Below are 228,686 nucleotides of genomic sequence, written 5' to 3' on the forward strand. Positions count from 1 at the left end.
CTAGTTTACCTGTCCAGTCCGCAGTCCAGTGGATTGCTCCCAGATTCGAGATTCGAGATCCGCGATTCGCGATCCCTGATCCTCGCTTTCCAGCTCCTCAGTTCCTCTATCGTGTGTCAGCGGGTGACCCGAGTGTTTACACGCAAATTTACACTCTCATTTGTTGCGCGGAAAATTGTGCTGTTGCCAAATGAAGATACAAGTAAAGATGCACTGTGCAGAATTGAGCTATTGTTCAACGATGAAATCTCAACGGAAAAACTTTCAAACGCAATTTATTAAAGAGAAGCAAATTTTGTTTAGCTATCTAACGAGATTTTTATTACCCTCAAGTATATACTTTTATTAGTATAACCATTTGTAAATATAAGTTAAAAGTTAACATAAGTTATGAGAACTTAAGGCAAGGTATATTTCATGGCGTTGAAAATTTGTGATACTGAAAAAATCTGTAGAGGCCTAATAACCTAATTTATTCACTCGCCCAAAAACAAATTATTTGTATATGCAAAAAGGAAAATCTGTTTAAAAATTTTAAATTAATAATAGAGAAATGATTGTATATTTGAATATAGGTATTTAATACTAGTTATAAAAGTCTGTCTTGGATTGTTTCAATTAGACGAAACGGCATATGCTTTAACTAAAAACTACTACTTATCATTTAACTTTTATTAAAAATGTATTTTATATATTTATTATTTTTATATTTTGTATATTTTAATTTGCTTTTTTTCTCGGTGTAAGGAGATACGGATACAGGCAGCTTGTTGCCTGCCACTGCTTTGCCATAAATAAAGTTTTGTATTATGCGGCACCAGCATTTGGCAGCGCATCCCACAACAGTCGGGGGCACAAATCGGAGGTACCCGCTCGTAGTTGGTTGCAATTATCGCGCACTGTGCTGAGAAATTGGTTTTTGCCACTTCGCACTTTCATCATTTTCAATCACGTTCAATTTTAATTGAAAATTTTCAAATGCAGAGAGCGTACACAAAAACATGCTCGCCACTTGCAACATTGTAAGAAGTTTTCTCAATAAGGTTTCGAAGCTTCTGAATGATCATAAATCTTATTACTTTGTATTGACTAATCGGAGTGCATAAGGGAATCCATTATTTCTGGTTTTAGTTAGGATTTTAAAATCTATTGAAAAATGCATACAAACTACGATACCAACGTATGAATTTGTTCAATTCTTTACCGATTTTTAGCACATTATAATAACTTTATTTTCGTTTTTTTTCGAACACTTTTTCAATGCTTTCCAATTTTTTAGCTTCCGATGTGTTGCAGATAGATGACCCAAAAGTTATCTTCTAGAGAGCCCATTATTTGATTCATCTTATTCCGATTTCAAAACCATTTCTTGTGTTTTGAATTAAGGGAATTTATCTGTTCAAATTGTATTTCGTTGCTTGTCATATTCAGTCATAAGATCTTGATTAACCTTCGCATCTACCCGTCTCTTTTCCATTAGTAATTTGCATAGTTGTGCCTACAGCAATTAAGTTCGCTGACCACATTATTCGCAATGGCCATAGTTCGCTCCCCAGGAAAATTGGGAACGGGTATATGAATCAGGCGGATTATAAAACATAATACCCCAGGGAGTAGGGTGTTGTTTCCCAACCTTCCGACATGGTTGGCTTTTGTTTTTCTGCCGTTTGCTGCCATCCTTCGGTAATATGTAAAAATGTATCGAGTTACGATCGGAGATAAGCTGATGGGCAAATACATATATAATATTTATACGCAAACTTGTTCAAACAAGCCCAGCAGGAAAACAGCAGACAAATGTGCAAAATAACAATAAAAGAAAAATCACACACAGACGGAAGACTGTAACGATTTTCTAATTTCGAGGCAAACAACCCCCGATCTCGGATTCGCATTTGGAATCGGAATCGGACTAAGATTCAGATTCCCTGATTATGTTGTTTCTTTCGACGATATCTGTTGAAAATCGCTACAACAAACAGAGTAAACGAGATGGGTAAATAGCGTTAGAAAGAGAGAGGGGATGAGGTCGTAAATTGTAACAAAATGCGGATTACTAGTCCCAATCGATTCCATTCCCGCCCCTTTGCCGTGTTCGCATTAATGAGAATATTGTTAAATTAGTAGGCTTTGAAATGTGATATGTTGCCAACCACAGCGAGCGAGATGGCAATATGCAGTGGAAGGGAGAAGGGGCTAGTGGTCAGGACCCTCTGCTTGACTTTACCCAAAAAGCGAGCAGCTGTGTCACCCTATCAAAAGGGGTTCACTTGCGCACTCTAAAAAATGTGTCCTTACTTACAGGAGTTTAGAGGTTTTTTACTTTTTATATATTTTTAAAAAGTATATACAATTATATAATCGTAACTCACAAGGTCTACTTCTTAAAAAGGACATACAGCTTGCAACTTTTCATATAATAAAATATGGTTTTAAAACACAATATGTAAAAAAAACGGAGTTTACATACTGAAAGAATAAACATAATTTTAAAGGAGTAGGGTAATAGGTATTTTTGCTATAGATCTGCTACCCAATTAACGAATTAAAAAAAATATTTCTTCACGACAAAATTCTTAAAAATGTTGCAAAATTGTATGGGTAAAATTGAATTAAAATACACCGAGTTCGTTTTTTTTTCAAGTGCACTGGGTGACATATTGGCATTTTGTGATTGTAAATGTCATAAAAATATTTTAAAACTTCGCTTATGCCTACTTTTTATACATATGTATAGCTTCCCCAGAAGAGAAAAACAGCTTAGGACACGGGGAAAGAAAAAGGCCCAGAAAGCTGCTTTAATAGGCTTAAGATAAACATGACACTTGACTTTTGTGCCAGCGCTTCGGGGGCGAAATGCAGAGTAGTGCCCAAATTGCCAGTTGACACTCAATTTGACACATGAGCCCGCAAACTGCTCGCCTCTCGGTCTTCAGCCTTCGACCTCAAGTGTGCTCCATGGTTACTAACTTGGCTAATGATGTGCTCCTTTCGGCCCCTTGGGCGATATCCTTACGTTACACTTCTCGCAGGGGAAAGCTGGGCAGGCAGACATATGAATAGCTGAGCATTCGTCATTATGGCAATTCAAATCCGCCCAAGCATGGTTACACTTCCAGCTACGGTTACAATTACAATTGCAATTACCTTTTGTGACCTCGAGGCTCAAAGTTGTGGCCAAAGTTTTAGTTGAAGATTAGTGAGGGTCTTGTAAGGAACACAGATGTGTGTAATAAGTGTGGTACGATTGTAAACTTTGAAAACAGGAAGGTAGTAGAAAAACTTAAAAGATACTTTATTTTGTTTAAATAGCAATATTAACTTACAATACTAATTAATATGGCTTAGAAAATAAACTTTCAAATCTGTAATGCCTTTTTAATGTAAATAAACAAATAATCACCAATTATTATTTTTGGAACTTTTTAATATGATCTTCGGGGCTTACCATATCTCAGATATATGCTTTCGACTGAAATTATAATGGCCTCTGCAAGGATATAACAATAAGTACCAAAATAAGATACTAAACTACATCGATGACTATAAAAAAGAAACCAAGAAAGAATCGACGTTTAACCGCGATCTCTTGTGGGTGGAGTAATTCCCCAATATATTTAAAAACTCTCACCCAATATTTCCTCAGCCGAAATTCGTCAATAAACTCTTTATGGCCAGCATTTATAAGCCCTTCTCGGGTCTGCCATTAAGCTAAGCCACGCTCCATATTACTTATGCCAAGATCGAAGACCAAACGGCACCTCATCAACACATCAGCATTATCATTATGATTCCGTTCAGAGCAATATAATTTGGGCAGAATGCACATGGAGCCCTAATACTAATAATAATAATAAAAATCTCAAACCTTTTTCGACATAAACAAGAAAGAAAAGCTAACTTCGGGCGGAGCCGAAGTTGATATACCCTTGCAGAATATTCTGTAAATTATATTCTCCAAAATTATTCATATGATGCAATCTTAATACTCATAAAAAATCCCAACTTCCTAACTTTAAAAACACCAAAGTTATGGCATTTCCAATCGTTCAGTTATATGGCAGCTATAGGATATAGTCGGCCGATCCTTATGAAATTTGATAGGTTGGATTGATTGGTTAAAAATAGAACCCATAGAAAATCCCAACTTCCTAACTTAACAAAAACCAAAGTTGTGGCATTTCCGATCAATCAGTTATATGGTGGCTATAGGATATAGTCGGCCGATCCTTATGAAATTTGGTAGTTCGGATTGATAGGCCAAATATAACACCCATAGAAAATCCCAACTTCCTAACTTCACTAACACCAAAGTTATGGCATTTCCGATCAATCAGTTATATGGCAGCTATAGGATATAGTCGGCCGATCTTTATGAAATTTGGTAGGTCGGATTGATTGGCCAAATATAAAACCCATATAAAATTCCAACTTCCTAACTTAACAAACAGCAGAGTTATGGCATTTCCGATCAATCAGTTATATGGCAGCTATAGGATATAGTCGGCCGATCCCGGCCGTTCCGACTTATATACTGCGTGCAAAGGAAAGAAGGGTGTGTGCAAAGTTTCAATTCGATATCTTTAAAACTGAGAGACTAGTTCGCGTAGAAACAGACAGACGGACAGACAGACGGACAGACGGACAGACGGACAGACGGACATGGCTATATCAACTCAGGAGGTGATCCTGATCAAGAATATATATACTTTATAGGGTCGGAGATGTCTCCTTCACTGCGTTGCACACTTTTGACCAAAATTATAATACCCTCTGCAAGGGTATAAAAAGAGCCAAGCAAGCGACAACAAAAGTGAGGCACTGACTCCGCTTGAAAGACCCGCTCTGTTTGTCTCCATCTGTTGAGGGGTACAAAAATATTTATGATTATGAGAAATACACGGCAGGCTTATTATAAAATACAGCAACTTTTCCGAAATCAAAAGAAAAACCAAGCCAATGCCGCGGGCCTGGGACACGTTTATTTAAATACGACTATGTGATGATGATGATGACTATTGGGATCTGGGATGGGGCTATATCTCCCCGCTTGGAGATCTCTTAAGTAGCCTCTGCTTTTGGTTGCTGTTGGCCCGGCCATATCGACAGGTAGCCCAAATATTTATAGTGTTCAATAATTGAGATACACATTAATGAGTCGCCGAGTTGGAGCTGAGGTTGACTCAGAATAGTAGTAGCTCCCATTATTTCATATTGAATAGAATAGAGTTCAAAAAGAGCCACATTTCAATGCCCTTACGAATTTTTTGTTTCCACTAAAAGGGGAATTTAATTTAATATTAAACTTAAAACAAAATATGTTTACTTAAATACGGTTCATAATTTAATTTAAAAGAATATATCTAAGATATTTTGTAAGCCATTTAGTTAGGTGTTCTTTATAAAAGCCTTTGGAATACCTCTTTGAAAGAAGTTAAAATAAAATATAAAATGTAAAAATTGCATCAGGTATATTTGCATATTTAACAAATATAAATTAATTCGTTGATTAGAAATATTTCATATTTTTGCTTTATTTATTTAGTACTTTTTAATAGTTTAAGACTTAATTTAGTTTTTGAAGAGAACTCTTCAATTCGTGGCTTTCTTCAGTGGATACTCCTTTGTTGCTGTGTTTTCTTATCGATTCCAGGCTGTCTCTGCCAGTTGTTGGTGCTGTACATTTAAATAATAATTTCCGATATTTTACAGTCCTCTCCCCTGTTTTGTATCTTTTTGGCTGCTTTTCTCACTTGGCCCAAACGTGGGATGCAGTCGGTCGGCTGCCTTTTGTCGGCATTGATCAGCTTTGATTGCTATGCAACTTATTAGTTGTTGTTATTTGTTTGACTAGACACAGTCGTATATATGCGTACATATCCGAGGAGGAGCTGGGGCATTGAAAAGCAGTTGGAAGCCGCTGCTGTCCGTGGTGATAATGGGACAAATGTCGGTGGAGAAATAACCCGGCTTAATCCCCCAGCCCCCGGACTCCAGTGTGTAATCATTTGTGCCCTTTTCTTCGGCTCTTGTCAACATATCTGGCTTATGTGAGTCAGAATTATGTGACGATCGCTGCGGCGGCGAACGGCAAAAGGTTTTCGAGATCCCAGAACCCCGGCATCTGCATCTCTTTTTAGCCACATGTTGTTGCAGCTTTAATAAAGACATCAGCCGCGCATAATTATGGATTTGTAGTACACAGATAAAAACATATAAAATATATACCAAATTCTTGGCAAAAATGTACGTTATTTGTTTCGTATCCTTTTGATGAGTGAATGATATCAAACAATCTTTTACATCGTATTATTATTATATTTTATTGAACTAGCACATTATTTACTATATTAAACTTCTTTATCTTTTTGGTATTTTCAACATTATAATATCCTAAGAGTTTTTCCCAGTGCAGCTGTAGTCACAGTCTCAGTCTCCTTTCCTTTTCCCCACAAATACCATTCGTTCTGCTTCGTTTTTCAGCTCGGAGCTGTCTTTCTGCCGTAAGTCGTAGATTGGCATTATTGTCATGGCCAACAACGCGGCAATCTTCTCTCTGCCATATCTTAATTCTATTGGCCCGGCTGGGCATTCCCCTTCCCCGATTCCCCACATGCAAATGAGCTCAATTAAATTGATATCAAAATGTTTTCCATTTATTTTTGTTTAGTTTTTATTTGGTTTAGTTCCTTTTTGGCTACTGCGTGACTTTGTCTGGGCGTGAGTTGCAGTTAGTAAAAAGCTTTTAAAAATGTATAAAAAAAACTGGCAGTTTGCTGTTACTGTTAGAGGAAAAAATCATTTGGATAAGCGGAAAAGAGATCTTCTGGCAGGGGTATTTTAAACTCTAGTTTTGTAGACCACTTTATGGTTCCCAGAAAATATTCTATCGTGATCTCCAGCTGAGAGGAAGTGGGATTAATGCACTGAAAACTAAATCAATAAAAAGGACTTACTTGATTACTTAATTTTACAGCTTATGAAAGACATGAAGTAAGTTCAGCTTAATTTTTGTATATTTATTTACTAATGAAAATGGAATTTGAATTGTCCTTCCTTGATCGTAAATAACTTTAAATTCTACATTTTACAAAACATATTGCTCATACATATTTAATAATGTTATATACGAATAGTAAGTATAAGAAGCTTAAACTTATTTTTCAACCAAAGAAAAAGTTATTTTGATCAAAACACATTTTTGCAAATTCAATAAAAAGTGATTGAGTAAAAGAGCTTATGGTAAAACCAAAATTGTGAACTGGTTACTCGATAGCACAATTTTTTGGTACCACATTTTGTTTTCTGTGCATTTGAAATAATCCTTTCGGAACCGTTGACAATCCCCAAAACGACAAAGCTGTCACAAATGGCGAGCCAATCAAGCTCTAATCCCACATCTAATGGCAACGTAAACAGCAACACCTCCTTAGATAAAGATCGGGCGATCGCGGGTGTACATATATATTCCGGGGGGCAGGGACACAATTTGTGCAGCGATGTTGAATCCTATTCAAATTAACAAATGTGTTTTAATCTCCGACAACAAATTTGAATTGTGTTTTGGTGGAATTCCGCTGCCGGCTGTCTCGTCTTCACCTCCGTCAATTTGATCACCCGCTGCTAGGGGACAGGTAGTACAGTGAGGCCCCGGGTACAGGGATCCCTCCTGCGAGAGCGACTGCCACTGTCGATCTCTGCTGGCATTGTTGGAACAGGTCGATCGATCTATGACAGATGAGATCATGTTGACTTGCCACAAAAGACGCACAGTCAGTCGCAGTTGAGTTGAAAATGCCGTGGCGTTTTCCCAACTCTCGAGTCCTGTTGCTTTCGATGATGTATCGTTTTCGGTACCGGCTGCCACGGAACTCAAGCTCCAGCTCACGATTGCTAGTACACTGAAAAAAAAACTGAGATTTTCCTATCGAGACATGTAGCTTAGATGCGAAGATAGAATCATATATAGTTCAGATCACAAAAATGAATTTATTACAACAATATAGATTCATCCTTATTAAGCCCCTTATTATTATTATTTACTATGATTAAATATTGTAATTTAAAAAACAAAATAAATAATTAAAAAAAGAAAAGCAAATAAAGTTTAAAGTTAGTTTAGTTTAAGTTAAGTTGTTGTCTATGAAAAAGAAGTGAATGTACAAGATATGAGTACTAAATGTTATCTAACTCAAATTTTCGGACTTTGTTTTCTTTCCCCATTTTTCTCTAGGTGTAGATGTGGATCTGGGTTCGTTTGTTGGCATTACCATTACCATCACCATTACCATTTGGCTTCACGCTACGCCGTCGTCATCTCGTGGGCAAAATTCATATGCGAAGTGACATTTATGCCATGCTCTACACATTCCAGGCGATATGATTTGACTGCCTTCATGCGAAAACCTTTTCGTGGCTCTTTTTGTGGGTTTCTTTTTTTCGAGTTGAGTGGACTCCTTTCCTGATGAGGATGATCGCCACTCCCCCCGCCCCTTTTCAATATTTCTAAGCCTCTTTATTTCTGCCGGACAATAGCCGTTTATTATTGCCGATTTGTGTTTTATTTGTTGACAGTTTAGTTTTTGGCCTACGAATATTTGATTTAATCCTACTGTATTTATGCGAAGAAATTTACACTGACAGAAAAGAATAGTCAAAGTTCTGATGATAAAATTATTTATGTTTATATTTTAAATACTCAAAACTAAACTTTTATTAATTTTCTTAAGTTTAACTAGACAATTTATTTGTTTAGAATATGGAAACTAAAAAAACTTAGATTTTATTCTTAGGCTTTAAAATTTAATGTGTTGTTGCCAAAAATAACGTTGTTATTAAATTTTTTATGAACATTGAGCAATATTTCATCACCCTATTCAATACAATTTGTGGTAGAAAGTCTACGATATCTACTTGATCGATTTCTCTCACTGTAATTGCAATTTGCATGTGTGCAAAGACTGGCCAAGGGATTATCACACACATTTGCAGCAGATTCGAATAGGGATACTGACAGATATACAGATGTACAAATTGAGTGCAAAGTGTGGGCATTTCAGTTGGCATTTAGGTGGACATGCCCTCTCATTGTTGCTTCCGCAGTAGCTGCAATTTTTACAACAGGACCCAGGACATCTCCAGCTGACAGCAGTTGCTTTTGAGATCTGTTCCTTTATTTCAGATCCTACCCTTGTTCTTACCTTCATTTGACTCTCCTTCTTGGCTGCAATTGTGGGCCAGTTTGACGTCTGACCAGTTCGATTCTCTTTGCCTTGTTTTTTGTTTGGCCAAATCGTGTTGACAGGCTGGAGGCCTGGTGATCAGATCCTGTAATCAATCATCGGTCTGCAGGACAGCAGGATTCCTTGTAACTGGAATTACTTTGTATGGGACCCATGGGGAATTTGGCATCCCACTGATGCTGATACTCCTCCAGGCGGGGGCTCGTGGATAAATGGGTAGAGTCATCTGGTAACCGCATTCGGCGTAATCAATTGTTTGGGCTTCCGACCACTCACTCATCCAATTCCATGGAGATCGGCACGCTTTCCCGAACAAAAGGTGCTAGGATCCTAACGGTCAGCAGCTGGCGATGACTATGTCGTCGACTCGTGTCAGATTTTTCGGGAATGGAGCTGCTCCAACTAAAGTTTCAATTTCAAGCATAACTGTCCTGCACTGAAAAAATTAAATTTAGAAAAATATAAACTTAAAAATCTCCTGAAATAAGGTAACCATTTAAAAAGTCCTATTAAGTTAAAAAAAGGATCCAAGCTAACTAAGCTGCTTACCGCACACCGTAAAAATGTTTAACATTTTGTTTGCCATTAAATAACTCCCTGTTTTAAATAGATTTTCCTCTCTCTGTGACTCGTGAGTAATTACAATTTAATGCAGAAAAACAACTGACTTCCCCCAGAACTCCTTCTGGCGTAAAAAAAAAAGAACAACTCTGATGTGAGACGCGCCAAGCCGCTTTGATCACAACAACAATGCTTGCCACAACAAAACAACTTCTTTGGCTTTGTTGCTGGCCCAAAAGAAAAATGTTTGTGGAGAGAAGAAACCACAAGAAAGAAAGAAAGAAAGAAATCCATCTTCATGGCTGCTTTGACGATGATCACAAATACGAAACACAGATATACACCAATACAATTTCAATGAATATCTCGCGGATCCACAATGGAACTACGAGTTCCATACAGAAACATTTCGTTTTGACGCTACTACTTGAATCTGAATCACGATTTGTAAACAAATACAACCAACCAAGATCGGGGAAAACATCGCAAGTGCGCGTAATGGTAATGGTATGCAGTAGTACTATGGAACAAGAGTGGAAAAATTGGTATAAGAATTAGTTTTCACTTTCTTTAAAATGGTGCAATTGTCCTTAGAATATTGGGAATACTAGTCATATTCTTCCTTTTGAATAAAATAAAAAATATGTATATATTAAAACAAGGAAAGAAGAGAAATAATCTATTTCATCTGTTTATTTATTTTAACGATATATTTAAATATTCATAATAAAGTATATAAAAACATTTACCAATTTTCTTTGTTGATTTTATTTAAATGTATTTTCCTGAGCAGTAGGATTAGTTTTAATCTGATCCACCGTTTTGACTCCTAACCGAAAAAAGTTTCCTAACCATTGTAGTTAATTCCCCATAGAATTAATTCCATTTGCTCGAGCCCACTGTAACCATGGCTATATGGCTCCCAAGTGCTTTGGCCCAAACAATTCAATAATACAATAACAACAATCATAATAATAACACAAAAACACACAGCAACACTCGTATTACAACAACCAAAAGCGCAACAACCCGCACCTTCCGCACCCCCGCAACCCCGCAACCCCCCGAAACCCCACACTCCCTACTTCTTATAAACATACATCATAACGCGCCGACCGACTTCGAAGAGGACTGACGACTGACGAACGACCTTATTCCACTCACAATCAGTCAAAATTGAAAATTTATTGAATAACCAGCGAGGAGAAAAGTTTAAATATCACGAGTCCGTGTGTTTGAGCGCGTATGTTTGTGGTTGTGTTAAGATCAACAAAGGATTTCTTACCAAAATAGCTCGTGTCAAAAGACTTTGATCCATTAATCAATATGCCGCTGCCTCAGAGACGGAGCCACCGAAGGTTTTATTTTCTTTTTGCCTGCCCGAATGCCTGGAACTTCATCTTGCTGGCTGTTTGTTGCAAGATACACTTTGAAAAATAGTGCGATCCACCATTTTTTGAAAATAAAATATATATTAACAATCTTTACAATTAGTTTACAATTCCAAAAGGTTTATTTTCAGAGAGATTTGATTGAGTTAAAAGACATTAGAAATAAATATCCGTTGTTAGTGTATTTTAATTTCTGAATTTAAAGTATTTAAGTCTCGCCCATTATATTTTTTTACAGACTTCCTTAATTTTCCCAATGTTTTGTTTTACTTTTGATGTACTTTTTTGATGTATTTGCATTCAAAGAATTATAGAAATAAATACTTTATAATTGTTATAACTACTTTTTTAAGTGGTACATATTTTTTTTTGAGTGAACGATGCGATGATGATGATGGGACGAGCCCCGGCTCCCAGGTTCCAAAGTATCGGAGATCTCCATCTCGCCGAGATTCCAGTGCCGTACAAAGGAGGGAACCACAGCTGGACTGCGTTTTGTGCCCAGTCAAGATCATGATGAGGCTGTTATTTGGGTCCGAAGATGATGTGGCACAGTGAAAAGGAGGCCCAGCCACCACCCCCCGTGAGCGTTTTTATTTTTATTGTCTTCCGTAATGCCCCGACGAGCATGTGACATGTGTAAGTGATAGCGTTAATGCCGCTTTTAAGTAGTAATTATGTCTTCAATTGGGCATTGAACGCGGAGCACATTGGGCCCACTGGAGCTTTGTTATGGTCCCACGGAGAGAAAGAGTTGTGTCTTGTAATGGTCAACTGGAAAATCAAGGGGGAAGGGGGGGAGTTAGCGCGTGTTTCCCAAGTGGGGGGTACCACCAAATAATGGTAAGCGTTAAGCGCTTGTAATTTGGGTAAAGCGGTAAAAGGGTGTTTGGTAACTTGTTAATTTCCCAATATTATTGCAGTCCGCCTATGAATGCATTTCTAAGTCAGTTTAAGGTTTAAATAGTGGTCTATTTTGTTAGATTTCTTTATTTTAAAGTATATTCATTTTCGTACTTTCCAAAATATTAGAAAAATTTAATAATATTTAAGCTATATGCTTCTATAGATTTTATGAATTTACGGTTGACTTTTTTTTTTATTTTAGGGATATACAAATAATATAACTAAGAGGCCGCCACTTTAACTTTACCAATAACAAACGAGAATATTAAAGTAAAAGTAAAATATAAAGCTTTAATAACGCCATATAAATTATATATTTATAATTTAATATTGGCAAACAAAATATACTGTTTATTTATTTAGAAAATAAAGTTTTTAAACCAATTTTTGTAACACTCTTGTTTATACTTAAGAAACTTTCTGGCGAATTAGTTATTAGACTTTCAATAATGTGGTCCTCGCCACGTGGTTCCCTAATTCTCTTTCTTTTCGGAACTTTTCCAAAAAAAACCAATGAGGTTGCCCAATTCCGCGTAGAGATATTCTATACCGGCGCTTAGTTGCGCTCGACCAATTTCCGAGCTGGTCGTCCGCCTTTGTCAAAACATCCTCGGCTTCAGTCGGTCGTGTGAATCAGTAATTGCCCCCTAATCCAATCTCCAGCTCCAGAACATGAACAACATGGATAAAGCGGAGTGATTCTTCCCCCCGAGTTACCAAATTGGGGTTTCGCCTTTGTTTTAGCCTTGGAGCGGGAGTAAATTAAAGACTTTCTTGCTTTTATTGTTGTCATAATTATTGTTTAGTGGCGCATCCTTGTTGTCCTGCGGCCGGATGGCCATTTCCCCTCCCCTCGCCCGAATCACCATTGCAAAAGTACAAATGTAGTACATAAATCGCGCGCACAAACGAATGGCTGGGGATTAAAGAGCAAAGATATCGAATTACACACCTGACGACGGACCTGAAATCTGGAAAAAAAAATAAAAACGAGAAAAAAAATAAAAAAGGGGAGCCAGACAAAAGCTAAGCCATCGTATTTTATGTGAACTTTCTTCGGGAGTTCCTTCGATTCCCCGATTCTGGAACTGGCTGCAGTGCATCCTCTTTTTTTCAGCCTCCGCTGCATACTTTATGGGCATTAAAAATTCAAGTGGCAGCAATTTTTCGTTGGCGACTTCAAATGGAAGCCGCAGAAATCAGCCGCACTCCTGGGTTCTCTCCCCAGACTGAGACTGCCCCCCGTTTTGGTCGCTTGGCATCCATAATCCCCCCGGGTCCTCGGCCTACTGCCAATTTAATGTGTCGGCGTGTTTATCGGCTAATGAAGTTGACAACACGCGGATTAGCGCATTTAGTTGGCCAACTGTTGGCAACTGCCAGCGAACTGTTCGCCGGCGTGGTGGTGATACAAAGAAAAGAGGTTGGAAAGAGGAAGGAACCCGTCTGGTGGGATACACTAAGAAAAATATGAGTATCACTTATTTCTGATGCCTATATAAGGTGGCTAAAAGACATATCTGGTATTAGAATTTCAAAAAATAAGGATAAGATTATTGGGTTCATTAGCTTTTAGCTAGAATATTTTGAAATCCACAAAAGAGTTAAGAGTCGGAACTAATTAATTCGAAAAACAGCAATTTCAGACATTTATAAACCTTTGAAAATAATTTTAATTATTTTATAGTTATATTTATAAGATTATACATCAATTTATTCACTGTGTAAAATCTACTGTCCTCTTCTCGGCATTAGCACAAGGCAACATAACTTAATAACGATAACGATGAATATTATTTTTATGCACAAATTGCGAAAACCGAAATTGCAGACTGGGACTCCGGTTCTCGGTTTCCTCGGTTCATTGCCAGTTGGCTGCTCTCCTAGCGGTAGATTCCAGATCCTGGCCAGCTTGGGGAATTGGTTGCATCCCGACTCCTAAAGATCCCCCTTCTACACCGCCAATCTCGTGGAAATTTGTTGCTATTGGTCAGGTTGTGACACTGCGAGTTATACGATGTGATAAGGGAATAAATATTTTTACCATCTACAGTTCAATTATGCATTCGTATGGCCGGCCTTATCGACCACTTCAATTTGTCTTTGGTTCAGGTTCCACGTCCAAGTTATGAACTCGCTTTGCTTCCCCATCAACATCTGATTGTGCCTATTGATAGTCAACTAATTTTGTTCGGATTAGTTTGGAATTGGGACTGAACGAGTTTTGTGGAGTGATCTATGATGTGTTGATCGTTGAGAGTTCTATGACATAGATTTAAAAAGTGGCAGGCTGTCGTAAAAATAAAGAGAGATATTAAACGAGGATGAATAAAAACGGGAGTGCATTTAAGATGGTACTACAAAAAAATCTAATAAATTTGGATGATTATCGATGTAAATGTGAAGTGTATCAGGTTAAATATTAGTCGAAGCTTTTATAAATATACCTTATTTAATGTTTATTTGATATCATGCTATGTTTTGGCACTAACCAAGATTTGTTATAAAGAAATATTCAATATTATTAATAATACCTTTAACAGCTGCTCTAATTTCGAATAATATTTTCTTGCCAACTGCAAAACTTTGTCAATTTTGTGGCAAATATTTATGATAATTACAGACATTCGGAAAATAAAATCATTTCATTAAATGACAGGTCTGCGAACGGAACTTGAAAACCAACGGAAATCGAATCGAACTGTGTGTACAAACATGCGATAGTGAAAGCCAACTTTGTGGAAAACAAATCGAGTTCCGGTCAGCAGCGAATGCATACTGATGGTCTGTAATTATAGCTTTTCCTGTCGTTTTCCCCTTCAAGGATGAGTGTCATGCGTTAAAGAAGCTACCCCACTTTATAATTCATGGTTTTCCAACCTGAAATTAAACACAAATTGCGCGGGAACCGAACAAACGGCCAGTGAAAACTTGGGTTTGGGTTTTTGAAGGGGTCCTTTTTGGGGATGTGCGGGTGTTCGAGGCTATGTAATTTGAGTAAAGTTTTCAAAATTGTTAAGTGCCCAATTGTGCGTGTGAATGTGTGTGTAATAGAGCGTCACCAAGCGGCGAAGGACGAACCTGCAGGGACACCTGTTCCAGTTCGCATTGTCATGGGCAAAAGGATGGGTTACGGAGGGTGTCCTGGCATCAGGTGCTTGGGCCTGTTAAATAATTTGTCCAGCGAACCATTGAAATCACTGCAATGGTTGTCTAGGTAGCTACTTTTCCCAATTAATTCCTTAACATATCCAAAATAGTCTAAAAACAATTTATAGATTAAAGAAACTTCCACAAATTTTCGCATATTAAAAGCCATTTGAATATTTTAAATCTTATAAACATTAATAAATTATTTACTCAAGGGGAACTTTTTAAATTTATGTTAAGTAAACTATTTTAATTTGTCTTAAATAAGCAATATGTTGCTCAAATATTTTCTTCTTATTCACAATTTAATCTTTCGTCTTTCGTGGGTTTTAATGGATTCTTCTTCGCTATCTCATATTCTATCTACCCCCATTGAATGGCAAATTAATTCTGTTCTATAACTCAACACACAATGCTGTCAAAATATTGAATTTTTTTCCCTTTTGCTAAATTATCAACGTCAAACGAGAAACTGGGTAAAAAGATGAAAGAAGACAGCAAAATGTCAGAGGAGCGGCGGCTAAATTCGCATCTTCTTCATGGGGCTTTTTTGATTTTTTTGCAGAAGCCAAAGGTTGTCGCTCATGGCCGAAGCGAAATCCCATATAGACAATAAATTTCCCATTTTATTTTCGCCACAGAGCGGGCTTATGGCATTTTTATTACGAATGGGTGAAAACAAAATAAGCAGTAAAATTAATCGTCGACTTAGCTGGCGATTAACGTAATATCAAAGACGGCATCCATTTTGGCGGCTCGCTGTTGAAAACTCAGATCGAAGATTTTTAACTGGCAGTGGAATCTTTTGAGCTTTCGGAGAATTAACTTTAAAGAATTGCCTATCTTTATTGAACTCCCAAATTGGCTTGATCGATTTTGTCATATGCCGAATAATTAAAAGTGTTTTAAAAGGGAACGAAGACGAAAAATAGTAAGATCACAGTCGTAATTTTGTTCGTTTGCACACTAAATAACATTTATTTTTAAATAAAATTTGAATCTGTAATCAGCTTCTGAGGCTGGGTAAGAAAATATATTCATTATCAAAAATATTTATATTAACCTATATCAAACTCTGGATTTAACTCAAAATTGCCATTTTTATTACGAACTACGGGTTTAAAAATGATTTATTTTAGTCATAAATACATATAATTAATTTACCTTATGATTGTAATTATATTCTCTTTCTATTGTAATTATATTAGCCCGACTGAGTGTGAAAAATGATGGAAAATTGAGGAATTGAAATAATAATATGACAATGGATCTGCTTTTATGTACCTTTAGAGATATTTTCAAAACTAATCAGCTGAGTTTGAACTGCATTATATAAGAGCCACTCCCCAATTTTCTTTGATTTGGAAAAGTGATCTGCAAACCCTTTTCACTTGCGCAACACATGTCCCTCACTCCTTCTGCATTTGCAGGATTAGATCCTGAAACCATATGTGCCATACGCTATTGAGTAATGAATCGTCTCGATTTCTTCGATTTCATCTTCGCACACACCTTTTTAGCTGGGTGTGTAAGCTGAGCTCTAATCACGGCGAGCCGATCGCAAATCCTTTTCAAGCCATCTCACGTTTACCAAAAGGTGCCGAAAGCAACCATATAGTGAAAGGATTAGGGGCTCCAAAGCACACATGTCTCGCAGTTCCCTGAATAGGACCAAATTAGTTGTATTCGCCATCGAGAGGAGGCCAAAAATCCTGCCGATCCTCTATTCTCGCATTGTGTGCATTGTGCAAGGAACAAATTAATTGCATTTACTCCGGAAACTCGATACTTTTCCTCTAGCGGGTGTGTGCGATAGTGAAATCCAAAACTTGAGCAGCCGGCACCGCCTTGATTAAATAATTAATAATATTTTATAAACAAGCGGCGTGCTTATCGCACATCAAAAATAAATCTGCAGCTGAGTGTTGCCGAACTACTGATACTGTGAGAAAACAACAACATTAATAAGCATAAATAAGGTTGTGAAATATGTCATATGAAATTCAGAAAAAAATATTGACAAAACTATTAAGCGAAATTTTTATTTAGGATCAATGCTCTTTTTATTTATTATTGTTGATCATATTTTCTGGAGAAGAATATTATTTAATTTAATATAATATTAATTACGAAATATACAAAAATAATAAATATAAATTCAAATTAAATAACCGGGAAATTTAACCAGATCACCGTTTAGCTTTAAGAACATTTATCTAAATCCTCCAATTTTGTTAGTCATGTTTTTTCTTTATTTATAAAAGTACTTGTTTTCTTTCCGTTGATATTTAGCTGCCTAATAGCTGGAAATATTTGTTTTCTTTCCGCGTAAGCTACTTGCTTAGGGCTCTTTAGAAATGGCCCACACAAGCGCATTTGGGCCATATCTTCGATCTGATCGGACCATCGAAAGTGCCACTGTATCGGGTCCTGAAAACGAAGACCGACCAATGACAAAACACAGGCCCAAACAACAAACACGTTAATGTCCCGAGATGTAGATAAGTTCATCAGCGTCGCAATGCAGGCATTCCATATCTCATTCCATTTAAGCACTCAAAAAAAAAAGGTACAATATATATTTTTTTAACATTGGCTTAAGTGGATATCAACAACTAGATTTATATTCAAAAATTATATTTATTTTTATACATTTTGATAATATTAATTTATAATTATTTAACTGTGTTTAAAGTAGGTATTAATTTTGTTTTCCTATAGCTATACTTTTGTACTGGTGACTAATCCCAAAACTAAACCTTTTGTATTATTAGAAATTACTGAATTTCCTTTCCCATTTTGGGTGTGATTTTTCCTCAGTGCAGTTTCGGTTTCCTTCGGTAATTCGCTGACCATTGGGTGTTGACGTCTTGTAGGCGGTAACGATGATGGCGATGGTGATGGTGCTGCCTCGAGGGCCGTTTAAAGGCCGCCACAACTCATCGACGGATTCGTATCTTGTGGATGCGAGTCTCTGTGTGTTCCATTCCTTCTCCATTTGCCGCAGGATCTGCGATAAATCACTTTGTACTGCTGCGCAGCCATCAAAATCAATAAGGGCCGCTCGTTGCGCCGGAAAAAAGGTGTATAAATGGAAACGTTGATGGCTTCATCATTGGCCGACTGCGGCATTGGATCACAGCATTCGTTCCGCTCATGTAGGTCTCCTTTTTTTGATAACTTTTTTTTAGTTTAGGTAGAGGAACCGCTGACCAGATGCTTGATTTATGTCAAACTGTTTGATGACCAGTAAATCTCCGGGTGACGAACATGAACTTCTTGATTGCTTAGTAATGGGGTCTTAATTTAATGTTATTGCCTATTAATTAATCACTTGTATATATTTTTTAGGTTTTTCAGGCCAATGTTTTATTTTGTCAAATATAATTTGTTGTTTGGTCTTTTGCAAGTTTGTTCCGCTGATTTTCCTACCTGAAAAAAAAATGTTGACTCATTTAAAATTTATTTTATTTGTAGCTTACAATTAAAAATAAATAATATTACAATACATTTTTTAATTTGCTATGTTTAAAACATTTGTTTACATTATATTATATTTTTAAATGATCATTTTATACTTTATTGTCTAACTGGCAAATGAATTCGTAATTATTTTCGCAAGGCAAATTAATCATTGAACCTTCCCACATAACAACGCAACTTTCCGTGCCAATATAGTTTTCAGGATCTCTCTGATTAAATCTTAAAAATTTAGCTTTTTTGCCGGAGGCTACAGATCGAAACTCGCCCTTCTTTCTCCGATCGTTGATGCCCAGCCAGAAAAACCCATAATTGACATTTCTTTGGACGCTTAAAAACTCTTCGAGATTTTGGAAAGCCGCTAGGTGACCTTTCTTTTCTTGACATGCGAGCTCGGCATCAGTCCAATTTCTAGCCGAACTCAGTTCAAAATAAAAATACCTCGATCCAATTTTTTTGAAGTTGAAGTCTGCGGCTTTTTTTTCCATCCTTTCATTTTTTTCTTCTTGGATGCCATCCAGTGCTCTTTTGAGAATCGAGTCCGCATTCTGCTCTTTTCGATCCGAATTCGCTTCTATTTCTCCTTGAATTCTGACCAAGGTTTTAAATGAATCCTTTTGAAATCTTATTTTATTTGCTAATACTTTTTTTTCAATTCTGTATAGCGTGTCTTGGTTCTCTTTTTTAATCGCTTCCACATTCGCCCGAGTTTCATTTATAAATTCAGCAAGGATATTTAACTGCTCCTGTACTCTGTGGATCGCCAGTTCATTGTTTAATGCCATGTTTTTATTATAAACCTCTTTTTGAAGTTTGTCATTTTCGTCGTATAATATCCTCAATTTTTCAGTACAAAATCCACCACATTGTTTTGGGACATCCTTCAGAACACAGCCAGATTCCTGATTATCCTGGGATCGCGCCACACCGAAAAGGATACAGACGACCGAGGCGTAGATAATATAAATTTCTAACTTGAACATTTTTTGAACGTATAACCACAAATGGAGTAAGTTGCAAATGAACTAACTCTGAATATAATCGCTGACCTTTATATAGTGAGACTCGAGCGATTATTAGGGTTTCTAAGAAGTAGATCTGGAGATTAAACGAATAAGTTTTAAAAATATGACTTGATATATTTTCAACAAAATCTATTACTCATAATTTCACAATATTTTTTCGGAGAAATCGAAACAATAATTTTCGTGTTAATTACCCTTTTTTATTTATTTTTTATTGTTGCCTTAATCTACGGCTTATTTGATAGTGAATATGTTTTATATTTTTTTTGGTGAATGTGTATGTTCAAATGTAAGTACATAAAATAAGTAGTTATAACACGATTTGGCATCAATATTATCATTACACCTTAAGGCGATAATTTAAGTAATCCCTAAAGATTATAATTATTAAATAAGGGAATCAAAATATTCGAAAATTTTTGGGACATTTTAAATTTGATTTCTTTTAAATCGCCCGCCAAAAATGGGCAGCACTGGCCAAGCTAATCGAAATAAGTTATCGCACAGCAGCTCTGTGACGTCCAACGTTATTGTTTTTTTATTCAGCTGCAAACAAACATTCAAGTACTGCAAATATATATAGAACATATGTGGGAAATGCTTTTTAGATCGAGTCCTCGAGTCGATAACTGTCTATTAGTTCTCGGTTTGTTTGTGTAATTAAACAAAATTTGTTGTGCGCATGTAAAAAAAATATAAAGGTGAGTCTCAGCTGCACACGCACACACACACACACGTGCAAAAAACGCCGGCTGTAAGAAGCAACAACAATTGCGATACCGATTATGCACTTTTCGCGCCCATTGAAATTTCAAATTTTGTGCGCATTCATTGAAGGCGAAAGTCTTGTTTATTTGCCCCTCTTTTTTTGGCACGCATTTCGTTGTTATTGATCGATTGGCAATCGATGAACGAAGTGTGCCCCGCATTCTGAACGTTTTCGTTTTTTTTTCGCTTTTTTTGACTATTTTCTGTTTTCCTTGATGATCTTGGTGCCGTGCCATGAGTTTTCGAAAATAGCCAGCCATTGACACGCCGTCGCGCACACAAATATCGCCCGAGTGGTGAAGTAATAAACCGCACCACCCAAAAAACAACCACCTTGAACCCATTCGGAAAACCCACTTTCGAAAAGTGGTCCCAATTCTAGGGGAATTCGGAGCAGTAAAAGTAAAATAAAATAAAATCAAAGTATTTTATCAACGTGCTTTTAAAGAAAAATAGAGAAAATGATCTATTTTATATGCTAGAACTATTTAATTCTGCTTGTGAAATGTCCAAAAAAATAAATGTAAAATTTAAAAGCCACGGTACTAAACACAATTTTTTTAAAAATTACTTTTGAAATTTACAAACAATTATATATATTACAAAAATGATCAACAGAATTTTTGTGAAGAAACAAAAATAAGTCACCGATAACAAAATAAATGAAGAAATAAGAATAATGAATTAAAACCCGATAGTTTAAATATAGAAACATTATATATTGACGCATACATTTTTCTAAATTTCCTTTCAATTGCAGTTATCCAAATTATCTGTGAACTCAATATGGCTCAGATGACCGAGAAGAGGACCACGTCGGCACGATCGGGAACGGCCGCCAAGGAGAACCACAGTTTGACGGGTCGGCACAACCAGAATCAGAGCCTCCACAATCAGGGTCACCAGCGCAGCGGCAAGGGCATCGAGATCCTCGACTTCCACGAGTCCTGGCTGGAGGAGGTGGAGCTTTACAAGGACAAGATGGTCATGTGCAAGAAGCTGGCCCACCACAATCACGTTCCGGCCTCGACGCAACACTTTCAGCCACACCTTACAGCCCCGATTCGAAATCAGGGCCGAGCCATCCCCTCCAGCACTCCACTGCATCGCAGCGCAGCTGGTGGAGGATCGACTTCAGCATCCGTTTCCGCCTCCGCTCGCTCTTCGCCGCCCGGCCAAAAGCAAAGGTCCCCGCCATCGCCGCGGAAACGCCTGACGCCGGAGAAAGCGGCCGCCCTGGGAGGTGGAGCATCCAAGTCCGCCGCGCAGCGCATTGTCATCCGGGGATCCCCGCCCAACAACTCGCCACCCAAGGTCGCCATGACGCCCCCAAGTCCGACTCCCGTCGTGGCCAACAGCGTGCTCCAATCGGAGCCATACAAGAAAGTCCAGGTGAGTGGAATGGCCATTCTATTTGTTAATATCTATGTTACAATCGTAAGCAGATTTGTTTTGTATTTTATTTAGTTAATCCGTGGTCTTGTGTCAGAATTTAGGCTCTTCGGTAACTGAAAAGCATATAAAATAACTTATTTTTTATTCCAAAACTTTGCAATGATCCAAATTTACCTGTGAAAAAAGGAACTGCATAATGTTTATTTATGATAAAGATTGCACTTTGAATAATATTACACCTGTCATTGTTTTTATATTAACAAAATGTTTTCTGCTTTGCGCTCGTATCATCAATACTCATTATCCTATTTACTAAAAGACGCTTGATTAAATAAACAGAAAATCTAGAATATCATGATCATGTTTGCAGTTCCCATTCCCTGCACCCTCGTATATATAACCTCCCAGCCGCTAACCAGCATGTCTCCATTTTTGTGTCACCTTTTCTTCCTGCGTGTTCCATGTTATGTGTTTCCGCTTTCGCCAACTAACCAACCAGATGCTATTAAAGCGCGCGAGGGAGGAGGCCTTCGCCAAGCACTCGGTGGGCAGCTCAGGCGGCAATGGCAACGGACCCAAGCGCTCCAGCCTCAGTCCGCCCATCCAGGCCAAGGTCGCCCCCTCGAGCATATCCTGCTCGAGCACCCAGACCCTCAAGCCATCGGCGCCCAGCAAGATCGTGGTGAACTCGTTCCACGGCAGCAGCATGCTGAGTGGCCAGCAGCAGCAGGAGGAGAAGAGCCGGCTGCTCACCCAGAACGGACTGACCAAGTCGGCGGTCAGCGCCTTGGAGACGAGCCTCTACGCCTCGCTCTACGCCCATGGACCCCAGAACAGCCAGCAGCAGACCTACAGCCAGCGGATTCCCGCCGGAGATCATGGCCTGCCGTATGTGGGAGTCTCGCTGAACAAGGGAGCCGGACACGATCACGACCGGAGGCACGAGGACGATCCCTGTGCAGGTGAGAATAAAATAAATAGCACCATAGAAACGTAATTTCCCAACAAAATCAATCGCAAATTGATCAGATCAAAAGGAACTAACTGGAAATTCGTTTAAATCATTTAAACTCTTATTCAAAATAAGTCTTATAAATCCTTATCCAGACCAAAGAGAATCTACGTTATTCAAAAAAAACGCTCTAATACTTTTTCTATTCTATTAGCCATCGACGACATTAATAACTACGATGATTCGGACTCGGAGGAGGAGTACGTGGGCACGCCGTTTTTCCTGGAGGAGGACAACACGGAGACGCGCCAGAGCAAGCACACTCGCCTGCTGCCGGAGAAGACGCAGTCAAAGGAATCCGTGGCCACCACAGACTCAGAGGCGTCGGTCTACTTCCGTCCGGAGGCTATCCTCTCGCCCAGCCTTTTCCCGCATGTTCCGCCGTACCTGAACTTTACGTCGCACGCGGACAAGGGTCCTCCCATGCCGGCAGCCCTGCATCGAGTGCTCAAATGGAAGCTCAGTCCCGTGATGCCCAAGATTGTCAAGCGAGTGGTGCTCAATTCGGGCTTCCGCATCATCAAGAGTGGGTATTCTAGTGGGAGCTGCCATTTACGGCCTTTCTGATCCTTTATCCCTTTGCAGACACCACCGATTGGATGGCCGTGTGGGAGAAGCACATGAAGAGCCCTGGATTCAGGACCATTCGATCGCACCAGAAGTACAACCACATACCTGGATCGTTCCGAATTGGGCGGAAAGACACCATGTGGCGCAGCATCTACAACAATATGAAGAAATTCGGCAAGAAAGAGTTTGGCTTTATGCAAAAGTAAGCAGTGGAGGATTTACTTATATATCAATCTCATCTGTAACCATTTATTTTTTATTATTTCCTTAACAGATCCTACATAATGCCTGATGATCTGGAGAGCCTGCGCCAGGTGTGGCCTAAAAACGCCTCGAAGCTGACGAAATGGATTGTAAAGCCGCCGGCGAGTGCCAGAGGAACCGGAATACGCATCGTAAACAAGTGGAGCCAATTTCCCAAGGACCGACCGCTGGTGGTGCAAAAGTAGGTCTACGATTACCTTTTAGTGACCCTTGATTAATGGACCTTTCCTTTCTTTTCAGATACATCGAACGCCCGCTGCTGATCAACGACAACAAGTTCGACATGCGCCTGTATGTGGTGCTGACCTCGATCAATCCGCTCCGCATCTATATGTACAAGGATGGACTGGCGCGATTCGCGTCCGTGAAGTACAGCTCGGAGCTGAGCAATCTCGACGAGCGCTGCATGCATCTGACCAACTACAGCATAAACAAGTTCTCGCAGAACTACGCGAAGAACGAGGACTTCAATGCCTGCCAGGGTCACAAGTGGACGCTTCAGTCGCTGTGGTCCTGCCTGGAGAATCGTGGCGTGAACACCAAGCGCTTGTGGGCCACCCTGCGGAATCTGGTGATCAAGGGTATCGTGAGTGGAGAGTCGGGACTGAATCGCATGTACCGCCAGAATGTGAACTTCCGCTACAATTGCTTCGAGCTCTTCGGCTTTGATGTGCTGTTGGATGAGAATCTAGTGCCCTGGCTGCTGGAGATCAATATATCGCCGTCGCTGCATTCGGAACTGCCGTTGGATCTGCACGTGAAGGGTCCGCTCATCCAGGCCGTGCTGAATACGGCTCTGTATCAGGTACCGCCAAAGCTGAACGAGCGCCAGCAGACGGAGATCCTGGAGGAGCTGAATCTGGCCGGTCCGCTGTGCCATGACAAGCGCATCTTCACCACGTGTTTGACGGCGGAGGAGGTGCGCAAACACAACCAGTACACCAACCGGAGCATCGAGTTCCGGGAGGAGTACGTGGACACCATACTGGACAACCTGCTGCCCGACGATGTGCGCTGCCTGATCGTCGCCGAGGACGAGCTGGCCAGGTGCCAGCCGCTGGAGCGGATCTTCCCCACTGCCGGCACCCATGTCTACCTGCGATATGTGGAGAATGCGCGGTACTACAATCGCCTGCTGGACGCCTGGGAGACGAAGTACGCCAAGAACCGGGAGATGGGCATTGCCCTGCTGTCGCGCTACTGCCGGGACAAATACCATTTGCAGGTATCGGACGCCGCCATGGAGAAGGTGAACGATCAATACAATATTTCAACATTTCCCATTCCGTCCCGCTTCCGTAGCTCATTTTCAAGTCATATTTCTTATCTAGGAACCAAATGTTGCACTTACCGAGATCGATATGTTGCACGTGCGAAAGGATGAGGTCCTGGACGGTGCCACCACGCTGGCCTTGCTTAAGCCCGCTGCCGTGGACAGCTGCGAGGTGGTGGTGCCCAGTCCCGACGCCTGCATCGAGATTAAGTCTTGAAACCTCAGCTGAGATCGGCCACATCAAGCGAATCTGCAATCGCCACCGCATATCGAGATCATCATCAAACGAGTCACTGCTTCCATTTCCGTTTCCGTTCCCGGCACAAAGCAGCGCCCGCATCCCGTTCAAATTCACTTTGGAATTGTCTCCACCCAATAAAGTTACTCAACTCCGATCGTCTTTATCCCTCTAACCAAGTAGATTATATCCTGTTTAGTCGACGGCATCGAAATCAAGTCTATTTTGTGTGTCTTGCAAGGCCTGGATTGCATCTGTTATGCCATTATTATTTAATTTCTTTATTATGGATTATAGACAAATTTAAAATGAATAAACAAAATACTCCATTTCCTGGTGTAATAGTTGTATAAATAAGGCTTTCTTTATTTTTCAAAGGAACTGTCTTGAAAATCATTAAATTTTAGGTGGCATGTTTGAATGTTTAAAAATTTAAAAGTTGATTCACAAATTGATATTAGATAATAAAGACGTTTAAGTAAAAGTTCAATAAAAAGTTCTGCCCATTTATTGTTTCAATAATATTCATATTAAGCAAATATAATAATTAATTTAGAAATAATAATAATTTAATTTTAAATCAATCAGTACCATTTTAAAACAACCGCGCTTTCGGCGATACGATATACGTAGCCAGGTGTAATCGATATTAGTTTTGTGCCTTTTTTAAAAGAAAAAGTTTTGGCCACACTGTTTTTAACCTTTCTTACATTCTGTTTTAAACTTAACAAAACAAAACAAAATAATTTAAATTGCATTGTAAGAGATATAACAATATAAATAATAGTATAATGTACATCTTCACCGCGCTAACTATTATTATGAAGTATGATCGGAATAATTTGGCTGGATAATACACAAATTGGATCTGAAAGAATTGGACGCATGAGAAAAAAGAAGTGTCCCATTGATTTTTCGCTGTAATACTAATTTACTATAAGAATAACTGGAGTTTTACCCGCAAACCAGAAAAATGAGTGGTAAGAATCGGATTTTATATAAAGTAATTACATTTTTATTTAAGTTTATGGTTTTGTTTATATGGGGAAGCATTTTGTAGGGACAGTATGGGAATTTGCAGTCTACTTTTGGGGAGTGGGGGTTACATCGGCCAAGGGGGTTGAGGGGGTTGAGAGTCCTGGCAGGAAAGGACGCACCTGCGCCCTAACCTCCTCTCCACCCGCCCTAAAAGCCCAGCCCCCCGATGAAGTCATCAATTTTGTAACATTGTATATACAGTGGAGCAAATCGAGTTTTTGGTGACCTAAGCTAGTTATAAAATAAGTTATATATCACTTTTAACTATGGTTAGGATGCGTACGTACTTTATTTGTATCATTTTTTTGTTTTCTTCAAAGAAAATGAGCAGTTCCTCTGCTGAAAATCAACTTTCCATTTTGAAGCATACTGATTCTAACATTTTACCATTCCAAACAGGAGACGAAAGTGGCGAGGAGAAGCAGATCCTGAATTTATCCAAGAAGAAGCTGAAGAAGGTGCCCAAACAGGATGATGCACACAGCATCCGGCAGCTCATTCTGGATGAGAACGAACTCCAGAAGATCGACAACATAGACTCGTACCTAAAGATAGAAACGGTGACCATCACAATTCGACACAAAATGTTTTCCATAATTAATTTAAGCTCTGTTACAGCTTTCCTTGGCCAAAAATCAATTGCTGCGGATGTATGGCGTCTGCCGGCTGCACTGCCTCCGCGAACTGAACCTCTCCTTCAATGGCATACTCTCCATCGAAGGACTAAAAGAGTGCAACCACCTACGTGTATTGAATCTGGAGGGGAACAACATCAAGACCATCGAGCACCTAAACACGAATGTCAATCTGGAATCCCTGAATCTGGCAGACAATAGCATCTGCAGCATTTCGGATATGTCCTTCTTGCGCAACCTCAAGGAGCTCTATTTGCATGGAAATCGGTTGACGCATCTAAGACTGTGCGATAAGTACTTGCCCACCTCTCTGGAAACCCTAACGCTGGCGAAAAATGGCATTAACGACCTTAACGAGATCTGCACGCTGTCCCATCTGAGCAATCTGCTGAGCATTTCCATTTCGGATAACCCCTGTGTGAACATGACCAACAGCTTGGAGTGAGTTTCCTTATAGTGTTTTTTTTTATATAATCGTATTATAGTCTAGCACTCACTCTAACAATTTTAACATAATAAGAACATACGTTCGGTTTTTCACAGCAAAATTATGTGTTTGAAACAGGGAAAGCTTCAAAAGATGAAAAACTGATGCGTTATCCATTTTTTTTTTATATTCAAGACAATAATTGTATATCTCAATTTCAATAATATTAACTAATTTAAAAAATTAATTTTTAATACAAATTTAATCAAATATTACGAATATTCCTCTAATATCTTTTTATTTCCAGTGGCTTTGACTACCGACCTTTTGTATTAAACTGGTGCATGAGTCTGAAGTACATTGATGGCTATGTGGTGGATCCTATCGAGAGTCTCAAGGCGGAGTGGCTCTACAGCCAGGGACGTGGTCGCCAGTTTCGAGTGGGCGAACAGACGGCCTTGGCCAAATACCTGAGCTCCATGTGCCCGCTGGTGGGAAAAGCACTGGAAAATGAGAACGACAGGAAACTGCGATTGATCCTCAGCAAGGCGCAACACCATCAGCGGCAGTTGCAGGAGGAGATCTTGGACAATGCCAATAGCTCCGCCAGCACATCGCCCTCATCCCATCGTAGGAAGCCCACGAGTCGCATTCAGTCGCCCCGATGTGAGTTATAAAGTGATTTACTCTTTACTGTAAATCTAAATCTTTTATTTTCCTCATTTAAAGTCTCTCGTTTGAGTGGACGCCAGGGATCGCCGGAATCCATGGCGAATAGCTATCATGGCAACAGCAGCAACAACAGCATCGTCAGCGACAATGGGTCTGCAAATCATTCGCTGCAGATGAGCATTTCGCTGATCGAGAACATCAAGAACGATGGCGAGGGCTTCTCGCTGGCTGGCAGTGGAATGTCCAGCAGTGTGACCACCAAGACCTACAACTCCACGGAGTCCACTCCAAGAAATATAACACCAAATCCCTACAATGGTAAGAACCTAAGAAAACTGTATGTAAACCATTAAACAATCATTAACCATTTCGCAGATCAAACGTTCATCAGTCAAACTCCATCTGGAGGCCCATTGGCGGCTGCCTCGAAAATGGTCCCAGTTCCGGAGACCCTGATGAGTCCGGATGTCTGTCCCGCCGCCGTCGCCCAAAGAGTTACGGTTACCGCCCTCAACTCGCAGCTGCACAAGACCAAGGTCAACAAGAACAAAGGTGGCCAGTAGTACATAATCTAGATCCAAAAACGACACTTGCTAATTCATACATGATTTTTTACTGTACAGACAACAAACTGAACTTGCCAAGGGTACGAAGTCCGCAGCTGAAGAGGAACCAGAGTCCCACGAGCAGTCCAAGGAGGATGGTCACCAAAGCGGGCGGCGATAAAATCCATCCGCAACAGCAGGAGAAGCTACAGACATCGGTAGTCATGGTAGATGCCGGTGGTTTTAGTACATGCTCCGATGACGATGGCGATCAGATCAACATCGAGAAACTGAAGGCCATCAGAAAGATGGCTGCCCAAAAACAGCAGCAGATGCACCAGGAGCAATTGAAGCAGCAGATGGACAACAGCCTTAACTGCGAGGATCGGTTGATCGAGCACGTAACGGAGTCATCGGCCGTTACCATCCAGAAAATGTGGAGAGGCTACCACACGCGCAAGAAGACCAACAAGGACATAGCCGAGCGACTGCAGCGAAGACGCACGCAGGAATATATCGAGTAGGTGGTCTTTGAGCTGCGTTTCTTGATGCAGATACGCCAAAGTTCGATCCCAGTTTCCTTATAAACTGCCCTTCTTATCCCCCAGGCAACTCGGCAAGGACATGCTTTTAACCAAGGCCCAGCTTGAGAACGAGCGCAAAATTCAGCAGCTGCAGATGCAGGCCATCAATGCGCTGTGGAAGAAGGTGTCCACGATGGAAGTGGACCCCAAGGGCGTTGCCCCATCAATGGAGCAAAGCGAGGACTCCATCGGAGGAGGAAGTTCTGGCCACCTAAGCCTCGATCAGAATTCAGCCGCCGTCGTCAACGATCTGGCCAAAAGATGCACCATGCTCACCGACCAGGTTCAAATGCTGCAGAGCTCGATTGGCACCATCGTCAATTGCCTGACCATGGTGTGCAACCTGCCACAGGACGCTATTAAGAAACAGGCAGAGATCATCGACTGCAGCTCCACTCAGACGGACTTAATTGCCGTGCACACACCACAGATCGAGGATCTCACCAATTTTCCTTTCACCAAGACCAGACCCTCCACTTTGGCCCTGGAATCCAAGCACGAATCGCTGGCATGCCCCAAAATCGATGAACTCAACGATGTTGATCTCAAGGAGACCGACGACCCGACTCATCTCGAAAAAGAAGCATGAAAAATCCCAGTTAATAAATAGGAGTGTAAACGCTTTAAGGATCGATCTCAGCGCTTATTAATTCCCTGTGTAGGCTTTTGTGTAGCTTTTGCATCAATTTTTAGATCGGTTACATCAATTTAGTAGTAGCAGCAGCAGCCACAAACACAATTTTTTGTTACATTTTTGAGATGTAGTGATGAGAGAAAAAAAAAACCTATGAACAAATCTTAAATACAAATTTTTGTAAAACACAAATCAATTATGGTTTTGGGCATTATTATTCGGATGATTTAAAATTTTTGTTTTAAAAACAAGTAAGGTATACAAACTATTTTTTATTTATGTACATTTATCAGATAGGTGGGAAATAATTCTCAAGATTAGCATTCTGTATATATTTACTGTCCGTACGCTTCTATGTACAATAATGACTTGATATCATCAATATTCGGTATGAATGCAAGGCTATTAAGACTTTAGCTGCCGTTTCCGTTCGTGTTAAAAATAACATGGATTGCCAGACGCATTAACAAACAATTTTTGTTTAATTCTTGACCAAGCTTTTAACAAGTTTTAAGAAAATCTTAACTATATAGAGTAATTTTGTACGTATAAAAGAATTTCAGTCTTCGTCGCTGGATGTTTCATCATCATCCTCTTCATCGGATGATTCCTGATTTAAAGGACGATTTGTATTGGGCAGGAGATCATCCTCACAGTCGGAATCCTCTTGATTTCTGTTGGATGATTCCTCCTGCACTGGTTTCTTGGCGAATTTATCCGGCCAAATGCCAGCTTTGGTGTATTCCTTGATGTGTTCTGGGGTAAGTATCTTACAGATCTCGGCTTTGACTTTATCGCCCTCTTCAATAGGTTCGATCAGCAGGAAATCGCCCCTTTTCACCCACATGCTCTTTCGGAATTTGTTAGGCATCGAAACTGGTGGTAAATGGATTTGATTAATTACTAGTTATTGCTGAGTTTTCATGCACTCACCTAAGAAGTTTTCCTCGATATTGGCCGTTTCCACCTCGTGGAGATTGTTTCCCCGACTGCTGACGACCCTCACAATTTGCTGGTTCTCCGTGGGCAGCTCGTAGTCGTCCTCCATCATCTCCTTCATCAGATGTTTGCGGCGACTGATACTCGGATGGGAGCGGTGCATTTTATATGCTTTGAATATTTAATTTAAAACTCAAAATCGCAAATTGACTAAATTGTCAAAATTTGTTTACTTCTTTTCAGTGTGACCGTCGAAAAGTAAATACTTTTATACCATTTCCAGTGTATGACAAGTGCTATCGATTTTTTTCCCGGTTCGGACCATTTTTATCGATGGGCTAATTTGAAATTCAACCGTTTAATTTGAATTCAGAGTTTATATTTCCGATTGGGGAAAAGTAAGAAGATGTTGGTAAAATGGTGGGAAATAAAACAAGGGAAAATGAAAAAAGACGTTTCAGTTCCAGTATTTCAAACGAAGCAAAGCACATCAAAAACATCAATAAAAGTATGATCACAATAGCAAGAGGACATTTTATTTTTAGAGCCACGCCTGCCTTTAAAGTTTTTATACAATTTTGTAACTTAACAATTAGTGGAAAATTAATCCATGTAACGAGAAATTTTCTTAGCAATAGTGTAATAAAAAGCAACTAGGAATAAAAAATATATTATCGCGGTGTCTAGAGCTATCTAACTAGTTTTTGCTGCGCCTCAAAAGCATGCGCTCCTTTAGAGAAATCCGTCCGGACTTTTCCACCTTGGTGGAGACGTTGCGACGGGATTCGATTTGGGCCTGCTTTGATTTCTTCATCCTGGAAATATAACAAATAATTAGAGAGTACTTTTTTTCATAAGATATAAAATCTTACAATTCATTCAAAAGACTAGTGATCTCCTTTTTCCAAATATCCTTAAAATCATTGGTGAAATTAGTCCAGTACTCGAAAAATTGATCGGGCGTACACTGGGCTAAGGTCAGGGTGCAGGCCTTGGGTGAGAAGTGATAAAACCTCATGGTCTCCAGGAACAGCTCGCGACACTCCTCGAGCAATTGGTGGAGCTTGGCCATCGACTTGTCCGCTCCCTCCATGAACTCCTCCATTTTGGACTTGAAGGGCTCCATAATTTCAGGACGGGAGGCGTTCAAAACCTTGGCCGTGGTTCGTTTGCAACCTATAAAAAAAATGTCGAAGATTAATCAAATTTGAGAGGTTTAAATAAGAGACAGTTTAAAGAAAAGTATTTTTTAGTTTTCCCTTTTCGAACTTTTTTCGATTTTGATTAGTTTCCAAGATACACATTCATCTTCTATTTAAATCACATATATATCAATCTTCCGACTTACCTAAAAACTTCTTGTTGAGGTCAAAGATTTGCTGCTGCACCTCCTCGAAATCCATTTGGGCAGCTCTCTCCACCTCCGCAGGTTCTGGAATCGGCAATCGGATCTCCAAAGGATGCACTCCCTCCTTTCTCCGGTGCGCAATGTAAGTGCGAACGATGAAGTGGAGCAAGGTGGTGTGCGATTCCTTGGACTTGACGTCCTTCAGTTTGCCCAAAATATCCAGATTAAACCCATCGGCCTGTCCTCGCTGCCGATTTCCCCCGTTCATGTAGTTGCCCAGTGTGAGAATAATGGAGAAGACCAGCTTCAGGTCCTCACTTTCGATCAGTTGCTGCGAGAGCTGCGACAATGTCTCTAATTTCCGAACCAACAGAGTTACGGACTCCTCGAATTCCGCCTGGAACACGATGCAGGAAATCCTTTCGCTGGCCATGGAAATCAGCGATATATCCAGCAGGAATTGCTCGGGATGATCGAGGGGGATGTCGCCACCGGCTGCCTCCTTGATCCTCTGCAATTCGTCCTCGGTCGCCTGAATGTTGCTCATGTGCTGCAGTGCCTCCAAACTGACCACCGATGTGTCTATATGGTATATTGCGTGTTCGATTTCCCTGGACGGCACGTGCAGGCTCCTCCAGATAATGCCCACATTCCGTGATCTCTCCGGATCCAGGACTTTGATGGACTTTGCCCGCTTCACCTTCAGTTCCTTGGGCTTGCTTACCGGTGCCATCGCTTGGCGGGAAAACAGTTCCGTAAACTCATCGATATTGTCGAGTGGCGTTTCCTCGATCTCCGTCCAGATTTCCTTCGTGGGCGGAGCAGTGGGCGTGGCTTCCCCACCGGAAGCAGACGGAGGTTCATCCGGCGAACTCCCGCTGTTTTCCGTACTGTCCGTGGAATTTGCCACCGATGGGGGGCGTGGCACAGGCGGGGCGCTTGTCACGATCCGCGTCCAATATAAAGGACGCATCGGTTTCGGCGGGTTAACGGCGCTTTTGCGCATTGCTGTAAGTAATAGGGTTAATAGGTTATTTTTTTGTAAAAAATAGAATTTTGGTATATAACTATTTTATAATTCTTATATATGGCATAACTTTTAGAGGAATTTTTTCATTAAAACCGCGACCCGAATGGTCAAGTTTTGGTTGATTCTATTGCAAGTTATTGGAAACTGAAATGTATCTTATTAAGCAAAATTGAAACATTGATTAGCTTTTAAAACGAAAGCTAACTTTGGCAAGCAAACTTTCATTTCATAATTTATATAAAATTTAATTTATATACCCGTAGTACTTACTATTTGTGCGATGGAACCAATTGCCTTCGGCGGGATCGGGAAGTGGTGCGGGTGAGATCGGGGTCTTTGGTGGCGGGGGAATGGCCCCTCCTCCTTCGGTGGGCGCGGGGGGGGGGGGGGGCGGGCAGCCAGGAGGCGGTGGCGGCGGAGGAGGTGCCCCACAGTTTGCGGGGGTGGAGGAGGAGGAGGTGGCGGCGGAAGAGCGGTGATACCAAAGGGGGCGGCGGTGGAGGCGGCGGCGGAGGAGGCGGGGCAAGGAGCGCAGGGGCGGGTGGTGGCGGAGGTGGGGGAGGGACAGGGACAGGAGCCTTTTCCTTATTTCCTTCGTTTTCCTTGGCATTTTCCCTCAAGGACTGCCCGCATTTGCAGGCTCCCTCGCAATCCTCCGTTTGAGTTTCCGCATCCGCGAAACTCCTTAAGCCACCCTCCATTCCGGACTTGTTGTATTCATAAACGGTCGCCTCACTGGCATTTAACAGATCCGTAAGATTCACACATCTCTTTGAAGGACGACGCGGTGGCTCATCCACACTGCTCAAAAGTTCGTTCACCACCGCATGAACCTCGGCCAAAGTGGAGCAGTTGAGAAGACGCTTCTTGAGGATTTGCTGCAGGGTTTTCTGATTATCCGTCGATGTGGATGCAGTGGCAGTGGCCGCCAATGATCCTCCGATTGCACCTGCTCCCAAGGCAGCCAAGGAAGCGGACTCCAGGACTCGAGTTCCGGATGGAGTGCTGGAAAACGGCCAAGCCGCAACCTTGTCCAGTTTTCCGGGGGTCAGAGGCAATGAAGTCGTCGGCTGCTCAGTATGAGTCCACTGGTACATCTCATACGGCTGGGGATTAACAAATAGAAAAGAGAAAATATTAAAATTAAAAAACATTAAAATAAAAGTGGGAAGTTAAATTATATCGATTGGTTCTTAATGTAAAATTCATCATCACAAGATTTTGGTTTGTAAAGGAATTTTCATTAATAAAGCCACAATACGGCCAAAAAAAAGAAAAGCCTTGATTTAGATCCATTGATTTATATAAAAATTAGCTGAACATATATGGTAATTGCCCAATCAAAATAATAAGGACACTATATACTATTCTTTCTGTGCAACCAATAACTTCTAATTGCCAGTGGAGTGGGATGAAAAATAAAGGAAAAGGACAGCCAGAAGTATCAAGAAAGAGATGGCAAGTGGTCTCCAGTGTGCGACAAGCGAGAACGCTTAAAAGCACCTAAGTTGGCCTAAGTTCGCGTTATTTTCTACAATGCTCTTGTCTTTTCTCTGCATGCAAAACTCTTTTGATTTTGATAGTGCATGTTGCCGTTGACTTTTCAGTCCCACTGTGGGAATTGCCTTTGCTTCTTTTAAAGTCTTTAAGGAAAAGAGAGTGCAATACATCAACATTTACTAAATGTGCTTGGATTCTTAAGCGCTAGGACTTTAAAAACAAATTTAAAAAAGATATTAATAAATCAGTTGTAAAAAAAAATGGTTAGGATACTTGCAAAAAAGAAGTAAAGTAAGAAACTTTAACTTCTTAAAGACCTCTTAATGGGATAAACTAAGGCTCCTCGAAAATGAGCCTCAAACATGAGGCGTAACGATGACAAATGCAATTAAAATTGCAATTTAATTATGCCGTTAACAAGTGGAGCTTAAGCAGATACATTGATACACAAACACCCACACAACGCTAATCACTCAAAGAACTGTGAACCTGACAAATGCAAATCAAGTGCAACAGCCTGTCCCTGTGGCTGATTTCGTAGATGAACACACACAGTATAAGGGGTTTTTCCGATGGAAATAAGGAGAGCGGGGGAAAATGGTGCGGCAGAGTCGAGTTTATCGCACTTTACACCATTTGTGCTCAAGTGTTTGCAGGCGATTTGCATGTTGTTTGCACATTTTAAAGAACCGGAGCCGACCAAAGTAACCCAAGAAACCCACAAGTAACTGGAGTGCAACCCCCAACTACTCACTAAGAAAAAAAGAGCCACAAAGTGTAGCTTAAGAAACAAAACCTTAAACCATAAGAGACCACATAAAGGTGAGCAGAAAACCGAAAAATGCAAAATGCTTTTTTAAAAATAAAGAAGTCCAAATTTAAGTCACTCTTTTACAACACATCGGAATTTAGAAATAACTAACATGAAAATCCGTTCTACGCAGGTAATAAATGCTTTAAATAAATATATAAATAAATCAAAATATGTCAGTTGTAATACACACTTGAGTCTCTATGGAATAAGCTAATAGCTAATAAAGTGTTTACAAAATAGAGAATAAACCAGATAACAACCTTTCGCTCTGTATTTAAGTTGACCATTTAATAAGTGATTATAACACAATTTCAGCCTGTTTTCCAGCTTGGTTGTTGCCCAATTCCCACTTAATTAACAAAAACATCGAATTCTATTTAATCTAATCCCATCAGCCACTTGATACAACCTCATATATGTATGTGTATATTATATAAAGTTAAACAACAATCGAACACGCGCAGAATAACAAACCAATACACACGAACCCACAGTAGTTCCATTGCACATTCAAATCCAGTTTGCTCATTTCTGCATCAAAGTTTCGTTTGTTCCGGCAGAACCCAAAGAATAATACCAGTGGATTGAGTAGGACAAAACTTTTGACTGCGAGTAATAAAAACGCACAAACTTTCAATGAGCGGCAGCAACAATAACAAGAAACAGAAAAGACTGGGGAGTAAAAAAAATATAAAGGTATTGTGATCTCTGGGAAAAGACAACCCATTAAAAATTAGGAGAAATAATGTTCTGCCGAGAAATTAATAAGTCACAGTTTTTAATATAGTTACACTATAAATTTTTTATTAAGAAAATTTGTACTCCCCAAATGTAGGCTATACTTTTTTTAAAAGGGAAATAAGTGGAACATTTGTGGTCTCTTCAATATAGTTACAAATTAATATTTAACAAAGTTTGAATTTTTTTTTGATTTAGTATACAAATTTTTTTTAACACTACAAATTTTTTTTAAACACAAATTTTTCTTGTTTTTATGTTTAATTAAAAAGATTATATGACAGACATATAACTGCAATAAAATAATAAAATGTTGTATATTTTAAAGTCCGAAATAGCGATGGAGTACTGTAGAAATAAAACACCAACTAAAGTCAAAGCCGAACAACGAACCTTTGACATAGTCGCTCCCTCTCTTTCGCTCCCTTGTGTGCTGGCCTGTTGCCCAAAAAGTTCGAACGAATTTCGGAGACATCGGAGACGTCGGCAGACATATATATAAAAGTATGTGTATATCTACTTGGCAGCCAGTTGAAGAAATCCGTGATATCATAATCTTGAGCTCAAGTATCATCACATAGAAAATCACTTAACGGTGTCGTCTGCCGCCCCCCTCCCCGATTTTCCCACCCCGATGATTTTGGCCATGTGTGCATGTGTTTTGGCCCTCTCAGGGATTTGAGGTTAAGCTGCTGTGGCTAAAACTTTTGGCCTAAACTAATTTGAGGGCTATATCTAGTGCTTCATTATTTGCGGTGGTTTTCGGTTGTTGTTTCTTGGTTGTTGTCGTTATTTTTGCAGCTCCTGCTGTCGCCTGTCTAATAACACTTAACTTGGGTCTCGGTTTACAGCCCTCGAAATGGAAATGGGCCAGCTTCTTTGCCTCCTTTTTCTAGTGGGCAATTAAAGCCTTCCGCCTTTTTCCCCAAAACAGCTTGTTTATTTAGCTTTCTGGTCAAGAGCAATGCTAAATGCTAAATGCTAATACCCGATGATATAGCCAACTATTATGAAGTCCATTAGGCCCGGCAGATGGAGATGACCATCGCCAGATGGTTGCCAAAGAGTTGGACAAAGAACGAGTGGATAAAAAGGAAACTGCCATTGCAGCAGGGTGATATTAGAGGGCTCGGTTTTCACAATGCACTTGGAAAAATAGTATTTATATTTTGAATATATAAAAACAAGTTTTTATACTCGATAACATCTTTTATTCTAAATTTTTCATAAGACTCCGTTTAAAAAAACATATTTATTTTTTATAAATAACCTATTTATCCTAAATAAAACAAACTAGTTTGCATTTTAAATACATTTTCTTAATACAACTGACATGGTGGAAAACCTACAACTTAAAACTCTGCTTTAAGTGCAGTATTTCTCCCAGTGTACAGCTTTGGTTTCATAATTTCGCAGGCAGCAAAACAACAAAATCAACAGCGAAAGCGTAAAATTGTTAATGCAGGCAAGGAGAACTTGGCTTTTGATAGTTGACGGCTGCCGACTGTAAAGTTTTAACAAGTTCTGACACTTGCAGGCGGGGGCGTTGGGGGGGCGTGGCCGGGGTTAGATGGACAACCGCTATTGCTCGGTTAAATGAAAGTGCAGTGAAGGCTTGGCCCTTTGGTTCTGCCTAGGGTTTTCTTCCCTTTTATTTTATGTTTCACTCCATTTTTTTTTTGCAATGGAATTGCTAATTTCCGGGCACAAGTTTGCGGTTCAGTTTTGTACAACTTTTCGCAGTAACTTCGACGAGCGAGAGTTGGACAACGCTGCGTATGAGTAACATTATGCAGAGAGGCCATAAGTTGAAGGTCCTGGCGACCAACAGGCCTCGGGTTAAATCCAAACTAGCAAAGCACTGGCAAAATTAGGCACCAATTCGACTGGCAAAATATTAAACTTTTAACTTTTCTAAAATTGCCGTTTTTTGTACCTTATCTAATAAAGTTGGAAAAGGGCAGGTTTTAATGTGGTTTTTAAGCCGAGAATTTTAACACATTTTAGTCTACCTCTCTCTAAATGATAAATAAAGTGAAGGACCTTAAAATTCTTTTCGCCCAGTGTCGGGGCGACAGTCATTATCAATAGTTTTTCCTGAAACGCTAATGACTTGGAAGTTAGTTTAGTCGTCGCTCTGATCCGCCAACCCTTCACCCTGACTTTTCATCCTTTTTCCCCGGTCCACGCCAAACGCGCTGTCATCATTTCCGCCAACTCCGTGGCAACATCCGCCCCGTCGGCACCCTTCATTTAAGAGAACCCTCCCCCCCCTCCAACTGAGATGACCAATTTCCGGGAAATAAAAGTGCATTGAACTCACGCTAAATCCGCCATCCAAGTGCTCATTGGAGATCTGCTTGAGGACGCCGACATATTTGAGATTATTGCAGAATTGCAGCGCCAGAGAACTGAATAGTTCCTGGGTGATGTCGTTGGAGAAACTCTTCGGGTTGCTCTGCATCGTTGAGATTAGCCATTTCATCAGCATTTGACCTGCAAAGCAAAGAAAGAAAATAGTTGTAACTGAATAAAACAACTTTGATCACAGCTGGTCCACTTATTCACTCGTTCTCTCACCCCTAAGTCGAAAAAAATAAAGGAAAACTTGTAGCCACTAAACGGAGAGATTTATGGGTGAGAGACGCTTGGGGTCGAAGCAAATCCCAAGTTGAGAAACCTAAAAAATGTGGAATAAATAATATTCTGGGGTAAGAGTCAGACAAAATGCTGCTCGGGAAAATAATCGTAATCGATGGGGGCACACAAGAGATACTCTACAAATATGGTTGCGATAATCTAATGGTTAGAGTAAAGAACCTTCAGTCTTCTATTTTTGAGCTTAGGAATGTTTGGACTTGATATTTGTACTTTGTATATATATAACTCATTAGTAAATGGATAATATTAAATCAGTCAAAATATAATAACTGTTATTTGCACATCTATTGTTTTATATACTGGATAAGTAGTTATGAAAGAATGCATTTATATAATCAATCTTATTTGTCTGTGTGTAGTTCATAAGTCCAATTAATCAATTGTCTTATTTGACTATATGGTATAAAGTCGCATGACTAATGGATCGATAAGATAAACAAAGTAAGAGTTGTTCATTAAAAAAAGGCCAATTATTAAAAATAAACAGTATTGAAAACCATATAAGATACAAATTATTGATTCATTGTTGAATATTAAATGGATTACTTGAAAGGTTTAAATATAAAGTCATTTAAGCTTAGTTAACAATGGTTTCAATACTAGATATTTGTAGATTTTATATAGAAGAAGACATAGCCTTAAAAGCGGCCCACTAAGAAAAAGAAAGTAATCACAATACCTTAGAAATAAACCCAGATTGAGATAGAAATAAGATTTTATATCAATTGCCAAATTCTCCCTATAAGAGAAGGACTTTTCCTGACAAACTGAAGGCACAAAAAAACTTTTTCGTAGCCAAAAAAAGCGAGACGAGAAACAAACTTACGCTGGCTGTCAGCGTGTGAGTGGGAAACAGTTTGCAGGAGCAGCAGGAGCAGATGTTTTGGATCGGAGGACTCGAGCAGGTCCACGCGTATCCATTGGATGCGTAGGCTAATTCCTACAACACCAGGTGTTTCCTCCATCTCTGGTTTTCCCCGGGAAAATCGAGTTTTCTGCGCCCGCCGGGCGGCCAATGACATTAGCTGGAGATAATGTGGTGGGAGATTGGGAACATCCTCCTGAGAATTCCATGGCGACTCCTTTTCCGAACCAAATTCAAGTTCCTTCGATGGCTGCTTGGCCAGCAGAGAGCACCAAAAGTTGCTCAGGGCACTGGACATATATATTGAATATATATTTGCTTCTAGATCGACAGACCTAGTTGAACTTTCTCTGATTAATAACAAATTTAAACTGACTGCGCGAATTCGCTAGTGTTTTTTTCTATTAGCGGAAAAAAATGAAATGTGTCGCAACTTATCAACATTATCAATGCCTGGAACATGACAACTGCGACACTCTCGACATCGTCTGTTTGCACACTCAGCGAAAATCGTAAAACTCATATAATTTAAAAAGATAAGAAGTACAATATATACAAAAAATAAACCATTTGTATATAATTACCAAACCTAAAAAGTATTTGGAACTCGCAATTTTAAGATTTTTTTTTATATTTCACTTATAATTCCATTTTAAATTTAAACTGAAATGCAAGCTAGTTTATTTCTGTGTATTGATAAGAAGGCAGTTGTTTGAGAGAGAAAACTAAACAAATAGAGTAATACTTTTTGGCCCTGAGAAGGTCGTCTGCTTTATCAGTCATGGTTTTTTCTTCGATGGCTCTCTTCCATTGAATCATTTTTCTAAGTTTACCCATTGAACCAATTAAAAAGCACGACGATTCGGACCAATTTCAAGTACGTCATTATTTTCTTTAATCATCGGGGTTAAATTTCAACGAAAATTTAACTGATTCAAGCGTTATTTCCCCTTTCTAAATTTCTGCAAGTTTGTTTTGGTTTTTATAATCTTTAATAACCATTGGCGTAATTGAAGTGTTGCTCAGTTAGGGACTTTAGATAGTGAACTGACTGATAGTGTCTGGGAAATTGATGAGAAGGGCGATAGATTAAATCGGTGCCATAAAGTGACGCAAATCAATAGAAACTGAATCGCCCCTTTCGATTTGATTACGTTCGTGTGGAATAAATTATTTTAAATAAAGAATACCTTCTTTTAATATCCCGAAGTAACTTTTCCCGATATTTTCCGTTCACACACCCATCGTGATACGACCCACAAGATCATTAGCACCCACCACATGCAAAGTTGATGCCGAGGATTGCCATTTTGACATCGATGATGGCCACGCATTTGGGGGCGGACCGGAAGGAAGCGGCAGCTTAGCTGGTCATCGGTGGCCTCATCAGCAGGCGGTATCTTTGTATCTTTGCATCGTCCGCTTTTGTTGTTTGTTGTTTCTGCTCCAAATGTCGTTGTTTCCTATTGTTGTTGCGCTTGGCCTTTATTGCTGGCGCCATCGCGGCGTTGTGGCAAACGGGCTCTGATGAAAACTGCGCCACCGACGAAGCACAACAAATTTGCATAACTGCTTGCCAGGCGAATGCAACAACCATACACAGAAAACAATACTTTGAAAATGGATTTTTTATACTTTAAGCTGAAGTTTATGATGTATTGGCAGTAGACGGTAAATAAAGGTAAAATTAATTAACAAAACATTTTTATGTTTGAAAGTGGTGATTATTTAACATAAATCAGTTAGTGTTTTTTTGTCAAAAACAGGTCAAATAAAAATCATCAAAAATCAAACGTTTTTTTTTGCAGTGCGTGTTGGGTAGTGGTGGGAGGTAAGTGCGGCTTAGAAGTAGTGGTGCGGTGGGTGGCAGCGGTTTTTGGCGCCTCACGCATGCATGCGTTGCATTCATCAACGGCAGATTGCCGTTCGCTCTCTTCATTCCGACAAACAAAACGGATGAGAACGGAACGATGGCAGAAAACCACAAAGCAGAACTCGAAATGAAGAAATGGGGGACAGATGCAGCGAAGAAATGGTTTGAAAGCGACCCCAAAATACCCATGCAGAAACCCTAAAAACTCCACTTTAAAATATATCAGTTTGTTCAAGACTTCAGACTATTCTTCAGACTATTCTTCAATAATTTATAAATAAAACTTATGAAAAAGTTTGAAACAGTTGCCTAAAATGTAAGACTGTATTATAGCGACAACGAAAAGCTAATTGTGATTTAAACTTAATGTACACATTTCTTAAGTTTCTTTATTTTGTTGTTATTTCGACAACAATATGCCAGCGATTACAAGGTATTAAAAGCAGAGGAAGTGAGCTTTATAGCCAGCTGCTTTCCCTTACCCAAAACAATGTTTCATTACGCTTTGGCCGAAAACATTGTCGTCTATACTTGGCGGCAGTCAGTCCTCCTTGAAGCTGGCCTCCGCCATCCAAATGGTGCTCTCATCCCGGCCAGAATCACTTCATCCGAGCGAAGCTGGCGAACGTGATGTTGTCGGGCATATAAATCAGATTTTTGCTCCGAAAAGCGCTGCCGGACGTTGCCTGATGAAAAGTCGCGACAAACAGCTTCTGCCGTTGTCCCCTGTCCATCCCGAATTTTCCCAGTCCCATCGCATCTTGCTGGAAAGCCACGAAGAATTGATGGCCACTTCAGAGACAATGACGTCGTGAAAGCGTGAGATACACAGGGGAAAAATATTGGCTAGAGGAGCAATTTTAATATAAAATGGCTTTGCAGAAAAGTGACCTAAAAGCTGCACTTCCAAGCTCATAACTTTTCTTACAGACATCCGATTTTAAGGTGGCATTCTTTAAAATGATTGTGGTCATATCCCCTAAAAATCTGTATACTCATCTTGTTTTCTAATTTTGGGTCGAGTTTTCGTCATTTTTACAATGTAACCCCTTTCCAAATTTTCGAAAAATAGCTTTACAGAAAAGTGACCTAAAACCTGCATTTCCAAGCTCATAACTTTTCTCAAAGACATCCGATTTTAAGGTGGCATACTTCAAAATGATTCTGGTTAAATCCCCAAAAAATCTGTATACTCATCTTGGTTTTTAATTTTGGGTCGATCTTTCGTCATTTTTACAGTGTAGTCCAAATTTTTAAAAAATGGCCTTGCAGAAAAGTGACCTTATAGCTGCACTTCCAAGCCCATAACTTTTGTTACAGATATCCGATTTCAAAATGGCATACTTTAAAATGATTGTGGCTTAATCCCCTAAAAATCTGTGTACTCATTTTGTTTTGTAATTTTGGGTCGATATTTCGTCATTTTTACAATGTAACCCCTTTCCAAATTTTCGAAAAATGGTTTTACAGAAAAGTGACCTGAAACCTGCATTTCTAGCCCCATAAATTTTGTTGCAGGCATCCGATTTCAAAGTGGCATACCTCTAAATGGTTGTGCTTTAATTCTCTAAAAATCTGTGTTCTCATTTCGATTTTTATTTTTGGGTCGATTTTTTGCCATTTTTATGATGAAATTTTCGAAAAATGGCCTTGCAGAAAAGTGCTCAAAAATTGCAGTTTTAAGCCCATAACTTTTCTTACAGACATCCGAATTGAAAGTGGCATACTTCAACTTTTTGATAATTTTTGATTTCTTGAACTTTTGCTTGTTTGTTTTTTCAGTGCAGTAAATTGCGTGTCCAGCTAAGCCCCCACTCAACCCCCAGTCGCTTTTTCCCCAAAATACCCCCCTCCCCATGCTGGAGCCTCTCTTCTTCTTCGCTTGTTTGCCCAGCGAGGCGTTAAAATGTTTGTTTGCATTAATTTGCAGCAGACGACAACGGGCGATGATGATGACGATGATGCTGGCGGAGGATCAGGATCCCCGGGTGCTGAAAAGCGGGAAGGCTGACAACGATGAGCTTACCAATTAGCGCTTTTGGACCCACCCCCCAACGCCCATCGCCCACCGATGGGTGTGGCATGTGTCAAAAACTGCGCCTCCCAAATGCCCGCGATGCGTTTGAAGAGCAAGTTTTCCGCCTCTTCAACTTCGCCAATTTTTGGGTGAGAGGACGATTTTTGGAAATAGTTTCGCCTGAGTGCCGGAAATTTGCAGACGGAATTTTCAAACGCACAACAATGTGTGCAAAAGGTATTAAGATATACAGTGGATTTTCGATATAAGAAACTTTTGGAAAAGTTATGTATGAGAAAAAATAAAATTCTTTAAAAATGTAAGATTCTCACAAAAAATTTGTTATTAGAAATGCAAACGCAGGCAAACTTAAATTAAATTATTTATTGCTTGCTATTCAGTTTATTTTTCTGAGTTAAGCCAAACTAGATTATGAAGAAAACATTATATACTGCGTATTAAAATGTAGTTTTAAGAAAAATCATAATCTGTTCTGTACGTCAGTTTCCTAACTGAAAATTCCTGAGATTTTTCATTCTTGGGAGACGAATTTAAAGTCTTTTCCCGAAAGTATGCCACACATTTTTGAGCTGTGGGGCGATGGAACTAGAACATAGAATATAGAAATATATGCGTGTGCACTTCAAACACTTGCGAAAATGTTAACCTGGCAAGTTTTGCCCTCTCCTCTATATTTACATACAAAATTTCCCAATTATGCAATCATTCAACTTGATTTGGCTTGCTTTTCTTGACTGATTTCGAGCAGGGAAATTGCAGGTGGGGGAAAAGGAAAAGTGTGCTGGAGCTGAAGCAGGCAAATTAATTGTTAACTTTAAGCAAACAACAAACGCAATCAAACGTGGAGCAGCAGCTCGAAATAAAAATGAAAGGTAAGGAAACCGGAAAGGGGAAATAAAATTAAATGTTTCCCGAGAAACGACACAAAAGGCAAACAGTAAATGCGCAGAAATCGCGGAGGTAACCTTTATATTTCTCCCGCCGAAATCCCTTTCCCTGAGCTTTTTTCTTCTCAATATTCCTGCCTTTGGCATCGCTTCACTGAAGTCGCAGATTGAAGCATAAAGTGCAGCTCTAGAAGCGAAGTTAATACTCTAAAAGATTTCCAACGAACGAAATGAAGAGAAATGCCAACTAAAAAGATGGCATTACAAAATCGGGCAAGAGGTCTTGCGTTTTGACTTGTGGGGAATTGACAGTTCATTAATGGTTATTACTGACATAGGGCTTAAATAAGCATTGTATAAAATAACTTTCAGTGTAGGGACTTCATAAGAAAGGTTAACAAAAATCATTTAAATAGTTTCTTATCCGATTTCCCTAATACACACCGCCCAACTTTAAAGTATTTAAGCAAGAGTAAATTGATTAATTTTCTTTATATTTTAATATAGATTTTCCAAAGTATTTAAAATAAATAAATTTTTATTTGCAATCTATCTTAAATAGTTTTCAATTTAGGGTGTTTTTTTCTTCATACACACCCGCTACACTTTAGAGTATTTAAGCACGAATATTTTTGGGCAAACTTACCTTCGAACTTTTCATATGCAGCGAAGCTTAACTTTTCCGGTACATAAGATGAGCCGCGTCGCGAACCAGCTCCCCCAGCCACGCCCCCTGCCACGCCCCCGGCGGATTCGGGTGGCAAGGTTGCCGCCAGTAGCAAAGAAGAGGAGCTCGGAGTGGCCAAGAGGGTTGTCTCATCGCCAGGTCCCAAATTCGGGGGATTGGAGCTATTATTGCCCGCCGAAGACTTCTCGACCGTGAAGCTGGCGACCTTCTTCAGCACATTGCTCGACAAAAGGGGCGTGGTGGGCGTGCCGAAACCGGGGGGCGGCGGTGGGAGTGGCAGCGGTGCCGTGTCATCCTCAACATTTTCAGTTGCTGCAGAATTCGTTTGAGACTGCACAGGTGTTTGAGATGATTTAAACGAAATTATAACAGTTGATTGCGTTTCCAGCGAGGAGGTCGTAGCTCCTGCCCCCGAATGTCCTGAAAGTCCTGAAGCTCCTGCAAACGAACGAATGAATGACGAGGCAATGGCATTAGCTGGATAAATTTGTATAGAAATTCCCGCCTTCGGTGCTTAAATAAGTGAAAAATTGAAGATAAATGTATTCCTGGCATCGCATAAGTCACTTCCCATAATTACTGGTTAAATTGTAGAATATTCAGCAAACATTTGCCAATCATTTATCATATCTGCTGGTGGTGCGGGAAAACCGCGGGAAATTATGAATAGCCTTGTATTAAAAAGGAGTTCAATGCACACGGAATGTTTTTTTTTTTTTAATTAAAACAAAAATCCATTTTGAAAAAAACCGTTTATTAGGAGCAACATTAAGCAAATATTTTAATTATATACATTAACTATATCCAAATTTATGGCTGGCAGGGAGCAAAAACATTCTTTAAAAAATTGTATACATTTTCTGGTGCATTGAATGATTTTTTCGTCTTTAATATTGATCTTTAAATAAGTTCTGGTTTCTGGCTTTAATAATCCCTCACCTCTGAGATCCCCTAAGCAAAATCATGTCAATTTTTAAATGATTTACATTCATTAAATCGAAATTCATGTTCGACGGGCCCATAAAAACATGCGCCTGCCGCCGCAAAAAGTAAACATATAATTTCTCTAGTGCATTAAATCTTCCCCTGGATCCTTGATTTCGGGTAGCAAATTTTATGGTCCCTCCACTCCGATTGAGTAGACCCCGTGGAGCGCTTATCGCAGCCCATCATCATTGACTGTGTACCCAAGTGGCTTGCACCGCCTCCCCGTTTTCCCTGCTCTTCGATTTGGCGGATAACTCCCGCGTGCATCATTCTATATTACATGATTTAATTAAAATTTAAACTTTCGCTTTTTTTTGTTTCGTATTTTTGCTGCTTCCCTGCGGAGCCACAATGGGGAATCAACAAAGTCAGGAAAAAGGAAACTGAAGCTGAGCCTGAAGCGCCAGTTTCCGGCCAACATTTTGTAAACAATGAAGACGTGTTTGCAATTTTTAAGTTTTTACAAATGTTTTTTATCCTGTTGGGTAGTATTTTTTCTGAAGTACATGGCGATATACCCCCAGCCAGAGGCCCGGAAAAAAGCAGCGAACCATGTTCGCTTTTGTTTATTTTTTGTTTATCGAGCTGAGCGAGTTGGGCGAACGCAATTAGGTGAATTTCGGGGCAGGGGATGCTGGCAGATTCCTGGCAATTATATATTTAAAATATCATGTGGGGGCAGAGGAAAACGAGTCCTTGCATAAATGTGCCAATAATTACTTTCGGGTCCCTGCTTGTTTTTGTTCATTCTTTTTTTTAACCATTTTTCTCGCGTTATTTTTTGTGTTTTAAAGCGCCGCTGATCGGATCAGTTTGGAAAACAAAGAGGTTTGGTTGGGCGAAAGGGGCAAATGGGAAGGCTGTTGCTACATGAGTTAATTAAAAAACTTTGCATTAAGGTCCAAGGGCAACACCCTTTTCTTGTGGGTTTGTATAGCGTTTTTTTTAAGGTAATTAAAAGGAACAAATATATATTTTAAGTAATTACCAAGTATTGTGGATGGGGGTTGCATTGTATACGGCCTAAGAATAGAGTCGTAATTAAATATTTAAACTTTAACTTTATAGTTTCTACGTAAGTTTTAATTTAAATTGTCTTAAAAAAACTATTGTAATGTGTTACGAATCACTAGAGTAACTAATGGGTTCTCAAGATGTATTAGGGCAATGAATTTTTAAGTTTATATTTTTGGCTGTCACCTTTTAAGAGGAAGACAGACACTTGAATTTTGAAAGAGTGAAACAACACTCAATCTACAGTTTGACAAGCACTTCTGGGCGACCCGTGTTTACCTTTGAAATTGGCGCAATCCTCACAAAAAAAGGGACAAGCTTTTAGACATGTCTCTTTCTTCGTTTTTTTTTTGAAGGACCTGAAGGACCACTCTATAGAGCACACATATGGTTACAAGTGGGACACAGCAAACAGGACAACAAAATTGGTAGATTGACATCTTTGAAGAGTTAAGGCGTTTTTTATTTAATATATCGCACAGGTTTTCTAAACCAATAATTAAAATATCTACAGCCTTCTAAAAAAAAGCATTTCCGGTTAATTAAATTAATATTATTTTGGTTCATTAATCAGTAATTACTTTATGCAAACTCTGTGTGCTAATTTAATTCCCGATTTTACTAAACGATTAAATGTATCGGAAATATTAAAATTGCTTTAAACATTTTGCATATTTTATGAATGGTTCAAAATGACCTCTTTTGTTGAAAATGCTTTTTTATGCCTGAATAGGTGCTTGCTTCAAATTAAATTAATTTATGACCTCGGGCAAAACACTCACACTAAATAAGAAGCTTTAATAATGGGTCAATAAAAAGCAATTAGTTTGACTTATTATCTACGCATCATCACGATTTTTATCTGCAATTTAAATTTTAAATAATTGTTTTTATTTGTTTTTACTGAATATAATGCGAAAAATTGTATTGCAGTATTTATTGTTCTATAAATATGAACATTGATATTAGGCCATGCTATTGTTTAATAAATTGAAAGTTTAGAAATATAATATTAAATATTTGTTGAAAAGGAATGAATATAATCATTTTTTTCATTATTATTTTAAGATTTTCTTTTTAGATTACTACTCTTATATTTTCTTAATAATATTTTAGATAGATATTTAAAATATGTTATATTCTCACCCGTTTCGTGTGGAGTTGATGCTGTAACTGCAGGTGGTGTTTGACTGACTGCGGCTGTAAATCGGGATGAAAGATTCTGTAGCTCGACCTTTTTAGCCTTGGAAACGTTGAAGAGTTCCCCGTTCGCCAGTGGCGAATCCACTCGAGGTCCAGATCCTGCTGGGCCGCCCTCCATGTTTCCCGGGGTCAAAGGTGATCCCGTCCCACTGCCCAAAACCTGGGCCAGCTTCTTGCCCAACTGCAAGGCCATGAGTTCTTCGTCCGGCGAACTCTCCGCCGGGCTATTGGGTGCTACCAAGAGATCGGTGTTGAGCAATATGGCCTGATCCGCCTCCTCGACTTCCTGAAGGTCATTGGCTATGCTGAGGTAGGTGACTTGAGTTAAGCTCAGGCAGGCCAATTTATCTGCTCGGCAGCGTTTCTGTAGCTCAAGGACCGCTCTTGCGGTGCTCGGCGACAAGGTGTCCACCGAAGTCACACTTATTTCGCTCAGTGGACGATCGCGTTTCGATTTCGCAGTGTGTTGAAGATCAGTTTTTGTTGCATTTAAGAAGTGCTTGGGTATGATCAGTTCGTCCACGGGATCTGTGAATAGGGAATCATTGCTTGAACAACTTGTGCACAAAGATTTCCGATCGTAGGGATATTGGCGATTGTTTTGATGGGTATGATGATGGCGATGAATATGATGATGTTGCCTCTGTCGCTGCTGCAATTCCTGATTTCGATGCTGAGTTAGGGTATCATTGGAGGCATAGCAGCAATCATCGCTGCTGCAATTGTGATATTCTAGCGAATCGGTGTAATCCAAACTGACCACGTCGTCTTTATTTTCGGACAGCAGATCAAAGTGTTAAGAATGTTAAGAAGAAAGAGAAATAGACAGACAATCGAGATAGAGAAGTACAAGATTGTAATGATCTAAAAAAAACTATGTAACGTAACCAGAGTTAAGATTCAGAAATTAAATGTGTGCATTTTTAAAAAAGGGAATAATATAATAAAAATAAATACTACATAGAACGATTATGTGTGAAGAAAAAGTATTTGGCAGTCTCAGATTTTCTGAAATGTTATTTAAGCTTGCCGGGCCGAAAATTAGGCAATCCGGAATATGGATCATTAAATGGATCATAAATTTTCAATAAGAATTCTAGGGTTTATTCAATTTAAAAAAAATTCAAATTATCTGTTCGATTTACCCGGGATATTTTCACCAAAGTGGCCAACTATTGCGATGAGCTCGCTGTTCAAACATTTCGAATTTAATACAACAGAATGCCAACTGCGGCTCCAAAATGATTTATATGCCATTAACCACGACTGCGATGGCTCATTCACAAAAATGCGACATGTGTAAGAAATAATAATTAAACAAAAGTAAATAAAAACAAGGCGCCACTGAAACTGGAAAGAGCGTCTACAAAATGAGAGGCTAAAAAGAGAGGCATATCTCAGAGAGACGAAAAACTGGAAAGCCGCAAAATTATGAAAATCTATGTGGAAAATGGTCAAATGGAAGGAAAAGCATGGAAAAAAGGTGTGTGTCTGCTGCGGGCCAAATGAAAATGAAAATGGGAAAGGTTCGAGAAAATCCCCCAAAAGGTAAACAAAGAAAATCGTACAAAACAGAACCCGAAAACTGGTTTTGGTTATGGAGAAAAGAGATGGGGGTTACAGAAAAATAAGCGTTGGCGTCAGTTGCCTTCTCTCTTTCAAAAAATAAATTGTTTAATTTGTTGTCCATGGGCAATTAAGGCAAATTGAAAGCAAAACAAAAGCCGAACTGGAAAGATGAACCCCGATAACAAAGGAAAAGGTACTCCCCCTTCCCAGTTTAAAAAAAAAGAAGAAAAAGAACACCAAATAAACACCTGTAGATTGCTAATATTGTCATTTGTAAGTCACTTTTCCTCGAGCACAGTCACTTTTCACACTTTTCCACACCGTATTTGCATTTGCCCTTCTGTACTTTGTTTATTTTTGGTTATATCTATTTTTCTCGAGGGTCTTTCGATTTCAACATGGAACGATCTGCGCGGAAGCGAGTTCACGGCGTTACTAACAACCAACTGGTTTGCTTTGCGAAGGGGGGAATGGAATTAAGACCCACTGGAAAGTCAAAAGCCGCACAACAAAGCGAATGAGAAACGGGGAGAACTGGAGGGACAGAGAGAGTGAGTGTGTGGGGAGAGAGCGTAAATCGGAGAACCGCCAGAGAAATATATATGGCATATTATGCATATGTATATATATTTTGTTGACGGTCTTAAGCTCGAGTTACATGAAACGAAAGCAGAGCAGAAACGTGAAAAAGATCATAGGAGATATGATCGACAGTAAAGCTACCTAAATAATAATGACTAAAAAAATGTTTGGTTTAAGCAGAAATGTGAAGGAGATTATACCTATGAAAACTGATTAATTGATATAATTAAATATTTTATTGCAACAAATTTTACAATATTATATTTATTACTTTGAGGATTACAGAGATAATTAGCTAAAAAACTAAAATTATCTACAGTTATTATGATCATTTATTATTATTATTATTATGTAAAATAGTTTATAAACATATTATAGTAAGCCTTTCATACTCTTGTAGACAAACCGCTCCACAAGTTCAGCATACCCAATATATTGAAAGTACTCATTAGCAAGACAGCGACTTCGGAGGCAAAACTCGAAAAAGGGATTTTACCAACGTTGAGCTTACCCGCAACCACTGTAGTTGTTGCTGTTGCTTGAGTTGTTTCTGCAAAAAGCTGCTCAATGAACGCACAGTGGTCATCATTGGAGACTTTTTCTGCCCGATTTTTTCTGGGTTGGGGTTTCGGTGGAGGTTGTGGTGCTATTCTTCTTTTTCGAGGTTGCTTGGTCGTTGGGGGAGTTTCGTAAACTTGTTGTTCCTCTTTCGATAAAATACCCAATGATTCATCTTCGTCTTCAATTTTTTTGTGTTGAATCGAAAGTTGGCAAAGTTGGCTTAAGCTGCAGCGATCCACATTTTCAGTTTGTAGTTGCAGTTGTTTTTTCAATCTCGGTGGTTTCGCAGGCGCTTTACAAATAAGGAATTCATTTTGCATACTTTTGGGCTGCAGCAATTTTCAATTCTTGTATTGTTATATTTGATACCATATAGTTTTTCATTGCAAAGCCTTTTTCAAAAAAAGAATTTCACTTTCTACTATTCTGTTTTTTGGCTGGATGAAAAAAGTTGCTGAGAGGCAAGCAGAATGTTAGGTTTTTAAGATATCGAAGCATTCTTTATCTTCCCTTAGGTTCATGGCTTTTGTGGACACTGATTTTAATGCATTTTTTTGAATTTTGTATAGTTTTCGAGAAAATGTACAAAAAACTGACAATTCCGATAAATGCTACTAGGAATAAATTGCTTAAATTAAGGTATATACAAAAAATTAGATAAGGCGGAAACTTTGGAGTATTAAATAAATTTTTAAATACATAATTTGTATTAATGTTACAAAAATGCCATTAAGTACTTATGTACTGTAATCATTGTTTTCAGTTTAGTAATCCTTTTTACATTCGACCTTCAGTTATGGTATATTTCATTAAGTGCTCCCAAAAGTACGCAAAACCAATTTTGGATTTGATTGTTTAGTATTTGAAATGGTCAATTATTGCAATACTATAAACAAGTTGTAAACAACATTAAGCAGTTGTTAAAACTACACACATAGACGGGCAAAAAGGATGCTAGATGAGTGAGTTTTCAACTTTACATGGAACTGTACAAGCAAAACTATTAAAACTAATTGCCATAAATATTAGCGGCCAGCCACGTGCCATGCCAAAAAACTTTTCCACCGTAATGTGCCCATAGATGTGTGGGTATTATTGTGTCGGTGTTAGTGGGTATCCGTGGGTGTGGGTGCTTAATTGAGCACGTTGCTTTAACTCCGCCAAAGGCTGCAGTTCCCCCAACAAAAAAGTCCTAAGCCAAAACTCAACGAACGAGGAAAAATCCAGCCATTTCCCCTAAAATTCCCCCGGTTTTTCATGGTTCCCCATCTGCTCTAGGGTATTTGGTTTCGTTTGCAGAGTTTGCGGATGTGTTTGCTTTTCAGGGATAGGGGAAAATCGGGAGCCAGAGCCATGATTTTTGGCAGTTCATCAAATTATGCTCAACAGTAGTATTTATATCACAAACAAATTATTTTACTATAAATATGCAGGGACTTAATTAAATTGAAAATCAGTTACCAAGGTCTAAAAATTAAAAATGGTTTTTAATAAACAAAATTTATTAGAACCACTGCGGACTCTAATTTTACTATACTTTATTTCACAAAATTTTGATGGTAATTATTAAGATTATAATTCTCTTCCTTCAAATGCTGTCGCTTGTCATAAGCGTAATATATTTAATCATGCTATCAGTTTCTACGGTACTCATTGCAGTCGATCAAGATTGAATGATGGATCTTTATTCCTTGAGCCTGATGCGATTTGTAGGGAGTTTCCCGCCCCATTCCGCACCTCCTTCCGGCGCTCCTTTCTTGGCCCCATGAATTATGAATTTATGCATTGAAAAAGGCCCCAAAACAGCTGGGTGCGTACGAGTGAATGAAAGGGAAAATCGCGCTGGGGGGTTTCGGGGGCTACGGCTATATCATCTCTCTGGGCTAAAAGGGAATTTTTGATATGGAAAGCTCCCTGTACCCCTCATCCCCCCTCCGGTTTCCCTCGACGCGGCACGTTTAGGATTTTTCGTTGATTTGATTTTAGGCTTTGCCCCGCTGCAATGCCAAAAAGCTTCTTGCATTCGATGGCGGGAGGAGGTGTTTTCAGTGGGGCAGTGGGTATGATGGAGCATCTCTTTTCGCTTCTGAATTGCTTTTTGATATGCGCCTCAGCCTTGAACGCGTTTTTCGCATCTTTGTAAAAGCCCGCGTAAAAATAGAAGCCCAGAATAGAGAACTTGCTAAAAAACCGATGGAAAACGTTTGCCTAGCTATCTTGCCTTAAATTTGACTATATTTTATAATCAAAGAGTGTTTAAGGTACCATAAATATTCAATAAGGCTTGGGTAAACAATTTGGTAATTAAGTTTAGTCTTGTTAATCAAAAAGATTAAAAATCATATATCAGGTTTCTTTTGAAAAAGATTGGCAAAAAACTAAGTCAATTAATTAAGATACTTTAAAGCCTTTCTATGATTTTGAAACTAAACTAACACCAAGCTATTCTTTATATATATTTTTTATTTTGTAGACAAAATTAATTAGGCTAACAACAAGGTAAACATGATAAAACTTTTTATTAACTCGATTTTAAATATCCAAAATCAACATACAAATCCCATCTTAAAATTAATTTTAATTTAATTAGATTCTTATATGTTACCATAAATTTGTTGCCAATTAATTTAATCAAGGTGTACCATTTCACCAAGAAACTCAATCCCGTTTCAAAACCATATTTAGCAAATTGATAATAATTTATTGTATTCCCGCCATTCGAAACTATTTTCATCACCAACAAGAGCATTAAGAGTTCTGTTTCGTGGGTCTTAACCCTTTTCCCTCCATCGAAATATTTTTCAGCTTTGAGTGATTTTTTCAACGTTTGTTTTTCCTTTTTTTTCTGGTTGTACGAGACGCCTGCAGCTTTTGAACTCGACGCGTTTTTCTTATGGCTCTTAATAGACAGTCGTGAGTTTTTGAAGTGGGTCTCCGTTCCATCGCCCAGTATTTTGGGTTCTGTTTTGTGTTTCTCGGTTTTTTTGTTGTTTATTTTTTCACTTTTCAGTTTCCCAGTTGCTGAGTTATGATGGCGAACGTGCCTTTGAGCTTCTGTTTTTGTTTTTGTGTGTGTGTTTGGTGCTTGGCTTAATATTTTTAAAGGGGGCATCTTAAAGATTTCACATGAATAACTAAAATCTATAAATTTTTGATTTCACTTTGCCAAAAAATGAGAGAGCAAAACAAGAGCGCACTAACTAAAAAATATTATTTGGCCAGGGCAAAATGCCAATAAGTTACAGGCAGCCGAAAAACTTGAGTTTTTGGCTTCGATGAGAGAAGGGGAAATAGGGAAAGGGGAAGTGTTTGCAACAGAAGAAGGTGCCACAACAACAACAAATATAACAACGGGGGAAAGCTGAAAAATTGGGAAAAGTCAAGCTCTGTGGAAAAGGGGGAGAAAAATGAAGGGTAGAAAATTTCATAAAAAACTTCAATGAAAAGTTTATTTTTTGTTCGCTTTTTTGTAGTTGTAAAAGTTTCCCAAAAAAATTCTTATTTAAACTCCGCTTAAATTGCAATAAAGTCGAGTTGAAGAGAGTTTGATGTACAGTCCGTTTCATTATTTTAAAGTTAGTAGATATGATGGCTCAATACTACATTTTTGCCAAAATGTCAAATAAAATTCTAAGCCCATTTAGCTAAAAATTACTGTCAAAAAATGTATGCAAATGTATAACAATATGTTATGAATAAAAATAATATACTGGTATCAATTAAAAGGACCCATAAAGTATAGAAAATATAGTTGATAATTAAGACAATTGTGGCAATTGGCGATTGGAAACAATTATCCATTTAACTGTCAATTATTTCCTTCACACCACAATGACAAATTTAATTGCTGTCATATTGGTTTTCCTATTGAATAAAAATGTTGTCAACGTGGTTGGTTACCACATGTCACTTGTTGTTGACAACTATCCTTACAGCACTGAGACGCACTGTTGTCTGAAGCTGTAGAGTTCTATATTAAAACAAAAGTCCCTGAACAACAAGTAAAAAATAAAAGTAGAAAAATTCCAAAGCAACAATAGAGGTAAAAAATAAAGTTGGTATATTGAAAAATGCAAGGAGAAAAAAGAGTTTTTTTTTGGAATAGAAAAAACCTGACAAACTGAATTTGATGCACACCAACAATAACATCTAAAGTTACAACAACAAATAAAGTAAAGTTCTTAACAAGGAATCAACAATATAAATAGCAACAACAAAACATGGGTGCACAGAGAAATAATTCATCTAGAGCTTGTACATTTTATTGCAATATATCCTTTAAAATTGTATTACATAAATTTCAGTCTTATTTTCGGTTGAAAACTAGTTAAGAATATTTTACCAGATATAACATTTTTATAAATATTATATAGTTTTAATTTTATTCTGTGAGACTACATAAAAAGTATTGAAACACAATAAATCCTTTTGAAATTATTGACCAATCTTTTCTCTGTGCACTGCTATGGGAAACTTGGGAATTGACTTACGAAAATCTATTTGTTCTGCGCTGGCATCCAATTGTCCATGCTCCACTTCCGTTTCCGCTGTGGTCCAATCGCCGCTTCCGTCGCCACCGCCGCCCAAATTGACCTCCAAGCTCGATCCCGTTTTCGGCGAGTGTAGGAATGCTTCGCGAATCCGTTTTTGTCCCATCAAACGGCTGAGGACGCGAACTCGGCTGTTTCGTCTCTCCACCATGGCCCCGCCCACTCGGCACTCGGAACCGCCGCCGCCTACCCCCATCCGCAATGCACTGGCGCCACCTGGCGGTGACTTTTCATCGGTGCTCGCCGACCGATTTTGCGAATTTCCCATGTTTTTGCTGCAGTTGTTGTGGTTGTGCTGCAAAAGAAGTTTACAAAAATCAATTAAAAAACTTTTCAATCAGTCGCATTGTTTGCTTCGGATTTTCAACAATTTATACACTTTTACTCCATAAAACGTGGGTTTCGTGAATGTATTCGCCAAAATATATTTCTTTAAAATTCTTTATTACGATTACGATTTAGTCAACGTGTTGTTGGCTTATATAATGTTAAATAAAGGGAATTTAAAGTTTAAATTCAGGGGAATGCCATGGAATCGGTAAAAATAATTATTTATAATCTAAAAAAGCCTAGGAAATAAGTTACATTTTAATTAAAATATATTTATAAAATTGTATGTAATCACTTTGACGATAACAATATATTTAATTGATTATATACTTATTTTTAAAAAACACTTTTAATTAAAAATGGCTATTTTAGCGCATTTGAAACTCGTTTAACCAATCAACTAATTTTGCTTCTACTTTTTTCTGTCGAAAGGTACAAACTTTTGTGTGCAGAAATGTTTCAAAAATATGAAATGAATTAGTTGCATAGGTAGCTGAAGGGGTCTACGATGGTTGACAAAAGTTGCTACTTTACTTTGTTTGATTTCTAAAGGCAAGTTCATTTTGGTGGGAGCGGTTCTGTTGCTGTGTGTCAATAGTCGAGAACCCGGGGCTATTGAAATTGCAGCTGCATCAGAATGAGAAATCGTTGTTCTTCCTTCGTTCCCTCATCTTACCCCCTCAACTGCAAATTGAACTTTTACTTTTAAGCTAGTTTGGGCGAGAAATTTTCCATCGGTAATGATCATTAAAGAGAGATTTTGGTTTAGTCGACAAAAGGACGGGGGATAGCCATTGTTAGACATCTGTCAGGTAGTCGGTTAAAGGAAAGTTGTATTGAAATCTATTTGCATTTCTGCAAAAGTTTTCGATTTCAAGGCTTGCGAAATTATTTTCAGCATTAAAAAATTGAATTCTATTTGTGGTAAATTTACTCAAATATTTTGGTTATGAAGGATGAATTGTTGAAGTTTTTTAAAAGTTTTCCATTAATATATGACAAAACTACATATAATAAATGGTACTACCTATTTTTAATTTGATGTTTGCTCCACCCATAACTACTTATCTTTATTTCTTAAACTTATTCCGTTTCCACCCGAGATTTTTTCTTATCTGAGCCCAAACACTTTTGTTGACTTTTGTTGGTTATCTTACAACCGATAAAATCACCTTGATATTGCGGGCTATCTATCAATCAAGTTCAATGACTTAATATTTCGCACTCCCATACAAATTTTCAACTTTTATTAATTACAGAGAGAGAAAAATGAATGGAATTTCAAGAGCGGAAGGGACAAAGTATTCTGGGAACTCACGGCTCTCTCATAAATCACAATAAAAACAAATTAGGAAATTTTTTATTGGTCGGAGCTGTAGAAGCCACCTTGTTTTTATTAGGCCTCGAAAAATGGTGGACTAATTGAAAGACTCGTCGGAGAAAGGGAGAGGTGTTCAAAATTAATTGGCGGCAATAAATTGCTTGCTGTTGTCCGCCCACGTGACTCATTTTCAGTTTCTTGTTCCTTATTGGTGGTCCTTTTCACTTTGGAATAATGAGGAGCGGGAGCATAAACACCCTTTAATGGATTTCTGTTATTAAAATATTGTCTATACTTTAAATACTTTTAAATAAAATTTAAAAACAAAATCATATTACTTAATAAAAAATTTTTTTTTTTTAAATTTGTTCATCAAAAACATTAATTTCTTAAATATTTATAAATAATTTATTAAATATTTGCTGTATAAATTGATATTTTTAAATATAAAAAGTGTTTAGGAGAGATTTTTTTACCTTCTCTTGAATGCTTGGTGTCCTTCACACAAATCAGTATTCAATTATGAAGAAAATAAAAACTTGAAGTGCGGAGAGGGGAGAGGGGATGAGTGGTTGAGGCAGTGAAAAGAGGCCTTTCCAAAAGAAAGCACGTGAAACACATTTTCTTAATTGTGTCAAAAGCGCAATTTTGTGCAATTTGTGTGAAATGAAAGCGAAAGTAAAGCACACAAGAATACATATATATATAAGTATGTATATAAACGTAAGCAAAAGCTTACGCATCTAAAACTCACACCCACTAGTTGAAAAGGGAGCGCACTCCCAGTGATTTTCCCTCTCTTTTTTCCGGTGCAATTTGTTGGACAAATCTGCTTTTCTTTTTTCTTTTCGGGCGCGGCAAACTTAAATTTCGCTCTTTCACTCTTTTTCTTTCTTTATTTCTATTTTGATTGTGTTGCGGGGGCTCCTCCACTGCTTTTTTTTGTGCTAATGTGTCAGGTTCGTGAGGTTTTCTATTTCCGCACTTTGGTTTCACTTGGAATTTCGCTGATTAGTTTTGGGATCTGGCAATATCCGTTTCCGCTTAGCATTTCTGCCTTTTCTTTGGCTCATGGCCAGCGCACAATAAACAATTATATTCACTATTTAATTGCAAGGAGCAGGAAAAGCTGAAAATGCAACTGCAGCCGTCAGATGAAGTGTCACAACAAATCGGCAGCCGAATAGAAAACCGAGTGCAAATCAGCTGACTCACGGTCCTAGGACAACAAAAATGCAGGAGAAACACGAAGCACCAGCGGGAAAAATCGATGGCACACTGACTGGAAGCTCCATCGAAAGCCGAGAACCTCTCTCCCCGAGAGAGAAAAGTCGGAGAACCCACGGCAATTGGGGGAGAAATCCGGAGAACTCGGCCTGATAACAGCTGAGCGCCAGCGTTATGAGTTTGTTTATTACTTTTCGGTTTTTGGCAAAGGTTGCGGATAATTCCGACTTTTAAATACCCTGCCCAGATTGTAAGTTAGATTTTAAAAATTTTAAGTTGTATAAATAATACCATTAGCATACAATTTGAAGTGAGAGCTTATAGAAGAACTCGTTACACATTTTTGATAAATATATTGCGTTCAAAAAATAATTATTAACATTGTATGGTTTTTTAGAATTAAGTAGAGTCTTAAAATTAGGGAAGTTAAAATTTATAGATTCAAAGTATGATAATGCCTTTGATAACCTAGGCTATAAATATTAATTATACAAATAATTATCAACATTATATGTTTTTTTTTTTGAATTAAGTAGAGCGTTAAAATTAGGGAAATTTAAATTGATAGATTCAAAGGTGGAAGCCTAGGCTATAAATAATTGGTGCTAACCAAAATCCAAAAGCCATACCTCTTCGTAGCTATATAGATTTAAGAGCAGCGTCAGTCACTCTCCATTAGAGATTGCGATTCCGATAGAGATACCCTTTAATTGTAGCTCACATCTCGGTCAGGCAAATCGAATCGGATGGCTCATTAGCATCGCCGGGAATTGGGGACTTCATTTCGGGGCCACGATATCGGGGCACTCGCCATGAGTCATTGTCCAGGCACAATCAACCGACACACACGGACGTACAACAGTGGAGCCCCACAAATACAAATGCGGCTGGTCCCCGGGCAATTGCAATTGTGATTTTATGAGCTTTTCCGGGCAAGCTTCTGTGAGGGGCTTTGAGCATCGATAGCCCGGCTTCTGTCGCTGCGGTTTATCCGTGGTCTACACAGAAAAAAAAAGCCTAGGATGTCCATTCATTCCATATCATCATCATTCTAATTTAATACTATTTGCATTACAGTTAGCATAATTCAATGAGTTTATTTTTACTTATTATTTATTACAAATATATTTCGTTAAGGCATTGCAGAATAACAATAACACATTTTTTTACATTTATTTTAGTAAGTATAAGTTAGAAGGGCATAGATAAACACAATTTTAAGAGAGTTCGTTCACATTTTTGGCAGTGTTGTAACGCTTATCAAGCCCACCTCTTATTTTTATATCGCCACTCTCTTTTCAACCTTTGGGCAGTGCGAATAAACGGACTTTGCATACATAAAAATACAATTCTATTTACTCATTTATAAAAGCGACAATAAAATGTTTAGCTCGGCTTGAATGAACGACTAAGGAGGGGAATTTAAACGAGGAGGAGTTCCCACTGCGCAAACGATGATGTAACATTTCGAATGGTACTTATTTTGTTGTTTGTTCGTAATGGTTTTGGTGTTGGTCAACTTTATTGCGATTTTCTTATGTTTGCACATGGATAAAAAATATATAAATAGGCTGTTATCGCTTGTAAAAGCGAATGGATAATGAGTAATTTCAAAGATGGCTGAGCAGATAATTAATAAAATATAACATTAAATATTTCTCCCTTTTAAACTTACATTTTATAATTAAGACATAAATAACTAAAACATTTTCAATTTTTCGGACAATTAGGTCTAAAACAAGGTTTAGGAATTTTAAATATGATTTGATTATCAGTGCATATTTGTACTTTAAAAAATGTAAACTTATTTGAAATGACAAATTACACAAAGTTAACATATTTAGAAAAATACTTTTTGATTTGCGGGTAAATTTAAAAATTAAGCAATAAATTTATAAAACTTTTTTTCCCCGAAACAATTAATTAATTGACGAAAATTCGGTGTTATTTTCTACAGAATAACATTATCAAATTCTAATAATTTATCATACCCATTTTTGGTTAGGGCTTAAGTCGTATTACTCTTTATCTTCGCATTTATTTTTTATGGTATTTCGTTTTCTTTCGTTCAGGCGTTAATTTTTTGCGGCTTTTCGCACATTTTTCTGTTTGTTTTTGTGGGTCATGAGCATGTGTGTGAATTAAGTTATTGTTGTTGCAAAAAAAGCTGCACAGAGAAAAATAAAAAATAATAATTTTTTGAATAATTTGGACCAGAGAATCAATATAATATTTGTAAGTGTAATATAAAATAACATATGTTTACAGTATCGCAATATAATTTTAAGACATGAACAAAAAAGGTAAACGAATTCCGGACTTGCAAATATTACTATGGAAAAACCGTATTAAGAGTTTAAGAGGGAGCGAGAAGGAGAGTGGACAGATATATATTCAGTATTGGATCTGTTTTTTTCTGTGTACTTTATATCGCAGTTGTTGGTGCTGCTGCTCAGCTGATAAGCCGTTTATTGCCGCCTGGCACTGATAAGAAACGGACTTACTGATGGACAAATGGAGAAATGGACGGAATTACAAATGGATAGATGGACAGCATGACAACTGGACAACTGGACATACGTTGCCGGGGTCACGTTCTCGCAATCGGATTAGATTTATGCATTTCGTAACTCATTAGCCGACTCAGATGCGATTTGCTACACTAACGAAGGCAGAAGCGCAACTGCGGCAAAGCCTTTTTAATTAGCTCATGAAAGATTTCCCAATTTAATTGGACTTAATGCATGCTGGGGAATGGGAAATGTGCCACGCAAAGTTCGCTCCTTGAAATGTTGCAACTTGAATCTGGGGTTTTGGGACTGTCTTGGATTTTAATTAATTTTACACGACATCTTCGGTGTGCGGAGGCCCTGGGAATGCATTTTGACACATTGTTTGACAAATTGCCAGACGCTGGGGACACACAGATCCACTAGCACACACACAGCCAACAAAAGATACACCCGAAGGATATGGAAAAAGTCGGCGGAGACAGGAGTTGCAGGTAACAGAATCATCAAAGCTAAACTTGAAGGCAACTTGTGTCGTTGACGCACAAGTTTAGTGCCAAAAGGCAAAGCCAAACCCGCCAGCAAACTGGTCCACAAAATCGAGATATATAGGGGCGCCACTTAAAGGGGTTCGGGGTTTATTAAAATATACTTTCCAATAATGTTTTAATTAATTATATATATTTATTTTGGTTTTTAAACATTTTTAATTGTTGTTTTTCTGTTGTAAAATATCCAAAGAAATGATTTAAATTCCTTATTATTTCTCCATTTTTTTTGTCAGGAAAACCAAATTTAGAAATATCCAATTAAATCGCAGAGTTAATATTTTATTGTACAAAGAGAGAGACAAAGAGCAATGTAAATTTTTTAAATTTTTGATTTATGTTGATTTAAAATGTTAAATAAAATTTCGGATGACATACAAAAAACAAAAATTTACGCTATATGCAAGTATCACGACTATCAAATACCTGTTTCTCTATAATCCCATTTCAAACCCATTATGCCCAAACAATATTTCGAACTAAACTGACGTTGCCTAATTCCGTTTCTCAAATATCTTAAATAATACCTCTAGAACGCCGATTTTTTTTTAGAAATTATATAAATTACAAAACAACATTTTTCAGCTTACTTTACTATGAAGAATATATATACTTTTTAACATGTACATTAAATAAAGCCGTTCCCAAATAAACCGAATGCTCAATTTATTGAATAGTTTATAATACCCCTTTCGTACGTCCCTGCAAGCTATACGCAGGTGCATTGGCCAAAACTATGTTGCTCAAACTGCGCTTTCTGGCAGTGCGCAAAATGTCGCCGCAACAGGGCGTATGAGCAACGTCTGAGCTAAGCACAAAATGCAACAATGGCGCTGGAAACGGCAACAACAATCATCATCTGCTGGCCGGCGCATCCAATACGCTCCAGGGGCACCTAAGACGCCCCCTTTCTGGATCCCCTTTCGCCCAGCTTAAATGCAATGACAAAGTCAGTTATGGTCAATAAAAAGCAATGCGACAACGAGAAAACGCCAGCGATTGGGATATGGCTGTGATGTCAGTACACTGACAAAATTGACATTTTAAATTTATTTGGAGCGATTATTTTTATTCTCCACGCTTAACTTTTTAGTTGGTTCGTTGAATGCTTTGGTTGAGCAGATAAAATGTAATTTAGTAGTTATTTTTATTATACTTGCAGTTTTATTTAAAACTAAATATTTTTTTGTTTTGTTCACTATTTTTAATAGGGTTAAGTACTCGAATTGTAATTTAAAATTAAAACAACTTATAAAATGTGTAGTTCTAAAAAATTTCCTCATAAAACTTAATTTCTTAAACAATTTTTGTTATTGTGTTTCAATGACGCTCAAGAGCACTGGCGGCATTTGCCCTAGAGATGATAGCGTGAAATTGCACGGAATTGACTAAAAGGGGGTCAAAAATGTGGGCGGCGGAGCCAAATGGCCGGCGGATTGAGAGCCTAATGAAAAGCGTGTTTTGCGTGCAGTCGGTATTAGCAGGAAAGATAAAGAGGAGGAAAATTGGAGCACGTCAGATTAATGCATTCGAAAACAGAATTACGACACGATTGCAGTCGTTGTTACGCGCGGCGTACTATTTCCCATGCGGAGATCGCAGAGGTGAAAAAAGACTATATAGAAACATACACCATAATTTGTTTAAAATCTAAAACTCTGACCACATAATATTTAAAATCACAAATATAAAAAAATAGATTAAGTTGTAGTACGAATGTAGTTAAGTTTAAACCAAATCGTTTTAAATTTTGCTGCTTCAAAATCAAAACCCACGCCCCCTTTAACAATCCTTGGGATTCTGGGGGCGTGGCCGCTGGCTGTCCAGCGATTCGTTTCTAATCGTTAAAGCAAACCTTGAATGCAAAACGAAACTGTATCCCTCAGCACTACAAAATTGACTTTCAAAAACTGAAATTGCATGTGCCCCGAAAAATCAGCAGAAATGCAACCGCAATTTGGCAGAGACCACTTTTGGGAACCTACGAAAATCAACGCAAAACTTTGACCAGGAAAAATATGTCCGTGCTGCGATGAAATGAAAATTATTTTAAATTATTGTCCTGCCACCCAATCCACCAGCCACCACAACCACATGTTAGCCCAAAAACGCCAGAGACAGGTTACCGAAATTCATCCTGGTTGGAGCCAAAAACAAATTTTGGACATTTTGTAGATACATGTTTGTCTAATTTTTATTTGCTTTGAGTTAATTTCAACTGTGAAAAAACAAACAATCGTAAAAAAGGTTTAAACATCGATCATTTTAAAAGAAATCTAATTATGTTAAATTATATGTAATCTGTTTGCATTTTTTTCCTTTGAAGATTAATAGCTTTATTATCCTATATGTTATTAACCTGTAAACACTTCTTACCATTCCCTTAAATCTAACATTTATTTTTCTAAGCTGAAATAATACATTTATTTACCTATAAATATTTCATGTATATTTTAAGCCTAATTTATGGGAAATTATTTTCTTAAATTTATTCCATTTTATATAATTTTAAAAATAAAATAGACTTCTAGCCATTTGTTCTGACTCGCCTGCAATGACACTTCACCGACAAAGGAAGGCACACACCCCTCCCCTACCCTACTCACACACACCCCTACACCCACACACACACACTCACTGGGGGGAAAAAGAGACAGACAGAACGGGAGCATTCACATTGGACACCGTTTGCAGTGCTGCAACTTTAATTGCTTTGGTGGTTTGTGCCAAATTAGATTCTGCGGTTTTGTCGCGTCGCCATTCCGGTAATCGAGGGTGTACTGTACAAGGGGGGAGGACGTGTTTGGGGTAGTTAGGAGGTTAGGAGGTAGAGATGGTGTCTTGGCCATGGCCTTTCCCCCAAACTCCATCGAACTGAAGCCAAAAGCTGACGCTGACGCCCATCAATTAAACTTGTCAATGAGAATGCGACGCAACAGCAGGAACAGCAGAAATAGCGACAAGTACCCGGGGAATAAGAACCAATGGCGGGGAAAGGGTTTACGGAGGGTTAAAGAAGGGAACTGAAAACCCTGAAAAGTTAACTACATTTCACCCTCTTCAATGGCATTCAAATTAGGTATCTGTATCTGTTCAAGACATGCATACATGTAATTAGTTTCCAGTTTTAAAAATTGAATCGAAACTAAGTAAAATCCTTTACTAGTTTGATTTATTTTTTGGTTCTCGTTTAATTAAATTGAGAAAAGTGTCAACACAAAACATTTGGGTGAAAATGTTATATATTCTAAAATAATGCTTAATGGCTTATATGTGTAGTTAAAATTCGTACAAATTCTGAGAGTAATAAAGCTATACCCACACATATTTTTGATTATATTCATTTTAATATAACTGAACCCTTCACAACAAGGTACAATTTCATTTTAGCCTATGAAAATGAACAATTTGCTATTTTGTGCTGGGAGATATTAAATTCACTATTTTTTGCACACATCAGTGTATTTTTTTAAACCTGACTCAATCATTAAGTAAAACCCTCAGGACAAAAATAAAAACAAGCTGAGTTCTCAATGCAATCAACAAGGTCCCAAGGATAAGTCGCATTTCATGCGCCGTGTAAATGTTATCCCAGATTTTGTTGGGTTTTTTGTATTTGAATATTCGAAAAAGAAATGCGGGCGTCTACCAAAATTTCCATTCCTCAAGAGCCGCGGGCCATTGACATGACTCTCTGGTCCTCGGATTTGTCCTGTTGGTTGGTCCTGTCGTTATGGACGCTGTCCTATCTACTATCTTACAATTGTACGCACCGAGAAATTGATTTATTTTTGCTTACGCCAAAACAGCAAAAAGTTTACCACAATTTCTGCTCTTCCTATTTTGCCCTTGGCCAAGTTTTTGTTGCCTTTTCGTGTCTTTTTTGTTGCACGGAAAAAAATAAATTTAAATATAATTAAATATAATTTTTAATTCAACACTTTTAATGGCTTGTTAACTCTTAATAGTTGAAATAAACATTTGATCAAAAAAAGTATAAAAAAATTAAATCTAAAATTTCAGTACATCACAAATTGTAGTCACGCAAGCGGTTCTTCCAAAAACATAAACTAATTAAGTGATTTCATAACTCTTAGCTTGATTGAAATAAACTGATAATCTGAACTGAATTATTTAAGAGTATTTTTCTCTTTGTGTAGCCCTTCGTTATCCTGTCTTTGTGAAGAGTCGGGGTAATCCTAATGCTCTCTAATTACATTGGCCAGCAAGTCAACACAGCCAAGGCCAAGTTTTCCCCTCTGTCTATTTGAGTTGGCCATGTTCGCTGTCTACTTTCCTAGCCCGCTTATCATTTTTTAGCCCTGGCTTAAAGACACTCCTAATTATTGGCCCTGTGGCCAACAATTCGGCCATTGAACTGGCTCTTCTGGATTTCTTGTGTTTTCGCCGTTGAGCCGTGTTTATGAGGGTGCGACGACACCTGGCGACATCAATTAGGGGGCCAGGTATGGGTTTTCCGGAATGCGAGGCAGGGGTTATCCGGAATGGAAAACGGGGCCAAGAGGGCGCCTCCTTCTGACCAAGAAATGTCAACCCGAGTGCACTTTTGCCTTGGAAACCTCGGAGTGAATGTGATTATACGGGTTAGAAAGGAAAGATTTTGCAGGGCTTAGCTTAAATTTTTTGAATACTTAACTTTGTTTTTTGAAATATTAAAACTGCACTAGTCATTAGTTCTTGCTCGAATGTCAAAACAAATTATTTATAATTTGTTATAGCTGATTTGAGAAAACAAAATTAATAATATGCCTATTATTATGATATACTGCGAGATATTTAACGTTTATTTAATTTATTTTAATTTTAAGAGCGATTTGAAAAATGTGGATAAGTTGTCTTTTTAGAATGACTAGGAAAAATTAATTTAATCAAGAGACATTTCTGTACATATCAAATGATATTTTATATATTTGCTAACATGTTGGCTTTAAATTTAAACCTAAATTGAAATTTCGGAAGCTAATAAATATTATTTATTTTAGTTTTAAAATCATAGTGTTCTCCCGTGAATCTTTCACAGCTCTGGAAAATATTATTGTGCATTTCGTGCACAAACATACATGTTTAACAAGCATTTATATTTATTTCCCCTGTACAAAGAATATTTTTTTTTCCTTCTGGGTCGTGGAAATTTATGAAGGGCCCTCGAAATGGCCTACGACTCCGCTGGTCCCCCCTTAACCACCCTTTGCACCTTGGGGTGAAAAAAAAAACTGGAAAAAGCAGACGAGGCGAACAAAATGGCAAGCAATAAAAATAATTGCAAATTTCGAAATTTAAGTGTAGGCGTGAGGCACGCTTAAAGTGGCGCCTTAGCCTTCTCCCCACTTTTCCAACAATGACAAAAAAAATGTGTTCAGCGCAGTGTAAAATCTGCGAATCGCGGTTTTCTTTTTCACTTTCCCTCGGTTTGTGTGCTTTTGTGTTTTACAATCTGTTTCGCAACTCACGTAAAATATAAGGTAATTTGTGGAAATTTGATGTTTATCGTAAATTGTTTTTTATTTGCACAATGTCACCATTTTGCGGTTTGCCAGCAGCGTACACTCACACATACGCAGATTGACACGCACACAGGCAAGCAGGCACACATTGGTGGTCAGAGTTGCCAAGCAGTCAAAAAAAATAAAATTAAAAGTAATTTAAGCCAATGCAACGTCCCTTAACAGATAAAATACCCTTTACTAAATGGCAGTGAAATTTAGATCCATAAAAAGGGGTTTATACATCTTAGAATATTATTCTCAGTTTTTAGCTAGGGTTACTACCTTTATTATTTTAAAATGCTTTGAAAGTGTTAATTTTTAATATTTCAAATATTTAGTACTCAAATAAGCCCCTTCAAAGAGCATCACTCTTTCGAACCCAAACTTTTTCCACCTTAATTGTGCGCCCCAAAAAAAGTGGAGAGATGGTAAAAACAATTGCAAACATTTTTTAATTTACCTGCATGGTGGTAACGCTTTTCCGCCTTCTGTTGTTTACTTCTCTTTTTATTGGGATTTTCGGTGTGCTTGATATTTTGGGCTTTCTTGTAACAGGAATGGTCCAGTGCAGAATGGCTAACAATATTAGAGCTGTGATCAGAACAACTGTATCGAAATATGCTATTTGTATGTAACCAAGCATTTTGACCAAAAAATAAGTGACAAAAAAAAAACAGAACAAAAAACACAAATTTTGACAGAATTTTGTATGCCTAACCCAATCAAAAGGTGTAGACGAACTGATTAGTTTAATTTTCATTTTATTTACTTTATAGTAATCGTATATTCTGTTTTACATTGTATAATATCGTATATCATTACGGTCTAGGTGTACAGTAAAAATTAGTTTAATTTGTTTGGTTTCGCAATAAAAATGTGAATAAAATGTTACAAACGCCTGGCGTGTACATTTCTGTTGTTTTAGTTTTCATTTGGAGAACAGTTTTTAATAGTTTACACTTAGTTGGAGAGGAAACTATAAAACGGACATTGACCAAATGGACTGTTAAACAAAATTGCAGACTTACACATAGGTTTATCGACTATTTTGATCTCATTTGGTTTTGGATTACAAATATATTTTGGCTTATATCTAGATGGATAGTGGAAAAATGTGAATGTGGTCTGAGTGTGTTTGGGCAATAAATACAAATTCTAAAGCATTGATTTTGTATAATACATAGTTTTAAGGACAATGGGAAATCAAATCTTAACATTCTTAAAAGTATACAGTGAATGCAATTATGCAATTGAGATCTACAACTAATATCTTACTCAGAGCCACACAAAGACTTCCAAAAATCCATTTCTTACTTAGTATATTTTAAATTGTATTGATCATACTTTAAACATATTATATTTCGAATTAAACTTCTGTTCACATAGATTTCCTATACTCTTTGGTTTACTCTGTTTATGTATTTACAATGTCCTTAAAATTTAATTATCCATTTAATTGATTTCTATTGCTGGGGGTGATTTGTGTATGCGCAACTTTTATTAAAAAATGTAAGTTCATTTATTTAACTTAATTTCCATGCATAAATTGTTGCGCAAACATTCCCAAAAAATACTGATGCATTTCTCTTTTTCTGCATTCATATTTTACGCTGTTTTTTGTTTGCTAAACATCAAAATAAATGCTTCAATTATGTGGATTTATTACTTGAATATTTCATAACGGAGCTGAACAAGTATTGGATTAAAGATATTTCTCACTTTTTTATTTGCTTTGCTGTGCAATAAAATATTGTGTGTTTCCTTTTGTTTTCTTTGCTATATCACTGAGTGCTAAAGGGTTTGGTTTTTAAATTGAAAACAAGAGAAAAATCTGTACAACTAAATGTTTTTACAACCCATTCTGATGGCTACAAATTTGTTCGATTTTATTTACTGTCAGAGTGAAAAAAGAAAGGCATGCGAATCAATATTTATGAAATTTTCATTCCACCCTCAAGTCGGGAGAAAGTTTTGTGAAAGTTTGGCTGATGATTTTTCTGTAATCACTTTTCAGGAATGAAGGCGAAAAGTGAATAACAACTGAAAAAGTGTTCGTACTAAACTTTTCACTCAATTTTGGAATAAGAAATCTTTTTTAAACTTATCGCAGCTTATCGCAAAATTGAATTCGATTTTTTGGGTGTGGATTACTCTTTTTTTCGGCTATCATTGATTTATTTCAAAGATTTTTCTCTTTACGCTAACAGATAGTTTTGCTATCTTAACTTCAATATTCTGCGGTTTTGTTTGTCGCTGTGTAAATATTTTGTAGTAAGCCTATATGTAAATGCAACACACTTGGAATTTTGACTGGCAGCGTTCAGTTTTAAAGTTGGTGGCAGTTGCAATTAAATGACTCCATGTCTACTATTTACAGATTGCACAAGTAAATAAATTTATATTGTGTGCTCTGATTTCGCCAAATACTGAATGGCACTGAGGGCTTTGTGCAATGGCAAATTAATTTGCAAATTTACACAATCTAATTTTAGGTCATCGAGGGACCCAGACGACCAATTGTTAATTTGTAATTACAATTTTTGCATTATTATTGCTCGCCGACAATGCGAACAATTGAAATTAGCAGCGCAATTAGTCGAACCGAGCAAACAAATATTCGTTCCAATTTAATGCCCCAATGGAGACAAAAGCTAATGAGAAGTCGAAAACTTTTGCCAACCTTTCCCCTTTTTTCGCATTGTGTCGAAGTTTGATTTTTATTGGTCATGCTTATTTTGGCCGACTGGCTGGAAAAGCAATTAAATGAACATTTTGTCTCTTTTATTTGATTTAAACGAACACAATTTCCATATTCTGCAAACTGGCTCTAAAAAAAGCATAGAAACCTCAAAAGGTGGCTTTTGTGTTTGGCTGTCGGTTTAACAATGATTTGACCAGAATATTATGGCGGTGTTTTTGCAGTTTGTCGCCATGGACCTCAATATTTTGGCCACATGTTCAAAAAGTATAGAATACATTATTATTTAAACATAAATAAAAAATTCGATTTGTACTTTTGTACAAATGGGGTTGTTTTGGAAATATTATTCGAATGTTCTTTTTATGAGTTTATTTATTCTTATCGAAAAAAATAGTCCTCGGAAAGTATTCTTATATTGATCTATACTAGTTTTTTGAGCAACAATACTGTTTAAATAATTAAGCCAATAACTTAAAAAGAAACAAATACATGTTAATACTTTTTCCAGAAGACAATTTACATATTTTTTTCTTTCGATGTTAATTTTCATGTTTCGCCTGATCTAATTAAATGTCAATTTAAATTCTTGTATTGATTCCTAGCATTTTCGTGTTTTACTTATTACTCTTTTCATGTATTTCAGTATATAGTTCACATTTACATCATTTTTTCTGGGTTTTTGGTCGAAATAGGCAAGTTTTCTCTTGTTTTGCTTTTTATACTCGCATAGTTAGCAATTTTCACGCCACTTAAACAGCTAAACATTTTAATTTTTTATGCATGTGTTTCTCTATTTTTATTTGCTACTTACTTACTTTAATGCTTATGTCAAAATGTATTTGGTTGCCATTTTTGTTGCGGGTTGTTGTCTCTTAACTGGCAATTAGTTTAATTTGCCAAATCCTGTATAATATCCGCTGCAACGAAAGAGACAAAAATCGATTTGCGTTTAGTGTGTTTTAAGCTCATTAATAAATAATGGTGAAATATGCAATTTAAATTAATTAATGCGTGTGTGAGCGGGGGATGTTCCACTAAGCTATTAATTTGTGGAAAAAATAAGAGGTGTACCAGGAATAGTTTGTCTCTTTATTTTAATTTAAACTCTCACACACGTTGTCTTTACTTTCTGGTTCGATCGAGACTGACTTCGCTGCACGCAGGCAGCTCTCTCTGGCGTTCTCTTGAGAGAGAGGGATAGCACCTCTCTTGAAAGAGATAGCCACTGCTCTAATAATGTGGCCAGCTTATATATATTATACTTGGCCTGTTACAACTCGGCCATCCTGGCTTTGAGATAGCCCACTATCTCGGCGTTACAACATATCTTAAGCTAAGTCTTAGAAGTAGTTAACAATTTTGTACAATTTTTTCTTACAATTTCAGTCTTATTATTAGTATTTTTATTCTATTTAATTGATTAAGATTTATTTTCATCTTTTATCCAATGCCTAATATTACTTGCGCTCCAAACACCTTGGTATGGATTCCGAGATAGCTGAAACCCGTCGATGTCCTTTAATAAAAATCTGTCATTTCTTAAAACTTTTCCAATAATGTATGGTCCTTTGTGCTTCGGTATAAGCTTTCTCGAAACCCCTGCAGTACTATCAAAATTCTTTACCATGACATAATCTCCTTCTCTATATTCTGTATTAATCTTCCTTTTCGCATTGTAATAGGCTTCGTTTTTTGTTTGAGATTTTATTTGGTTTTCTTCCGCGTTCTGCCTAATCTGTTCTAAATTTTGTCTATTATCTTCAATCTTTTCTTCCTCTCCTAATTTTTCCTTTAATTCATCACTATTTTCTCCTCTCTGAGCTATTCCAAATAAGGTTTCACTAGGAAGCTGTTTGATGCTGCTATGAAGTGTATTGTTTAACGAGTACTCCACTTTTTCAATAATTACATCCCAATGTAATCCTCTCTCTGGTTCCGATAGTTTTGCAATCATCGGTCCCAAACTCCTATTTACTCGCTCAACTTGCCCATTAGCCTGTGGTGACCCTGTAGCAATTTTAATGTGCTTTATGTTTCTTTCCTTGGTAAAGTTTGTAAAATCCGTTGACGTAAAACAACTCCCACGATCCGAAATAATACACTTTGGTCTGCTGTATGACCGAAAGTAGTCTGTTAAAGCACTCATAACTTCTTTTGTATTCGTTGTTTTTGTTGTATAAAGCCTAACAAACTTCGTGAATGCATCTATTACCACTAAGATATGCTTTTTTACTCTACTATTATCTACTGGCCCATAGTGATCAATATGAATAACATCAAATGGTCTATTCCCTTTGGGGATACTGTGCAGCGCTCCCTCTCCTTTGCCTAATTTAGGAGAGAAAGCTATACACTTCAAACAGTTCTGAATGTGATCACAAACCTTTTGTTTCATGCCCGGGAACCAATAACTTTTACTAATCGCATCTAACATCTTATCCCTTCCAATGTGACCTAATTCGTCATGATATTTATACATCACGTGTTCCTCCATTCTATTTGGTACATAAAACAGTAACTTGTTATTATTATTCTTTCTATATATAACCCCGTTCCTCATTTCAAACCACTTATGCTCTCCGTTTTCTAAAATTTCCCTAATTTCTTGTACCTTACTATCTCTTGACTGACAAATTACCAAATTATTCTCAAACGTATTTGCCTCTATTATCATTACATTATTACATCTGCTAAGTGCATCAACATGCTGCATTTGTTTTCCTGCCCTGTGTTTTAATTCATAATCGAATTCTTGTAATTCTAAAGCCCACCTTGCAATTCGTGGGTTTAAATCTATCTTATTCAACGTTAATGTTAGAGAATTACAATCTGTAACAATCTTGAACCGTTTCCCTTGTAAATATATCCTAAACCTTCTAAGCGCATAAATAATGGCTAACGTCTCTAATTCAAAGCTATGGTATTTAGCTTCAGTCGATGTTGATCTTTTCGAAAAATAAAAAATCGGATGCAACTTCTTGTCTTCCTTTCTCTGAAACAGTACAGCCCCAAACCCTAACGCACTCGCATCGCAGTGGAGCTCAATTTCATCCTTGTAATCATATAAAGCTAACACCGGGGCTGCAACTAATTTATCTTTCAACAGTGTGAAACAAGCCAACTCTTCATTTCCAAATTCAAACGTCCTATCTTTCCTCAGTAAATCATATAATGGTTTCGCCAATATCGAAAAATCCTTTATAAAGCGGCGAAAGTAAGAACAAAGACCTAAGAAACTTTGTACAGCTTGCACTTTATTTGGCATAGGAAAGCTCTTTATAGCTTCTAATCCCCTCTCATCAGCTTTAATTCCTTCATTTGAAATTAGAAAACCTAAATATTTTACCTTATTTTGAAGAAACTTGCATTTATCCATTCTTAGTTCTAATTTATTCTCCACTAATCTCCTAAATACTTCTACTAATATTCCTAAATGTTCTTCAATACTCTGGCTTGCAATTAAAATGTCATCCATATATATTATCACCTTATTATCACGAATCATATCAGAAAAAATATCATTTACAAATCTTTGAAATACCTGGGGAGCCGTCTTCAAACCCATTGGCATTCGCAAAAACTCAAATTGCCCTAGCGGCGTTGTAAAAGATGTGTACTTCACTGACTCTTTGTTCACGAAAACGTGGAAGTACCCATTCTTTAAATCTAATTTTGTAAAAACCGATTTTCCCACCAATTTATCTAACAAATCGTCAATTAAGGGGATAGGATAATTATCTTTAGCCATAATTTTATTCAACCGTCTGAAATCAATGCACAACCTAAACTCCCCAGTCTTTTTCTTCACTAAAACGATCGGAGATGCGTATTCCGATTTACTACTCTGAATAATTCCTTTTTCTAAGTATTCATCTAACAATTTCTGTAATGCCTCTTTTTCATTATAAGACAGTCTTCTAGGTGCACAACTAAATGGTTTTGTGTTCTCTAAAATAATATTCAACTCACATTTAACTCTAGGACTTTCAGGTCGCAATACTTTAATATAATTTTCCTCTAATGATTCAATAAACTTCATTTGATCCTTATAACTAACCTGATCCCCGATATTGTAAGCCATTTCTTTAGTCTCATCTTCTAAAATGTTTATTTCTAACATTTCACTTTCAAAATTATCCTCTATGCTCTTTCCTAAACTACCTGAACCTAAAGCTTCGTCATCTAAAATATTACCTAAACCCTTCTCACCTAAATCTGTACCTGAATTGTTCCCGCCTAAATTTTTACCTAAATTCTTTTCACCTAAATGTGTACCTAAATTTTCCTCGCCTAAACTTTTACCTAAACTCTTTTCACCTAAATGTGTACCTAAATTTTCCTCGCCTAAACTTTTACCTAAACTCTTTTCACCTAAATGTGTACCTAAATTTTCCTCGCCTAAACTTTTACCTAAACTCTTTTCACCTAAATGTGTACCTAAATTTTCCTCGACTAAACTTGTACCTAAATTTGTCTTGGCTAACCTCTCCGAATTGATTTTAAATTTCCTAATTTCCATACAATTATTAGAAAGTATTTTTACTTTTGTTTTCTTCTCGACTTCGGGTTCAATACACTCTACAGTAACCATTTTCAGCTCTTCTAAATCAATTTTTAAATCGCAAGCATCCATAAAATCTCTACCCAGCACAATATTACAGCCAATAGATTCGTCAGCCACTACAATTAAGTTAAACCAAATCTTTATTTTCTTTTTGTATATGAAACATAATATTTTGCCATAACTTCTCAATAAGCTTTTATTTAGACCAAAGTAACTCTTTTCTTGAGGTTCTAATTTTATGTTGGCTGGTAAGTATGAAATTTTGATCAATGACACTGGGCTTCCCGAATCTATTAGGCACTCTGTGATAATGGGCTGGTTAGGGTTTTCAACACTAAAAATTTTGAATAATCTTACATATTTGTTCTCAACCTTCTTCTTGTTCTGGGGACATTCAGTCAAACGGTGATCTTCTGCGCCACAACCATAGCATGATCCAGGCGGCCTATTCGGCCTGGTGCATTCTCTCTTCCAGTGCCCCTTTGCGTTGCAGTTGAAACAACGCGTCTCTCTGCTTGTTGAACCCGTCTTCGATGTTGCCACTTTGGTTGTTGTCGCCCTTTTCGGCAACATGATGTCCGCAAAAGCTTGAAGCATGCGCTCCGGCCCATCAAAACATTGAAGCTTGGCCTGTGTACGCAAGCTTAGAGCTGGAATGCCCTCCACGAGTCCGTCCAGTAGTTCATCCGCCTCCATGGTGACATCTCGAGCAAGTCTGCACTTTTCCTCGAAGTAGACTGCGAATTTTTCCGTTGACGACCAAATTCGCTCCTTAAACTTGCGCCTTAATGTAGCCTTTGATTCAAAGCCTCCGAAAGCTAGCTGCAGTTGTTCCAGCAGCTCATTTGTGGGCTTCACGAACCGCCCTTCATCCGCATGCAGCCACTGCAACGCACTGCCCTTTAACTTGCTGATCAGCAAGATACGTCGTTGCATGTATGAAAAGCTAAACAAAGCCGATATGTTGGCCCATTGAGCGATCCATGGTAGAATAGCCACTTTATCTGTGAAGTCCATCAGCATTTCCTTCGCCATGTTAAATCGTGATGACGAAAACCCACCACCAAACGATGCCATTTCGTCATAAACGGCGCTGCCGTCGTCTCTGCCTCTGCCGCCATCGCCTTCTCTGCCACCGCTGTCTCTGACGTCGCCGTCTCTGCCGTCGCCGTCTCTGCCGCCGTTGTCTCTGCAGCCGCTGCTTCTGTCGCCGTTGTCTCTGTCGCTGCTGCCTCTGCCGCCGCTGTTTTGCTGAAACGCAATTTCGTCTCCGCCGCCTCCGCTGTTTCGCCGTTGCTCGTTCTGCTGAAACGCATTTTCGCCTCCTCTGCCTCCGTTATTTCGGTTGCCACCAGCGCTGTTGATCTGGTAGTTTAAGTTCTCTAAAATTTTCTGAGCCCTCGAAATTTCGGCTCGCAAATTTTCCAAAGTCTCAGCGTCAACTTCCAGCTCACTGCGATTCTCGTCAATATTTTCCAATTCAGCTTGCTCCATAAGGTTCTCGGGCGCCCTTCCGCGAATTTCTTCCGGAACGCTGCAAAGCCGAGCAAAAAGTTCCGACTTGGTGCCCTTCGTCGACAGATTTAGAAGCTCCAACCACCTTTTTAATTGAATAACTGTCACTTCCGATATGTTTATATCCATATTTTTATTTATTATTATAGGCGTTTCCAGTTGATAAAAAAAAAAGTTTTTTATGAATCCCACTTCTGAGATTGTACCAGGAATAGTTTGTCTCTTTATTTTAATTTAAACTCTCACACACGTTGTCTTTACTTTCTGGTTCGATCGAGACTGACTTCGCTGCACGCAGGCAGCTCTCTCTGGCGTTCTCTTGAGAGAGAGGGATAGCACCTCTCTTGAAAGAGATAGCCACTGCTCTAATAATGTGGCCAGCTTATATATATTATACTTGGCCTGTTACAGAGGTGAGTGTTTTTTTTAAATCCCCTATTTTATTTGCATTTTCGGATTGGGGTCAGACGAATGTTGGCATTATATTTTTATATTTATAGAAATTCGCTCCAAATACATTTGCATTCAATCAGCATAATGCGACGCTGAATGGGCTGAATGCATTCGTATTTATTTTATTTCTATGTATCCTTAACTATATTCCATCTGCATTATATTCTATGCACTCACAACCATCGACATTATATGTGACTTGAAGCGTGGTGAATGCTGCCATCTCGAAAGCTCGGTTCAAATGCCAAAATACTTCACATGCGACGAGGTGCGACTTTTCGCAGAATATTCCACCCTTTTCGCTGATTTGAGGCGACACTTTATGCACTTTGACTTGCCTCTGACAATTGCGACTTTTGCATAAATACATTTCTGCATTTTCCGAGTCAAGTGGTTGTGGAAAATTCCCGCTCGTCTGGCACAATAAAAAGACAGACGACGGTCCAAATTGGTAAATTGTTTGAAAAGATGCATTACACGCGGCAAACCCACCCGTTTTCCCTTTACGCCAGGCTTTTCCGCCCGCCTTTCACCATTTTCCGCGCCTTTCAGAAAACCATTTTGGCCAGGTCGTAATTAACAAGTTGCAAAACGGCTCCAATGGGCTGGCAATGAGTTTCCCGACTTTACTTTTCATTCCTCGCCCTTTTGTCGAACGATTGGGTGAAATTTGCTTTTCAAAGAGTTTGGCAACGATCGAATATGGAATAAAAACAGTTTATATTAAAGGGAAAAATATGTAAAATTTTATAAAAAACAGAACATTTAATTTAATGAACCTATATCTCAACACTTTAAAATAAAATTGTGTTTTCCAAAGACATTCCAAAATGCAAGTTAAGATTATGCGGCCCATTAAGTTTCATTTAGATTCATATCTTAAAGTTTTTTTAATTTTGCTTAACATAGTTTACCTTGAATATCTGTTAATTATATTTTAGTGCTAGATATTTTAATGATTTGAGTACGATCTAAATATTACGTATACGACCTATATATTTCTTAATTAAAGAGTATCCTTAGATCGCTCTGATTCAATTACGAGTCCGCCCACTATGAAGTCAGTTAACGTTGACCCCCAGGAAATATCCACTCTTGTTTTCCGTCCCTTTTTCCCACCCTCAAACGCATCGTGATGATAGTCCGATGGCTTTTGTAGGGCCATAAAACATGTTTCCCGGCAATAAGATGCGTTTCGCTGGCAGGATGTTACCTGTACTTTCCCTTGACTTTTCCACCCGCCCCTGTTTTTGGCTTGCTCTTGTATTTATGCCTATGAATATTTCATTTAATTGAAGCGCATTCATTACCAACCACACACAGCAAACAACCACGCCCCCCAGTTCCCACCGCCCATGCGCCACACTTTTGGCGTTGTAATTAAAATAAATTTATTACGTAAAATGTTTTGCCAAAAAATTTGTCGAAAGTTGTGGCTTTGGCCCCATGGCGTAATAAATAATGTGGAAGGTGTGTGCGTGAGTATCTGTGTGCGGCTATCTGTGTGGAGTATCTGTGTGAATGTCTGTTTAATGATCTGTGTACTCTTTGTTTTTGCCACCGACGCTCTACGGAAATTGATGCGGTTAATATGCTTCCAATTGTTAATTTTTGCTTTTAGTTTTGTATTTCCAAAAGCCACAAAATCATATAAGCCGGAAAAAAACACGCACAGGGAATGCAAATAGAAACCGAAAACAAAAAGCTAAATCTAATCAACAGGAATAACAAACCAACCGAGCGAGCAACCAACAAATTTAATGGATAACCGAAAATTTATGATTACCCCTCTGATTTGGCTAACCGAATTTTTCAATATTCTCGTAATTATTGCATTGATTTTTTTATGGGGAAAAGATGTCATTTTATTGGTTTTCAACTTGTTTCGATAATTTAAACTGGGATGTGCGGCAACAAATTGAAAAGTAGAACTGTGCATTGAAGTTGCATTTGTTTTAAATATTAGTAGGATTTTTTTTGATTGTTTTTACACAAGCTAATTCGTAATGTGGGTTATGACAGTTCTGTAAATTTAAGATATCAATTCGCCTAATTGGTGCTAGAACATTTGATGCCAATTGCACTTCCGTTCCCTTTCACAACCCAATTAAATCAACTTCAGCTCCATAGAAATTTAATCACTCAAACGCTGCCAGCTGAAATTCCCGAAATTTCCTACTGGACATCAACACCCTAACTAAGAGAAAATGATATCAGGAACAACACTAATTGAAATCCACGCTAAAAGCCAGCCCGAAAACTACCTGAATTGAATCCAACGCAATGCGCTGCAATTCAATATGACGACTAGAGGGAAGCAATTGAAATAAAAATGTTTGGCATTGCGTAACGCGCTGCGTGATTCGTATTGTATTTAAGCTCAGGACTACACAAAAATAAAGAAGTACTACGTATATATAAGCATATTGGAGGTTTCTTTCTTTAGTTTTCATTTTATGATTAAAATAACATGGTTATAATATGCCAATAGAGTTTATTAATATGAGGTTTAGAGTTTAGAAAATAAAATAAGTGAAAATAGCAGCGTAAAATGGAAATCTTTTGAATACCAATATCTTATAAAAAGATTATATCCAAAATTTGTTTGTCCTGCGAATAACAAATGTTTTTTTAACTGTGCACGGAGTAGTTGTAGATCCCGCAAATCGGCAATTGGATTTCGCAAATCGAGAAAACTCGCCAACTCGAAAGCATTGCATACTTTGCAGAGCAATTCCGGGCATTGAAACAACAGCGAAATACTTGGCTTTTCCACTGTTTTTGTTTGATTCTTTTGTTGTTACCCGTGGCACGGTCATCAAAGTCAAAAACGAGAAGGCAATGTAGAGTGGTCGGTCTTGAAGCAGGGCGAGCGGGTTAACAAAAGTCTGCGGCAGCCGGAGCTTTTATTGCTTTAAACTGGCACTCGGGCACTTGCAATTCAACTTGAGTCCTGGGCAAAGGAGGTGGAAGCACAAAAGAAAAGTGGAGCAACTGCCGGGATCCCCAGCTCGTCTTCATCTGAAATCCTCAGCTGACACTACGACAACCCTTTTACTCCACACTGCACCGATTTTGGTTGTGTTTTTTCTGCACCTTATGACGGAGGGTATTTACATTTGCCTGGCAGAAATGAGTGGGATGTCATTTCTTGTTACAAAATGTATTAAACAGGTAAGCAGCTATAGTTAAAGCTTAGGTAAAAATCAAATTAAACTTTATATTAACCATGCCAAACATAAAACAACTTTCTTAATCAACTAACTATTTCCCAGATTTTTTTTTGTTCGCCCACACAATATTCAACCAAAATCCTGTGACTACATTTCGCTTTTCAGCCATGAAAATAAAGGCTCAAAAGTTTCTTTATCAATGATCATTAAGGGTATTTGAGGCTTCGCTTCCACCGCAGCTGTTCATCCTTGCCACTTTTTCTTCGCCCATCTTGAGTTGGTATATTTTCGTTTTTTCGGTTCTGCTTTTGTTGCTTTGTGGCCAAAAATGCGGCAAAAAGGGGGGGCAGATAGTAAGGGGAAGTCGAGTCTTTGGCCATGGCTTTTGTTTTAATTGAAATGTTTTTTCTCCTCCGCTGGATGCTGCTGCTGCTGCAAACTGCAGCTGCTTCTCTTTTCTAAGCCGATTAGAAGCAGTTCATAATGTATACGGCTAAATATGAAAGCTGCCCAGGAAGTTTCCTCACGTTTTTCCCCCCTCGCAGAGGTTGGAAAACAATTGTTTTGGTCCACCCTGTGGAGTGGACCGCAATCGCTGCAGTCTCTTTCTGTCTTTGTCTGCCCGTCTAATTGAAGCAGCATTTAGCAGATACCACGGCGTATGCGGAATATGTGATGGCATACGGGGCGTATTCGCAATGGAATGGAGCCAAGCGGATATCTTATGCATAACAACACAAAAATCACGCATACGCCGTGTGTGTCGGTGTGTCTGTGTGCCGGAGAGAGCATACTAAAAAACCGCAGCCATAGTTGAAAGTAAATGCATAGACCATCTAAAGCACTCGCATTCGCAATCCGTTTTATGCATTCCATGTGGCATTGCGGCCGACAATGGAGAAAATCAATCAGTTTCTGGTTCGTTGAGGTCGTGCGGTGAAGAATTCTATTACGGGTGAGGCAAAGTTCAGGTTATCAATGGACAACGAAAGGGAAAGTCGTCTTGTTATAATTTTTGTTAATATTTATATACTTATTTTATCGAAGAATTCTATTTTTTAATGGCAAGTAATGAAAAAAGCTAACTAAAAATTTCACCATTTATAATTAAATGTTCTTTCACAAACAAAAAATTTACAATTAACATTTTTGAACCTTAAACTAGTTTAAAAACTGTACTTGTCTTTTTTATGTGACTATTTGCCTAAAAATATTTGCCAATGGGAAAAATGCTGTTTCCTGAATAAAATAACAACTTTATAATTTTCCATTTAATGTTTATTGTTTTTTTAGAATAGAATATATTGTTAGGCAAACAAATATGGGCAACTATAACCTATGTTTTTATACCTTTTGTCCCATTAGTTCCCATGGTTTTATTTACTCATATTTTGCTACCTGTGAATGCCTGCTTGTGTTTTTATTTATTTGCGAAATGTATTTTTCCTGGTTCACTTCGTTTACAGCTGGCAGCGTTGTTTGATTTTGATTTTTAAATCATTTTCTGCTTCAGCATTTTACATTTTTAATAGCGCTCTCCTTGTCTCCCTAGTGCATCGTTCTCTTTCTGTTTTTTCGTATTTTGTTTTGGTATTTTCCCAGTATTTTTACTTCCATATTTTTATTTTTTGTGAAGAAACGGCGATAGTTGTCGCTGCGAGCGATTTGTTGTTTTTGATAGGAGGAGCATTTCTAAGGGGTTTCTGCAAGGGGACAGACAGTTTTATGTGCATTTATCTGTGTGTGCTGCTGCTGCTGCATAAAAGGATGTACAGATGCAAATTCTATACAGAAATTTATATCGGTGTTCGGTGAAAGGAGGGTGTTGTGTGTGTTTGAGGAGGGGTAAAATGGGGGAGTACTGTCCTTGCCTTCCATTGTGGAAACTCTATTTTATTTATCCGAGCAGCTTCAGCTCGGAGCATCAGCAAAACTCTTGGCCAAACATTTCCCAACACTTAAGTGCATAATCAATCAAACTGATTTCTTAGTCGCCTCAACCGATTTCGGATTTTCAGGCTACGGATTTGTGTCTGAATTGGATTTGTGAATGGATTATGTTCCCAATGAGATTTTCTTGTTGCTTGTCGAACATTTTGTGCCGCAATAATCACATTTTTGTTAAATTGTACGAGATATTGGGAAACCCTTAAAATGGATCTGAATTGTGTGCCGATATTCTCTTTACCATTTATCACCAGGCAATTAGATTGAAAAAAGGGTTAAAACAAAACTAAACACTTTTGAATTTGGTGTTCATAAGAACTCGCCTGGATAAGCTAGTACTAGAATATTTATTTGGTTCGTTCAAAGATTTTTTTTACTAACATCTAAACAAGATCAAAACACCTTTTACAAGATTGAAAAAAATTTTGAAATCATACATTTCTTAAAACATTAAACTATGCTGTCTAACTGACAAATAAACCACATTTTTGAGTCACATTCATGTTTAGACATTAGTTTGCCACCCAAGGCCATGCAGTGACCGTTTCCTGTGTATCCGTTAGGTAATCCAGGCCACATGTTAAAGAAAGTTGTTGGCTTGCCAGATGCTACATTTACGTAGTCATCGTTATAGTTCAGCTTATTGATGCCCAGCCAATAATAGCTATGCGGATGGACTTTTCCATTGATGGCATCAAGCTCCTCTTGATTTTGAACAGACGCAAGATAAGCCCCCTTTTGCCGACAGTTGTCTCTAGCATCAAGCCAATCCAGCCTGGTAGTGTCCTCAAAATAAAAGTATCTCGATCCAATCTTTTCAAAGCCGGTTGGGATGATCTCCTGTGTATCTGCTGGTCCTGCATTTATTTTAGCCTCAATCCTGCCCAGTTTTTCCTGGGTTTCTTTCAGTAATTCAGCCAGGCCTTTTAACTGCTCACCATATTGGTTAGATTTATCCCACTGTTCCACCGTGTTAATCTTGGCTAGCATTCTATTTTGAATCGCCAGGCTTTTATTAAGGGTGTTGACTTGAATATCCATATCATTATATAGAGGATTAAGTGCTGCAAGACAGAATGCTCCACATTGTATTGGGGCATCAGTAACTACACATCGAGTTCTGTCCCTATTTTCCAGTGTTTCTTTTTGCATTTTTTCCATATTTTCCAGCTTGCGCCATACTAACGCTAGTTTTCCATTTATGTTAGCATCTTGAAAATTATCTTGTTCCCAGAAATCGTTATTATTTTGGGACTTAACCATCACGTACAGATTGCTGCCGACAAAGGCGTATAATATATAAATTCCAATATTAAACATTTTGCGAAGATAGAACTGCAAAAGGCGAGCGTTGCCAATGAACTAGTGTAGAATGTATTCGCTGTATTTCAAAAAGCCTCCAAGTGGCTCTCATTTATTAAATTGTAAATATATACAATTATTTTATATACATTAGGGTGGTCCAAATTGTATTCAAATTTTAAATAAAAAAAAATTAAATCTACTTTCACCCGAACAAACTGTGCACTTTGAACAGTTTATGGCATTCTATATAAAATGTGTTGAATAAAAATGAGTTTCAGTTTTTGAAACCAAGGTCTTGGTTTCAGACTTTAACAATCATACAAAGCATAGGCTGTAATTAAATAATCATTTTTAACTTGTTAAATTTATGAGTCTGAGACTAATGCAAAACATCTTTAATAAACACGATTCTTTCGCACAAAATTCTAAGGGTATGTTTTTTGAACCACCCAAATGTTATATATATATATTGCTGAAAAAAAAACATTCGCAGAATTCGAATTCCACGAATTCCGGTGTGAAAAGTATAAATTATATGTATCTTAAATTAAAGAAAAGCATGCCAAAGTTTATATACATCTGCAGTAATTACAAAAACAAAACTTAATCATAAAAAAGACTATATTTAAATTTCTTTTTAAAAATGGTTTACAACTATTTCGATTACTTGCAAAATAAAAACAACTTTAAGAAAAGTTTTATTTATAGAGCTGAGAGATTAGTTTGCGTAGAAACGGACAGACGGGCATGACTAGATCGACTCTCCTGATAATGCTAGAATATATAATATATAATTTATAAGATCAGAAATGTCTTATACACTGCAAGAGATTTAAATACCCTTTGCAGGGGTACAAAAATATACCAAACAATAATATTCGCATTATTTATTATTGCCATTATCTAACAAAGAATCGAAATTTTGCAGACCAGTAGTACTGTTCATTGAATCAAAATAAAATATTAAAGTATTTATTAAAAAAATGCTTAAATAATGTTTAAATGATTTTGTTATGTTGTAACGTTTAAAATATTCTTGAAATTATATTTAATTTGTAAAAAAGAAATGAGTCGATGTATCTGGGTTAGCTTTGCTTTGATTTACTTGAAATTTTGACAACTTTTGATATATATATTAACAACTCAGGAAACATGTTTTTAGTAATTAACTCACCCATTTGCTGTGGTGGCTTCGCCTGCTGTTGCAAGTCCTTTCGCTGCGGCGGCAGAGGCGGTTGTTTTCCGGATTTCCTGAGAGTTCCATACCGCTGGGCTGCCTGCAGCATTTCGTGGGGCGCCAACTGCTGCGTGGGACTGAAACTCTGCTGGCTGAGGGAGCTGGTGACCGTCGGGATGTGCGGCGAGTAGCCACTGTAGTCGACCAGGCCACTGAATGCCGACGGTGGCCGTTCCACATAAATCTGCTGCGACTGGGCGGCGGCCATTTGGAGGCGCCACAATGCCTCCTGCGACAGATCCCTGGCATTACTGTAGTTGTTCTCGTTCGAAGTGTTGCTGGACCCTGAAATTTACCACATTTCCTTGAATAATTATGGTCAAAATTAGAGGGCCACTAACATTAGTCAGTTGCTGTGCAGATATAGAAGAAAAAGGTGTCGAAAAGGGGTGCCAAGTGCTTTAGGTGCTTTGCAGTGAGTAAGAAAACTTGAAAGTCACAGTGGCTAATTGGAAAACACGCACTAACAAAAACACAAATATATATATGTATATATAGGGCAATAATGCCCTGTCATTTTCATTAGGCAGCTGTCCAAAGGATTGCTATAACCCGCTTTGAATAGCAAAGTATAGGGTTAACGACTTGTACTTGTTAAATTGGTTTTAGGTGGGATTAAACATTTATACTAATATTTATTCTAATTTACTTCCACCATAAAATATATAATTATATCTTGTTGATCTACAAATTTCATAGCAAATGCTTGAAAAGTGCAACACAGTCTCCAACTTTGAAGTAGAAAAGCCAAACAAAATCATTATACATACGTGAGAATTGTATTTCTAAAAATAACAAACAAACGAAAACTTTCACGACGAAATTTAAGGTAAAAAAAAATGTTGAAATATTCGCTGTCTCCGATTTTCATTGCCAAGGATTCGATGCCTTCATTTTCCGGAGGCACGATATTGTGGCAGCCACTAATTGCCGAGAACCGGTGACCAGAACGTCCAGTTCGCTTTTCATTCCGTACTTTTGTTTCCCATACTTGTTGACCAGGTACTCGAAGAAGGCGTTTATGGATATGGAGAGCTGCGAGTTGTCCTTCTTGCCATTCTCCTCGCAGAGGGCCCGCCAATTGCCCGCATTCCTCTTGGCCCTCTGCAGCTCCTCCATGCCGTGCCACACCATGGCCTTGCCATCGTCCTCGGCCAGGACCTCGCCCTCAAAGTAGTTGGGATTGGGCACAAAGCAGGCCTCCTCGAAGCGCAGATTGCTGCGTATGATGGTCAGCAGATCCTTGGCATTAAACTCGTTGACCTTGTTGAAGAGCAGGATCTTCGGCTGGCGATTGGATCGAGTCCTCGTGTAGAACCAATCCCGACAGGCCATCATCGACTCGAAGGTATCGGCACTGTCCAGATACACATTGAACATGTCGTGCCGGATGAAATCAAATTGTCCCGGCTGTTCGAAGCTCTCGATCCCACGACTCGCACCCGGAGTCAAAAGCGTAGAATTGTGATCCAGGCCCACCACATATTCCGGCTTGTGTCTCCTCAGGAAATCGTATGCCAACTGAATGCCCAGCGATCCGTTCAGTCTCATCGAGTAATTGGCCTTGTTCATCAGCAGCTTGTTGTTCATGTCACCCTCAATGTAGTCGTTGAAAGTGGGCACTCGGTGGAGCTGCACACCAATCTGCTTGGCCTTCTGGGCCAGAACCTCACAGCACTCCGTTTGGCTGACGTTCGTGTAGATATTCGCCTCCGGCTTCATGATGGCCGCCTTGGCCCAGGCGATGTCTCGCAGGGAGTTGCCCAGATTCGAGCTCTGCTCCCAGCCCAAGGTGGTGATCCCGATGGTCTGGGCGTGGGTGGCTATGTTGGTGGCATCGCTGGCACCGCCGTTGCCCACCTCCAGGATCGCCACCTCCACACCAGACTGATGGAAGGCGTGAAAGGCCATCACCGTCATCAGTTTGTTGTACGACGGTGTGGGCTTCATATTGGCCAGCTCGGTGTTGATTTTCCAGAAGAGTTCCGTGAACTGAACATCGCCCAAGGGTTCGCCGTCGATCCTGATCCTTTCGCTGGTCAGAAACAGATGGGGTGAGCAGAGCATCCCGGTCCGCACCCCATGGCATCGCAGAATGCTCTCCACTATGCCACAAGTGGAACCCCTGCCCTTGGAACCAGCCACCTGGATCACGGGTATGGCCTTCAGTTGCTTCCTCGTCAGTCCCGTCTTCTCCAGACACTCCAAGGTTTGCTCCACCACCGGATCCGGCTCCTTCCTACTGCTCTTGGTGGTGACTCTTCCCGAAGTGGGTTCCAGCACCTGGTAGCTGTTCAGTTGCTTGATGGCGTCCAAATAAGCCAGGTGTTCTGGACTCTTCTCCTCTGGTTGTTCCTCGACTGGAGAAGCAGCTTTTGTCGCCTCTTGAGCAGGTGGAGATGAAGCCGTGGCCTTTTGAGAGCCCAATTTCTGCATCTTCTGAGCATGAATGTCCTTGCCCGCCTGCATCTTCGCCTGCATGTCCTTTAACCACTGATTCTGCTTCTTTTGCTGCGATCCCTGCATGCGATTCATCCAGTTTTTGCGCTGGGACTCGGAAGAGGCGCCCTTGAAAGCCCCAGAATCTTCACTGTCCGGTTTCTTTTGACTGTTTTGCTGCCAGGAGGGTTGGCTCCTGGGTGAAGTAGCCAAACTTGGCGAGGGACTCTCCCCGAAAGCGGGACTGTTGCCTTGATTGAACTGGTTTTTTGGCGGACCCGAAGGTGGAGCTCCCTTGTCAGCTGCCATTTTGGCTTTCCTCTGAATCGCCGGCGAAACCTTGGCCAGCCACTTGGCCCGCTGATCAGGGATATTTGGTTGAACCGAGGGCTTGGGACTCTTCGAGTTGATGGGGCTCAGGCCCAAGGGATTCTTCTTGATTTCCGGTGGCTGAGGTGGTTGAGATTGCTGCGGTGCCGAAGATTGCGATTGCAATGGGGATTGGGAGGACTGCGATTGCGATTGAGATTGCTGTTGCTGTTGCGTTTGCTTCTTGGTCAATTCCTTGATGGTGGAAGCCTGGGATGCCTTCATCGCCGGCGCCTTGAAACTCATCTTGAAGAAGCTCTGACTCGACTGGATCGTCCACTGAAGGACCCTCAGCTGGGAACTATGCCTTCGGTACATCAACGGCAGCAGCGAATACATTCCAATAACTCTTAAAAAAATCCGTTTTTTGTGTTTTACAATTGAGAGAATAAGGTTTATGAATTGCCAACGGAATGTACGAATTTGGATCATGGAAATTTGTCGACGGAATTTTCTGTATCTGACTTGTGAGAATTTTAATCGGTTGGTTTGGCGGTAAAATAATCAAGTGTCAATACATCGGACACATAAGGGAAAGGTATTTGTTGTGTTGTTTTTAATTGATTAATTTGTAACAACATATTTTCTGATCTACTTTTTACTTCAGTAATTCCTATAAGTCCTCAAAATTTATTTAAAAAATAAGGAAGGTGTATTGAAGACTTATTTTAAATGTATTTTATTTAGCAATAAAATCAAATCACTCTGACCCGTTTTGAAATTTCTTGGCACAATTTTATTCTTTTCCTTGCCAACATTAGGTTTATTTTAGTTTTAGAGACTCTTAAAATTTTATTAATGTGATTTATTTGTTTCTAATTGAACAGAAAAAAAGAATAGTTTCCTTTGCTCATGCAAATTCTTTTTAAAGTCCTGGAAATATTAGTGAAAAGGACAGAGTGGATTTTGTATGCTTTTTCCTCTAATAAAAAAGCTTCGCCAATGGAAACCCCACATCCCCTTACATATTTTTAATTATATCTCCAAATTCAAAAACAATTTTAGAGTGCAACAACAATTAGTGAGGAAACATCAACAGAAATATTACGTTTATTTTGGGTGCTTTTTGTGCAAACGGTGCGTGGTTTTTTTGTTTATTTGCTCGTGTGGTGCGAAAGTTTCTCCTTTTGATTTTTTTTTATATTATTTTTGGTTCTTGTCGCTGGTAGCTGGTGTTACCTGTGATGGCTAGTGTGGTTGTTGTTGTTGCTGCCTTGGCGTTACGAGATGTTGTTGTTATGGTGGTTGCCAATGCTGTTGTTGTCGCCGCTGTGGCTGCGGTTACTTGGGATCTTTCCCTTTCTCTATTTCCCAAATGGCTGCGTTTCAGGGTGGTGCAATTGTTGGTGTTGTTGGTGGTGCTGTTGTCGGAGTGATTGTTGTTGTTGTTGTTGTAGTTGTTGGTGGTGGTGTTGGCGATGGTGGGTTGGCTCGTTAAATTGGCGCGTGCTGGATGTTGCTGCTGCATTGGGTTAATGTTGCTGCTGCTGCCACTGATGTTGCATGTTGCTGGCATCGCCTCAAGTGGTCCTGCTTTGGTTGCAACCACACACCAACAATGTGTGTGTGGGAGTGTGTGTGTTGTCGAGTGTGAGTGGGTGTGTGAGTATGAGTGTGTATGTGCGAGGGCAGAGAAATAGTAATTAAGTTGACGCTTGCCAAAAGGGAGACGCAAGAAAAGCGCAACAAAAGCCGCGGAACCCACAGTTAAAATGCATTCTTGGGGGCAACATTGGGAGAAAAGTTCTGACATACAAATAACCTAAAGTTAATAATAATAAGTTGAACAACCCAATATTTTTTCATACCAATTTGATGTCAAAATATGACAAAAAACCACGTTAGCCTTATTTTGTCTAGGAGCATTTATTAAATTTTACTGAAACCTAAGGTTATCGCTTTTTAAATTTAAAATTTTTAAACTTTTAATATACCTCATCAAAGTTGCATTGAGTTCAGAAGTATATTCATTTTAAATTAAAAAAATATCTCCTATATTTTATCTACATTTTAAACTAGTTTTCGCAGTGGAGCTCACCCCTCCATTTATTTTCAAACTTGTAGCTTTCCATTTAGGTGTGAATAGAGTTCCTTTCTTTATTGTTCAACACCCCTTTCGATGAAAAACTCAGGTGGGCAGAGGTGCAAAATAAGGTGCAGAAATGCTCTCGGGTTTGGGTTAAGTTCTCCGGCCTAATCGGATTAAAGACTAAGTGGTGACCTCTTTAAGGGGATTATTTGAGAAAATAATTTGTATATTCAAGTTTCTTAACAGCGTTAAATTTGCTTATTTTATTTTTGAAGTTGAAGTCGAACTCTAAGTCGATTTTGTCCGTACTTTATCTGCTCACCTAAGCCATCTAGTCGCGTTCTTGTTGCTAATTGAGTTTTGTCAGCTTGTTTGCAAGTGAAACTGGCGACTTGAATAAAAAACTTAAGAATACGACTGGTTTCTTAAAGCACTAAAAAGGAAAAGAAATGAGTTGCAATATGTAGAGCGAACTGGATGACTTTCAAGAAACTCTATCCAGAATTCCGAAAATTGTTTCGACGCCAAAGTTACGCTTGATTAAATGGCTGAGATAACCTTCTCCAGTTTACTCAAATATTTGATTTTATTATATTTATACAAATAAAATGATTAAATTGTTTTGTTTACAAGACATCGCTACCCATCAATTGTATCGTCATTTCCTTTGACCATTTTGTGTATATCTATTACATAAACAATTAAATTTAATTGCATGCCTGTGATTGAAAAAATACTTAAACTAAAATAAATTGTTTCGTTCTCAAAACAATTAAGGACACATATCTGCCATTTCAGAAATCCTTCACAATTCCGATTAGACTTCTCAAAGCTCTTGATCCGACTTGTGACCAATTAAAAACGGGGCAATGGAACAGTGGACATTACATCGAAGGGACAATGCCAGCTGAAGGCTAACGATTTAATTCTCACTTAATTGGAATTACGACGGCAACTTTTCAGCCGCTCCCGTTTCCGTTTCCGGTGGCGCTCTGCGTTCCCAATTGGTGTCATTTCGGTTGCCAAGGCGAGCTGCTTATGCCCGACACCAAACAGCATGGAAAATCGGGTGGCACGCTCGGGGGAAAAGCGTGGGAAAATCGTGGACAGGGGAGGCACTGCATTTGCATGAGTAGCTCGGTAAGTGGAGGAGCAGCCGCTCTAGATTGACATGAAATGCAATTACGGCCAAAAACTCCGGCCTGGGGAACAGGGGGCCCCATCGAAATGGCCGCCATAAATCTGCGCCGAAAAATGTGTCGCTTAATCAAGACACACACGCCCACCGAAAACGTCGGAAACCCCCGAAAAACCCAATCCGCAACCCACTTTTCTAGCCACAGAGCCACGTCTCTTCATAAGTTGTCGCCTGGCTGAAACGAAATCTGTCCAGCATTACACACTGAGCGAAACAGGTGGTGAAGGCTAGAGGAAGGAGTGGCTGAATTTAAAAATTACTATAAAAATAAGTCTTCTATTTTCTTGAAATGTAACGACTAAAACAAACGATCAAAACATGTATTTGAAAATCGATATAACCCTATTGTTTTTAAGCATAAATGCTAGAATTCATAAGTTATGATATAGTCGTTTTATAATATTATTAGCTCTTGTAATATCTGCAAAATGATATAATCTTCGTCTTGACAAAGTTTGCTTTCATTTACGTCATTTTCTTAATATTAAAAAAAAAATTTATTACTTGTTTTAAAATTTTTTAAAATTTAAACTTATTTTGGATAAGGATATCTTCTTTGATAATTTCTTTGGTACGAATTTGCAATTCAACCGAAAAGGTTTTTGGTATTCCAGAATTATAGATTTAGCACCACCTTCCCAAACCATGTAAATACTTCAGTAATTTTTAATCAAGGCTGGACATTTTGCTCTGTCTGTACTCACACTCTCCGGCTCCTAGTCCGTGGCCATGTCCATGTCCATGTCCGCTTCCATGTCCGTGGGAGCCGGTTGCTGAGTTGGCGGCGGAGGGCAGCACTTGATAGCTGTCGCCGTCCACGCCGATGGCACTTGTCACATGATAGCCGTAGCCGTTCGAATGTGGATGCTGTCCGCCGGATCCATTGCCCCCCGCACCGCCCACTCCCCCGTAGATTCCCAGGATGGCCTTGGGCTGTTGGTACTGGCCGTGGCTATTGTGGTGCTGCTGCTGCTGTTGCATATTCAGCTGCTCATCGGGATCGTGGAGGGCGGTGAGGGTCAGTTCCCGCCCACCATTACCATTGCCAATGTCCTTGGAGTCCAGACTTCCAGTGGGGTAGTAAGGGGGCGGCGGTGGAGGCTGCTGCTGCGATTGCTGTGGGTCCTGACTAAGCGAAGGTCTTCTGCTGGCGTCCAGATCAAGGTCGTACTCCTTGGCCACCGTGGCTCCTGGATTTGAGCCGGTGTTCGAGGCACTCGAGGCTCCTCCTCCCGTCGACCCACTTTCTTTTTTGGAGGCGTTTCTCCGGCGACAGCGACAAAAAGCGTAGAGGAGGGCCAGGAAGACCAGGAACGAAATCGAGGCGATGACGATGGCCACCAACGCAGAGGTTGTCATGGAGGATTTGTGCGGCATGTAGGACTTGCCAACTGAAAGAGGGATTATATGGGATGAGCTTGGGAATTTTCGGGCTTATATAGAGTATTTTGTATTCCTAATTGGCCAACCAATTAATTTATTTAGTATTTATATATAATTGTCCTTGGACTGTCTCTCTAATTTTAACTTTTTAATGTACAAAAATTACTGTTTAATGAAGAAATTTAAATTTGGGAACAGCTGTTAAAAATTAAGTAAGTCTTAATATGAAGACTTTATATATCAAACTAATTAATGTTGGGTTTTGTATCGACCTAATTAAGAAATTTGTTTTTTTGATAGATTATGGGATAGAAAATTAAAATTGTTAGCTATGTAATACTCACTTTCTGCATTGGCGTAGGCTCCGCAATGTTCGTGGTTGGACCTGAGGCACAGTTTCACCCGCACCACGGGACCCGGACCCGCTGTCTCCGCCAAGGCCATGGTGCGATCCTCGCCCAGGTGCGAGCCACCACCCCCTCCGCCTGCCCCCAGACTCCGACCCGATGTGGTGGCCGTGGTGTAGTGGGCGGGTCTCGACATTTGACTGATCACCGCCTCCTTGAAGGTCGTTTCACTGCCCGAGGGAAGCAGGGTCAAGGTCTCCACAATCTCCCACATGGGCACAGTGGCGTCCCGAGTGACCAGTGATTCCACCACCGCAATCAGGGACAAGCACGTGGCGGCCACATTAATGCCCAACACATGCGAATTGGGATCATAGCTCACGTGCAAGGGCGGTGGAATCTTACTGACTTTAGTGGTGGCTAATATATCATTCGAATAGCCCGAAGATCCCTTGGAGTTCAGAGCATAAACCTTGAACATGTAACTCTGATGCTGATCTAAAGGCGACAGTTTACAGGGGTTTTCCTTAAAGCAATTGAATTCGATCCATTCGTGGTTGGAGTTACTGGACGAACTGCTTATCTGGTAGCTGGGTATGTAACCGTGACCCGAACAATCGGACAAGGTCTGCTCCCTGGGCGTGGTCACTCGCCTATAGCTCACCAAGTATTTAGTGTTCGTAAAGCCTCCATTGAATCCCGGTTGCCAATTCAAGACAGCATAATTGTGACCCACCTCGAGGATTTTTAGATTCATCGGCTTTTCCGGCGCTCCTTTGGGCTGCAATCTCACAGGAGCTCTTATGCTATCCAAGGGATTGACCGCTCTGCATATATATTCCCCGTAATCGGAGTGCTGTAAGTGGGCTATCTTCAAGATGGAAGTGTATATGTCATTATTCTCCATCCTTGTACTGATTTCGTAGTGTCCATCCGAAGACATGGTCAACGGCGAAGGATTGTTTCCGAATTGCCATTGAAACTCAGGTTTTGGATATGCCTGAACCCGGCAAACGACCTCAGCTGATTCCCGCAGATCGTAGGCCACCTTGTTGTACTGGTGAATGATTATGGGCTCGTGTTCGATCCTCAAATGCATCGAAGAATTGGCCGAATTCACATCGTTTTCGTATAGACAAGTGTATAGACCTCTGTCGTTTGGCAGCAGTTGGTTTCCATTGGGCCTGGCTTTGCCCCTGAATTTCAGGATACTCTGCACCGCCACCACTCCACCACCGGCATCGGTGGGCGTGGTTCTTATATCGAACAACATTTTTCGAGTGGGTAAAATCTCGGTGCCATCTTTGATCCATCGAATTTGCGGAGTGGGCTTTCCTTTGGCACTGCAAGTCACCGCATAGTCCACATCACCAACCCTTCGAGTCATGTGTTGCTGCAGTTTGGCCAGAAACTGAGGTGGCTGATGTACTTCTAAAATGATGGTGGCTATTTTACCGATTCCCAACTCATTCACCGCATGACAATGGTATTTTCCCTCGCTACCCAAGTGGGCTTTGGGTATCGAGTATTGGGGACCTTGTGCCAGGATTTTTTGCGTATTTCCTATATCACCGTCCATGTCGCGGAACCATCGGTATTGGGGAACAGGCCATCCTGGTGGATTTGCTGAACAGGTCAAGGTCACGCCATTGCCGACATGAACGACGGGCTTATTGGGGGTTATATACGCCTGTCCCGGACGATGTCGAACTAACAAGGCCACCGTGGAATTACCCACGCCCTCTACCCTTTTAGAACTAAATGGTTGCATTATATTCACCGATCGGCAAATATAGTTGCCAGCATGTTCAGCTCTCACAGAACCCAGGGTCAAAAGCTCTCCCGTGTATCGGAAATCGGGAGCTCCTTCCTTCAACCATTCAATATTAATGGGTGTAGGATTTGCGGTGACATTGCAACGAATCAAAACAGTTTCTCCCTCCTCCGCCTCGTGGGTTTTCGATTCTATAACCACAATCGGGGGATAAAGGACATCCAGAACTATATCCTTTTCCCCGGTTTTGCCCAAACCATTGTCCGCACTGCAGGTGTATTTCCCGGCATGATGACGATTCACTCTATATATAGTGTGTGTGGGCGTGGCACTCACATATTGACCATTGCGAGACCATCGAACATTGCTGACCATCGGCTTGGCATCCACTCTACACTCCAGTTTTGCCACATGATCGCGTTCCACTCGCAGAGGATTTTGGGGGCCCACCTCTACGCGAGGGTAATCTGAAAAATGGGATAAAATAAATTAAATAACTTAGTAGAATATATTACTAAATACGTTATATTTTTTACAATTTTTTTCAGTGCGTTTCAAAAACTATAAGACCGCCTGCCTTATATCCTTATAATTTAGATAATCTTGACTATTAGAATTTATGTAAAACAAGTTAACATCAGCATGCCAATAAAAACAGCAAACATATTAGTAGAATCGTGGGCAGCATAGCTTATAATTTATTCACTCTTTCTGCAGTTATTTTTTCGGTTCATTTGGGTTAGCATACAAATAGGCAATTACAGTAGCTAGTTTAGATCCCCTTAGTTGGCTAGTTGTTTGGGCCATTAACTTGTCAATAACCGTTTTCAATTACACGACGACGGCAACATTGTCCCGGGCAGCAAAAAAATACAGTTTATTCCATTGAAGGACGTTGACGAGTTCAGCGTGACCCATCGACATTTTTAAATAATGCCATTTTGTGGAACAAAAAAACAATGTATGTTGACTGGGATGTGTATTAGGGAAATGGCCTAGAAATTGCCGCAAGTATTTTGGTGAGTCCTTTACAGTGGTTGATGTTCAGTTCAGTTGTAGAAAATAAAATAAAAAAAACATAAAAAATATGTAATTTGATATTTGGATTTTTATACAGGCTTATCTATTCATTTTATTAAAGAATAGTTTATAGGACTATGGGACATAATGATAATGATCTATGTATGCAATTATTATTTTTACCAATAAGTAAAATTATTTCAAATAATCCTTGTCTTTTTATTATAATATTATTTTGACACTAACTGTCTATGGAATAACCTATCAATGGCAGTTATTTTTTTATGACAAAACAATTAAGGCTTGCTCAATTGGAAAGCATAATTGAAACGTCGACAATAACAAGACCACTACACTTTATTCGATTCTCACTTTGGGCTGTCTTTATCTGTCATTTATCTGCCAACTTTTCCCATTTCCAAATGTCGGAGGAAACCGTCACCTTCCCCGTAACTCCTCGATGCTCGAACATTTTACTGACTTTTAGTCGTGCGCTTTGGTCATTTGGTTTAAGTGCCGTTAGTTTCATTCCGTATCGAATCTATGGCACTACCCCCTTTTCGCCCATTTTCCCACCCCATGAAAAGCGCGTTCAGTCAAGCGTGAGGCATAATAGTGGCTAAGTATAATTGTTGCTGTTGTTGTTGCGCCAATTAACTTTCGAACACTTTAGTTTAATCACCGTCTGCCCAACTGAACGGAGTCTGACCTCCGACCTCGCACCTCCACACCGAACACCCGCTTTTCCCCATTCCCCTGCGATTACAGCTGATATAGCCCATTGTTGTTGGCGGGCCAGCATTTCGCCCAATTGTTTTTGTTGGTTCTAATTCGTGAAGCAAAGTAAATTTGCCTGCGTCATGGTCTAAACTCCGGGGACTAACCAAATGGTCAGGAACAAAATAAGTGCAATCTATATTCTAGACCAAGAATTACTCTAGCTGGTTGGAGGTTCTGTAAATTAAAAAAAATATATTTTAACCCCTGTTAACCTTAAGTTAAGCTATAAAATAATGTATGTAAATAAGGCTATAAAAATTATAAATATCCTGCGGTACTCTACGCACCATTATTTTAATGTTTTGTAAACTAAAGAAAATATATAAAAAAAGGTTATTGATAATAACCAACTATAATTACAAAATGTTGTGTGCTATATTTATTTATTTTATGCTTCTTTTTTTTTGTTTTTTTCTTTCAACAGAATCTATATCTGCTAAATTTTATATTCTAAGCAAAAAGTTTTTTCCAATTTTTTTGTACCGAAACGTATATTTTTCCACTATACATACCCTGCAAAAAAAAGCGAAGAAAAATGCTGCGTTATCCAAAACCCAATTACGCGTCGCCCGAAAACATTAAAGCCTAACTCCTAAATGAGGGGTACTGTGTGTGCTGGTGTGCGTGTGCGTATGCTAGTGCTTGTGTGTGTTTGCTGGTGTGTGTAATTATAAAATAAAATTTAATGAGCAGAGCTCAGACCAGAAAAACAGAAGCCACCGCGGCGGAGGAAGGAAAAAATCAAGTTTGCATTTCAACACATGCTGTTTCCACCCCTTCCCAAAACCCTCCCATTTATGGAGGAACCCTCGGGGCATTTTCATGCCCAGCCATCCATGTAGTTTCACGCTGATGTCGGGGTGTTGCTGCCACGCCCATCTTTACCCGCCCCCCCGAAGTAGTATCCCAGTCCAGAACTCTCGCTGTCCTGACATTTACCATGGTTTCTCTTTTTTTGCATAGTTTTATAACAGCAAAAAATATGTAAGAAAGTTGAAAAAATTAATTCAATTTCTTGAGTTGGGGCATAAAGATTTGTGGTTGGTATTTGTTGAATAAAATCTCAAATACCAAGAAATAATTGTTGTTTCTCTAGGAATGGAATTTGATGGATAATAAGTAAAAACTTGATGGGAATGAGTTTAGTTAATTAAAGAAAGTGGGATAAGACTTCCTAAAAATAAGTGAAATGGGTAGATCGCAACAAATAAATAGCTAAAAGAATGCAATAAAGGATAATTAAACTGCTGATGTTATTTAATGGAAAATATTTACGAACTCTTATTTCACTTGCATAATGTTTTTGTTCCGAAAATAAAAGAAAGAGCATTCTACATTCATGAGTTTTAAAATGATCCCTAACTGGGGTGGCATATTTTTTCTCACAATTTTTTAAATGAGTTACCTGGGTTGGACCTTGTTCACATATATGCTGGCACGCCTACCGCTACGCCTAGAAACCCCCCCCCCCCCCAGCCTTTTCCCCTGCCATATTACGGCACTCCTTCGCCGTGCACATTTTGATTTTATGACCGGCTACATTAGTGCCGTGAAATATGCTGCTCCTGCACCTGCAGCTCCACCTGCACCACACGAAGTACCTGCACCACCGACCACCCAAACATAACCCACCCGTCGTAAACCCAACGCAATCCCAATCCGCAACCAAAACCCAAGCCGACTCGACGAGATCCTGGCTTCCGGCTAGGCAGCGTTAAATAAAAATGAAACGTTGCGCATACGCCGCGTTGGCCGTGGCGTAACTTATGCCCGCTGGCCATTTTTGCAGCGAAATTTAATTATTTAACCCGGAACTGGGCCGAAGTCGGGTTTTTTTTGTTGTAGCCGGCTTGCTGGTTTCTGGTTTGCTGTTTCAGGATGTATCACACACACCTGCTCGGAGTGATTTTAATGAGTCGAGTTTGCAGTTTGGCTTTAAGCTTTTCTCTGGTCATAACTCGCCAACGTGGTACCGGAAAAAATATCATTAACCTTACTTAATCATATGAACATATTGAACATCATATTTCTAGCCATTTAACTGACTCTTTAAAATATGAAATTTATTGATTTTAAGATTAATTTTACATTTCATTAAATAAAGTAATCATTGTAAAAAGTTTTATAAAAAATGAAATTTTTAATCAATCTTTTGTTTGTTTAATAAATATTTAAAAGGGGTTTTCGTGCTGAGCCTGAATATAAATAGAGATGACAAATATATTTAAGATTTTTTTGCAGTGTGGTTATTACTCCACCTGCAGTTGCTGCCTTTGTTCAGCTGGCATTTTCCGCCCCTGCTTTCCATCTTGTCCAAATTGAAAAGTTACTACCGACAAAGGCGGCAAGCCAAAGGAGATGGCACGAAGGGAAAGCGGCAGAGATGCAGCTGCGGCCGATCCTTCTGCTCCTTCTTCCTTTGCCTGCTGTCGCGTACGTGTCACAGTGAACACATCACGTGACTTCCGGCGCGCGTGCTCTCAACACCTAACCACCACCCGCATTTCCACGCTTTCCCCAATTTCAGCACATTTCTCTGGCCTTTCAGCGGCCAAAAAAAATAAGTATCGAAATGCCAGGGGGAAAATTCGTTGAAATTAAGAAAATGACTGGTAGCACAGATTTTTTTGGGTAAAAGTGAGATAGGGGGTGGTAAAATTAATAACTTAGAAAGAATATGATATAACATTTAAGAAAATATGAAAATAAATAAATTTAATATGTTATATACTCTTCATGTATTATAGTTTATATACTTTATCTGTATTATTTCATTACTCTTATATTTAAATTAAATAAAATATTTTAGTTCTTTTTAGTATTTTAAAAGAACATTTAAAAAGTGATTGCAAAAAATATTTATATATTTTGTAAGCAAGTATACAAACACCATACTTTCAGACTTAGCATAATGGTTGCCATTCTGCCAGCTTCAACAAAAGCCCACTGAAAATGCCACATCCTCCAAATGATCAATATATACAAACGGATTTAAAATAAATCAAGCGATGGCCGCACGAGAGTGTAATCATTATGCTGCGAATATTTCGCCACCACCACAGTTTTGGCCCACTTTTGTGGCCCGCAATCGATGGCTTATAAAAACTATAGCATACTTTTTTGGGCCCGTGCGAAAAAAGGGGGTCAGTTCGGAAAAAGGGGGTAGTCACTTCATTGTGCACTTGATTGCGCTATGTGCACTGGTCCATAGGTGTCATATGGCTGGTGGAAATTAATTGAATTGGCTTTGGACGCTGTAGCGACTACAGTGAGTACTGCGAAAACAAAAACAAGTGGCCAAGTCCTTTGGAGCACTTGCGGTCGATGATGAAGTTGCCGTGTTGGGCGAACCAAAAAGAGTGGAGTGCAGTTAATTGAAATTGGGCAAAGCAATTAATTTGCTTTTGTCACAAAAGCTGTTAAGCTCAAGCACAGGACACCCGCAAAACACTCGACCAGAAGAATCCTTTGACGCAACATTTGTTTCTATAATTTGCGCTTAAAGCGGCTTAAAGTTTTTTCAGCTACCTTTGCGTCGGTCACTCGAAAAGTCTCAAGTTGAGAGTTCTTCCACTGAAGTGGAGCACTCAAAAGTCCGAAGTCTAGCTGGGTCCACTACAACAATGCTGCATTCATTAAAATGCTGTTAAAAGCCAGAAATTTAAAACTTGGACGAAAGAAGTCCGAAAAACTTCAAACCAGCTTAAGAAAACTGAGGGGGAGTCCCCAAAAATAGCCAACAGAAAAATGTACAAGCGCACACCGAGAAAATACTTTACATTTAAATTTCATAATATTATGTTTTCCACTCAAATTTTATTTCGGTAAACATATACATATATATAACCAGGAATTATTTATTTTATATTGTTTTTTTATTTGTTTTTTCTAAAAGAAGGAAAAAATTTGAAAAGGAGAATTGCATTTTAAAAGTCTTAAATATGGTTTTCTTAAGTGTAACAAGAATTGCTGAGCAGAAATTTTGGTTTGTCTTCGTCGCCAGCCGCATTCCTTTTGTGGTTATGCAAATGGCCAAGGAGCGGGCCAATAACCGAAAGCCAGACCAAAAACAGTTGGCTGACATTGCCCGGCACTGACACTAATTGCAATTGTGTGCAGCATTAGCCCGACTTTCGGCTCCCGTCCTGGTGTAAAAAGGTTTTCGTGTAGCCAAGTCAGCAGACGTCGCTTACTTGATTTTTCCAGCCCCCCTTACCGGTTTTTCCCTCTGTTTCCTTTTTTTTCCTGGCTCTTGTGTAGCCCGGCAGTGGCATAATCAAAAAGGACAAGCCACGAGTCTCCTGCCATTCCAATGATATTGGCAAGACTCGAATCTCGAGACGTGCTGACTTTACTGAGATGTGATTGTGATTGGGATTTGGTGTGGCCCCGTGGTTCGTTTCCAGAGAGTGTTTGGCTGTCGTGTCAAGGTGTCGATGGTGGTGCGATGTGGTTTGCTGCGACTGCACCACAATTACCGATAGATGTGCGAATTGGGTGTTGGGAAAAGCTGCTAATGGTCTCAAAAACGATTCCGCTGAGCTTACAATTAGTCGACAAGGAAAGCAAATATCATAACCGAAAACATATGTATTGTATAAAATCTATAAAATATTTTGAATTATTTAAATTATATTAATTAAAGATATATCAAAACATATCATACCAAAGTATAAATTTATAAGGACAAAAACATAAATCTAAAATCAAAAAAAATGTATAAATAAGATATATTCATAACGTTTTTAAAGACAACCAACTGTTTGACAACCTTAAAAAAACTAGAATTTTATTGTAACATTTTTGGCCATAAAAAACCAATTTGTGGGCGTTTTCAACTGCCATTTCCGGTTCTGTTTGCTCGGGCAATCTTCTGGCTAATGCGCATTATTGTCATTCGACATTTGCATGCTGCACACCTGAGCACTATTGCACCACACACACACACACGAAGAAGCATCTTTTTATTCAAATTGAAATGTCTTTTCAACGGGTTTGCTTTCCACTTCAGCGGCCCGCGACACATGAGTGCTGTTTGTCTTCGTCGCCGGCGACTTTTTGGCCAAGGACTCCGAAAAAAGCGAAAAGAAAAGAAAGTTGCAAAGGTTTTGGCAGACTACGGGATGCCCCTTTTTTTATAGGAAAAGAAGCTCTGATTTGTAATCATCTTTCATTTTATATCTTTTTATTAACAGAATTATCATTTAACAAGAATTTACATACGGATTTTATATCATCTCTAGTTAAAATATTTTGCCAATTTCAAATTACAAATAAGTATTTTGTTAAAATTCTCTCTTATATTCAGATGACTTATAGGTACCCTTCTACGCGTAGTTCTCCTAAAATTCCGGGTATGAAAAGTGTGGGGATTTATTTGGGTGGCAGAGGCATGGCAAAGGTTTATTACGTGCGGGGCATGCAACTGAACAAAAGTCACGTGCAGGCCGACACACCTGTGTGTTATTCGAAGGGGAGGGTTGGGGGTTTTGGGTGGGAGATTGCATTTGCAAAGCCCCGCTGGAGTGGTGATGGTGAGGGGACTGCAAGATGGAACGTGCCTCTCACGTGTGCAGCAAACTGTGCCAAGTTGACAAGGCGATGGCGGCGCCCTCGTGTTTTGTCTATGCGTGGCCACGTTGCGTATGCGCAATTTGATGGCCTTGCCACCCACTCGAGTGCCACCCAGCCGCACCGCCTCACTCTTTGAAGCCATATTTTTCTGAATCCATCTAGGAAAAACAGAAAAAGCGCGGGCCCAGAGACATTTTCAATAATTTCATTTGGGAATTTTCGCACGTTATAAAACACTCAACGGTCGACGAGAAGTCGCCTCGCTGACAACATGACGCGTTGGGAGTTTATTTTCCAAAAATATATATGCTTTATTTGTCTTTTGTTTTTTGCTATTTTTCTCTCTCAATTTTTTCGTGTATTTCGGTTATTTTTTTGCAATTTTTATTTTGTTTTCGTTGCTTCTGGCATAAATCAATCAAATGCAGGCACAACACGCATCGCACACACACAAACAGCGAAGAGAGTGAAATAAACAAAGCGAAACGGCAAACTGAGATATATGTTGCTATATAAACAGCTGCAGTCGTAATAATAGTTCTAGGAATATATTAATTTTTACTGCTTTAGTGTTTTAAGTAACATATTTTAAAGTTACAGTTTCTGAAAGGTTATCGATCATTGTACTCAATTGTCCTGACATTTTCAGGATATACACCGCTTTATTTAGTAAATTATAATAGTTGAAAATACTCGAAATATAATCCTGTAAACATATGATTCGAATCTAAGTTTCTTGAATGTAAAATAAACTTTAAAATTTTTTTTATAATTTTCTGGAAATCTCTAATATTTTGTTAGCAACTGTTCATCAGAAGAAGCATGGTTACGGCAAGATAGAGATGGCAGTCCGACACATATGAATCGAATGAAATTGGCAGCGCTTTTTAGAATTCATGCAAACATTTTCAATTAAAAAATTGCCCTGCCATTTGTCAGCTGATGCTTCCTCTGTTTCCCATTTTCCGTTCTATTTTTTACTTTCTTTACTTTGCTTTCTCCCTTTCGTTCTCTTGTGCCATCAAATGCTTATCAATCACAATCACAATCATGAGACAACGTAGTCTTTTCCTCGCATTCATATATGACCCAACGCAGCTGTCATCCAATGATTATCAAACTGCAGAGCAACCAAAATTCTTTTTGGGTCCAAGCAACATTAGGAAATTAGGAAGGTGATTTTTTACTTCGTGAACTTTTAATCAGGAAGAAATCAGGAAACGTTTTTTATTGAACATGTTACGCGAAAACCTAAAAGCTATTTTGGTGCCACTCATATTGAAAGTAACACATTTTAGGTACATTGGTATTGATAAAGATTGATTAGCTCAGAATATCCTAAAACTTCACCTCTTAAAGCGCGGCCATCAAAATTAGCCAGTTAATGCAGAACTTACAATTTAGGGACCCAAATTGCCGTTCTCCCGCAGGCGTTCTATCAACAATGACTGTCAAACTGTACTTGATTGGCTTGGATTTTGGATTTTGGTCTTTATGGCTCGCCTGCAGGCGTTTTAGAAGCCATTGAAAAGCCAAAACGCCGCTGCAAATTCAATTGTTCTTGTCGAACGTCCCGCAAATAGCAGACCAAAGTTTGTTGATGTGGCTGCTGCTGCTGAAACTTGCCAAACCCGAAGGCTCCATCCACATAAATGCACCTTGGAGGCCCACTTTTGACCCGGGACTTAGCTCTCGGGGGTTCAAAATGTTGGGCAAACATTCAAGGGGGCCTGACTGGCTGCTAATGGATTTTAAATGAGCCCCATAAATAGCAGCAAGTCGTCCTGGCACACGCCGAAAAATTGCATTTGCCACGCCTGCAAACAGCAATAAAAGGAGTTCTACTTTTGGGATTCTCCGCTTTCCCTTTATTTAACCACTTGGCTGTTGTCATTTATTCTTGTTCTGTTTGGTGTTTGTTTTGGCCCGGTTTCTCCCGTTTTGGTTGGTTTTCTTTGGCCTTTTTTGTACCCAGTAACCACATGAATTTTTCCTTCTTCTAAAGTCCTCTTAAGGATATTTGTTTGTCATTTTTACCTTACATTTTCTAAGGACTAAATAAGTTATTTAAGTAGTTTTCATTGCATAATGTTTCAAAATTAGTTTCGAACTTTTTCTAGAGAATTATTTTGAAATATAAAGTTTGAAATCGAAAAAAAACACCTAATGAGTACCTTTTAGTCAAATAAACAACATTCTAGTTAGTTACTTTAACTTCCTTTTTTCTTTCATACAGAAAAGACTATAAATATTTGTTACGCTGACGACACTGTGCTTCTCACACACATAGCACACATATATATAGGAGACATTTATATATATAAACATATATGAGTTGTTCTTGTTGTCTGCTTTTGCGGCCACAAATCCGGCGTGTATAAAAATGACTGCAATTTATGTTTTCCTATGAATATATTTGTGGCAAGCTCGGCTCTACTCCACTTTGCCTTCTCCTAACCACCCACTGAAAATATATTTGTATTTTTTTGCCTTTTATTGCTAGTTTGTTACTTTATTTGATTGCATAAATTTTATGCAGATTCCGTAACATGTCATTGCTAGTGATTTTTATTAAATGCAGCGCGCGGTGACAGGTAGATTGCGCATACGTCGCGTTGTCCCGAAAATTTAATATCCGCCTCAAATGTGTTGTGATGTTTTTGGAACTAAGAGGGGGGCTAAAGTTGCCAACTAATATGACAAGTTGAAGCTCCGGTCATTCTGCAGCAGATTTCTGTTGTTGTGGTCCAATAACTAACAATCAAGTGCTCGTGTGCGGGATTTTGGGGAGTATTTTCGGGTGGCAGACACTTTATGTGTGTCGTATCATCTGCTTGGCTTTTTGGTCACGTTGATCATGCGACAACAACACATGTTCCCATAACGCAGTTGCCAAACTTTAATTACAAAAGAAATGGCAAAAATGAAGGATGAGAATTGGAAAACAAGTTTGTCGGTTTTGCCTTGGAAATTACTCGGCTTACCTCTGACCAAGTTTTCGAGGCAAATAAATTTATTTGCTTTAAATGAAGTGCAACATAATTAAGTTATCTTCTTTTGCCATCTAACGAATTTGTTTCTGTGTTCTGTTATTCTCATGTTTAAGAGGATTGCTATGTTTCTGGATGATATATTACTTTATTAATATTTGCTTAAAAAATTGTATTATTAATGAAAATCAGGGCACAATTAAATTAGATCGACTAAAAATTTGGTAGAGTTTAAATTTTATGACAACATTTTTAATGTATTTTTAGATAAGATTATTTGTTATCCAAGTTTTCACTTATATTTAAGCGGTTGTCATTCTCAACATCCAGTTTTCTTTAGTATTAAGTAAGCAATTGCTATAAATCTTTTTACTTTATAGCCGTCCTAAAGCAAACTTCATAACCAAATTCGTTTGTGCCATATAAAAAAAGTTATGCTATTAAAAAAAATTTCTCGGCCTCAAGCCGTAAATTGTATTTTTTGCCGCTTTGACCCAGACTGACCCACCAATTTTACTTTATCATGGTCACCACACCACCCGAAATTCGCACTGAGATAAAAACTTTAAAAATTTCAGTTGCATATTTCAAATTAAATTATGCAGATCTTGTCATAATCCAGAAATATATTGAAAATAACAAGCTACCTGTGTCCATTTGACACTTGGTGACACTTTATCAATACTTTCGATAGCGTTTGGTAAATATAAGTGGTTTTGCTTTCCTTAACGTTTTAAAATTCATTGGTGAACTAGCAACGTTAGTTCAAATCCCATGAGATATCTTTGATTTTAATTGATTTTGTGTATTCAAATGAAAAATATTTCAAGTATATAGATATTTTTCGCCATGCAAGCCCAAAGCCCAACTACTCACAGTTGACATTCAACGAGACGCTGGTCTCCAGCATATGACCCTCGGGCATGGCACGATTCCAGACAACGCATTTGTACTTGGCGCCATCGTCGGCCCTTCGGGGAACAATCTGCAGGGTGGCGTTGGTATAGTGGTTCTTCGATCCGCCCTTCAGCGCATACGACTGCAGCGGCACGGTGCTGCCCTCCCGGTACCAGCTGCAAAAAATATACAAGTGATAGCCACGATTTAGTGCCAAAAAATGGGGGAAAGGAAAGAGGAATGGCAACCATGTGCCGGAGAAGGATTATTAATGAAGGCGACCGCCCGTTAAGTGATTTACTTTACCACAGAACCAAAAGGGAACTATAAAAAAATGATACAGCTGGGAAAAGAATTGGTTTTGCTTAGAGAAATTTAGATCTACATATGAAGTTTAATATAAAACAAAAACTATGTTGGAACCTTAACCATGTCCTTCTTTTATTAAAATTGTTTAGAAAATGAAATAAGAAGTCCCTTACGTTATCATTGGATCCGGTGAACCACCAATACTGCTGCAAGTCAATTCCAGCGGCTTTTCCTCGGTGGCCACTGCCAAATTTCCGGGAGTGACCATCGGAGGATGAGGAGCTGTCAGCACCGTCAAATTGTAGAACTCCTGATGGACATCCGCTCCCGTCCCCTTCGCCTTGATTCGACACTCAAAGCGTCCATTATCCCGATTATAAGACGTGTTCTTGATTTGCAGATCATAAATTCCACGACTCGGTCGAAAGTCCAAGCTAAAAGTAAACAAAACGAAAAGAGAAAATAAGCAATGAGTTCTGAATAAAGACTTGAAAATATTTGTTTAGTATGGCAACTGGGAGGAAAACTTTTACTTTATGTAAATTGACTACGCCAATTTTTGTTGATTTACAGCAGCTGCATACATATTTTTATATATTTATTTATTTTTATATTTGTTTATAGGTACGTAGGTACGCATATATTTACGTATTATTGCGAAGTTAATGCTCTGGTGGTCAGGTAGAGTATCCGCAAACGGTTCAGTTCGTTATTGGAGAAAAAAGGTAATGCAATGAATTGTAAATTAACGATTTTAAATCAGTCATTCCAAAAACTTTCTTATTCCTGAAATGTTATCCGAAACACATCAAAATCTCTCCAGATTCAGTGAGATTCCGAAAGCCGTCAGAGATTTCTGTGACACCCCAGAATGTGCTTATAAATCTTTAATTGAACTTCAGAATATAAAATTAATAATTTAAATCCTTGCATGATGAACTCAAAATCTCTTGAGCAAAATCCTGCTTAAATACTTCCCAAAACAACATTCTCCATACAAAGCAGAGCATCCTGCAGTCCGTGCTCTTGAGATCCTCGGAAATAAATTTCTCCTCACTTGTTTTCGTTAAGTAGCTTCCCCTTCCTCCACAATTTCCCTCCACTCACTTCAGCTTGTTGTTCATTTTCATTTTCGTTCGCCTTCTGTTTTCCATGTTTTCGCTAGTCAGTGTGTGTGTTTGCCTTTGGGTTTTCCCTCGATTTCATTTTGGTGGGGCTTAAAAGCCATGTTCCGAGCCCGGCGCGAAATAAAATGAAAAATGCTCATGGCAAATTAAGCGTCGAACTCATTTTTGTAAATTTATTAGCCCAATTCTTGTGCCGGACTCTGGTGCCTAGGGTCTTTTCTTGGGCATTACATTTTTATTAATTTAACATGGCTGGTAGTACCTCGAAGATGGGATAAGGGGGGTAAATGTTGGATTGACTTGCTAAAACCAAATGGAAAAACTCAATCAAGCGTAATAGCTACGAAACTGTTGAATATATCCGCGGCATTCCATTTCATTTTATATTTCCTTAGTGCTAAAGGTATGTATACTTGACAGTCAAAAAAAAACTTTTGCTCTTGAAGCCTAAAATTAAAATTTTTTTTGATGCACCAGCTCAAAAAAAAATTGTATAAACTCGAAATAAACACAAATTGCAAACTTCGTATTTATCTGTATGTTAATATAATTTTTTATTTTATCTTAAAAATATTACATCTATCGTAATGTTCCTTTTTTCTTGCTCATGCTTTGGCTTTTGTGTTTAAGTTTTAATTTCTTATGATGAAATTTTCTGGCAAGGAAAATGGGCCGATTGCTGCAGCAGAGGCGTGCCAGAAATCAAGCACTCGACATTATTAAAGTGGATCTTATAAACTTTTTCAGAGGCAGTGCAACAAGATGCAAATTTTTTTTGGAGCTCAAAAAATAACATAAAAAAAATGTTCAATTTTGATAACTCTCCCAGAGAAATGTGTATGTGTGTGCTAAAAAATGAAATGGGAAAGTGGAGATGCAATGGTTGCATTTCGTAGTTCAGGCTGAGATTTCTTTAGGTTTTCTTTTTTTGCCTACAGCTTTCGCCTTGGCATTTCCGGCAGCGACTTTTACAAGGCAGCAGGCTGTCTTGAAAGGATACTTAAGAGCTGGTGGAAACTGCGAGGGAAATGGATGGAAAATGGGGTTGGGAAATAGGAGTCGTGTATGTGAAGCACATAATTGCCTCTGCCAGTAGGCCTCTGATGTCCTTGCAGCCTCGAAAAGAAGGAATTTCTAATGTGTACGTAAGTGCTGTACTTCTGCCTCCTGCGCAGCATCCCCATCCTTGTTCTTCTTCCTTCGGTTATTATGTTGCATCGTCGCAGGACTTATGCAAAACAGTCGCTGAATTGTTATGCAAATTGTTGCCAATTACATGGCAATGCCTCCTTTTGCCTCAGTGAACACAACAAGGCGGCCCACCCACATGCACGAACCACTTCACGGAAAGTATTGAACAATTACACTGACCTACATGTCTATGGTAATTGGAAAAAGACTGTAGTCGTTTTGTAGATTACATTTCAGGCCATTTTCCTTTCAAAAACAAATGTCTTGAGCTTAAATCGTGTCTTTTAATTTGTTAGTAGTATGGTGGAAAAAACAATTCCAGGATACATAAGTTTTTCTTAACAAAACAGTGTTTAAGGACTACTGAAATTTAGATACAATTTTTGTTTTATAGCTGCGTTTTGATCACACAATCACGGTTTTATGTTCTTTTTAATTATGAATAAACCCGTTCTTCGGCTCAAAGCAACAAAAACTTGTTGCCCAATCTACAAGCTCCTGGATATCCTGTAACCATTTTAAAAAACCTTAATTATCAAGCAAATCTTAAATTTCTCATTATGCAGAAAGTTTCCTCAATTTTCCTTGCAGCACAGTGTTGCCTCTTTTGACAGACAAAAGACAAGAGAAAACTCGGCTGGCCAGCTCGGCTCGCAAACTTTTCCCCACTATCAATCGAGTGAGATGAGGCGTAAGGAGGAGAAGAGCCCGGGAAATTGGGGGGAGAACCTGAGGCAAGCCACTTGGCTTGTTAACGGTAACTAAAGCTCACTTTATAGTTGGTCATGGGCGGCGGCAAGTCGGGGAAGGGGGTGTGGGCTGATTATGTTATTATCGGTTTAGTATCGAAGTCTTATGGCTCTTTTTCTTCGTTACCCGTCTCATGTCTCATGTAATTCAATTTGCCAGGACATCCTTCGCCGCTTTGGCTCTTCTTTTTTTTCTCCAACAGTTTCGCATGCCAAGGAGTCGTCTCCAGAAAGTAATAAACTTTTTCTCCACGCTTTCTTTCAATGAGAAAGTTTTAGCACTTGAAAAAAAACCATCTATAGATTTAGGAAACTCTCGATTATTAGGAGCAGATTAAAAAGTCCGACTAAGGAACCAACTTATAAAGGCCTTTGGAATACTCGTAAGGATTTTAAAAAATGTTTTCAAAAAAATCAGATCACTTCAAAAGATCCCAAAAACTAAATTATTTGCAAAAAAACATAAATTGATATTTCATTTAATCGATTAAAAATTGGTAACTTTGGTAACAACCTTTATTAACTAAAATCCTAAGCAAACATAATTAAATAACAAATTCCCTATTTAAAGGAAACATTTTTCTTTAACGTGCAAAAAAAAAGCATAAAGGGGAGCCGATGGGGGAAAAAATGTAAACGCGCCAAATTTGACGCGTGGCAAGGACGATGGGGTGCCACACCCCTCAATCGTCCCTTTACGCCCCCTCAACGATATGTGCGGATAATTGACTTTTAAAATGTGTGTGCGATATCGCAACAACGGCAACAGAAACAAAAGATGAGGGGCGAAAGGAGAAGGGTCGTGACGTATAATTAAACGGCATATTGTCACGCATCCCTGAAACTGAGAGGAGGGAGAAAGTGAAGGAGAAAGTGATAAAGGCTCCAAGGGAAAGAGACAGCAAGAGAGGGAAATGGAAGAACGAAGGACCTTCTGTGTTTTGACCATTTCGCTTTCTGTTTGTTTTTGTTTGGTCTTAAATGTTCCTTTTGTCTCCCTCGGATAATAAGTATACCTATATTATTAGTTACAAGACTTTAGTTTTAAAAGTCTATAACTGCAAGAAAGGTAACGAGAGAGAAATAAGTTTCAGTAATAACTTTATAATCTTTTTAATCTTAAGTACCAGATGTAAAGAGAATTTAAAAGTTGCGAACTAATTTGTTCATAACCTTAAGTACAATCCATAAAAGTCAAAAGTTTCTGTATTACACTATTTGAGTTAAAATTTAAGTGCCATTTTCGAACACTCGTTCTTTCTCTGCGGTTTGACACCCTCTATTTCCCGAACCACTTAAATCATACATGTCTTAATCCCCTAAGAGCACAATAACCTCCGAAATTTGTCAACCTTTAACAAGTTCCATAAAAAAGGGAGGATAAATAAATGCAAACAGGCCAACAAATCAGCGAACAACAGAATTCACTCCTCCGGCGAAGCGTTCATCAAGTTATTCACACAATCTCCGTCAACTGACGGACTTTATCCCCCTCTCGAAACCACAGTGCTATAACCCCCCACCCATCCCCCTTGTAACCACCTTCCGCGCCCCTGTCCATTCAAAACTGGTCCCAACTGGCAGTGCCAGTGACTTATTTATGCAAATGGCCATAACAAATGAGGCGCATACACTCGACGTTCCAAGGGGGTATGAAAGGGGAGCGCAGGGGCGGTGGGTTTCAGGGGGGGTTTTGGGACAATGGGTGAGGCGACACTCTAACCGCACAGTGGAAACGATTAATTTGGTGCCCAGTTCAGATCCGAAACTCAAACGCTGTCCAAGCATTGCAAAAGGGATGCCCGAGGGTTGGAAAATTCGGTGGGCAGGGGTGTGGCAAAAAGGGGGCAACACGGCTGGGTGCAATGTATGTCTCAATCCTGCAACATGGCAGCTCATCAGTGGCTGCCAGGGGGGATTACGATACAAGGGGGCGGGCTCATTATTGAAACATGTTGCTTACATTTGTTATGCAAAGACGACATTCAAGCTAAATCCGACTGGGTGGGTGGTCGAATTCGGAGAGGGCACACATATTTGTTTCCATCATGCTTATTGGCCCCCCTCTCGCCCTCGCTTTCCCTACATGGGCAAAAATAAGAGGGGCTTAAGAACCTATAAATATTCATTCTTAAACAATATAAATAGAAATATCATTCTAATAAAGTGTATATGCTGTTTAGTAATAACTGATTACTTTAAAAGAAGTGTTCAATTTTCGAACTCAAACACAAATTAAAAATTTGCAAAATTGACAGCTTTGGATATAGATTAAGCTAAAAAATATTAATCCTTTAAATATAAGACCTTAAATTGCTATGTTGTTATGCATTTTTAAAGCATTCCTATTTTCTATTGTTGGCACTGCAATCGCGCAAAATTTCTATAAATGCCTGAGAAGTTGTTTCATCCTTCCCAATTTTTATTCGCGACTTTAACGAGACATCGTTGTCATGTCCTCCCCCTTTTGCAAATTGTATCAGTGTTGACTGTATCTGCTGTCCAAGCGACGGAACACGGATTGCTTACTTATCCTGGTTGGTACACATAGAAAAATGTGAAGTAAATTGGTAACAGACATTAGATATATTAGATATTGGTTTTGTAGATAGAACACTTTTTCGACCTCCAAAAATTGTCCTCCAATTTTGTCTTCCAAAAAATATATGACTTATTTCGGGAACCTATAGACCCTTAATTTATTAGGCCAATATTTCTCAATTTCCATTTTTTAACGTTTTATACATAATCAAAAATTAATGTAAATTAAAACCAAATAATTTTTTATTTGTTTTCAACGTGTAGGACAGGAAAACCATGGCAAAGAGCGGGATTGAAGGGTAGTGCCTTTGTGCCTTTCAAATTCAATGCAATCTTCTGACATCCCGAAAATAGCGGGGGGTGATGAAAAGCGGGTAGGAATGCCAGTAAACTATTTACCTTGTGTGAAGCTTGTTGTCTCCTTGGCTACACTTTTCCCCGCCCCCCGCCAGTTGATGTTACCGTTTCCTCTGAATCTCACTTTATACATATGTGTGCGACCGTTCGCTCTTTAACGTTAACGGTAAATGTGTGCAAATGACAGCGATATGACAGGTCAAGGCAGTCGGGCGGACACACACACACACGTGCACAAAAAAGAGTCACATTCCGGCTATGCACTGAACGAAATAAATAAATATATCAATAAAGAAATGTTGCTTTATTCATTATCTCTTTATTTACTGGTAGTTAAAAGTCCAAAAACATTTAATAAAATATATTTTTAGAAGCTCAAAATTAAACTGTTTCTTTATCACTTATTATGAAATATATCACTTATTATTAATAGACGTTCCTTTTTATTAAAATAAAATGTTCGAACTAGAACTTTCGCAAATGGTTCATAATATTAATATTTACAGTGTACCATGGACAGTTTCTGTAGTAGCAGTGATCTGGCAACAGCAGGACTCAAGCTCACACATATTATCCTTGGGAAAGGTTTTAGTGTCATTGTCACCAGGTGTTGATAAGGGCAACGTAAAAAAGTCACCCCACCAAAGGTGAAATTTATGGCTGATATTTCTGTCAGACATTTCCTTAAAATTAAAGTTGGTTGTTACATGGCTACTACTTGATAAGGGTTTGTTAAAGCCTTTTTCGTGCATAATATAGAAATAATAAAATCTAATTGTAATCTAAATCTAATAGGTGTTTCGATAGAACAAAAGCTTTTTTAGATTGATTGTCATTGTTAATTGTTTTCTAAAATATATTGTAAGTGAATGAGGTAGTTTATGATTGAATATTGCTTTTATTTTGCTTGTATTTTTTTTTTTAGAATATGTTATCCATTTATAAAGTATTTTCCTTTCTTCCATCACGCACAATTTGCTGAGATATTTCACATTTATCCGTGTGCGCATCAGGAATCCGAATCAAAGTCAATTACATGACAAATGTGCCCTGGATTGTACGTTGGGAATGTCAAAAGAAACTGTCTATGGGCAATATTCCCATTGCACTCCGTGGGCATAATCCTGTTGAGTGGCTAAGTGAGATTGCATTTGTTTTGTTCTCGTTTTTCAGGGGACCATCTCTGGTTATTTGTTTGTTTGCATTTTCTTGTGGCTCCCATGTTTATTCATGGCACATAAGCTGAAAAAACAGAGAAAGACACGCTTAAAAGCCGCAATGACTCTTCACATTGACAGTATTAAGTGCGAACGAGAGGACAATAGATATAGCCATATAGCCATATAGCCATATAGCCATGCATCATCGTGTCCAGAATTCAGAATCCCCACAAGCAGCTGCCATCTGCTGTCCAGCTTCGCATATTTCTCCACTGTCACTGATTTCTCAATAGATTTCACAGAGCAATGTGCATAAATCATAACTCGGTTGAGGATGTTCCTCCTTCACTTTTGGGGTCGGAAAGAGGGCGGAGGAGGGGGGCGTGGCGAGTTAAGCAAAAGTCAAACCACTGAAATGTGGGTGGGGATTTGTCCAGAGGGGCTGTGGATTTTTTCGGGGGTCTGAAACTGCAGCTGTGCTTGCGGCTTCCTTTGGCATTTTTCAGATATGTATGTATGTATGTGCTTTTATGCAGTTCTTTTTTGGTTGGAAGTCAACCGAAAGAAGCTCTCTATTTTTCCAACAGAGCTATCTAAACTTTGCTCTGAAAGGAGATTTTTAAAATTTTGAAAAGGAACAAAGAACTGACCTTTGAATGTGAAAATTTAAAAAGGAATATATATTATTTTTTTTCAAAGCATTTGAATACAGATACATATTGTAAACCTTCTAAACCCTATTGACTTTAAGCACTATTTTTCCGTATATCAGCAGAGTTTTCTCTTCTGTCGCTGAATTTTCCCTGTGTCAGTTTTTATTGGCCAGGCAGCAGGAGAAATGCAATAACAACACCAGCAGCGATGGCAGTAAAAATATTCTGCTGCGTTGTCGCCAAAGTCAAAATGAGTGCGGAAAATAAATGTTAATATGACAGGGACTTTGGTCAGCGATGGTTCTTCCTTTATTGAGGCTCAAACCAAGAAAAGGAAAAATCACAGCCTTACTTAAACTCCGTGCGACAGGCCTAGGCGAAAATTGCACCGCAGAATTTATGAGTCTCTTGCGTAAGTCTCCTCCTCTTTTTGGCCTTGAACTCCGGTTAATATTCTTTTTATTTAAGATCCTGGAGAAAGTGTGAGGAACATGCTGCTCAAACACATCTTTTGTGCGTATGTTGGGACACTTTGCATTACTTTGCATAATTTTTTAACTGTTTTAGGGGGTACATCAGTTATTGCATAAGGATTGTACCTATTTATATGTCTTAAATATTATTTTTGAAACACTTTGCATATCGACTAAAGTCTTAAAGATTTATTAAAAGACAGTAATTAAAAAAAATATATAAAAATTACCACCTTTAATATATTTTAATGTTGATTTTGCCAGAATATTTCTTAATTTTAACGCCTTGCTATTAATATTTTCAAAATGTTATCGGGATCGATGGAGCATTTCGTATTCGTATATTTTATCCCAAGTCCCTTTACTTCTCATATATTTTCTCTTGTTTTATGCACTTTCCCATTTCGTTTTTTTTTGTTCCCCTCCTTTTCACTTTCTTTGCTCACATTTTATTTTGCATATTTTGCTTTTTGCTGCATCAATTTTTGGCTTTTGTCTGTCTGACAGTCCGATGTTTTGTTGCCCGCTTTATATGCATAAATATGATGTTGATTTTTATGATTTCTATAATGTTTCATTATGCTGCGTTTTACGACACAAGCGGGAGTGTGTGGCCCCCTTTTTTTGCGGGTATTTTGGGGGGGCTTGAGTACACACATGTCTGGTTCGTATAGACGGGGCTATATTCCCGAGTATATCTCGCTTCGTTTCTGCCTTAATTTATGGGCCTTTTGTTTACAGTTGTGTGTATATTGTTTGAACAGTCCTCCTATCTGGCCTCCCGGTTCTGCTATTTTGCTCTACAGTGTAATACACTCGCCTCGCTCGCCCCGCATTTCACATTTTATGTGCGCTCAAAAGCCAATTTCGTAGAGATTTGCCCGGGTCCAAAAACTTGCGGACCCATTATAAGCGCATAATCTTTTCCTAACACACACATATTCACCCGCACAACAGGGCCAGAAATGAAATGGCTAAGCTTCCCTAAGTCAACTCTGCTCCCACTGCCCAATGTTGTTAGATAATTTTTGACTTTGGCAAACCAGAAAAATACTTTGCAACACACACACACTCCAGTTGCCATAGAAACCCCTCAATTCTCCCCATTGTGTTCGGCAAATTTTAAAGCTTACTTCTAGGCACAGCCTTAGATGACAGTTAAAGAAGTTCCACGGCTAATGGCCAAAACTTGGGAAGACTCAGAGAAAAAATCTGTGGAATAAGGGTGTCAAGAAGTCAACAAAGCTTTACATTTTTCAATTTTAATATTTAATAAATTGATTAATAATGATTTACAGGAAAAGGAGGCATTAAAATTATAAAGGTATAGAAAAAGGGCTTTACAAGACCTTCAGCTTCAAGCCATTTTAACATAAGTGTTTTTTTAATATATTGCTTTTAAATATTTTCAATCTTTTTCCAGTAAATGTGTCTTCTTCATTCTTTTTTCCAGTTGAATCGCGTATATTCCTAATTTCTTTAGACCGATTTTTTGTTCGCCTTGTGCTTTTTATGAGCAACGCCTTACAAATGAGTTTTAGCCAACTGACAAGGCCACCCGGGAGGCAGTTATATTTTTTGGGGGCGTGGCAAGTTGGAGAGCAGAGACCCCACGCCGGTCGTTCGGTTCTATTGCCTGCTTTATGACAGTTTCATAGACTTTTTATGTTTATGCCGGAGCGTTTAGTGAGCGCAGCTGTTGCGTCCGCCTGGCAAGGCCAACTGCCACTCTGAGTTGTGCCACCCATTCACCACCCCCCTCTCCACCAACGACCAACTTTCTCTTTTTTGGGAGAGTACAGTGAAGGGTGTATAACGAAAAACTAAAGTCTAATGAAGGGGAAAAGTTCAACTTTTGGTGTAGTTCACTGATTTTCTTAACAATAAAAAGGGTTTTATTTAAGAACAGTAGCCCTTGTTTTCATTCTTCAAGCCAAAATCCATTTTAAAGAAGTTCTACTGTGCCAGTGCTATATTTACATTTGCGTTTCTTATCTCCACGTAATTAAGGCAATGGCCACAGGACCCAACTGCGTGCGGAATCCTCGGAGGCCGTTCGTTCTAATCATCATCGCCATAGTCATCATCGACAAGCGCTGTCATCCAGGGGAAGCCCCTTAACCCTTGGCAGCAGGCCCTAACCCCAGTTTCGAGTTTTTGGGGGGCCGTCACGAAACTATGTATTTATTTTTTTCTTGCTTGCGGCCTCGCGGGAGCAATAATGTCCTTGGGGGTGGAATGGGGGTTTCTGGGCAACAGCTGCTGCCGGAAAAGCCCCTCCCGAATTCTCCACCCACAATCCCATTCGTTGTTTTATTTTCAGACAGCTTTTCGAGGGGGAAAAACTTCGCGGGCACACCTGATCATCAAGGAATCCTGATTGGTAACAGGTTACGGGATAACAGTTAACAGATTTCTCCTGTTGATTTTTGCCCGTTGAATTTTTAATTAGTGCGCCAGCGAAGAGCTCAAATATTCCCATCGAAAATTATGTTACGACTTGAGATGTCTGAGAAAGTTGAGCGTCTGGTTACATTTTCATTAAAGTTTAATTTTTATTCGCCAGAGGAGAAGTGCTCAAATTGCTGTAATCGCAAAAGAAAACGGAATTTATTATTGATGGTTTTTTGGCAAGCGGAAAACTTAACTGATTTGATTCTGGTTTTTGTGGTGTCTGCTTTAACTGAATCTCTTTAGATTTAGCACTTATCAAAACGTGTTTAATCAAATAGTTAAAAATGTTTAAAATAGTTTCAATAATATTGCAGCTAATTGTATTTTTTATTTCGACATGAAAGAAATATACAATTCTGAAACAGCACTGTTTTAATTTTTAATTTGGTTTTGTATAATTGAAAAAACTTAAATTCGTTTATAATAAAAGGCGAATCGATGTACTTTAGAAGCCATAACTTTTCTTACAGAAATCCGATATCGAAGTGGTATATCTCTAAAAGCTTGTGGTTTAATTCCCAAAAAAAACTGCATTCAAATCTTGGTTTGAAATTTTTCGTCAATTTTTTGTTATTTTTTCCAAATTTTCGAAAAATAGCTTCTCAACCCATAACTTACCTTTAAAGCCTTGTAATTCAATTCCCTAAAAATCTGTATTCAAATTTTGGTTTGTAATTTTTTCGATTATTTGTCATTTTTTATGTGCAAACCTCTTTCCAAATTTTCGAAAAATGACTTCGCTGAAAAGTGACATCAAACCTACACATATAAGCCCATAACTTTTTTAATTCAAGTCCGATCATGAAGTGGTATACCTCAAAAGTCTTGTAATTTAATTCTCTAAAAAACTGCATTATCAGTTTGATATGTATTTTCGGGTCGACTTATCATCATTTTTACAGTGTTACCCCTTTCCAAATTTTCGAAAAATGGCCTTGCAGAAAAGTGACCTAAAACCTGCACTTCTAAGTCCATAACATCTCTTACATACATCCGATTCCAAAGTGGCTTACATCTAAATGATTGTGGCTTAATTCTCTAAAAAACTGTATACTCCGTTTGGTTTGCAATTTTTGGTCGATTTTTCCTCATTTTGACAGTGTTACCCCTTTCCAAATTTTCGAAAAGTGGCCTTGCAGAAAAGTGACCTAAAACCTGAACATCTAAGCCCATTACTTTTCTTACAGACATCCGATTTCAAAATGGCATACCTCTAAATGATTGTGGTTTAATTCTCTAAAAAACTGTATACTCCGTTTGGTTTGCAATTTTTGGTCGATTTTTCATCATTTTTACAGTGTTACCCCTTTCCAAATTTTCGAAAAATGGCCTTGCAGAAAAGTGACCTAAAACCTGAACATCTAAGCCCATTACTTTTCTTACAGACATCCGATTTCAAAGTGGCGTACCTCTAAATGATTGTGGTTTAATTCTCTAAAAAACTGTGTACTAAGTCCATAATTTTTCTCACAGAAATCCGATATCAAAGTGGTTTAATTCCCAAAAAACTGAAAATCTTGGTTTGAAATTTTTTTGTCAATTTTTTGTTATTTTTAACGATGTTACCCCTTTCCAAATTTTCGAAAAATGGTTTTGGCGAAAACTGACCTAAAACCTGCACTCTAAGGCCATAACTTTTGTCACAGAAATCCGATATTGAAGTGGAATGCCTCTAAAAGCTCGTGGTTTAATTCCCTAAAAAACTCCATTCAAATCTTGGTTAAAAATATTCCATGTTTTAAATGTAAGATAAAAATTGTTACAAGCATGTAGTTTACTATGTATTTCTTGAAAAAAGATTGAAAAAGTTTTTCAGAAACACTGTGACCAACATTTTCTGCAGGATGTATATTTGAACAAGCTGCGTAATTTGTAACTTGCAGCCTTTTAATAGCATGAAATCCATTCCGGGCATAGGAGTTTTAGATTTTAATGAGCACCTGGGCTGCAACTCTATGTAGATGTTGATGCCCGATATTCGCACTTAATGAGCTTCACCCCTCATAAAGTTTGGCCATAAACTATGCACTGGGTGGACTTAAAGTTGCCGGAACATTAAAATGCCGGAACCCCGCCTTGGGTCAGCCCCATTAAATTGGCGGCAGCACAGGACACACATCCTTAAGCCAATTTTCGATAAGGTTTTCAAAAACCCTCTTCATTGTCTGTCAATGCACGGGCATGAGTAAAAAATATTTCTACATTAAAGGTGACAGCGACAGACGTTGCCACTGACTCCTCATTTCGGAGGTCCTGGATCCCGGATCCTGGATCCTGGAACCCGGTGCCTGTGACAGCGCCAGCAGGAAACAAACAAACAACGCAGCAATGCAAACACCGGCAGATGGGATCCGGGGGTTTTTGGGGGTTTCGAGGGAATTCCAGGACACTGCGTGTGTTTATTTTGTCGTAAATTGATTTTAACGGCGAATGACAAACAGCAGCAGAAGCAGCAGCAGAGTGATGGCAACAAACTGGAGGCACGAACGCCATTTTGCGGCATTTAAAAATGTATTTAACAATTTTAAGATTGCTTCAGATGAGCTGTTAAGAACTGTGACTATGAGATATCGCATGGTTGAACTCTTCAATTTGTTTAGGAGCTCCTATAAAGCTAAAAACAGATAAAAACTGCTTGAAATTGTTTTTTGGTAATCAAACAATAAAGTTAAATTATAACTGTTATTATAAACTTTAAGATTTCTCTTAAAATTTCTAAATAATTTATCTTTATTTACTATTATTAAACTTGACAGTTTAGTAAAGTATAAAATGTTTAACAAATATAAAGTACCATTAATCAAAAATATAGAGGGTGCAAGGAAAACCCATAGTCGAGACGCCGCATATTCATTTTCTAATCAGAAAAATTATTACATAAAATTTATGTTAGTTGACAAAGTTTATGGGCTTGTGAGGGAGCAAAGGAAGCTGGAGACAAGACTCGGCAAAGGATGTTAATGGCTTCCCTTCTGGGTTGTCGCTCCCCATCTAAACTGTATTATGGCAGCCACAAAACAACCTTAATAAATGTCGACAGAAAAGCGGGAGCGGGGGGAAAAGCGAAGGAAGGCGAAGGGAAAGTGTCGTCGTCTACCTGGCAACATGTTAAGCAGGTGTTTCCAAATCACTTACGACGAAACATCGCCGAAACAACAGCGCCAGAGACAGGACTTTCCAAAGGATGCTTGCTACTGATTCAGATTGTGCCACCGGCGAAATTGTCGACGACTTGGCAACAATAACAGCGAGCAAATAATAAACAACAAATTTAGCAAGATCAACTTTTCCCACTGCCGTTTCCCACGCCATCACTCAAATGCATTACGCGGCGTATACGTAATATGCTGCAGAAGGCTTCGGTATTTCCCACATATTCCAGCAATTGTGAGTAAATATTTGCCACATTAATTGCAATGCCTTAAAGTTTACTTAGAAAGCCTCCTTAGTTACACCATTTATTTTATAAGGCGAATGCTTTACTAATTATATATTTTATTTAGTTTGTTAATTGACATTCACTATTCCTTTTGATAAGTGTTTTTTAAATATTCAGGAAATGCAATTTAAATTTAAGGGAATGATAAGAAACTACTAAAAAAGAAATAGGCTGTTACTATTTCACTTTTAGAAGTTTCTTATCATTCACTCAAACAATATCTTACGTATACTTAACAAATTTCCGATAAAAGTTAAGTATACGTAATACGTAATATCATACTATCATACTCTACACTCTGATTTGTGAATAAAAGCTGTATAATCAATAAGTGGATTTTAATACTTTATGTCGTAATACGCATAGTCCAAAAATATTAGTTTGAATTTCAAAGCCCTACTAGTTGTATTTATTTAGAAATATCGGTAGCCCATGGCTCTATTTATTTATTGATAGCCCAAAAGCATTTTGGAAAGTTATTTTTAATGCACACAATAAGAGCTTTTGTTGGTAAATACATGAGAGCAATTCATATGAATTGATAATAAAAGTGATCTGGTTATATATAAATGGATTGGAAGTCATTCACACTTCGTTTTGTTTCTTTTAATGTTTCTATTTATCTATAATTGTAAACGTTTTATTGTTTTTTTTTTTCTTATGAAATTTCCATGTTAAATAAATTCCATAATTCTTAAGTATTCAAATTAAATAAGACGCTCAGTGGAGTCTTTAAGCTCGATCCAGCCAAGTGTAAGCTAGCAAATGACAACAATGCCGGCAATAAAAAAAAAGCATTTAAACTGAATTATTCATAAAGTTTGGCGACTCAGACGGAAGGGAAGAGCGGGCCAACTGCTTCCTGTGTGTCAGGGCCATGGCTCCTGCGTTTCTCCCCTCCCCACCTCCCCCCTCAACGTTTCTGCGGTTATTGCGGCGAAGAATGGCGGCCGGAAGTACACGTTGACAAGTCGCACTTCGTACGGCGGACAACTTCCGGAGGCGGCTCTCTCGCTCCACTTTTGGTTTTCGGCTTGCCCCGTAGCTTTATGAACTTCACATGACCGGCGGGTGGTCGGACACCTTCTGTTCCGCCGTCCCTTCCTCACATTTTTCCCTGTTTTCCCTGGTTTTCCCTCTTTCATCCTTGCCCTTCCGCCTCCTGAACATTTCCCTTGGCCAACCGCCCACCGCATGTGCGTATTTGCATGGAGCAGCGGCGAGTTTAAGACCGTTTGTTGTGAGTCTTGTTTATGCTGCAAGAGTGTGTGAGTGTACACTGCACAAAACCTTAACATACTTTTATTATAAGCCACCTCAAGACTTTCTAAACTATGGATTTATTTAAATTTTATTAACATAATTAATTATAAATGATTACTAATTATTAACTGTCAATTATCTCAAAAAATTCATAAGTAAAAAATGAACATAAATAAATAGGAATATGCTTAAGCAGTAAAAATTACGTACCTTTGCTTAAAAAATGAACAAAATCTTAAGAAAGTCTTTCTAACTTTTTATTCAATTTTCTCTTTAATATTATTGCCCGCCTTTTTCTCCAGTGCACAGCCCTGTGTGGTTTTGTATATGTCTGCTGGCTTAAGCTAACTTTAAATTACGCTTAGCGACTGAAATTAATTTACGCAACGCCACGAGCACCGAAACAACAAAACATTGCCGGCAAATGTGCAAATGTGTCGAGTGGAGGGGGCCAAAACCGCGCCTGGATGACCAGGGGCGTGGTTAGAAGGGGGAGGGCGGACTAAGCCTCTTTTGGGGCTTGCACATTCCATTGGGCAAATCTGCAAAATCTGTGTCCTAGGTCGTAAAGTCATTTAATGCGCCGCGCCAAGTGGAAATCATTAAATGCGCTCGTTGAAAGGGGTATTTGATATATCGGAATCGAGTTGGCTGGAGTTGTGTCAGGTTCTGGACAGCTCGTGACGGCTGAAAAACCACACTTGGATTCCAGATTAATTGTGGATTGTTCGTGATTGATTTATAGTCGTTTTGAAAGGTTATGGGTGCTTTTAAGTTTGTCCAACAAAGTATATTGGATTTATTTAAGTTCAAGGCAAGGTAAATAGAATATTGCAGAATATTATATCCTGCTTAATAGTTTTATTAATAACAAAATGTGTTAGTGTTTAGTAATTGTTTATATACTTTCCTTCAATTGAGACATGTATATCAACGTTTACAGAGAAGTCATTGATTTTGCCCCCTTTTTTGACCACTTGACTATTTGACCAGCTAATTTCCAATAAGTTTTGGGAATCAATCAAATTTCGAAACGGCCGTGCTCCATCAATGGGACTCAGACTACGGGGATTGATGGATGGATTGAATTGGGATTGGTTCGTTCCTCAACTCACTGACCATCGGCCGATTCATTGCTCTTATCTTTTTGCGGTTCCCCCGCCCGAAAATTGTCATTTTGATGACCTTAACAACCTCGAATGTTGCCCAAACCCGCATTTTATTTGCGCCGCTGCCTGTTTGTTGAATGATATTGGAATTTTGCGTGGTGCTCGCCCCTTGTTGTTTAAGTGCCGCAAACATTTTGCTACTGGAGCGTGCAAAACAATCAAAAAATTTGCTTTTCACTGAACAGATAGCAAAATACACAGCGCAGAAAATAAAAATAAAAGCGGAGAACGTGAAGAATGAAAAAAAACCGAAGCATCCGGAACATCAGTAGGAGGCATTTTTCAATTGTGTTAAAAGAAATTTAATATGAAACTCATGCTGTCTATCGATTTTTAATTTTGATTTGCTACAGCCCAATGGAGTCTTTGTTGTGGTTCCTCGCCGTGGCAAAATTTTGAAACTCCCATGGGAAAAAAGGAATCGAAAGGCTAAAATGGCTTACCGTTTTTATTTTTTGCGGTATTTATTTTAAAGACTGATTGATTTTGGCTGGCATTGTATTCAAAAAGTTTATTAAATTGAAATGCAACCATTTGAACAACATAATTGTTTACTTTGTTTTTGTGTTTGTTTTAATTGTAACTGAAAGTTTCAATTATTTGTAAATTAGATCAAACTAGGTTTAAAGTTTTTTTTTGAACCGGATGATTTGAATCTATTGATCCTTTTAATAAAAACATTTTATAAGCTTTAATTGCGTTTGAAAATTCTTTATAACTTGTAACTTGTAAACTTGTCCATTACTAGTTTATTTATAATTTATTTAACAATTTTTAACTATCTTTAATTGGGACGTATCCCAATTTTTTATTTAATATATTTTATATCCTACGCAAAGAGTATCTGATATATTCGTTGATTTCAAGCCAGCCCGTGTTTTTACTTGTTTGTATATATAAATGTGGGCTGCGACTCAGCTGACACATTTCGCATTTTGGGTGATGGATGTGCGGCAATAATTTCTGCTATTTATGCAAACGTAGCTTGTTGTTGTCAATAGATGGTCCTAAGTTCCCCGGTTTTCCCAGGATGTTTGCCTTTTATGCGGGTCAACGTTTAACCTTTACCTTGCCGACAGACATACATCAAAATACGCAGATCAAATGCTGACTTTTTGGGGCCTGGAAACGGCAACACGTGTGTTGTTTCCAACCCGATGCGACATGTATCGGAGATATGGAAATACATATATTTTATATGAATGTGGGGGCTCTCCACTTATGCAAATTGAAATGCAAATAAGCCATGCCGACTGTATAGGCGTTTTATGTTCAAATCTTCCCAAAAGTCGACTGCCTTTTGTGTTTCGTATTTCGTATTTCGTATCTGTGTATTTTGTATTTTGTTATGGCACGCTTTATTGAATTCATTTAAAAAACAATTTATCTTTTTGGCTGCTTTAGGGAAACTTCTGGGGCAGCTAACAGGCATTTTTTTTCGCTTTGTTGTTGGCAAAAAAGCGAAAACTTGGAAAAATCGGGCAGAGTAGCAGCGCCTTTTGTCTAACATCCCAATTAGCCTTTTGTTTCGATGTCAATGCAAAAGAGGCAAACCCTTCTTTTTTTACTATTTTCAGCCATTCATTTCGAGTGCAAGCTGTGAGCATAAAAAATTGTAAGGATTTTTTCTCCTGTCGGTCACGCCTTTTAAGGATCACAATTGCCTTTTGTGCACCGCCTCCTGTCAATGACTAAACGTATGGCTGTACAGAAAAAGAAGGAAAGAAATCTGATGGCCTTTTAACAACTAGAACTTGAGTTGAAAAACAAGGGATTTCCCTTTACTTGTGAGTGTGTTGTGGACTAATGGGCAGTTCCAAAAAATTTCTTTAACTGAAGGATTTTACTTTAAACTTTCCAATAAATATGTGTAAGTAAATCGTTTGGAACTGAATGTATAAGCAATAAATCAACACATATTTATTGGGAAGTTTAAAGTGATATCTTTTAGTCAAGGCACTTCGAATAAATTTGACAATTTTTGGTTTCAAATTCTTCATTTAATATTTATCGACCCTTTTTTTAATTTTATTTTTCTTTTACCAAAACTAGCTCTTTATGGTCTCATTAATCATTATCGATTTTAAATATTTTAATTTTTTGCTACTTTTTAATTACATTATTTGGTTTCTGCAAAATATAAAACCTATCAGTTTGTACTTTTTTTGCATAGGCATCTTAAACATATTTTAGATATATTTCAGATACATGTGCGCCTCTTCATGTTGCGCACCATTAGTCTGAATCCCAGGGCCACATAAATCAAGCAAATTGTTTAACGCGCGATTAGCAAAATTGTGTTATAATAATTCTTATTTTATTTCGGCAGTTCTGTTCCATTTTGCTGCTTACACGTTTTTGGCATTTGCATGTTTCTGTGGCTGCTGCTACTTAGCGGAAACATGCAGTACATGTATCTGTTGGATCATTTATTTATTATGCTTGTCGTCTGGTGGTCTCTGCCTCATTGTTTCGTGGCCCCACCCACTGCCACGCCCCCGCCCCCTTAACCTTGCGATGGGCTCTTTGTCTGGCATGTATTTTGAATGGCCTGTTGAAATTTTCCAAGCGATTTGCAGCATACGCCGCATTGAATGTTTTCTTCACACCCCTCCTCTTTTATTATTACTTTTGTTGTGTTCTTTGCCGATTTCTGTTGTTGTTTATTCACGCTCAAAATGCTGTGGAAAATGATTATTATGATTAATAAATAAATATGCTGGCAGCTCTCAGAACAGTATTCAACACATTTTATTCAAACAGCTCGAAAAGTTCGACCCGCCCATTCTACTTTTTCCTTCTTGTTTTTCAATTTCATAGCAAAGTTTATAACGTAAGCGTTTAATATTAAGTTGCGTATACGCAATGTGTTACCAACACTTGAGTACGATGGGTTGAAATAAAGGAATTTGTGGATAGACTTTTAAATATATAAATAAAGATTTTATCTTAATCTTAGATTTTGTGATTATTGGTACTTAAATGTACATCATTTACGACAAGGAACCTTAAGACCTTTAAAAACGTTGGTGTTATTATTTTCCTGGTAAATTAATTTAGTGCCTGAACGGATGTGGCATACGAATCAAAGAATTTGTTAGGAAACCAAAATATAGGGATATTTTTTCTGATAATAAAGTTAATCACATTACTTTCGCCAAATTTCACAATTATGTAGCGATTTTCCTAGTTCCTCATTAGCAAAGTTGCTAACTTTGGTAATCATCTTTTACCTCTCGACTCAGATATCCTGCCATTGTATAGCAATAATTTTGCCAACCAGCCTAGAATCATGGGCCAACAGCTGCGCCAGATGGCTTAAAAGGACGAAAAGGATACGAGGAGGGCCAAAAGGGAAGCCATCAGCTTGTCTGTAATGAATTATCGCCAGCCAGATGAACATTTAATGATGTACAATGACATCGATGACGTTGTCGCTGGCAATTTTAATAAATTTAACAGTCGAACGCACGAGACTTGGGTGGCGCATCCTTCATCTTTTATCGCTGGGGGAAAACAATCCTGCCCTAGCGGCAATTAAATAAATGTCCTTAACCCCTGACGTCACTGACAGCCATCAGCCATCAACCATCCGCCATCAGCGTGGAATTTATGAGGCCGGTCCCCGCCTGTGATTTATCGGCCCATTGCACAAACTTACCGATAATTCGAGTTGAGCTGCACATCGCCAATGGCCACGTTCTCGAACAATGTGGGGCAGCAGGTCCATCGCGCCCAGTAGAAGGTGAAATCGGTTGAGTCGTAATGCTCGGTGAAGCGGCACTTGAGCACCAGATCGACGCCCTCACGCGTGTCCAGCGAATCGTCCCCGGAGATCAGGCCAATCGAGAGCCAAAGGTGACCTGCAGTGACACAGAAAGGCACACACATTTGATTACACAAGCGAAAATTGCAGACAAGATGTTTCTTTATTTATTAAACCACCCACTTCGGCTTGCCGAAGTTTGCTTACTTTCTTGTTATTTAAAACATTCAAATTTGCACTGGCATTTTGCATTATAGCAAAATCTGAGTATGCCACAACATATCAACTTATATCCTTTCCCACATTGCTTGTCCAATAAATTGTTAAAAAGATGACCAGTTGATTCTCACAGTTTATGGTACGAACATCCACATTTGTTTCCGGGTAACTGGCAGCGGCTATTCAATTACCTTGTGCAAATTTTAGCCCGCGTACATTTAATTAAGAGAGAACCCGACGAAATCCAACACAAATTCATATAACAACATTGATATATCCCCGCTGCTAAACTGATTTGATTAATTTTTTTTTTACTATTATGTATGTAGCAGAGCAAAAACGAAAATCAATACCATCAGAGAAGCAGCACCAAAAATAAAGAATCAAGAATGTACAAAAAAAATAAGAGTGGTATTGTAGAAACTCGTGGAAATTGTAAATCTATACCACAAAAATGAATAATTCACATGCCGCGCCAACCATAACACAATGGCCATCCAACCACTGCATCCAAATTGGTTTGCGTTCCAGAAAAGAATTTCCACACGAATTGGGGGATTATTGGCCCGTAAAGTTGGCTAGAATTTTATTTTGTATTTATTTGGTATTAGACATTTTTTTGATGGATTTTTTAATTCAAAACGTTTAAATATAAGCTTTAATAGTTATTTTTGTGGAAATAGGCCTATTGAAATAAGATTAAATAAATCAGTCATTGCAACTAAGGCTATATAAAAAATATAATTTGATATATTTCTAATTAAAACAGTGCATATATTTGGATGTATTTCAAGTGTCCATGAAAAAACTACTTATTATGGCTTCCACATCATTAGGCTCGATTTTTATTTGGTATTAATGTTTCTCCAAAATTATGGAAACACTTTGAGAGAGCTCAATTCACCGGAAGTAATCAAAATGAAATTTTTTGCCTGGATGCTGTAACTATAAATAAATGCAAGCTGCAATTGAAGAATTTTTTAGTGATCATTAAATAAAATTTTACATGCGTATTTCCGTGTTTCTTATCAACTTAAAAGTATTTGTGCATAATTTCTGCTGAAAGATCAAGCAAATAAGTTTTCCGGAAACGATTCCAATCAAATTTCGCCTGCTGCAATTCCTTGTTCTTTTCTTTTTGTGTTTTTGGTGTTGCGGGAAATGAAACTTTGAAGCTTTTGTGGTCGCTTTACAGTTTTAGCAGCACTGGTCAAATAAAACTAAGCACGTAGTTTAGTTTGGGGTGTTTTTCTCTTTTTATTTTTTTCGAGTGTGTATTCAGCTAAATGGAGCAAATGGTCGAGTGGACGCCATTGGGTCGAGTGGTGGGTGGAAAAGGGGGGTGGAAAAGTGGGTGGGAAAATGCTGGGATGGGGCGGTTGTTTGCACATGCAGCGCTTAGTTTTAATTTGTCTGCCTGAATTTTAGTTTTTTGTGTATTCCTGCTTTTTATATTCTCCGCTTTCCTTGTTTTTCCACTCCGCTCAATTTTCATGTATTTTGTTCGTAGCAAATCTGTTTTCGTGCAATCTGCCCATCTATAGATGTATGTTTGTGCAAAATTTTTACTCTCCATTGTAACGCAGGGTTTTTTTATAAAGCTATATTTTAAAAGAAGCAACAGCTTTATTGTGTTGGAATTTTTGCTATATAAAACGCATAGTACAAAATACAAACAACTCAATGCAATGCGGCTACTTTTTCGAATGCTTCCATCACTTAAATGTATGCTATTTTTTTCGCCAGCTGCTGGTTCATTTTCTTCCGAATTTCCTTTTTTAGTTCGATCATGTATAAACTTTGCCACACACCAGCTTACTGTTATTGTAATTAACGGTTGGCTATACAAAAAATATTTGAAATATTCACGAAAACCAAGCTGCAGGCATTTATTTACTTTAACCTGGTGTTTTTTTTTAGAAAATACCTTTCTGATATGTTTGTATACGCTTGAAACGTCAGTTTTATTGTGGGGATTATGTTATTGAGGTTATTTAGGATGATTTAATGCTGAAATATCAAAAGATTAAAGTACAAAATATTAATTTCCAAATTTAATACAGAGGTCAATAAGTTTTTTATCCAAGTTCATTTTAGCCTAATTGTTTTAAATAAGTTTCTGTAAAAATTTCGTAAATACATTTATTTTTAACAATAATTAACTAATTTCGAACCAATAAGAGTCAAAATTATTTATGTTATGGTATTTCCTGAAACTAACAGACATTGCAAAAGAGATATTTTTCCACATTGTTGGCCTACAGATACGCACAATTTGCCCCCCAGCTTCTAATCAGTGAGATTTATACACCGGTATCAAATCAATTAGAGTTAAACTCCCAATTCGATCATTGCCGGTAATTTGAAAATTCAGCAAAATCAACAGAAAAGCGAGGAGTGAGCGGAAAAGCTGACTGGGAATCATGTTTAACATTTGCTTTGGCTACCGATTTTCATATTTCCATGCAAATAATTATGAATGAGCGTTGAGCTAAACCCTCGAGGGCCTGCAATTGCCATGACCACTGCCACTGCCGCCCCCTTTGTGCATACGAAAACATGAAATGCATATGCATATGCATATAGATTTCATTTGCTTTATATAAGTTGATTTCGAAACTGGGAGCGAGGGGGTGAAGTAAATTACCATGAGCAAGTCGAAAGAAAAACACAGTTTTTTGGCTAGAGCTCGAGGAAAAACTCACCATAAAACGTGTTGAAGTTTTTTCCCTCCCCCTTTTTTTGGCCTCAAGGCAGCCATGTATTTTGCAATTATTTAAACAAGCTTTTGCAATCTGATGGATTTTAAAATGTAAATTAACTCTGTTTGCATACGAAAGTTTTCACTCACAGTGGGAGAACTTATTCCGGCCCATATGTGAGTGTGTATTTTGTAATAATTAGCCATCATTAGAGTTTCGGTAAAGTTTTCCACCGTCTCACTTTCCAACTGGCTTTTTGAATTTTTCAATTGTTCGCTAGAGAACTGAGGACTGAAAACTTTATCTCCACTCAGTTCAGATGAGTTCAGCACGACTCGAAATGCTTAAACATTCATAAATGCAAGTGCACACTACACTCAACAAAAAATCTATAAAAAAATTTGTTATGTCATTGTCGTTTTTATATATTTTTTCTATTATTTTTAACGGTTCATAAAAATATCTTGTCAATTATCTTTTTATAGTGCAACCTAATTACGTGACTTATCCCCAACAGTTTGCCACAAATTTTTTTTCGATGATAAATAATTTTCAAAATAACATCCTTAAGGATCCATTTTCTTTCTCTGTTGGAATGAGAGAAAAATGAAGGCAGGGTTCGTTTGGGTTAAAAGATGCCAAAGCAAAAGTCAAGTCTGGCCAAATGCAACCCAAACAAACCAAAAGCAAACAACAAAAACTTTACACACACTCGTAAAAAAATGAAACTTTTTCACTTTACTGTGTTGTTGTTTTTTTTCCTAAGTTTTTTTTTTAGTTTTTGTGGCTATGGTTTTTTTGCATATGTTGAGTTGGACTTTGTTTGGGGTCGACGACGCGTCGTCTTCATAAACACAAATGAAATCAGAGGCCAAAGGAATGGGAATAAATATGGTGATTTTTTCGCATGAGGCGATTTAAAATGCTCTGAAGTTATACAAATTAATAATATAACTGAAACTTAACACAGCATTTTCCCAAGTTAAAACCATTAATGTAAGCTCACCATGAATACGATAGTGAAGTTTTTTTTCTTAGATTAAAGAGAAAAATTAAAATGGGAAAATTTGCATTAAAACCTTTAATTATTAGTAGTATTCAGCTTAAACTTGTATTTTGTATTCAAATTTGAGTCGAATTAATGGCCTTTATTGGAAGATATTACTCTGTTAGATGTTATATATTACTTTGAGTTTGAATATTATGCTCTTACGATTTCAGAGGCCATAATTAAGCGAAGTGTGTTGCACTTTGGCTACAACTTCCCTTGCAGCAATTGGAGTATCCTGCACTTCCTCTTCCCCTAGATTTCCCTCTCCATTGTTCGCATTTTCCTCACATTTTCCAAGCATGAAACATCCAACACTTGTACATCATTTTCTGGCGGTGTCTGCTTGGCTTGTTTGTAATTATTTATTTCACATAAAGTGTGGCAGACTCTGGTGCGTAGACAAGAATTATGGCATTTCGGGCATTGTGTGTGATGTCTGGAGTTTTTAAAACAGATTTCATGCTACGACGCCGACAGGATGAAAAGCGGGATGAGGTGGGAAAATGTTTTTTCCCGAGCAAAATGCAACTAATGTGTGTCCGTGTGTGTTACACTTAAAACAAGCTGTTTTCTTGGCTCGTTTACTTGTGGCTTTCCCTGGTTGTTGAGACAACCTCTGGATTTTCCCACACCCCTCTTCAATTTTCCCTGTCCAGCTTTTGCTTTTCTTTCAGCTTAATGCGAATTTCTGCTCTTAACATCAGCCATTGTTGTTTTTCTTGTGTGTTGTTTGTGTGTGTGTGGCATATAAATATAATATGTAGTCTCGCCTCCTGCCATTGTTGTTGTAAAATATATTACTTTTTAACCCCGGAGTTGCTGAAAACTTCCCCCTTCCCCATATTTTTACTCATAACAATTACAACAATAGCAATTGCTGCCTGAAAATCAACTATATGTATATGTGAAGATGTTCTTGGGTCAGTGGCGTAGTTTTGGTTTTGAAGGGGGCTTAACTTTTGTCCAACTTATTTGGTAGCTGGAAGGGCTTTGGGCTTAGGAACACTAAAGGAATTGCACTTATCACGGCCTCAGTGGCATTCTTTGAAGATTTCTGAGGTGCAATTTTCTAATGGCTTTGGAATTAAGGGGTTTCAGCGACCAAGATTTTTTGGTTTAATAAGATGCAGAATGGGCAAAACTTAATTATTCAACCACTTCAATTTAAATAAGTGCCAGAGGAATGGAAAATTAAACGTTATATTGTTTTTTGTTCTTTATAAATTTCATAAACTAAAATTTTACATCTGTGATGATCATTTTATTTACTAATATTTACTACTATTTCTATTTTAATTGATACTGCTTTTGGATTAACTTTCCATAACCCTCTGGTCAAATACCCTCTTTTTCCACAACAGTGGTCGTATATCCAAGTTTATAACTCTGTGTTCCGTGTAATGTGTTGCTGACATGCGCTAAGTTGTTGCGGTTGCTTTTGCTCTTGCTGCTGTGCCCTAATGCCATAAGTCTTTAGTGCGGCTCTCAAAGCAACTGGGAGGATCCTTTGTCGGCTGGGATAAGAGCCGGCATAAGGGATATGCCATCCAGTGTGTGTGCCTGTGCTGAAGCATATGTGGCAGTTTATACGCTTAACAAGACATTGCAGCTGCAACTGCAACACGAACTGCCCGGAAAGAGCCTACACTTGGACAAAAATAAAATATACATAGCCCATAGCAGTTAGAAAAAATTATTCTGCAAATGATTTCCTATTCTATTAGTTTATTTTAATCGTTTTATTTCCAATAAAGCGAATTAGAAATATAACAGATAAATATATAAAGTATATATTTCCTAGTTGAAAATGTTATGAAAATTACTTTATGGTTATTAAAGACATTTATAAACTACATTAATGTATATGTAAAATGCATTTTTCAATTGAAATTTTCTTTTTTCTCTCAGTGATCTCACTTTGAAAAGAACAAGCTTTTGTGACAAATATTTGCCGCATATAAAGTATGACAAGCGATACTGAGTTAAAAGTGGATTGCAATCCATTCGTTCGAAGAACAATCGGTAGTCAATCGAAAGGCAAACAAGCAACTGAAGTTTAATAATGAGTTCTGCTACCCGGTCTCGCATTTTTGTCGTCCATTTGATGGCCTCCGCCGGTGAGACAACTCATTAAGAAGTCGGCATGCGAAACATTTGCAAATTAACTGCAAACGTTGCGTATGCGTAATGTGAGGCAATGCAAAGTATTTGCTTAGCTGAGAAAATGGCTGGAAAATAAAGCTGGGGAGTGGGAAAGTGGAAAATCTGGCTGATGACTAAGCGATGGTCGACGTTAAGTGGAAAGCCGGAAATGGGCGGTGCAAAAGTGGAGGTTGAGTAGAGGCAATTACATCAAACGCCGGGGATCAGGAATTATAAACCCAGCGATGCTCTTAGCGGGATTATGTGCAGGGATTATGGTTATGGGATCTATACTCAAAATCCAAGGGGCTATTCTACATGCAGTTGGATGGAAAAGCGCACTTATAATTTTAGTTCAAATTGAAAGGTAAAAATTTAAGAATAAAATATTTAAATAAATTGCTTAAGGTACAAGTTTTTTGATAAAAAATGAATTATAAATTTAAAAGGGTCTCACATTATAGACTTAAAATATAAACTTGAAATAAGTTCTTAAAACATTTTTTTTGTGTTATTATACATTAAAACCTAAAAATTAGTTTGTGATCCAAATAAAAAATATAATTCAGCTTAGAAACAATATTTTTTGTGCCATTTGAATATTTTTGAGCAGCTAATGTGCCCGAAATGGAAATATGATTGCCTCATCTTCATGGCTTATGACTGGTGGGCATGGGAAAAGTTTTACGCTGCGTATGCGTAACATCTGGCTAAATCGCTGCCAGTTGGGATTGCAGCGGATTTGGTTGGAAAGTGTGGGGGCGGAAAAAGGGAAAAGCCTGGGAAAACGGCAAACGGAAAGCGATGGTAAGGGAAGGGAATATGTAAGGACTTGTGTGCCACTCAGAATACCCAATTTCACTTTAATTAAAACATTTTGCAGCTAGTAATGTTGGCAAAAGTTGCCTATCCACTTAAAATAAGAGGGTGTGCGAGGGGGGAAGCCGCGGCATCCAGGGCACGTATATTACATAATATGCCATTAATAAAAGTGTTTAAAGTTCACTTAAGTGCCGCATGGAGCTTTAGACAAACGGAAACCGTATCAACAACAGTTAAAGCAAGCCGAGCAAACTAAAACCCACATATATATGAACCGAAAGGGGGTTTGGGAAAATATGGGGTTTTGGGATATGCCATCCTCATACCTTTACGGCAACACTCGGATCCCATGACTGACTGCTTGGCAGTCGGGTCCCCGTTTTATATGCGACCAGTGCAAAGTAAACATTTTCAGAATGAGGATGACAATGAATGGGGGGTGGAAAATAGGGGGCTGGGAAAGTAGAAAGGAGCCGTGGCGAAGGACTCGAATGGCAAGAAAATTGGAATGAAAAATCAACGTCACATTGCGACTAGAACTTCATTTATGCTGCAAGCAAAGGGGGAAGCCTACGCCCCTGTCATCCACTGCGAAAACAGACATTCCTTATAAATAATGACTTTATTAAAAAGTAATAGTGGGTATACTTAGAGATGATAAAAATAAGAGATGATAAAGACAATAAAAAGAACTATGCGATATTTTTAAAATCACTGAAGTATACATATAAGATTGTGTAATGCACATTGGATATTTTTTAAATACAGGAAACTAAAAGTTCAAAATCCTGATTTCTTGGCCAAATACTCAGTTTTTTTCAGTGGAAGCAGCCTTCTTTTTTGCCCCTCCTTGTCCATCTTCATATCCGCTGGCTAAGAGACTGTGGATTCATTCACAGAATTGACTTTGCGGCTCAGTTGCGTTGAAAGCCAAGCCGAGTCAATAAGGCACGCACAGATGGACCGAACTGTGTGAGCAATGGGTTAGGAGGGACTCGGCGGGTTAGGGGGTTAAGGGGGTTTAGGGGCCCAAACAGAAACCAAGAATCTGCTGGAGAATATGCCTGTAGTGACCGCACATCCTCCTCGTGCGAGTATCTGTGGACCAAAGTGGTCCGCTTGGAAAGCTGCAAATGCAAATGCAGTTTGCTGGGCAAAGATATTGGTCTGGAGATACGGAATTCCGAGGTGTTGCAAATTAATGAGGAGGTGACCAGAGATGCAATGGCTATTAGAAATAATGGAATGTCAGTCATGGAATTTATGTGTTGCGTTTGCTGATAAGTTATAAGTAATTAATTGAAAGAAATAATAATTCAAAATATATTCAAATATGTACTTTGATGTCAAAAAAGTAGTATGTATTTGAAAGGACCATTAAAATTGTAAGCTGATTAAACACAAAAACTATGAATTTGCCGACCTTAAATTTTTTTGTTATATAACTTGTTTAATATTTAACGATTCAATTGTCAAATGTTCATACTTCTAAAGAGTATCTAAGCATCTCCGTGGTGAGTCGGAAAATGCAAAGGGAACTTTGCGACTCTTGACCTCCATTTCCTGCATAATGCAATTTTGAGAGTCCATTTCGATTGTCATTCGCCTACATTTCTCTGCACTTTCCATCATTTTGCCGGGGATTTAATTTGGCATAATTTGTACGACAATTGTCAAAGGCTGCCGTGATTGAGTGGGGCGAATGTGCGGACTGCATAAATCATGCGGTTAAGTTGTAAAACATTAAACTTAATTTGCTGTAAATTTAATAAAGCTAAATATTCGGAATGTTGCATGCAAAAGCAGTCATGCCGAATATTTGTCATGTTTTGTGCAGCGCAATATTCGAACATGGAGCTGCAACTGCACTTGCCGCAAAATTTATGACTGCGTTTACACGCAGTCGAAATGGAAAGGACGATGGGGAAAGAAAGAGGCAGGACATACACCTGCAGCCAAAAAATATGACTTTGAGTTTATTAATATTTTTTTAATATATTAAAGTGGAAAAAAAACGTTTTGAGTAACAGCTATTAATTTTAGTCTAGTATATTGAAATAAAAAAATAAATAAAAAATTATTGATATATTTTTTTATTTGTAATACAATGTTATTTATGGAGAATACATTTTATATATGATCCTTGAATGTTTCAGAGCTTGGTTTTATTTGGCAAAGCTTACAATAGTTATAGAAATTCAACTTTAATTGTTATTTTATCTTAAGCACATGTTCGGTTAAATAAGTTTCTGAAATAATTGCAATTCCACTTTTTTTTAAAGCTATCTTAAGTGCTAGTATTTTTACCCCTGCTATACGCACTTTCAGTTCTTGTTTTGTGGCATATGCCAGAAGTTTTGGCCCCCATTCGGCGCGGCTTTCTGTTTTTGTCAAGCAGCAACAAACTCGGCCAGCTGACGCCTCTTAATTAAATTATGCTTTTTAATTAGGCCATTCTGCATGTGTGTGTGTTTGTTGAGCATTTCCCTCGCTGGAAAATCTTGTGTTGTTGGAGAGCGCGCGACTAATTGAGAAATTTCTTTGTTACAACGATGAGTGCCCTAAAAATCAAAGCTGCATTTTGATGTTGCTCAATTAGTTGATATTAAATGTGAGAATTTTCCAGGGATAGTTCTTAATTTAAAGTGTAATTAAATCGGAAATCAAACAACGTTTATTTCAATTTCAATATGTCTCTCATTGGGATAAAGTTAATTGAATTTAATAAAGTCCTACTTCTGGAAAAATAAATATTTGAAATTGTATTTGCCAATCCAGGCCTTTAGTTTATTTAAATTTTCAAAGCACTGCTATTCACAGCATTTACCCATCATAGCATTTAACTCCGTTACATTTAATCTCAAAGAAATATCCACTTCTCCAACTCATCCCTATTTTGCCCACTTCCCAGTATTTATTATGAGTTTTCCATTAGAATAATCTCTTAACAGATTCACTTTACAAGCAAGCATTTCAGTTAGCTCTCGACCCTTGTTTTTATTTTCATATTTTCCGTTTTCTGCATAATTTTCCCTGCTCCATATTTCTAACCGACCGGGACAGACAAGGACTCTTATCTGGGGAAAAGATAGAAACGCATATTCACACAAATTTGTTGTCATGTTTTTGTGGCTCAGAGGATAATTTAAAAACAGAAGCACCTTTGACACTTGCAACTGACACCCAGAAAAAGGGACAACGACCAGACGCTTTAATTTAATATGCCGTTGACCAGAAAAAAAAAGATGGCCCAAACACAAGGGCAAAACCAGGCGGGCCAAAACCAAATCCCGAAAGTGTACCCAAATCACTTTTGAAACTATCCTTCGCCTTGACACAGCCCCAGAGGGATAGACAACAAGACACTGGGTTAGGGGAAGTTTAAATGTGGCTAAACATTTTTGACCACACGAAAAAGGCTCCAGTTTTATTCACACATCTGTGCACAGAGGGAAATTAAGTTGTTGAACTAAGCTTAGTAAATTAAGTTGTCCAAAAAAGTCAACAAGTGCTTACATCGATGTTTAGTCTTTAAATATATATTTAAAAAAAAAATATGAACACGTTTTGTTGTTTAAAAATGTTTTTAGGCAAAGAAAAATGTTCTTCTCGGAATACACCAAATATTTTAATTCGTGAGTAAAAAAAAATAGTATATTCTCTGTGTATATATTCATAAGGTTCATTAGGATTTTTATTGAGATAAGCGTTGAACACTTAGACCCAAACCTTTTCTTTCGCTTTTGTTTTTGGTTTCGCTGGCTTCAACAAATTTAATTTGAATGCATGCAGTATAATGAACCGCATTGAAGGAAAAACAAAAGGCATTCTCCAGTTTAAGAGTTATTGGTGGAGGCAATCTTAGTGGAATTGGCCTTGGGGGCAGTGGGGCAATCAATGTAGAACACAAATCAATTGCCCGATGTCAGCCAAGCGTGAATTACGTGACACGCCACGTTGCGTATACGTAATGAGTTCCATTTTTTTCCTCTGCAGCAGGAGGAGCAAAAAAAAACAGCCAGTACAAAACGCAGACTAACAGCACAGATAAATAGAAGAAAACCCACACATGGCAGGGGGAAAACTAACGAACTGCTAGGGGTAAGATATCCGTGAAGGAAAAACTGACAACAGCATGAAAAATTGTCACTGGCTGAGAGTCGCTCCCTCCCCAGTTTTCCCCACCATCTCCTTCGACGTTCCAGTGCAGCCAAAACACTCAAGAGAAACCGGAAATGTTGCTTAATAAAAACGGATATACCAATTTAGTTGTGTGCAGCAGTAAACAACAACGTGGAAAAGCTGGGGAAAAAAAGCGGGAACAAGGAAAACAACAGCCAAGGAAAGCAATGAGTGCCAGAATAAAACAGCAGCAGACGAGTCTAAGAACAGCATCCAGGACTGGCAGTGGAAAATGTGAAGGAAAATCGAGAAAATCTCGGAAAAGGGGGTGCCAGCAACTGCAAAGCTCGAATAAACACAAAAATAATAGAAATTCATTTAAAGTTAAACTCAAACCAAAGCTAAAAGAGGGGAACATGCGAAAAAAGTCAAAAAAACTTACGAAAAGTATTTTGAAATGATACCACTACAGAGTTAAGTGTACTCTTAAGCGTCCAGAAAATAGCAAATCCAAAATTATTTAACTAATTATTTTGGATAAATTTAAATATGTTTTAATAATGATGGAAAAATAGTTCTTAGCAAACTAAAATTAAAAATCCCTGAATCAAATTTTTTTTAGCAAACTAGAAACCATCTTTTTCCCAACTTTATTTTCATTTAAGTTTCTTCGATCTTCCCCAAATCCACCATGAATAAACAGGAATTAATTCCACTCTGCCACCAACTGTCATGCCCATTCAAATTCCCGCATACCCCAACCAAAAAAAGGAGAAAAGCCGCAAAAAAGCGAAGCCAGCGTTAAAATGCACAGCGCAGTGATCAGGATCAGAAACACAATGGGCCAGGACGAAGCTGTGGCATGTTGAACATATTTGTTGACTGAATGGACGGAGGTAAGGGGGTTAGATAGGGGTCGGAAAAGCGACTGTAAAAGGGGGTTACGGGCAGGGTGTCGGTGGAGTTTAGCACACAGCTTGAGTGGAGTTTTGGGTTCGGTTTTGCTGCACAGGGGAAAAATGCATAAGAATAGTGTTAAAAATTCAAATGAATTACAGGGAAACTCCTGTTATAATTAATTTAAGAAAATATAGTTTACAAAGTCCATATACACACCAAACTAAAAATATTTACATGATAAGTATATATTGTAATATTTTTATTTAAAAAAATCTACTTAAATTTAAATTATCAATGTGCGACTATTTTCTATATCACTTAAAACTCCTGCGTCAGCGCTATAATTCTGATTTAATATAATGTTTTTTGTCAGTGTGCTACTCTGCTGCTGTTGATATTGCCCCAGCCGCAATTTTTGTGTTTTAGGTTTTTAAGCTTTTTAGTTTTTTTTCAGCCAGAAACTCTGCCGTTCTCCCCCATATTTTTTTTTGGTTGTTGCCCGCTTTGTTTTGCGGCCAATGCAGCTCGTTTACGTTTGAATGCACTTCAGCCCAGATGGGCTTCAGCGGGAAGGGAATGGCCATTCGACTGGGGGTTTGTCTAAAACAAATGACCAAAATGACACATGACCACTCGGCCGTTCCCGAAAAAAATATGTAGGCCAAAAGACCTAATACAAACAAGTCCTGCCCCCAAATAAACTAGTTGTGAAAAAAGCCAGCAAATATAGTAATATAAAGTATATTCACTGAAGTAACTTTTAATAATTATAATCAGCTTAAAGGAAGCAAAAAAAATTGGAAACAGTTTTGTGTTATGAAAGATGAAATCAAATTTTGGAATAAAAAATATTTCAGATTAAAACAGATGCTAGAAAAATGAAACATTTATCATCAGCCCATCATAATTAGAAACGGCTTTATTTTGAAAATAAAAAAACTTTGGAAATTACAAACAGTATCAGAAATCGTGCGGAAAATCTTTCCAGCCTGAGTTGAAGGACCTTTTTGCTTTTCGGAAGCAGGAAGTGCGTTGTCCCCAGAAAATGCTCAAGAACAAGAACAGAAATCCCACACAAAAACCAAACTAATGGCAGGGAAGGAAAATGTTGTTTCAAGCTGTGTGCACGAGCGGACTCAAACGGTATTTTCTCATTTTTTTTTGTTTGCTGTCTAGATTTTTTCAACATTTTCATCTATTTTTGTACTTTTTTTCTGGGCGCTCAACTGTTTTTCGCGTAGCTGTCATAAAAACTCGCCATAGGAAGCGGAAAGGAAATTTGTGCCAAAAATACACACAACAACAATAGGGATCTGGAAAAAATACAAAAGCAACATGCGGAGTTGAAAGTGGGAAAAATGCAGAGGCCTTCTTTGAAAGGAGTAAAAGATAAATAATGGCCGACATGATGCGTGCGTGGGAGTACGGGTTATAGGCTCATTTCCCGGAAATGATTGAAGGCATTGCCATAACCCGCAGTTCCAGCACCGATATTATTCAAATGATATTCGGCGGAAGACGCTGCCCAAATTGCACACACACAAATAAGATGATAGATAAGCCAGTGCCAGATGACTCAATTAGCGAAAGATAATGAATGGCGTTGGTCGGGGGCAGATTGTCAAACAGATGCTGCCATAAATGATGATTTAGTCTTGTCGGGCGCGAAATTGGAACTATTTATGGGGGGTTTAAATTGCAAAGAGGTGGTCGAGACTGTTAATAGTCTGGGAACATCTTAGAACTAATGTTTCCCTAGTTTTCATATTTTAAATAATATTATTCAGCCAGTAGTTTTCTCTTTTTTTATCAGAAGGTAAAGATTATTAATTCTGTACCGAAAACAGATTATAGATAACAATTCGTTGACTAAGTAAAGTCATTACTTTAATCTCATTTAATTTGTATTGTCTTTTATCAACAATGATTAGCCAAGTTTTATTCTGTCTTTTATTTCAATTATATAACTTCCTTTTCATCAAGTCAAATATTTGTTAGATTGATTGGTTGATTACTTGTGGCTATTTGGTCATCAAGGGAATTTTTTGCGCTCAATCAGCTAAAGTTTGGCAATCAGCAAACTCCCCCAAAACCACAAAACTCCAGCTCTTTCTGCTCCCTGTTTATTCTTCCCGAACTGATTTAGGTGCTTCTTTGGCCATTTCTGTGCTTTTTTTGTTTGTTAACCGTTAACGGCGTTCAACTGTGACAAATGCTTTTGTCGGTTCACCCCACACGGGCACATATATAAACACACGGATACATGGATTCCATAGATACTCCCCAACCCCGAAACACGGGCAAAACTCATAACATATGTTGGTGTGCATGTTGGGCCGGCTTAGAAAAATTATTTATGAACAAGGGGCTCAGACAATGCCTGGGATCTTACGACATAACCTTAGTCCCGTCGTGCATACACAAGAAAAAAAAGGGCTAACATAAGCATTATTTTATATTCGATATAAAACTCACTTTTATTTGTTAGGTGTTAATTGATGGTTGATAAAAAATCAATAACATTTTTATTGTTTGATCTTTAAATTACTTAAGAAGTGATTTCTAAAACATCATTTGACTTTTGATATATTATCTTTTTAAGTGTATTGCTTTGTGGCACTTGTAATTTCTGCTGAGGTTTTTTTCGCCTTGTTGCACGTTTAGTAAATAAATCACGCGTTACGTGGTTCGGCCATTTTTTATATAAATAATTCGAGCCAAGTTTGCTGTTTTAGTTTTCCAAGTGGGCGGTGGGCGGTGGGCAGTGGGTGTGAAGCATTGATATACTGATACAGTGACCTGTGAACCCGCTGACCATCGCACCGCCTCCTTTTCAGGTTTCTTTGATGATTTATGGCGTGTTGCCTATTAACGTGTGTGTTGCGTGTTCGTACACGCCCATTTTCGGGAGGGGATTTTGTGTATCATAAATAAACGCAAATCTATAAACTAAACAAAACTAACAAGTGGCAAGTGCGGGGAATGTGGGGAAAATCGTGAAATAAACCAGAACATGACTAGCTAGTTGTTTATGTCTTGGCTAATGAGCACGAACTTGTCAATGTGTCAATTTAATTAGACAAGCAAACTCACACTCACCAATTGACATCGAATATTGAATTATGCGACAACAACAACATACTCTGGAGGAGTCGTATTTGACCATGTTGTATGTTTACTTACATTTTGCTACGAGCTGTTAACATTACTACAATCCACCTCCTATACATACAGCACCCTCATACGCAACACAAAGTTAGCTACAAAAATATTACGCATACGCCACGTGTGTTTGTCAGGAGGGAGTGCACAGGAAAATAATGTACAAGTTAACGTTGTTTTAATTGGTGAATTATGGAAATATATTCCAAATTAATTTACTTTTTAGCCTTGAAGAAATATAAACAGATTATATATTTATATACATACAAAATGGAGTAAAGTATTAATTACTTCTTGTCAAAATAAGTCAGTTAGTTTGTTACTATTCCATCCTAATTTTTTTCAATGCAGTAGCAGCAGAATTGACAGCCACTGCCCGAGTCCAAAATCAAATCATTTATGCCAGAGTTGTCCTGTCCCTGTCCCTGTCCTTCGGACCCATCAATAATGTCCCTCTGACAGGAGTTCTCCTTAGTGGCTTGGCCTCTGCCTTTACCATCCTTCCATCTTAGTCCTGCTGATTTACCTTTCGATTCTCTGAGCCCCGACTTTGGCCAAACAATTAACGCCACAGCCGCCTTAATGATTTATGTGAGCCATCGGAAGGGTGGGACTGATTTGGCATTGGAAAGGGTGAGGCGAAAATGGCTTTGAGGACTTTGCATTCGGGAGTTGGTCAGATAATTTGAGCTTAAAATGAATCAGCAAATCATTGAAGAGAAAAGAAGATGATAGAGACTTAGTGCAGCTGGAAAATCTTGCGCTTTTACAAGGAAATGTTTAAAAACAAATTCTCTTCTTACAAAAAGCTTAAAACAAAAAAATGAGAGAGGTCCAAAAATGTTTGCCAATAAAACATTAAATTATTTCATTTAATCAAATCTCGATCATAGAACAATACTTCAAGCTTTGTAGCCTGCACATTTAAATTATTTGGCCTCTTTTAAAACTATTTGCCAGGTCCCTATTTCAAACAGCTTTTTTTGTCTTCTGGAGAATTCTCTAGAAAACTTCCTCAAGAGAATCTTCGCAAGTTATTAAATTCTCTTGTGAAGGCAAAGATTTCGGAATATAATCCACTTCAAGCAAAAGCCCTTATCTTCAGGATTCTCCCTCTTTCTCACACCAACTGGTGCTGTCTCTTTCGCTTGCTTAGCATGCAAATTTGATGGCGTTGGCCATAAAATGCAACTCTTTTGTCCCTTTCTTCCAGCTACATTTTCCGTTTTCAAATTTCACTTGAAAAAATTTTAACTACTTTGCTGGCGGAAAACCCCTTCCCATCTCAAACCTCTTTGCCATTGTTTGTCTATTTACACGAGCTCATTAACATTTGAAATGACTTTTTGCTTCGGTTGCTGGGCGGCCAAAAATGGGGGGTTTTTAATGAGTGCGGAGGGGGTCGAGTTATTTTAATGTTTTGCTTTTTGGCTGGGTAAACTCTTGGTTCCATGCAACTTACTTCTCCGCTGGTTTTATTTCTTTTTTTTTGCATCAAATAAAATTTGCAAAAATAATTTATAACCAACAAATAAAAAAGGCTTTTAAAGCATTTTCATAGTCCGAGTCTCTTTTTAAATACTCTTTAAATTTGAGCCCAAAAAGTAATTATAGTTACTTTAAATTAATGTATTCTTCACTTTTTTTATGAACTTAATTTTTTTAAGAAAATAAATTTTTCATTAATTTCAAGAGATTTCGACTTGAAGGGTGGTACGTGGGAAGGCATTGCACAAGGAGTTGGAGTTTTATTTGGCACTCATTTATGCTAATTTGCGTAATTATGCGCTTCATGAAATCACTCGGCAAATGCAAGCTAAAGTTAAAAAGTGTTCCACAACTTTTGGCATTCTTTCGCTTCCACTTGTGTTGATGATTCTTGTTGCTGTTGAAACAATTAACAAACAAGCCAAAAGGCAATACAAATAACACATCAAAACATTGAAAAAGTTTTGTAACTCACTCCCTTCGCTCGCGAGAGAATGATGAAAATTCATAAATGAGTTGAGGAATGAAAGGCCCTCAAAATATTTATTTATTCTAACCGAGAAGCTTCACTGCGTGGTTTCATCCACTTTTTCGCAGTTTCTGTCGCATTTCAAAATGGAAAAATTAAAAAGAAGAATAGCTGAATAGCTGGGAACGTTCATCCCAAAAATTAAATTTTTGTTTTTCAGTAAAATTAAATTATGCTAAAGCAAGTGCACCATTGTGTTTTCTCTTTAGTTATTTTTCAAAATAAGCAGAGTGTATAAAAAAATTGTTTCGGTTTTAAATGATACTCTTCACTATTATTTTATGTAACCTCCCGCTTCATTAAACCTTAACCCCCTGATGCCCCGCGAAACACTCAGCCGAGTTTGTGAAATGAATAATGGAGGAGTGATTTGTAAGCGTGTTTTAGGGGTCTTAATTATTTATCAACCATCCGCCCAGTGGCTGCCCAACTGTGCTCAGCATAAATTATGCTAACAGCAACCGGAAAAAATCGAATAAATCCAGTGTGTAATTTTCAATTTTACCTAACGAGCTCTCCCCTTAACCCCATTGTTGCCCCCAATTCTAAAATTGGCAAGCTCCTTTTTGTTTTGATGTATGTAAATATTCTGACACGAGAGTGCCGAACCCATTGACAAATAAAGTGTTTTTCCCAAAATGCATTGCATAAAAAATGCATCTATTCGCATCTATCAATAAACGAATTCGTATTTTGTGTTCGATTCTATTTGCATATTTTATTTGAAGTGTGGCCTAAATTCTGAACAGCCCAAATTTAATGGGAGAGTAATTGTGATTTTAACATATATAAACTTCTCAATAAAATATCTACACCAGCAAATTTTCACAAGCTTTAAGTCCCTACCACCAAATAAATTTGTATACCCTCTGTATTATAATTTCAGTCAAAAGTTTGTGAAGGCAGTTAGTTAGTTATTTATAATTTTCCGATGACTTGTTTAACGTTGACCCAAAATTGGTCTTCGAGAGTCCATAACTTAACCAAACTTAAGCCGATTCCAAAGTGGGATACCTCTAAAGACTCGTGATTCTATCCTCTTAAAATCTGCATTCAAAATTGTCAATTTACCGTTGGTCAAATTTTTGAGCCATTTTCATGTTAGTTATTTCTAATTTTCCGATGTCTTGTAGAAGAGTGACTTAAAATTGGACTTCGTGACTCCATAACTTTGCCAAACTGAAGCCGATTCCAAAGTGGGATACCTCTAAAGACTCGTGATTCGATTCTCTAAAAATCTACATTCAAAATTTTCAATTTACCGTCGGTCAAATTTTTGACCCATTTTCATGTTAGTTATTTCTAATTTTCCGATGTCTTGTAAAAGAGTGACTCATAATTGGACTTCGTGACTCCATAACTTTACCAAACTTAAGCAAATTCCAAAGTGGCATGCCTCTAAAGACTCGTGATTCGATCCTCTAAAAATCTGCATTCAAAATTGTCAATTTACCGTTGGTCAAATTTTTGACCCATTTTCATGTTAGTTATTTCTAATTTTCCGATGTCTTGTAGAAGAGTGACTTAAAATTGGACTTCGTGACTCCATAACTTTGCCAAACTGAAGCCGATTCCAAAGTGGGATACCTCTAAAGACTCGTGATTCGATTCTCTAAAAATCTGCACTCAAAATTTTCAATTTAACGTTGGTCAAATTTTTGACCCATTTTCATGTTAGTTATTTCTAATTTTCCGATGTCTTGTAAAAGAGTGACTCATTATTGGACTTCGTGACTCCATAACTTTACCAAACTTAATCCGATTCCAAAGTGGGATACCTCTAAAGACTCGTGATTCTATCCTCTTAAAATCTGCATTCAAAATTTTCAATTTACCGTTGGTCAAATTTTTGACCCATTTTCATGTTAGTTATTTCTAATTTTCCGATGTCTTGTAAAAGAGTGACTTAAAATTGGACTTCGTGACTCCATAACTTTGCCAAACTTAAGCCGATTCCAAAGTGGCATACCTCTAAAGACTCGTGATTCGATTCTCTAAAAATCTGCATTCAAAATTTTCAATTTACCGTTGATCAAATTTTTGACCCATTTTCATGTTAGTTATTTCTAATTTTCCGATGTCTTGTAAAAGAGTGACTTAAAATTGGACATGCCTCTAAAGACTCGTGATTCGATCCTCTAAAAATCTGCATTCAAAATTTTCAATTTAACATTTCAAAAAAAGGGTATCGGAATATATTTTATAATAACAGAATCAAACAGATGTTTTCTTTTAAAAATTGAATTTCCTAATTGTAAAGACGTTCGCGTAGTAGATAGTTAAATATTTAAAAAAGAGTACAAGACTGCTAAAGCCCTTAAAATGTTCTTTCAAAATAAATATCTTATAAGTAAATTTATTTTAAAATACGCTTCATACGTTTCTTTAATTCATACACATCAGTAAAAAACCCATTTAAATTTGGCTTGTGAAAAGGAAATTCGCTTTTATTTTTTGAGTCTTCCATTGCATCACTTATGTTCAATTTATATGCTTTTACATTCTTTTGCAGGAAATTTTTGTAGTGTTAAATAAATTTCGCTTGCAACAAAAGCTCCACTTTGCTCCCATTTTCGGCCACGCCCACTTTTGGCGGACCAGGCTCGACTTGACTGGCACATTTTGCCATTGAAATGCAAATGAAATTGAATTGTTAATTTCAAATAGAAAATCCATGCGGACCATTCGTTCAATATTGAATGTGCTCGCAATAAATGTAATGACTGGCACAGTTTTTCCTCGCATTCCCGCGATTTATCAGCAACCAGTTCTTTTTTCTTTGGCCCTGGCATCGTGCAGCCAAAAATTGGCACGCAAACAAATTTCGTAGGAAACGTGGTCCATTATTTTTGGTCATGACAGTACGCGAAAGTGCAGAAATAAATATCTATAGTATAAATATATTTTTATATTTGGCATATATGCATATAGAATATGACATTTCCGCTTCCGCTTGTCGTGAAATGCTTGGGAATCAATTTTCTTGCTGAATAATAAACATTTTTTACTGCTTTAGACCTATTCCAAACTGAGGCTAAGCTGAAAGGGTCCTAAATATAAATTCTTTCTTCCCTTAAACTAAACTAAACACTTCTTTTATGTCTTTATTGCCTTTATTTGTTGGCCTCTTTTAATTATATGATTTTATTTATACATAGTTGCTTAGGTCTCCTCTTTATGAAACATTTAAGAAAATGATTTTCCCTTTTCTAAAGCTATAACGCGCTTTTAAATAAAAAATACTCTCGAATTGACCCCAAAAACCCTTAACCCCATTAACACCATTTCCACGCCGTGTACAACCCGTAACCCTTTGGCCATCTCAACAGTTTTCAGTGTGTCAAAACTAAGCGCTGTCTGAACGTCGTTGAACACGTTGACAAAGGTCGAGAAGGTGTCCCCCTTTTAACACTATATCCCCACCTGTTCGACCCCCCTCACCTGCCAAGGGTTAGCACAGTCTCTGCCAAAAGGCAGGTGACACCTTTGCCATACATATGAGTTTCTGTTTCTGTTCTCGTTTTTGTGCGGTCAAACTGCTGGAACCCAAAAAGTGTTGTTGAAAAATATTGTGTAGCTTACTTTTCCTGGCATTTCAGTTTTTGTCATGCAGAGTAAATATTTAAATAACATTAAAATACAACAAAATAATATTAAAATAATTATTAAATGTATACTATTTAATTTCTTTTTTAGTTTCCATATCAAGACTAAATCTAATACATCTTTTGTATTATCTTAATTAATAAGAAAAAAATTCTATATTTAAGTTGTGAAATATATTGTTAGTCATATGACACATGTACTGTAGTCATTTTTGTTTCGGCGTAGGCTTTTTTATATTTTCAAATGGTTAGCAAAGATTTCTTTCAGTGAATATTTATTTATATGCGTTGGGATATTTTTTGGGGGAACCCTTTTAGCACATGTCAAACCATTTTGAACTTGTTGGCATTTCGTAACACTCTTCGTGCACTTTTCTATGACTTCCCAATAGGTGAAGCAGGTGATGGAGGGGGGGTCGCGAGGGGCGTAGGTGAAAGGGCAACCTTCGACCCTCTGTTTGTTTTTTTTTCTTCATTTCCCTCCACTTTCTTCTGCCCGCTGTTGTTTGGCTGCTTTCAAAATGCCATTTAGTAGAAAATTCAATAGAGCTTTGATTTTGTTTCGTTGATTTTCACAAAGTGCTACCCCAAACTGGTTACCCCTGCTAAAACACACCCCCATCCTTAACCCACTACTGCCCGATTTTGCCGCTTTCCCCCGCTTTTCCTTTTTGCCTCTCAAATCGATTTGGCCGGCGCTCGTTTTGTTGATTTTTCGTTGCGTTTTTGTTTAGCGCGGGAGGCATGGCGAAAATCAAACTGTTAATTTGCGCTTTTGTCTGACTCTGCCACGATTTTCCCTCGGATTTTCCCCGTTTTTCCTCACCTGGTGAAAAGCACTTTGCCACGCCCCCGCCTCCCTCGTTTGTTTGCTTGTTTTCGGGGTTAGCTTGGCGCTTTTTGTTTCTGTGGCTGGAAATTAATGTTTGCCTAAAGGATTTAATAAGTAAATGATTTTCATTTTCCATTTGCGCCTAACTCTTTTTTCCACACTGCGTGTGCTTGCGTGTGTGTGAAGTGGTCCCAGCATCAACATCATCAATTTAAATTGGAAATCGGAAAAAGGATCTGTGGCAAGTTTATTTTAGTTGCAGAAATATTCTTGGGCATTCGAATAGAATGTAAATATTTTTTTTTAGAATTTTAAAACCGATTGGAAACTGGAGAGCTTTGAAAACAGATTACCTTATGAATAGATGTATTTTTTAGAAATTATTTGATTGCAAAGTGAATAAATAAGTAAACAATGAGAAATGAGTAAGATAATTAGAGTATTTATTTTTCTGATTCGGCTTTACAATATGAAAAGTTAAGCTCTAAAGGATTGTTTTAAATTTTTAGATAAATCTTTGTGTTGGCCTGAATGACAATTTGTCAATTTGACAATTTATAATTACATTGTGTTTCACTTATGCACGGCATAAATTTGCAAATCAGTTTTGCAGCTCATGTTTAAACTTCACCAAAATTGTCTCTATCATCAATCTTTAGTTTAAAATTTGGTTTATTTTGATGGGCTGCGTTTGAGGCATAAAAAGTTCAGTTTATCTATTAAAACATCTTATTAGATTTCTTTGATGGCAAAGTTTTAGATGGAGTCCTTGCTCTTAACCCGCCAATGCCCTCCATTCGCCGGCAGACAACACACGAGGCTAGTTACTTTACTTTTTAATTACTTTTGTGCAAAATTCATTTATCACTTTTATCCCAGCTCAAACTCAGACTTCCCACTAAAAGATCTATGCGAAGGGCCATTTTTCACCAGCAAACTTTTCACCCATATATAGAGAAAAGGACGAGGGGAAGGGCATTTCCACACTTTTCCCAGGATATAAAATTGAACTCCCTTTGGCCAGTCATCGTCCAGTTTGGCAGCTACAAAATAAAATCGCAAAAGCGTGTGTGGGAGGTTTTTTGGGTGGCCAAAAAGAAAAAGTCAAGTGGAAATTCAATGATGCCATTAATTGGCCAAAGTTTTCACTTATGTTCTGATTTTTTCCCCCTCCCCATTTTTCCATTCCCCCAAAAAACAGGAAAAACTGTGCCAGGAAGTACGAATGTTGGTAGCGAACAATTTACGATTGCCAGTTGCAACTTTTGGCCAACGCTGCGAGCCAAATTGCATGAAATCAGTTTAGTCAGTAGTGCTATATACCCACACTTCCACTTTACCGCTCTATCATCCCCCAGCCACTTGCCACGCCCCCTTTATCCAGCTGGCTGGGTAATTTATCTTGCAACTAAACGTTTCCTGCCCCATCCATATGTGAGTGCAAGTGTTAGGATGGCTCAAATTTAGAGTTTCTGAAGGAAAAGGGCTTCGGAAATGGGGGCGGAATGATAGCTGACCCATCCAGGCCTTTTTCAAAATATTTTTGCATGAAAAATGGCCGCGTCATTAGGCGTTGACATGCTATAAACAAAAAATGTTTGAGGGAAAAAATTGCAAAAACATGCAGTGCCAAAAACTTTTGGAAATTTATTTTCTATTGCATTTCTAACAAGGTTGTAAATTAGTTTCTTTGTATCTTAAACCATTAAACATTAAAACGAATTTATGAAAAATTAGGTTATTTATCTTAGGGATAAAAAAGTTTATAAATAAATGTTTACTATTTTTCAAAAAATGAAAACCTTGCTTTTTCGTGGCTCTTTATTCAACGCCTTTAAATAATGTATTATTATACTAATGTTATTTGTTTTATAAAATCAATCCTTTTTCAAAATGATGAACATTGATTTAAATTTAAAATAATTTTCACATTTCCTCCAGTGCAGGAGGAAAGAAAACAGACACAAACTGAGTCAAACTTTGGGGCCCCAGATTGATGACAGGCACTCGGGAAAGGGCTGAAATGGGGGGAATAAAGAGTTGCAGCATTCACTGCAATGTCAATCGATGCTGCTCTTGTTTACCCCCCATTTCTCTACATTTTTCCAGGTTTCACTCTACTTTTTTGTTTGTGCGCTACTTTTACTATTGAAACTTTGGCCAACTTGAAACTATTTTCAGGCGGCAGCCTCCACCTCCCCCCCTCGCTGCCACCAGTTACCCCGACTAATAGCCAAAACTTTAAATTGTTCCTATCGCGGCCATATGAAAAGTCAACGGCAACTGCTCCCCCAGTTTTCCCACCCAGCAGACGCGGAAAAAGAAAAATTTGCCAGAGAGTCGTTTATCTTCGAGCCCATAATGACAGTTTGGCAAAAGAGCTGGCTGCTGTGACAGCTTGGGGCGAAAAGAGGGTGGAAAAGCTCGGGGGGAAAAGGGGTTGGGAAATCCGGTGGAGAGGGCGGGAGGGCAGAAATAGTTGGACACCTGAGCTAATGTTGATTGCGGCTTGACAGTTGCCTGTGAAAACGTTTTAGGGGTCATTTTGCGGGAAAAAGAGACGAAAGATAACTGTTGCGACTGATGGTTAGAACTTACGATGTAGAGCTTAATATTTATGATTAAAACATAATCAAAAGACCAAGACAATATATTTCTCCTCGAAACTTTAAAGTGCAATTCAATTACAAAAAATTGAACCATCTTGAATTCCTGTGATTCAATTTAAGTCAGCTTTAACTGCAATTCAACTAAACTGAAATAAAAATTGTGCTCATCTAAGCAATTTCAAATTATTTTCCCCATTGCAATGATTGATTTACGACTTCTTTAGCCCACCACCCAAATCGTTAACCCCCAGTAAGCCCCATCAAAGTTTTATCGGGGCTTTCTAAGACTTATATGGCTATTGGCTTCGGCCCCTTGTTGCTATTAAACTTTTTTATAGGCATTACTTTGATTGCAGGCAGCCAGAAACACTTGACCCACAGTTTTCGAGGCTCTGGATATGGTTTGACATGCAGTTTTTGGCAATCAAATTGTCCTGGGTTGACGCTCATAAATAACATGCAACACTTCACATATCGCATTTCACACATCACACTGTATCCGACAAGCAGTTAGCATTTCGTAGGCTTTCTCTTTCTTTCCATACACTGGAAATAATGGGTAGCTAAATCTTTCTGTCATCATATTTTTCTCAATTATAAAACGTTATATCAAGTTGATGATTTAGAAAATATTTTCTTCAACAAAGAGCTGGTTTTCAATCTTAAAATAATCTTGAACTCCTGTCTTTTAATGTAAAACAGTATATCTAGTATATTATAGTATACAAATGTCTGATAAAATATTTATTCCCTGAGGGATATGTCATTTCTTTACCTCTCGTTACTCTTAGCTAACCTTCATTGGCAACAAAGTTTCAGTTGCTGTCATAAATTATACGACAAATGCGTTTGTGGGGGCCCGTATCCTTCGTGTTTTTACCCTCACTTTACTCCGAAACATCCTTTCTGCTACTGCCAACTGCAATCATAATGCAGGCGCTGCACTGTCGTGTTGCATACTTTTGGGCAAAAGGGGCGGCAGGTCATATAGACTATGCAGCTAATATTATTTTATTGCTTGCGACTTAAGAAGCCGCAAAATTTATGCGACAACAACATGGAAGACGGCAAGGGGGTCTTTTACAGTAAAGACTCCCAAGTCGCTTACGAAATTGTTCGGTAAGCAATATAAATTATTTTCATTATATTCCACTAAAATTAAGTTTTTAAAAGAATACAATGGTGTTAAGGCAATAAGAGATTTCAGGATAATTGAAACACAATAATTTTAAAAGCTTGTAAATATTTATTAGCATAATCTTAGAGATCCCTAAAATGGTCTTATAACCTTCGCTTAAATTGGATAATATTTGGTTAGCTTTTGCGAATAGTTCTTCCTTGGGGGCGTTACCTGTAGCCATAATAATAAAAGCCCAGCCAGCAGGTTGCCGCTTGCCATTTTCGCTGCCAATGCTGCATTGTTCTTCTTGCGCTTGTTCTTGTTCTTGTTCTCCTTCTTCCTGGGCGAATGCAAACAAATTTGCATGCCGTCAGTTAATATTTTACTGCCAGCTGGGAGAACTTCTCGGCTGCGAAAGGGAGGTGCCTATGGGGAATATGTTGGCAGAAGTGCCGTAGAAGTAGTAAATCTTTTTGGGTGTGTGTGGGCGGGTATTCCCCGCTGCCGTTGCGGTTATTTCGCTCCGCTTCGCAGCAGGTGGAAATGGGAATGGAAAGCCTGGCCAACTTCTTGCGAGCGTTGCCACATGGTGTGAAAGATGCACCAAGAAGAACTAGAAACGAAAGAAGCCCAAGAGCTAGGAAAAACAGTGAGAAAAATTTACCTTGTACCTATTCAGACAAATAACAATTATCCTTATTTATCCTTCCTATACAGAAAAGTTCAAAATTAAGGTGGTATTTTAAATTCTCAATCGCCTTAAAAATATATTTGATATTTTCGTATAATAAAATAGTATAAAGTAGAATAGTAGATTTTAAACTCAGAAAAGATATTGATTTCTGCAGTTCGAAACCTTAATTTTGCTTTAATTTCCATTAAAACGAAATTTATGAAAACTTATATCTTGCATTTTTTCCAGTGCATTGAGAACACCAAGATTCCAAAACGGCGAAGTTGGTAGGTGGAAACAAAAGCGGCGCCGGTTACGAGTGCCACATAAACGTCTGCAGGTGATACCCCTTTTCCACCGCCCTTTCCCTTATCCCCCCTGAATTTTCCACTCCCCTCGATTCATTTCGCTGCACTTCGCACACGTTGCTCACACGTGACTTGTTTATGTAGTTGAACTTTTCGGCTGCGTCAGTGGCTCTCAAACCCTCATAACCCATCCAACATCCCAGACCCTTTGCTGCATTTTCTGTTTCGTTAACTGCACACAGATACTTCATACACACAAACACCATGAGGCACCCAGATACTACGGCACACAAATATAATGAAGCAGGTGCACCTGAAACTCGAGCTTGAAACTTTCTCGGTTCCTTTATTTTTATTGATATTTTAACATTTTTTATTGTACCCGCATAAATTTGGTGCTCATTTATTAAGGAAGATTTTTGGGTAGCAGAAAAGTAACAAGGAACCCAGCTATGGAATACGGAATAATTTTTAAAAGTAATAATAATAAGACTAAATTGCTTCAATACATAGTTAGTATTTACTTTTAGAAGTGTTAAGCATATTCTCAATTTCAAAAGAAATAAGACTTATTTAAAATAAATCTGTTAAGAAATAATATATTTTAAGTTATTGATTTTTCTGATATTTCTGATAAGCCATTATAAAAAAACCATTATAAAACCATTATAGTTTTTAGTTTATTATAATTATAGTTTTAAAATGGTCAACCATATTTGATCTGCTATGTATTACTAGTTATTTTATTATAATAGGGAAAAATATAGTTTAAGGGTTAGAGAAAGAACACTTTACTTTTTTAAGACAAAATACAAACATTAGCTGTAATACACTTGAACACACTGTTTGTTTTAACGTTAGCACTTCTCATCGCAGAAAAGACACAGGCGAAGTTTTCCACTCATTATGCTCGGAAAAACTTGTCCCCATCAGCGAAGTTGCAGCTGCTCTGCCTTAAAAAGATTTCCCTTAAAGTTTTCCCAACAAATTCGAGCAAATCTTTAAGCCAACAAATCAAACTGGGACCAAAACAAACACCCTCAACACAAAATGCCGGCTAATTTGGCATTTGAACGTCAAATGTCAATCACAACAACAACAGAAAAACTACGAACCGTAAGGGAACTGAAAATGGAAAAAAGAAATAAAATGGGGAATTCAAAGAATAGAAGGAAAAACCAGCACAAAACGCCAAGCAGAAAAACATAATTGGCCACAAAACCAACATGGAGTGGGAAAAAGAAAAGCACCATCAGAAAAAAAGTACCAAAAACCAAAGAAAATTTGCTTAATGCCAACGACGGAAAAATAAAACTAAACAAAGTGCGAAAAAAATGAGCGGGATTGAAATAGCGAAGCATAAGCAAAGTTCTCAGCGCATCTTCACTCTTTTTTCCAAATAAAAAACACACATATATGGTGTCCAATCGCATTTTCGAAAGGGGAAAAAGTGGCGAAAAATGTCGCAAAGGTATAACGCTTAAGCTGACTTTGAAGTATGGAGAGTTTGGAGGTGTGTTTTGCTTACTACAAATAAAACAAACACGCTCGTCCGAATTTCCGTATCATCCTGCTCTTGCAACAAAGAAATGCAGCTATCCGTTGCTGTCGTTAAGTTGAGAGGGCGAACAAAAGCTCAAGTTTTTAGATACTTTTTTATGCATTTTCCTACTTCACTAGTTTTGTGTACTGCTCAAAAAACGGTTACAGATAAATTTGTCAAAAGTGTAAAATAAAAATATGATGTATTAATATTTGGTAAGCACATAAACTAAATAAATCTTAACAGAACAAAAAATCAACTAATAATAGATTAGTACTTTATTTTAAAAACGAGTAAAAATTGTCTTTCGAAGAGTATTTCAGCAGCGTTGATAAAAACGTTTTGAAAATAAAATATTAATTTTTTTTGTGTTATTTGAAATTTTTGGGATTTGGACCGCCTTTCTCTGTAAAAGAATTTCGGATTTGTTTGCTCCGAATTTCGGGTTTTTTATCTCTGTATCTGTGTGCCTTCCCAAGCGCTGGGACATGCATAAAACATGCAAACCAAGGCACACCATAAAAAAATGAGAGCTGCAGATAATGCCGCCAGTAGCCGAAGGACCAAAACCAGCAGGATCGGCCGCGTCAAAATTCAATTGAGGCTGTCGAGGCGCTGGGAAATGCAGAAATGCAAATTAGAATACCAAGGCAGCGGATAGTCGTACGGCAAAAACACAAAAGATACAAATTCAGATGCAGGAGTTCGGGCCGCTGTTAATTGTATGCAGTTTCCTAGGTGTTGCTGTCCGTTTTCACCTGACAGCCGAGTTTTCAGCCCCAGACAGACAGGTGAGGAACACGGAATAAAGGAAATTTCCAGGAATTCTCAAGTGTTCCTTGCCGGCAAAGTATCCCCGGTAGAGATTCATTTGACTGAGGTAATTTTTTATGTGAAACTCTAGGGGCGTAACAGCAGCAGATGTATTCATACATTAATCGGGTTACTTCCAGTGAAATGGGTCAAAAATTAAACTGATTAAAGTGATTCGTTAAGAGAGATTTTATAAGAATTCGAAATAAGTAACTACTTGGTTGATTACTGTATTTTAAACGTTATTCGTTAATTAAAATATGTATATGCTAGCATGCTACATATTAACAATATTTATGTCGCTAAATTTTGCAAGGTAAATATACTTTTATCAGCCAACAAATTATTATACAATGTTAACTTAATTTTTTTTAATTGTTTAGCAAAATTCCAGACATTTTGTTGAGTACCGAAAATAGCAGTGTTATTTGAAGTTACTGAACGTAAATTATATTTATAATACGGTTTGTTTAATGTTTTATTATTCATTTATGAATTGCAGAAGTGTGAACTTAGAGTTAAATACATTTGTATTATATGTTTATATTAAATGTTTTAAGCTTGTATCAGAATTTTAATTAGAATCTACAAAATATACCTAAAACTTTTGAGCTGGCTGCTTACTTTGAAATGGTTTTAGTTAGTTCCATAAAATTATTTCGTAGCGTATTCGCAATCCATGTGTATCCGCATTTTGAGTGGCTAACATTTCTGCAGAACTCACGTAATTTGCTTGTTTATCTGTGCGAGTTTTGTGTGCCTCGTGTGTCTGATTTAATTATTTCTGACACAGACAGATACTTCAGCCACATGGCAACAGTCAGGGGAAAACAACAATGGAAAAGCACACACATGGCTGGCAAATATTTGGCAGGGATCACTTTCAATTTTTGCGAATGAAGACGGAGAATTCAGGCCGTGACTGGAAGTGGAAAAAAGTGCTCAACTTTTTGTGAAATTCAAGCAGATAGTCTTAAATTTGTGCATTGTGTCGGTTGTAATTTTAAACTCAATTAAATTGGCATTTCCCTGACACGAATTGTGTTGGAAATTGTTTTGGGCTAAGCCAAAAATTAAAAGGAAATTGAATACAAACAAAAGGCAGCCAAATCCGATTGGATTGGGGTTTTCCCAGGGCCTGCAGCACAATAATAATTAACAATTTATAGTAGAGAGCGAAAGAGCCAATTTGTCTGCCAGCCGGATATGAGGAAAGGTCTTAAGTCTCCGAAGGCCATAATTTATGTGATCCGCACATGCGAATAAAATTCCGGAAATTCAACAAAAACAAGCAAATGTTTTCCAGCCGAAAATTGCAAATAAATGAGAATGACACTGGGATACTGACCCCATCCACTCACTTTAGTTGTCTAGACTTCCGTCGAGACACTTGTTCTCCCAATTAAAAAGAAGGAAGTCAACGCACTTACAGATACTTAAAAACATCCGGCAGATGCAGTATAAAAATATGGGAAACGGAAAATCGAGGAAAAGCAGCTTATTGCGACCAACGTTCAGACCAAATGTTAATAAACATTAATTGCACAACATTTTTCGCGAAGGCAGCTGGAAAATACTTTGCACAGATATTCATTTCGGTCATTTAATAACGAACAATGAGGACTTCGAACAATGCCCTTTCCAAATGCTATAGTAACATTAATGAAGCTATTTTTATAAACTACATACTTTAAGCACGTAATAACTATAACTATTATATTTTTTATTTATCCATAAATATACAATAAGCCTAAGCTTATTAATAATGTCGAGTTTGACTCATATCGTTAAGATATACTTCTTATTATTTCTGCAATCGTGTAATTGTTTAATTGCTTTTGCCATAAAACAGAAAGCGTCTCAAGTTTACCTTTCCCTTATACTTTTCACTATATTTCTGGCTTTGCAATTCCCCTTTAATTTTGTTTCCAAGCCAACAAGTCCATTCCTGTGCCATTAACTATTTTTCGAGAGCATTTAAACTTCGATCCTTACAACAACCACCTCAACAAAAAAAAAGTATAAGCGGAAACACGAGGAAAAATCCTTCAATTTTTATTTCTTTCCCTTTACCTCATTCAGTTTTTTTTTGTTCTTTTGTCTTTTCGTTTTACAGTTGAGCGAATTTTCTTTTAATTAATTTTAAATGAATGTCGTCCGTTTTGGCGCGCTGCAAACTTTCGCAGGACTTATAGTCGAGGGGTCAAGGGTGAGGTGAGGGGAACTTTGGTGGACAGCGTTGACTTTTAGCTTAATTAGCTTTTGGACGAGCAGCGTTTTTCGGAGTTCACAGTTCAGTCAGGTTAGCTCCCGATTCTGGAGGAGCAGGTCCTTGTGCCACCTCCCCCCTCGAAAACAAGGTGCGGCAATTAAATATTGCATTCTGTGGCAAGAGTCGCAGAACAATGCCGCCACTGATGATTTCAGTGGGCTTCTCGGGTGGTGTAAGAATGCACACAGATAAAAAAACCACTCAATGATGTTGGTTTTATGCTGCTTAAAATTATTATATTTTGATTTTTGTTTCATACATTTGTTTCTACATTTGATTTTGATATAAGAATCCTTTATGACTCTAATTTTAATATCAAATTTTTGTGTCTGAACGTATCTTTTTTTTTTCCTATCTGCTACTACTTCATCATATCATATTTATTTCTTTCCAGTGTAGGAGTGCTGCACAGACAGACAGAGATGAAGACAAACAGATGATGATGTCCTGTTTTTGTATACTGCATGTTGTTCTTTTGTGTGCGTTGCCTTTTGCGCTTTTATGCAACTTTGTTGTTGTTGCCTTTCAGTTATTGTTGCTATTGTTGCCGGTTGATATGTTGTTGTTGTTGCTGCTGTTGCAGCAATTGTTATTGCTGCTTGTTGCTGGCGTCACAGCATGTGGCAAGGCTTTTGTTGCCGCTGTCGCTGCAGGCAAAAATGTTTACTTGTTCTGCTTGTTTTTACATTTTTATAAAGGGTGCCATAAGAAATGAGGGTATATTGTCTATTTATTTACAAGAAGAATTGAAAGAATAGGAACCTCGAAGTTAGGTAAAACAAGTCAACAATATTAATTTAACTTCCAAAAACTTAAAATTATATATTTTGGTAGCTAAGAAAACAGATTTCTTGAAAAATTCGTAGCAGCATTTTAATATTAATCTAAAACTACCAAAATACTAATATTAACTGGTAACGTTGCACGCCAAAGTTTTAAATAAAGAAAAGAAAGAAAAGAATTTAAATAAATTGTAATAATCACAAAAAAAATATTTTAAATTAATTACTTCCACTTTGTCCACTTTTGATGGACTAATACTGGGTAACTCCCATTCGAATCGCAGCTCTGTCGACTAATTTTTTTCACAGTCTGGTCCTGTTGTTGTTTCCGCTGTTTTAGTTATGTTTGTCGTCGCTCGTTTGTTTCTGTTTTGAGCTACCACCCCCCCTAAAAACGTCCCCCCCTCCGCCGCTGGTATTTAACATTCATTTGAAATTGTCATGGCCCGCTGTTGTTGGTGGACGGCTCTTTCCTGCTCGACGATTATGTTGATTGCAGCCGAGTTTCCTGCCCCGCCCCCCAATCCCCCGCATCCTGGCTCCTTATTGTTCGGCTAACTGAATGATGAAACGCTCACCACTCCGAGATCCTAACTTCATCCTCCCCCGGGCCTTTTATCCACTCATTTAGCTTTTGTGCATTGACATTTGGGGGGTCCGTAATGTTCATTATATCCTGTTGATCTGCTCCCAAAAAGGAAGTGGGCTCGGAGATTTAAAAGCAGACAGCCTGTCAATTGCATGCTTATGTCGAGTATAAACCGGCAGATTCCCGTTGCAGCTATAAATTGCTAAAGTTTTGGCAGCCTTTTCGAGTGCGTCTCTGTCAACGTATTTTAGTCCTTTTCTCAGTACTTTCCCCTCCCCAATCACTGGACCCCTTTCCTGTTCTGTTCCGTGCAAAAAAATTTGCATTTTGGGCATAGACTCGTAATTTGATTTTTGACAAAACGCCAAAAACTTGTTTAGTTTTTGTACTCTCTGAAGTTGTGGGTATGTGTATTTTTTCGACAGGTGGAAGTGATGTGGAATGGTGTGTGATAATTGAAGCTGCTAAAAAAATGATAAACATAAATTGGCAAAGCATTTTTTGTCGAAAAAATATTAAAGTCAAAAGGAGCAGAAAAGAGACTGCAGAATATTATGTTATTAACACAAACTATTGTATCTAGTTAATAGAACCATAAACATATAAAAAAATAGTTAATATTAATCTATCAAAACCTAACTTGTAGACTGTATTCAAATACTTATAAGTGATGTCTCTATGTATAAGTTTAAGTAGAGAAGCATTTTTAAAACTGAACCAATTTATCAAACATTTAAGCAACCAAAAGTCCGTTGGTTCTTTAAATAAACTAAGCTTTTTGCAGTAAACATTTGCAAGCCATTCAAAAAATGGAATATTTCAGAGCATCCCAGCTTAGGCTCCATTCACAATTTCTTGTTTTATTTATGCCATCAGTCGCATGTTGATCCGTTTTTCCCCCGGCTCTTTTTAGTTCTTCCCGTTTTAGTGAGTTAAAATTTATATTGCGAATTTTTGGTTCGCCAGCGCTTTTCCGCTCTTCCTTCATGGATTTTCCCCGTTTTTGGACTGCGTCGAATGTTGCTTCATTTATATTTCAATTTTGATTCGTTTCTTGTCAATCAGTTAGACAAGCGCCTACCCCTCGCTGCTAAAATGTAGCTGTCTGTGGCTTTTTGGCGGATTGGAAATGTTTCAACGTTAATTGAAAATTTATTGAGACAAATTGTGTTTTATTTACGCATTATTGACGTTTTTCCCTCCCGAAAGTATTTTCTTTTGTACACGATAATGTGCGAAATGAGAATGAAAATGAAAACGGTTCTTACTTAATAACGCTTTAATGTGATTGCGGGGTTTGGGTTTTTCACCTTTGTTTTTCATATATTGCGTGATAAACATGCCAAAGTCATTACCGCAAATACAGTTCGTCAACATCATCTGTACTCTTTGCTTTTAATTAATGCAAACAGATTTAACTCATAAAGCCGTGTGTGCGCTTAATCATGCGCGTTACACATTACATAAGTGAAATGCTTCATGGAAATTGATATAAATCAATTGTCGCACAAACAAAAATGACGACCGAATCGTCTACGTGGGTGGGTAAATAAAAATAAAATGGTACCTACAGCACAATACGTAAAAAGGTCCTTAAAAAATGGAGCTTATGTCACGTCATTCGATGCCCTATTCCCATGACAACTTCATAAATAAATCCCCACATCAATGGGAGTGCGGGAATTAATTTAAATGATATGTAAATTAATATGGAATATAAAATTTGTGCAATTAGCCGCCTGAATTGATTGACAGGAGACGCCTCTTTTTTTTGCGCTCAAAAAATGATCAAAAAACTATTTGGTTGAACGGGATTAAATTATATTTAAATAAATACATATTTGCTTTGCTTTAATATAATCGAAACATACATTTAGATTTGTTTCCCAGCTAAAATCGTTTTCATGGGACTAAGCTGAAATTAAGTTTATTTTGTTCATTCTTATTTAAATCTCATATAAATGGAAAATTACTGAGTATTAAAGAGTAATTTATGTTTGCTTGTTGAAACACTTTTGTTTCATCATCATTCATTCATCAATTGAAACTGCAAGTGTTTTGCATTCCAGTTCCTAATACAGGTACTCTTAAAAGTAAGCTCTTAAAATTTCTAGAAATCTTTTTCAGAAACCTTTCTTAACAAATATTTTGGCATTTACGAAAGATAAATACCCATACACTTAACTGATCCCATGAGATGGTTGCTTTGTAATCAATCAATTTGCTCTGCGCCCGATATTTTCATTTGAATTTCAGCTGCTCAGTCAGTCGATGGGGCTGTTTTCACTTGATTGCGCTCCACAATCAATTTGTTAGGCAAACCACCCGTCCACCGCCACTCACACAAATTATTTAATTATTTATGCAAATAAATAACTTTATATTGCACTTAATTTTATTTTTTGCGTCCATGTGCGACGTGCCGAAGTGAAGGAAAAAATATTTTTACGCCAACAAAAGGTGTCAAATGGACTTAATTCATATTATCATTTTCGTTGCGATGGGTTTTTTCTCTGTCTGTGACATTTATTATTTATTAGTTGCACTTTAATATTTTATGCACACATTCTGTTAGTTTTTTCATAATTTATAAATTGGCCAATTGTGCGTAAGGGCTTAAATTGCGTTCATTTTGCCCTGATTGTTGAGAGGAGGAAAATTGGGTAGGTAGACTGGATCTGACAATCAATGTGCGTCGAGAGGCATAATGAAGTTGATGCGCTATTGTTCCACGCCTGTCAATAAAGTATCAATAATTTATAAAGCAAACAGAAGTGTGTCCCTGGCATAATACCATAAACAGGGGGAGGCAATAGAGACCCAACTCCGAGGGAAAAAAGTATAGCATCTACATCAAATATTTGCCTTCGCGACTCGCTGTTTATTTAAAATTTATTAAAAAAGAAACCAACAAATGTTTACATCGCTTCAAGGTAGGTGTGTGTACATTATATGATTACAATTCGTGTTGACACACTTATAGCTCATCAATGTCTGTCTGATGGGATTGATTCAATTCAGCTGGAGAGTTTGTGTCGTGTAAACACTGGCAATTTAAATAATTAATCCATAAATATTGTATATTTAAAGGGAGTGAATTGGTTATGAGGGAAGACAAGACAAGCTGCCTGCTGCTCAGGTATTTGAATAATTCAATTCCATTGTAATTACGATATTTGAGTAATTAAGCAATCGACACTAGGCAAACATTTGAGGTATTTTGGCTAACGAGGTGTTGGTAAATTATTAAATAAGTGTTGGGAACAACATTTTGCAGATGGAAATCACTTTGCAATTTCATTCAATTGGTCAGCAGTGGTTTAATAACTTAACTTGGAATTGTTACGTTTTGTTTGGAAATATATTGGATTTTTAAGTGGAACAAATGATTGTGCTTACGTATTTTAAACAATACATTTTTTTAAATAGTTTTATTTTGATAAAATTAAGATATAATATATATTAGGATAAGTTGTGAACATATTAGGATCAACAATTATTTAAATATAATTTTTTACCAAATATCAATATCAATTTTTTTAAAACAAAATCTTGTTCAACATTATAAGTCTGTCTTTCCATAAGATGTTGTATCAAGGCAAACTTTCTTGAACTTTCCCAAACTAATAGTTTCCCATCTCCCTTTATGATTAAACTTTGTCTCAAATATTCAATAATAAACCGCAAATCGCACACAAATCGCTGTGGAATGCCCTCAAAGCCGCGGCGAACGCCCCGCTGAACCCTTAAATCTGAAAACTGAACGCCACAAAGTGGGAAGTTTGAAAACGGGTGGAAAAGTGTTGTAAAGTGCAGCGAGGCGCAAGACTCATGCGACTGATTAAAAACGCGAGCCTTCTAAAACTGTCAAAGAGCCTTTGGCGCGGATTTTATGATGAGAAAAACTTTTGAAGCGAAAGTGCGAGTGCTGCCGCTGTCATCGTCGCAGGAAGCGAGGACCTGAGAAATTAAAAGGGGAAGTCCCTGAAAGGGAGCACAAAAGCCAGGTGCAAGTGCACGGGACGCCCTGTAACCGCTGCATTCGGTCGTTTGTAATCAAAGTTGGGCGAAGGAAGATTACGAGTTGTCGAAAGAGCCGCAGCCAAGGTGCCAAGAAGACAATCCCAGATCCAAGACCCCAAGACAGTTAACAACAGTCAACAAACAATGCCAATGGCAGAGAAAGCCTTTCACTAAATCCCAGCTTAAAACACAACAACAAGCTTTTACACCGACGCTAGAAATATCCTACTGTATCTTTTCGGGTCCCAATGTTTATCTATTTGCATTAAGAGAGATCATATAAATATAATACTTATCGTATTTGCTATTTATTATTATTATTATGACATTAACATTAATTTTTTGTGGCTAAACCCTGCATTCAAATCCAGAAATACCCTCCGAAAGAGCATAACAATTAGAGCCTCAGAAAGGCTTACATATCGGCGTGTGCAATGCCAAAAGTGCCACTCGAGTGGCGGTGGGAAAACAACAATAGAGGCGGGAATTCAGAATGGTGAGTGCGAATGGCGAAATGCAAGATGAAAAATGCGAAATGAGCGGGGAAAATGGGGGAAAACGGGGGAAACTTAAGGGAAAGAGCAGCCGCCGAGTGTCTTATTTTAGTTATGGCAAGGAGCATCCGTCTGGGCCTCGGGGCCAAATACTGTCGAGTGTCGTGGCTCAGCGACTCGAAACAAAAGTGCAACTGGGCCTGGGTTTTTCCTCTGCCATCGCCGCGTGCCCCGCAAAAAAAAACACGAAGAAGTTGCCGCAGATTTAGCATCCCACTTACAACAGAAAGACAATTGCCGGGGGGTCTGCGATGAATAAAGGTTGAGGACAAACTGTTGCCTCGCTCATTCTAATTGAAAGCAGAACAACAACTGGAATGCTGAAAAACGGAGGGAAATAAGAAAACTAAGCTCTGCAATTTGCACAAAAAGAAATTATGCACACAGCTCCGCCGGATGGAAAACAGAAATCTCTGCACCTGGCAGGGGAAAACTGGGAAAAGGTCTCCGGAGAGATGGCCACTCAGAGATACCCTAGAAATAAGAAGGTTCTGTGGGAAGCAATTAACTGGAGGAAAAACAATTAGGCAGGTGCGAAATGATAAGAAGGGTTTTACTGGCGAGAGAGTAAACATTAAATTTATGGAAAGATTTAGGCCGAGCTTAGGTTTAATAAAGGGGAGCGAAGAACCGAGGAAAGGAAATGACATTTGAATGATACACTAATTAACCAACTCTTTGGAACGAACGTAAATATTTTTAAGATTCTTAATAATATTTAATGAATTAATAGCCTTTCTGATAATTATTTTCCGTTAACCTAATTTTAATAATTTGATATATTCTTCTAAAACCTAAAGAAAAAAATACTTCACCAGAAATATATCTTATTAAAAATACATATACATATATATATAATATTTATAAAATCACAAAAAATTGTAAACCCAAATATACCTTTCCAAAATGCAATGGCTATTCTCGACATACATAATGAGAAACCCAAATACTAAATACAAAGCATCAAAAAAAGTGCAACCAGCACCTGGAAAGGAGGGAAGTATTTCCTTATGCCCCCAACATTTTAACCCCTGGCAGCCGCCCCAAAGAAAAGAGCTGCAGAAGTGCGAAATTGTAATAAAAAATGCAACGCCACGTGGCAAGAGGGTGAAATGGCAGTAAGGAAACGGAAAAGGAGGGATCCTTCCAGGAACCTTGGGGCGACTTCTGCTAAGCTAAGGTTACGAGGCACTCCCCTGATCCACACTTCAATGGAGTTGCTTAAATCTAATTTGGGTTGGCTCCGTCTTTCTGCCTTTTGTGGCATTAGCTTGCCCTGCACGTGCTTAAGAAATTATCCTTCTCCGCCAAAAAAAAAATAATTTCAATTGCTGGAAGTTTCTTTGGCAACTCGCGCTCTGCCTTTTCTCATTTTATTTCATTTTTTCTTGCTGCTCCTGCTGCTGCTGCTCCTGCATTTATGAAAAATTCATAAAGGATAATGAGCGACAAGAGCGTGTCAACGAAAGAAAAGTAGAGAAACGGGGGCGAAAACGTTTTGCCGAACCAGCGAGCAGGTAAAACGGTGTGAGGCAAGGACATGCAGGAAATTCTGCACTGGACATCCTCCCGATTTTGTGGAATAAAGAGGAGAAACCCCTCCTGCTCCTGTTGCATCTCTGGTGCTAATTAAAATCCCGGGAAGCCAAGCTCTGATGGGTTGCCATGACAGGTAAGCCTGCAGGACGCGGCGTAATGGAGTCAAAGGTGTTAGATAAGTAGCTGGCAAAAATATAATAAAATGGGAATGGGTTTCGCAAAAGGGAACGGGGCCTGTACAGTAGCCACTTCTGCAGTTGACAACAAACACACAGAAAACAAAGACAAGCCGCCCGCATTCCACTCATTGCGACTTTAGCTTTCGCCTACGGCTGACACGCGGAAAAAGAGAATAGAATGGGGGTTTTTAAAGGGGCATTCGCCATTTAGTTATTGGGTTAATAAAACAACACGGCGAGGGCGAAAGCAAAAGCAAAATAAAGCTCACCTAGTTGTAAATGAATCTGCACTACGGAAAATACAAACCAGGAATTCCGCTCAACTCTCAAATAATTAAATAAGTCCAGAAAAACTGACAGATATTTTTGTACTTCTTTTTTTGTAGTTTGTAAAAATATTTGTTTTAATTATTCATAATTATACTAATATTTTCTTTAATAAAAATATTATATTTTAGATTCTTATTTATCACCATTATTACAATAAAAACGTACTTTACTTACTGTTTAATGCAAAGGAAATCTTTTTATGAGAAGCTGGAATTGTGTAAATTATTATACTTTTTGCCTTTATAAAAACTATTTGAGAACGTTTTAACGAAATACCCCTTAATTTTGTTGAGTTGAGTTTACGGGGCGTATGCGCAATATTTGTGTGTGGATTTACAAGCTACCGCCGCTAAACCAAGAGCAGCATATGAGGGCCGCGAATGGGGGCGCTACAGTGCGGAATGCGTAACGAAGACATAGCCAAGAGTACAGTTGACAGTTGTCGAGGGGTCTCAGGGGAATGCGGGGGAAATACCTGACACAGAATGGGAACGGACAAAGGCGGATAAAGAGTGGACAAAGGTAACCAAGGTGCTGAAACTTGGTTCCGCGGAAATTCCGAATTCTTCGCTTTTTGCTTTCTGCTACGGGCTTTCCTTTTCGCTTTGGCAATAGTTTTCCACATAATTTATGTTCTCTGTTCAGCAAAAGTTTTGCGATATGTGTGTTATCTAGCTGAGTATTTATAGTTTGCTTTTGTTTGAGTACACGTGCTTGTGCTGGTCCTTTTTTGTAGTAAATATGATATTAAAAGCCACTACTGGGCTAACATAAATAACCTAACACCAAATTAAAATATGTTTTAAAAAAAATGTAAATGCAAAGTTATTCCACTTTGAAATGTAAGTCCCATTAATCAAGATACAGGCTAGTAAAGTACATACAAAATCGATAATTTGGCTTAATTAAAAATACAAAAATCCTTTTTAGGTTTTTATTTTTTTAATTTTGTCAATACCACCCATAGCTTAAATTTGGAACGTATTAAACCCAGCTGTCTTCAGATAGTTTTAAAAAGTCTTCTGGTAAATACTTTTCATTTTCTACCTTTACATTTTAATTAATTGAAATCCTTCTCTTAGCTTACATTACAAATATTGTTTTAAGCTTCAGCTAAAGCTCATAAAGTTTTGTATTTTTGCATGCAGCATTTGAGCACTTCGCTTTGGGGTCGGTTCACTCTGCACTTTAATCAACCGCCCGAGGGCATGTGTATATATCTCGGGGTTTCGCCAGATTCGTGTATCTAATTGATTTGCCTTTCAAGGGGAGAATGCCTAGGGTGCGGAATGGAATGCCACGAGCAGCCGTAATAACTCGAGTGCTCCGGGGGCACATCCTTCATCGGCATCCTTGGCTGGTGCAATCAAAGCGAGATGCTGATGGCTGCGACATCTTAAATGATTCAACACCTTGAGCTTGAGCAGATAAGATCCTTCGGGGAGAGGACGACGACGGACATATCAATCAGGGAAAAAAGCAGTCATTGTCGGATCTCTCGCGTAAGAAAAATTGCGTTGCATTATTTACATGTACGCGGAGAGCGCCTGAAAGCATGCTTTAATTTATTTTAATTCATTCTTCCGCCTCGCCCTTCTCCGCACTCCACTCTCTTCTCTCCTTATTCCTCCTGCTCCGCCCTTCTCCGCGCTTCTCATCGAGTACACGTCGTCGCTGTCGCCGAGTGATATGTAAATATGCAGTTACGCGCTTACTTTGTCGTGCAATTACAGTAAACCAAGCATATACACCAAACAGCAGACCGCCCACCCCATCACCCTTCATCATCGTGTCTCTTTTCTCTTACACCACTCCCACCTCTCACCACCCACCACCCCTTTCCTGTCATCGGAGCTAACACATGGGAAATTCTTTTACTAATGCCAAACACATCCGTTCTTTATTTGATACCCTTGTTAAGGAGGCATAGAATTATTAGAGGCAAGGTACAATGCAAGGTTTAGCAAAAATGTTAGGGAAAATCGACACACTATACCAATATTTGGAATATTGGGAACATATTTATATACTTTTTGTAAACCGCAGATACTTTGCTTTATATTTATTATCAAAAAACATTATGCAGAATTACATTTTTAAACCATTAATTAGAAATGGACAAAAAATGTTATTCAGTCGACTTTGCTGGATCTGTGTTACTGTTTTATATATATAAAATAAGTACAACCAATAATTTCTTTTCCCAAGTCAGCAAGCTAAGAATTTAAGCAACCTCGAAAAGGCGGTATCCCATAGTCGCGTTATTTTTTCAACGAAATCTTTCTCCATTCCACAAGTATTAATGTCGTTCGGCGACGTAAAAACCGAGATGGGAATCTTCGAGATGTCGGTGGCTTATTAGCCAGGCACTTTCGCATGCCTTCACACACCTGTAATGCTGAGCATGTGTAATTCCCCGATGTCTGGGGAGCAATGATATATCCCAGCCCGCTGATTGACTTCCGCTTCTTCGGCACATTCCCCCAAAGAGCCTTAATCGATTTTACACCCAAAGGACATTTTCTGGTGATTGTGTCTGCGGTTTGTTCGCTGCCTTTGATTTCCGACGACTACTTCTCATTTTATTTTATTTTCAAACCGGTTTAAGCGTCTGTGTAAAATGCGTTCCCATTTCTTGAAAGAGGAATGGGGTTTTGGCTCAACTTCAATTAGATATGCGTAAGCTGTTCGTTTTTAGGACTTTTGCCACGTTTTTATTGCCCAGCAAAGCAGACGTGGTCTGTGTGTCAGGTGGAAAAATCTTATAAATTTTGGAATAACTTTCATAACTTATGGTGGCCATATAGGAAGCAGATAGGGCTCGGTGCAACTAATGCCATTGTCTTGTCACACATGTCGGATGCTGTCTGCGTTCGCTATTTGAGTTTCCCTGGCGCTTAAAACGATGCCGGGGCATAAAGATCCTTGCCGCCCTCCTTCTCTTTTTTGAGGGCGGCAAGTGGGGTACATCTCTGCTCCTCTTAATGTGGTTTAGTGCTCGGTTGACATGTTTGTACGGCATGGTCTTATGGTTGAAGGTACACAGAGAACTTCTGTCTCCGGTCTTTTTTGCGGCGATGTGTGGGTTGATTCCACGGTTGGGTTCTCTCATACTGAGTAAACAGGAATTTGTCTAAATTGGTTGGATAAGCTTTGCGTCGAAGGAGAAAGGTTTAAAGCGCTGGCGAAATTGATTGATGTCAACTATGCTGCGCTACTTTAAAAGAGCTATTTCTTAACAGAATAAAAATTAACACTCATTAATAAACTTTATTTATTAGTTTTAAGTTTACAAACTATTATAAATTATAAACAACAAGTTTTGCACTTTCTGAAGTGGGTTTCAACATATTATTTTTATTCTTAAAGGGATTTTATGCAAACAGCTTTAACCCTTAAAAGTTTACACAAGGGATTTCACCAACAAACATAAAAACTGAAAATTTTTCAATGTTTTCTTAAAGCTACTGTCAAAAGCAGCCCTCAAGTCGTTGACACTCAAAATGTGGGTAGTTGGGTTCCAGATTTGCTTTCGAAACGATTCTTAAACGCGATTCCTTTAGCATGTTTTGTTTTATTTTTTAATGATTTGTGTGTGTGCCAAAGGCGGTTTGTTTGCCTGTTTGTTTGTTTGCTTGCAGTGTGTTTGAGTAAATTTGCTCGCCAAACTCACTTTCATGTTTAATTAAAAGATAACACACACAGCCAGACCACACACACGTGTGTGGGAATGATATGACAGGACTTAAAGCATTTGCATCGTTTATCGGGCCAACTTCGGCCACGCCCCCCGCTCCCGCCCCGTTTGCTTTTGGTAAATTTATGCATTTCGAGTTGGTCCGTTTTCGTGTGCTTTGGGCCTTGCAGTCGGATGTGCAATGTGCTGGAAAATATATTTCCCAAACTCCGGAAAAAGTTATCTCTTTGGAGGTGGAGAGGTGCCATGGCTACGTGACGCTTATCGTCATTATAATTGAAAGCTTTAAAAATTTATGGCCAACTTTTCGGCTATTTAGCATATCAAATCGTAAAATGCGAATGGCATTTGAGGAGGAAAACTCGTCAGGCACGCAAATAATTATTTCCCGGCACTCGCAAATAAAAAACAATTTCAATTGGCTTTTACGATGCGTATTTTGGTTTTATAAGCACTCGGAAAAAATACGCATGGAGTTATAAAAGAACAGATTTCAGAAGTAAGTACTTTTTTAATTATGTATAAAAGAGTTTTTATTTTAGGTCAAAACAAGAGTAAAAAATTTGTATCATTAAACTAAACTATTGATATAAATTCAAAAACCTTAAACTAAATCACTTCTGAATATTTTAACTGATGAAAAAATGTTTTCAAAACAAAATAAGGTTGAATCCTACACAATTGAAAACTCCAATTTCGAAACAAGTCATTGACAATTTAAATAAATTATTGTAGTACAGCATTTTTAAGTGCTACTATTTAGTACTACAGCCCCAACTCCGCTGGCCATCAATTAATGTCGTGCCATAAAAAGTTGTATAAAGTGATTGACTGTCCAGTACGCCGGGAGGAGTTGAGTGACCCCTGACCCCTGGCCATTTCCGAGCTCGATTGGCAAGTTGGCATGTTGAAATATTTAAAGCCGCTTAAACAAATTGTGGTCTGGTCATGCGGTGACTTGTCAGACAGTAAAACATTGCGAACGCAGACGGAGCGATTTCATTACGGGGAAAATCAATAAGTGCGGGAATCGGGGAGCTCCGCTTTTGTAATCCCACATAAAACTCCCTCGTTAGGCGCATTAAATTACAAATTCCATTAAAATGATTATTAAGGCAAGTATTTGCTAATTAATTTACTTGCTACGCGCAATGCCAGGACGCAATTAATAAATCCAAATGAGTAGCTACATTATAATCAAGACACTAGCCAAAGAGCCTGGACCCACTGAGCACCCTGTAAAAGTCGTTTCGAGGTTATTAAGCACTTAAATGTTTTTTGTAGAACGGTGAGGGTGGCTCCCTCTAGGGGTCATTAAGCTGGTGTGGAGTTGTCCTGTTAAGTTAATTACTCGGATATAAAGAAATATCCAGATTTGGGTATTTAAAAAATTGCATGGCAAGGATTTTTTACTTTTATTGTTATAAAACTTAATTACTTGTTTTGAAAAAAAATTATTTTCACATATGTTTCTGGATTCAATTTTTCTTCAACTTTTTGTTTACTTACAGGACATAGAATATATAAATAAATGATTAAACTGTAGTGCCCAATTAAAAAGGCAAACATTTATTTGTACAAATTGTTATTAACAGAGGGAAATGGAACTTTTAAATTTATTATAATTTTTAAATTATTTCATAATTATATTTATTTAAGTATTATCAAGATGTTCATTTAATTAATTTGGAGTTTTCCATATTGCCCAAAAAACTAGGCAATCATTTTTGTAACTTACGAAGTCTTCAGAACAAAAAACCAAACTAGTTAAAGCAAAATAAATAAATATCATATTTATAAATTTAAGTTCATAAGATAAATAAATTCATTAAAAACTTGTTTTTTTATTGTGTATATTGCAGTTAACAAAAGCACCCACAAAATTGAGCTCCTCTTCATACATCTAACAAGAAACACTCATCCGTTTCAATTCCTTTGTAATTGCAATTCCATTTCGGATGGAATCGTAACAATCTACCCTTTGTTACCCCCTGAAACACAATGAATTACAGCAGTGCCTCATGACCCCCATTTCGCTGTAGTTCTTATGAATAATAAAGCAAATAATCTGTCAGCGTCGCAGCCGCCTAACCAAAAACCAGAGGCCACCCGAAGCCAAAGCCAATCCCAAAACCGGAGAAATGGAAAGAGAAGGCAATAGGGAAAGCGAAAGGGAGGCCCCTACAGCCGGGGAATGTCAGTGAGAAATCCACAGCGACAAACGACTCAATTCGTTGGTGAAATTCGAGAACTTTCAGTCGACGTTTGCTCTGTCTGACAAATCAAAAAAGGGAGATATACTGAGAAAAAAATCCACAAATTTCTTTGTTGTTTCGTAAGCCATAATCGCTTGCAGATATACTAAACGAAAAAACCACAAATTTGGTTATCTTTTAGTTGTATCGTGATAAATATTATATATTTTATATTGAATGGTTGCCAAAATCAAAGAAGAGAATTTTTGCCATCAAATATTTTCCTTTAGTGAAATAGTAATAAATTATATCCTGAGAAAAAAGCGTTTGTAAAACCCAAGTAATTTTTTAATCCCGAATTTTGATGAACATAATTTAATTAATTTGATTGACGGGTAAGTGATAACTCAATGAATGCCTATTTTTGCTCGGTGCTTGGCAATTCGTATAGGAAAACGCGGAAAAGCAAGAGGGAAATGGGGAGCGGTGAGTCCAGTGCTAATAACACGAAATCCGATTTGAACGTCGGACCTGCGTGTGATAAAAGCAACAACATCACGCAGTCTGCGGTTGCCTTTTTCCGTTTCGTTTCATTTCGTTTCGTTTGGCTTGGACTCGTGCCACGCTGCGTATGCGTAACGTGCGTTTTAATGAAATATTGAATTTTATTGCCTGCGTGCCCAGGACGCGCTGTCAACAAGTTTGGTCCAAACCAAAAGCTGACCCTGACTGGCCCGCTTCACAACTTGTCACTGCCTCGAGCCCTGCCATACACTTATAGAAACAAGGAAAATAACAAATATATTTCAAGGAAATGACAATATAAAAGCATTATATAAACATTCCACACACTCATTCATCAACAATAATTTACTGGTAATTTTTATTGATTTATTATTACAATTTGAATACCATTTTGTATAAACATCAAACCCTTGGCATTTTTTCGCAGTGCAGGAGATCCGTTACACCCTCGCCCTCCTTCGTAACCTCTTAATTTGATTCGTTTTATTTGTTATGCAAAAACTTGAAGTATATTATTATTATCCATATATACGCAGTCCTTATATTTCGTTGCGCCTGCCTAATAAAAGCAATTTATGGAGCCCAAAGCGCGGAAATGAATTGTTAACCGAATTTTTTTTCGAGGTTGGGTTGGGAGAAGGACGGTGTCCATGATGTTGTTGATGAGTGGGAGGTGTCTTTTGTTTATGGTCACTCAGCCCACTTCGCCCCTTCACGTAAACGCCTTTTGCGGCATTGTGAAATTTCCCAGAGCGCACATAAAATTGAAAACCGCCAGAAGGGCCAGATAAGAAAAACGGGGGTGTGGCACGGTGTAAAAATGAGAATGTAAGGGGGCAAGTGAAAGTCAGTCAGGCAAGAAGAATGCAATCGGCTGGGTCTGAAAAAAGGTGCACATGGTGATGGTTCCAGCTACAGACTTACAAGTACTGGCAGTGAAGTATAAAGTCTTAAACAATTTTTTCTATTTAAGCGAAACTCCGCTGTCTATAAAGGAAAAAGGAGTATGCAAGTAACGAAATAAAATTCCGACGGAATTTCCTAAAGATTTGATCAACTTTCTTGGCAAAAATATGCAAGAGGACGAGACGTTCAAAAATTTGATATTATTTATATATTAATATACAACTATTTATAGAAGCATGTCCCAAATTTTCAAAACTTTTAACAGGACACTCCATATTATTTGGTCTTTAAAAATATTGAACATAAATTGAATCTGAATATTAGGAAAATTAATATTAGGTTTTCGTATATTTATACCCTTGCAGAGGGTATTATAATTTTGGTCAAAAGTGTGCAACGCAGTGAAGGAGACATCTCCGACCCTATAAAGTATATATATTCTTGATCAGGATCACCTCCTGAGTTGATATAGCCATGTCCGTCTGTCCGTCTGTCCGTCTGTCCGTCTGTCCGTCTGTCTGTCCGTCTGTCTGTCCGTCTGTCTGTTTCTACGCGAACTAGTCTCTCAGTTTTAAAGATATCGAATTGAAACTTTGCACACACCCTTCTTTCCTTTGCACGCAGTATATAAGTCGGAACGGCCGGGATCGGCCGACTATATCCTATAGCTGCCATATAACTGATTGATCGGAAATGCCATAACTCTGCTGTTTGTTAAGTTAGGAAGTTGGAATTTTATATGGGTATTATATTTGGCCAATCAATCCGACATACCAAATTTCATAAGGATCGGCCGACTATATCCTATAGCTGCTATATAACTGATTGATCGGAAATGCCATAACTTTGGTGTTTGTAAAGTTGGAAAGTTGGGATTTTCTATGGGTTTTATATTTGGCCAATTAATCCGACCTACCAAATTTCATAAGGATCGGCCGACTATATCTTATAGCTGCCATATAACTGATTGATCGGAAATGCCATAACTTTGGTGTTTGTTAAGTTAGGAAGTTGGGATTTTCTATGGGTTTTATTTTTGCCCAATCAATCCGACATATTAAATTTCATAAGGATCGGCCGACTATATTCTATAGCTGCCATATACATAACTGAATGATTGGAAATGCCATAACTTTGGTGTTTTTAAAGTTAGGAAGTTGGGATTTTTTATGAGTATTAAGAATGCATCATATGAATAATTTTGGAGAATATAATTTACAGAGTATTCTGCAAGGGTATATCAACTTCGGCTCCGCCCGAAGTTAGCTTTCCTTTCTTGTTTTTCTTTCATTTTACAAAAGATTTTCAAAAAGTAGGTATGTAATCTTAATCTTAACGGTGGTTTCACTAAAGTTGTTCACAAAATATTATTAAGTAGAATTTAACTCGTTCTAAACCTTCTACAAAATTCTCAGTAGTATTGAATTTCAAACTTAGTTTTACTTTAAGATAAATAAATAAAATTAAACTATTTTGTAGCTTTTATATTGAAAATTCTTTTCACTTTAAAAACCTAAAGGAGAGGTCAGGGAAATTAAAGTAAAAACAAGAAAACCACAGCAGCCTCTGTTTCATTCTGATTTCGAGTTCGTGCCTCCATTAATGTTTTTCCCCTTTTGTTTCTGTTTAATTGTGAGATAAAACTTACCGATAATGAGCAGCATTATGGTCGACATGTTTGACTGTGTTGTTGCTGATGAATTTTCCGTTTTCAGCCTATATTTTTTTTTTCGTCCGGCTCTTTGGGTGGCAGATTGGTATTTACAGAAACATTAATCCGCTAAAGAGGCAACGGTTTGACAGTCACTGGAGTCGGCGACCCGCACAAATTGCATTTTAATGTCGCAATGGCAATGCAATTTTGATGATTGTCCCGAGACACATATCGGTTTTTGTTTCTGCGGTTTGCGTTTTTGTGTTTTTAATTTCGGTTTCAATTTGTTGTCAATGCCTGCTTAAAGGCTCACTCGAGAATTGATTTTGTAGCGATGATGAAATGCCTTTTGAAATATTTAAGCACTCGAGATGCCTGGACACTGTAATTAAATGTTTCAATTAAATTAAATGCGACACACACACACAAAAGCTCATGCAAAATGCACATGGAAGGCGCCTAGAAGTAGGCAATGAATATTTAAAGCCTCAGACATTTCAATTTGCGCTTCCAAAGGCCATGCCCAGGCATTAAATTAACATATTTCCCAAATAATAATAATTTCCAGGAGTAGAAGTGGATCCCGCAAATGGAATTGTGCCAGTCAGTTGGCTTTTCTACACATGTAAACTGTGCTGCTAATGTCTTATTCATGTTTACACTGCCCGGCGACTTATGAGCGGCCAGCATGTCAGTCAAAGAGCTGGAAAACGGCCCATCGTTTGCGTGCTCAAAACTTATTAGGCTTCATCCCCCCGAAAACCCCATTCCATCCCATCCTATGCCCAGGTGAGATGACTCCGCCGGAATGGTTGATTGGCCCTCTTTTGGCCAAGCCTCGGCAATTGCCGGCCCATTTATTTAAACCGAAGCTGGGCGGACACAAAGCCAGAGCGTTTCACTGCCCAATTGTTAAATGAAACCTCCTGCGTTATTTCGCTTTAAATGCTGAGTAATTATGAGGTATAAATGGTTCGTGCATATTTTTATTTTCAGCCCTAGTCTAAAACTGGATCTTTAGAAGTGACTTGACTCATACATTTTTAAATTTATATGACAATCTACGTTCAAATCCTAAACTATCAAATTTTGATAACACTGCGGAGCTCTTCGTTATTTTAGTTTTTTAATTTAGTGACAAGCTATAGGTTTGCAAAGCTGTTTTAAGAAAACTAAATTATGCAAAGGAATTATTCTTAAATAAAACAAAAAAACTTTTATTTCATCTTTCTTAAAATGTTTTCTGTTTTTTTTTTTAGTTATTAAGTTAAAAAGAGTTTTAACTGTTTTTATAAAACAGGAACCAAAATGTAGTTAAAATCGTTTTCCAAGCCTGTTCAAATATGCTTTTAACACAAAACTAAACACAAATTTTGTATCTAAACCTTTTTTAAAATTATATAAAGCTTTAAGATCAAAGTAATAATAACGACAATGCAAGTCACTTATTTCACTCATACACTCAATTTCACTTTTTTATTTATTAAATTTGGATTTCCATTTTTTCTACCAAATTGTTTTTTTATATTTACTCAAGCTGAAATAAAAGTCTTTGAACAACAACAGTATTGGTTTTCTTTTACAAAACGTTTCTTTATCAATTTAATTATCACAGAACTATTTAAATGACATTTATTGGTTGTTGGTCTTTTTAAATGCACGAATGTCTCAATCAATTTAAATATTTTATTTTGCCACAATGTCAGATACCAATAAAATTACTTTTTGCAATTGCTCTGATTTTATTTGATTCAAGTGAAGCTCTTTATATTATTGGAGTAACTTTCATCAACTCATAACTCAACAAATTTAACGATGTGAGTCCTTGACATAACTCATAACTCGCTTATGCATTGCCAGAAACTTTAAGCTAAGCCACTTTCAACGACATCAAAATACCAGCGGCCATAACAATGGCCGAAAAAAAGCACAAGAAATGCTAAGAAAGCCCCGAAATCAGCTGTCACAATGGAATAATAAAAATAATTTATTTGCATTTTATTTGCACAGCCTGGGAGTCTGGAAGTCTGGGTCTGACTTGGTTTCTAGGACCAAAGACCAAGGACCAAGGACAACAAGTTGCTGACACACAAACGGAACGGACGCAAAAAAAGAGGAAATTATACGGATTTGACAGATGAGCGAAGGTAAGTGGAGCACAACTTTCGCAGCGGCTTTAAATTGAGCACAAATTGTTTGTCACTGTTTGTTGGCTCCTTTGGGTTTTTCTCGCATTTTATTTTATTTTTTTTTCTATTTTTGCTGCACTAGTTTTGGCCCAGTTTCTGGCTTTTTGGCGGCATGAATATTCATGGTGGAGAGGGGCGTGCAAGGTCACGGCAAAAAGGGGGCAACAGTTGCACTTGAGTGCCATTTGTCGAAAGAGTTGCCCGGCAATTTGCATAATTACAAACGCACATGTAAGCGAAACGCGGTTTCCGCCTGTCCGCAATTTCCACTGCAACGTTTTTCTTGCACTCGCGTTTCTTCGGCTTTTCCAATTTTTTGTATTTATTTCTAGGACTCTCCGTTCGGTTCTCCCCGACTTTTCCGAGTTTTCCGCTTTGCCGCCCGTGGCCGCAGAACGCTTCTTACCAACTAAATGCAATTTCAGTTTTGTTCAAGCTTAAGAACGAAGTTTGATATGACGAAGTGAGATACGAGTACAGTGAGCTTCGGGTGCCGCGAACGAATCGAAAGGCCAGGTCGTGAATTTTGGTTGTTGAATATCATTCGAGGCGACTGCGCGGAGAGAAAGGCTTCGCAACATGTTGCCAAGGGAGAGAAAGTTTGTTCAGGGAAAGTTTGAGAGTGAGTTAAAGCCGCTTCAGGACTTTTGTGGTAGGTTAGGGACTTTAGAAAAGGGACTCGAAAACGCGGACCACAAGTTGCCCTAGGGCTGAGTTTTTTGAAGTAGTTCAATATTTATTCACACAATATATTTTTAATATTCCAAAAAAGTATGAATAACTAACACTAAAATATAATTCAGTAATAACAGTATTTTTTATGGTATTAAACAAGGTTTTGAATATTTTTGTTTTTGTATAATTTAATTAAAATTTTTATAACACATCTTTACATTTCTATTTGTGTACATTTCTATAGTTTTTTATTAAGCCGTTTTTTCTTCTTATTTTTTTATATTTTATTTTATTGTTTTGTATATTTAAATGCCAATTTAATTTGCTTTGCCACAGATGTTACAATGCATGTGCTAAACTTGTATATCTACATTTAATTGTCCTGCTTTATAACAAAACAAATCAATTAAAATGCTTTTAATTGCTTTATGTTTTGTTATCATTTCATTTTGTCCATTTAAATCGACTCTTAATTGCCTATATGTGCTTCACAAATCAGTTACCCTGAAAAATTAAATAAAAATCAATTTAACTGTTAATTATTCTCTGTTCTACTGATAAATTCAAATCTCATAAATAAAACGTTTAGGCTGACAAAGAAAACTATTAAGCTAAACGGGATAAACTAAATGTTCCAATGTTTTGGTTATTAAACTTTGCTTATATCTTTAATTTAGCTATTCACTTATAATAACTAAATATTTATTTTTCTCTGAACTTATAAGTTTTCTCTCTACATTTTCGTTTATTTATGTTTTGGGGTCAGTCGAAGTATTTTGTTTATGAGCATAAACACACACGAAGCAGAGTCCACGAAATTTTGTTTTGGGCCTTTATCGTTAAGACTCGGGTTTAGCCAAGTTTTTGCCCCAATCCCGGCTAACTTTCCCAGAGAGAAACTGTTCCATTACCATTCGTACCCCTCTCTGTTCAAAATACTCTTCTTTGACTTTCTTTTGGCGACTTTCTCTCTTTTGGCAACATGTTGATTAGTTGCATTTGCTAGTGCATTCGTTTTTTATCCTTAAGTGAATCAACAGTTGGGCCTGACTAGGGCAGACTGAGGGTACTATAAGCTCTTGATTTTATAATATTTTTACATACCATTTACTTCCTAAGAACCCCCTAGATTACTGGAATTACATATGGAAGCCAACTATACTTTCAGGCCCCTCTGAGTATTTTGAGCAATCAACAAAAGTGACTCCCATTCAACTTCAGAAAAAATGTTCAGAGTAGTTTATGTCCCATCCTTTCCAGGATTAACATTTCGACCCCCTAACCCCCTGTTCGCCTAACCCCCTGTTCGCCAAACCCCCCTTTTGAATGTGTCGTGGCACATAAAAAATATTTGCAAACTGAATGTGGCAAGTTTTACGCAAAAATGAAAAAAATATATACTGCCACAAAGGTTGTGCCAACACCTCAGCACAGAAAATACACACACAGATACACAAAAGTTGTTAAAAAGTCCAAATAAATTTGTTTCACCGAAAGAGATAGATATATAGAGAGTGAACGGGAGGGCGGATGCGAAGACGTCGCACAAATGTTTGACATAAATTTATGCGTTTTGTGTGTTGCCCACGAAAACTCCTCAACTTTGCTTGTAGATCAGGTTAGGTGGTACATTTGAGTTTGAGTTGCGGAGGGGGTTGGAAAATTGTGCAGAGGGGTTTCAAGGTTTGGGGCAGACAGTCATGGTTGAAGCGGGCAAACTAAAGTGTATTTCAAAATTGAGTTGTCATAAAAGCATTCAAGAGCAGTCGCATTCAAGGTTCGAGGAGACCACAGTGAAAAATCTTTAGGAACTATAAAAATTATGAAATAGCTGAAAAGACAGCTTAGTTTTGTGTACAATCAAAAAATCCGACAGAAACTCGAATGAGGCTTAAAAATATTTTTGTTTATTATATTAAAAAAATCAATTCCAGCTGAAATTTACAAGAAAAAAAATTATACCATTATTATTTTACAGATTATATTTTGTAATACAAAAGTTAATTTTAAAATTACTCGATTTACTCGCTATCTACTGTAGTTGACAGTAGCTCGTAGACAATATTTTATTGCCATGCCAAATCCAAAAATTCCCATCTTCCCTGGAACAGGGGCTACCTGAACCACTCCTAACTTGTCTACAACTTTGGACTTAACCCCAACCACCCACTCAATACTTTCACCACGCAACACCCATTCAGAGTGCAAACTTTTTTCGATTTAAATAAAAAGCCAGCAATACGACAACACTTTGAACTTTGATAGAGGTCTATAAAAAAAGTTTATAAAAAAATGCATAAAAATATGTCAGCACTTTTCGAACCGTTTTCCGTCAAAGACCTAAAGCTTCTTAGTATCATATAGTTGTGTATAACATTTTTATGACTATAAATTTGTATAATCAAAAGGCTAGGTTGTCGCCAGGTAAAGTCGTCAATATACAAATGTTATGAATTCGTCTAGGCTTTTGATTTAAATTTTGTAAGGGACCTTTAACTACAACTTTAAACGTTTATATTTATCTTACAACATATTTGTTTTTTTGATAATGATAGAAATAAATCCCTTACAGCTAATAAATCAAAATAAAAAAAGAATGAAATTAGAAATAATATGAAATTAGAAATGTATTTTCCATATTTTTTGACTTCTTATAAGCAGTCTAGATTTTACTCTACTTGGGGATAAGTATCTTGATAATTTTCATATCCATTCCCTTATTTAAGGCATTTTCCAGCGCATTTTCCTTACGCCTGAGCAAAAGTTAGCCTCCTTCTTTGGTTGTGTTTTTTTTTTACATCCCTGCGGAAAATGTTGCAGGAAATGCAGCTGCCGAACCGGCGGCGGTTTAAACATTTTTAATTAATTTACATGACAGCAGCTGCTTGGCATGTGATGCACGTAAGATGCGTGGGCGCATTTTCCAGGCAGGAAATGGGGCGTGGCAGCGGGGGAAATTAAGCGACGGGGAAACTGATGAGAGGTGCAGATGGAAATAAAATTGTAGCGAAATACTTTTGGTTGCAGCTGCAACAGCAACTACAGTTAATCAAATGTGAAATGACATGAACACAACACTGGGAAATGGGGCGCAAAAGGGGGCGTGGCACGTAAATCAGAGCAGACGCGCCCACTTTTACCCCAAGCGACCAATTCGCACTTAATTGCTTAAACAAAAGCGACGCCTTTTCCTTTTTCCATCATACTATTGAGCAATTATGCAGTCGGAGAAACAGTGCCTTTGAGAAAGTCTGGTATACGGGAAGAAAAAATAGTAGTCGAAGTTATTAAAATATATAATTTTATCAAATTATGTATGAAAAAAAAAATTAAAAGTAGACTCTATTATTATGAATATTTAACCCTCACATTGAATTCCTTAATAATATAATACTTTTAAATACTTTGAAAATTAAAAAATAAAATTTCGAATTGTTATAAAAAACCTCTTCAGAAAAAATAAAGAAATATTTAATCCTTGAAAATTAATGTACGTAACATTTTTTCCTCTGCCTACAAAATGAACCAAAACTTTTAGGCAGCTTTAGAGAAATGAACGGGAAAGCAAACGAAACGTGGAAAATGTGTTAATATATTCAAGGAGGCCTCATCATCAGCGTCGTCAACGTTTTGTGTTAACCATATAATTTATGCGCGTTTTAATTTCATTTGGTGCCTAACAAGTGCCACGCCCACCTCAGGAGCTCCGCCGGTAATAGGTTAATGAAATCGGAGAAAGGGGAGAATATGTTATTTTGACACCTTCAAGGTTGCGCCCATCTCAAGGAATCAGGAATCAATGGTAGGGTAGGGAATGAAAGGACAAATTAACCTGAACTAAGGGAATTTAAGAAAGTTCGAAATAGGGACACTCTTTCAAGGGCTAATATATTCATATATCTTATTATAAAGAGTTTCATCAAACACAAAGATTATTACGACCTTTTAAATTTAGCTTATTTAAGGTACACATGACATTTTGAATGCGTATAATTGCACTATAAATTTGTTAGCTGTTTGCAAAACTCAACTTAAATCGTAATATATTTAATGCTCAAATAGAACATTTTCCCTTCGCTTCCTGCGTCGAATATCACCTCGATTTGTTATCCTTAACACCAAATCCTTTTTGCATATTGTTTTGTTATTCTTGCACCCCCGTTTTCATTATTTAACACATTTCAAAATTCACAATTCAAAACGTGTTAATTAGCAAGCGGCGAAAAGGGGCGGAAGTGGGTAGAAGTTCTTTCTCCGCAAATGTGTTAATGACTGGGTGAACGGGGCCACGCCCCCACGTCCTCCCTACGCGCCTTTAATTTCCGCGCCGCCTTCTTGAGTTCTGGATGTCAATAAAATTAGCATTTGCCTTTTGTTTTTGTTTTGCTGTCGCACAAATTAAACTGTTTCGAGGGCGTGTCCACATTACGCAACTAAATATTCATGCGAACGAAATTCCAGAGGCCTCGTTTCCCGAGCTTTCCTATCAAGCCTTCCCTCAATTGACGCCTTGAGCAAAAGGAAAACTCTCCTTCCCCGGGGAGCAGTCATAACTATCAAATTACCCAAGGATATGTGTTTGGGGGGCAGTCATATAAGCCCCAATTCTTGACGGGTAGTCTAGTAGTTAAACGCAACTGTAGAGGTAGCGTTTTAAATATTTTATTGTAATTAAGACGCGAAATTTCTCCCCAAACGAACAGTGCTAAATTTAACAGCACATGTTCCACGGGAAAAAGTTATTGCACTATTCCACTGCAATTGAAAATTACATTTGAAAACATATAGACATTAATTATCAATTTGCTTTCAAATATTTCACTTCAATTAATAATTCAATTAATAAATAATATTTAGTATACTTTAGTAGCTAAAAAATAATTGATAAACAATTATTATGAATAAATACTTTCGTGATATTGTCTAATTATTTTTTTAGAGTTTTGAAACTCCAAGGAGCAAACTCTGCTCACTTACCCCATTCTTTTGAGCCCAATTTCCCTGCCCCTTTACCATTTTCCCAGACTCATTGTGGAAATGCAGCATGAAAAAAGGAAAATGCCTTAACGAACATGCCTTTTGTTCTCTTGGGCTGATTTACAGCCGCAAGTTTTGCCCGCTCCTTAACCCCTGTGCCACAACCCCGTCGTTGGGCAGTTAACATTTGCTTGATGCACTCCTTAACACTTTGTTGCCGTTAATTATGCAACAGCCCCCGTCTGCAGATGTTTCCTCTTGCTCGGATTTTTTCTACGGCCTTTCCTGCCATCTGCAGGCTGGCAAAACTAAATGGAAACTGTCAAATGAACCGCAATTGTAATTGTGTTCACAGAGTTTACTCTTCGGGTTGTTTTGCCTAAAAACTCTCTCGGCTACGAAATGATGTGTGCCATGGCGAAAACTTTCACCTTTTACCTGTTAATGACGTGGCACACGGCACGTGAAGGTGCACAGGAAAAAACTGTTTTGAAAAATATTAAAATCTTTATCAAAATAGTCTTATTATACTCAGGTATTGCAGCTGGCTTAACTTTACCAAGACCACCACCAAAAAAACTAAATATTAAAATATTGTTTGACCTGCCAACATCAAACTTTGAATAGCAATTTTTTCTAACAGTGTAGAGAAAGAGACGACAAAGACAACAAGCTGCCTGCCACCAAATCTGCAGCCAAATCCTTAGCCAAATCCTCAACCAACTGCTTTTTGTCGTGTGCTGCAGTTTGTTTTTGGGCAAAACTTTCGAGAAAAAATCGGTGAACAACTAAAACTTTAATTAAAAGTGGAAAATGTATTATTAAAACCAGAAATAAAGAGTAGAGTAAATGGATCACTTAAGTAAGATTGAGAAAGCGAGTGTGGGAATACTTGAGTAAAGAGAACCATTGAAATATTCATAATGCTTCATCAGTGGATAAAAAAATGTTTTTTTTTGGATTTAAATTGTATACAATTTTATAATTACAATATAAGCCTCTTAAGCAATCATTGGTAGCCATCAAGCTGGGTTTTAAAGTGTTTCCCATTCCCATTTCCAGGAGACATCAGCCTGTCGAGCCCCTTGCACGAATACACGATGCAACTGCAATGTGCATTTATTCAACTGTAAATCAATAAATTTTAATTAAAATTGCAGCCATACGCAGTGACCCAACGACCCAATCAGCCAGGCCAATTGTCCTGTCCTCTCGTTCTGTTACCCTCGCCCCGTCCCTTTCCCCAGCGGATGTATCTGTCTCACTTGCTGATAAATGAAACATCAAAATTTTGGATGGGCTGCTTTTAACTAAAATTGTCCTGGAAGCGATGGCCAAAAGCTCATAATGCGAATTTCCGTTTCCGCTAAGCGTCGTTCAGCATATAATTTGGCATTTGACAAGGTCAATCCCCTTTTCCCGCTCATCCCTTGATAATTTCGTTATGCATTTCGATTTTGGCAATTGCCAAATTGTGATTTTCGATTTGTAGTTGGAGAATTTCGATTCGTGATTCGTGATTTGTGTGTTTGGCGTTTCGGTTGTTTCGGGCAAAACAATATTACGCATACGACATGATGGCCCTGACAACAGCACCCCCACATCTACCCCTTTTCCGATCCCGCAGGCGATGAAACCACCACCAGCTACACTCACATTTCCTTTTCCACAATTTTGAGATTAATCTGCGTCAAACGCAGCTTTATTATACGCGAATATTTTGCAGGGATTAAGGGTATATTGTATTTTAAGCCACCGAGGCTTGCCAAAAAATAAAACTTCTTTGAATATTGTAAGTATATTTTTTTTTAAATATATAAACTGATTCAACAAAAAAAGTATATTTATTTATAAACTTGTAGAGATATAGGAGCTTTTAGTATATTTTGGCATGCTTAATAAAATCTTGCGTATATTTTGGCCTTTTAAAAAATATTCGTAGCAAAATTAAATGTTTGGAGAACCAAGAAGTTATAGAAAACTATAACAAAATTTGGCGGAAGTAGAAAACACAGGTATCTGAAGTCCTAGCCCTTATTTATCACTCCCATTGGTTTTGAGATATTATATGGCATTTTGCTGTTTAAATTGCTTTTTGCCTCTCTTGTTTTAGTTATTTTCTTGTCGTTTCTGATTTTAGTTTTTATGTTTTTCATTTTAACCATAACTTATCGTCAAATTATTGAACTAATGAAGTGGGCTTTTTGTGTCGTTGCTGTTTTTGCTGTTTCAGTTCTGGTCCCGAGATTATTTCGAATTTATGCAGGAATGAAATGCATCGCCCTTCCTCGGCTTACCCATAAATCTTGCCACGAACAGCGTTATAACATATACACCATCGCACACCCTTGTACTGGCAACAAATCATCTAAATGCGAGGAGGTTGCTTGAGGTGTTTCGATTGTGATTTGAGTGGCGATTGAGAGTGTGGTCGGGAAATGTAAATGGGTTTTTGATTGAGGGAACTTGAGCTGAGGAAAGTGGAGAGGAAGCCCTCCAGTTTTGAGGTGTAACCCAAAACCCAAGTGTGCAAGTAGTTTGAAGGACAGACAGGACTCGATACTTATCTTTTCTTTTAACACAAATCACTAGGTGTTTAAAATAGCTATAGGCTGTGATTAAAATATGTGCTCTGAAATAGAATACTGAAAATAGAAAATAAATTTAAATTTAAATTTCTATAGATTCATTTTAGTTCAGTTTAGTACCTGAGCTTTATATATCAACATACGATTGCAAGTAACTTTTAACTCCCATCTCGTTTACAAAAGCCCTTAGAAAAGGCATTGCTGCTCATAACCAGGCAAAGTTTTCCGTAACCCACACACATATGTGAATTTCAGTGACGAATTGTAATACAAATGAGCCAAAAGAGGAGAGAAGGCGACCCCCATTTTCCACCTCCCATGGTTTTCCCTGTTTCCCGGCACGTCGTTTAGTGCAACAACTTAATTTGCATATCAGCGCCGCCAAATTGCAAGCGGCATGCAATGAAAATGGAAAATTGTTTTGCAGGCTGTGGAAAACTCATGCGCATGCAAAGGCGAACACACTTCATCAATTTGCCAATAAACTTGTGAGTACTTGGCGCAATAGTTGCCAACATTTCAATCAGGCCAAACACTCCGCTCGGCTATGGTTTTGATATTTCCCACTGCCATTTCCCCAGAATTTTCCTATTTTCCGCCCACCATCCACACTACTTGTGCGAACTTTTTGAGTCAGCGCAAAAATTTTATGCACATGGCATAAAATCGAAATCAAAGTTGTTGCTGATTTGGCGCAAAATTAACAGGCAAAGCAGGCGCTTAGCTGTCAGCTCCTCAGAGTTTTCCTTGCTTTCCCCACCACTCATTTTCCCAGCAGGTCCTTCGTCCTTTTCATTGGGGCAATTAAAGCGAGGAACCACTGGTCTTGAGGAGGCCTTGAGTCGCGCGTCTTGTCTCAAATTAAATTTGCATTTCAAATTCCGTTTTTGTTGACATCCGGGAAACGAATAGCAGTTTGTTGGCGGGGAGTTTCGCAAATCAAAGCGTTTAGTTTGGACAAATCCCAGGGCAGCAAAATATCTGGGCAAAAAAAGGAAAACAGGGAACTTGAATGAGCAGGTGCCTGCCTGCATATAAATCAAAATAATTTCGTTTGGGTGCTGTAATTTCACAAGAAGAGAAATGGGTACAGCAAATATGTCCACAGAGAAAAACAAAGTAAAGTTGTTGGAACCATTTTTATAGTGCTAGTCAGGCTTTTTTTAACTATCTAAAATTGTAATTTACCCCATGGAAAGCTTAACAACTCTTAGAGAAAGCTATAGTAAATAAAACGTGGAAATTCTTCTATATAATATTTATTTGTTCTAAAAGCTTTCTGTTGTAGTGAAATAACTTAAAAAAATTCATTATTTTTGTTATAAAAATCTAAATCTCATTATTTGTTTTGCTACAGTTTGCTGCTTATTTTTTGTATCTCAGTGTAAAACAAGTTGTCGAACGGGAGGAAAATAATGAAAAGGACAAATGAAGTGAAATTTAAATGATTGCATACTCGGAGGCGTTTGTTGAACCACTTATTTTCACCTAATTGCACACTCGAGTGGACAGACGATGCTTTTTCCACTTGGCTGCTTGGCCAAAAATAAGGGCGGGGAAACCCCCAAGTGGGGGCGTGGCCAGGAGTTGGTCACTTCGTGTTACGCAACAAAGTCATAAAATATTTGCCAAACATTTTGTGTCCAACTTTTTATTCTTCCGATTTGGGGTGAACCTTTTCCCTCCGCAAATGCTTAGCCAATATTTTTGGGGGCGTGTTTATTGGGACATGGGAAAGCATTTATGCCATTTGTGAGCATTTGTTGTGTTTGCGACAATAAGTGAAAACCAATTATAAAGCGGCACAAGAAAGTGAAAGCCGGAAATTACCAGGAGTGTCAAAAGGACCAAGAGAAAGGAAATGTATAGGTGTGTGTGTGGGGCTTTCTGCGGTTAAGGGGGTGCAAACCGCAGGCAGCTCATTAAAGGCACAACTTTTCACTCTCGTCATCTTTCGCTTTATTTTTGTTTCTTTCGGTTAATTCTTGCGCCGGGCGAACAGAAACAAATTTCATGCAAATGGAAATGGAAAATGCAAATTAACAAGTTCCTTAGTGGCCTTGTGGGCGGGAGGGGGCGATGGGTGTTGCACTGCAAGGACTGTAAAACTGTAAGAGTTTTCAATTAAAAGTTGAGAAGAATGCGAGCATCAGTGCTTCTGAAACAACGGCGTCGACATACATTTATAAACATTTCATCTCTTCAAGGCATGAAAAAACAGTTTGGTAATTTAAAAACTATTTTGTTTATTAATGAATAGCTTAAGCCAATATTTTCTTTCTTTTAAATTGAAAATATGTCAGTCTTAGGTCTTGTGGTAAGTGTGTTTATAATAATTTAACTATTTAAAAGGATGAAGAGTAAAAAAAATATGGATTTCTATTCCAATTAATATTAGAACTTAATAGTAGTATTAATCAACTAAGTAAAATATTGTTTAAGTTTTAAAAGGACTTTATAAGTTCAGCTTAGTGTGCAGTATACCACAAGACTTTACTAAAACCTGCCAAGCCATCTCACCTTCAGCAGATTTTTGGCTCCTCGACTTCTGTTTTATAAATCTATCAATCATAAACTCACAGCCAATGCCTTATATCTGAAGCTCAATAAAATGTTCTCGAAAATGCTCGGAAAACTTTTTAGCTCACCCCCAAAAACACTTTCCAGATACGAGTATTGCCATGACATGTCGACAAAAGCAATGATTCCTTTTGGGGTAACCCATTTCTGCACCGCCCGATTTCCCAACTTCCCCGATTTTCCCGCCAACTCTTGTTACGCGTTTTCCCAGCCGCGCTTGCATGTCATGACATGAGCAGGAAATGCGTTTTCTGACGCCGCCGCTGAAGATGCCTGAATTGGTGGCCTCGTAAAGGAGGTGGTGGTGCACTGAAATAATAAATTCATAGTAAAATCCAAATTGTACTTTTGGCATGTAGAAATTTAATACTAAAATAGCACATCCAGACAATACAATATTTACTAAAACAACATTTTTGGAATATAAAGAGGCTTAATTATGCTTAATTATGTTCAAACAAATATTCAATATATACTAAAATTTGTATTTATTAGCATAGCTTATTAAACTGATACTTTTCTCTGATTTAAACTTCTAAGCAAATTAATTATTGTTATTTTAAATGTTCTTAATGCAAATAATAATTGTTTAAGTGAGGCATCTCACATTGCCCAAAACTATTCTTTTAAATCTTAATTTTTCTTATTCGATAAGAGAAAATTTTGCGTCCTTTGCCTCGTTTTTATCTTAAATTACAATGATATGCAGTTTTTTTCAGTTCAGGTTCACGGTTTGCGAAATTTCGAATAGCTGCTGTTCTTGGTTTCTCGGTTAGGTTTACGGTTACGGTTTTTTGGCTATGCCGTGTGCCTGGTTCCGTTCCTTGTGCACCAAGCGCAGCGCCATAAATATTTAAATTGCGCGATGCCGCCGCCACCGCTAAAAACCACCGGCACCCCCAGAACCACCGGCACCACCCTCTGCCCACAGCCCACTTTCGCCACGCCCCCTTACCCCCTTACGCCTGTCTTGCATGTTGCTTGCCGGCTTTATTTTTTGACAGTTATCGATTCGATGGCGCTGCCTCAGTTTCAGATTCAGATTCAGCTCCCGATTCCAAACCCCAATTTTCTGATTCTGATGCCGTCTTGACTCGGAGTCGGAGACATTTTATCTTGCCAGGACGCAGGACTCGCTTGCAATTCATTTCCTAAAATATGCATAAGCAGTAGCAGGCGAAGAGTTAAAAAATACATGTGCAAATTTTAAGATGGAAACGCGACGCATTTAATACTCTTCAAAAGTGATGCCTTTATCAAAAATGGTTTTCCTTTTCATTTTTCTTCTCATTGTAAAAAATGTTTGACTAATACCAAATATTTTCCTTTTTAATTTATTTAAAAAATAACTTTGCACTGTAAAAAACTAATTGGCTAGTTGGGATTCCCTTACATAACCAAGTGCTCGCTGCCCAATTGCAGTGAATATATTGCAAGGTATGCGGCACTCATTTCTTACTTTTGCGGCTGCTAAAAACTTTGCACGAAACTCGTTTGCCACTTTGTGCATGTTTAACTTTTTAGGCGTAGAGTACGGCACCCATAACCCTGTGGTTTACCCCCGTTTTTGATCGGAGTGACAAACCAAAACACAGCACGATCCACCCAATTAACCTAGGGAAAAAAAGGCCCGCAGTCTTGATAAGAAATCGAAAACTCCACATTTGTTTGATCAAGTGATTGCGATGCCAAATTGGCTCAAAAGACGTTTTGATTGACCGGCAAAAATTATCATGATTTTGTTGTGATGCATTTAATATTTACCAACACCTCCCTTGAGGCAAAATCATGTTTGCAAACTTTGCATAATAGTCGTGTAAATATTATCCAAATATTTACAAACCAAGAAAAATATGTAAACAATTATTGGCAAATTTTTGGTCTGCAATTGAATAAATATTTGAGGAAATAAACTGGTTGGACAACATTTCATGAAAGTTGGTATTGCTTAGAGTGTAAGAACCTAATGACCTAATAACTATAAGCAAATATTTGAGCTTAAGTTATAAATTTATATAGATTTTTTTTTTAAATTAAATATATAAAATCTAATACAATGACAATGCATACAACTTTATATCATTTTTAAATAATTTTACAAAACGAACATTTTATTTCTGTTGTACAAAAATAAGAAGATATACATATAAAATTAAATGATTCAACAGAAAAGTTTTCACGAATTCCTAAAAAGTATTTTATTAGTTTTTAACTAATACGAAAGTAAATCATCAAGAAAATGAAAAACGTTAATTACGCCTTTGCTTAATAATGTTTTAAAAGCTTCTGCCAATAAAAAGCTTGGTCAACAATAACAAAGTTAAATTTAACTGTTATCAATCGATAACTTTGCTCACATATCGATACTTTCCATGGTTAATCCCCGGACATAAAGTTCTCTCAAAGTCAATAAGAGCACCCACGGCGTATGAGTAATTTTTGTGAAGCTTTTTATTATGATGACTGATTACTTAGTCGGACCCGTGAGCTCCGCATTCAGTTAGTTCAGTTAACAGCGAAAAGTCGACATATTTGGACGTACAAAAATATATTGATTAGAAAATTACATTAACCCACGATGCCACCACCGCCACACGATCATTGCGGAGGACCACCCCCTCGCCGAGGTCCCATCATTAAGGTCCAGATCGCACCTCCATGGCCGCGTCGCCACCACCGCCCACCACCCCAAGTTGTGGTGGTGCAGCAGCCGCCTCCACCACCACCGCCAGTTATGGTGGTGCAGCAGGCGCCACCCCCTCCGTACTACCAGTATCCACCGCCCCCACCTCCCGGGGGCAACCATTACCACAACCCACAATATTGAAAATGAACCTTAATCTGAATTTATTATAAATAGCATTAGTAAACAAATAAATATGAACAATAAAGTATATATACATATATAAATCTTGTGTTATCGCAAGAGTTTTGAACACTTTATTTTTGTTAGTTTCGTTTGCTACAGAAAATTTTGTGTAAGTAATGAAGTGTTTACAAAAACTTTAATCCACTCTAGCCAAAATACCAATTACTTTATCTCTAACTATTGTTATCAGTACACCTGCTTCAATTAGACGGAAAACATATTCGTTTTTATTTTTTTGGAATCATGTTCCATATTTTCTGCTTGCATATCCGCTTTTTCGCCAATTTTCGCTTACCTGGGAGATAAGAACTCGTTACCCAAAGATAAGCTGGAATCAGTTAATATGGTAAACAATATTGCGGGGCAAAAGCGAAACCCGATCACCTGTAAATGCACAACTGTCCGGTCATCGTTATCAGACCTTGTGGAGTGACTAAGGCACCTTATCAATCCCCCTAACCACTGGAATAATACCCATAAACCCTGATTGATGGAGCCCCGAACTTCCAGTTCAGTTCGAGTGAGAAGTGTTTTCTTTCGCCGTTTCCAGTGTTCAACGCGTTGCTGGGTGGTGAGGTTGCGTCGGTTGATTATTTAGTGGCTAATCAACTATGCGGTACTATGAAGATCCATGCGGCTATCCTGCTCGCCATCACCATGGTCGTCCAAATATCGAGATTGATGTGGTTCCCGGTTGGGGTGGCGCATATTATCCGCCGCCGCCTCCGCCTCGGCCCGCCGAGGTAGTCTACATGACCCCGGCGGCCACCTATGTGCCCGGAACTCAGGTGATGATGCCGCAGCCCTATGGCGGAGTCACGGTGGCCACCAACGGATATTATCCCCAACAGCAGCCGGGATACGAATATCAGTACCAGTACCAGTATCAGCAGCCCTACAACAATCCACCCTATCCGCAGTGGTAAAAGATGTTGGACAAAATAACTATCACAGAAATTGTTCAAGTTCAATAACAAATAAAATGTATTATCGATAAAGTGTAACAGAGCGATAGATAACAAGAAAACCACACAAATATCTCTTTGTCTTAATCTTAAGTTCTTGAAATGACAACAAAAAGTAGTGCAATACCATAGATAGTGGGTTCCACTGATATGAAAGACAATTTATATATACCAAATCGGTAACAAGTTATAAATAACAACTACGAATGCTAGCAAAAAACGGTGGTATATTAACAGAAGTTTGTTTTTATCAAATCAAGGGAGCAATTTAAAGTCATGTTAATATCTAAGCTCTCCTTTCGGTTACACGATCAATAATTTGTTAAGAGAAAAATTACCTCATTTGGAAGAAGCCAAAGAAATTATATTGTATTGATTGTATTGATGTTTCTCCCAGTATACCAATTATAAACTTTAAACGAAATAAAAACGCATTTTGTTTAATTTTCCTTTTAAAAAGCCACATTCAAATTCTATTTCAAATAGCTAAATATAGTTTTTATTTATTCAAATAAATAATTTGTATTGTATTAAAGCTGTAATTACTTTTTGAAATTATAAATTGAGTCATAAAAGTGCAGTGTCAGTATCTGCAAATAAACTTTGATCATTTGGTATGAATCATCAATCATAAAATTTCGTATTCTTGAAATATCCTAATTTTTGTCCTTCCCCTTTAAATGTGATTCATAAAACCTTGAACTCGTCTAATGAAATTCAAATGAAAACGCCATAGCTAATTTGGTATTTTGTTTTTATCAATATTTTTTATCGAAGAAGACATTAATTCCACCTGACAAGATAGTAAACTAATCTTCCGTGCGAAAACATACATAACAAAATTAGAAAAAAATTCCCCTCAATTAGCGATAAAAGTGGCCTTAAATAGTTTAGCACGTAAAGAAGTGAATTCAGTTCAACGCGAGAATCACAAGCAGCAACTGCACAGCTCAGGATACTATTTGGATAACTTCTGACAGAAATGCCTTACTACGAGGAGGAGCGTCGCCACCACCACCATCATCATCATGGTGGCAGGCCCATTGTGGAGGTGGACATTGTGCCGCCCAGGATTCCGAGACCGGTGATCGAGATTGGAGTGGGTGGTCGCTATCCACCACCACCTCCCATGGTGGAGGTCATCACCCCCGCTGCCGTCTATCAGCCACCGCCACCACGTCCCATTATCGAGGTCGATGTGGTTCCCCCCAGTCGACCCTTCATCGAGTTCAACATCGGAGGTCGCCGTCCTCCTCCCAGGGAGGAGATCATTATCGTTCAGCAGCCCCCACCGCCCAGGTGGTAGGCGTGGTTCTATTGCGACAGTTGGAAAGAGTGAACTATAAAAAATACTTTAAAACTACATAAATTCACTGGATTAATATTAGATCTTAGCTTAAATATTGTCACAAATAAAAACAAATATATTTTATAAATACTATAATAGCAAGGCACTTCCTGTCAACTGCACAAGTGTATTTTTTAAAAACAATCAATAAAAACAAACGTATTTGTAACCTATAAATAAAGAAAAAATAAAAAAATGTTCTCTCTTTTCAAATATGCATTTTGTTCACTACGAAAGTAGTTTTTAGTGTTCGTAAATATATTAATCTACTTATAAAAAATCACAATTTTATAACCTTAAATAAAATTGACAGGTTAACATTAGTTTAATAATTTAAAAGATTTTGACAAGATTTTACGAAGATAACTCATACGTCACGTTGTCTTCGAATTGGTTTCAACTCGGAATCATTTTGTGCTGTGCAAAATAAATCTTTAATTGTAAATCTGTTTGAAATATTTGCTGAAATAACTGCAATACACTTTACTTTAATTGAAATCTACATGATTGGTTTTCAATATCGTTTCTGTGACACATATTCGTACGGTGAAATAATTCACATATATGCAAGCATTTATTCGCCATGTTAATGGAACAAATATGAAAATTTAACTGCTGGCGAATGTCATAAACAATGGTTAAGGACTTCGCCTCCCGTTTCTCTCTCTATTATCTGTACACATGATTGTTTTCGTACTTTTTTTTTGTGTTTGGCTTTGGTTGTTATCTGACTTGACTGATATGATTGATGTCCTTTGCCCAGAGTCAGCTTATCAATTAGTGTACTACTAGTCTTGTCTGTACACATACATATCTGAAAAGGAAATTGTAAAATCGTATTCGTATTTTAAATGGTTTTATTTCATGGGTTGCTTGAATTTTTAACCTTACCAAATACAAAATCGTCGTTTTTATTTTATCAGGCCCTCAAATATATATTGTCTAGTTAAAATGTCTATATGCATCATATACATGTAAGCTCTCACGTCTTATTTCAAAGCTTTGAGAAATTTAATATGCAAAGTTATAAGTCCACCGCTATGAATGGTTGTCTTAATAATAAATTTCAATTTTTATTGGGGCAACCCCCTTGACAAAAGACCCCAATGAGTCACTTAAAAACTATAAATTAACAATGCCAGAGTAAATGAGTCACCACATAGAAGATTTCCCTTGCTTTCTTTATAAAATTGACTTGGTTCGCATTTTTTATACCCATGCAGAGGATATTAAATTATAACTTCAGTCAAAAAGTATAAAATGTTGTTTCGCTTCACACTTAATAATTACACGAAATACTTTTTAATTAAACTGTAATATGGTTAACTGAGATGGGAAGGTAAAAAAGTTTGTTTAATTTTCTGTAAAAGAAAAAAAAACCTAATTTATTAAATAGATATTTTTGAGTCATATTTATTACAACGTAGTCTAAAAATGGCTTTACACTTTATTATTAACCATCCATTGCCTAAATGAATCACACCACCAGCAGCAGAACCACGAATTTTATCCATCAATGTGGCGATAGCAAAAGCAGAGGATTTCCTTATCGCAATCGAACTGGCTGTATATAAACGGAATAAGTAAATGGTAAAAGGCAAGTCGAAAGGCAGTCGAGCAGAAAAAGCTAAAGAAAGGAGACCCAAGAAATCAACTATGACCGATGTTAACATTAACCTCCAGTGCACTGAGTGCTACCATCGTCGAGGAGTCCTTTACTACGCAAATCCTTTGGCTTGGGGACGTCCTTGCCGTCAATGCCGTAGAATGATGTCCAGGAACGTTGTGGTGGTGCCCACTCAGAACGGAGTTCCAGTTGTCACCAATAATCCCACCACCAGGACGACAACCACTTTAATTCCAGTCACTGTTTCCACCTACTGAAACAGAAGAATATCTTTAAGTCTATTAAAAAAATATAATCAAGCAAAACTAAAAAATGGTTGTTTTCAATTTTAGATTAAGAATATCGAAAATATTTGTAAATGCTCTCAAAAGTTAGACTTTTGGATCATGAGATGTTAATTTAATAATGATATTGCAACTGAGTCAAATAGTATTTTTTTGAAAAAATTTATTTAATTTTCTGCAATATTGATACATTTTATTTGACTAAAAATATCAAAGGTCGATCCCAAATAAGACAAAATATACATTTATAAATTGGCAATGCTTCGTAAATTTTGTACTATTATAATTTTGGGCGGAAAGGAATTCAAAACGATTTGACAACATACAATCAAAAATAAAAAATAAATCATTGAAGATTTAATTTATTTGTTACAAAAAATTGTTATTCAATATTTGTATTAATGTTTTAAGTCTATAAGACTTCAGTGTCTTCAGTGGCAATATACTTATTTTGAATTTTAAAAGAGAAATCAGTAACGTAATTATTTTTACCAGAAAAAGGTCAATAGCGAAAATAAAAACGTGGACAATTTAAAAGTCCCCAAAAAATAGATGCCGTACTTGTAGACAGGCTTGTTATATTTTTCCATTTTCGTTTTAGCTAACAACAAAATATTTCCACAAAGCAAATGTGAAAAATACATATAAATATTGGGCAATTAATATGTACAAAACATATTAAAAAGGTAATTTAAATGATGGTTATCAACGTTCTTACGTGATCAATATAAAATTCGAACAAGTACATCAATCCTAATAGCTTACAAGTATGAGTACTTGATTCTGATCTACCTTAACACCTTTCAATGGCATTTAAGATCCCGGTGACTCACGAACTACAGTTGATCCGAAGGCAACCCCCAGTTATGCGGACACCCGTGAATCACGACTCGGCCAAATATATTATATATTATAATATAGTCGTCCAGCCCTGAGAAAATTGAATCACTACATGGTGCCAAAAACGTTCATCGATCAATGTGCTGATAAAAGGCAAAGAGGATTTCCTTATCACATTCAATGTCGAACCTTGGAGTAAGCAAAATATATATAATAAAGTCCGCCTAGAAAATGGCCAGTAAACACGGAGAAGTCGTAGAAAGCAGACCCAACTAGAGCAAACATCGCAGCAATATGAGTAGCGTTAATAATGTCAATATCAATGTCCAGTGCGAGTGCTACCATCGGCGAGGACTACTGTACTACGCGAATCCTTTGGCGTGGGGACGTCCTTGCCGCAGATGTCGTCGCATGATGTCCAGGAACAACATTGTGGTGTCTGTGCCAGCGGCACAAGTGCAAACCACCGCCACCACAGTGACGCCTGCCCAATGTGCGACCCACTGGCAGACTCAGCAGGAGCCGCACGTGATGTCCGCCCTGCCACCGAAGTACGATCAGGCTGTAGCTGCCAACTAAATCAAGAGGATAAGTGACTTCCTGATTTTTTGTTAAATTTATAAAAAAGAAACAATAAACAATAAAAACAAGAACATTGCAAAATCTATTAAACTCTTACCGGGTTATAAAAATATAGTATTTTTGGCCTATTGTGAAGACTTTGTAAAGTGCTGTCTAAGAAAAAAGTGAAACTAACTATCAATTCATAAAAAAAATTAATAGATCAAAACTTTAAATCTCTACAAATTTATTTAATTAAAGTTTATTAATGCTTAAAGTACCAGCTAAAGTGGTTTTAGTTTTGCTGAAATTTAATGATTAGCCCTCAAGTCTTAAAGGGTGATCATTTTTGTACATGTTAAAAGATTAAATAACGAAAGAGTTTTCTTAGTATAACATTTACATTAAAGCATTTTCAGAATAGTTAATGATACAATGTAAATAGATGCCCCCCTCATTAGCCAAGAAAAGAAAATATAAAGATCGTTTAAGAAACACAGCCGGAAAGTTGTCACTGGCCGAAAATCCCAGATGAGACCCAGTTAAATGAGAATTAATTGGCCCGCTGTTGCTGCAAACCAGGGTTGCCAACTACTTTGTGCAATTAAAACAAATTGTATCTAACAGATACCCGGGCAGGTTAAGACCTAACTAAGTTGTTCGCCGGACTTACTCTAACTTATGGAAAGCTATGTCGATTTTTAGATGCATTTTGGTACCATGTAGAACATGTTGACCCTAAAAATTACATACAAATTAGATAGTATTTGACAACTTTGATATCAAACTTTTAGTGGGTAAACCTTTTCAACATTTTAAAATGATTTCAATAAGACCCTGCCTGCACCATATATAGTAAGTCTAATAATTCTCTGCGTTTAAAGGGTATTTAAGCCTTAGACTGGAAAATTAATTTTGATTCCGCAGCGTGTGCTTGGTTGCCACCTCAACAAAGGTCCCTAACCAGGTTTAGCAGCATAATAAAACTTTTCTGCACATAATAATTCATATTAAACTTGCCCGGCTACTCGCTCGCTGCCACTCTTTTTGCCCTGCTCTGTCTATTTCTATTTTCCCAGCTTGGGTCACTCATTTATTTCCCCACTCATTCATTCATTTTGAAAACAAAGGCTGCAACACGCTTTGACTAAATATATTTTGTTAAACGCAAATGTGGCAGTGAGAAAAATAAAAAATAACTTCCATTGTTCAGTTTGAATTACACTGTGACTGTTGAATTTAAAATTAGTTCGGGAATATTACAAATACGTTTACTTTTAGCTTTATAATTTAATGTTTTTTCAAGATTTGTAAAAGTTCCTTAAGCAGAATTTGGTTATAGTTGCCTTTAAGGAACCAATAAATGTTTAAGAAATCACGTATCTTTCTACCAGCCAAACTATTAACCCACTCTACTACCAACCTTAACATCTTTCCTGCACAGACTTAATGTTTTCCTTTAAACATTCGCTTCATCAGACGCCGGCGACCTGTTTTCGCTGTTGTTTTATGAACAATGGACATATTATGTACCGGGCAACAACAATAGCCGTGGGTGGAAAAGCGTTTAGGCGATGTTTTGTGGGGGAGCGAAAAACGTGTCGGAAAATATGGAAGGGTGTGCCCTGGAGGCAGTCAAAAAACAAGGTGTTTCCTACAATTTTTGCCTGCCCTAGGCCAACTTCAACGTCATTGTCGACCGTTTAGCGTCTTGGCAAATTCCGAAAACGATTAAGGGGAGGATTTTAGAGGGTGTTAAGTAGCTGGAGTCCTTAAGCCTTTATTTGCCTCGGTTTCTTGACGATTGAGGAACCTGCACTTAGCCCCAAAATGATTTCCTCCCAGCCCTAAACCATTAATTAAACTCCACCCTTTACTTCCATTCAAATCCCAAACCCTTTGCCGTCCTGATTGTGATTTTGCCCTTTGTTTTGGTTAGCTTTTGTCTGCACTTTTAGAGATATTTTAGCCTGGAACATTTTTAATTGTGTTTCCGGTAATTTACACTCTATTAAAAAATTTACTTCCCCATAAAGTGAGCCATCTCGTTCGTCCTTAGCCATGGACTAGCTGCTGTTCTGCATTGTCAACTCATCAAAAGTATCATCATTATCATTATAATTTTGAGGAGCAGTCCCCAACATCACTGTTGGCTTTTGTCTGCTTCAGCTGCTGTTGGCCAAATCAAATTACATTAATAACTCGAGTTGGGCATTAATCAACCCCACAAAGGGGGTGATTTTCCTATTTTCGCCTTCGATTTTCCCCCCCTCACACGGCCAATCATGAACCCTACACTCTCAACTCATCAAATCTGCTGGGGAAATTGTTTGGAAATTTTAAACAAAAACCAAAGGACCAAAAGCAGCAGGTGGAGTAACAGAAGAAGCGGGAAAGCCGCAAATTTAGGAACATTTTACTTGCCACGCCCACCAGTTGCCGCCTCTTTGGCACACACACACACAACCCCCCTTTGTTGTGATTGTTCATTGAGGCATTGAGGAATCTGAAAAGAAGAAGCTTGGAAAAGAAGTGCACTAAAAAGTATTTGTATAATTGCTATAAAAAAAAATTAAATATATTTTTTCAATAATTAAAATAAATGTATTATTATTATTATTAGATTTCTGCTCATCTTTAGGTGAACCTTACTTAAATTTAAATTTATATCTCTCACATAAATACATCATCACTTCTTGAAAGCCTATATTTGTAGTTTTCCAAAACATCACTAAAATTTAAATGTATTTTTAAGGTTATTACAAAATATAACTAAAAATAAAAACTTTTTGTTTCTGTGCCAATGAGCAGTAAATCTGGAAAATTAAAGTGGGAGAAATCTAGGCAAGGCCAGTTAGTCAAGTGCATTACTCCTCCCTCTACAGAGCATGCATGAAATGTCTATTCTAATCCGGAAATTAAATTCCATTTAGAAATTGTCCTATACAAAATGTTTGGTCCGACATGTGCCTCTCTCCCCAATGTGTATGTGTTTTGTCATACATGTTTGGGGGATAACTATAGTTGAGCACATATCTATATGCTTAATTTATGGTGAGCTCGTCGGCCAACTGGAGAAGCAGCTTGAGTTTCGCTTTGACCAGAACTTAACCTATCAAAATACTTGAAAATGTGCCCAGGAGCAACATTTACCCCAAATCGAGTGCAACTTACCAATTGTCTGTGAATTGGTATCTGAGGTTAATTGGCTGTGCAAAATAGTTGATGGATTAGGCTTAGGTTTTGCTAATAAAAATTGAAATATAAGATATTTTGTAAGGGCATTAAGCTATTTTAGGGTATTTATATAAATGTTTGAAAAATTTATGATTCTAAATTTCTTAAAGGTCAGTATGTTATTTACTTTTATTGTTTTAAGTTACTCGTTAACTGAACGATTAACTTAAAACAATAAAAGTAAATAAGTAAATAATATATTTATTTTTAAAGAGTAGAGTTTTATTCATTCATTAACTTTGTTCTGTTTCTGTAACTCTAAAATTAAGCTGAATTTTAGAGTTAGAAATCACAAGACTGCATGATATGTTTCTTCATAGGAAGGTAAATGCTCAAAAATGTATCAAAAGCTAAATCAAACCGCTTTGTCAGTCACTTTTATGTTTGGCCAACAGTTTGAGATGTGGGATTCAGTCGGGACTTAAATATCCCTTTTGCCAGGGAATGACACATAAAATGTGTCAACTAATCAAAGGCCCAAAACTGAAAATACCTGAGGCAGGCAAACAATCAAAATATCAAACTGCCGGTTATTTGTAGTCGCATCCTTATGCGACAATGCCATTTGCTTTATTTGTTTTTTTTTACACTGGAAGCAAAATTATTACCTTGCTAAAGTAAATTAAAATATTTTTTTTCACATGAAAAGTATTTGAAATCTTGTATGCTTTATTTTTAACTTTTCAAATATACCAGAATACATTTTATTTTGTTCTGAGCATAAGGCTATATATATATAACTCCATGATTCTTTTAATTTGTTCCTCATTGTTCAGCTAATTATATTTTTATTATTTTTATTGAGTTAGTCACCACAATATTAACGAATGTTTTAAAGTAAAATATATTATTCCAAATATTATTAGATCTATATTAGATCTAATATTTTTCCGTGCATCTTGCGTGTGAGCAATAAAATTTGTTATCCTCTTTATTTGTTACTCCCGTTTTTGTTGTCTTTTTTAAAACGCTCGCGCGAAAATGGGCAAATGGCGACGGAAAATGTTTATGGCTTGTTATTTGGGCATAAAAGCATTGCTGCCACGCCCCCTTTTTTTCCCATATGGCGTGACTCCCCCTCACTCACGCGCCAAAAATTATCATTCAAAATAAAAGGCAGCAACGGAACAATGAAATTGTCAAAAAATGTAAAACGAGACACGCATCAAAGTGACGCGGCGGGTGGGGGGAATTGTTTTACCAAACAAATAAATTTATGTTGGCAATTTAGAAATGAGCGTGGGGTTTTCCAAGATAAATAGAGCGCCACTTGAGCTGCTCATTCAGAGCTAATAAAAATTACGCAGCAATTGCAGGGGGGAAAAAAAAGGAAAGCAGCAAAAGTTCGAAAGTGTCGACACTTCGCAGAGTCTCTTTCGCGTTCTTTTATTCGCCCTTAACCCTTGGGCGCCGGGACACGTACCAGGATCGTTGAGGTCTCAATAGCCTGCCCCCAAAAGGGGAAAAGCGGAAAACGGGGGTCAACAGGAAGCGTGACGCAAATGGCAAATGAAAAGCAAATGAAAGCCAAAGTGAAAACTGTTCGAATATAATAAGAAATGCAATCAGACTTAAGGGAGTCGAGAAAATTGTAAAAGGAACACTTTGAAAAATTTGTTGTATTACTAAACTACTACAAGCTTAATATAGTTTAAAATATTTTAAGAACAGTAAAATCCGTAAGTGATAAAAATTCAAAAACCACTAAAATTTAGATACTCGTTGCATAAATGTGTACCAATCATTTCAGCACTGTAAAAAATCGCCATCATGTTTTGTGTTCAAATTTTATTTATTTTCTTCCATGATAGGTGTTTTAAATGTCGTGAAAAGCAATGTTACAGTTTTTGCTTAAATTAATTTGGTTTTCTTATAAGAATTTACGCTGTGCTCCGAATTATAAAATTTAATCTGTTTTGTTTTATTTGTATTTTGCTGGCCAGTCACTAAAAGCGTCAAAGTTACTTGGGTTCTTATCGAGTTTATTGTTGTTTTGAATTTACTTTTTGCTTTGCTTTATATTTCTCTTTCAAAAATTAAGAACATTTGAAAATAACAAACAGTTTATAAATACAACCGAACTTTAATTTAATTTTTTTCTTTTATGTTCTTTTGTAATCAAGAATCAAGTTGCCTATTGATGTTTAAAAATGGTCCAGTGCAGTAGATCTATTTTTTATTTTCTGAAAAGTGTGACGTGATGAATATATTTTAATTTTGAACAAATTTTTATTATAACCCACATTTTAAACCAAATTTATTGATACAATATCTGTAATATTAATGTCAAATTTAATAAGTTTACAAAATTACATAAAAAAATATTAAACATTTATTTTAACAACACCATGAATTTAAATATAATTTAAGTGCTATTTATATTTGTTATTAACTAAACCTTATCGTCTAATTGGCAAATATAATTATTTCGATCCTCACACTTTCCATAATATACCAGGCTGGGCGACATGGCAATGCAGGTATTGCCTTCATACCTGCCCCCAAGTGTATTCCAAATTATATCTGGCTTCCAAGAGGCCTCCGAAATACCCTCGCCATTTTTTGACGGATTTTTGATGCCAAGCCAGTACCTTCCATGTTTAATTTTTGTATGGATGTCGTGGAATTCCTCTTCATTTTGGAAGGTTGCTAGATGACCTCCATTTTTAAGACAGGCGAATTCAGCATCGATCCAAGATTTCCTATTGTTATGTTCAAAGTGAAAAAACCTGGATCCAATCTGCTCAAAACCGGACGGAATGAGTGTTTTTATTGGCTCAAGTATTTTAACTGGATCAGTATTTATCCTGGTCACATTCATATCCAATTTCTCTTGGCTTTTGTTTAGCATAGAAAGTGTTTGCTCCTGGATTCTGTCTAGTCTTCTATTCACCATGGTCTCAAAACTGTCCAGTTTCTTCTGGGTTTCTTTTTGAATGGCATTCACATTTGCCTGAGTTTCATTTAGTAATACAGCAAGGACACTCAACTGCTCCAAAACCTTGTCATTGTGATCAAGGAGTGGCATCTGAGCGGCAAGACAGAATGCCCCGCATTGAGTTGGGGCATCCTTCAGGATACAAACTGCATCCGTATTATCTTGGGACTTAACAATCCCGTACAGATTGCAAACGACAAAAACATGCAAAAATTAATTTCCGAACCGAAACATTTTAAGAACGAATAACCACTCAGGCCAAATAATTTCAATCAACTGGTTTTCTTTTTATTTGCTGACTTGCGAAGAGCCCTTGCGTTGCGTTGATAAGCATTTCTTCCGTATTCTAAATCAGTTTTTTTTTTACCCGATTATCGCAAAGTTCAAAGTTCAGAGTCAAACTTTTCGGTGATTATTTTTTAAAAATTTTTTATCGAGTTTGTCGCGGTTGTATATTTTAATTTTTATTAGCTTCTTGAAAAAATTGTACTTGTATCAAATTTGCCATTTCCGACTGTACATCCGCCCGGGTAGAACTTTCAATTGTTTATAGAAAAGTAAACCAAATGTGAGCTTCATAGCTGAACATTTGTATATTTATTTATATAGCCAGCTGCGGCTCGAACTCAATTTTAAAATATATTGACAAGCCTTTAACTAAGAATAAAATATAGAACAGGTAAAAGTTAAACAATAGTAAAAGCAAGACACTTTCAAATTTAATTTTTTTCCGCTGTGCAGGAAAGTTAGTTCTGGAGATTTCGTGAGGTTAGCGCCATTGACCGGAAATGTAAAATGCACTTAGCACACATTTTCAGCCCCGAATCCCCGCATCCTCTAACAAAATATCGCTATCAATAAATTCGCACGTAGCCGAGAATTGGGGGCGGCGAGTTTTCCGAGAGATGGTGGATTGCGGGGATTTTGCGGGGCATTCGGTGCGCTGGATAATTGCGAAAAGTCAGTGCCAGAGTCAGCTGTAATTCCATTTCTTTGGCCTCCGGTCGGGATTTTGTTCCTGGCACTCGCAATTTAAGCTTTTTGAAACAAACACGCGCCGAAGCAACTAAAAATGTTGAAAACGAATCCCAACATACTTGTTGGTGCGGGAAAAGTGAAAAGCGGTGGGGAAATGAAAAGAAAAGCAGCTGTGGTGACTGCTTTTAACGAAAATTGCTTCATTAGAACTGCGGCAATGGCTTGACTTGCAGCACTCGACCGCCGACTGATTGAGTTGCACTTTTGCCCGGAATGCAGGGACCGAGCAAGAAAGTTGCGAAATATAAATTGCATTTTGATAAAACTACCTAGTTATCCTGTAATTTCAAAAAATTGTCAATCATTTAATTTATTAACTCACACATAAGTGTTCAAAATCACCAAGAGTTCTAACTGGCAAAATACTCCACCCCTTATTGTTTTAAATGTTGCTTATCATCATCAATAAGATTACTTAAAAATATTTTTTACCACGATATTAAGTCCAATATATAAAAAGTGTATAAGAGGAAAATTAAAATATGATTCAAAATGCTTATTTAATTTTGTTTACCCATTAACAATTATCTTTTACAGAGCTATCCACATAATTAAAAAATACTTATTATTTAAATAATATAAGAATGCGCTTACAGTTTTTCTTTGGATTTAAGAGTATTTCTTAAGCCCATTAAATTTAAAACAACCTTTCCAATTTCCATTTTCACAATCCCAGGGTATTTTTCCAACGAACTGTGTGGAACTTTTATTGTTTTTTTGCTATTACCTGGTCTTAATAAAATTAAAGTTAGAACACTTTTAGACTAATTGCTTCAAGTGCGTGTGGCGGCCGAATGATTTCTTTTTCAATAGAGGAAAATATATATGTATTTTTTGCCTGTGTTGATTGTGTTGCTTTTAGTGGTGTTCTGTTGCTCGTTTGCATTCATAAATCAAAAGAGCATGTGTCTATCATGGTCCCTCCCCGTGCACCTCTCTTTTGCTTCTAAAAGCAAACAATAGAAGACCGTAGAGATTATATAGAAATAGCCACACAATAAATAGGCGAAAAATGTGAAAGTAAAGCAACAAGAGCGGCGTCCAACAAATGGAGCATAAATTACACATGGCCCATAGAAAAATGATACGCCGTGAACATAACGCAGATGCCTGGAATTTTTCGGTAGAGAATATCAGGAAGGAATTTTACACTGGCAAAAATATTTATCAAGCAAAGTTGTCAAATACAGCTTCTTTAGTTCTTTTCTTTTTCAAAAGTATTCTGTTAATACATGTTTAAGAATTAAATTTATAACAAGATTGTATATTTTAAAAGTGGTACCACATTTTAACCATTTCATTACTGTGGATGTTCCTTCAAAGCGCAGGCTTATTAGGAAATCGAAGTTTTTCCGCTAACTTTCTGTCAATTTTGTGGTGGAATTTCCTACGGCCTCTGATTACTTTATTCCGACTGTACTCATCATTTATAAAATCCCTGGCGAGGGGATTGCTCCGCCGCTTTTGGCATTTATGGTCATCAGCGTTTTCGGTCGGAAAAATGAAGTTAGCCTCACGCTGTCTCATATCCGTTGCCAGTCCCTTGCAAACTAATCGCGTTACAATGAAAATTGATGATGCTTTGCTAAAAAAAAAAACAAAAAAAAAAATGAACAGCGAACCTAAAACCAAAATACGAGAAATACGAGGCCAATAGCGTTAGTTGAGTTGGCCAATAACTATGCAACATATTTGAGGACCGCAAAAGTGGCCGGGCGATGTCATTGACTTCGTTGCTGTTGCAGCCACTTAAATTCAATTGACTCGATCCCCCAGCAGCAACAACAAATGTTTTGGCAAATATTGTCAACCGAGTCGAGTGGGTTACCGGGGGGCGGAATGGGTGGTGGGCGTAGGGCGAAGGGCGGAGGAAGTGGAGCAGTCAAATATGGGCGTGGGGGCGGGGTCAGTCCAAAGTTAACAAAGTTTTCGCAACGAACCAAAACAGAAAACCAAACAACAACGGCGGCAGCAGCTGCAAAAGTAGAGACACACTGTAATGCACTTGAAAAAATATAAGAAAAATTAAGAATAATTAGTCATTACTTCTTTTTGGAGATTTTATTTAAATGGTCAAATTTAAAATAACAATAAAAACATTTGGAAAAGAAAACTAAAAGATTATCGATTTATTGAATAGTTTGCACAAATGTCTAGAGCCTTATGTAAATATCCGTATCCATATTTTTGTTAAGCCATTCAAATTCAAAAAGCTTAATCAATTTAATAATGGAGCAAAGTTTTTTTTGTTTTTCCGAGTGTACTTCCGTTTCGGGACCATCGCTTTGGCTACTTAACTGTGCAGTTGACCAGGCCCAAAAGTGTGGGCTATGAAAATGGAACGGGACACGCGAATTTTCTGTGGCCAGTGTGTGCGTGTAAACAACAATTGAGCCTAAAATGTGGAACGCATTTAATTGAATTGAAAAACTAAAAAGACAAATTCAACTACGCGAGTCAAAATGCAGTGAGATATCTTAGCAACTCGAAACTTTAGGAAATCATAACATAGTAAAGCAAGAAGTACAACCAGACAATTCTTTTTTTACGATCTTAATATAATAAAAAATGATTTACTGTATTTAATTTTGTTTATTATCAAACCCATTTTAAAATATAATTTATTTTCTTTTTGTTTCAGTATTATTATTAAGCTTTGTAAATCGAACCCCCACTCAAATAACTTTACGTTCCTGTGTTTAATAGTGTTAGTACGCAAATGCGTGTTTGCAAGTGGGCGTGTGGTTTTTGTAAGTGTGTATTTTGGCCGTTAATATGATGACGCTTAAACATGGCTAAAAAGCATTATGGCAGGCAAAGGCAATTAGAAAGCAGCGAGCGCCGTCGAAAGGGCAATGATCCACGCATCCCTTGCTTAGCACCCGTTTCTACGCCCCTGGGCAGGTAATTTGAGGGTGGGGATTTCCGGTAAGTGAAAGCAATCCATTTTTGTTGGAAATTGCGTTTGGCTTTGGCATTTCGCTTCACCTTAAATGCTTTCCCTTGATGAGCCTGATTTTGGTTGCACTCACAAAAAAGATGTTAAAATATGTTTTAAAAATATACAATTTTTATCTTTCTGTTGCCAAAAAGTTGTAGTGTCAAGCAAATAAATAAAAATTATTTTAAGTTTTTTATTTCTATAAAATCACTCGTAAGTAAATTAATTAGGATTTATTATTATTATTATTATTAAATACTCTACAGTTCCTAATTATTTTTTTTAACAAATACACATATGTGTAAGCAGCGCAATAATTTGTATTAAAAAAGCCCTACAGAATTAGTTATATATAAATTGTTTAAAGTGCAGCTAAGTGAAGGGTTTTTGTTTGTCAATTTGGTTGAATATAGGAACGTGCCTGGCAAGCAATTGAGTCGATGTCTCCACCGTGATCCCTTCGGCTTTCAATCCTTTGCCTTACCCCAAAGCTTTCGATGGGGGAGCCCCAAGAAGCCAAAACATAAGTTTATTTCTAAACGGATTTTTCGATTGAAGCGCTCCTCTTGGGTAAAGGCTTAAAAAAATATTTAGAGCGCCTTGGAGGAAAGGCTTCAACTACGGATAGACTGGCATTTATCGTAAACTTCAACTGCCACAGCGGCATGTCAAGGATTTCCCGGTCCCCGGGCATTTAAACCAACATGACACCTCACAGATTTCCCGGAAAGCAAAACGGAGTAAACTCTTTGCGGGGGTAGGGCTTACATAATACCCATAGACCATATCAATATTGGCCTAATGGCCACGACAACGGCCACGTTAGCTAGACATAAAAAGCAACGACAACTCTCTCCCAAACAAACAAAAACAAAAAAAACCCAGACAGACAACAATGCGAAATGGTAAATGCGAAATTCTAATCCAATCGAGTGGCAGACTGCAATAATCATAAACAGATATTAGTTATTTACGGTCTTTACTCGAGTATTAATCCCATGCCCGAAAATTTGGTAATTGCCTAAATGGTCCATGACCGAAATTCTGGCCAAGATTTTGGGCCACACCTAATTGCAGTTACCGCTTGGACGGATATTCTCGTAATGGCTCGCAACGGGTTCAAAGCCGACTTGGCTCCGGCTCCAATAGTTTTTCATTAGCCCGGGCGAAAGTATAAGCCCTATGATGGCCCCCTTTTAAGTCTAATTAACTGCTAATAGGCAATGAATCATTATTACTCAAATTCCGAGGCGGAACGGCTGACGAGCCACAAAAGCGGGATGGGTATCCTTCGAAATTGTCGTGTGCTGACCACCGAAACACATCGAAACAAACTTATAAGTGGGGTAAAAGGGCTTAAAGGAAATCCGACGATAAATACTCTGCACATAAGCAATACAAACATATAACTTTAAAAAGAAAAATGCAATGGTTATTAATCAAACTGTGTTATTATACATTTAGGATTATTATACATATTTCCAGCTTTAAGTTAAGAACTACATACAATAGAAACGTAGTTTATGACACTAAAACTTTTGTTTATTGTTCATGGCTATAACCATTCAAGGTAAGATGCTATTGGGCTTATTTTGATTAATACATCAAAATAGATCGAAACTTTACAAGATTACAAAGCTAGGAATAGCGCTGTTCACTCCTCTGACCCATTATTAAAATATAGCTACTTGCGATTTTAAAGCTTCATCCACTAAATTGTAATCTTGTTTATTTCCTACGAATTCCGAATTATTAAGGCCAATCCCTTCGTTAATTCAATATGCCGGCCTCAAGCCGTTTAACCCGAAAAGCGTATCATAATTCATAAATAAAGTGTGACTAATGCCATTGAAAGAGGACCCAGAGCAGAACTTCAACTCCGCCAACTGTAACTGCAATCCATTAAGCAATAAAATTCATTCATTTATTATTTATTATGATTACAGCCCCATTGTTCTTCCTTATTTTTTCACCCTCTCCATGGATTTCCTGCTTTTGTGGGTGGACTTTAAGTGGTAATTACAGGGAGCCACGCCCACACATGAAATGGAAATGGAAATCATAAACATAAAGCTAAGAGGCGGCTGGCAAATGAGCCAGATCCGAAAGGAGTATATATAGAAGGGGGCGGGGCCGGTCAGGCTAAGCAGATCATAAGCGCAAAGTGCTTTCACTGGACGGAGAAGGGAGAAAGCCGGTGAAGTCGGGAAAGCCGGGAAAGAGGGTCCATCCTGCGTAACAAATGCAATAAATGCGAAAAATGACTCGGCAACAAATGGCGACAAGGAAATCAAAGAAAGGCATAGAGACGAAGAAAAGTTGAGGCTGGGAAAATTATGAAAGTCTGGGAAGTAAACGTTAAAATACCTATTATTATATATTTATTTATATAAATTATTACAACAGTAAAATTGATTAGATTTTAAAATTAAGATGAGAATATCAAAGAGAAAAATATCAAAGATTTAACATAATAAAATGTAACAATTTTTGTTCAAGCTTTTTTCAAGTATTTTATAATTGTTGATTTCGTTCATTTGTTTTCTAAACTTAAAAATAAAAACAGCAACAACTACAGGATTCAAGTTTAATTTATTAATAAATCTCTACAAAAACATCTTAATGCCACGATTAATGGGTATCAGAAAACTTTCCTTGCAGTGGTCCACAAAAAAACTTTCCAAGGCATAATAATAATTCGTAAATTGATTGTGTTTAGTGAAGTTTGAATAAATCCAGGGAATGAATGGGTGGAGAAAGCAGCAGACGGAATCGGCAGGATAATCCACTAAAATTTACAACAAACGGAAACAGCAACAGGAAAAAGTCAAGCTGCCAAGGCATCTAACGAATAAAAATAAATTTCTTACTCGATGAGTGCAAAGGACTGTGGATACCAAAAAAAAGCGAGAAAGGAAAAAAAGAATGCCGAAAAGCGAACATATGCGCGTTGATGAGTTACTGGGTGGGAGTATCTGTAGAGTGAAATAAAAATGGGGAAGCAAAGCAAAACTTATGACTGTCAGCAGATAAAGCGAGAAAGCTGCCATGCAAGGAATGGGACAAGGAGGACGCAGTCTACGGAAAACCCCTCGATATTCCGCCCTTCTCTCCACGACCAGGACTATCAAAGTGAAATGCTAAAGCAGCCAAAAATCCACGAAATAATGGCAGACACAACATGGAAACAACTGCGACAACAACGCATGAGATGGCGAAGGATCAAGAGGGGTTATAGTGGGGCAGGAGGAAAAAAAATGAAAAGGAGAGGACACCGCAAAAAAAACATAGCTCAGAAACTAAATAAATAAATATCTACTATTTTATAAAGATTTATAATTTCAAATTTAAAGAGAACAATTTGCTGCTCATTTCATAAAGACGGAAATATACATAAATAAGTAATGCATTTCTTATTTAACTAAAATATTTTATATGTATGAAAGTGATTAGAGCTGAAAGATACTTTCTTTCTGTACTCTTTTAAAAGTTAAAAATTAACAGATATAGATGAGTAGCATATTATTATATTTCAATATAAATTACTTATTTTTAAGCAGATAATTTCTTTGGAAATTTCTTTAAAGTAATGAGATCAAAAATTTAAAAAACTTTGTATGAGAACTATATAAATATTAAACTAGATTTTAATTTATAAAATTGTTAAAAAATACATTACATGTATTATTATATTTTTATATTTTTTTCAACAACTGTTAGTTGTAATTTTTTTCTGTGCAAAAAAATTGGAGTGTTTGAGTTGGTCACCATGCAAGTGATAGTGAAAATCCTAGCTGGAAGCCACGGTGTCATTGTCTTGCCCACCATTGCCAGTTTGTGTCATTTGGCATCATCATCAATATGGCTAAAAGGACAATGCGTTAAATGCCAAGCTGCAAGCTGGAGATGTGCCACGCCCCCAATCCCGACCCGCCCCGTCTCCATAGGTGACATTTGGGCAATGAGTGCGCATATTGCGCTGTGTTCGGTAAGCTCTCGCAATTGCTTTCGGTTTTTTGGAGCCCACATGAGAAAAAACGCAAGATAAGATGGTGGGGAAGAAGAGCCATTAAACGTACTTCGAAAAGTGCCTATGAAATATGTTCCTATACATTTCCTTCTGGCTCATTCTGCTTATCATCTTCTTGCTTTTAATTTTGTTTGCATAAAATTGATTTGGTGTAACAGATGATACCACTGTTTTACAGAACCAAAGGGCTAAAAGGTTGTGTTCTTAAAATCAAAGGTCAATGATGTCCTTTTAAATTTTAAGCAGACCTTTTTTTCAGAACCTAAATAAATAATGAATCGGAATTATTGTTTGTTTTTAATTAATAAGGGCAGAAAATATTGATATTGTAACTATACAAGAGGTGTCTTTTAAAATAAATTATTAAATTATATACGATATATTTAAAAAGATATTAAACACGATGCTTACAGCACCACATTAACACATGTAACTTACATTTAATATACATGATGGTTCCTTACTTAGCTACACGTAAAAAAAGCAAAGCATACTTTTAAGCGCAAATGTTAAGAAACTCAATTCATTGCATAGCTTAATTAATATTTACTTAAATAAATTAGAGCAGCTATATTTATTTTTCAATATATTTTTATAAAATGGTTTTAAATCCTTAAAGTAACAACAAAGTAAGAAGAAACTAATATTGAAAGAAACCTTTTTATTAGTAGTTAATTGGGCAACATATCTTTTAAGAAAATAAGCATGACTTATTTAAATGTCTTTTATCAGCAATTTTTTTGATCTTTTAATACTTTTATATAACAAGAAATTCATCAGTTAATAAAGTTAGACAGTGGTCGCAATTTAGGTTTTTTTTTCTACTAAATATCTAGTCAGCTTCAGATTCTTTATGATTATCCATAGCTCACTGGCCACTCCTTAACCCCTCACTTCCTTTTCTTTTGGCCAAAAGACTATCTATCGACAGTTTGCACAAATGGGGCCATAAATATGCATTGTGTCACATTAGAGTGTGTGCGTATGTGATGGAGTGTGTGTGCGTGAGGGAGTATCTGTGTGAGTTGGCTATATGTCACTGGAGGTTAATAGATTTTCCTTTAGCGTGTCAGCGGGGTCAGGGTAAACGCCAGGAGGAAAATGGGAAAACATACAGGGGGAACGCTCCTAGAATAGGGAAATCTTATGGGCAGTAAGGGTATGCGGACAGGCAGAAACATAACCCGGCTATGAACGTTAACTTTTTCACTCGCAAATGCTGCTATGTCATAGAAGGTAACGTATTCCCTGAGACTTATATTTTGCTTTATGGATAACTAAGTTATAAGTCAAAAATTAATAAAGTTGAACTTAAATCGATAAGAAATTATAACAAAAACCTTCCAAAACATTATTTTTTAGTACATTTTCTAAAATGGGATTAAATATACAAATTAAGACTTTCAGTAAAACGTGTTAGCCTTTTTATACCCTTGCAGAGGGTATTATAATTTTGGTCAAAAGTGTGCAACGCAGTGAAGGAGACATCTCCGACCCTATAAAGTATACATATTCTTGATCAGGATCACCTCCTGAGTTGATATAGCCATGTCCGTCTGTCCGTCTGTCTGTTTCTACGCAAACTAGTCTCTCAGTTTTAAAGATATCGAATTGAAACTTTGCACACACCCTTCTTTCCTTTGCACGCAGTATATATGTCGGAACGGCCGGGATCGGCCGACTATATCCTATAGCTGCCATATAACTGATTGATCGGAAATACCATAACTTTGGTGTTTGTAAAGTTAGGAAGCTGGGATTTCCTATGGGTTTTATTTTTGGCCAATCAATCCGACCTACCAAATTTCATAAGGATCGGCCGACTATATCCTATAGCTGCCATATAACTGATTGGTCGGAAATGCCATAACTTTGGTGTTTGTTAAGTTAGGAGGTTGGGATTTCCTATGGGTTTTATTTTTGGCCAATCAATCCGACCTATCAAATTTCATAAGGATCGGCCGACTATATCCTATAGCTGCCATAAAACTGAACGATTGAAAATGCCATAACTTTGGTGTTTTAATGTTAGGAAGTTGGGATTTTTATGAGTGTTAAGAATGCATCATATGAATAATTTTGGAGAATATAGTTTACAGAGTATTCTGCAAGGGTATATCAACTTCGGCTCCGCCCGAAGTTAGCTTTCCTTTCTTGTTTTCATATATTAAAACTACATATTACAATTATAGTTAGTTATAATATATTTCAGATTCAAATTAAGTTTAGATAAAATAAGTATCCACACGAAAACGCCGATCATTTTTTAAACGAAATAAAGAAAAGTAATCACTAACTGTCATATTTGATTTTTTATTTATTCACAAACAGGTTTTATTATACAAAATAAGTTTAGGATGGCTTTGATATAACCATTTTCAAAATATCATCTGCCCATAAGCCATACATAAACCAATCAAAAATAAACTAAGCTAAATGAGCTCTTAATCTCAGCCAAAATCCCCACACAAATCACATGATTAAATCTCATCAATTTCATTTCAAATGGAAAACCAAAAGGTGATCAATAGCCAACCGATGTTGAAGCTAAAGGGGGCCAGGAAATGGGAACAAAACTGATGAAATTTAATTGCCAGACGCCTAAATTCACAAATTCAACTCCTTCAACAAAGACATCCGAGATTTGGGCATTGCGTGAGTGAAGATTTTCCCGAGTTTTCTCTGTTTTTCTTGTGCCGGTACGCCTTTTACGGGTTTTTCCCTCCAAGAAGCTGTGGAGTTTTTATAACGAAAAAAATAAAGGGACGAGGGGGCAGCAGCTAATGGATTCTATTTAACTTCCCCTGACTGCTAATGGATTTTTCTTGACCCCAAATGAAAATGCGCATCGAAATGCGATTGAAAAATGCTTATAAAAAATAGAAAGAGGAAGTAACATAGAGAGTATAATGGAACAGAAAAAAATACCAGCAACAAACGAAGCTAAATGAATTGAAAATGGAAGTGAAATGCAATGGAGAACAGGAAGGCAGAAATGGCCCACCTGATAGTAAGCCAAGTTATTCAGCGCTAACTTCATTTGAGCCCTTTTTAAAGTAATCCCCTAACTTTAAAGTACCAATTTTCATTTCACCCCAAGCCAGAAGGCCAACAAATTATTACGAATATTTCTTAATTTTGATGACCACAACGAAAGGAGCTGAAAAAGCTAAAAAGGGACAGAAGTAATGTTCTTAATAAGGTTATGCTTCAACAATTTTTCTTTATGACTCTTCTGCGGTGTAGGTGGGAAACAATGCAACACTTTTCTATATATTCTCCCACCGAAAAGCCCAACTGAAGAAGCGAACAAGTCGTCGGCTGAAATAAATCAACTTCCGCTTGGCTAGCCGCCGGGTCCAAAGAACCCAAAAAATTGGTAAGAAAAGCGTATCGAATTTGGAAATACCCTGGTAAAACGGTCAATGGAGGATTTTTTGAGAATAGCTTGGAAGTTTATTTGCATGGCAAATTAAGCTAAAGGAGCTTAGCAAATCATTTGAATGAAAGTGTAGTGGTTTATTTGTTTAACTTTATATAAAATATGGGAAATATAGATTTTAAAGTTCAAAAGCTTAAAGTGTTAGATATGTTTATTATAATTTCTACGTCATTTTCAGTAAAACACAAATTTAGTTAACATACACTTTTAATTTACTGATATTACTAAATATATATATGGAATTTGTTATTAGCAATTCGTAATTATTATTACTTAAATAAAAAAAATATGGTTTTGACAATAGTAAATTAAATTGGTTCTAGAAAGAATGTTCTAAGAAGTTTAGTTTATAAATTGTTGACATATCAAATATGCTGGTATAAGGAAACTGCTAGTCTTTTTATTAAACCGAGCATACACTAAAATAGCACCGAGCATACACTAAACAAAAGTGAGAAGAAGAAGGCCTTTCGGCGACCCTCTGACATAACTGCGAGTCAGTCACATATCAGCGGAAAGGAACCTGGCCACCTGTGGGCAGCGAAAGAGACGGGACTAGGCGGCGAGAGGGAGACGGCAATGGGGGTGGGAGAGATGCATCGGCGTTCCGCTTGAGATGCACTCACAAATGGAATGCTTTGCATATGAGAGTGGCATCCGAAAGACAACAAAACCTGACCTAACCAACGGCAACTTCCGGTTTCTCGAAGCGCGTTGAAAGTCAGTCCATTTCTCTGTCCCTGTCTCTTTCACTTCTTCTATCGCCCTCTCTTTCACCATTGTTAAGCACTTCACACACATACGATAATCATTTCACATTACGGTAAGATAATGATTTCATTATGTATTTTTTATGTTATTAATTATATATTTCACCCTCGCCTCGCGGAGTTGGAAAATAGTGGGAAAATAATTATCGGTCTACAAATTTTCCTCCTTAAGACAATATCATGCTGGTAATTGTATGTGTGCCCCATGTGAAAAGGAAGTTCAAGTGAGTTTGAAAAGAAAATACGAGGCATCTCCTAACGCCAGTTGCGTGTCTCTTGATCTTGGTCCAAAACTTGTATCATCTTTCGGTTTGCAGGTGTACGATGCTAAGATGGGTTTTTAATGGCATTAGAAACTTTCTGCGTTGATAAAGAAAATGGGAGTTGTGATCAGTGACCCTCAACATCAATTAAATAATAATTAAAGAATACAATTAAGGGGTTAAAGATTTAAAAATTCATTGCAAATAAGTAAATTTAACGATAGGTATTGTTATAAAATTATAAAATGCTTGACTTTTTTCTGAAGTTAATTTTTTGCCTTAAGTTTTATCATTAATCGTTCTTCAAACCTCAGGTTCGTTTTTTCCAACTAGGTTAAATACCTGTATCCATTTTTCAATCAATCAAAGTTAGAACTTTCCACCTTCAGGTATATTAATTTAAGCACACCCAACCTTACTCCCTAAATTCAAATATATATTAAATCAGTCTGTAGGTTCTACGTAAAATTTCTTTGATCTTCTGATCATATTTTCGATGGCGCCAGTTTTAAGTGGCTTTTAAGGCGTGATAGTTTCCACCATCATAAGAAAATAATCAATCAAAAGTAAGATAGAGGGCTATAGAGAAAGAATAATTGATGATCAATTAGTTGTTATAAAACAAAACTGTTATCTTTCCAATGTTCCGAGTAAAATATTTTCTAAGCATAAACCTTTCCCAGATTCTCGAAATCCCTGCAAACTGAAATTGAAATTGTGGTCAGTAAGTTCATTCGTTTTCATTGACCGACATCAAATGTTCGATTTGTTTGTTGCTCTTCTTGACTTTACTATTGAACCGCAAATGAAGTCACTCCTGCAAATGCACATGCACATCGTAATAAGTCACGCACAATTGCACAACCAGTCGACCACCCCTCGTCCGCCTTAACCCCCGGCCGGCCCCGCCTTAACCCTGCCACTGCCTGCAATTGTTGTCTGTCCCCGAGGTGAAGAGAAGCCAACAAGAGCAATTATTAACCATAAACAATTGAGAAGTTCCCACAGTTCGAGAGGGTTTCCCTTGTGGAAAGAACAGCTGAATAAGTGCCGGCGGGGGAAGGAGCGGGGGGTTCCGCCCTAGGGGGTGGGACCTGTAGCAGGTGCAGGGGGCGTTGGAGGGTTAAAGGTACCGGATGAGGGTGAGTGAAACCCAAGTGAAACCCAAGGAAAACTTGTTGAGCTGGACGACGTTTTCGTACCGCTTGGTTGACTTCTCACCAGCAGGTTGTGGGTTAAGGAAAACGAGAAGCAGGGGGTTAAGGAAGATGATCAGGGTGCGAGGGTCGAAAGACATATTACTTAACAGAGGGGAGTCACCGGGAACAGTCCTCATCATCATCGCAGCCATCAACAATGCTGAAACAAAATATCTGTTAACACAACACAAGGTGGAAAAAGGGGGGGGGAAGCGGTGGGTTAACTGAGGGTCACAGGGGTTAAAGAGGGTGGTTGGCAGACACCAGGGGGTCGTCACACGGAAATAAATCACACAAAATATCAATTTCACATAAATGGTGAGAACTACTTTCGGCAAATAAAAATGGTATAGTATTGAATATTAGACAGAAAATTATTGTTGTCATTTTAATAATATTGAATTTAATCCACTTACATATAAATAAATATTATTTGATGCTGAATTCGTTACAGGTAAACATTTATTTCTTGTGTTAAGAACATAATAAGTTAAATATAATCATTGTATGTTAGGGTCAGCTTTATAATAATTTTCTTTTACTCCAGCTAAGTACTACTTTCGGCAAATATAAATGGTATGGTATTGAATATTAGACAGAAATTATTATTGTTATTATAGCAAAATATTTTCTAATGCTAATAATATTTCTCTTGTTTAATTTATTCCACTTAAATATAAATATATATTATTACAATATATAAATACAATACAGGGAAAAGTCTATTTAATTTAAGAAATATATTTTAGTGTCATCTTTATAATAATTTTCATGTACTCCAGATAAGTTGTAATAGTTGAATGTTGTATATTATCTGCTCTAAATATTCGCAGTGTAGCAACTATTTCAATTGAATTTTCTGTTGGTTTGGCTTCTTCTTCACCACCAACAATAAACAAAATCAAATTTCTATAAACAAAAACAGTTGGCTGCAATTGCCAAATGCCAAAAAGGGTCATCAGGTGAACAAACAGAGGCAAAAATAACAACAAGTGAGGGGTGCTCAAGGGGTTGTCTTGGCAACCTGAAGACCAATTAATTGCAACCATGAAAAAACAGTTGACGGTCTTCTTTAAGTAAGCAACTGCTGAATGTGGGTGGAAAAGAAGGGGAAAATGGAAAATGGGATGGGTGAATCGAGTTCCCACTCCAAAAGGGAGTCATTGACTTGAAGAGGGTGCAATGAAAAACAGAGGAGTGGATGAAGATGCTAAGAACCAAGGCTACAAAGTATCAAAAGAAATGGTAAGGCCAGCCTCTAATGGAACCTGAAAGTTAGGAGGTTTAGTCAGTGACAAGAAAATGGTAAGAGCCAGGAAAAAAACTTTAGAGTCAAATTATTTTTTGCTAATTTGAGATTGCAAATTTGGACAAAACCCTTTCCTAAAATGCATTTTTCGCTTTGTCTGCTACAAACAGTAGCTGCATTTAGGCCTCACTTATCGGAGCATGCCTTTTTACCAAACTCACGTGCGATCTGCGATATTGCGACTTTTGGTTGGCAATTTGGCGAGCTTTTGATGTATCAATAACGAGTCTCGTATCAGTCCGTAATCCCCGCACTTTGCCAGTTGTCCACATATGAGGTCAGCTAACGGGATCCCGGTTTTCCCCCTCGATTTCCCCCCTCCCCTTTTTCCACACCTTCATTGGCTGCATTTTCGTTCGGCTGCGTTGGCCAAAAACGAGTCTTCTTCTTCGTTGCATGCGTCTCATAACGGTAACGGGTCGTATGGCTCATACACTCAGAAAAAGAAAGCACAAGAATACGGCGATTTGCGTTAGGAAGTTGTTATTTTGTATGAGTATTAAGAATGCATGCTATGAATAATTTTGGATAATATAATTTGCAAAATATTCTGCAAGGGTATATCAACTTCGGATCCCCCCGAAATTAGCTTACCTTTCATGTTTTTTATTAAAAACTCCATTGAAGAACATATTTAAAGAACATTTTGTTTTTGTTATAACTTTATTTTTTAATATTTTATTTTTTTACTGTTAACATTTTATTATTAACCGTTTAATCTAAACTTTATCGTCTAATTGGCAAATGAAATTTGTTCTAGAATTACAATCCCCTTTAAACATTTTTCCCAAGAAGATCGTGGCGCATCCCTGTCGATTGATTGCAAACGAGGCAAAATTTAAGAATGGTGCTGGCTTACCGGAAGCCACAGATATACACTGGCCTTTAACTTCCCGATCGTTAATGCCCAGCCAGTAATTGCGTCTTACGTACGGTCCTAAGTCGTCAATCTCTTTTTGATTTCGGAAGGCCGCTAGATGACCTCCCATTTTACGACAGCTTTCTTCTGCCAGAGTCCAATTAATTTTTATATTATTTTCAATATAAAAATATCTTGACCCCACCCGCCTAAATCCTGGAGGGATATATGTCGGTTCTGGTGCCTGTGTCTCCTGTTCTGGTTCTTTTTGCGTCTTGGCTTCAATCAACTTCTTCGTTTCGATTTTAATGCTGTCCAAATTCTGCTGCACTTCTTGTTGAATCCTGTCTAGCTTTTCCTGATTTTCTTGTTGATTTCCGTCTAGCTTTTCCTGATTTTCTTGTTGACTTTTGTCCAGCTTTTCCTGATATTCTTTTTGAATGCTCTTTATATTTTCCTGTAGTTCTCTTTGTGACTCCCGATTTTCCTTTATTAGCACGGTAAGGATATTTAGTTGCTCCTCAACTTTATCATTGTGATCGAAGAGTGGGCTCAGAGCGGCAAGACAGAATGCCCCACATTGATTGGGGGTATCCATCGGCACCCATCGTCCGACATTCTGTGTTGTGTCCCTATTTGCCGAAATTTCTTTTTCAATTGTATCCAACTTTTCAAGTGTTTTTTTTTGGATGTCGCCCATAAACGCCAGTTTTCCATTTAGATTGCCATCTTGAATATACAACTGCTGCCGAAGATCGGCAATGTCATGTGGAGAAACTGACTCCGGGTTATCCTGGGACTTAGCAATCCCGAAAAGGATACAGGCGACAAAAGCGTAGAAAATGTTAGTTCCGTTTTGAAACATTTCGAGAGCGATGTGCTACGAGCTCGAATGTTGAAAATGTACTTATTTAAGTCGTATTCCCTTATTTATAAAGAACCCCTTATCAGCAAGAAACATTTTTTTATAGTTCATAAAAAAATGTGATTCAAGTAATTCTTTGGTGGGTACCAATAGAAACCAAGGCCACTTTTGATTACTCATATGCGAATATAGCGGAAAGTGAGTTCACTTGAGTATTCAAATTGTAGATTAAATGTACACTTAGAATTAAGTTATAACAATTTATGGTGTTTCCAAACACCCAAAACAACATTTACTTTTTAAAGTCTTGATAATTTTCTTACAGATACTATAGTCAACTTATTATCTCCGACCCTATAAAGTATATATATTCTTGATCAGAATCGCGTCCTGAATGGATATATCTGTCTGTTTCTACGCGAACTAGTTTCTCAGTTTTAAATATATCGAATTGAAACTTTGCACACACCCTTCGTTCCTTTGCACACAGTATATAAGTCGGAACGGCCGGGATCGGCCGACTATATCCTATAGCTGCCATATAATTTCTGACAATTAATTTCATTAAACAAGGTTCAAAATTCACCAAGGACCTAAATTGTTTTATATTTTTTTTCAACGAGTAACCGATTAACAAAATATGTAAAAATACTACATTATTGTAATTCAAAATATCTCTTTGTTATTACATTCTAAATATTTTTTACGATCCCTAATTAGTATTGTCATAATATGCTTTTATAATTTATCATAATTTTTCTATTATTTCCACATGCTTCTGAATATTGTACCGCTTTTGAAAGTCCGGAATTAACCCACTAAAGACTGGTAATGACCATCACTCCCTGACGCCAGGATGGATTCACTTGGGTGTAAAGAGCATTTCTCGGGAGAACCCAAGTATACGAGGCAAACTCTTCACTGAAATTAGACGATTTTTGGGGCTTTTGTAGCCTAAATAGGAAGGTACTTTTCGATGGCAAGGGAAACGGGGAAAAATTGAGAAAATCGAGATACACAAAGTTGTTGATACATTGGCCCGAAAATTCTGGGCATTGTGGCACTTGCTTCTAATTGAGCGCCAGTTGCAGTCTGCAGTAGCCAATCCAATTATGCAGGCACACTAAACGGAAAAGCTCTGTCCAAGGCATTTTGCTCATCTCCATTTTCCATTTCCCCATTTCCATTTCGTTTGCCTTGAGTTTGCCGCAATTGTTTGCTCAGCTGTTTGGGCATTTCGTTCACGTAAAATGTACAGAATTAAGCCACCGAAAATTATTAATTTCTAGATACAACGTGTTTCGTGCTTAACCCATGTTCCTCACCTTTCGGATCACTTACGTTTTCCTTCTTGCAATTAGCAAACTGTTCTTGTGTGTTGGCCGAAAAACTGATATGGGACACGCCCCTTTCTGGCCTCCATTTTCCACTATTTTCGCCCGGCCACCCCCCTTTTTGCATTTGGATAATTGTGAACGTCGATTTTGAGGTGGGAGTGTCGGTTTTTGGCTCACTTCTTTTTCGGCGGTCGAGGGGCGCAATTAGCAACTCGAAGCGATCCAATTTGCACAAGGCCAATAGCAGTGGAATCCCACTGACCATCGCCCACTTTTCCTCTGTTTTCCTCCGCTTTTCCGCCGCATCCTCTATGTGGAAATGAGCAATTTTTGCATGTGAGTGGGCGTTGTGAGAACGGTTTTCCTGTGAAACTTCTTCGGTGTTTTGCACTGTAATTGTAAGCCGGCATTTTGGGAATGGTGAGATGGGGGCATTTAAAAGGCAGTTTAAGTGGTTTGAAAAACATTACTGGCGGTTTGTGGTACATTTTTCTTGAGTAAAAGACCAATGACCTATGATTAGTTGGTGAAAATCTTTAAATTTCCCAGTACTCAATCCGTTCTAAGGCTTTTAGATTTTCAAAACACAATCAAAAACTTTAAAAGTCAAAATAATTTCATTATAAATAATGACGAGTTTAAAATGATATCAGTTATTATTATCAGTCTCATAACTTTCCCTTGAACTTTTAATATTACTCTACAAAATTACTAAACATTACTTAGTAAAAGTAATTGGTTTTAAGCTATACTCAAAATTAGTTTCCAGAAGTTTCAACCGACTCTCTCCTTAAACTAAGTTTAGCTTCAATCTAATAATGCAACTATTTTGTGGCTGCAAATATACACTACATCACTTGTCCAATTTCCACCTCTTGCCACCCTTTACCCACCCCCTTTCCACCCATTTTCCCGACTCATGCCTTGGAGCAGCTGACTTCAAGGGGAAATTGCCTGGCAAATTGTGTTTCGCAAATGTCAAATGAAATATGCAATGCATCTAATGGATTAACTGGCTATGAGAGCCATCAATGCATCAAACTCGCTCCAAGGGGAAATGACAAGGGGTTATATATTTGGGAGGCTAAAGATGTCTGATGTTTGGTCAGTAGCAGAAAAGTTACCAATTACTTATTAGTTTTCCATGCAAAGTTTGTATACTTTTTTTTTGATTTCCGTGTAAACAATGGGTTGGGAAAATGTTAAAAAAATACTTGTATTTAAAACTTAGCGTCTTTAAGCCATTTATTTTGAAATAAAAAATACTTGTAAGTACATCTTTACTTTTAAACTTGTACAGTTTATAATACAGTATATAATTTATTTTTAATTTGTTATCACACATTGTATAAAACTAAATTAAAAAAAATTGTTATGTATTTCGATCAAAAGATTTCAGTTTCTGTTTATGACTTATTCTTTTTAAATATTTTCTAAGCTTTGTATGGAATTTTTTTCATCACAATGAAATATTTCCCGAAATATTAGACAATAAAATAGAAAAATACCTTCCAGTTCCCTTTGTATCCTTTTTTCTCCTGGCAATCACAGAATTTTTCCTATTACGTTCTCCGTTTTTTATTATTTACGCATCAAATTTTACGACAAATACTTGAAAGGCCGAAAACGGATTATGTGCAATTGGAAATTAAATTAGAGAGCTGGATGGAGGGGAAAATGCGAGGGGTGATGAGTGGTTGTATTTTTGGATTTGGAGGAAATCAAACCGAGAACTCAAGTGGCGGTCACAGTGAGCCCCAAAAGAATCTGTATGTGTTGTTTGTTATTGTTCCGCCTGCTTCTTTTTCTTCGATTTTCTGCTTGAAAAGAAAACAAACATTTTAATTCCCATTGAGTTCCTTATGGAGCAATTTCGAATCGTTCCACGCAGCAGCAGACAAAAAAAAAGCTGGAGGAGGTAGCAGGAAAATTGCGTTCTAATCGAAGCGAATGAGCAGCCCCTCCCTCCCTCCTCCACCCCCTTCCCCCTTCCCTGCAGCCATTAAAATGCATCCCTCAAGTGCTTCTTCTTTTTTCCTGAATGTTTCACGAATCGAATTACAACAAAAGAAACAAAAGGCAACAGAAACACACACAAGCAATTATATAAAACTTGATTCCTGGTCGGACGTCTCCCGTATAAGTTACAGTGAGGACTACGCAGACGGAATCCCTTAATATTTTACATAATATATGTATTACAAAATGTAAATTAGTGACATGTTTTGCTCCATTATACTTATAAAAAATTCCGAAATTAAATTAAAGTGTAAATCATTATGTGACTATAAGTTGCTAATATATTTTTTTACACTGTACTTTGGCATATGGTTTCGACCTCCGACCGCAGGCTGAACCAATTTTCATAGAGATTGCAATTTAGCCCCCAACCTTAACCCCGCTGCCCCTCTCTTTCTACCCCAAAACTACCCATCTCTCTCTTTCGCATTTGCTTCTTCTTTTGGCAGCTGCTGATGGAGTTGGGTTTGAAAACCTCAACCCATAATTAACTTGGCCAAAGCAAAAAGGCCAAGGCAGACGACAGACTGCACATTGGAAGACAAAAGATTGGAGACAGAAGAATGAAGACTTGAGAGTGGAGAAGACTGAAGACTGAAGACCAGGTACAAAACAGACTTATAAACAGGGATGCATAACAAAAATAGTCTGTACTATATATACCCGATATACCGTATATACTTGCATTAATTTGAAGGATGGTCAGAAAAATGGTAATGTTATTTGTTATTAGTTATGCAATTTACTAAAAATCGATATGTCACGTCAAATTACAATTTATTAAATTTTGCATTTTTGTTAAACAAAGATTTGAAAAGATTTGTTTGATAGGCTTTTTTACCTGTGTGTTTTAAGCTATGTTTTCTACCATATTTTTTTCCTTTAACTTCTTGAACTTGACTGACAGGCGAAGTTGTTGTTGCTCACGGGGTCTTCGGTCTCCCTCACCCTCGCCCTCGCTCTCCTTATCTGCATCTCTTTCTATCTCACCTGGCACACCTGTACCCCTCGCACCCCCTCCCGACATTCTCTTACCAATCTTCGGTTACATTGCGTGAGTTGCAACAAAAGGTGGTTTAAAAAGAAGAATAAAAAAGGTAAGAACGAAGAAGTGGCTTAGGTAGAAGAGTTACTCCTTCTTTTTCCGATCTTCCACTTCATTTCTTCATACATATTCCAATTGTACTTTTTCAGTGGCATTATTCTGTATTTTGTTGTTGCCTCATTTTCTACCTGACTTTTTTAGCTGGTCCTTGGTCAAAAGTAAATTGTTAAAAAAAGAACTACCTTTGTCCATGGCGTAAGGGTTGATTAGACAATTTTCATATTACGGTGTTAGTTATTTCTCGTTTTCCGAAGTCTTGTAATACAGTGACTTAAAATTCGACTTCGAGAGTCCATAACTTTACCAAATTTAATCCGATTCCAAAGTGGCATACCTCTAAAGACTCGTGATTCGATTCTCTAAAAATCTGCATTCAAAATTTTCAATTTATCATTGATGAAATTTTTAACCCATTTTCATGTTAGTTATTTATCGTTTTCCGAAGTCTTGTAATACAGTGACTTAAAATTCGACTTCGAGAGTCCATAACTTTACCAAATTTAATCCGATTCCAAAGTGGCATACCTCTAAAGACTCGTGATTCGATTCTCTAAAAATCTGCATTCAAAATTTTCAATTTAACGTTGATCGAATTTTTAACCCATTTTCATGTTAGTTATTTCTCGTTTTCCGAAGTCTTGTAATACAGTGACTTAAAATTCGACTTCGAGAGTCCATAACTTTACCAAATTTAATCCGATTCCAAAGTGGCATACCTCTAAAGACTTGTGATTCGATTCTCTAAAAATCTGCATTTAAAATTTTCAATTTATCAATGATGAAATTTTTAACCCATTTTCATGTTAGTTATTTATCGATTTCCGAAGTCTTGTAATAGTGACTTAAAATTCGACTTCGAGAGTCCATAACTTTACCAAATTTAATCCGATTCCAAAGTGGCATACCTCTAAAGACTCGTGATTCGATTCTCTAAAAATCTGCATTCAAAATTTTCAATTTATCATTGATGAAATTTTTAACCCATTTTCATGTTAGTTATTTCTCGTTTTCCGAAGTCTTGTAATACAGTGACTTAAAATTCGACTTCGAGAGTCCATAACTTTACCAAATTTAATCCGATTCCAAAGTGGCATACCTCTAAAGACTCGTGATTCGATTCTCTAAAAATCTGCATTCAAAATTTTCAATTTAACATTGATCGAATTTTTAACCCATTTTTATGTTAGTTATTTCTCGTTTTCCGAAGTCTTGTAATACAGTGACTTAAAATTCGACTTCGAGAGTCCATAACTTTACCAAATTTAATCCGATTCCAAAGTGGCATACCTCTAAAGACTCGTGATTCGATTCTCTAAAAATCTGCATTCAAAATTTTCAATTTATCAATGATGAAATTTTTAACCCATTTTCATGTTAGTTATTTATCGTTTTCCGAAGTCTTGTAATACAGTGACTTAAAATTCGACTTCGAGAGTCCATAACTTCACCAAATTTAATCCGATTCCAAAGTGGCATACCTCTAAAGACTCGTGATTCGATTCTCTAAAAATCTGCATTCAAAATTTTCAATTTATCAATGATGAAATTTTTAACCCATTTTCATGTTAGTTATTTCTCGTTTTCCGAAGTCTTGTAATACAGTGACTTAAAATTCGACTTCGAGAGTCCATAACTTTACCAAATTTAATCCGATTCCAAAGTGGCATACCTCTAAAGACTCGTGATTCGATTCTCTAAAAATCTGCATTCAAAATTTGCAATTTAACGTTGATCGAATTTTTAACCCATTTTCATGTTAGTTATTTCTCGTTTTCCGAAGACTTATAATACAGTGACTTAAAATTCGACTTCGAGAGTCCATAACTTTACCAAATTTAATCCGATTCCAAAGTGGCATACCTCTAAAGACTCGTGATTCGATTCTCTAAAAATCTGCATTCAAAATTTTCAATTTATCATTGATGAAATTTTTAACCCATTTTCATGTTAGTTATTTATCGATTTCCGAAGTCTTGTAATACAGTGACTTAAAATTCGACTTCGAGAGTCCATAACTTCACCAAATTTAATCCGATTCCAAAGTGGCATACCTCTAAAGACTCGTGATTCGATTCTCTAAAAATCTGCATTCAAAATTTTCAATTTATCAATGATGAAATTTTTAACCCATTTTCATGTTAGTTATTTCTCGTTTTCCGAAGTCTTGTAATACAGTGACTTAAAATTCGACTTCGAGAGTCCATAACTTTACCAAATTTAATCCGATTCCAAAGTGGCATACCTCTAAAGACTCGTGATTCGATTCTCTAAAAATCTGCATTCAAAATTTGCAATTTAACGTTGATCGAATTTTTAACCCATTTTCATGTTAGTTATTTCTCGTTTTCCGAAGTCTTGTAATACAGTGACTTAAAATTCGACTTCGAGAGTCCATAACTTTACCAAATTTAATCCGATTCCAAAGTGACATACCTCTAAAGACTTGTGATTCGATTCTCTAAAAATCTGCATTCAAAATTTTCAATTTAACGTTGATCGAATTTTTAACCTATTTTCATGTTAGTTATTTCTCGTTTTCCGAAGTCTTGTAATACAGTGACTTAAAATTCGACTTCGAGAGTCCATAACTTTACCAAATTTAATCCGATTCCAAAGTGGCATACCTCTAAAGACTCGTGATTCGATTCTCTAAAAATCTGTATTCAAAATTTTCAATTTAACGTTGATCGAATTTTTAACCCATTTTCATGTTAGTTATTTCTCGTTTTCCGAAGTCTTATAATACAGTGACTTAAAATTCGACTTCGAGAGTCCATAACTTTACCAAATTTAATCCGATTCCAAATTGGCATACCTCTAAAGACTTGTCATTCGATTCTCTAAAAATCTGCATTCAAAATTTTTAATTTATCGTTGATCGAATTTTTAACCCATTTTCATGTTAGTTATTTCTCGTTTTCCAAAGTCTTGTAATACAGTGACTTAAAATTCGACTTCGAGAGTCCATAACTTTACCAAATTTAATCCGATTCCAAAGTGGCATACCTCTAAAGACTCGCGATTCGATTCTCTAAAAATCTGCATTCAAAATTTGCAATTTAACGTTGATCGAATTTTTAACCCATTTTCATGTTAGTTATTTCTCGTTTTCCGAAGTCTTGTAATACAGTGACTTAAAATTCGACTTCAAGAGTCAATAACTTTACCAAATTTAATCCGATTCCAAAGTGACATACCTCTAAAGACTTGTGATTCGATTCTCTAAAAATCTGCATTCAAAATTTTCAATTTAACGTTGATCGAATTTTTAACCTATTTTCATGTTAGTTATTTCTCGTTTTCCGAAGTCTTGTAATACAGTGACTTAAAATTCGACTTCGAGAGTCCATAACTTTACCAAATTTAATCCGATTCCAAAGTGGCATACCTCTAAAGACTCGTGATTCGATTCTCTAAAAATCTGTATTCAAAATTTTCAATTTAACGTTGATCGAATTTTTAACCCATTTTCATGTTAGTTATTTCTCGTTTTCCGAAGTCTTGTAATACAGTGACTTAAAATTCGACTTCGAGAGTCCATAACTTTACCAAATTTAGTCCGATTCCAAAGTGGCATACCTCTAAAGACTCGTGATTCGATTCTCTAAAAATCTGCATTCAAAATTTTCAATTTATCATTGATCGAATTTTTAACCCATTTTCATGTTAGTTATTTCTCGTTTTCCGAAGTCTTGTAATACAGTGACTTAAAATTCGACGTCGGGAGTCCATAACTTTACCAAATTTAATCCGATTCCAAAGTGGCATACCTCTAAAGACTCGTGATTCGATTCTCTAAAAGTCTGCATTCAAAATTTTCAATTTATCATTGATCGAATTTTTAACCCATTTTCATAGGATTAATCGGGAAAAAGGTAAATTAAATTTTAAGAAATAGTAAAAGCGTTTTTGTTTGTAAAGGTCCAAGTTTTTCAAGTTAGTTTTCTCAATAAGTTTTCGCTCATGCTCGTTTTTCTGCTTCCTTTTTTGATTAATATTCAGATATTTACTACAAAACTGAAAATTTAAGGAAATTAAGAAAATACAGCAATAACCAAGGGATACGGTAATTAGGCTGGATTTCGCGAGTATTTTAAGTGAGGAAAATGGGCAGTCGGTGGCAAGGGGCGTGTCTGGGCGGCTGTTCACCTGGGGGAAATGGGGGCCAGTCATCCCAGAGGTCATTTGTATGCGTCTTTAGTAGCGAGACATGTCCTGAGTTTTATTATAAGTAGAAATCGCCTCAAGGCCTAAATCAAAAATTCAATAAACATTGAGGAACACGATGAAGAGGCAGAACGAGCAGAAAATCTGTTTTAAAATTATTTACCATTCTTGGGTTGCTGGTAAATTTTATGCATTCATTATGCAAAGTGCGTGGGCTGACTCTTAACAGAAAAATATTGAAAGTGTGGGGGCACTTCAATAATTCAGAACTCTTAGCGCAGCATAAAATAAGACGGAAAATATCAATCATTCGTGACAATATACATATTTTGTAGTTTTCCATAGCTGTTTTTAGACAATACTGTGTAGTTATTAGATAAAGTGAGTTGTTAAAAAAATCAAAATTCAAATCAAATTTTAAAAAGTTTTTATTTCAAGAACATGTATAATGCCTTTAAACAAATAAAACCATTTGAATATAAGTTCGGTACCTGTTAAACAATTTTAAGTTAGAAGGAACTCAAGTAAAGGATTTAAAAATGTCAATGACTTTTACTTTACAAAAAAGTTTAGGCACGTTGTTAATATTTAGAAGTAATTTATTTAAATTACAATGTTTTTGTATGGAACTTTTAAGCTGCAGCATTTAACATTTATTTGAATGAATGTAAGTCTCTTGGGTGTGGTTAAAAATAAAAGTCTAAGAAAAGGTTTATGCTGAAAAGTTTCATACCGACCAGGTTTTAGTCTTGAAAATAACGTGTTTTAGTGAAGGAAAACGAGTTTGCTCTTGGAGAGGGGGAGGACAGGAAGAGGAAAGAGGAGAAGAAGAAAAGGAGAAGAGAAGAAACAGCAGGCTTAGCAAAGGTGAAAAAGATCTTGCAACGAAAACTTGAACCTCGCCACAAACAAAACTTTAATTCAGTGTATGAATGTATGTATGCACTATATATTTTCATCTGAGCTCTAAAATACTGTTTTTAATTTTTAAATAAAATATTACAATTTAGGTAAGTATTTTTAGTTTTGAAACCAGTAGTTGAAAACCTTGTCTCGCATAAAATTAGCTTAAAACCAGTTTATATTATAATTTGTATTTTATATTCTTTTTTGATTATGTTATTATGATTTTTTTTTTTTAATTTCCTTAAAGATTTTAACTTTATTAAGTAAAAAAAAAGATTTTAAAAGGTAAACAAAATGTATGCTTAAAACACATTTTTTACAATACAATTATATATTTTTTTTTCTCTGTGTAGCACATCTTGTTTCTCTTTCATATTTTTCTTGAAAAAAAAACTGGTTAAAAGTAGATCGTTAACAGCGATCGTCAGGGGGTGCGAAAGAGATGGTGATTTAAGTGAACTTAACGAAGTTTTCTTGAATTCAAACTTGTTGCATGTCCACTATCTCGTTCTCTTTCGCTCCTTGGTTCCATCCTCGTCTCTTTTGCACTCAACTTGTTGCTAGTTTTTCTTATTTTTCTTGAACAATTTTTCCGACTGGATTTTCTTGTTAGCCATAAAAACGAGTTTTTCGTTTGAAAAAAAAATCGGCACAAAAAGTCTTGAAAAGTGCAACATGTTGCTATAGGCAAGCACTGCTTATGGACAACTTTATCCCATTTATATGGATTTTATTTATTAAACCAAAAAAATCATTTAAAATAATCCTTTAATTATACTTTTTATAATAATTCGATTACAGTTTGCTAGGTTTATTTTAATAATATTTAATAAATATGTTATTGCTGTTTTCAAACAAACAACTGTTAACATTATTTTCTCTTTTTCGAAGTCGACACTGAGACACAGCCAAATGGGCTCTCTTATTTTCCTTTTCTCTTTAGCGCTGTTAACGGAATGTCAAATTATAAGACATTTGACTTAACGTAAATAAAAGTATGCAATCTGAAAGATAAAATTGTTAATCTTCATTGGATTTAAGAAACATTTGTACATTATTTATTATTATTTAAATTTTGTAGCTTATAGAAAAAACTTTACAATTGTATTTTAAATTTTGTATTATTGTGCCAAATGCTATTAAACTATATTTTCGCTGCATTTTGATATCAGTTGTAAATTTCTTCTTATGATTTAGTCATTCGATTTAATGAAATGAATTAAATGTTTAAAAACAACAACGTTGTAATTTTTTCATATTTATTTTTCCGATTGTTCCTGGAAAAGAAATAAGACTTTTGGGAAAGTTTGATCCAGATATCGGACAGAAGTTCATATATGTATATATTCCTGATCAAGATCAGGATCAAGAGGAATAGTTATCTATACCAAACATTATTTTTCAAAAATTATGGAAAAGATTTCGCA

The 228,686-nt window shown here is 37.5% G+C and overlaps 12 protein-coding genes across 20 annotated transcripts; 7 read left to right on the forward strand and 5 right to left on the reverse strand.

Annotated features, from left to right (window-relative positions):
• The first annotated feature begins 20,291 nt into the window (after positions 1-20,291).
• On the forward strand, positions 20,292-25,432 carry LOC108042296 (tubulin polyglutamylase TTLL4). 3 transcript variants are annotated; one of them, XM_017120507.2, is made up of 8 exons: positions 20,292-20,456; positions 21,284-21,915; positions 22,418-22,880; positions 23,085-23,456; positions 23,516-23,702; positions 23,775-23,945; positions 24,005-25,013; positions 25,096-25,432. In XM_017120507.2, the coding sequence occupies exons 2-8, from the start codon at positions 21,310-21,312 to the stop codon at positions 25,252-25,254; spliced, it is 2,967 nt and encodes a 988-aa protein (XP_016975996.1). In that variant the 5' UTR covers positions 20,292-20,456; positions 21,284-21,309; the 3' UTR covers positions 25,255-25,432. The 3 variants fall into 3 exon arrangements, with proteins under 3 accessions (XP_016975996.1, XP_016975998.1, XP_016975997.1); XM_017120509.2 differs by having other exon boundaries at positions 22,430-22,880; XM_017120508.2 differs by lacking the exon at positions 20,292-20,456 and adding an exon at positions 20,828-20,925.
• A 541-nt stretch (positions 25,433-25,973) lies between these two features.
• LOC108042297 (centrosomal protein of 97 kDa) lies at positions 25,974-29,803 on the forward strand. Of its 2 annotated transcripts, none has more exons than XM_017120510.2 (8): positions 25,974-26,255; positions 26,713-26,873; positions 26,932-27,389; positions 27,683-28,041; positions 28,105-28,365; positions 28,423-28,599; positions 28,671-29,112; positions 29,201-29,803. In XM_017120510.2, the coding sequence occupies exons 1-8, from the start codon at positions 26,249-26,251 to the stop codon at positions 29,763-29,765; spliced, it is 2,430 nt and encodes an 809-aa protein (XP_016975999.1). In that variant the 5' UTR covers positions 25,974-26,248; the 3' UTR covers positions 29,766-29,803. The 2 variants fall into 2 exon arrangements, with proteins under 2 accessions (XP_016975999.1, XP_044316147.1); XM_044460212.1 differs by lacking the exon at positions 25,974-26,255 and adding an exon at positions 26,565-26,592.
• A 470-nt stretch (positions 29,804-30,273) lies between these two features.
• On the reverse strand, positions 30,274-30,992 carry LOC108042298 (probable RNA-binding protein EIF1AD). The gene is made up of 2 exons (XM_017120511.2): positions 30,744-30,992; positions 30,274-30,686 (listed from the first exon to the last, which is right to left on the reverse strand). The coding sequence occupies exons 1-2, from the start codon at positions 30,910-30,912 to the stop codon at positions 30,370-30,372; spliced, it is 486 nt and encodes a 161-aa protein (XP_016976000.1). The 5' UTR covers positions 30,913-30,992; the 3' UTR covers positions 30,274-30,369.
• A 266-nt stretch (positions 30,993-31,258) lies between these two features.
• On the reverse strand, positions 31,259-67,845 carry LOC108042295 (protein cappuccino). 4 transcript variants are annotated; one of them, XM_044460249.1, is made up of 10 exons: positions 67,561-67,840; positions 55,598-55,952; positions 48,339-49,163; positions 45,150-45,629; positions 38,503-38,675; positions 33,608-34,233; positions 33,398-33,570; positions 32,098-33,105; positions 31,622-31,925; positions 31,259-31,564 (listed from the first exon to the last, which is right to left on the reverse strand). In XM_044460249.1, exons 1-10 carry the CDS (start codon positions 67,741-67,743, stop codon positions 31,447-31,449), a joined length of 4,245 nt encoding a protein of 1,414 aa, XP_044316184.1. In that variant the 5' UTR covers positions 67,744-67,840; the 3' UTR covers positions 31,259-31,446. The 4 variants fall into 4 exon arrangements, with proteins under 4 accessions (XP_044316184.1, XP_044316185.1, XP_016975990.2 ...); XM_017120501.2 differs by lacking the exons at positions 31,259-31,564; positions 31,622-31,925; positions 67,561-67,840 and adding exons at positions 51,058-51,399; positions 58,063-58,568 and having other exon boundaries at positions 32,963-33,105; positions 33,398-34,233; positions 48,339-48,923; XM_044460250.1 differs by lacking the exons at positions 45,150-45,629; positions 48,339-49,163; positions 55,598-55,952; positions 67,561-67,840 and adding an exon at positions 39,667-40,065.
• LOC108037380 (hemicentin-2) lies at positions 67,845-175,906 on the reverse strand. Of its 3 annotated transcripts, XM_044460248.1 has the most exons (10): positions 175,750-175,906; positions 173,326-173,713; positions 125,342-125,543; positions 105,278-105,538; positions 104,775-104,971; positions 91,758-94,001; positions 90,735-91,421; positions 87,983-88,336; positions 83,933-84,280; positions 67,845-70,718 (listed from the first exon to the last, which is right to left on the reverse strand). In XM_044460248.1, exons 2-10 carry the CDS (start codon positions 173,351-173,353, stop codon positions 70,690-70,692), a joined length of 4,350 nt encoding a protein of 1,449 aa, XP_044316183.1. In that variant the 5' UTR covers positions 173,354-173,713; positions 175,750-175,906; the 3' UTR covers positions 67,845-70,689. The 3 variants fall into 3 exon arrangements, with proteins under 3 accessions (XP_044316183.1, XP_044316182.1, XP_016969426.1); XM_044460247.1 differs by lacking the exon at positions 87,983-88,336; XM_017113937.2 differs by lacking the exons at positions 67,845-70,718; positions 83,933-84,280 and having other exon boundaries at positions 88,219-88,333.
• Positions 81,164-82,795, reverse strand: LOC108037379. Its single transcript, XM_017113936.1, has one exon. It carries the CDS (start codon positions 82,771-82,773, stop codon positions 81,904-81,906), a length of 870 nt encoding a protein of 289 aa, XP_016969425.1. The 5' UTR covers positions 82,774-82,795; the 3' UTR covers positions 81,164-81,903.
• Positions 84,756-87,342, reverse strand: LOC108037381 (folylpolyglutamate synthase). The gene has a single exon (XM_017113938.2). It carries the CDS (start codon positions 87,233-87,235, stop codon positions 84,863-84,865), a length of 2,373 nt encoding a protein of 790 aa, XP_016969427.1. The 5' UTR covers positions 87,236-87,342; the 3' UTR covers positions 84,756-84,862.
• Positions 175,907-188,829: 12,923 nt separating the features above from the next.
• LOC108050689 (neural Wiskott-Aldrich syndrome protein) lies at positions 188,830-189,250 on the forward strand. Its single transcript, XM_017132472.2, has one exon. The coding sequence runs from the start codon at positions 188,919-188,921 to the stop codon at positions 189,165-189,167; it is 249 nt and encodes an 82-aa protein (XP_016987961.1). The 5' UTR covers positions 188,830-188,918; the 3' UTR covers positions 189,168-189,250.
• A 519-nt stretch (positions 189,251-189,769) lies between these two features.
• Positions 189,770-190,247, forward strand: LOC108050703 (spliceosome-associated protein 49). Its single transcript, XM_017132499.2, has one exon. The coding sequence runs from the start codon at positions 189,821-189,823 to the stop codon at positions 190,133-190,135; it is 315 nt and encodes a 104-aa protein (XP_016987988.1). The 5' UTR covers positions 189,770-189,820; the 3' UTR covers positions 190,136-190,247.
• A 674-nt stretch (positions 190,248-190,921) lies between these two features.
• Positions 190,922-191,737, forward strand: LOC108050702 (bromodomain-containing protein 4). Its single transcript, XM_017132497.2, has one exon. The coding sequence runs from the start codon at positions 191,157-191,159 to the stop codon at positions 191,478-191,480; it is 324 nt and encodes a 107-aa protein (XP_016987986.1). The 5' UTR covers positions 190,922-191,156; the 3' UTR covers positions 191,481-191,737.
• A 1,406-nt stretch (positions 191,738-193,143) lies between these two features.
• LOC108050692 lies at positions 193,144-193,456 on the forward strand. Its single transcript, XM_017132478.1, has one exon. The coding sequence runs from the start codon at positions 193,179-193,181 to the stop codon at positions 193,404-193,406; it is 228 nt and encodes a 75-aa protein (XP_016987967.1). The 5' UTR covers positions 193,144-193,178; the 3' UTR covers positions 193,407-193,456.
• A 1,068-nt stretch (positions 193,457-194,524) lies between these two features.
• LOC108050687 lies at positions 194,525-194,926 on the forward strand. Its single transcript, XM_017132470.2, has one exon. The coding sequence runs from the start codon at positions 194,568-194,570 to the stop codon at positions 194,850-194,852; it is 285 nt and encodes a 94-aa protein (XP_016987959.1). The 5' UTR covers positions 194,525-194,567; the 3' UTR covers positions 194,853-194,926.
• Positions 194,927-228,686: the final 33,760 nt, after the last annotated feature.

The sequence above is a fragment of the Drosophila rhopaloa genome, unplaced genomic scaffold (genome assembly GCF_018152115.1).
Source record: "Drosophila rhopaloa isolate 14029-0021.01 unplaced genomic scaffold, ASM1815211v1 contig_2, whole genome shotgun sequence".
NCBI lineage: Eukaryota > Metazoa > Arthropoda > Insecta > Diptera > Drosophilidae > Drosophila > Drosophila rhopaloa.

Coding starts and splice junctions, on each gene's coding strand:
- LOC108042296 (XM_017120507.2), top strand. CDS start 21,310: ATGGCTCAGATGACCGAGAAGAGGACCACGTCGGCACGATCGGGAACG. Junction 23,457..23,515: donor GGGCTTCCGCATCATCAAGA/GTGGGTATTCTA, acceptor ATCCCTTTGCAG/ACACCACCGATTGGATGGCC. Junction 23,946..24,004: donor CGACCGCTGGTGGTGCAAAA/GTAGGTCTACGA, acceptor CTTTCTTTTCAG/ATACATCGAACGCCCGCTGC.
- LOC108042297 (XM_044460212.1), top strand. Junction 26,874..26,931: donor CGTACCTAAAGATAGAAACG/GTGACCATCACA, acceptor GCTCTGTTACAG/CTTTCCTTGGCCAAAAATCA. Junction 28,600..28,670: donor CAAGGTCAACAAGAACAAAG/GTGGCCAGTAGT, acceptor TTTACTGTACAG/ACAACAAACTGAACTTGCCA.
- LOC108042298 (XM_017120511.2), bottom strand. CDS start 30,912: ATGCACCGCTCCCATCCGAGTATCAGTCGCCGCAAACATCTGATGAAG. Junction 30,687..30,743: donor TATCGAGGAAAACTTCTTAG/GTGAGTGCATGA, acceptor ATTTACCACCAG/TTTCGATGCCTAACAAATTC.
- LOC108042295 (XM_044460249.1), bottom strand. CDS start 67,743: ATGCTTGGTTACATACAAATAGCATATTTCGATACAGTTGTTCTGATC. Junction 34,234..38,502: donor ACTTGGATGGCGGATTTAGC/GTGAGTTCAATG, acceptor GTTAATCCCCAG/CCGTATGAGATGTACCAGTG. Junction 33,106..33,397: donor TTGGTTCCATCGCACAAATA/GTAAGTACTACG, acceptor TATTACTTACAG/CAATGCGCAAAAGCGCCGTT.
- LOC108037379 (XM_017113936.1), bottom strand. CDS start 82,773: ATGTTTAATATTGGAATTTATATATTATACGCCTTTGTCGGCAGCAAT.
- LOC108037381 (XM_017113938.2), bottom strand. CDS start 87,235: ATGATCCAAATTCGTACATTCCGTTGGCAATTCATAAACCTTATTCTC.
- LOC108037380 (XM_044460248.1), bottom strand. CDS start 173,353: ATGTCGACCATAATGCTGCTCATTATCG. Junction 91,422..91,757: donor AGCCTACGCCAATGCAGAAA/GTGAGTATTACA, acceptor TCCCTCTTTCAG/TTGGCAAGTCCTACATGCCG. Junction 88,337..90,734: donor CGGACTAGGAGCCGGAGAGT/GTGAGTACAGAC, acceptor TTGCAACCAAAG/CAGGACCACTTGAGGCGATG.
- LOC108050689 (XM_017132472.2), top strand. CDS start 188,919: ATGCCACCACCGCCACACGATCATTGCGGAGGACCACCCCCTCGCCGA.
- LOC108050703 (XM_017132499.2), top strand. CDS start 189,821: ATGCGGTACTATGAAGATCCATGCGGCTATCCTGCTCGCCATCACCAT.
- LOC108050702 (XM_017132497.2), top strand. CDS start 191,157: ATGCCTTACTACGAGGAGGAGCGTCGCCACCACCACCATCATCATCAT.
- LOC108050692 (XM_017132478.1), top strand. CDS start 193,179: ATGACCGATGTTAACATTAACCTCCAGTGCACTGAGTGCTACCATCGT.
- LOC108050687 (XM_017132470.2), top strand. CDS start 194,568: ATGAGTAGCGTTAATAATGTCAATATCAATGTCCAGTGCGAGTGCTAC.